We start from the raw sequence: 288,358 nt of genomic DNA, 5'->3' as shown, positions 1-288,358 counted from the left end.
CTCACGTGAATCAAGCACCCCAATGGGATGAAATTCTCGTCATGTCCACGTTGTTCATTCTGGATAATGCTAAGCACGGGAAAATGCATACAGTCAATCTGGACATGATTGATCATCAAACATAATCAATCCAGTTAATAAACAAAAGCAGAGTACATAAAACTTTGACTCCCCTTTTCTTCCCCCATACACATACGCATGCACGTATGCACACACCCACACACAAGATTAAATCCGACTAAGTAACCACCACATGGTACATCTTGAGTAATGCTGATGCTGGCGGTAGTGTAACTTTCAAGCCGCACAACTCGGAAAGTAGTCAAAGAAAATAAACATTCTTATAGTGTTTTGGAAAGGTCTTGACACCAGCTATTAGATTCTGGAATCAAAAATAGGGTGTTCCATTTAAAAAACTTAATGTGATTTCGATCTGACCTTGGCGACGCCATCCAAGATCAAACTGATAAGATCATTGAATAGATCTTTTGAAACCCTACAACTTTCGTCTGAACATATTTTTGATTGTTCCTAATCCTGCGAAGAGAAAAGGGGTGTACGGGTGGTCTGAAACACCCTGTATATATATATATATATATATATATATATAAAGCTAAAGATTACACTGAAATAATCATTTTTTACCTCCATGGAGAATGTAATATTTTCAATGCTGTCGCACAAGCAATGGGTGCAAACATAATTGGAATAAATAAATCACTTGTCATAAGTTCGGTGGTGCAACGAATATTGTATCTTCTATGTGACAGGATATGGCTTCCCTTTTTCCAAAGACATTTTCGTGAGTAAGGTAGCTTTCCCTTCTTCTGATAAACCAGTCTTTATATCTTTTTAAGAAATAATGCAATAGATAAATATTATAATAAAATATAAAGAGCCGCATACTTTAAAATAATATTACCTTCAATAATCCCAGCTTTTCTCAACTGGTGGTCTGTCTGGCCAAGAACTCGCCAATAAATCAAGAATTTGAATATCAAATTCATTCTTCATCACTTTACCATCCATCTGTTTCAAAATGTTACGTGCTTGTTGCATCAATGGACCAGAATTAAAGTGATACCTATGCAAATAATAAATTGTATATTTATTACAAAATTTTTCTTACGTCTTACGTAATTAAACAAAAATCTTATTTACCTTTCTTTCAGTATCATCTTTGTGTCTTCTACTCCTTCTAAAAATAAGAAAAAGTTAGCTTTAATTAATAAATAACACATTTTCCGTATCGACTTTGGTCTGATTGAGCTTTATAAATTCGTTGTTACAACAACGATGATCTGAGATGCTTAGATGTAGTTAAATAAATTATAATTATAACTGTAACAAATATTTAAAATTTTCATTTTTTATATTTGTTGTAGTTATAATTTATTTAACTACATCTAAGCATCTCAGCTCATCGTTGCTGTAATGACGAATATATAAAGCTCAATTAGACCAAAACCGATCAAATACGGAAAATGTGCGAACATTTTTTTAAAAAATCTATTTGAAAAATATTTGCGAGTATACTTATCTTATATTTCCTCCAAGGTACCCAAATTTTATTTGCGACACCTTGTATACCAACGTTTGACATTTCGCGCTAACCTCCGCAACTACAGTCGTTCTCATCTCTTGTTAGAGTTGCGCGTTTAGAAATGCATCCAAAAAAAAGTGTCGCAACTATAATGAAAACGACTGTGGCTGTATTCCGATATTAACTGCCAGTACTGAAAATGTATAGTATATGTGACGTGAACTATAAATTTTCAGTACTGCCAGTAAAAACGGAACACAGCCTGTATGTACACCCAAGGACTTTGATTCTGTCCATGGGGAAATTTTCCAAACTAAGAAGTCACTACTTTCTTCATACTTGCAGTTCATGATTAATGAAACGACTAAAGCTTATTGGTCTTTACGTTAATCATGAAATGTAAGTATGTAGAAAGATAGCGACTTCTTAGTTTGGAAAATTTCCCCATGGACAGAATCAAAGTCCTTGGGTGTACACTCAAGGACTTTGATTCTGTCCATGGGGAAATTTTCCAAACTGAGAAGTCACCACTTTCTACATACTCGCAGTTCATGATTAATGAAACGACTAATATTGCATTTTGATTGCGAAATATAGTTGCAACATTGCTGGAAGATTGCAGCAACATTAAGATGTCCGCTTTTTGAAATATTGCATTGAAACATCCCATTTTTCCAAAATATTCACATAAATATTATTACATCACATAATTCCAATAAACAAAACAATATTTGTGTAATATTTTAAAAAAAATTTTTCGCAAAAAAAATCTCGGAAATATTTTTTCGGAAATTTCCAAGCGGTCACCCATCCAAGTCGCGACTCCGGTGAACGTTGCTTGACCTCCGTGATCGCTGCGAACTGATTCTTCATGATGACCTGTGAACATCTTTATGCTGATATGTGTATATAACTGGTAGATCAGGTCAATATATGTTATCTAAAAAATGAAATGTGTATAATTAAAGCACAAAATTTATATAAACAGATATAAAATTATAGTTTTTTTTACTAATTTTGCAAATGCAGAATAGCATCTGGAATAACTTTTCTGTTATTTGTGTAAATAAGATGCAATTAGAAAATATATATCAATATAATACAATAATTAAATTAAGAATAAAAAAATTTTTATTAAAAAACAATTAAAAAATATTGTTTGTTCATTGGGATGTAAATCGAGGTTTTTTCATTTATGGACCTACTTCCGGCGGCTCCCGATAGCGCACATCCCGATAGCACACAAACCACTCACAATGGCAGATGCCTAGAGATTTTCCGTAGGTTGGGTTAGATAAATCAAGATGATTGGTTGGTGGGCTATCGGGATGTGCGTTATCGGAACCCTCCCACCTATTTCATCTATTGATATAAATATTTATGTTTCTTAACAATACTATGATGCACACAGCACCACGGGACCGCAGGCCTTTTTCTAGACGTCTTATGGCTCTGGCAGACCAGCGCGATTTGCGACACGCGACGCGCGATTATCCAATAGGCGTTTACAATTTTTTGAAAAGACGTACGCCTATTGGATAATCGCGCGTCGCGTGTCGCAAATCGCGCTGGTCTGCCAGAGCCATTAGAGTTAACATTTGAAGGATGTCTGCAGACGTCTATGCAAAATCAATTTGCAGTCAACTTTGAAAGCCTGACTTAGATGAATCGACTTACAGTCTATAGGCTTGTTTTCTATTCCTGCACTAGACTGCACTGAAACGTTCCTTCTTGTTTTTACTAACTTTCAAATATATATCTATTTCACTTTAAATGCACACTAATTCAGGGAGTTCAGGAACAGAAAACAAACAGTATATATGGACGGTTGTACTGTTAGGGAATGTAAAGATTCAGCGGAAAATTTAGTAACGTCGCCCGACCTTAGTTTGCTAAATGCGGATGAATAATTATGGATGAGTTAAATTAATATATTATTATACGCGAATATTCTGCTTCGGCTCTTTATTGCCACTACTTTATTAAAAAATTATGATATTGCAATGTTTCCGGAATATTACTGGCATATGCCATGCGATGTTGCAGGCATATTGTTTATTTATGTTTCTGCAATGTCTTCGTAATATTGCATTGCTATCTGCAACATTGCAACGTTGCTGCAATGTTGCTGGAATTTTCTGTGCTGTATGGGTGTATAAATTTTTAGCAATAAAAGTAAATAGATAAAAAATAAATAAGTAAATAAATAAATAAATAAAAAATAAAAAGACAAGAAAATTAAGCCTAAAAGACATATAAAAATATAATAATACGAAAAGTTTTGTAATCATTAAAAAAATATATATTGTTGTGCCCGTTCGGCCGAGCTTGAGAAGCTGGCCGAAGGAAGATCTATCGATCGGACAAAAAGGAAGCGCGGCCGGCTTTTGTTCTGTGGTTTTTCGGGACGCGGAGCTGTCAAGCGACATTTAAAAATAATTCCGCTATCAATTAATTGTATATAGCCAATTAATTAAAGTCAGTGTTTTTTTATAAAAGAGAGTGTTCAATTATTTCGTGCTGTGTGTTCGTGTGAGTAAAGCAGATATGGTTGGGACACGTGTATAGCGATATAGATATTTTTAGTTTATTTCTGAAAAATGTGTCTTCGAACTATAACTTTACCATACGACTTGTGATCAAAAAGTAAGGTGACTTTTCATTTTTATAAAAAAATATTTATTTATTCATCCAAAATTATGTTATTCCTTTCAAAATAATCCCCCTCTGATACAATGCACTTGTGCCAGCGCTTTTTCCAGTCGTCAAAACATTTCTGAAATGCACTTTTGGGTATTGCCTCGAGCTCCTCCAACGATGCAGCCTTCTCCTCAATCGTCGCAAATCTTCGTCTTTTCATAGGCCTTTTTAATTTTGGGAAGAGGAAAAAGTCGCAGGGGGCCAAGTCTGGTAAATACGGTGGCTGAGGCATGATGATAGTATTGTTTTTGGCCAAAAAAGTACTCACTAGTAACGACGTGTGCGCAGGTGCATTATCATGGTGCAGAATCCATAAATTTTCTTTCCACACTTCCGGACGTTTTTTTCTTATTGATTCATGCAAACACCGCATAACTTCAAGGTAATACTCCTTGTTTACCGTACGACCTTGTGGTAGGAATTCTCGATGCACAACGCCATGGTAATCAAAGAAAACTGTGAGCAAAACCTTCACATTCGAACGAACTTGGCGTGCTTTTTTCGGTCTTGGCTCTCCTGGGCTCTTCCACTGGGATGATTGGGCTTTGGTTTCGACGTCATAACCATATACCCATGTTTCGTCACCAGTTATAACCCTTGTGAGCAGATCAGGATCATCATTGACGTCGTTCAACATGTCTTGGGCGACGTTCCTGCGACGCTGCTTTTGATCAAAATTAAGCAGTTTTGGAACGAATTTCGCTGACACACGTGTCATACCCAAAACATCCGTTAAAATTGATTGGCATGAGCCAAACGATATGTTAAGATCATCAGCTATTTCTCTAATCGTGATTCGACGATTTTTCAACACAATTTCTTTCACTTCCTGAACATTTTCGTCGGTTTCTAACGTGCTGGGGCGTCCAAAGCGAGGTTCATCGTTAACATTTTCTCGGCCCTCTTGGAATAACTTATACCATTTATAAACATTTTTTTGCTCAAAGTTGACTCACCGTACGCCACTGTCAACATTTCAAGAGTTTTTGAACACTTAATACCATTTTTTACACAAAAATTAATACAAACTCTCTGCTCCATTATTTTCAACAGCAAAAAATCGCCGAGCACGCAAACACGAGTCTAACCTCTCACATAAAAACAACACATGCTATATAGTTAAAACTGTGAACATATGATCGTGACGAGTGTACCAACACAAAAAAAAAAAATTTTGAAATTAGAGTGTACAGAGCGCGCGAAATTCAAAAAGTCACCTTACTTTTTGATCACACCTCGTATATCTTTGTACTTATCGAGAAAAACATTTCGTAACATGTATTTTGAATTACATATTTATCTAGACAGAAATAAACGGCAATAAAAAGAAACATGTATAAGACGGAAAAAATAAACAGGTTATTTAATAAAATTATAAACAAAATATGTTTTGAGTAATCTTATGCCTAAGTTTGTCTGCTTTAGTTACCGACACGTATATTATAAGAGATGAAAAACAAAATACAATCGGCGAGTCTTTTGTTTTTATCTCTGTCGTCTCGTGCAACTATAGCAGGCAAAGAGGATATTGTTCATGGAGGCCGCATTATTGGAATGTGGGAACTTAGTGCAAGTCAAGGTCCGTGGATTGGCGTTGGAGGGGAAGGAAGGTCGTTGCATCCACTTCAACGATGTGGAACAAAAATGGCGGCGGCCATACTTTTACTGCACACTCGCTCACTCACACAACTAATAGCTGTAGTACCTACGTACACTAACACTGACTCGCTGTCTCGAAAATGGCGGCTATGCAACGACCTTCCTTCCCCTCCAACGCCAATCCATGGACCTTGGTGCAAGTGTGCGGGATATTGCACGTCGTGCCATGAAAGCAACGTGCGTAAGTGTGTTACGACCCAAATGCTACTAGATGGCGGGATGTGCGCAATGGGACGATACTCAATCGTAGTAAGTGGGATTAATCCTGAGTGGTTGTTAGAGGGAAAAGAGAAGGCGGAAAACCCAACATTAGAGGTGGCGGGACGGTGACCGAGAGAGAATGAAAGTGAGGGAATGGAATTTTTACCTGAGGTTGGAAATCCACCCCTTTTTTAGACAGACTCCTCGGATATCGCGAGGATTGTCGGCTCGGGATCCTCGTATAAAGCGGAGTTTTCACTCTCGAGAAACTCTAGAAAATACGTTAAATCCTCGGGGCACGTTGCGCATTCACGAATTACCCGGACAGTAGTAACGGAAACCTGGCAGAGTATGCACCGTTCCGGATTATGATTCGTGCCGATATTTATGTAATGATGATTCCTCTTATTGTAATCCTCGGTAATATTCAAGGGAAAATTTTGATAACAGATCTCGCAAATGATATTATGACGGTCCAATCTATGGTGGAAAAATACGGCGTGCACACAACGAGCAGTTGCTACCCAATCATAGTAAGCGGCCGGCAAATTCCTAGCAATTACCTGACGTGATTGGGAAGCTGGGATATGCGGGCACATTATTTAAAACTCCTCGATAAGGAAATTGACGCGTCGCAATACAAATAATCAAATCCCGACATTGATCTTATTTATTGAAAGAATAGGTAAACCTCCCCGTAGTAATGCTCGATCTCACGTCGTGGTTCCCCTGGTAGAGTAGATGTTGGGACACTGGATTTCTTCTTCTCGGCAAGGACTCGTGGTGGTCGTGTGGCACACACGCGGGCGAAACACGTATCGTCGTGCAATGTCGCGCAATATTGTTCAGGACCGATTGGATTGAATTAGATTGAACGACACTGGGTATTTGAAATTAACATAGGCTCTATTGTTACACACTATGTAATATTTAATACAAAAGAAATAGCTTGACTTTACACAAATCTAAGATTACAACTTACGGCTATTATATTCAACTTAAATTGTTTAGGACCGACTGGATTGAATTAGATTGAACGACACTGGGTATTTGAAATTAACACAGGCTCTATTGTTACACACTATGTAATATTTAATACAAAAGAAATAGCTTGACTTTACACAAATCTAAGATTACAACTTACGGCTATTATATTCAACTTAAATTAGGTGCGGAATTATTATATTGGAGTGAACAGATTTAGGATTAATATTAAATTCAGAGTTAGGAGAGCGACAAACATTAACTTAAATTTAGGATTATTATCATAAAATAACTAATGTATAATCAATGTGGAATTTAGAGTTAGGACTAATTGGAATTAGAATTAAATTTAGAATTAGAATTGATTTGGATTAGGATTAGTTTAAAATTAGAATTGGAATTGAATTTAAAATTTGATTTAGTAGGACTTGGAAATAGGCTTAACCGTACAGCACGCCACGTGGTTCGCTACGGAGAGCGCGGCGCGACGCGTGTTCACGTGTTCGAGTCGGATGACGAAGTCCCTGGCGTCGGCGTCCGGAGGCGTAGTGTCGCCCACGCGGCTCTATGTGGCCTATGCTACCGGGCGCGGCGCTGGTATCGAGGAGGGAGACGCTTCTTAAGGTGCAATTTCACGCAGCGAGTAAAAGCTGGCGTTTTACCCCCACTCAATCGCAACGGTAAGCACCATTAAAAAGCTAAACGCTATCGCCTCTATCCTTTTCATGTAGCGAATAAAAGCTGGCGTTTTACCCTTACTCCACCCAACTCCATCGCAACGCAAAGCAGCGTTAAAAGCGGCAATTGCTAAGTACATAATCTGACATAACCGCAAAAATGGAGTTGGAATATTATAATCAATATATCGAATATGTAAAATATTATAAACGCACAGTGGCGGTTATTGTTGAAATTAGAAGACGACGTATAACTGCTGCAATTGCTGCAATGTATTTGTTAAAAAAAGAAAAAGAAATAGATATAAAAAAAAAAAGTTTTGAGTAACTCCGATTTTTGTAAATCGTAATGAGCACAGTTTCTTTTTTGCATCGGGCCGAAATTGTTACTAATGTATTTACCGCTTTTAGAATAAAAATAATATGAAATTTTATCTATGTAGCATTCATCCCTCCATACAAGAGTGCCGATATATTTCTTCACTTTTTTGTATGGTACAAACAATTGTTTTGCACACACCACAAGTATATGAGGGTATAACAGAAGTATAACAGAATTTCCTACAATATAAAAAACACAGTTATTAACACAATATAACAAATAAAGCTATCTAACATAAATAAAAAACAAAAAGCAACCTAGCGTAAAAGTATGCTTACTATATGTATATAATATATATTAACTTCGTTTGTATTTTCAGATGATGTCGATTGATTTAACCCCAAATAGCACAAAATATTTATACAACATTTACTAAATATTTATAATATTTATTTTAATATTTTATAAACATTTATCATTAACATTTAATAAATGTTTTTGTGGCCGTAGATTGGACTGATTATAAATATTTATCATAAACGTTTCAAAAATATTTATGATAAATATTATGGTAAATGTTTTGAACACGTTTATTAATTATTATGATAAATATTATGTTAAATATTTTGAAAATGTTTATTAATTATTATGATAAAGATTTGTAAAATTTTGCTTTTTTTATTAAATTTATATAAAATTTTTTAGTATTAAAAATTGCATCAGCAAACAATATTTTTTAAATATTTATTGTTGTGTATTTTAAATATTTAAAAAAACATTGTCTGCTGATTGGGAATAGTAGAATCCAACTAAAAATTATAAATTAATTTTAATTTTATTTATTATTTTATAATTACAATATTAATATACATAGACAATTCTTATTATACTCGGTTAGGCTGAATGCACACAGGACGCGTCACGCGTTACGCGTGTCAAAATGCAATGAATAAATTTTTCTAGGGTTCACATTGGACGCGTTAAGATACAATAAACGCATGCGCAAACGTGTGCAGATAACCCAAATTAACTTACAACCTAATCTGCAAAATTAATATACATACAGAAATTGAATTGTGTCAAATTTTTAATATCTCATTTCGTGAAGCAGAGAAACGCTTTTTTCAAATTGGTAATTTTTAAGAATAGGCTTACTACCTCCAATTTTATTACAATTGTTTTGCATTATAATTACAATATAATAATTTTCTATTTAATTTTGTAGCTAAAATGAATGAAATGAGGCGTCAAAAGAAAATATTATTGCTTCTTTTATTATATATAAGAAAAAGAAGAGAGAAAAGAAATTTAAGTGTATTATCTAAAAGAAGGTTTTGGGTACATCCTATTCTTAAATTAAAACAGCAACAAGGAGATTGGCATAATTTAATAAATGAAATGAGATTACAAGGAGACAAAACATTTTTTAATTATATGAGAATGACATGGAACACATTTGACACGTTATTAGTAAAAGTAGGACCAAGCATAATGAAAATGGAAACAGGTTGGAGAATTTCTATTCCAGCAGCAGCTAGATTAGCAATGACAATACGGTATGAATACATATACAATTTATAAAATTTTTTAATTTGACAATGATAAACTTACAAACATTTGTAAACATTAAATTAACAATATTATATATTTTTTAGTTACTTAGCAAGTGGAGATGGGCTTAACTCGATTGCATTAAACTATCGAATTGGTAGAAGTACAATAACACTAATAATAAGAGAGACTTGTGAGGCCACTCAACAAACACAAACTTCGTTTTGTTTGTACTTGCTGAGCGATTTTTATTTTTTTTCTTATATATGTATTATTATTAGAGGTACCAGCGAGACTAGATTCATCTGAAAGTGATAACTGTGTATCACTTTCAGACTGAAAATCTGGATTTATGTTTTCCAGATTACTTATAGTTCTGAAATAAATTTTTAAATAAGTCAAAATTGGAAAAGAGAAAGAGAAGTTTATTTCACTATATAAATTGTATGAAAAGAAATCATCAATTTATATGTATATCAATTATATAAAAGATAACATAATGAAAATGTTTTAATCAAACATTCAGCAAGATAAACGTAATTATGTTGTCCTTTGTATTGTATACATAATATATAATACAAAAAATTAACATAATACTATATCTGTTATGTCTACCTAGCTGAAAATGTCCGATTAAAACATTTTTGATAGAGAGAAAGAGAAAGAGAGAGAGAATATATGTGTGTGTAACAAGTTCAATAAAATATTTTTTTATGTCACACACACACACACGCGCGCGTGCACACGCACACACACACCAACTTACTTATTAATTGTACATACTTTCTATAATTCACTGTTGGAATTAGAAAACGTAAAGTGTTATATAATGGCCAATTGCTCTTTTTTTTCATAGCTCCACTGCCACTTGGTATATAAGTTGTTACGGAAGAATGTTCCCTGACAAAGCGATCCCTTAAACTTTTCCATTTTATTTGGTTACTTCCAGCAGGTGTTCCTAATATACAGAATTTGTTATAAAACATGATTAATTAAAAAAATATATTTTAATAGGTACACATATTAATTACAAATAATAAATTTACCTAAGCAAGTATCAACTTCACACCATAATGTTTTCAAATGTGCTGGACCTCTAAAGTTGTAAGGCAATTTGGAATTCCATAAGCCTTCCCTTACAAAGACTTCTGCAATTAACCTTTCGTTATAATCATCGTAAACATTGTTATCTTCTATGTTACATTCGTGTTCTTCTCCAATGTTTACTATAGTATTACAATCATTGCACATCTACAAACAAAAATTAAATAATAGAATTAAAAACTTATAATGAAAAAGAATGTTATTAAATTATTTTTATAATTACGTAACCCAAAGTAGCATAACCTAAAAATAGTAATAATTTATTTTATTTACTATTTCAGTATTAGCCATTTTACACGAGATAACATTCGACACTCTCGTCGCAAAAGGATTACAAATAACAAATAACAAAACGATAACAATGATTCCAATAATTTTTTGACGTCTATTGCAGTAAATAATTCAAATACAGACTATACAGAGCATGAAGGATACCGTGATACCGATTTCTCGAAATTACCGATTGCAACACGATTGCAATTTGTAATCTAAATGAATTCACTGTGATCGGTGTGATCCGTGATCCTTCGTACAATTTTCTGTCTTTTACATCTATTTTCAAAAATTACTAGAAATCGCTACTTCCGTTTTTATATCGCGTGACAAAAGTTGGATTGATTTCAACTTTTGACGTGCGACAGAAGTTATGTATCTATTATTTCCGGAAAAATTAAACGCTGATTGATCAACGCGTGGCTCACGCGTTATTCCCTAGCATTGACGCGTCCTGTGTGCATTCAGCCTTAGACGTTAGCGGGGAAAGGTATTCAAAGGTTCCTTCCACATGTTCTGAGACTTAATTCGTGCGTAGATATCAATAAAAACGCCGCCGGCAGACAAAGTTCAGGCGCCACAACTGTCTTAAATTTAATTTTTTGAGGAATATATATACCCGGCATATACCGCCTATTTAATGTACTAAACCTCCTCAAGGTTTACTAATGGATTATACTCAATTTACTTAAGGGTCTCAAGGGCTTTCAGATCTATTCTATAGATAATAGACACACCTCGGCATGGCTCGCTCAACGTGGCTCAACAGGAACAGGAAGTAGCTGCTCAGTCGCCGGTCGCCGGTCGGCCACAGATCGTTCACGTGACGCTGTTGGTATGTTCTTTTCACTTCAAATGCAGTTGAAAAGAACAGACCTGGAACTTACGATAGTGACCTAGTTTACACCGAACACTTAACACGCATACTAACAAGTAACTTTCTATTAAATTGTCTTAATTTCGACAATACGTGTAAATGTATACGTGATATCTATATTTAATTAATTATCTTGATTCATATTGTACCAGCTTAATATACTATTCATTAAATTTATTACTAAAATTAAGATAATTGAATAGAAAGTTACTAAATATTACGCGTATCAAGTATTCGGTGTAAACAAAGCCAGTGGCCTAGCTTACATCGAGCACTTGATACGCGTACTATAACTCGTAACTTTCTATTAAATTCTTTCTATTAATTCTTACTTTCGACGATGCGTGTATACATGATAAATATATTTAATAACCTTGATTCATATTGTACTAGTTTAGTATACTAATTTTTAAATTCATTGCCGAAATTAAGATAATTTAATAGAAAATTATTATAATAGTACGCGTGTATCAAGTGTTTGGTGTAAACTAGGACAGTAAAGAGGAACCGATAGTACATATTATGTATACATCAAAACAGTATAAAAAAGAATAAGAAAAGCTACGCAACGATACCACTAATTATTTTATTTGTATTTATCATAAATATTTACATAAATATTTTTGTAAATATTTATTCTTCATTTATCATAAATATTTTGGAAAATATTTAATAAATATTTTAACAATATTTTAGATAAAGATTTTTATAATCTTTTCCGTCATATATATAAAATATTTATAAAATATTTTTATAATATTTATAAAAAATATTTATGATAAACGTTTATTACTATTTATCATATATATTGTGTGCTATCTGGGACCTTCCAGTCATAATTTTTTTCTTATATATTCACTTTTGGAAGGTAATTAATTTGGAATGTAATATTTAAATTTCAGCGTCGTTTTGCTAAAAGTTGGACTGTGTTGAACTTTGAGCGTTTATCCTCTGAATTTGCCAAATTGATGAAAATTGGTGGAGAAGGGGTAAACGCCAGCGTTTAGTCGCTAAAAGTTGAACTGTGTCGAACTTTGAGCGTTTATTCGCTGGATTCGCCAAATTGATGGAGAGGGGGTAAAACACCAGCTTTTATTCGCTGCGTGAACTTGCGCCTTTATCCTATTTCCATGGATACAGTCTTGGTCAAAAGTTTTATGTTTCAAGCCTCATTCGGTAACTAATCTTGCGAAAATTTATGTCGGGAAACGGCGGATGTAACAAGCGATGGCAAGAGGAGGGAGCGAAAGGTTTGAGCGATAAGCGGCAACACAATCATAGGCAGCGATTTACGACCGCCGAAGAAAATAGACTTCTCGTTAGTGAGGTAGATTCGAATCCTTATCTCCCGGTCGCATGCTGTAAATCAATTAGATTTACAGATATCTGATAGGACAGCGCAAAGATGTTTACACGAAGCAAACGTGCACTGTTATCGTGTTGCACATAAAATTGCTCTAACAAGCAAATATCGTGATAATCGCGTCACTTTTGCGCTGCATCAGTTAAATACAGCTTCACCGGAAGATTGGGATCAAACTATTTGGACGAACGAGAAGGTATTTTGTTTGGCGCATGATCGACGCCTACATGTGTGGAGGCCTGAAAACCATCGTCTTGATTCAAAATACGTAGTTCCTCACGAGCGGAGTGGGCGCATCACTTGTGCTATATGGGGCTGGATAAGTGCATATTGTCCTGGAGAATTAATTGAAGTGGCGCCGCCAATTGATATGGACGCCTTCGAATATGTGAATATTTTGAAGACCCTGTTGCTTCGCAGCGTTCGACAAATATACACCGAAGACGTTATATCGACATTTCGATTAATTCAGGATAATAGTGCTGTCCATACTGCTCGCATAGTAAAAGAATGGTTCGCTCAACATCCAGAGATTAAAGTTCTTGATTGGCCACCTAAATCCCCGGATCTCAATTTAATTGAAAATGTTTGGGGAGCAATTGCGAATTCGTGGGATTGTGGACATGAGAAAACTAAAGCAAATCTGGTTGCGCACGCGAGAAACATATGGGAGGGCTTAAGAAATAAGCCTGAATATTTTGAATCGTTAAGTGGTTCAATAGAAAAACGTTTGCACCAAGTAATTGCACGAGAAGGCTACTGGACTGACTACTTAGTTGGTCTCAGTAGTTTTAAACGGTTCTTTTCAGAACCACCAAATTTTTAGACAAAGGAACACTTATATTTGCATAATTTTTCAATAAAAAACATATTTTTTTATTTATAATTTTATTAAATGACCTGCTTATTTTTTCTTGTCTTATACATGTTTCTTTTCATTGCCGTTTATTTCTATCTAAATAAATATATAATTCAAAATACATACGAAATGTTTTTCTCGATAAGTACAAAGATACCCAGTGAGAAATGACAGGTTGAAAAAACGTCAAATCAACGTCTAAAAAACCAGTTGATATAGACGTCTAAAATTTGGTCTATTAGACGTTTTTGTGTCTTCTAAATTAGATCACTATTAGACGTCTTAAAGACGTTCAATAAACGTTTATTAAACAACTATTTGACATTTATGTAGACGTCTTAAAGACGTTCAATAAACGTTTATTAAACGACTATTAGACATTTATGTAGACGCCTTAGAAACGTCTTATAAGCGTATTTAAACGTCTACTACGTTTACACGTCATCATTAATTGGGTTTAGCAACACTCGTAGTTATGAAACTGACCAATTACAGTCATTCCATTCTTCAGATGAATACTTGTAATTAACCAGTTTTATAACTACCGATGTTATTAAACTCGATTAATGGTGACGTATAAACGTAGTTTTAATAACGTTTATTTACATTCGTTTCTATTAATATACAGCTTTAAAAAACTTGTAAAAATGAATCTTGACTAATCTTTTTCCGCCCAATAGTCAGTAAATAGTCGTAAAAAGCACATAAAATGAAACCATTCAGACAAGAAAACACACAGTTGAACTAAAATTTCCGACGTGGCATTTATAAATAGAATTTGAATAAAATAGAATAACAAAATCGCTTTAAAACACTTGTAAAAATGGGTCTTGACTATCCTTTTTCCGCCTGTCAGTAAATAGTCGTTAAAAGTACGTAAAGTGATGCCTATTCAAAATTCAGGAAAACACATGGATCTTGAAAGGAGTGAAATATGCTTTTATGTATTACTTCAAAGAAACTTTACTTGCGGTCCATTCTTACAAATTTGGTAAATATGAGATAAGTCAAATTTTCACAATGGAATATATAATAATGGAATGACATACACAACATTTCGTCGTCAATCTGTCACGTTTCTACTATAGCTCTAATTTTGTCCGCGACGGAACGTTACTACCGTCAATACGGAGTTCTCGGTGAGGCGTCAGGAGTCTTAACAGGAATATATGCAATTTCTTGCTTCCGATGTGGAGCTTGCTTCAACCAATTTTGACATGCTCTCTTCAGTTTATTAATGTAACAATTTTCTTTTTTATTACACATCACAGCACCTGAAATGAAAATTTATATTATCGTGGAATTATTTCTAAAAATATCTGTAATCAACGTGCAGAAGAATATAAAAATTTACCTTGAATTAGATCCCACATATGACATTGTTCAAGAGGAATTTTTGATGAATTGGGATCAAGACCTTTAAAATTTATGTTTTTTGCCAAACAGTTGTACATTAATTTTTTCATCACATTCATCGTTGCTTTTGTTTCATCTGGATCACTTCCATAAAAACTAATATATTTAATCTATAAAAATATAAGAATAAAGGTCTAAGGATATAATTTAGAAAAAAACAGAATACAGAAAGAGCTACGATCATAATCATAAATAGAATAAATAATACAAAAAAGGTACACCCACGGTCATCGATTCTGTCGCTCGGGAAGTTTTCCAAACTGAGAAGTCACCATCTTTCTACATACTCGCAGTTCATGATTAATGTAACGACTATAGCTTATTGGTCGTTATGTTAATCATAAACTGTATGTAGAAATTTAAGATAGTGACTTCTCAGTTTGGAAAATTTTCTGAGGGACAGAATCGATGACGCTGGATATACTGTGAAATTAAAAGTATTTTAAAACGTATAATAAGAAAAGAGAACACAATTTTTTTAAATACTGAGTGTATATATAATCATTATGTATATGTCAATATAATTTACCGTAGCTGACATATTTTCTGTCTCTCTCAAGTATTTCTCAAATTTTCGAAGATCATTTATAGATTGTAGAGGTAAGGCAGGTAAATTATTGGGTCTATTTATTTTTTTCTCATGAGGCAAAAGGAAAGTCATTAATTTTGTTTGATTTATTATTGATACATCAAGCTTGCTGCTGATTTCGTCCATTCTAAGATATATATTGTTTAGAATTGTTTTTATATCTTGGTCAAAATCTGTAAATATAATGTACTTTTAGAGAAAGGAAGACTAATTATAGATCGAATATTTATGATATAAAAGTTAATCAAGATTATTTTTTTGTTAATAATACCTAAATTCACAGAATGTCTTTCTAAAGATGGAAGTGAAGTTTTTTTGTACTCTTTTCTTTTTCTTACAACTTCTGTAGTACAATCTGAGTTTAATTCTGTGTTAGATGACTCCGTAGACATTAAGTTTTTGGGAGAATCAGTCAGAAGTTCCTTCTGAATCAAATCTTTGCTGGAATTTCTTCGTTTGTATTGAATCTGCATCAAACTCTTCTGCCAATTCAGATGAGTTACTAGAATAAGATTGTTGTATGATTGAAACATTATTTTGCCTCTTTCTTGTATCTTGCATTTCCTTTTCTACTGATATTTTAAAAGGAGAAGTCTCTGCTATAATAGATTTCTCAGAAGAGCAAACTTGTTTCGGAATATTTGTAGAAGAAAAATGCCTCACGTTGGTCTCTTCAAAATAATTTGAAACCTCTTGAAAATTACTATAAGACGAAGACTTTTTTTGTTTGTTATCACTTCTTTCTTTTCTTGTATCAAGTTTAGATTTAACTTTTTCAAATACAGCTAAATTCTTAACTTTAGCATTATCAGTTGATATTACGTTCTTTGAAGAAAAGTCTTGTTGAGTAGATATCTTATCCACATCAATGAAATTAGTAGAAGACGTCAGATTCTTTTTATTAATTAAAGGTTGGTCCCTTAGATTTTTTTGTACATTATCAGAATCGGGAACAGGCTTCCGATTGCAATCTAAAATACAACTATCTCATAGAACTTTTGTTTTCCGTTTCAGAATATAAAAATAAAAGTTAATATCTAACAGCGTTTTTGATTGCAATGGATTGAATCAATTTTTAATCGATATTGTATAATATCACATACTATACTTTGCTCTCTTCATTCGATTACATTCATGTCGGCTTTAAATCGATATCATCACAATTTTGTTAATATTTTCGTTATTATTTGATCTCAGATCGATTGAATTTATTGCAGTCAAAAATGTAATAAATAAACAAGAATTTCTGATAAATTGAATTCTCATGCGTAAGTTTAACAAGTAGCAATAAGCATTACGAATAAAATGTTCGGCAACAGGTAGAAGAAAATTTAAAGAATAATTCTAAATGATAAAGAAAAAATTAAGAATAACAAAAATGCGATATCAAGGTTTCAATTTTTAAATATAAATATTTAAATATTTACATAAAAATATTTAAAGCACGTGAATATTTAAACATTTGTAACTATAATAGAAGCGAATTATTAACTGCAATTTTATTTTTTATATTTTATTATTTAGAATTACTTTTTAAATTTTGTCTAGAATGTTACTGAACATTCTGTATATTGAACATTTCATTAAAATATCATATATTTATATTATACATACAAAAATTATTGCAATAGAAGAAAAAGCATAAAATTTCATTGAATTAAATCTTACCAAAAACAAAATCTTTTACACTGGCTTTTGTGATCTGAGATGTAAACGGAACTTTCGGAGGTGCAGGAAATTTGCTCTTCTTTCGAGTTTCAGGATCTGAATCACTATCACTTTGTATGACTTTAGAAAATCGCTTTCTTTTCCCTTTCCCAAGTTCTTGTTCCGTTTCATAAGCTGAATTTTCTTCGAAACCTTTTGCACCTCTTCTAGCGTCGAGATAAAGATCTAAAAATATACAGTTGTATGTAATAATCAAGTTTAAGAGACAAAATAAAATTTTGAATATCTCAAAACAGGAAAGATTTGAAGGAACTCTTATTAATAATTTCCTTTTACATTAATTGTTTTAATATAAAACTTTTAACAAGTTATTGATTATGTGTTTACTAATATGTGAATAATTATATTTAATAAACAGTTGTTATAAGAAAATAAGATGTTCCATTATATAATCAATAACTTTTATGTCATATGATGATTATAATGCAAAGTAAATTAGTAAATATATGTGTATACGGTTATACATAAAATGACGACATTTATATGAAGTAATTTTTAATTGAAAAATGTATATTATCAGAAAATAAATGACAAGCGCGCATCTGTATTGTTTATTTTTGCAACAATTTTATGTAATACAAATATATTTAAAAATATTGACAATAATTCGCAATAATTTAAGATTTTTTGCAAAATTTAATTTATAAATGTAAGCCTTTTTTCGCATGTATTGTACACGCACGCATGCATGCTTGATAAAGTGATAAAGAACAAGCGCGATCTAAATTCAACGTTTTAAGGATATCACCGAAAGTCTAACTTTTTAAAAAAAAGGTTATAAAAACTGTTGTATATCACGATGTTCATAGTATTTCAAAGGAAAAAATATACTGGGCATTTTTGTCGTGTTTACAGAGTGTTAATATAAAAAACTTCTTTATTGTATATACATATAGATAAAGCCAAAAATATAATATTTACATGACTGTCCAACTTTATCTTCGCAACAACCGTTCTTGCTAAATGGGAACAATGGGAAGCAACACAACACACGCAACACCAACAACACCTTTACGTATCGTAAAACAATCTGCACTAAAATTCCGCTAACATCGGAAAACAAATGATAGGGAGATAGCGCGCGTGTAGGCCGGCTCAGCGCGCTTGCTCAACGGTCTCGAAGTCCGTTCTTTTAGCTTTGCACATGTAAAAGGTTCAATTGAAAAGAACAGACCTCGAGATGTTGTGTAACGCGCTCACAATTTAAAAAATATATTTGATGGAATAGCTGCACCAATTTAATAATTGTAAACTACAAAATTGAAAACTGATCATCGATCCCTTATTTAATTTCTTAATATAATTATAATTAAATGTATAACTTCATTATTAAATAAAAATATTATATGTATTTACATAAATAATTTATAATGTATCGAAAGTGAACAAGAAAAATAAAATATAATAGTTAATGAGTTTTATGTTTTACAGTTGACAATTCTTGAATTTAATAGATCGACTAATTAAGTTAACCAGAAATAGTAAGATCAATAATGGAATTTCTATAAGAATGCTTTTACAGAAATTTAATTTTGGCAGTATTAAATTAGTCAGTAATTAATTTTACTTATTTTGAGTATTATGTACAAAAATACAAATAACATTGCTTTCAAGCATTATCGAGAAAATCGCAATTAAAAAGTTTTGGGCATTTTATGAATAAGTCTTGCAAGAAATATGATTTGGACGACAATAGAGATGATAAGTTGAAAAGACGTCTATTCGACGCCAATGTCATTGATGGTTGATATTAAGGCGATGCTAAACGTCTAGCATCGCCTTAATATCAACCATCAACGGCATTGACGTCGAATAAACGTCTTTTCAACCTGTCATTTCTCACTGGGTATAGACCTATAATATAACGAATCTTTACATTTCTAAATTAAAGAGAGAAGAAAGAAGGGTGAACAAATAAAGAATTGATTATTTATTATTTTTCTTAATAGTCTGTATTACTTCTGTGTCTCGAGGAGCGTCTCTTCGAAATGCGCGCGTGTTCAGCATTGCCAAGTCTGCCTGCATAAATCATGTCGATAAATTAGACTCCTACACTGACCCGTCGAATCAATGACGGGCAGTGTATATAATATTAATATTTAAAAAATTTAGCTTTAACTGTAATAATTTAGAGCTTTCTGATTTTAAGTGAGTTCGGAAATTTCGAACATACCTTCAGTTCGAAAAGGTCGAACTATTTGACGTTCGATCTTGAAGTTCCAACTGTCCGAACTAGTCGATCACCTAATGTTTCCGAGCACTAGTTCGAACCAGGGGGTAACAAAAATTTTAAATCTCTTTTGATTAATATGATTGATCAATTTTTTTGGTCAACTAGAATTTAACCGGCACGGCAGCAAAATTTTGTTGGGGTCTGTGGGACTACTATTGTAAGTAAAATTTTGTTGTAACCTTCCCAGCAAACACAGTTACATAACGGCAATGTTAATAAAATAAAATCGAAAGTAACACGCAATATAACATGCGCGTTACATGTAATGTCCATGTTAGTTGTAATTTCTCACTCATAAGAAAAATAACAGTTACATAACAGTTGTATCATATTTGTAATACAACCCTGCCGAAAATGTACGATTAAAACCGATAAAAAAAAAGTAATCCAAATCGATCGGGATTTCTGCACCGAAAATATAGTATTAAAACCGATTGAAAATAAAAACTCAATCGAAATCCAGATAGATTTATTAAAACAGAATACATTAATGTAAATGTAATTAATGTTTAATTTACAAAAAATATTAGGAGTACAAATTGAAAACCGCCGTTTTTTGTCAAAATTTGAGGATTGATTGTTGAAAAATGGTTACATACTTATTCTTGAAAGTATTGTCCATCGCTGGTCACTACTTTCTCCCACCTTTCGGGCAGCATACGAATCCCGCGTCGAAAAAACTGCTCGTCTTTTGCGGCGATCCACGAATCGACCCAGTTTTTGGCCTCTTCGTAATAATGGAAGTGCTGCTCAGCCAGGCCATGCGCCATTGATCGGAACAAGTGGTAATCTGAAGGGGCGATGTCAGGAGAATACGGCGGATGAGGTAAGACGTCCCATTTCAATGTTTCCAGATAGGTTTTAACGACCTGAGCAACATGTGGCCGAGCGTTGTCGTGCAGCAACATCACTTTTTCGCGTCTTTGCTCGTATTGCGGCCGTTTTTCCTGCAATACTCGGCTCAAACGCATTAGTTGTGTTCGGTAGAGAGCTCCTGTGATGGTTTCACCCGGTTGCAACAGCTCATAATAAATCACGCCGAGCTGGTCCCACCAAATACACAGCATGAGCTTCGAGCCATGGATATTTGGCTTGGCCGTCGATGTTGATGCATGGCCGCGGTAGCCCCACGATTTTTTTCGCTTTGGATTATCATAATGGATCCACTTTTCATCGCCGGTTACAATATGATGCAGAAAACCCTTCCGTTTTTGCCGTTGGAGCAGCTGTTCGCACGCGAAAAAACGCCGTTCGACGTCTCTCGGCTTTAATTCGTATGGCACCCAGTGTCCATGCTTTTGGATCATTCCCATGGTTTTCAAACGATGTGAAATAGCTTGTTGAGTCACGCCCAATGAATCTGCAAGCTCCTGTTGCGTTTGAGATGAATCTTCATTCAGTAATGTTTCCAATTGTGCGTCTTCAAACTTTTTCACCTGTCCGGGACGCTCCTTGTCTTCTACGCCGAAATCACCACTTTTGAAGCGTTGGAACCATTCTCGACACGTTCTTTCACTAATGGAAGCCTCACCATAAGTTTTTACAATCATTCGACGCGCCTCAGCCGCAGATTTTTTCGGATTGAAGGTAAAAAGCAAAACTTCCCGCAAATGACGCTTATTGGGCACAAATTTCGACATTTTCGATCACAAAAAAATATATAACGCCGATAAAAATTCACAACTGCAATGATAAGGAATTGTTGCCAGATGCCCAACCTTACATTTAAAATTTTTGATCTAACGTTTGGCGCCAGCATTTACCGCTGGCGCCATCTACTGGAAAACGGCGGTTTTCAATTTGTTCTCCTAATATTTGTTGTATCCTTTTCGTTAACAAGGATTAAAAAAAGATTAAATTTGAATTAAACATTTCATTTAAGTACAAAATTAAATGACAATACAAATTATTTACACATAAAAATATAAAATTTTATATGGAACAGCGTTCCACACATACACATCATGTTTGAAAAAAGTGAGAGCAAGTATTCGTCTCGAGGTTACAATAAGCAGCTCCTAAAAGTCTCACTGAAGTATGAGCTGGGGAGTCGGCCGCCGTGACGCCTAAATATAACGCATGTGGCCGCACTCGACTCACGAGAAAATCTCCCACGGCGTGGCCACCTAGTAGTGGCGCCAGAACTCACTTGTTAAATCCATTTTAATTCAAAACTACAGAATTTCATAAATTATAATTAAATCAAATTTTAATGCGATGTGACACGTTGAGACGCTAACAATTCTTATGTACCATTTTTAAATAGATATTTTGATGACAATACTATAAATCACGTTAACAAATTTGTAAAATTGTCCAAAAGCTATGTTTTTTTTTGGCAATTAATAATTCTTGACAACCGTCAAGAAAAAAATAGTTTCCAAACAATTTTACAAATTAGTAGAAATGATGTACAATGTTATTTTATCAAAATAGCTTTTTATTTAAAAAATAGCACGCAAGAATTTTCAGCGTTTCAGCATATCATTTCTCGCTACTAATGTCAGAATTTTGAAACGTGATTGCTGAGAGTATTTAGGAGTCTTAATGCAAATGAATTAAAATTTTAAAAAATTTTTATATTACGGATTACACTTAAATAATTCACGAAAGCGATATTAAAATCAATTACGATTCGTATATAATTAAAACCGATTACTTTTTAATCCGCTCGTGGATTGAATCGATTAAAACAGATTAAAATCAATTAAAAAGGATTCTGTTTTAATCGGTTTTAATCGCACATTTTCGGCAGGGAGGAGTCGTATTAATAATTCAGTTTTATAACAGTTATATTATTAAAATAAAAGTTTGTTATATAAACCTGATAAACGGCAGTTATATGACTGTTATAAGTTATTGTGTTGTAATATCAACAATTCAATTTTACATAACTACAATATTGCTAAAATATAAAAATTCGTTATATAACGTGACACACACAAGTTATATAACTATTATTTTCTGTGGTTGCTGGGTTATATAAAAAAGAAAAACCCGACAAAACACGTTCAAACGTGTTACTCACTTTACAAGGTCCATTCGCGTATGTTATTCGCATATATTCTGTCTAAAGTTAAAATACTATATAGTGCTATAGAAAAGAGGGCTTCCGCGCGGGGTCCGAAATAGTCTTTCAAGTTACCTCGTATCCAACAATTATTTTAAAAAAAGGATATTTCCAATTGTTTTACATAAATCACAAGATTTTGATACATATTTTGATACTTCTACTTCAATAGCTCGTGAAATCCCTTCGAGCATCGATTATTGCCTGCCACCTCCGAGGTATACTTTGGGCAAGATTTTCGGCGTACTTCTTTGACAGAGACCTCCAGATTGCACAAATTTGTCGCAAAAGTTGCTTCAAATTACGAATCTTTTTCCTACAAAGCTTCATCTTGATAAACGCCCACACATTTTTAATAGGATTAGCATCAAGAGATTGTGCTGGCCAATACAAGGTGACGATGCCATTTTCTTTTTTTCACATGCTACACGTTCTACTACGATGCTTAAGACGTTATCCTCTTGAAGGATCCAATCTTCGTTTTTTTTTCGATGAAATGACGTCTGGCAGTCGGTAAAAGAGCTTTTTTGTAAATGTCCATTTTTTGAGAGTTTAAATTGGATGTAAGTAGGTATAAGTTCCCAAACCCCTTCTTTGAGAAACACCCCCAATGAGGCATAGATCTTGGCAAAGTGTTTTATGGTTTTGAATTGAAGCAACCACCTGCTGGTGGATGTTATCCAGGAATTTGTCATGATAGTGAATGCCCAAAAAGATGATTCATCAGAAAAGATTTAAGGTGTGTGCATAGGGACACAGCTTCAAAACGGGACGCGTAAACAGCACTCATTGCGTTATACGTGCCAAAATTTCATAAATTTTGAGAAACAGCAGAGTATTATGATGAAGTATTAACGACTATAGTGCTATTTAGAATTGTGGAAAAAAGTAAGAAGCAATTCTTTCCTAATCAATAAATATTGCAGACACAAGATAATATGAAAAACTGTATATTATTGTTGAGTAAGAGCTTTGAACGAGCGATACGCTCCCACCCCTAGAGATGGCAGCTGCGGTGGCTCGTGTGAGTCGAGCGCCTCTCACGTCTGTGCACAAGCTACGTGTATGTGTGCGATCGGCATTCGGACGAACGTCTTGAGCGAGTCAAGAGCTTTTATATTAAAACCACGAATAAAGAGTTATATCTGTACAGAACATTTGTGTCTTTAGTGTCTCTGCGTACCAAACAGTGTCCCCGGCATCCCCAATATTCCATCAGGTTATGGGCCCAGTGCACGTGGTCACTGCGCGAGAAGCGAGACACACAAAAACCCGAACGGAAGGTTCGTGAGACGCTGGCGAAGAGATAGAGTAGAGATAAGAGAAACTTTGAAGACTAGAGGGTGAGTAAATATCTCTCGATGCTGACGAGCGAAATGACAGAAATCTCAGCTAATAAGAACGTTCGATATATATTGCTAGATGAGGATAGAAGAAGGTTTTACCTGTAAGAGATAGAGATAGAGTACAGTATAGAAGTAGAAATTCCCAGCTAATAAGAACGTTCGAGAAATGCTGTTAGAAGTTAGAAGGAGACAATTTTTTTTGTCTTTTTGATAGAAGTAGAGAAAGATGAAATTGAAAGAGAATATGTACAATAAAAAGAAGCCACTTGGAAACGAGTCGGCGACGTGCGCGTGCAAGTCCGAGCGTGTATGGCGAGAGCCTTTTGTTTACGCGCGAATCTTGTTGCTGGGTGCGCACTAAAACATAACCGAGTTCGATCAACAATATGACACCGGTGTTAGATGGTTAGAAAACGATATATGTGTAAACATGATATGCGTATGTATAAAACTCGGTATGTGTAAATCGGGTCAGTGATCGAGCAGGACTTGCTGTGCGGTGTAGCTTGATTATTGTTCAGGGAGGCCGCGTAAATTCGTATAGGCCCCGTGCGCGTGCGTGATCAACCCGAGCTCCCATAGATTTTTTTTTCAGCAGTGCTGGGAATCGCAACGGACAGTGGTGTGCGTGTGCGGATAGCCCTGCGGAAGCGCACGGTTTTCCCGCTTTGAGATTGTTGTGAATTGCAGTGCGTTCTATATGACCTCACAAGCACAATTTTTTTTGTAACATTAGAGAGTTGATGATAATACTGAAAATCAATATCTAACTGTAAATTGGCTTGTCTTACTAAAAGAAAAATGCTAATGTTTTAATTGACAGTTAAATCCCGATTAGAGAAAGAGGATGGACAAAGAGCAAGAGAACATTCTTTTAGAGGAGGAAGAGAATCTAAATGCGCTGGTGGACTACGGCAGCGACAGCAGCGTGGTCGCAGTCATAGAGAAAGAGAGTGACAACGCAGATAGAGAAGAGAAAGAGACAAAGAAGAAGACGGAGGGAAAAGGAGCAATCCCGAAGAAGAAGTTGCCCGTAGTCACAGAAAACATCGAAGTGACCAAAGCGTGGATAGAGAATCGTCCGATGCTACCAATCGGAAGCAGAATCATCTACGAGAAGTAAGAGAAATTGGTCGCAAAAATGGAGAGTTCAATGCAGATGTTGGACAAAATTATGTTAAAGGCCACCGAGATGATGGAGAATATGGTAGAAGTCTCCCGAATAAATTTAGAGAAAGAGAGAGTCAAACTTAGATGCTTAGAGGTAAATAATAAGAGTATACAAAGTTCAGTAAAGAATGACAAAACAACGGGTAAAGAATTAGAAGTAGAATCCGAAAGGAGAAAATTAGATGAAATAAAAGTCTGTTCCGCCGGTAAAGATAGAAGTTTAGAGAAAATTAAAAATACAATAGAGATAGAGTTAAACAATCAAAGATTGCATATTAAAAGAGAATACAAGCTGACGCAAAAATACAACTTTGATCTTTGGATGGATTATTTAAAATCTGAGTTAACAAATAATGACTTATTAGATGTGATAGATTCGAGTATTAAAAGTCCTGAAAATCTTTCCGAGTCAAAAATTGCTAAAAGAAAAAGTTTAGTTAGAGACATCATAATTAATCACTTAGATGAAAGCTATCATAAGAGAATTTTGCATGAAAAAGAGCCGATAGAAATTCTAAAGAAATTAAGAGGATATAAAAAGAGCGAAATAAACGTTACTCATACATCAGTTAGAGCTAAACTTTATCAAATTAAAATGAGAAGAGATGAAAAAGTAAGTGATTTTTGCGAACGCTTTGACTCAATAATTAGAGAATATGAGTCGTGTGAGGATGCGGTGCCCCTCACAGAACAAGAGATTAGATCCGCATTTTATCAGGCCGTGTCAATTAATGTACCGGAGCTGAGAAATGTAGATCTAATTAGAAGACAATCAAATCTTAAAGAGATGAACGTAGATGAAATAAAATCTTTTATGATGCAGTTGGAGGCAGAAAAGAAGAGTGAAAAGCTAGAGAAAATAGAGAAACCCGAAATTAGAGTACAGAGGGCTACCGCAAAGGAGACAAAATGTTTTAGATGCAACCGGATGGGCCACATGGCAAAAGACTGCTCGTTAGCGGAACTAGGAGCCTGGTTCTGTTATTATTGCCAGGAGATACGAGGTCACAAAGGAGATAGCTGCCCCAATGCCGGAAATCAGGCGAACAGACTTAGAGGAAAGACGTATTTAGATAAAACTGTTGATAAAAAATATAAAGAAAAAGGGTAAATTTGAACATAGAGGTACTAAAAGAGTTAACGAAAAGGGGAAGATAACAAAGATACAAAATGCCAAGAAAACTACAACGGAGACAGCAAAAGAAGAAAAATCAAAAGAAGGTAAAATGTGTATGGTTAGACTAGAGAAAGATAGAAATAGAGCGAAAGAGTTGATTAACTTTGTTGCAGACTCAGGTGCAACAGATCATATTGTGAATAAAAGTATAATTCTGTCAAATTTTGAAAGATGTAAAGATAGAGTCATTAAATGTGCAAATAAAAATGAGTTTGCAGATATTTCAATAGATGGTAAAGGAGATCTTCTATTAATAACAAATGCCAAAGAGAATAGAGTCATTAAATTAACAAACGTTATAGCAACGAAAGAAATATCTGAAAACTTACTATCTTTAAGAAAATTGGCTGATGCGGGATTCAGTATTTATTTAGATGATAAATTGCTTAGAGTTTATAATAAATTAACAAATAAAACAGTTTTTGAAGGAAAATATGAGAAGCCAAATTGGATCATACAATTTGAAGTCAAAAATAAAAATATAGAAGATAAAGATAATGTAGAGTGTGCTGTATATAAATGTAGAGCAAAAATTGTTCCACATGGTGAGCTTCCTGAACAATCGCGAGCAAGCATTCAAAATTATGAGTTATCAATTTCGGAGGGAGAATTAGGCGAGAGAAATAATGCTGACTCTGTGATTGGGAGGAAGAATGAAGGAGAGCTCACAAATGTGAACAACAACAATACTGAATCTGAACAAGTCATTAAGCTAGAGGATATACAAACAATAGAGAATATAGAAGAAATGTTTGAAAGCCCGGTAATTGAAGAAGTAAAGGTATTAGAGAAAATAAATGAGGCAATGTTATGGCATGTTAGATTAGGTCATGCATCGCTAAATTATTTAAAACAATTACAAAAGATAGAAAAGAGATTAGAGAATGTCAAGTTTGATAATTCCATATTAGAGTGTGAAGTCTGTATAATGGCAAAGATGACAAAACTGCCATTCAAAGAGAATAGAAATAGAGCTCAGAGACCACTACAGGTAATACATATGGATATAAATGGGACCAATCAAACCTACATCATATCCAGGACAAAAGAGATTTATAATAGCATTTATAGATGATTATTCCAGACTGGCGAAAGCTTACTCTTTGAAGACGAAAGATGAATCGGGAGAGGCTCTAGAGAAATATCTGGTATCCGCCAGAAATCTACTTGGAAAAGATGAAAAGCTGTGTTATGTGAAGTCAGACCAAGGCAAGGAATTCACGGGAGGTACATTTAGAGAAGTGCTGAAAAGAGAAAAGATAGAAGCCATATTTGCACCACCGTACACTCCGGAACATAATGGAGTTGCAGAAAGATTTAATAGAACACTACAAGAGAAAGTGAGAACATATATGTTTGATTCGGGATTACCAAAGAGTATGTGGGAGTTGGCGGTTGACGCTGCTGTGCATGCGTATAACAGAACTCCACACAAAACTATAGAGTATGAGATCCCATTGAAGAAGTTTTCACCAAAAACAAGTTGTCATTTTAAGCAAATAAAGAGATTCGGATGTATTGGATATGCAAGAGTACCAAAGTCCACATCGAAATTCGATAAGAGAGCTATTAGAGGCGTGCTGGTGGGATACACCGAAACTGGATATATACTTTGGCATCCAAGCACGAGAAAATTCATAGAGTCCCGACATATTCGGTTCAATGAAAAGGTAACATATAAAAATATATACCGAAATAGTCAAATAGAAAAAGAGAAAGACTCAGATTGGATGAAAGAATTTGTAGAAGATGATAAAGAGAAAAAACAAAAATTAGAGATTCCAGAGAAAAAGAAAAGAGGAAGACCGAGAAAACAAACAACTCGACTAGAAGAACAGAAACAGAAGATCGAACAAAGAAAGAGCGAAACTCCGATGACTAGAAGTAAAACCAAAAGAAAACTAGAAGATAAAGGAGACATTAATGTGCAGAGGCTAATAGAGGATATCAGTTTCATTAATCATATTACTGTCAAAAATATTGGACAGAATATAGAGATTGAGGATGAACTGAGTCGATGTCTTTTGGCATCATTACATAGAGAACCATCGACATATGAAGAAGCAATGATGAGCAGCGAAAGAGAGAATTGGAAAAATGCTGTAATAGAAGAACTTGAATCTATGCAAATCAATCAAGTATGGAGGCTTGTTGATAGACCAAGAGAGACGATGGACGGTAAACGAGCTAATGTTATAGATTCAAGATGGGTATTTAAGAGAAAATTAGAAGCAGATAGATCGACCAGATATAAAGCGAGACTGGTGATAAGAGGATGTAAAGACAAGAATGTGTACGATCTAAAAGAGACATATGCACCGGTTTCAAGATTGTCTTTGGTCAGATCTATATTGGCAATAATAAACAAATATAATTTGTACACCTATCAACTGGATGTGAAAACTGCGTTCCTGAATGGAACAATAGAAGAAGATATATATATGGAAATTCCAGACGGAATAGAAGTAGATAAAAACACTAAAAAGACAAAGGTGTGTAAATTAAATAGAGCTTTGTATGGATTGAAAATAAGTCCGAAAAGATGGAATAAGAGATTTTCAGAAGAAGCCAAGAAACTTGGATTAGAGAATGATCTACATGAACCATGCTTGTTCACATGGAGGAAAGAAGGCAAAATGGTGATTATATTACTTTATGTAGATGACATGCTAGTTGCAAGTAACGATCAGAAGAAATTAGAGGAAATCACAGAGAAGTTGAGTGAAATCTTCGAGACGAAGAATCTTGGAGAACCCAAGAACTTTCTGGGAATAACAATAGAACGAAACAAAGAAGAAAGGTACATGAGTATTCACCAAATGCAATATACGGAGAGAGTACTTGAAAAATTCCATATGAGCGAATGCAAGCCCCAAAGTACTCCTATGGTCACTAGAAGATTGAGTAACAGAAACAAAAGAAATAAATTAGAAGAAAAGAATATTGGAAAAGAAGTCACTAGAGTACCCTATAGAGAAGCAATAGGAAGCCTAATGTACCTGGCTAATGCTACACGACCTGATATAGTGTTTGCGGTGAACTACTTAGCAAGAAAACAGTTAGAGCCTACGGAAGAAGACTGGCAAGATGTAAAAAGAGTCTTTAGATATCTTAGAGGAACCGCAAATAGAGGATTAACATTTAGAGGTAAAACAGACGAGTTAGAGTCATTGACAGATGCTAGTTTTAGAGATTGCATTGATTCTACATCCACTGGAGGATATATAATCAAACTGTATGGAGATGTGATAGCATGGAGAAGCTATAAGCAGACTTATGTTACACTCTCTACTTGTCAAGCAGAATATCTAGCGATGAGCGAGGCCTGTCAAGAAGTAATCTCGTTGGACAAATCACTCAGATATGTTGTTGGAAGAACATTCTTGCCTGTAACAATCTGGTGTGACAATAGAGCAGCAGGAAACTGCACTAAGAAGGATGGAAGTCACAAACTTAAAACGTTTGATGACGACTTAGATGAAATACATAGAGATTTGAAAGAAAGAGAAGAGACTGGAAACAGAAAACACATGGCCGATACTCATGGAGATTTTGTCAAACAATGTGTTGACCAAGGGAAGGTGAAAGTTGAATGGATAGAAACCAAAGAGAATTTAGCAGATATCATGACAAAACCGTTGCCTTTAGAAGCATTTACATATCTAAAAGATAAAATAATGAATGTATAGTGTAAACAAATTTAGAGATCAATCTTACTGGATGACTAATCCTTATTGTATTTCAGATAGAGACTAGAGCTGGATGTCCAGGATCGCCCGTACAAAGGGAGGGAGTGTTGAGTAAGAGCTTTGAACGAGCGATACGCTCCCACCCCTAGAGATGGCAGCTGCGGTGGCTCGTGTGAGTCGAGCGCCTCTCACGTCTGTGCACAAGCTACGTGTATGTGTGCGATCGGCATTCGGACGAACGTCTTGAGCGAGTCAAGAGCTTTTATATTAAAACCACGAATAAAGAGTTATAACTGTACAGAACATTTGTGTCTTTAGTGTCTCTGCGTACCAAACAGTGTCCCCGGCATCCCCAATATTCCATCAATTATGAAACACATCAATTTTAAATTTTAGACATTTTAAATTAATTAAAAATGCCTCAATTTGTCTTGTTACGTAAATATATTTTTTAATACAAATGATAATAACACAATATTTTTTAAGTGACTAGTTTTAAAACGACATGTTGTCCTTAAAAGTTTTATGTTGCAAAGATATGATTTTTTTTTAAAGTGGATTTTTAGACATCCAAAAATATCTCATATTCTCCTTGTTACTGCAACCGCACTCACGAGCGTGATGCAACTACGTGATTGCCCATGATGATAAATCGACATAAAAATTAGGTCGCAGACATTATTCGACTCTGAAGCGCAATAATTAAACAGTAGATTGGGCGCCAGGCAGGAGCGAGCTCTTATACGACAAAATTACCGGTCGCTGAAATTCCTCGTTATCAAACGCGGAATTATTTATTGCGTTACGGGCATTGACGGGCTCTCTTAACCGGTAGCTCAGCCACGGAATTGGCAGATGGGGTGGTTTGTTGCGGGCAGGGGAATGGAAGAGAGCAATGGAGCTTAGAGAAAACACCTCACTTTAATGGCAACATTAATAATATATTTCGGCCAATACTTAACATCACTCATAAAGATCTACAACGATATCTCGCGACCCGGGCGCGGTCGGAAAATACCACGCGGTCGTCGGTACGAGCTCCCAGAGCGGAAAAGTCAGGATTTGAGCCTAATTAACAGCGGACAATATACGCCGTGCGCTCTCAAAATTTTACACGCGCACTCTCGTTCCGCCCGAGGTTACAATCGGCTCGAAATACGCGATCGTCAAACAGAGAAACATCTAAACGCTACTCCGAACAACACACAAAACAATTATAACAATTAACGCGACTTGGCTGTGGCGCCGGAGACGCTCTCAATAAACGGAATCAAAGAAAATTACGGCGCGACTGGATCGGATAAAGCGCGCGACGGCAGAGCACGCGGACAGCACGCGATCACTTGCGTGCTCCGATTTTAGCGGACGATCTTACAACGAACTTGGGCTCTGATTACGGCTACCGCGCTCGCAACCCATCCGATCGGCGAAATCGGTGGCTTTACAAAAGCCCCGTTCGTCTCACCACGACGCTGAGTCGTCTCCTGCTCGCAATTCGGCTCCTCTAGCTTCGTTGAAGCGGCTCTTGTCCTCGAGACTCGTCCAGCACTCGATCCACAGCGAAGTGATCGATAGTGCAAGGAAATTCGGCAGGCGGCACGCAGGATCTCTCGCCCCACGCACGGGGTTCGTCGCGCCCCGCTATTGGTTCATTACGCGGTCCTCGCGACCCTCTAATCAGGCTGTCGCGCTGCGGCGCGCAATTCGAGGTAGGTCGGTGTCTTCGGGCAGCTCACGATTCTTTCCGTGGTTTTCCCGAGGCCGGACGGCCATCCCTACGGACTCTTCGGTGTCCGGTGCCTCGGGACTAAGTCAGGAACATTCTCTCGCAGCTCCTCGTTCGGGGTCTCCTACGCTATGATCCGCATGGAGTATCGACATCCCCTGCGTCTGACCTTCCCTCTTTGCGCCCTGCAATTTCAGCGGCCTTACTGTTGCGTACAGGCGCGACGGTAAGAGATAACATAATTAAATGAAGAGAGATCACCTGTCGTGCGCGCTCCTGCAATCTTGCGCACGATCCGTAAAATTCAAAGTGGCGGTAGATCCTCCTTCTTGTAATCTTCTTGCCGGGTGAGACTTCGTCGATACAAAATTATTGGCCTTTAGCCGCCAATCCGCCAAACGTCGCTAAAATTGACGGACAAACACAAGCACACAAAACAGAGTCGTGGAATTATTAGCACACGCGCCGACACGTCCGTCTCCGAGCCGAGAGGACGTAGAGCCGCAGCGTGCGTTCTCCGGCCGGATCTTACGATCCCTGTAACGGACAGCCGAACAGGATGTCACGTCACATTACATATTTATGCTTTTTAAAAAGAATGACAATAGCATAATTTTTTTGAAAGTATGACTCTTTAGTTTTAAAATGACGTATTTTAAAGTTCTTAAAAGTTTTTGGATACAAAGATATGATTTTTAAAGGAAAAGTCGAGGGAAAAGTGGATTTTTGAACAATATTTTATTTTTGCCTGATGAATTTTCCTGTATAACTTCATAATAAATCATTTTTCGTCAATGTCGTTTATACAGTCACATTTCTGAGATTATAAACTTTTATGAAAAAAAAATATTGTTGAAAAATATTGTTTGGAACCAAAGTTATAGCTTCTCAAAGTTAAAAAAATTTCCCAGATCCGAAAATGTGTTTACGTATATTACGGGATCGGTGTGTTTAAGAGTTAAAGCACCTAAATCTAATATAATTATTTTAAAAAATGTATTATAATTAATTGTTTCAATAAAAGGATCTTTAAAAGGTTAGGTTAGGTCCCTGAGTTCAAATTTTAAAGTTACGTCACTGAACTACAAAGAAAGTTCGACAAGTGAAAAATTCAAAAAATCTAAAACTTTGTATAAGTTTAGAACAGATAAACCTAAACACAAAACAATTTTTTTTTAAGTAGTAGAGAGAGATATTTTGACCGTTGCTGTATCAATACAAATTGAACAAGAATGCCTTCTACGGTCGCAGTTAGGTCTTCGTGCTTGTATTGTTTGTGTGATTTTATATACTTTCCTCAAGTTCAATGAACTGCGAGCCAAATTAATTTTCAGTCATAACACAATTCTAAATTGAACAAGATTAAGTAATATCACGTATTATTAAATATTAACTCTTTTCTCCCCTGAAAAAACTGTAAAGAAGTTATTGCAAAAAATATTACCTCAACCGGAGATTCGGGAAGTCCCAGGTTCAAACTCTAGCTGAGATGATATTTTTCGCAATAATTTCTTTACAGTTTTTTCAGAGGAAAAAAGGGTTAATATTTAATAACGTGATATTACTTGATCTTGTTCAATTTAGAATTGTGTTATGACTGAAAATTAATTTGGCTCGCTGTTCATTGAACTTGAGAAAAGTATATAAAATCACACAAACAATACAAGCACAAAGACCTAGCTGCAACCGTAGAAAGCATTCTTGTTCAATTTCAATTTTTTTTAGCTGGACGGGATCCGATAGCGCACCATCATCTTGACTTATCTAACCCAACCAGCGGAAAAACTCTAGGCATCGACCGCTATGGATGGTGGTGTGCTATCGGTCCCGTGTGCTATCGGAATCCAGCCATTGCCAAAACAATGAAAAATATAAAAAAATGTTTCCAGCAAAAATTTTATAGTTTTGAAAGCTCTTTATAATGGCATGATCAGATTTTTCAAAAATGTTAAATTTTTCAAGATATCCCCATTTATCTCTTTTTTAATATTTAAATTGTTCTTGCAACTAAATTAAAGTTTATTTCACGCCAAATTCAAACATATACAGAGTGTTTCTTAAAAAGCGCCCACTAATTACAAAATGTTATTCCTTGCTAAAAATTGAGTCGAAAAGTCCTGAACCGTTTTTTTATATGATGATTAATAAAGCAGTAATTATTGAGTAAAGCTAATTCAATCAGCGCCGTCTTTTAAATAGACATATGTCGGTAAACCGTGCGCCTGATAGTGTACACCCATGGAATTTGATTCTGTCTATGGGGAAATTTTCTAAACTGAGAAGTCACCACTTTCTACATACTTGCAGTTTATAATTAATGTAACAACTAGAGCTTATTGGTCGTTACATTAATCATGAACTGTAAGTATGTAGAAAAATAGCGATTTCTTAGTTTGGAAAATTTCTCCATGAACAAAATCAAATTCCATGAGTGTACGTGAGCGCTCGCAGCTATGTTGTTAGTTGCCTCTACAACTTCACTCTATGTCTATTTAAAGGACGACGCTGATTGGATTAGCTTTACTTAATAATTACTGCTTTATTAAACATGAAAAACAAATGGTTTAAAACTTTTGGACTCAGTTTTTAGCAAGGAATAATAGTATATAATTAGTGGGCGCTTTTAAACCCTTAAACACGTAAGTGGGTCTGAGAGACCCCATATGAAGTTTTGAACGCTTGCTATGTGAAGACGTAATGAGATAAGAGGTTCGGACCAAGACGTAAAAAAAGTTTGAATCTCCTTTCAATTGATATGGTTGATCAACTTTTTTGGTCGACTAGAATTCCAACGGCACGGCAACAAAGTTTTGTTAGGGTCAATGCGACCTATATAGTGTGTAAGTAAAACTTTTTTTGTGAGTATTTGACATAAAAAAGCTAAACAAAGTACGTTCGAACAGGTCGGTTCGCGGATGTTACTCACATATACTCTGTCTAAAGTTGGAATACTATAAAATGCTGTAGAAAAGGGAGTTTTTCCGAAATATATCATAAAACACATCAATTTTCAATTTTAGACACGATTTAATCAAAAATACCTCATAGTCGCCTTTTAATAAAAACGACAACGATATAATTTTCATTTTTTAAGTATGAATCTTTAGCTTTAAAACGCCGTATTGTAAAGTTCTTCAAAGTTTTTGTTGCAAAGATATGATTTTTTTTTTTAATGAATTTTTAGATGCTCAAAAATACCTCATATTCTCTATGTTACACAATTATACTTTTTAAAAGGAATGACTTTGTCAAATTTTATTTTGAAAGTGTAACTCTTTAGCTTTAAAACGCCGTATTTGAAAGTCCTTAAACGTGTTTTGTTGCGAAGATATGATTTTTTGAAGGAAAAGTGGATTTTTGATTATTTCTCATTTTTGCTTAATGGTTTTTCTTTTATAACTACACAATAAATTATTTTTCGGCAATGCCAATTGTGCAGTCACACTCCTGAGATTTTGAACTTTCGTTTTAAAAAAAATTGTTGAAAAATATTGATTGTAATCAAAGTTATAGCTTCTCAAAGTTGAAAAAGTCTCCCAGACCCAAAAATGTGTTTTCGTATTTTACAGGATTGGTGTGTTTGAGGTTTTAAGAAACACCCTGTATAATAAAGTTGCAATCCGTAAACGTGTCTTTTTTTTTTTTTTTTTTTTTGTTAACGGAGAGGAAATGCGTTACCGCATACCCCAGGCCCCGGGGGAGGCCTGGCGGTTATGTGGGGCTCTTCCCCGCCGACAACCTGTCGGCGAGGACATACCCACTAAAACCTCTCCGGGTGTCCAGCTCAGGTCCTTGACTGGTGGGGACTCCGGGAACGCGTACAGCATGCTTCCGGAGCCCCCCGGACCAGGTCGGCCGAGGCCGACTCAGCACGCCAGGGGGCACCCTGGTGCGGGTCCCCCGGCAGGGCCGTGAGGCCAAGCCGGCCTAAGGTCGGGGGAGAAGGACACCAGCCCTCCCCCGCCTCTTCCCCTTGTGATGTTTACGGGGGTAAAGCCCGGGAGTCCGGCCCCCCGGCCGGATGTCCCGGGCCCCTACGCGCCGGACTAGCCCGGCGCGGCGGCATACTCTTCTCCGCGTTGGGGGGGGAGGAGGTAGGAAGGAGTTCCTTCCCCTCCCCCCACCAGCACCCCGGCGAGGCGCTAGAGGGGGAGCGATGGCGCATTGTGATGCGCGATCGCTCCCCCGGACCGTTAAGTCAGGTTTGCCTCGCCGGGCTCACTTACATGGGGAGCTGCCCTCCTCCCACGGCTGCGCGTCCCGAAAGCTGGGCCGGCAGCCGCAGGGGAGGAGGGTCGCTCCATTTCATCATTCCTGTGGCGGTCGCCGTCGTCCCTCTCCTCCGCAATAGTGGTGAGCGAGGGGGCGACCGCCACGGCTCTTCTGCCCCGCCGCCGCCCGGTGGAACTCCGGGGGCGGGGGCCGCTTCTTCTCGGTCGGGGCGGACGGGGCGGGGGCCGAGACGAAGCGTGACCCCCGTCTCCGCCGCCCCTTCTGTTCCTCGCGTCGCCTGGGGGCATACGACCCCCAGGCTGACGCTCCCGCACCTTTTCGGCCTCCTCCTTCTGCAGCATGACTCGCTCGCAGAAGGAGGAGACCGCCTTCCAGGCGCTCTCCCTGCCGACCATCTGACTGATGATGGCCGGCAGGGAGAGGTCATCTCCCACTTCGGCCCTCAAGACTCCGCGCAGCTCTTCCCACGCTGGACACTCTTCCAGCGTGTGCCGCGCGGAGTCCCGGGCGGCGCCACAGTGGTGGCACTGTGTCGTCGGCTCCCTCCTTATCCTGCACAGGTACTCACCGAAACAACCATGCCCGGTGAGCACCTGTGTCATCCTGTAGGACAAGCCGCCAAACGGGCGGCCCACCCACTCGTCCAGGTGTGGTAGGACGGCCTCCAAGATCCGAGATCCGGCCGCCGGCGGGTTGTCGATGAGGTTCCTCTTCCATGACCTCATCACCCGCCGACGGGCCCTCTCCCGTAGCAACGCGGCGGCCCTGGGGGTGACTACCCCCCCTCAAGGCGGATGGCTTTTGTCCTGGCGTAGGTCCACGCCAGGGCATCGGCCGTGTACTCCGCCGGGGGGAGCCCCGCCAGGGCCATGATTGCCGCGTTGGGAGCGGTGCGAAACGCGCGCGTTATCCTTCGCGCCAGCCGCCGCTGCACATCGTGCAACACCTTCTTGATGCGGCGGCTGGCCAGCGCCTCGCGGATCCACACCGGGGCTCCGTACAGGGCGCGTCTAGCACCCACCCTCGGACCCCGGAGGTTGGGCATCAACCCATTGAGGGCGTTCAATCTCCTGCCCAACCGCTGGGCCAGCTGGTCAAAGTGATCAGCGAAGGCCCAGCGACCGTCCGGGTGCAACCCAAGGTACTTCAGGATTGCACCCACCTGAACACGGGTGTTGTCCACCAGGACGAAGGCTTGGGGCGGTACCCCGGAGGAGCCATCGTGAAAGAATATGGCTTCTGTCTTCTCCGGGGCCACCCTCAGGCCCAGGCCTTTTATGGCACCGACGACACAGGCCACTGCCCAGTCGCCGTTGGCGACTGCTCCTCCCCAGGAGGTCCCCCCGCCACTATGAACGTGTCGTCAGCGTAGCCGACGACGTAGCAGCGGGGAGGGCCGTGCGGAGCACTTTGTCGTATGCGGCGTTCCATAGCAGGGGGCCCAACACGGACCCCTGTGGAACGCCACATGACACGTCCCTCCGCTGCTGGAGTCCGTCTTTGTCGCGGAACTCCAGCTCCCTATCCCGGAAATAGTCCTGAACGATGGCGACGAGGTAGGGCGGCAGGCGAAAGTACTCGCTCAGCGCCGCCACCACCTCGCCCCAGGGGAGACTATTAAAGGCGTTGGCGATATCCAGGGATATCGCCAACGCCACCATCCCGTCCCCCGTTAGGGATTCCGAGAGGGACCGAACCTGACGTATCGCGTCAATTGTCGATCGCGCCTCTCGGAACCCGTATTGTTTGGGGGACAGTTCAGGACCATTCCGGGCCATATGCCGGATGATGCGGTTAGCGATTATTCGCTCGAAGATCTTACCCGCATCATCCAGCATACAGAGGGGCCTGTACGCGGAGGGACTCTCCGCGGGCTTGCCCTCCTTTTTAAGGAGGACAAGCCGGGCCCTCTTCCACCTCCTGGGGAAGGTACCTTCCCGGAGGTACTTCGTGTACGTGGCACGAAGTGCCTCCCCTACGATAGGCGATGCCCGGGCCCAGATTTTAGCATAGATGCCATCCGGCCCGGGCGCCTTCGCTTTTTTGCCAGTTATTCGGGCGAAGGCCGCGACCATTTCGTGCCTGGACACCTCCAGTTCCTCCGACCATCCTGGGGGAGGGCCGGACTTTTCCGGGATATCCCTCCCCCGGGTGGGGAACAGTGTGTTCACCACCCTTTGGAGGAACTGGGGGTCCAGCGTCTCCGAGACTGGAGGCGCCCATGGGCGAAGCCTTTTCATCACTATACAGTATGGCCTGCCCCATGGGTCGCGATCCAGCTCGGAGATCATATCCTCCCAGGCCGCGGCCTTCGCCCGAGCTATGGCGATCCTCAGGGCCTTTCTGGCATCCCTGAGGACCGCCGTGGCGTTTGTCAACGCTTCCTCCATGCCCCGTCGCTTGGCGCGCGTGTGCGCCCGCCTGGCGGCCACGGTAGCTCGCCTTAGTTCGGCGAGCTCCGCGGACCACCAGTAGGCGGCGCGGCGCGCCATAGGTCTGCTGCGGGGCATGGAGGCGTCGCAGGCACGCGACATAATCTCACAGAGGCGCTCCGCCTCCTCCTCGGCTCCGAGGTCAGCTCCTCCCTCCGGCCAGGTGGAGGCGAGGAGGCTGACCTCGAGGGCTTCCAGGTCGAGTTTCCTCAGAACCCATCGATTCCTATCCCGGGTGCGGCGGCGTTGCTCTCGCACCTCCGTGGGGGGGGAGACCAGCTCCATGGAGATAAGTCTATGATCAGACGTCTCTCCGAGGGAGCCGGTCTCCACCGTCCATCCCTGGACCCTGTTTAGGGCCTCGGGGGAGGCCCATGTCACGTCGACAATGGACTCTCCCCCGGTCCCCACGTAGGTGCTGACCCGGCCCCGGTTCAAAAGGACCAGGTCGAGCCCCGCCGCAAACTCTAAAGCGAGGCGGCCCCTCGCGTCAGTGCGGGGAGAGCCCCAGGCCACAGCGTGGGCATTGAGGTCTCCCCCCACGATGACAGGCCTTGGAGAGCGACTGAGTATGTCGCTCTCCATGCCGTCTAAGGCCGCCTCGTACTCCCCCCTGGTTAGGCTAGGGGGGAGGTAGCATCCCAGGACATCGATGGGTCCGTACTCGACCATGACGAAGCCCTCGCCAGCCGATAGAGGAATCATCGGCGGAGCGCCCGGCACATGATGGCTGACCATCGCCACCTTCCCCGAGGGATCTCCAACCCAGTTGGGGTTGCCCTCGGGGATCCTATAAGGATCGGCGACGATGGCCAGCCCGCCACCCCCCTCCGCCAGGCACTGCGCAAGCATGTCTTGCGCAGCCCTGGCGTGCCGTAAACGTGTCTTTGAGAAATAAACTGATTTGTGTGAACGTGTAATACTTGTAAGCTTAAGCGTAAGCTTGATTAATGCAACAGTAAAAAATTTAATTTAATTTTTTTAAATTTTATTCGAAGCTTCTCTGATAATATTATTGTAAATAATTACGATATAAATTTACATTTACGCAATAACATTATAAAATTAGTCTTTGGCACACAATCAACTTTCTTCTCCAAGTTTCAAAATTTATGTGTGTGTGCGTCTGCGCGCGCGCGCGCACGTGTGTGTGTGTGTGTGTGTGTGTGTGCGCGTGATATGAAAGTGGCTATTTATCAACACGATATTGATAAATAGCCACTTTCATATCACGCACACACAACACACACACACACACGCGCGCGCGCGCGCGCGCACACGCACGCACGCACACACACGCGCGCGCGCGCGCTCTGAAAAGTTTGAAAATCCAATTAATTACTGTTATTTTAAGGAAGAAAACATATACCAAAATGCAGCATTTGTGATAAAATGGCTTTAATACGTTGTGCATGGTGCCAACATTACTTCAGTTGTAAATACTTTTTTTGAACAATACTATTATTGTAACAATTATATAGAATAAATAATATCTTATTTTTGTTAAAATAAAATATTAAAGCAAAAAAAATTTTAATAATATAAAAAATATAAATTGTGGGGGTATTTTGAAAAATTTAACATTTTTGAAAAATCTGATGTCATTATAAAGAGCTTTTGGAACCATACAATTTTTGCTGGAAACATTTTTTTTTTCTCACTGTTTCGGCGATATTCGCTTGAAAACGTAAACACCGTTTTTATTCAAGGTGATGCTACATCCTTAAAACCAAAAAACAGTAGCTAAAAAAAGTTGTTTCGTAATTAAGGTCATTTACTCTAAACTTATACTAAGTGTTAGATTTTTTTGAATTTTACTGTTGCCGAACTTCCATTGTTAGTATCTTACAAATTGGAATAAAAAGGTAATTTAAAGAAGTAATTCAATAGTCCAAACATTGACGAGGACTAGCAAAACCATGAATAAAAAGAACTCGACACACTTAATCCACATAAAATCAAAATGTAACGATACACCTCCGCATCGTTCCCCCTGGGGTTGCAAACCGTCTGTCCGGTTGAACGCCCGCCGGACAGTCAAACAGGCGCTACGCGCCAATAAACACACATACGCGCGTTCGAGCGGCCTAGCGAACGCGTCGTTACCGTACAAACTCCACGGGCACACGCTCTAGGCCGCACACTCCTGGTGTTGGAACAATGAAAAGGCATACGTGCACGAAAACGCAACACCAAACCGATCTCAAAGCAGCTGTATTCCAAGGAGTGCCAAACTCCACCCGAGCATCTCCGACTCTCCGAGATCAGGGTATATAAGGGAGACGATCTCGCAGAGAGAACGACTCTTTCCTGATCCAGCTTTCGAGCCAGAACAGGAAAATCCGTGCAGTAGAGCGAGCTCTGCCACCGCCAAGAGATCTCGGCAATTTCCAATCTCGCTTCCTTCCCAAGCATCCAGGGAATCCGCATGGTAGAGTGAGCTCTGCAAGGGATCTTGACGATTCCGCCGCTTTCCGTCCAGTATAACAGAGAGCCCAGTTACCGCGGAGGAGCGAGCTCCGTCACGGCCGAGCGATCTTGGCGTTGGCTATCTCCACACCGGAGTCCGCGACGATGACTGTCACCCAGGGGATAGAGATCTCTGCCTCCATCAAGAGATCTCAAGACAGCCGTCGTCATCGTATCAGCAAGCCCCTACTAAAGGAATTCCGTGTGACACCTGTTGCGAGTCGCGAGATGAAATTCTGGGAAGCGCACCGGCATGCCGTCTACGCGACGCCTCGACCCGCACGCACCGCGATCCATGTCTCGTAAACTCCGGCCGGCATAAACAGACCGATAGAGTACGCGCCAAAAACACGTACGAGCGACCGGGATAATGTTACATTTCGTAAATAGTAACATCGCCGCGTTGTATATACCGTCAGTTTATTCTTCCTTTCATTTTATTATAAGATTGTGTTATCTTGCGCCTGTAGCGCCTACTCATTTATAATCAAAGCTCTTTATATATGCAATTCCGATCTCAGGATTAATTCATCCGGCAACCTTCCTTCGAGCCCTAGTTTCCCTGAGCTCATCCGTGCTCGAACAAACACAGGTTGTTACAAATATTAAGATTCAATTGATATTATTACATGTTCAACTAATTCCGTTTTTAATCTTCTGCTTATGTGGCTTACATAGAAAGCGTCACAATCTTTACATATAATTTTATATACATTTTTCTTTAAATTTGCTGGGAGAACATCCTTCTGTACTATCTTGCCTAATTTATTGAGATCAAAAAGAGTCAGTCTTGCAATTAAATTCTTAGTAATAAATGCGAATTTATTCGAAATGTTTAGAAGCTTTTAAAACAAATCACAAAGTTTTTCGTTGACAGTGACGTTATTCGTCTCAGTATCAGTTTATTTAAGCGTCTGTTTGTAAATTAACAATTTCAATTGTAACAACACAGCTCACTCAGTAATCACAGAACACAGAATAAAATTTAATCACGAGTTCGATTGGGAGAGTATCCAAATTCTGAATTCTGAACAATTCTTAGGTAGGCGTTTAGTGCCCGAAATGCTTCATATCCAGATGCAAAAGAATAGTTTGAATCTACAATCGAATACTGACTGCTTGCATCATGCGTATCTTTAATTGCTAAAAAAATTGTAAATTGAGATTACGAATACATGTACTGTTTTTACTTAGTGTTTTACTCATGTAATTTACTTTTAAGATACATTAATAAGGAAAAAGGACAAATCCGTTCCACAGTTATTCCGCTGTTACAAAATTTTCTACACAACAATTCAAGTTTAAATTTAGTCAAGACAGAATTATTATGCATGAAGAGAGCCGCCTCTGACTTTTGTAAATTGAATCCTGATATTATATTTACACGCGCAGATAAAAGTAACATCACAATAGCAATGGATAAAATAGGCTATATAAATAATATGAAACAACTTCAAGACAAAGAAACATACACCATAGTCTAAGAATCCCATAGCAAACGTGGAAAAAGAACTAAATATTTTTTTTAAAAAGATGGCAAAGAAATGATTTCATATCTAAACAATCTTATTCTGCTCTTCATTCAAATGATTTTACAATCCCAAAGGAATTGTACGGCATTCTTAAGATTGATAAGAAGAATTTTCCTCTTAGAATCATTCTCTCCTCTATAAACACCGCCCTTTACCCGTTAGCAAAATTTCTATATAAGATTATCAACGAAGGTTTAGCTTTTGATACAAGACAAGTTTACAGTAATTTCGATATTGTGAAGTCTCCTCTCGGGAAAGATCATCGACGAGAAGAGTCTTACTTTCTTTAGATGCGACATCTTTATTTACAAACATTCCTTTAGATCTTGCAATAGACAGTATTTGCGCGAGATGGACATTAATTGAAAATAATACTAGCATTCCACTTAAGAAATCTATTTTAGCTAAAATTTATTTTATCATCCACTTCACTTTTAATCACATTACTTACAAACAGATCTTTGGTACACCAATGGGATCACTCTTGTCACCCATAATAGCAAACATTAGTTGGCAAGATCTAGAAGAAAAGGCTCTCAAATCCATAAATTTAGAATTACCATTTTATTATTGCTATGTTGACATTATTATGGCAGCACCTCTGAACTCAATAGATTTTATTCTTAAAACATTTAATAGCTCCCATAATAGATTATAATTCACTATAGAATTAGAATATGAGCATTGCTTGAATTTTCTGCACATCTCATTAAAGATAATTAACAACACAATCATCATCAATTGGCATCACAAAAAACTTTTTCAAGTCGTTACTTATCATTTTTTTCTCAACACCCTTTATGCCATAAAATCGGAACAATCTATAGTATGGTAGATAGAGCGTGTTATTATCCTACCCCATTTTTCAACAAAGTAATTTAGAATTAATAGTTGAATTGCTCTTAAAAAAAAATGGATATCCATTGGAATTCATCTTCAAATATATCAGGATAAGAATTAAAAAATTACTATATACAAAACTCACGCCTACTTCTATCAGAGATGCGAACACTCAGAATCAGCAAGAAAATGAAATAACAAAAAAATTTGTTGTGATTCCTTACATCCGCAATATTTGAGAAAATAGCATTTTTATTTGAAAAAATAAAATCACAATTGGCTATAAATGTGTAAACAAGATTGACAATTTTATAAAAATGCATAAAGATAAAAAAGAAGTTAACTGTAGCAACAATGTCGTTTACAAGATCCTGTGTAACGAGTGCGATGTCACATATGTAGGACAGACAAAGAGACAGTTAAAAACAAGAGCAAAAGAATACATTAATAATATTAAACTTGATCCATCAAACATTCCGTAGTCACTAACCACAGAATAAGTGCTAATCACTCTTTTAATTAGGAGAAAATTAAAATCCTCGACACCAAACCGAATTTCCATAAAAGATTAATTTCGGAAATGATATACATTAAACAAGTAAATGGATTGAATTCACATAATGATACAACTTTTGATTCTTATTTTTTTATTTGACTCGTTCTAATATAGTTAAAGATACTCTAATACAGTAACCATACTCGCTTAAACGCTCTACCTCAGTCGTGCTTTGTTTGCCCTAACAGTAAAACCATTAACCGATGGTGGACGCTCACATATTTTTCATTTCATCATTATTGACATATTTGCCAAGTAAATTAATTTATCTATCGAAAAATTAGCTGATTATTTAATAGATCCATCATTTATGTACAAATAACAAACGTAACAATAACTGTGCTCGTCGAATTATATGTGAAGTCATAAAAACTTGTTGGTTTATTATGTAATTTTAGAAAAATTTGTAATTACGCAAAAAAAAGAAATAGATCACCAACAAATTCATAGTCAGGAGCGTTTGTTTGCCAGGAAAAAATATATCCGTAATGTTCAATATGCGACCAAATTATTGTAACAAATAATGTTCGATTTTTTAAATATTGTTAAAATGTCTCGCTTAATTTTATGAATAGTTTGGCTGAAGAAGGCTTAGTAGAGCCAAAACATTCCAATTAAAAATTTTCTTATTGTAATTAATGGAAATTATTTTTAATCATATTATTTCCTTATTTGTTTTTGCTCGTTAATCTTGAAACAAAACTACCATCAACTTCTTTTAATACAATAAATAAAGGTGACAGTAATTTGTCATTACACAATGTTATTGGTTGTATTGTGTAAGAATGAGTTGTCGATGGTATAGATTGCACAACACGCTCTACTTATTTTACTTCTTGATAAGATAATGTCAAATCAATCTTCCAGAATAAATTTCTAATTGGAAACCACTTTGATCTAAATTATAAATATTTTCAGATCCAAACTGTCCAATAAGTGGTTATACTGTTTTCACAAAATTATCAGCTGTTTCTTGTAAATTAACGGAATCTTATATTGTTCTTATAGTGACAAATTTCGTAACTTTTCTTAAAACAATTCGGCGAGATTGCTTGAATCTTGCTACCTAACTGAGAGATGCTTTAAATATAGGATTTAAATTTCCTATTTCTTCTTGAGCTTTTAAAGCCCAGCTTTATAAATCGATATCATGAATCATGAATCCTGATTCAACAGCTGCAGTAAATTTATCATGTGTAAATTTGGAAATGTAAAACAATTTTTCTCTACGATTTCGACCTAATTGTAATTGTTCATCCCACCGTCTTAAGGGGAAAACCTCAAATTTGAAAAAAAAATATGACAAAATATATGAAAAAATAACAAAGTATACGATAATATTTAATATTTAAACTAATTAAAAATATTTTTTTGTTGTTGAAAAACTTCAGCATGACAGCACAGCAGTTGTCTGAAGTTTGCTCCTCGAATTTGCCCCGGGAAACGGCAAGGTCGCAAAATTAATCTAAAGCAAAAATTTCAATAAAATTTCGTTAGTTTATGTAAAAACGCATAGCATATACCTAAATAATTCAAAAAATTCATAAAATTGTAAAAACACCGACATAAACAAGAAAAAGCACTTTAAACAATTGTTAATAATTATTGTCTAAAGCAAAATATTAATGAACGGATAGATGTATGCTGGGGCTAGATAGTTGGAAAATAAGCATGTAAAATTTGAAGATGATCGGTCAAATAGTTTTTGAGTTAATTTCCCGGCGCGCATAATTTAACGTTTTGAGAAAAACGCGTTTAAAGTTTTTGTAAAGAAAAAATCGTAAAAAATTGTAATTTATTTAAACTTACCTCAATTTTTACTTAATCAGCAATTCCAGGGCCATACAGCAAGTCTTCCTCTTTCTTAAAGGCCTGGAATTCAGCTATTTTTTTCTGTTTTACGAGCAGTACGGACTTCTTTTGTTGAACTGAGGCTGCGGCGTTCTATTCTGTGTTTGTCATAAGCATTCGCAAATAACTTTGCTTGCTGACCAATTTAGATATTCATATCTTGCATTATTTGCAGTAAAAATGAAAACCCATCATTAAAAATGCCAGCAGCTAAGTAAGCAGCTATTTAAATTATTTTTGTGCCATAATTTAAATGCTTCGGCGCTAAACGCCGAACGATCGCATTGAAGCTCTCATTGGCATTCTGAGTATAACTATAATAATGTTCCTTTCCCCACTCCTTGCCAAACTCGTTTTAAAGATATACAATAGAAAAGGACTGAAAAACCGAGCGCCCGATGCTTATATATCTACGCGCTCCGGCCGACTCAGCTTTCTTTGAATTAACACAAAAGGAAATCTCTTATAACTTTCTAATGTTTTTTTTTTTCATATTTTTGAGATAATTTCGTAACAATTTCAGCAAAAAAAAAACGTAAAAAAAGTCGATTTTACACAAGGTTCCCGCTTTAACTGACGTTCAGATAAAACTCTTCTAAATTTACTTTGCACTAATTGTAGAGAAAGTTACTTTTTTTTGTTGTCACTTTTTTCATTAGTCCCAATTCCGCCAATACTCAACAGCTCGTCTTCTATAAGAATTGTCAAAATCTGCATTATCGAACATTGTACATGAGAATTAAATAGTCTCTTCACTCCATGCTTCTTCATCTTCAATTATTTCATAACTGTAATTTATAAGGTTCTTCATAATCGAGATAGTTTTCTTCCGTTACTTCCAACCCATTATAATGAAAAATGCTATCCAGCAATAATTTTTGTATATTTTCTTTTAATTCTATTTCTGCTACAATTACTGGTGTTTCAATAACTCTGTTAGATATATTGAACTTATAAACACCAATAAAAGTCTAACAACATTAAACAGATTAATAATCATTTCAAAAAATGTTAAACTTCTCTTTGTAATATAAAAACAATTTAACAAATTGCACAGACGTGATTATAACAAAACTCTGCACTGACTGAACATAAGGTATCCACATGAATATATTTATACTATTTACTTATATTGACTGTTCATTTATCTTAAATGTACATGTAAATTAATTTAATCACGTCATTGTATGTTATATCTTACATTATCATTTATGTTAAAAATATTGTACTTCTCTAAAGTATAATGTATTGTTGAAAATGCCAAGTCTGTTCACTTATCTTGAATGTACACGTAAATTAATTTAATCATGTCATTGTACGTTATATCTTACATTATCATTTATTTAAAAAATATTGTACTTTTCTAAAGTATAATGTATTGTGGAAAATGTCACGTCTGTTCACTTATCTTGAATGTATACGTAAATTAATTTAAAATGTTAAAAATATTATACTTTTCTAAAGTATAATGGATTGTTGAAAATGTCAAAAATTTATATATTAATAAAAAAAATAATCTTCTAAAAGTCACGTATGTTATATCAGAATCGTGTCATATTTTTTAAACATATTATTGTTGAGCAACACAATTAACTCTTAAGATATAATATTTTTCTATGCGACACAGAGTGTTTTATTGTTTATTTTTCAAATATTCAATTCAAATTATTCAAATACAATAATTATAAAAAAATAGATGTCTTTAATTTATATTTAAGAAAAATTAAATGTAAAAGAAATAACAGAACTGATGTATATTTTAAAAATTATTACAATTTTATAAAATTTGAATTAAGTGTATATAGTACACGCACGCACGCACGCACGCGCGCGCGCATATATACGTATGTATATAGATTTATACATATACTCTAACCCTATTATTTCTTTCAAATTTAATTTCTTCCATGAATAAAAATTAAAGACGATTTTATTACAAATCCATCTTTTATAATATAATTATTGCATAAAATTAAATTCAAAGTAACTACTTACGCATATGACTACAGATAGCGTATAAAGAGGCGTTTATAATTAATTCTCAAAATAATGGAAAATAGGTTAATGAGAGTCAGCGCGGGTCAAAGAGCGCAATCACAAGTATAGATTTTGAATCATTTATTCAATTCAAAATTATAAAACAAACGTTTCGACTCGCTTTGGAGTCATCTTCAACGTAACAAAAAATAGTACAGGCAATAAAAATAGAAGCCGTCATCAATCATCGAAAACAGGAAGCATCCCAGTTACCAACGGTTTGAGAGTCCGGAACTAATCAATTGTTTAATTTTCAAAAATGGGATTTCGTAAGACACTTTTATTATATATGGTTGAATTTAGAAAAAAATAACCTTTAATTTGGCTTTAAAAAATTTTTTTTTAATATAAAAAGAACTTTGGTGGAGGTATTTTGTTAAACAAAATAACAAAAATTTTTTTTTACAACTTTAAAGTACTCTTTAAACCGTATAATTTTTGTTAAAATTTTTTTCTCTCTCTTATACATTCGATGATATTCACCCCAAAAGAGAAATTCCGTTTTTCTTCAAAGGAGTGTTTCACCCCCTAAATTTGAGGTTCCAAACATATAAAAAAATACGAGTCTCTTAAATTTTCGTGTTTAACAACATATTTCAAGGAGAATCAAATCGGCGCCGGACACTATGACATATCTCTTGCAAGTAGAATATCGCATACATTTAGCGAGATCAAGCCATTTCCTCTATCTACATACACGGTGGTAAAAGTTGCACTTCGGATTCGACAAACCGTCAGTGACTCAGTCGCATATCAAATCAACGATGGCCAGATAATTAATTGTTATTATTACTAAAAATATTATTATTTGAAATTTGTTCCAGGCTGATGATGTCTCCAAAGAGAGTCAAAATGTTTAAGGGGTTTAACACCACCTTTGAGGCCCTAAAATGATATCTAAGTTTGGGAATTTATTGTCGGCAAATTAATAACTTTATATAAAAAATGTTTAAAGGGCTTTATTGTACATATATTGACGAGTAAAAAAATATTTTTTAATTTTCTTTTATGCACAAAATGGTGTACTAGCCCATTTACGAAATTATCTTTTCTTAAAGATAAATTTTTGCGTGCAAATTTTCTGCGACATGGTTTATGTTGAAACTAAACAAAAAAAAAATCTTCATTATCTACATACTCAAAAGTATAACTAAGGAAGTACGTAGGGATTTTTTAAAATATTAATTTTTATCAAAATGGCAGCTATTTATAGAAAAAAGTGGATTTTTCACCCAAAAATTTGTTTAAAAAATGCTGATTACAAAAAAAGTTTTCAACATTTCGCAAAAAACCTAGGTACTTCCTTGTAGAATAGTTACAAGAAAATTGTGTTAAAATTTCAAGTCAATCGAATAAAAATTGTAAGAGTAACCTTGCACGCAAATTTGAAAAACTGTGTTTTGAGAAAAACGCGTTTAAAGTTTTGGTAACTGATTTTTTGTGTATAAAGTTAAAAATTTTAAATTTATCTCTAATCTGCGATGCCTGCCCCATAAAGCTGTTCTTCCACAAGTTCAGCAGCCTCATTATATTCCTTTCTTGTTGCTAATAATGATATTCTGGTCTCTTTTGCTTCTTGGGTGAAACTGCGCTCGGCAAGTACGACGAACCGCGCATCCAATTTTTGGCAATAATAATGACAAATAGTGCCTATCATGAGGTTTTAGACTTGCAAAATTTTCATTAGACTGTTATAGCTATCATTATAATAACAACAGCAAAAGTTTGTTGCATAAACACAGAAAAACTAATGGCATCGCATAAACACAGAAACCGACGCTTTCAAAACTATTTACTGATATAGTACAAGTAATAACATCTATATTGTGTTAGTCAAAGGTCTATCTTCGGTACATAAATAAGGTCCAAATAACTACGAAGCATAGAGAAGACGGGGCCGCTCCAAATCGCTTGCAGCTGCTTGGTAGGCGCATAGAGACGATTCATTTAATCAGCTCAAACACTATAATACAGTTTGAATTTTGTTCTAAAACTACTTACAGCATATTTTTATAAATATAAACTAATGATTTAAGCAAAAAAAATCGATTTTCTCAAATCTCAAAGGTGATGTTACCCCTTAAACATTATCGAAATAAATAAAACAATTTTTTCTCTATGACTGACTAATTCGCACAAAAATAGCCGCACGGTACTCTTATTAGTCTTTTACTTATTCTTATTGTGTTAAATTTCGAGTCTTTTATTAAATAGAGTCAAAGAAAGGTCAAAAAAACAATTTTGTCAGAAAGAGAATTTAAATTTAATTATTGTTAAATCTAAAAATTAAATTCCAAAAAAATTCCCAAAATAGCAATAAAATTCTTTAAAAATTTAAGACTTTCAAAAATAAAAAATAAATATTCCTGAATTTTCTAGGATTTCCCTGTTTTTCTTGGTCCTAAAGTAAAACCTTACAGTATTATGACTAAAATGGACCTTACAATATTACGATTTACTACATTTTCATATTTACTATATGTAATGTTTTTAATTTTCCAAAAAATTAAAAGTACAAGTTCTGTTTCAAGAAATAGCAAAAAACCAACTCTGATAATAGTATTAGTGCTCTTAATTTTTCTAAAAAATAAAATTGAAGAAAAACCTAATCTGCATTTTTTTCGAAAAATATAGAAACAATACCACTAATAATAACAGTAGATTTTACTGATAAATTATTTATTAGAGCTCTTACAAAAACTTCAAAACCAGTAATGCAAGCGTGGATAAAGGACAATAAAAATGACACTATCGTAAAAAACAATTCAGAAAAATATTTACAGCAAAGAAAAAACAAAAAAATCAATAAAATTATTAAAATCATAGGTCAAATCTCGATCTAATAAAGATATCGTTGTTAAAAACAAAAAAAATTAATCTAATTATAAACATAGATTTGAAAACATTTGATACGTTTCAAATGTACTGATCCTTCTTCAGCCGTAAAATAAACATATAATCAAGATAAACGCTAAGGACACGTATTGTAACAGTTATAAGTTAAACAGATAACGTAAAAATCGAATTAAATATATAGAAAAATGCAATTAACAGTTCAACTAGATCACAAAGTAAATACAGTCATGTCTACCAATAATTAAGATAGAAAAAACTTGTTCGTTTTGTATTTTTGCTTGTATAATTAGTCCTCCACGACATTTTCTATCGAAGGCTAACAACAGACGTTGATCTTACGCAATTCGTAATCGTTGAAATTCGGGTACATAATGTAATGTAATGAATAGATTTCTAAACGTGAGGTCCAAGCTATTAAATAATGTCAGCTGATAAAAAGAGTACAAGATACATTAGCATAGTATAAAGTCAATTACAATTTACAAATATGAATTTTTTCAACATTCAAATCTAAATAGAATGCAAACAAAAAAAACACAATAAAGAAGTTATTTTTAAAGTTATTAATGGTACAATTGTTAATCAGCATCGTTAAATAAAATTACGTTGAGTCTTCAGAAGTTTCTTGATAATAAAATCAACAGGAAAATCCAACCGTTAGCACATTGATCTCGACGTTAACACAGACAAAAAAGCAAACAAAGCACAAGATGTCAAATTGACATGTTATGTGTCATTTATTATTAATATTTTGTAATCAAGTCAAATAAATAGAAGTGTGAGCTATCTAAAAATTTCGTGCCTTTACGTGTAAATTTATTCCATTCGTTTGTCGCTTTATGTGTACCATTTCTGAAATTAATCTTTTATGATATTTAAAGTTAAGAATTTTTATACTGTCCCAATCAAATAAATAATAATGTACTGTCCCAATATACTATCCAAATCAAATAAAAATAAATCATTTTTGTTTATAATTAAAAACAATTTTTTGTTTTTAACGATTTTTATTAACTCAAAATTTGATCTATGATTTCAATTATTTTATGTTCTAGAAACAATTCGAATGTATGTTTTTCTTACTTTTAAAAAAAAATTCATCTTCCCAAAATTTCTAAGAATTTTTTTCCGATTAAAAACATTAATTACACTTACTTTAAACTTTTTATTTAACAATACATAAGAAAAATGTAAGAACTAGTTAAATCAAAATTGATCAGACATCCATCAAACATTTACCAAGTAACATAATCTTATTAAAATGGAGCCTTAAATTTCTAATTTTGTATTTATGATAATCCATAGAGCTTCAACGTCCTGTCCATGCTGGTAGACGCGATGTACTGAGCATGCTTTCCAAAACGAACGCCAGTGGCTGCCGCTGTGTGATCGTTCAGTACCTTTAATTCCTGCCATTGCTTACAAAGATATACTCTGAAAACAGTATACAATATATAATACAATATCTTAAATTAGCTTATTAATATATCTAATGCCAAATTTAATCTAATAAAATATAATACATCCGCTGCATAAAATATACATGATGAGTTTTTTTTAAATCTTGATTATTAGAGAATTCTGGGAGATTATTTTGTATTTCTTAATCAATATATAATTAATTCACAGAGATGGCTAATTTATTCAACGCCCCCTTCCAAGATGTGCGTGCGTGTGTGTGTGTGTGTGTGTGTGTGTGTGTGTGGTTGCGTATAGATATAATATATATATATACATAAGATGTAAATTATTAGAATTACCAGAAAATTATCAAGACTTTTCATAAGACAAAATTTGACTCAAAATTGGACTTTTTTTGAGCGGATTCGTTGGAATATTTTAAGACAAAAATCCTAATACTCAAATTGTTAAATAAAGTATAAAAAAAGTCATTTGCTTATACAGGACATACTTCAGTTTTGACAGATTATGTAGGATTCAATATTTTGTAATATTAGACTGACATTATGTATAATTTTAATTAAATAATCACAGATAAGCAAGACAAAGTTTAAAAATAATTTCCTTATCATTATGTACAAAATCAAGTTAACATTTAAAAAATAAATCAAGAGCATCTTCATTAATTAGAGTCTAGAATTCGTGCACTTAGGCATTATATAGTAAACTGTAGAATTCTAGATTCTACAATTGATCAAAATTGTTTATAATTTGAAAAGTATTATAGCCTCGACATTTTTGTATTAAGGTCGTCTTTGTATTAAGATTGTCGACAAGGGAATGATGCCAACTGTAAATCTCCAAATAATATCAAATCTACATACATCTGTTACTTGGGTGATCAAAAAGAAAAATTCATCATTCATAAACCCAACCTTTGCGATATAAGTAAGAACAAATATCAAATACGTCGCAATAGTCTTTTTTACTTACCTTAGGTTAATATTTCAAAAAATACTTAAGATATAAAAAAATGTTTTAAACAAAAGTTGTAGGGTAACAAAATGTTTATTTATTAATTTTATCAATTTGACCTTAAATGATATTATCGAGATCAGAGCAAGATCACTTTCAAATTCTTAACAAAAATCCCCATTTTTTATTACATATTCTTGTAGCTAAAATCAAAACGTTTTCAAAACACTATAATAAAAATAAAAATTTTCGTTAAAAATTTCAAAGTGACCTTGCCTCGGTAATACCATCTGAGGTCAAACTAATAAAATTAGTAAATAGACTCTACAACTTTTGTCTGAAACATTTTTTCGTATCTTGGGTATTTCACTGACCTAAGACAATTAAAATGCCACCATATATTTGACAGTTATTCTTACTCATATCGCAAAAGTTCAGCTTATGAATAATGAATTTCTTTTTTTGGTTACTCAAATAACAGATTTATACAAATTCAGCATTATTTTAAGATTTACTTGATATTCCTTGGTTAAAATATTCCAAAGAATTTGCTCACTGACATTAGTTAAACAATCGTGTGCGTAATGTTAGTGTAATACCGCGTGTTGTATATAATACTTGTTCCAAATTAATTTATGCTATAAACAAATGTAACAAAATAAATTTATAATTCATCGTGTAAAAACTTATTTTTACAAAAATTTTTAATTTCAAAATTAAAGAGTTTATAAAAACAGAAAAAAGAGAAAACATATTTGTTTTAATGTTCTAGATTCACTTAAATAGTTTCAAAGTTTTTCATAACTTTTTTTCATTCAATTTTTTAAGAAATGTGAGAAAAAATTGGAAATGTTTCCAAACTTATAAAAAGTAATAAATCAGGAATGTGCTAAAAAAAGTTATGTCTTCAATCAAATAATATACAACGCACGCGGCAATATGGGCTCATAAAAAATCGCGCTTTTATGCCGTGCTTAATTCGCTTAGTAGTAGTTGAAGTAATTCTTAAGAAGGTTCTTCAACTTTAAAAAAATGAAAAAAAGTTACGTGTGATTTTTCACTCACATATATCTTTTAAGGGGACACTAAAGTCATAAGTTTTACCGACTGAACAATGACTTACGCACATATAATTTACAATTCATATATACGATTAAAGAAATAGCAGTACGTTACTACACACTACGAAACACATGTAGATACATAAAGTTTCAAGCACATTAATCTTTCATATTAACAAAGAAAACCCGGCAGTCTCTGGTCATCGATTTTAATAAAATATTATAAATGTATAATATTCGCTCATACATTTACCACAGTAAGGCCACAAGACTACTATTCTCGAAAAAATTATGATAAAATATTTCTAGCATAATAGTACGGTTACGAAAAAACGATTGTCAAGTTAGCGGCGTAGCATCCGTGGTAAGACGTCACTACAACACTCAAGGTTCCAAATTCAATCCATAAGAAAAAGAATTTTTTTTTTCATTTAAATTTTATTTTTTTTAATTGTTATATACAATTTTTAAATCGTTTTAATTATTTAATATAAATTATGTTATTTTTTTTCCTGGGGGTCAAGCTACCTACCGGGCGCGTCTCCAGGTGGCGAATAGAATATTCGGGAGGGTCCAGGATCCCTTGAGAGTAAAATCCCGTGTGGAATCAGGGCCCCTCTGGATAGCGATGGCTATAACTGGCCCCATAGGTATAAAATCTGGTGAAGGGCTGAAAAAGCCGACCAGCTCCTTAAGCCGAACTAGAAGCTATCGTAGTGACGGCTGCATGGCACTGAGGGGGCAATGTCTCAAAAGATGCTTCTGGGGAACCGGGCAAAACCCCAGAGTAATTAGCCTTACCCACGCATGCAGACCTCTGCGTGGGCAGACCTTTATTTTCCTAACTTGCCGTGGGACCAATATGGAACTAGATAATTTTAAAAAAGTAGCGGAAGAGATAGAGGACTAGCATTGCGGGATTTTCAGCGCAGAGGTAGTGGCGGAAGTTGCAGACAGGGCTCATCCCAGTTCTGGAAGCGCTATCGCTACTGCTTCAGCGGAAAGCTCTGCGGCAATAGCGGGCCCTCCTGTTAGAAAAAACCGCTCTGTTACGAAAAAGAGGAAAGCTAAGCGGAAACGGGAGAAAGCTCAAAGTGGGACCTCTTCTGGTACCGCGGCATCCCAGGCAATAACACCGAGGGAGAGGGCGGGCCACACCGATAATACGTGTCGGAAAGGCTCAGTGGACACCCCTCCCTCAGCAGGAAAACCTACTAAAAAGCGTAGAGGCTAGCAGAACCTATGCGGATGCAGTAAACCTCTTAACAAAGATCATTATCTTTGGGTTATCCCAGGAAAAATTACTGGTGAGAGATTGGCTCTTCCAAAGCTGGCCATCAACAGGGCGATCAGAAGAATCCGGGAGGGTCCCATTTCTTGTTTCCAACACACCTTCCAGAGGAGAGGCAGCAGTAATAGTAGACAAAGATAAAGCGTCTCTAATCTGGCTCTATGAGCAGATAGGGAACATCTCTCCCTGTGAAAATGCCAAACTCAAGGTGATGGATCCAGAAGTGCTTCAAAAGCAACACAGGGTCGTGGAATAAGTCCCAGAAACTCCCAATAACTCAACTGCGGTTTTGGAGCGGCCGGAAACGGAACCCTGGGCTCAGCACCGCAAGCTGGAAGGTTCTCGCTGAGAACGTAGGGGCTACAATAAATGGTAAGAACCTAGTTCTTAGGATACCAGAGTCCAGCGTTCTAAAGTTAAGAGCGCTAAACTTTAAACCTTACCTCGAACTCGATCAGGTCACTTTTAAAGAGCCCATGGCAAAAGATAAAAGGGTAGGGACGGGACCACTACTTAAGATCGAGCCGTAAAAATGGTTCGCACCGAGGTAGTCTTCATCCAAATCAACCACAGCAAAAGAGTCTCGGCGGTTCGAGGAAACAAGTTAACACACAACCATTTCACTGATCCAAGAACCTTGGCTCGTCCGTATCAATGGCATGGCAGCATACAAGAGAATGTTTAAATCTTCGACAATCGGAAAGCCAGAGCCTGCGTGGCAGTGAAGGACATAACCACCCGACTAATACCTTATTTATGTTCCACAGACGTAGCGGTTATCAAGCTTGATATCACCGATGTTTCGGGAAGTAAAAGGAGAGTGGTGATGTGCTCCGCGTATTTTTTTCACGATGAGGAGGGTCCGCCACCGCCGGAATCGGTGATCAAACTGGCGGAGTTCTGTCAAAAAAAGCGGCTTCCTTTAATAGTAGGATACGATGCTAACTCGTACCGCATAGTCTGGGGAAGCACGAATATCAATAGAGATAGGAAGCTGCTGCAATTTCTAGCGTCAACAGACCTGGAGATTCTCAACAGACGTAATGAGCCCACCTTCTGCACGGCGGTGAGGAAAGAAGTTCTCGATCTTACTATCTGTTTTAGATAAATATCAAAGGATGTGGTCAGGTGAAAGATCTCGAATAAGCCCTCCTTATCTGACCACAGGCAGATCATCTTTGAGCTAGCACGAACCAAAAGAAAAGTGGTAAAATTCAAGGACCCCAAGAAAGCCGATTGGGATTCATATCAGAATGACCTGGATAGCAGTCTCAAGGGCTTCTTCTCTGAGAAGACACGGGACCAAAGATAAACTGGAGCTCTGTGTAGATCTCTGCAGAAGATTTTGGTTGGAAGTTACAAAAAAAACTGTCCGGAAAGGGCAGTTAAGAACTCCAGAAGTAACTCTTGGTGAAGCCTCAAACTACAAGAGCTCAGAAGTGTAGCTTAAAGAGCCTAAAATAGAACCAAAAACAAGGGCCACCAGTCGGACTAGAAACTTCATAGAAAGCTTCAAAATGATTACAAGGATTCTGTAGTAAGAGCAAAGACAAGAAGCTGGAGAGAATTCTGCGAGTCGGTGGTGAGCATACCAGAAACAGCAAGACTATGCAAAGTTTTATCCAGAAACCCGGACGCCGTCCTGGACACCATTAGTCTCCCAAACGGAACAATGTTGACTGGGGAGCGATGTCTGGTATATCTATTAGAAACCAGCTTTCCGGGCTTCCGTAGGGAGCACAGAGAGCTGTTTGCCTATAAGCAGCCATCGGGCTCGCGCAGGATTCGAAAAGCTGATTAAGGACTAGCAGCCGATGTCATCAAACCTGAAAAGATAAGATGGGCAATAAACACCTTCAAACCCTTCAAGTCGGCGGAGCCAAATCAGATTTTTTCGGCTCTCTTTCAAGAGAAGTTGGAGCTAGTTATGAAGCCGCTGACAAGGACTTTGAAGGTTTGTTTGGCATTAGGCTATACGTGCATAAAAACTAGCAAAAGTAGTATTCATCTCAAAAGCAAAATGAACAAGCTACTCGTCAGAAGTAAGGATTTCAGACCGATTAATCCGACTTTGTTTTTCCTAAAGATTTTGGAAAAACAGGTTGACGCGTATGTGAGGAATGTTGTTTTTCAACGGCATCCCTTGGACTACGCACAGCATGCATACCGCATGGCTACTCCACGGAGACTGCCCTTCATTCAGTGACAGCCCTTCGTTTATTGAGGGAAGTTGGAGGAGGCGGCTATATGATAGGTACCTTCTTGGATATAAAAGGTGTGTTTAACAACACCCCACATAAGGTGATATGTGAGGAAACGTTGGCGAAGGAGTATACTGGAGAAACCATTTAAATAGATCCTGGGCATGCTTGGACAATGGGTCGTAACTTCCCTGAAAACAGCAAAAGCTAGTGGATGGGTGGAGAAGGGTTGCCTTCAAGAGAGGTGCTCTGTCCACTCTTACAATGTCTAATAGTAGATGAGCTGCTAGGAAAGCTGAGTAAGAGAAGCTTCGTCGTGCAGAGCTACGCCGATAACGTGGCTCTGCTGGTGCAAGAACTCTTTCTTGAGCAAAATGCACTGGGAATAGTAAAGCGATGGTGCAGAGGGACCGGTTTGTTAATAAATCCGCTGAAAACAGGGCTCGTCGCCTTCACACGCAAATACAAGGTAGGCACTATAGAAGAGTCCATTTTTGAGAAGATCAGACTAATTACGTTTGAGTCAGTAAAATATTCTGGTGCGGACATCGTTTGCCGTCAGGAGAAAGTAGCAAAAAATCTGCCTCTTGATGGGTATGCCACGGTATTTCAAACAGAGATCTTAGCGATTTTAAGATGTGCCCAACTGGCTCTAGAGAGAAGAGAGGCAGGAAGATGTATCAGAATATGCTCGGATAACCAAGCTACTATTAGGGCGCTTAATGCTCCGATATGTACCCCGCGGTTGGTCTGGGACTACAGAGTTGGAGAAACTAGCAAGAGACAAAGAAATTATTCTGATTTGAGTTCCCGGTCACTCGGGAATCGAGGGTAATGAGGATGCTGATTGGCTCGTCAGGACTGCATCAAAGATACAGGTGTTAGAGCCTGAACCGGTTGTTCGGTATTTATAAGTTTCGAAGTTACTCATAAGTTGTGATTACTATAAATAGAATTTTTATTTTTCTTTGTGTTCATTGCCAAGCGTGCTATGCTTAAGCTTCCCGCGCCCTCTAGTCTTTGCTCGCACAGGCTCGTTATCTTCGCGGCTTTCCGGTAGCCTTCGTTCGCGTTCGGCTCTAGAGACGCTCTCTGCAAGAAGCCGTCCGACAGATCAGATCGTTTTACGCCGGCTGTGAGTAATCTCTCGATTGAGATGTAAGTGCTCGTTTTAGTGTACTCAATTAATAAAGAAAAACTAAGAGAACATCAGTCTCTCGGCCACGTTTATTGTGACGGCCTATTTATCCCGTAAGCCAACGTGGAGCGCATCTACGGCGCAACCTACACCGGTGCTGGGGGTCCCTTTTTGCCTAGGCAGAAAGATGATCCGGACCTGGCTGCAGGGCAAGCATCTCGACTTTTTGAGAAATAAAATAAGGACAAAATGTCGATAGGCTGGGGCTTTGTTGGGGAAAGCGCCCAGCAAAGACCTGGCCAAAGACATTAGGTCTATAAATAGGAGGAATGCCAGGCTAGTAGTGCAAATACTGACTAGACATGGAGCCCTTAACAATCACATCAACAAGCTGGTTCAATTTGACACAACTGAGTCAAGACATGTGAAGAGAAAGAGATGAGTCTCCATATACTCTGCGACTGCCTGGCTTATGCTAGGCTGAGGCTAAAACTGCTGGGTTCAACTTTTACCGAGCCAGGACAGATAAACAAGCTACTGGTGAGAGACCTGAGTTGCGTCTGAACAGAAACATAACTCCCATAGGTGGTGAACGCCTAAAGAGAAGCACAGTGGACTGCAGTCTGCGTGCCACAGGCGGATCTTCGGTAATAAAGACCGCCCACTCAGTTTATTATTTTTTTTTGAAATCAAAGAATTAAAAAATACTCTTCTATTATTAAGTTAAAATTTCATAAACACAACAAATATATTTGCAATAAAAATTTATAATAATTATTTTAAGAATGTCAAAATAAGCGTTTAAGTTTTTGTTGCAAATACATGTTAGTGATCAGGAAAAATTTTAATTTAATTAATAATAAAACGTTTTTAACTCATAAACATATTTCTGTGTTTGGGAGACCCCCTATAAAATTTCGAACGCTTGCTGTGTGAAGGCAGAATGAAATAGTTCAAATCAGAGAAGAAAAAAAATTTGAAATCCCCCTTTCGATCCATATGGTTAATCAAGTTTATTGAAGAGTTCAAACAGCACAGCAGCAAAGTTTTGTTGAGATCTGTAGGACACACATGTCATTGTGTGTGATTGTAACTTTATGAATAATCTTATACAGGGTGATTCAGAACAATCTCGTTGTAAAGACGTGTTCTTGCGTAAATTCTGAGACGATTTTTCCTAACCAAAAATTTTCCGTTGCTAACTTTTTGGATTATAACAGGATAAAGTTAGCAAATTACGGCCCATGTAGACATGGTAAACAGAAGCAGCGCAACTCATCGTCCGATGCGGGCGCTTACGAGGAGAACCCTTGCGATCAACTGTCTGACAATGAGAATTATTTTATCGCATAAAAGCATAAAACACACACGCATACGCGCGCGCACACACACGCACGCATGCACGCACCCCCCCCTCCCTCTCTCTTTCTCTGTCTGTCACTTACCTTGTACAGATTCAATGTTTTTATTGTTGCAACTTGGATGAATTTCATGAGCGTGAAAAAGTAGCATAAAAACGTCTTACGTTTCTATGTGATAAATTAACCTCAAGAAATATATCAAGTTTGTTTCTCCCTTAAAAATTGTATTACAAAACTTGTAACATTTTCATGGATTTACTCACACACTTAATGGAAAGCACAAAAATGATTTACAAACAATTCTATTACTTCATTATTGTTAATTAGTACTGGCTAATTACTCGACTTAAAATCACATGGAATAAAAACGCGTAACATACACAACCCAACGCGAAGACTATTGACTCTAGCACACTAAACGCGGGAAAACTTGCCGCGTTGCATTTTGTCGCGTGGCCGGCATTTCCGCGTCGCGCTTTACCGTTCTTATTCCAATAATTTCGAGTCGAATAATTAACCAATACTAATTAATAATAATGAAGTAATAGAATCGTTCGTAAATCATTTTTGTGCTACCTATCAAGTATGGGAGTAAATCCATGAAAGTGTTACAAGTTTTGTGATAAAATTTTTAAGGGAAAAACAAACTTGGTGTACTTTTGACTTTTTAATTCGTCACATAGGAACGTGAGGCGTCTTTGTGCTACTTTTTCACGATCGTGAAATTCATCCAAGTTGCAACAGTAAAAACGTCGAATCTGTACAAGGTAAGTGACAAACAGACAAAGACAGAGAGAAAAGTGGGTAGGTGTGCGTGCGTGCGTGTATATGTGCGTGCGTGCGGCGTGTGTGTGCGCGCGCATGCGTATGCGTGGGTATTTTATGCTTTTATGCGATAGAATAATTCTCATTATCAAATAGTTGATCGCAAAGATGTCCTGCGTAAGCGCCCACGTTGGACGGTGAGTTGCGCAACCTCTGTTTACCATGTCTACATGGCTCGTAATTCGCTAAATTTATCATGTAATTATCTAAATTTATAATTTAAAAAGTAAGCACGTCGGACAAAATTTTCGTATAGAAAAAATCGTCTCAGAATTTACCCAAAAACACGTCTTTCTAAGGACACCGAGGTTTCAATCAGCCTGTATTAAAAGAGTTAAATAAAAGCCATTTTTGGTCCCAAACCGACACCTAAATTGTTTATTAGAAACTATTTATGGGACTCTCTAATAACAGAAAAAAAAAAATTATTATCGCCCAATCTCAGGTAAGGTTACAAAAAAATTAGAATTCATGATTGATATTAAAATAGTCATGTGAGTGTTTTTAAAGCATTATGCTATTAAAATAAAAGTAATTGCAAATTTATGTGCTCAAAAAGATTAGTAGTAAATATAGAGAGCATGAGATTTTGTTTTGCATAATATACAGTCTAAAAATTCTGGGATCCCTTAAATAATACTAGCCTGCAAAAATAAACAATTTTATTACGGATGTGATAAAATAATGTGATTTTTATAGATTTTTGCGAACACAAATCTGTTGTCGCAACTTGGCTATCACATTACGATTTTGAAACAAATGATAAATATCAAAAAGATAAAAAAACGACGATTTTGAAGGCTTTTATGGTATTGTAGCATAGCAGCAAAATGTTTTTCTAAATTCCGTTTACGCCATGTAAAAGTATGAACTTCTAGCTTTAACATCCATTTTGTTTCATTTCGCTGAGATCTTTGGTTTACTAAATATAGTTGGAAGAGGAAATGTTACTTGTGCGCGCATATCACCAATATAATTGCTCGGTACGATGTCTCACCAAAGAGTACGAATAATTATTTCAGACGTATTTTTGAATACTAAATATGAAAACATTAATAGAATTTGGCTATCACATTACAAAAACAACGGAACATTATAATTGTTCATATTCTTCCTAATATCATTGTTTTTGTAATGTGATAGCCAGATTCTCTTAATGTTTTCATATTTAGTATTCAAAAACATGTTTGAAATATTAGGAGTATAAATAAGTTTCCGCCGTTTGACAAAAGATGGCACTAACAGTAATCTAGTATGAATAACATTGTATCCTATGTGAGTACAGGATTTATACTTTGTATTTTTTCATTTTTAGTGCATACTGTAAATATGTGCCTCAGTATTAATGGTACTACTCATGTTTCGTGCTTTAATTTGGTATACATATGTAGTCCGGTTTACTATTATATTAAGGTGATTATAATATAATATAATTTAATCTTTAATTTTAACGGTATAAGGTGCGCAAGTATTTTATTTTATACGATAGATTATCTACTTTTATTGTGAATACTATCGTATACGCAAGGCTTTATTTACTGTTTTTGTCACGTCCGCGACGTTGCGAGTATAAATTTTTTCGACACCGGTATAAAACAGACGAGCAAGCCGGCATTCGCTAACAAATCTAACTGTCAGGTCGCATCCTGTTCTTAACATTTTCCAGCGCCGGATAGTCGCAGCAGAATGATCTGCACGCACGGCCAGTAAGTCATAAAAATCATAGACTAATATCTATTTAACATTTCCCAGCGCCGGATAGTCGCGGCAGAGCGATCTGCACGCACGGCCAGTGAGTCGTAAAATCATATTTAACATTTTCCAGTGACGGAAGGTTGCTAGAGGAAAACTGCGCCTACGACACTCGAAAAGCAATAAAATCTCAATCCAACATTTTCCAGCGCCGGATGGTCGCGGCGGAGAAGTCCGCTCGCACGGCACTTGAATTTGAGTTTCCTCATTTAAGAAATCTGAGTGGTGGTTGCATCAGCAGCAACCCCCACTAAGGGTACCGACTTGCCGCGCTTTTTTCAGAGCTTTGTCTCAAAAATCGTATAAATAGAGATGCAGCCCGCGACTCCGGGCAGTGCAGTTCGAACTCGACAGTAGAGATCAGGGCCTAGTGTAGCCAGAACGGTTCCGTGTCGCAATTGTAGCGACCGAGTTCCCCTGAGCTACTAGTTCGCGCTAATCCAAGCGAGTCACTCTAATTCCAATTTTTAACTCTAATTCGAAAATCCATTCTAATTCAAACTCTAACTCAAATCCTAAATCGAGACACATTCTAATTCCAATTCTAATTCTAATTCTAAGCCTAACCCTAAATCCACCGTTATTTTAAATTTTTACTGTAAGCTTAATTTTAATGTAATTGTAGTTTAAATTGCGCTTTTGTAACTCACTTCTTTTACCCTTTATATCCTAGTAATAAAAGGGTAATTTATACACAAATGCTTTTCGCTTAATTTCCACGCTTAACCTAACTCCCCCGCTTCCATGCATCCCCGCTTCCATACATGCAACACCGCGACGTGAGTGTAGTGCATAAACAGAAGTATCATGGTCGAGGCCCGAGGACAACCGGACAGCCGGGAAGGACGAGGACGATTATCACCTGACCAGAGCGGCTACCAAGGCATAGGCAACAGTTTCAACAGCAACCGCCATTCTAAAGCTAAGTCGCAACGTCCAATAAGGCATGTCACATAACGCGTATTTTTCAATCCAAGCCCCTGGAACGATTCCGACGCCACCATACTCGCGCTCTCGCGGCACCCCCTCTAAAGTTACAAAACTCCCCTCACTAGGCCATCGGTCGCGGAAAATCAGGCCCGTCCGCCGGTAAATCCGGCCACGCGATCCGTTCCTGGGCTGTGGAGCCCCCGAAGCTTAGGCTTCGAAACAGCCAGTTTCGCCGAAACGCGCGTATTCTGCTCAACGGCGACCGCGCTCGGTCGGGACGTAACATTTTGAACAGTTGCAGCTATATTTCAATTTGTTATTTTTGATAAGAGATTATCTTAATTTTAGTTTAGGTCATTATATAATAGACCTTCGTATCGTATTGAGTTAAGCGCCGCTAGGCCTAATACGTAAGTCTTAGGGCCGTTTTCGTCGGCGCCGGTTGGCTTGGTCGCTGATTGGTCTGTCGGGGTTGACCGGTCGTGTTTGTCGTTAAGTAAAAACGACGGATGCGGTTAGTTGGTTCCGGTGGGCTGGTCGGTGGTTGGATTGATCGGCGTTGGTGAGAGTGGCCCTTATAGTTCTTGCACTTCGTTCTGTTTACTCTACATGATACTGTTTAGTCTAGGTTATTTTATTTTAGTTTACTGCGTTGTTCGCACTGCGTTGATACATTAGGATCCACTGACGTTATACCGTTCATGTGCGTAAGGTAGAATTTCTCTAGATTGAGTTTAGAATGTCCGATATTAAGTTGGCCTTATGAAGAGGGAACCCTCTACATGCCTCTCCGGAGTTATGTATGTATGTACATACCTGTTACGAGTCCGATCTATGTAAGTTTTCTGTAATGTTTAGCCAAATAGGCACGTTCCTAGTGGCTGTTTCTTTTATATAAATTAAAAAAAAAAAAAAAAAAATATCTACTGTAAAACGTCAAATCGTAAAGTTGGACATCTAGCAACAATATAACGTTGAAATATTAGCGATTTTGTATCAGCATCATATCTTTTTTCGTGCAAAAATGTCGAGTTTTGAGCCAAATAAGCGTCATTTGCAAAAGCTTTTGATTTACTTCTTTAATATAATTTAAAGAAATCTGCAGCTGAGGCGCATCAAGTACTTATAAAAGCATATGGTGAGGCTGCCTTAAGTGAAAGAAGTTGCCGTGAGTGGTTTCAAAAGTTTAAAAACGCTGAATTTGAGGTCAAAAACAAAGAACGTAGCGGAAGGCCAAAAGTGTACAAAGACGCAGAATTGGAAGCATTATTGAATAAAGATTCGTGCCAAACGCAAAAATCTTGCACTTACATTAGGAATGATTCAACCAGCAATTTCACATTGCTTAAAATCATTGGGAATGATTCAAAAGCAAGGAAATTGGGTTCCATATAAACTAAAGCAGAGAAATGTTGAACGCCGATTTTTCACATGTGAAATGGTGCTTGCCAGGCATAAACAAAAAAGTTTTTTGCATCGTACAGTCACTGGTGATGAAAAATGGATCCACTACAATAACCCAAAGAAAAAGAAATCATGGGGACTACCTGGGAATGCGTCAACATCAACAGTCAAGTCAAACATTCATGGAAAAAAATTCATGTTGTGTATTTGGTGAGATCAGCTTGGTGTGCATTATGAGTTACTCAAACCAAACAAAACCATTACTGGAGCTCTCTACCAAACACAATTGATGAGATTGAGCCAAGTACTCAAGGAAAAACGCGCCTACTACTATTCCAGACACGACAAAGTTATTCTTCTGCACGATAATGCTTACCCACATGTTGCAGCGCCGGTCAAAACCTACTTGGAAACACTCAATTGAGAAGTTTTACCCTACCCGCCGTATTCACCAAACATTGCTCCTTCTGATTACTACTTGTTTCGACCGATGGCGCATGGCCTGTTTGAGCAACACTTCACATCATTATAAAGATATCAAAAATTGGGTCGATTCGTGGATAGCTTCAAAAGATGAAGCATTCTTCTGACGTGGTATCCATATGCTGCCAGAAAGATGAGAAAAAATAATGGCTAGCAATAGATAATATTTCGAATAAAATATCAGGTACCGTTCTTTCACAATAAATTTTTGATAAAAAACGGCAAAAACTTATTTATACTCCTAATAACTTTTGTACTCATTGGAGAGACGTACTGAGCAATCATATTAATGATACGCACGTACAGCTAATATTTCTTCTTCCAACTATATATTTAGAAAACCAAAAATTTTAGTAAAATAAAACAAAATAATTTTTAAACTACAAACTACATTCATACTTTCAGGAAGCGTAAACATTAGAAAAACATTTTGCTGCAAATGCTACAATATAATAAAAATCTTCAAAATCGTCATTTTTTACCTCTTTGATGTGTTTCAAAATCGTAACATGATAGCCGAATTCCGACAACAAATTCGTGTTCAGCACGCAAAAATCTATAAAAATTATGTCGTCTTATTATTATACATTCGTAATAAAATAATCTATTTTCGCAGACTAGTACTATTTAAGAGATCCGGGAAATTTCGAACACCCTGTATATTATGCAAACCAAAATCTCATGCTCTCCACATTTACTACTAATTTTTTTTAGTACAAATGCGCAATTAATTTTATTTTAATAATATAATGCTTAAAAAACACGCATATAACTACTTCAGCATCAATCAAATACTGATTTCTTGTAACTTTCCCCAAATTTGAGCGACAAATAATTATTTTTTCGGTCATTAAAAGGTTCCGTAAACAGTATCTAATAAATAACTGGGTATTGGTTCGGAGCCAAAAACGGCTTTCACGTAACATCTTCTTTTCTCGGATACGTTCGAACAGGTCCGTTCACATATAATATTCGCACATACTCTGTCTAAAGTTAGAATACTATTGTATATAATGCTGTGTAGAAAAGGGCTTCTGAACGGGGCCCAAAGAAAAGTTTTCGTCCGATAGGAAAACGTGCATCAGTTTCTCGTTGAAGTTCAGTCTCGCAGAGTTGCGTTGTATTGTCGAGATTCTTGAGTGAAATTATTACAGTATGTAGGGGAGTAGGAAGGGTTAAGTTGGTCGTGGGTAAGTTCGGACAAATTATTTAATCAATTATTTTAATCGATTATAATCAAAATAACATTATAGCTGTAAAACAACACAGTAAATACACTTTCGCACGTAATTACAAAAAGTTTGATAAAAAGGTAAGTAAGATACAAAACAAAGTCATTTTTATAGCATAAAAAGAATCATTAAAACAATCCAATTCTTAAATCTTAATCTCACAATAAGAGTTAAAATGGAATCAAAAGACATTCAAATGTAAATGTTAATTATACAACTTTAATTATAATATTATATTGCTTGTTGAATTTTGTGAATAAGCCAATGACGTCATTACAAAAAAATAACACAAATGCCGGTTATTTCGTGTGGAGTTAATTCAAACAATGTCTAATTTAAAATGTGAAGTAATCTCCCTACGTCTTCTATCAGAAAAAAATAAAATAATGATTTTCGTCAGGTTAACCCTCTCCCCCTTCCCTTATACATCATTGTGTGCGTACGTACATGCGCGCATGTGCCTGTATGTCAAGACCACACAAAAATGTCAAATATGCACCTTTATTAGAGATTAATAAAATATATTAATAAAATGTAATATGAAACACATCGATTTTCAATTTTCAACACATTCTTCTCGCTATTCATTGAGTTAATCATAAAAATATCTCATATTCTCCATGTTACATAATCAGATTTAAAAAAAAAAATGACAATGCCATAAATTTTTTAAAAGTACGACTATTTAGCTTTAAAACGACATATTGTAAAGACCTTAAAAATTTTTTTGTTACAAAAATGTAATTTGTTTTTTTAATGGATTTTAGAAAAATTTTTCACTTTTGCTTAAATAATGTTTACTTTATAACTTCACAGTAAATCATTTTTCAGCAATGCCAATTATGCACATTTCTGGGATTTTAAAGATTTATTAAAAAAAAAAGGTTTGAAAATATTGATTAAAACCAAAGTTATAGCTTCTCAAAATTGAGTGGAATCTCCCAGACCAAAAAAATGTGTTAACGTAATTTTTCGAATTAAATGTGTTTAAGGCTCCTGAGTAATTGCCACAGCCATATTGAAATCATGATGTCACATGCAAAAAATTATCAAAATACTTGTAAAATAGACTTCAATTATTCTTTTCCCTCTTAACAATCAGTAAATAGTCGTAAAAAGCACATAAAGTAAACCTATTCAGGCAAGAAAACACACGAAAAGCTATTAAAAGAAATAAAAAATATGCTTCCATAAAATTTAAAGATAATTATAATTGTGTTCCAAAGATAATTTTACTTTTAAGAATTTGATAAACACAAAATAACTTATTTTCACATTCTCACAATGAAATACATAACAAAATGACATAAAAGACCAAATTTCATCGTCAACTTGTCACGTTTTGTGCTTATTAGTTCTAATTTTTTCTGTGATACTATGTCGCCACCGACCACGCAAAGTTCTCAGCTGAGAAATCAGGAGCCTTAAGTTCCTCAATTTTTTCAAAAATAAAATGTTATATTAAATATTTTAAACAGCTTAAAAATTGTATATAGCAATTTAAAAATATAAGATTTAAAAATATTCTCGTCCTCAGGAATCAAACTTGGAACTTCGAACATAGTAATCAACGTTTTACATGAAATGACTGAGAAGTACCCTTCTCCTCTATTCGCACAAGCCCATAAAGGCTCGGAGAGCATTCTTTCCACTATGCTGTCCATGTGTCGGTTTGGTTTCTCTTAATGAATAAAGTGTAGTAGTTTGTAGTGGCATACTAACGCTCTGTAAATCGTATGCGTGTATTGTAAATCGTATATAAGTCGTTGTTCAAACGAAAAACTTGACTTCAGCATCTCTTTAAATAAGTAGTGTTAATATTGAAGTATTATTGATGTAAAAATTTCTAAAGAAATGAATTGTTTAAAAAATACTTTTATAATAAACAGCTCATTTTTTTGTGCTTATCCATCTCCATATAATAATGAGAAAATTTATCTTGTTTTCTGTTTTATTAAATACTTTCCTATAATTTCTGTAAAAATTATTTAAAAAATAAATAAAGTAATAAAGTCATCTGTAAAAATAGTTATACAAAACAATTTTTATGGAAAAACTGCAGAAAAAATAACTTAAAGGAATGTTAACCCTTTGTGTCACGGTATATGTAGCTCTACAAGCTACACTTACCATTGCAGCTTAATTTATCAATGAATCAATTGTTTCACGTATTATTTTAGCACGTTTGGTATTGCTGGATTGCTAAAGATTTTCTCTAACTAATACTTTGAGTTTTATTAGGTGTTAAACTTAATTCCTGCCGCTCGCTACTAGAGGGTACTGGCTCAAACGCTGACAAGTTTCGACGATAAAGTCATATGTTTTTTGTAGTTTAGACATCGCTGAAAGTGATTCAATCCTTATAGATTAGATTTCTCAACGCCAAAAACATTTTCCAATCAACTGAAAATGAATTGCGATAAGCTGTTTTTCCGATGTGCTTCTTCACTACTTCGATCTCAAGAAAACCGCAGCTGAAGTGCATCGCTTATTATCCAAAGTGTATGGTAATGAAACTCCATCAGAAAAAACATGTAAAGTTTGGTTTGGACGCTTCCAAAACAGTGATTTTGATGTGAGAGACAAAGAACGTCCAGGACAGCCAAAAAAATTTGAAAATGTCGAGCTGCAAAAATTGCTCGATAGAATCCAGCCCAAATGCTTTTAGAGTTGTCGAAACAGTTAAGTGTTACTCTAATGGCCGTCTCAAAATGCTTGCATGCCATGGGAAAGATTCATAAAGAAAGGAAATGGCTACCACATGAGTTGTCAGAAAATGCCATTTTGAATCGTTTGACTATTGCGACTTCTTTGCTTGCCAGGCAAAGAAAAGAATTTTTTGTGGCGCATCGTGACTGGCAATAAAAAATGGATTTATTTTGATAATCCCAAGCAGAAAAAATCATGGGTGGACCCCGGCCAACCATCCGCTTCAACGCCAAAGAGGAATATTCTCGGACATAAGACCTTGCTGTGCGTTTGATGGGACCAGAAAGGTATGCTGTATTACAAACTCTTCGGTCCAACTGAAACCGTTACAGCTGATCGCTACCAACAGCAATTATACCGATTGAGTGACGTATTGATGCAAAAAAAATCATCCGTAGTCAACAATCGATGCAAAGTCATTTTGTTGCATGATAACGCTCGACCGCATGTCGCAAAAAGCATGAAGCAGATACTTCGCGAACTTGAATGGGAAGTTCTGCCGCACCCAGCGTACTCTCCAGACTTGACACTGTCGGATTACCAACTCTTCCGATCAATGCCACACGCACTTACGGACATTACACTTCTCCAGTTATAACAAAGACTAAAAATAGGTGGATAAATGGTTCGCCTCGAAAGACACCGCATTCTACCGTGGGATTGCCGGAGAGATGGGAAAAAATAGTAAAAAATAAAGGAAATTACTTTGATTAAGATATTCACTCATCTTCCCTTCAAAACAAATCGATTTTATAGATAAAAAAAACGGCAGGAATTAAGTTTAACACTTAATAGAATCACATTTTAAATAAATAATTTCTTATTAATAAATATATACTAAAAAAATTGACATTTTTAGAGATTAAATTTGTTTGCATGTTTTGCATAATAACCTATACTTCTAAATTATTATCTGGGGGGTTTTGAGGTCGTTGATTACGACTCCAATGTTCAAAAATTCAAAATTTTTAATGACGGATATAATATGGCGGACAAAATTGTCAAAATTAACTGGATTTGCTTAAAACTTGCTATAGAGATTTTCGAGATCTCTGATTAGGAATCCAATGTCAAAAATTAAAAATAGTGACTCTAATATAGCAAAGTTATCAAAATCAACCGGATTCGTTTGAAACTTGTTATTCAGGTTTTCGAGATCTTTGATTAAGAATCCGATGTCAAAAATATAAAATTCAAAATGCCAGATATAATATGGCGGACTAATATGGCAAACGTAATTTTCAAAGTTTCAAGCAAATTCGATTGATTTTAAAAATTTCGTCCACCATAATGGATCCACCATTTTTAATTTTGTATTTTTAATATTAGATTTCTAATCAACAACCTCCAAAACTTTCGAGTAACATGTTTCAAGCAATTTTAGTTAATTTTGACTTGTAACAAAGAGCCTTTTGCCACTCCCTCGTACTGATCATCCACTACCGTCCGGCCGATCCTCCGCCGGGCGAGGACCAGGCACACCGCGCCGATAAACTTCTCGAAAGCGCGCAAACGCGAATATAGAAAACGCATTCATGCGTTGACTCGCCACACACGCGCTTTGAGACGAACCAGCTAGCGTGCTCCACGTGGAGTGACTGATCTCGAGTGATAGAGATGTTGGCTCCAAGATGCTACGAAAAGTCTACGAACATCCTCGACATCTCGAGATCCGGATATAAAAGTCGCAGAAGAGAGAAGCTGCGCTCTTCTTCTGCTAACTACTCGGAAAAGCACTCCGCTGAATAGTCAATCCGAAGAAGCCTCCGAAGGTAACTCGGAGATGAAGCGTGCCTCTGACAAGCATTCTCGATAACTACCGCCTGACACCCATTTTTCCTACCGATGGTAGGTTCAAGTGTGCTTGGGCCCTGTCAAGTGTTCTTGACTGCCGGTTTACCAAACACCCGAACCAATCTTATTGCACTGACAAACGGGGTGAAGTGTCTTCGTCTCCATCAAGAGTACTTGGCACAGTGGCTGTATCCCTGGTTATAAATATCGCGTACAATTGGAACATTGCGTCGGGAATTAAAGCCCGCACACGCTTATGTCGCTTCGTATTCCTCTGCTGTGCGCCCGCCGCCCACAAAACGCGCCCAACTCGACGTGCCGTGCCCAGAATAGCGAGAAAACAGCTGATCGCCGTAACAATAGACCGCGCCATGTATTCTCATTTCAGGCGCTGGAAAGCAAACGCAATTATCTTGCAGATCGAGACACCGCCCTTCTGGCATGATTACATGCCTCTAGACGCCGCAACCATCATCAGTAAATTATACCGCTAGCCACCCGTAAATTTACCGCTGCCGCTCTAACAAGTCTAAACGACGAATTAATCCTATATATCAATTATATTGTTGCGTTCACGATCAGATATAATTTTGTACCGTTACTTCAAAATTGTAATCACGTCCGCATTTATTTACCTGTATTAAATTCATTGTCAACCCTATTCTTCAGTATATTAATTTGTACTCGGAACTAAGTGTATATTAAATAAACATACTTATTTTGTTCTCGCAACAACTTGCGTCTAATTCTCTCGAACTCAGAATTGTGCCCTGGACATCCCGACAAGCTATGTCCAAATGCGATTAAAACAAGGGTCGTTACAAACTTTGATCGCCATATTAGATCCCCATTTTGAATTATATATTTTTCACACCAGATTTATATTCAGTAACCCCAAAAATCCCCGGATAACAAGTTTCACAAAATTATAATCATTAGAAAAAAGTCCACAAAGTCCGGACTTTGTAAGTCATCAATTGATAAAGTCATCAATTTTACCGACTGAACAGTGACTTATACACAAACAATTTGCAATACAACGCATAATTTGTGAAACATGTGTCATTACACATTACTGTAATAATATCGCATGCGGATAAATTTTGTAATTTCATATAAACTTTTTGTATCAAATTAGGTGTGTAAGTCTAATTCTAACATCTCGATGTTGTTTCTTTGTATAATCTACACATTTGAAAACTCCAATTTCTTAAATACAGATTACAAAGTTTTTATATTTAAGAAATATTGTCACGACAGTTGTAGATACCACATTTGTCTAACAAGGGGAGGATCAGGTGAGTCACCATGGGATTTTGATCCCAATTTTTTTAGTTACTCTAGAGACGAAAAAAAAGTTTACGTCTCCCGGCGTTTGACCGAATAGGCCTTTCAAAATAATAAATTTATGAAAATTGGCCATACCGCGGCGAGCCATATGAGCTTTTCCGATAACTGTTTTCCCAACCAGTGCAGTCGGCTCCGTGCGTTAGGTGCTTGCTCCACAATCGTAAGATCCGGGTTCGCTCCCGAATGTGTGCAATATATTTTTTAAAATTTTTAATAAGTGTATTTATTTATCTTGATGATAATGATATAGTATGCAAATTTCTAAAATAGAAAATTTAATTTAAACTTTTTAAACATTAATTTAAATTTAATTTGAATTCAAGTAATAATATTTGAAATAGTAAATAGGTAGTAATAATAATAATATATAAGTTATTTGAAATGAATAACATATAAAGGCAACGTATCTAAATTTTTAAACTGTTTAAATTTAACACTGGTATTCTTTTTCTACGATTAATTATTTTAAAAATTAGAATTTTAAAATACTGTTAATATTATTTCCAATTAAATTTTAAATTAAACAATTTGAAAATTTAGATACGTTGCCTTTATATGTTATCCATTTCAAATAACTTATATATTATTATTATTATTACTTATTATTTCAAATATTATTACTTGAATTCAAATTAAATTTAAATTAATGTTTAGAAAATGATATTAAATTAAATTTTCTATTTTAGAAATTTGCATACTATATCAATATCATCAAGATAAATAAATACATTTATTAAAAAAAAAAAAAAAAAATTGCACACATCCGGGAGCGAACCCGGATCTTACGATTGTGAAGCAAGCACCTAACGCACGGAGCCGACTGCACTGGTTGGAAAAACAGTTACCGGAAAGGCTCATACGCCGTACCGCGGTATGGCCAATTTTCATAAATTTATTATTTCAAAACTAAAGCCTATTCGATGAAACGCCCGGAGACGTAAACTTTTTTTTCGTCTCCAGAATAACTAAAAAAATTGAGATCAAAATCCCAGGGTGACTCACTTGATTCTCCCCTTGTAAGAAATATAAAAAAAATGTAAGTTAAAAAATATTTTTGTTCTTGGCACAAAATTCATTCTGTAGACATGTATTAATCCTTATACTTCAATTTTTGAAAAAAATTCCAAATCTGTAGTAATAGTAATACATACAAAAAATTATCACAAAATTATTGCGTTTAATCAGTAAAACAGGACGACTTTAAGATTCTCTTAAAATATAATTCAGATTAAGAAATGTAAAAAATACCTGTATTGACCAAAAACTTGTTCTTAAAATTTGATTAGATTCTTTTATCAAAGATGTGAAAAGATTAAAAAACCTTTTTAATTACATATTATTATAATATATTAAGGCTTTTGAGTATTCGCCGCGGCCATATTGAAGTCGCGACATCAGAAGCAAGAAATTGCGTGAAATAACACGTAATTTTGTTCAACGTGCCATTTGTAAATAAAGACAATTTGGATAGATTAATCAGATAACTTTAAAACACTTCTAAATATCGGTCACGACTATCCTTTTTCCGCCTAATAGTCAGTAAATAGTTGTAAAAAGGACGTAAAGTAAAACTATTCAAACAGGAAAACACATGGTTAAGCTAAAGTTTCCGTCGTGCCATTCGTAAATAAAAACAATTTGGATAAAACAGACAAATCAAATGGCTTGTAAAAATAGGTCAAGACTATCTTTTTTTCACCCAACAGTCAGTAAATAGTCGTAAAAAGCACGTAAAGTGACGCCTATTCAGACAGGAAAACACACGGATAGCTATTGAAAGAAGTGAAAAATGTGCTTTTATGTATAAAATTCAAAGAAATTTTACTTCGGTCTATTTTTACAAATTTGGTAAATACGAAAAGTCATATTTTCACAATGAAACACATAATAACAAAATGACATACAAGACAACATCTCACTGTCAATTTGTCACGTTTCACGTCTATTAGTTCTAATTTTGTCCGCGACAAAATGTCGCTACCGTCAACGCGGAGTTCTCGGCTGAAGAGTCAGGAGCCTTAACATTTTAGAAAAATTAATAATTATAAAAAATTAATAAAGTCAGTATTTTACCTGACATCCGTTCCAGCCACAGCCAAATAAGTTCCACTTTGATCAAAGCAAATATCTTTCACTTCATAAGACTCCTCCAATTGTAACGTCTTAAAGTTTTTCAATTTGCGCAAATCCCAAAGTTTAACGCAAGAATCTTCCGCAGCTGTCGCCAAATAATATCCATTCTCGGAGAAACTAATCGCTGTGATCGGGCCAGAGTGTCCTGGGAAATTTGCAACATTAGACTGTTCTTTTAAATCCCAGATTTTCACCTGAGAGTCTGCTGTGCCAGTGCCAAAAATTAATCCGTCAGGATGAAATTGGGCTGTTGTCAATGGTTGTCCTACTTGTCCTGCAACCTTTAAACAATTTAAGTGTAGACGTATGAAAAAAAATGGAAAAGTTAGAAGAGAAAGAGAGTAAAAAAGAAGAAGGTTAAAGTTACAGATACTCAATCTAAATCAAATAATTGCAGAGATTAAAGTTGCTTATCAACTACTATTACGTTGCCTTTAATTTAATACGACAAAATTATTTTTTCAATTCAATATCAATACGCTGAGTTTTATTCTTGAGCAACCGTGGAACAATTGTGGCCAGCAATGTTTATGGCAATCTAACAGCAATATAAGCAACAATTTTCATTCACAAGTATATTGCCAATAAGTTGTTGAGAACTTGTCGTTTTATATTTTGAAACTCTTATTGTTAATTTATTATTTTATTAATTTACTGTTAATTTATTCAAGTTTTAACTTTTCCATTTTTGTGATGTTTTGATGACACGTATCACATCTTTCTTGCGCCAGAATTTTTTGTAAACAACTGACAAAACGTAACTAAGTTACAGACTAGAAAGATGTAACGACCTAACTTTTCGCGCACGGGGCAGCAGGACTTCGGCGGACGAGAACGCGGATAGGTCGCCAAGAGAACTAGACGTGCGTTTGGTGGTAAACAAAAAGCGTGATTTATTAATAGTTCGGCGAAGTACAATAGCGTTCTTGAATGCGACGCGCGGACGGACGAATGGCGGTGACGCTCGGACGGACGTAACGAGAACTTAATTCTACGCGCGGACGGACTAACGGAAATATAACGCGCGGATGGACTAACAGAAATATAACGCGCGGACGGACTAACGGAAATATAACGCGCGGACGGAAGGACAGAAAATCGGACGCGCGGACGGACAAAGACAAAAATTATCGCGCTCGGACGGACGGTATTTACAAGTCGCGGACTATGTACACGCAAAGGATTCCGAGCAGAGTTTCTCGGAATTCGGAATCCCTGTTTACGCGTCGGTGCCGTAGCCTTGCTGAAGGCCGCGGTCACGGCCACAGGCACACGGGCCTGGTGACAAAAACGTCGCGCGCGGTACAGCTGTACTGTGAATTCGAACGGTCGCGGCGCGCTGCGGTTAATACCGCGATGTTGTGCAGCGGTGGCAACGACTCACGCCAAAATCACTTGGTGGAGGCGCGGAACTTCACACCCCACATCGTGAGTTGATGCCAAGAAGGAAGAGCGGATCGAGAATACTCCGACTACCGAGATCTCCCGATGGAGCACAAGATTCACTTAAGCCCGTAAGTCTAGGCGGTCTAGAAGGCGGATGGCTAGTCGCCAAGATCGCTTGGCAGAAGCTAAGATTTCTTAACTTCGAGCTAGCTTAGGAGGCACTTCTTTGACGGACGGAAATTCAGACGGAAAGAAGCCTCGACTGTAAATAAAAGCGGCGGTACTCATAAAACCGAATCTCGAGAGGAAGGACGGTGCGGTCACGGAGGGGAAATTCCCGCCGCTCGAGATCGGCAGCGACCGCCACTTCGATCGCTACTCGGGCGCGTGCGCGCGGAGATCTCCTCGACTCGCGGATGCGTGTTCGCGCGCTACGCCGGTTTGAAAAGTATCATGGGCGCCGTGCGCCGGTTTTTTGCTGTCCGGCGGTTGTTCGGCCAGACAGCCTGGAACGGTGGACAGTCCAAAGGGGGAGCGGAAAAGCGGTTTGTTACAAAGAAATGAAGTTAATTATTAGAAAAAAGTAATTCTAACTGTAACTTTGTTACAATTGCTTCCTAATTCCGTAATAACTTTAATTTAAAACATACTTTCGTCAGTAATCTGCCAGTACGTATATCCGAAAAGGCCCAATGCTGATCCAGAGAAGAACTTAACAGATAATCGCCGGTTGGATGCAGAGATAATCCGGTTACAGGTGCGTCATGAGCTTTCAATAACAACGTTGTTTGACTGGTACCAACATTCCATACACGAATTGTAGTATCAGGTGACGCAGTCATTACTACATCCTCCTCTGGGTGATAAATAACTCGTGTAACCTAGAATAATTAAGAGAAATTAATGTTTCAGAAAATAAAAAAAAATTAGTAAATTATTTAAATTGTAATTGCACTTACTTTTTTCGTGTGACCTTTGAGAATTGCAACTACTTGCTCGGTATCCTTGTTAAAGACGGTGGCATTCTTATCAGCACCACCCGTTAAAATTTTACTGGTATCAGCATTGTGAATATCAAGCGCCAAAATTCCAGGCACACTAGCAGAATGAAGACCCTAAATTTACAGAATTAATTACTTTAATAACAACAATAACAACTCATGACTTTGTTTTTGTGTTATTAAAAACTTTGGCAATTTTACTTCACTAACTTTAAAAACTTTGAAATTATCGTACAATTATTATTATGAATTAGGTGTACAACTTAATTCTCGGCCCCTACATTTAATCAACTACAGCACATATTCAAATCAAGAAACACGGTAGTGTCTCGTGCGAAGTAAACGCGTAGCGCGAAGAACGAGAGCAATATCACACCGTGTCTCTTAACACGAACTGGCGACTTATGAGTACCCAAGATTATTAGATCCCAGTAACGACCAAACCGATCAAGTTTTGAGTAGTCTCAATCAATAACTTGAGTATGAATTATATAATAAGTAATGTGACATTCGTACGTGTATCGTCTAAGATATAGTTTTCGGAACTCATAGATGCATATTCCGAAAACAATGTCTCTTTGCGGTCTTCGAGATTATCAATTAGACTAAGACGTTTCCGACGTATCTAGTAAACTTTATTCAATCTGGCATGTTTTTGTAAGCGGATGTCACAGTTTCATATTTGATTCTAAGATATGTACTGAAGAAGACCGTTGATTAAATGTCAAAACAATTACTTCTTTAATTTTGATGATTATTTTTGTTTTTGCGCACAACACCCAGCACGGCTCTCAAACTCGTTTTGTCTATTTTGAATTGTCATTCAGAGAAACCTTAACTTCCTTATTTATTTATAAATTTTTTTTATATAATAAGTGTTTTTATTTTTTTTTTTCCTGTGCCTACGAACAAAGATATTATAATGCGTTAAGGCGATGCTGGAGTCATCTGTAGATGCCAATTGATAAATCTTTTTATTAAAGATACGGATTTAAAAATTCTCTTATAAAATGAAAGTACAGAAAATAGCAAAACGTGGTAGATACAATTTAATATAAAAAACAAAGAAAAATTTAATATAAAAATATGTAACAATGCATCATCCTCAAATGCAATGCATCATTCCCGGATAATAGGCAGCCAAAGGCCACTGTCGGTTTCAAACAGAAGGCGCTTTGCGCCTACCTAATTGTTTCCATCGAGTCAACACAATTAACGGCCAAAGACGGTCGTTGAAACACGACGGATCCGTGCGCAACACGAGTACGCGTGCACGCGCAACGCAAGTTAGTCATCAAGGGAATTCCCCGCTCCAGCCTGCCTATACCAGCGGCCCACCAAAACAATAAGCAAAGCACAAGATAAAATCTCAAGAGAAACCAAAAGAAGCCAAATGGGCAAGCCGGCGGGTATATAGCAAGCTAAACTTGCACATTCAAAATCCATCATGATCCAGAACTTGCTCCGACATACATCTCCAATCCTTCTAAAGGCTGGCCAGGTGGTAAAGATTCTTTGTCGCAGCAGAGGTACTCGGCAAGCTTAAATTCCTTGTACAAACTAAAAACCATTATTTCTGACTCTCGACCAGAGACGCTGGCTTTGTCGCCACCAAGGTACTCGGTCTGGTTTCCCTTGCGGAAATAATCTCCAAATTATCTTCATGTCAGAAAAAGCTGACATTCCTTCTAAACGGAAAAGCCGTCGCACCGGGGCACATAAGCACCGCATGCCCACGCAGAGCTCGCTCAAGCAGATTACCGGAGCCGCACCACTCCGCCGAAGTAGACACGCGTGTCATAAAACCTAGACAGCAGACACAATAATTTCGCGAATTCGCTCGTCGCAAATTCTCGGAATCATAAGTACACCGCAAATCTATTGTAAGCAGAAATCCCACTCATTGAAATATGTGCTCGTTTTATATCACTATTCGCGTCAATGTAATCGTCGTTTCTTATTGTGCGCATCCAGAGAATAAATGTACAATTGTAGTAATCAAAACCTCTAACTCTACGTGTCTGCGTTATAAAATAAATGTAAAATTGTAGCTGTCGACAACCTCTATAATTCTACGCGTCCGCATTATAAAATAAATGTATCAATTAATTATCCTGTCACGTCATAAAAATACTTTAAATATTTCTCTCTAAAAATTCACACGTCAAATTATTATTTCTGTCCCACCTCAAACCAATTTCATTAATCCTCGATCGAGCTAATCCACGCATCAAGAAATAACGGTTGTTTTAAATATATATATATTTGTTTAATCAATTGCTATGCATAGAAACTTGAGAGTTTGTATAAAATAAGCATGTGGCACTTTGAAAATTACAACAAAAAACAATACTGTGTTTTTAGAATGAGCCTATAATGTAAAAGAATTTTCACTTCGGAAATTTCATGTGTTAATTGGCATGCGGAAACAATTTGAATAGTAACAAAGCAATAATTGTGTTACATGGTAGTTGAGAGATCTTGCATTAGATGGCGCTAAAGTCGAAGAACAAGAACAGATGAATGAGTTTGATAAAGAGCACTAGCCTATTCTCCCTTACTCTTCGCCTCGCGCGCAACACCGAATCATTCGACTTTCCGTTGAAGAAAAATCTGCAGTATCGACATCGAATGAGTTTCACTATCACTCCAGCATTGCCTTAAGAGCAGCCCGCTAACCCTCCTCTAGATCCAATATCCATGTAATGTCACCTTGGCTCTGGTAACTTGTAGCCTACTAATACCTACATGGCATTGCACATGTATTCACAATACTGTTTCATATTCTTTAATCATGTATTTTACATAACTAAAGTTTAAGAATATGTAGAAAACTATGTTGCCAACATCAATTGGACATGCCATTAATAACAGAAATATCAGGGGACTGGTTGAAAGTGACAAAAGTGAAAAGCAAGCGAGATATGCGATTTCAAGAGACTGATATTGTTTTACGTGTAAAAAACAAGTACAAAACTGTTATTCAATGCAAGCGCTATAAACAATGTTCTGTCAAAAAATATCCCTCCTGGATGCTAACACCATAACCACAATATTAGCTTATGTTTATATGGATCATAATTTAAAAAATAATAGTAAACGTGTAATATGCCAAACCGATCCATATTCTATAATAAAGAAAATGTACGGAATTACATCACTGACCCAAATAATACAATCGTGATGTTTTGTGCCTGTAATAAAACATAACTGATTAAAGTGGCTAAACATTTATCAAAAAAAAGTCGTTAAAGTTTATTAAATAGCTTCGTCAAGGTACGCAAAAAATATAATTTGCCGTGAAAAGTGATTTCTAAAAACCCGTATCAAAAATCTGTCACTTTTAACTGTTCACGACTAACAAGGATTACTAGGCAACCCAAAAATTCAAAAAAATCTGAAACTTTGTGTAAAAATAGAGGAGTTCATCCATAACATAAAAATATTTTTTGTTCGTACCCAATTTCAGTTTTAAGGAGTAAAACACCCCTTTGCAGAAAATCGAATTTCTTCTTTTGAAGCGTATATCGTCAAAACAATAAAAGGTCGAGAAAAATGTTCTAATTGAAAGTTCAAGAGTACTTTATAACAGCAAAAGAAAATTTTTTTTTATTTTTGTAATACTTCATAAAAAAAATTAAAAAAAAATTTATTACTGTCATAAAGTACTCTTCAAGCCATTTAACTTTCAATTAGAACATTTTTCTCTATCTCTCACGCTTAAAAAAAAAAAAAATTTTTCTTCAAAGAGGTGTTTTACCTCCTAAAATTGGGAATAAACAAAAAATATTTTTAATTAATTAATAAAACTTGTAAATCTTTTTAAATAATTACTTTTTACAATATTAGAAAATACTTTTAATTCAATTAATTTATATGTTAACATTATCTGGCAAGCCAGTTTACTTTGTAATTGAGGTAAAACAATATTCTAAGAAGTGACAGACTTCTTCATATTTTGATGTTACAAATCACTGTACAAAATTTAAGAAAAATCAGAATCAAACGTTCATTCGGGTCCTTTCTCAGAGTATTGTTTTACGCCAATTACAAAGTAAACTGGCTTGCTAGATAATGTTAACATATTTATAAATTTATCAAATTAAAATTATTTTCTAATACAAGTTATTTTAAAAAGTAATTGGTTAAAGAGATTTACAAGTTTCATTAATTAATTAAAATTATGTCTCGACATAAAGTAACAATCCCACGAATTGAAGCTGTATTGCCGTGATGACATAATTTTAATTTATTATTAAACATCGTAATTCTATTTACATTATTTTTCAAACAAATTTTCGTATCTGAGTAATTTCTTTATGCAATTAAAAATTAAAATAACGCGCGATCAACCGTGGTATCCCGTATACCCGTATAGGCGCATAGCAGGGAACACCGTGTTTCTCCATAGTAGCAAGTCGATTAGTGTCTTCTCTCTCGACCCAGCGTTGAGCGAGGTTTGCATTATCGTAACGCCTCCCACTACTTTTTGCCTGCAACCCAACCTCCGCCGCGCTGCCAGGAAACACGTACGTGCGCGACTTCGCGTGTGTGTGGCAGCCGAGCGTCAGCGTGGAGGGACACCATTTCTACCGGTGCGTGTACACATAAATGGTGTTTCATGGCGCGCGGCGCTTCATTGTCGCATACATGCAAAGCCACGTACATGTAATAGCGCAGAAAAAAAATACCAACAAGGCTAAAGAAATAATTTGCTCGGCCTTAAAAAAATGCTGCATTTTATAGCACATGTAAAAAATAGTTTCAAAAGTTTCGAGATGGCAATTTCAATCTCCAAAATGAAGGATGCCCTGAACAATGGAAGAAAGTTAAAGACAAATAATTAGAACAATTTTTGAAAAAAAATTCAAAACTTGTCTAACTCAATCAAAGCTTATAAATATACTTGTGAGCCACAACAAGCGATTTCAAAACGTACATAACATCTTAGTAGGGTTCAAATAGGAGAATCAAACTTTGCGAATTGTATGGCGACCGAGCTTTAATTGTTAAGTAAATGTCCTAGGCGGCAGCACAATCTGCTCTATCCTTACTTCTCTTCCCGTTTTACCTACAAACTAAAATCATAAATTGTCGTAAACCGCCAAATCGCGCAAAACAGCCACCACGGCCATAAAACGGTTATTTATTTGTTTCTATAATTGTGTGTAAAATTTGTGTGTATTTATTGGTGTTAATGTGTGCTGTGTGACGAATTGCGAGATTCTTAATAAAGACTATTACAGGACACAATTATTTTCTACTTATATTGCCTTATACAAAGAGTACTTTTCTTTGATCTTTATTTTATTATCAAATACTTTTCAAATCATCATGGTTTATAAATGTTGTCTGCCCAAGTGCACATCAAATAAACAAATTCCATTGCACATATTTCTGAAAAATGTGCGAAGAAAAGAAAGTTGATTAAGCGCAATCCAAAAAATTTATTTAATCGGTAAGTTTATACAGAACAGAATTAACAGGGAAAACATAGAATCCAAGTCCTTCCATAACCGATTTCTGTGACAAGTGACTAAGAACATACGTTGTAGTATGTACATGAATTAATAGATATAACCTTTATTTCTGTTACAGATGCATCAAAAGAGATTAGATAAATTAAAAATTTGCACTCTACATTTTTCTGATGGTTTAATTTGTGATTACACAAAACGGTAAATTTTAAAAAAATTCGCAAATTCCAATACAAATTTATCAACAGAAATAAATAAAGAACTTTGTCATAATAATAGTAATCCAGAAAAATTTGCAATTTCTAATACTAATGCAATACTAATAAAAATAGATGAGCCATGCAATAGTAATTACAATTGTAATGTGCAGATCACAAAAAATGTTAGATGTGAATCAAGCGATGCAATAGCGTCGCAACGCCAAGTATAAAAAAATTAAAAAAAAAGTTTGTCAAAAAGTTTGAGTCAATATTTTGTGACTACAGCACTGACATTGTCGAAGCGCTACCGCAGTAACTTTATCTCGAGTTTTCGCCTTGCCCATTTTCTGATTTAATTAACTCGGAATTTACTCAGAAACGGTGGTTATAATAAAAAAAATTCTAATGATACTTTTATAATAACTTTTTACGAGCTTTCAATTACAACCGGTCCGAATAAAATCGGTTCAGTCAATCCCGAGATTTCGACGAGCAAGTTCATAAAAAGTGTCACTTCGACGATTTCAGTTTTCAATGTTGTTCGTCTTGTTCAGTCTTGCGCTTTGTTCAGTTTACATACTCGCATATGTATGTACTTGACCAAAGATAAACACCGGTTGAAGAAACCATCAATTTAAATCGTTTGTATTTCATTTGTAGAGTTTTGAAGTGCAATTAAAAAAGTTTGAAAGTCGCTCTATTAATTGTAATTATTTTTTGACCGTATATTTAGCTGAAATATTTACCCAAAAAAGCTATACAAGGAGCTTGTATGGATACGTTTGTATTTCGTTTGTAAAGTTTTAAAGTGCAATTGAAAAGATTTGTAGGTTCTCTAGAGAATTTTAATAAAATATTTTAAAGTTATGTAATTGACCGAAATATAAATTCCAGGCGCTACTGGCCCTGAAATATCAGAAAGCGCGTTCAGTAGTCTCTCTAGTATTCCCATACTCTTGATTCTTTTTCGATAATAAACAATAGTAAAAGAGGTTTATTACGGTTCCTGAAACAAGGTAAAAATTACAAAAGTGAGCAAATTCATTAGTTGTTGACCAATGAAGTTGTAAATATTTTAGTAAATTTGCTCACTTTGGTAATTTTCACCTCGTTTTAAAAACCGTAACAGCCCCCCTGAGTAAGTGCAACTGGTGTTGCAAAAGCGATTTAGTATTTAACCAACAAGATTCAGAGGTGGAAGCATAAGCCCAGGACATTCTTTGCCGTAAAAGCAATCTCCGTACTTTGTCTAGAACCAAGATTCATAGCTCCAACGATTAGAACCATCTGTCATTCAGATCCACTCAAATGCAAAGTACAATAGAATTATTTTTTAGAAAAAGCTGAAAATGTATTTAATATTTACATATAAAATAATATTGAATCCAAGATCCTTGACGATAGTTGATGCTTCTTCATTTATTTCGGCAAGTAATTTTTTGGATGCTTAATTGATTTCATGTATAACACATTATCTTTTATTGCAGGTTTGTCGTGCCATGAGATATTTTTCTCCTAAACAATGAATGTATATATTTGTATGAAACACAGTGATACAGCCGAATAATAAAAAGTACAATTGTAATAATGTATCAATGGTTCTATCTGCGTGATAAAAGTGCTTTGATTAATAACATTAAATACATATTTTAATAAATGTGTAATAATTTGCATAGTAACAAGGCTTTAATCCGTTATCTTTTCTCCTTGTTTGAAATGGCAAATACTTAATGTATTTCAACATGAATTAACTAATCGTTTATTATGTAATGCCATTAACTTTGTAAGATATCCAACGTCGAATAACATAGCAATAGATTGACTTCGACCCCTGATGTTAAATAATTGACGTTAAAATTCTTGGGATAAATCTACGAAGCGGTCAGCTAATATTAATTGAAAATCAATATTTTTTGCATACAAATAGTAAAATTCTTAATTTATAACTCTAGGGCTGCAATAATATCGTGTGTGTGTGTGTGTGTGTGTGTGTGTGGGGGGGGGGCGTGTGCGTGCGTACCCGGATCTTACGATTGTGAAGCAAGCACCTAACGCATGAAGCCGACTACACTGGTTGGGAAAACAGTTACCGGGAAGACACATATGGTGCGCCGCGGTATGGCCAATTTTCACAAATTTATTATTTCGAAACTAAGGCCTATTCGATCAAATGCCGAGAGACGTAAACTTTTTTTTCGTCTCCAGGATAACTAAAAAAATTGGAATCGAAATCCCAGGGTGATTCACCTGATTCTCCCCTTGTAAATACATATTTTAGGTAATAAATGTGTAATAATTTGGATAGTAACGAGGTTTTAATCCATTGTCTTTTCTCCTTGTCTAAAATGGCAAATGCTTAATGTATTTCAACATAAATTAATTAATCGTTTACTATGTAATGCCACTAACTTTGTAAGACGTCTAACGTCGAACGATCAGCTCGCATTTTTCTATACGTGATTGCCATATATTTTGACAATACGTCTTTGACAACATATCAATTACTAACAAAATCACAAGAAACTGAGATAACTAAACACTGGTTAAAATTATGGCTACAAGCAAATTTCGTAAGCCACTCCAAATAGTCGTTGATTATTCTAGAACAATGTTATTGGCTTGTTCAGAAGCTTTCAATGATATTACTATAAAAAAATATGTTGAAATTTGTTTCAACGCTGTTTCTGCGGGAGAGTATGTTTCACGGAAATGGTGATCAACTTATATAAGAATAGACGTTGCACATCTAATCCCAATAGTTTGTCGATGACCTATTTTAAAGTTATCCTTTACGTCCTGTATGCGATTTTTATATTCAATGTATCGGATTAATGATAGACTACCAAAGTTTTCAAGATTTTATCAAAATATTTTCACTAATATGTATTGTCATTATTTTATTTTCAATATGTTACAGCTCCAGTCATGGCAAAAACAAGTCCAATTAAACTTTACAATAATACACAGAAATTAAAAATAGAACATTGTTATTTTAATTCAATTGATAATTCAGATTTATTGTCAAGAGAAAATTAGCGTAAAAAGGCCAAATCTATAATTTTCATTCAATGAAAATAATAATAGAATGAAAGTATTTAGAATGTAGAATTAAATAGTAAAAACATTAAAAAATTAATAAAAATATTTGTACAAGCTATAAAACAAAAGATTTGGTAATTTCAACGTTATTAAATTCTGAAATATATATATTTAAAAACCAAACATCACGTAAAACAACTATTGAGAGTCCAAAATCTCTCAATTATGAATCAACGCCACTTATCAGCAGCAAAATTAAAAATAAATCGATCAAAGTAGAACAGAATGCTACTAATTTAGAAACAAAAGAATATTTCGAACATAAACCATCTCAATCAAAGTTCTTTACTGCTTATCCTGAAGTGACATTAAACAATAAGTTAGTCACTAAAAACATAAAACATTATTTATTAACCCTTAAACGCGTAAGTGGGTCTAAGAGACCCCATATAAAGTTTTAAACGCTTGTGATGTGAAGACAAAATAAGATAGGAGATTTGGACCAAGACGTAAAAAAAGTTTGAAATCTCTTTCGATTGATATGGTTGATCAACTTTTTTGGTCAACTAGAATTCAAACGGCACTGCAGCAAAGTTTTGTTAGGGTCAACCCATATAGTAAGTGAAACTTTTTTAGCGAGTATTTTACATAAAAAAAGCTAGACAAAATACGTTCGAACAAGTCGGTTTGTGGATGTTACTCGCATATACTCTGTCTAAAGTTGGAATACTATAAAATGCTGTAGAAAAGTTTTTTCGAAATATATTATGAAACACATCAATTTTCAATTTTAGACACAATTTAATTAAAAATACCTCATATTCACCTTGTTATATAAGTACATTTTCTAATAGAAATAACAATGATAATTTTTTTTTTTTTTTTTTGAAAATATGAATCTTTAGCTTTAAAACGCCATATTGTAAAGTTCTTCAAAGTTTTTTGTTGCGAAGATAAGTTTTTTTTTTAAGTGGATTTTTAGATGCCCAAAAATCCCTCATATTCCCCATGTTACATAATTATAGTTTTTAAAAAAAATGACTTAGCCAAATTTTATTTTGAAAGTGTGACTCTTTAGCTTTAAAACGCCTTATTTGAAAGTCCTTAAACGTTTTTTTGTTGCAAAGATATGATTTTTTGAAGGAAAAGTGAATTTTTGACTAATTTCTCATTTTTGCTTAATGGTTTTTCTTTTATAACTTCACAATTATTTTTCGGCAATGCCGATTATGCAGTCACACTCCTGAGATTTTGAACTTTCGTTTAAAAAAAAAATCGTAGAAAAATATTGATTGTAATCAAAGTTATAGCTTCTCAAGGTTGAAAAAGTCTCCCAGACCTAAAAATGTGTTTCCGTATTTTACAGAATCGGTGTGTTTAAGCGTTAAAAAATCCTTTTGAGAAACTTATATAATTGACGGTAAAGTGTATTTTTTAAGAAACAGTTGTACTTTTAACTCTCTCGTACAAATTATTTTCACTAGTATCTTGGATGATCCTATACATTTTTCCTTCGCTGAAACTTGTAATAACTCATTTTGCAAGTTGATCATTTTAACATTGACTATTGTATTGTTCAGGAGAAAAATATCTCATGGCACGACAAACCTGCAATAAAAGATAGTGGTACATAAAATAATTAAGCATCCAAAAAAATTATTTGTAGAAATAAATAAAGAAACATCAACTATTATCAAAGATCTTGGATCCAATATTATTTTATATATAAATATTAAATACATTTTCAAAAATTAAATACTTTTTAAAAAAATTAATTCTATTGTACTTTGCATTTGGATCCGAATGAGATAGTTCTAATCGCTGGAGCTATGAATCTTGGTTCTAGATAAAGTACGGAGATTGCTTTCTCGGCAAGAAACATCCTGGACTTATGCTTCCGCCGCTGAATCTCGTTGGTTAAATATCAAATCGTTTTTGCAACACTAGTTGCACCTACTCAGGGGAGCTGTTACGGTTTTTAAAACAAGGTGAAAATTACCAAAGTGAGCAAATTTACTAGAATATTTATAACTTCATTGGTGAATAGCTAATGAATTTACTCACTTACGTAATTATCATCTCGTTTCAGAAACCGTAATAGCCTTCCCTTTGTTTATTATAAAAAAAATCAAGAGTATCGGAATACTGAAAAACTACTAAAGCGCCTTCTGGTATTTCACGGCCGTCCGTTCTAATTGTACAATTCCGGCAAATGGCGACAAACCTGGGTTAAAACCAAAGAAGTAAGAAAATCAAGAAGGAAGTTGTCTAGTAATCCGAAAAACGGAAGTAGCCTCCTAAGACTCCTAAGATGGCTGCCAAATCGTTAAGCGCCATGATTTAAACGACGTGACTCACCCTGGGATTTCGACTCCAATTTTTTTAATTATTCTAGAGATAAAAAAAAGTTTACGTCTCCCCTTTGATCGAATAGGTCTTAGTTTCGGAGTAATAAATTTTTGAAAAATGGCCATACCGCGGCGCACCGTATGAGCCTTCCCGATAACTCTCCTTCTAATCAGTGTAGTTGGCTCCGTGAATTAGATGCTTGCTTCACAATCATAAGATCCGGGTTCGCTTTCCGGAGGTAGGCAATAATTTTTTTTTAATGAATGTTTTTATTTATGTTTATTTATTTTGATAATATTGATATAATATGAAAATTTTTGAAATAAAAAATATAATTTAATATCATTCTAAACATTAATTTAAATTTAATTTTAAGAGAATTTTAATTCAAGTAATATTTGAAATAATAAATAAGTAATAATAATAATAATAAGTTATTTATAATGACTAATATAAAGGCAACGTATCTATATTATTATTGCTTATTTATTATTTCAAATATTACTTAAATTAAAATTCTCTTAAAATTAAATTTTAATTAATGTTTAAAATATAATATTAAATTAAATTTTCTATTTCAAAAATTTACATACTATATCAATATCATCAAAATAAATAAACATAAACATTCATAAAAAAAAATTATTGCCCACCTCCGGGAGCAAACTTGAATCTTATGATTGTGAAGCAAGCACCTAACTCACGGAGCCAACTGCATTGGTTGGAAGGAAAGTTACCGGGAAGGCTCATACAACGCGCCGCGGTATGAGCAATTTTCACTTCAAATTTATTACTCCGAAACTAACAAGTAAGGCCTATTCAAACACCGGAAAACGTAAACTCTTTTTTCATCTCTAAAATCATTTAAAAAATTAGGATCAAAATCCCAGGCTGAGTCACCGCGTCCTCCCCTTGTAAATAGCAATTATTCCATATTGTAAAATAAAAAACCAAAAAATATACAACTTTTGTAAAATATATTAAAATACGTTTCAATAAAACAATACTAACAGTTGATTTATTGTTAATCGATTTCATAATATAAGTATAGGCTATAGAAATGAGGTTATAAATGCAAAGGCAATCGGCAATCTAAAAACAAAAAATCCCCATATTTACTGAAGTTACTAGAAGGCTTTTTCCGTTTGAAAACCATGGGATTCTTGTCAAATGCTCCTTCCTGATTTTCTTACTTCTTTGGTTAAAACTCACTGTAGTCGAAAACGCTATCAGTTTCGCGAGTGTCCGTCAAGGCGCATTTACAATGCTCAAGACGGGCAACTGTCCGTCAAGATGAGTTCTTATGTGAGGTTATGCACTATGCAGCTACCTAATCAAAAGAGCACTCGAGAGAAAGAGAGATAGAGTCCCTAGAAGTAAGAGTCTGACCAATCTTCTAGTTCAATTAAAAATGGCGTGTTAGTTACTATAAGTTACTATATAAAACAATAACTCAATTTATCAAAATTTAACCAAGAAAAAGCCAGGACGCTTAAATAAATCCGCTTTCAACAGCAAAACTATAGCTATGCACTCATTGATTCAATAGACATTTCATTATCATTTTATTTTATTAAAAGATATATCACATTATATTACCTTTCATAAAGTAAATATATTTATGTTTATTATTTATCAATATATTGAATGTTTATGTTAAATGTTTATTTATATGAGTCTATTAAATATTCATAAATAGTTTAATGATTAATGTAATATAGTTCAATAAATCATACTGTGTATTTTATTCATATTTAATTCTTTGTTTTATCAATGAATATTATATTCTTATTATGTATTTTGCATAGTGATTAATTCTTCCTATAATTCTTTTATTCTTCTTCAATAATCTTTTTTTTCTATTTCAATTATCGGCTCATGATATTGTTTCCGATTCATTTTCCTAATCAAAAATGCAAACCACTCGTTATATGTAAGTAAATTAAATTAATTCTTCCGGTTATTGACATGCTCAATACTTATGTACAATTAATTTTCGCTTCTGTGCGCAAATAACTTGCCTATCTTCGCTAGGTTGTAACAAAATATATTCTTATGTTTATTTTTCACACTTCTGCTTTTAAATTGTTCCGCGTGCTAAGTTATCATTCATTGATTCCGCCATTTTTCATCGAACCAATTCAAAATAGGACAAGATTGACCAGACTCTTACTTCTAAAGACTCTAGCCTAACCGAGAGGCAGACAAGACAGACAAAGCATTTATTATCGTTCTAGGGCAAGCTTTCTAAGAACACTAAGATTATAAATACATATAAATAGTACAAAAGATATTGACAAAATAAAAAAAGATAGGAAGATAACTGGCGCTGAGTAAGAATTAGACAAAATAAAATAAAAATAAAAATAAAATAATATAAAAATAAAGTAATTCTACACAATAACAAAAATTAATGCAGAAAATTGAGTTAAATAATATTAGCGCAAAACAGAATAAAAAAAGCAGGATTAAATTCTACGAAATAAAATAAAATAAAATAACGTAACATAACAAATCTATATAAAATAAAATAAAGATTACAAATAAGCGTAGAGCAAAGATGACATAGATAAAGATAAAGAAGGCGACTGAAACATTACAGAAGGTTCGCGTACCCATCCCCAGAATCTACGGCGGCGCGTCACCTCTCAAGTGACCGAAGAGCTCTCGTTTAAATAAAGCTCTCGTTTAAAAATAGCTCTCGTTTAAATATTTAAACGGTTTTGGATTGCCTGATGTTGATCGGGAAGGAGTTCCAGAAGGATGTGGCTGTGTAGAGAAACAAGCGTTGAAAAGTTGAGGTGCGACAAAAGGGTAGGACGAGGTCAAAAGAAGAGGCGCGAGAGGCACTGTTAACAAAGCCTGTTAACAAAGCGGAAGTCGGAAGCAAGGTAGGGAGGGAAACCAGAAGTAAGGATACTGAAAAGCAAAGTGCAGGAGAGATAGGTCATCCAAGGAAAGCCAGTCCAGCGTGCGATAAAGATGTAAGACATGTTCGTCCCTCCGCAGATTATATATAAAGCGCACGCAAAAATTCATAAGACGCCTGAGCCTTAACCTCATCTCCCCGTTAAGATCAGTATAAGCTGCGACACAGTAATCGAAGTGCGGGAAGATGAGAGAGATCACCAGGTGAATACGTAGAGTGCGGGACGGACTGTTTCAAAATAGTTTAAGCCTCCAGAGGATACTGCTGATCTTTCTGGAGGTTTGACACACGTTCTCCGTCCAACTGAGAGTGGGAGTCAAGAAAACCCCGAAATTAGTCGCACCTTCTGCGAACTCAACGGGACAGCCGTTTAGATGGAAGATTATGTCTTGGCTAGAGCAAACGTTGTTGACAGAACAAGAACTGCCCATCAGCATTGGTCTTATTAGCATTGAGACTCAGTCGGTTTAAGCCAGACCATCTCTTTATGGCAGTGATGTCATCCTGCAACCTCCCCTATAGCGTCCTCAAGATCACACGGGGCAAAATGTAAGTATGTTTGAAAATCGTCCGCATAGAGTATGTGCCTGCAGTGACGCAAGTAAAGCTTTAGATAGTCGATGAAGATGACGAACAGTAGTGAACCGAGGACTGAGCCCTAAAGAACACCGCAGGGAGTCGGCCGCCAATCCAAAAAGGACCCGTCTGGTCCGCGCACCCGCTGACGACGAGAAGAGAGATAGGATTAAAACCAGTCCAGGGTAGGCTAAGATATAGAATAGCGCAAGAGTTTGTCTAAAAAGAGATCGTAACGTACAAAATCAAAAACCTTCGAGAAATCAAAAAGAATAAGTGGAGTGACTTGCCGCGCGTCCACGGCTCTCCGGATGTTATCAATTAAACAGACCATCGCCGTCTGCGTGCCGTTACCCGCCCTGAAGCCAATTTGCATAGAATCGAAGAAAAGTTGAAGATGAGAGTTGATCGTTGACGATCTGCTCAAGGACATTAGATAAAAAGGGTAATAGGACGGAAGTCAGCAAAAAAAGAGGGGGATTTGGGCGGATCCCGATAGCACACGGGACCAATAGCACACCACCACTCACAGCAACCGATACCCAGAGTTTTTCCGTTGGTTGGGTTAGATAAGTCAAGATGATTGATTAGTGGGCTATCGCACAGTGCGCTATCGGATCCCATCCGGGGGATTTAGATTTGGGGAAAGAGATGATGTGAGATAGTTTCCACCCGGAAGGAAAGATGGAGGAGGTAAGAAAATGATTAAAGAGTTCAAAGAAAAAAGGGAAGGTAACAGGAAAACTGGCCAGCAAAGTACGACAGCTGAGACCATCTGGCCCCACGGAATCAGAAGAGCTGCGAGCTAAGACTCTCCTCAGGTCAAGAGAGGTGATGCTAAGTGAATGAAAAGTCAGGGAATTCAGCGCAGGCGAAAAGTTGGGAAAATACGCCAGAGAAAAAGACAGAGGAGGAGAAAAAGAGATCGAGGAAAAGAGAAGATGAGATGTTGTGAAAAAATAGTTTAAGTCGTTGAGAGTGAGGTCGGATGAAAGCAAGGAAAGCTTGGATTTGGATTTCGCAAGACCGAGTGTGCGGAGCTGTGTCCAGAGGCGCAAAATTAGAAAAGCTGCTAAGTCTGTGATAAAGGTAGTTATGCTTAGCCGTATCCATAAGTTTGACTTCGTTGCAAAGATGACAAAAATTGAGGAGTCTCGCGGGGAAAGGAGAGTGTTAGAAAGCTCTTCTCGCCGCGTCGCGCTGTCGCATCGTGGCCCTGATCATTTGATCAAGCCAGGAAGCAGACGGCCTCTTTGCGCTGAAGGAGCAGAGTGGATCCGTGGAACGTGAAGATCCAACGTAAAGAGTAGACTTTTATTAAGAAAGTCGAGCTTTGCGTCAACAGTCAAGCGAGCGAAGTCCGACCAGTCAAGAGCGGACAATAATCGCTGGAAAGATTGAAGATCGAAGTGCGAGAAGTTACGAGTAATACAACATCGAGGTGGCCGGCGATAAACGTTGAAATCCAGCGTAACTTCAATTAGATCGTGCATTGAGAAAGAGAGTGGGCACTGGTAGTAGGAAGCCAAAAGAGCCCGCTTGCGGATAAGGCAGTGATCAATGCGAGTGTGAAAGTAAAAAGTATAATAGGTATCTTTAAAAAGAACAAGATAGAGACAATTTGAGGTACAGAGGTCGAAGAGCGATTTGCTGTCGTGAGTCAAACAATTCAAGTCAATGTTGAAATCTCCGATCAAAACAGTAACAAAAAAAGTAGCGAGAAGTCTCTCGAAATCGGCCCGGAAACTCATCAGATATCCAACCTTAGAAAGACGATATACCCCAAGTGAATGGCAACCGGGGGCAAATATCCGAAGTAAAAGATACTCCGGCTGAGTTTCATAATGACAGGGAGACGAGGCGAGGACAGTCGCGCCCAAGCCGGCACCCACGTAGAGGCCAATCTCCGCTCCCCACGAGATCAAGTCATAATAAGTAATACCTTCGAAGATCGACTAAAGCATCGGGAATATGTGACTTAAGCCACGTTTCTAACAACGCGATGATATAGGACTCTGTAAAAATGATAAGAAAATTCGCTGAAGTAGGGGAGGAGGGACTGACAGTTAACGTGGCACACTTACAGATCCGCGAGTCCGACAAACGCTCAAACGGAGCGTCACTTATTACGCAACAAGATCACCCTCGGATTTTTAAGAATGGCGCCAAGGTCACTTCGTGACGCGCACCGCGGAGAAGCACGATCCCTCCAGGCATACTCGCCGCAGCTTCTGAGTCTCAAAAGAGGGAGACCGGTGCGACAACCGCTCCGGAGGACTGAGAATCGACTAGCCATCCCCGGGAAAGCCGACAGAACCGGAGCTAAGGGCGGGGGGTCGGAGACAAGCGCAGGTAATCGCACTCGTGAAAGCGAACGGGCAAGGCACTCGGCATGCGCTTGATTAAGACAGACCCGTAGCGCACCCAAGCGTGCTGCAATTGCGTTTCCCACCGCTCTCCTGGCCTCGACAAGCATCGCGCGCACCGCCGTTGTCAGCCTCTTGTTTACCTCGACTGTGCCAGAAGAAAAGTCCGGAATTTCCAAACCGTCCAGCACGCCCCTAAACCGCTTTCCAGCCAGCCATCTGTTCTGAGCCCCACTGGAAGAAAGCTTGACTACAATAGGGCGGGGCCGATCGCCGTTGGCACGAATGCGGAAACACCCCTCGATGTCGTCCGAAGCGGTTGCAACGCCAATAGTAAAGTCAATGTTGGTCACTACTTCCCTTAGTTTTTCGGAGGGAGATTCCCTCGTGCCAAAGATTATAAGCTCAGAGCCGAGCCTCGCCCGCTCGAAGACCTCAAGTCGCTCCTCCAGTCGACTGAAGCCTCTCGGCTCAGTTTGGAAGCCACCGACCATCGAGAGCGCTCACCTGCTCGTCCAGTATAGCGCCTCTAAATTCGCCTATAGAATTCGCAAGTGACGTGGTGGTAGTGGCAAATTTCTGCTCGAGCGTGGCAAGCTGTGACTTAATCGATAAGAGGTCCCGCAGCTGCACCTTAATGTCGGATTGTGAGTGGTCCTGGAGCTGCGTTTCTATGGCAGATAGCTTAACAAGGAAGGTTGCACCAATGTCGCTAGATCCAACAAAATCTGAACAAGAAGTACCAGCCCGAGGGGCAGCGCCGTCGGTAGCCGCTGCAGAAGAGGTGACAGGGGCAGGAAGTGCCCGCTTAGTGTTGCCCTGTGTCTTGAACGGCGGCATGCAATCAAGCCTAAACCAACCAGTGAGCTCGTTGGCCCCAACCAGGGCCGCAGAGCCAGCTAGAGCGGCATAGCATTCTTCATGATAAAGATGCTTGGCGGAATAATCGCATTAAAGCAAGTGCCAAAATAAATTTTTTGCAACCACAGGCAAGCGTCGGCATCGTGGATAGATTCAAGAAAGCAGCCAATCAGCGCTCGCCAAGCGTACTCTAGAACGCAATCTCTGATTGTGAGTTTAAGGAGGTTGTGGGACGATTTTCTCTCAACGGTCGCTTGTGTGCATGCGTTGAAAACATCCACAACCTACAATTAGCTTATATGTGATTGACGCATGCGCACGGAAGACTGGTAAAACAGATCGTTCCATAACCTTCTCACACTGTTTCAGTCATTGACATAGCCACGTTGACATAGCTATTAACATAAGCCTTCTAGTCTCGTGTTTTAAAACATATTGATCTGATTATATTTGTAATTTAGTTCGAATAATTGATATATAATTAAAAATATGTACAACAATAGAAAATAAAAATATGTACAATAATAAGAAATATAATTTCTTTATTGTATTTAGTATTTTAGTTATAATTAACAAATTTTCGTAATTGCCAAGTTAGTTCAAAGATAATTAAAAAAAATATTATATTAACTGTGTTTAGCAGAAAAAGTAGATTCTTTAAAATGATTAATTTGTACATTTTGTTGAAAAAATAATTATAAATTTTGTTATCTATGTTTTTTAAAATCTTAAAAGTAAAAACATTTTTCAATTAAAAGAGTACCAAAAAGTAGTAGAAATCAATACAAAAATTAAAAAAAAAAATGTACGCCAGGTATATAAAAAAGTGTCGTATAGTTTTCCAAACTCTTAACAAAAACCATTTTTTAAAAAAGTATCGTATATTAGTCTATCTTATATTAAAAACATGTTTTTAAATTAAAAGAAGGGGGCACCCCGTGTAAACAACCGTCTTTTCTCGATTTTTTTTTTAAATGGCAAAATTTATTGAATGTAAACAAAGTATACGATAATATTCACTATTTAAACTAATTTACAAAAATTTTTTGGTGTTAAAAAATTTCAAAATGGCAACAGCTGCTTGAAGTTGGCTCCTTAAATTTGCGCCGGAAAACGCCAAGATTACAAAATTAATGTAAAACAAAAATTTCAAAAAAATTTTGTTAGTTTATGTAAAAACGCACAACATATACCTACATAATTAATAAAATTCATAAAATTGCAAAAACGGCGACATAAACAAAAAAACCACTTTAAAAAATTGTTAATAATTATTGTTTAAAGCAAAATATTAATAAACGGATAGGTATATGTTGGGACCAAAATAAACATTGTTGAAAAATAAAATTTAAAGATAATCAGTCAAGTAGTTTACGAGTTACATTTCCCGGCGCGCAAAATTTAGCGTTTTGAGAAAAAAACGTTTAAAGTTGTATACCCACGCGCTCCGGCCACTAAAACAAAACAAAACAAAACAAAAAATACTTGACGTGCCCGAGTCTCTTTATATTACATCTTATATATTTAAACAATACGACTCGGAGACGCCAAGTATTTTTTTCACTATGATCCCGTTTGTCGTTTAATCACTTAAAGTCTGTTTTATGAAACTTAAAATTATTTGGAAAAATAATAGATTGAACTTTTACTGCATATACTTTTTACTAATCAAACATTTTGCTAATTATTCTAATGAATAGTCTTAATATACATGTTTTAAAAAAGTTTAAAGTTTACGTGGGTTTAGAGAAAAATACTGTTGTGTTTTTTTATGTCTAATAAATACCTAGCTAATTGTACATAATCTAATCTTTTTTTAAAATAATTTAATTTAAAAACATGTTTTTAATATAAGATATACTAATATACGATACTTTTTTAAAAAGGGTTTTTGTTCAGAATTTCAAAAGACTATACAATAGTTTTTATATACCTGACGTACATTTTTTCTTTCTTTTTTAAAAAATTTTTGTAGTAATTTAATGCCAATTGATGAAGTAGCAGTAGAAGAAGAAACTCAAAGAAAAGAATTTACCACATAATGCCCTAAACAAGTAATAAAGAAAAATATTAAAAATATGCAGAAATTATTACACACAAAAAAAAATATATATCCACCTACAGTGTAAAAAAATAAAAGAATTGCGTCACAAAAATAAATGGGAAGGTTAAACAGATAATCTATCAAATACGCAAAGAATTTTCATGGAAATAATAATAAAAAAATTTACATTGTGCACCAGAGGTTTGTAGTTCATATATTATTATAAAATTTTTATTTTTTGTTATATAAATCTATGGTTGAGCAAGTTAATATATTTTTTAAACTAAGTTAAGTTAAAGTTCATGGTTTGCAAAATTTAGTTACATTAAAAGTTACACAAACAAAAACTAAATAATTAAAATTAAATTAACTTCAGTTAATTTTGAAAAGTATTATTTATATTACATTAGAAATTCATAAATTTTTAAAGTTGAATTACTCAAAACATTTCTATAATATGGATTATCAAACAAATTTAATACACAATTTTATATTAAACAAATTTTATTTGTACCTTGAGTTTATATAAAATAACAAAAAAATATTGTTTTTATGTGAGAATGTAGTTTTCCTTTTTTAATTTCTTTTTTTATATAAATTTTTAATATAGGAAAAATGGTAATAAATTAAAGTAAATTATATTGCAAAAGTAATCAATTTATTAAAAATTAATTAATTAAAATTAGCCAAGTTAAAAATTATTAAACTTGTAAAAATTATTTTTAACTTTATTATTTAACTTTTTAATTAGTAACTACTCAATTCTGCATAAATTTAATTAAATATAAAAATTATTTAAAAAAAATTTTTTTTTTAATTTAAACATTTTTACTCCAAAATTGCTAAAAAGACCAATTTTGGATTTCAAGAGGATTGAGCTATAGAAAAAGATATCACAACGTCAATATGACAACGTCAAATTTACATTTTTATTACATTTTTCTGTTCTCCTAAGTATATATATATATATATATATATAGCATGAACCCGCACACTACACCTCATCCAAGACATGTATGGGTATCACGATACAACGTACAATAGATATCCATAGAACAATCCTTACAGAGTGTGTTGTGTGTGTATGGGTTTTCCATTGTTGTATAAGAAAAATTGCATGGTAGATATAACAATGTGTTGTTATAATAATAAAACTACAACTATGTTTATTATTTTCTCAAACATAATGTAAAAAAATTTATACATAAATATATATGCCTATATACATATGTTGCAGTAACTGTATCTGTAGATATTAAAGAAATCAACATCAATGAAAAAGAAAGATTAGTAACGTTGAAAGTTGTCGATTTTTTCAATAATTTGTTTGATTCTGTGAATGGAGATGACAAGAATGATAACAGCAATGAACTGCAATGCCTAGTAACCAAAAATAGTAAACATCATGCATTCCTGGTGAGTGCGAAGAATAAAATGTCATACGTAGAAAAAGGATCGCACGTAATTACACAGGTCTACAAAAAAATTTTTTCAAGAGCTGTTTTAGTTATTCCACGTAATCTTTATGTTTTAGGGTGTGCTAAATTCGAAAATGACCTCCGTTTTGTTATAGGACAACACGTTTTCCGATAATGTAGGTAACTGTGTTAAATAAGACAATACCTCAAAACAAATAAAAATAGATTTACAAAATTAAATTCAGTTATATCATTATGAAATTAAGTTCAAAAATCCAAACATGAACAGGCGAGAACCAAGAAAGAAGTTGAATCAGAGCTCGCGCGTCCAGTTTGTAACATGTTGATGCTAATTTTATTAGCTGACTATAAAAGTTCTTTTCTTTGAAAGTTTTTTTGACATTGTATATTGTGAATGCACTGATGTAAATTAATTAATAGTAATTTTCATTTTTAATTTGATTAAAAATTCTAAGATCAAAAAAATATCAAAAATTGAGAAAAATTTACTAAAAAGAGAATTTTGCATTTTGTGGCAAATCCTGACGTCCAGGATTTTTTTCAATATTTTTTTCGTTTTTAACACCAAAATACATGGAAATTAGATAAAAATAATCAAACAGCTTTTTAGTCGCAGACCTGTGTTAAATCAGTAACGTCTTTAACAAACTGGTTATTTACGGTTAACGGTTTTGAAAAACTTTGGAAAGTACTTCATGATCAACATAATTTTCATAAATTTAACAAGCGTTATTACAATCAAAATCCTCTAGAAAATTTTTTTAAACAGATTAAAAGTCATGCTATACGTAATATTAATCCGACACCTAAGCAATTTAAAGAATCTTTATTATTTAATAACATAAAATCAGTTTCCTTAACACATGGTAATTGTAAAGTTTCTGATAGTGACATATTATCTACATTTAAAAAATATTTAGAAAATAAATACGATATTGGTAATGTATTTAATGATAAAAAATCAGAATTAATTGCAGATATCAATGTAGCTGATGATTTTATTATTGCATCATCATTAACCCTTAAACACACCGATCCTGTAAAATACGGAAACACATTTTTGGGTCTGGGAGACTTTTTCAACTTTGAGAAGCTATATCTTTGATTACAGTCAATATTTTTCTACGATTTTTTTTTTTTTTTTTTTTAATAAAAGTTCGAAATCTCAGAAGTGTGACTGCACAATTGGCATTGGCGAAAAATAATTCATTGTGAAGTTATAAAAGAAAAATCATTAAGCAAAAATGAAAAATTGGTCAAAAATCTTCAAAACTTTTCCTTCAAAAAATCATATCTTCGCAACAAGAAACATTTAAGGACTTTCAAATACGGCGTTTTAAAGTTAAAGAGTCACACTTTCAAAATAAAATTTGGCAAAGTCATTCTTTTTAAAAAGTATAATTATGTAACATGGAGAATATGAGGTATTTTTGGGCATCTAAAAATCTACTTTTTTAAAAAAAAATTATCTTTGCAACAAAAAACTTTGAAGAACTTTACAATACGGCGTTTTAAAGCTAAAGAATCATACTTTAAAAAAAAATTATATCATTGTCATTTCTATTAAAAAATGTACTTATATAACAAAGCAAATATGAGGTATTTTTGATTAAATCGTGTCTAAAATTGAAAATTGATGTGTTTCATTATATTTTTCTGAAAAACTCCCTTTTCTACAGCATTTTATAGTATTTCAACTTTAAACAAAGTATATGCGAGTAACATTCGCAAACCGACCTGTTCGAACGTATTTTGTCCAGCTTTTTTTATGTAAAATACTCACAAAAAAGTCACACCACTATATGGGTCGCATTGACCCTAACTTCCTATCTCATTCTGTCTTCACATAGTAAGCGTTCAAAACTTCATATGGGGTCTCTCAGACCCACTTACGTGTTTAAGGGTTAAATATTCAAAAAAAATTATACAATTAATTTTGAAAGAAGATAACCTTTATACTAAATGTGAAAATTGCTTAAAAACTAGTAAATTTCCACTTTGTATGAGACAATTAATATGAAATAAAGAAGAACTCGATCGGTACTGTATAATACAATGGAATAAACAAAGCCTTAAGCCCAAATCACACTAGCGATTGACAATTGCGATTGACGATTGGCGATTACTTTTTAAACCAATCAGAGCAAAATAGTCAGTGGCTGCTTTGCTCTAATTGGTTGAAAAGTAATCGCTAATCGTCAATCGCAATCGTCAATCGCTAGGTGTGATTTGGACTTTACACGATTGTAGCTGAATCTTCGTGCTATTTTTTTATTTTATCATTATACCACCTCAAAAAGTTCCCAAAATTCATTCAAAAAGATTCAAAATACAAGTTTATTCATCAAAAGTAATTGTTCTCTTCAAAGTACTCCCCATAGACTGCAACGCACTTATGCCAGCGCTTGATCCAGCTCTCGAAACATTTCTAGAACTCCATTGTCGGTATAGCCATCAAAACCGCCTTTGATTTTTCCATAACCTCCTTTCGGCTGTTAGAACGCGTTCCCCGTAGTGGTTTTTTGACTCAATCAAACAAAAAACAAAAAAAAAAAAATCGCAGCAAGCCATATTAAACTCGATGGCTATTGGATGGTATTCGTTTCGTTCTTGGTCAAAAATTCACTGATAATGATAGCACTGTGCGATGGTTCGTTATCATGGTGCAAAATCCACGAGTTGTTTGCCCACAAATCCTTTCTTTTTTGACAAATTGCTTCATAACGCAAATTTATTTTTATATGTATAAATGTATCTATATAATTTTGTATTTTATTGTACACGTATGGGTTATATATATACATATATATATATATATATATATATAATTCATAGCTTTAGTTTAATTTAGAATTTTGGTTTTTATTTTTTTTTGTATTTTAATTATAATGTACAAATGTAAGTGTGCGTGTGCGCACGCGCGCGCGCGCGCGCGCGCGCGCGTGTGTGTGTGTGTGTGTGTGTGTGTGTGTGTGTGTGTGTAAGTGTAAGTGATGTGTAGAGCACATATGTGCATTACATCACTTAACTACACTGGATACTTTATATTTCTTAATATCTTGATATCCGACAGTCCACAGTCTGTTTAAAGTGGGACGGAAAAATGCATTGCATTTATGAAAAAGATAATGTTAAAAAATTTGATTTATTTTATATAAAGGCTGAGTTCTGTAAAACGCATGATATATTAGGTGTATACCTATAAAATGCGGATTTTCCTAAAGGTGGTGCCACACATACGTTCTTACATGTAGTGATTTAACATATATAGTATTTTGTTTGGCTATTCCTAATCTACAAAACCATACATGTGGAAAATTGTGAAAGTATAAATATCATAATCTTTTTCTGCTTTGAAAATGTCGAATTTCATACCAAAAAAGACCATTTGCGGGAAGTTTTAATTCATTACATCATTTTAAAGAAAACTGCTGCTCAAACTTATCGAATTCTTGTAGAAGCTTATAGCAAACATACACCATCTCAAGACACTTGTAAATGTTGGTTCAATCGATTCAAAACTGGTGATTTTGATGTAAAAGACAAGACTAAGAGAAAACTACTAAAAAAGGGTGTTCTTTATTATGAACTTCTCAAATCTGGTAAAATGGTTAATAGACCTCGCTACCAACAACAAATGATCAATTTAAACCATGCATTAATCACAAAACGTCCGAAATGGGCCCAATGCATGGAAAAGTGATTTTGTTACATGACAATGCGCTAGTCCACACTACAAAAGTTGTCAAGAAAACTTTAAAAGAATTGAATTGGGATGTAATACTTCATCCGCCGTATTCGTCAGACATTGCTCCTTCGGACTATCACTTTGTCCGGTCGATGACGTACGGATTGTACGATTGGCTAAACAGCACTTCGATAATTTCAAAGAAGTGAAAAAATAGGTCAATTCATAATTTGCTTCGAAAGATGAAAGTTTCTATCGTCGCAAAATCCATTTTTTGCCAAAAAGATAGAAAAAAGTTGTAGCATTGAATGGCGCATACTTCAAATAAATTTAACCATTCACTTCAAATTAACATGTGTTTTTTCCTGCAAAAATCCGCATTTCATAAGTATACACTTAATATTATTTTATCCTTGTTTAATATTCAGTGACCAACAAGGATAAAATAATACATCATGCGCATCATGCGGAATTCGATCAAAGTATACGTACACGCGCGCGCATGCTACAGTTTAAAGTACCGCCAATTCCCCGACCCTTTATATTAATTCATATTTCTGGGTTCATGTCACAGGCGGCGCTGAAAGTGTCCCCCTTTTTTCCAAGAGGGAGTTTAGACCCCTTAGATTCAAAAGGGTGTTAAATTCCGCTTATATAACAATGAGCAATTGCATATTGCATGCATGAGCATGAGCATGGCAAAAATAACCTTGTAAGTCATCTCCGACTTGAGCTGTAAAGTTCTCCCTTACGCGGTGTATTCTCCACATTTCGTCCCTTCAGATTACTATCTTTGCCGATCCCTGCAACATCACTTGGTTGATTTTGAAATCTCTTGAGGAAGCTGATAAAATCATCAACGAGTTTATCAACACAAAACCACCATCCTTCTACGGAAGCAGATTTCGCCAATTATCCCAAAAATAGCAGAAATAACGCAGATTATTTCGAAGAATGAAAGATTCGTTTCATTGTAAATAATACACTTTCTTTATAAATACCAAGAATTAAATTGTATGTACATCCAACATTAATATTAAAGAAATTGAAGTTTTCTACAAAAACCAAACAAGTCCATTTTTTTCCATAAATCTGAGTTACGGCAATAAATAATGTTTATAAGTAGCATCATATTGTGATAATTTTATTCCAGAAAAAAATCAAATAAAAAAAACGTATAAATATAAATAGACAGTAAATATAAAATTTCTACAACAAACAAATTCAGAAGTTTCTCTTTTTTAAATGACTCCTCAAAATATTAATCAAAACCTTGTTCTTGTACCCATTACACATCGAAAAAAAAGTACATATTTATACAAAGCGAAATATAAAACCATGTTATATTTTAAAAAATAATTCTAGTATAACAAACTAAAAAAACTGCCAAATTTTTTTTTGCATTCTCTACAAGTATACGTTATAAAAAACATATATCCAAAGAGATTTACTCCAATTCGTAAAACTTAAAGTGTTATAACAGTTGGAAGGAATAGGTTTACGGCGCGCTTATGCAAGCGTCTCAAAAAGTATTATGTGTATACATATTATGTATACACATATACACTTACTATTAACAATAAGTCCCAAAAACCCTTTGATTATTTTAAAAACTACTGTTTTTAAAAAATGTTTTAGATAAAAGTTGTAGGGCATAAAATGATCTATTTATTGATGATACTAGTTCAATCTTGGGAGATGTCGCCATCGGATCAAAATCAAATAAATTTTTTTTTAATGGAAACCTTATTTTTTTATTCCAGAATCTAATAGCTAATGTAAAGAGCATTTCAAAACACTACAACAAAGTTTATTTTCCTTAAATACTTTCCAAGTTATGAGACTTGAATGTTACCGCCATTATTAGCATGAGTACCGTCATTAGCATTATCCATAGTGTATCGCGTAAACTTCTTGTGCGTGAATGCATGCGAGCACGTGTCTGTGCATTTCTTCTTCCCTCCTTCCCCCTTTACCACCAGCCTGGAGGCTACAAAAGCTAAAGATTTCTCCTATTAAGCTCATTCGATTACTACACGTCTTCTTAACATCTGCGAGTGAAGTTTAAAGTAGTAACGCTCACTGGCAAGATGCCGCAAACTACAAAACACGAAATCAGATGAGCCATAGTTTTTTCGAAAGAAGAGTCAAGGGCACAAAAAATGTCGGAGCGTTTAAGTGCATGGGCCTTCGTTTCAGAGAAATTTGAATGTAAAGTTTGGTATTCGACGCGCAATATGTTAAGTACTATAAATATTTTTAAGAAGATTATAAAATATACGGTTCGAGAATAAAATATTTTAATGTAAAACATTTAATTAAACACAAACATAGGAGAATTAACTAATTTTTTTTTTAATTAATTTGATCTTCTAAGTCGTTTCTAGGACATACATCATCTTTAACGCGGGGAAAAAGTATAATACTAATAAAGATTTTAATTTTTTTTCTAAAGAAAAAGTTCTCATCAATTCTTAATTTTACAATTTTGTCACTTAATAAAATGTTACTTACTTCTTCAAGAGTTAAAAAATTTCCAAATAACTGTATTGCTGCGATGAGGCATTTCTTTACAAAATTTCCTTTAAAAATTTTTTACGACAAATTTCTCGAATGGTACGCTACCCGTACCATTGTATTTTTCACTCAGGGACGCTCCTGATGCAGAGCGCCTACCGCGTGATCGCCGGCTCGATCGTCAAGCGGCAAGCGGTAGTGAAGGGACAGTGGACGCTTCGAGAATCGACTCAAAATGAGCAATTAACTCCGTTATTGCTCGGAGTTAATACATTATCTGATAATCTATACAGCAATGTCAGAATTGTATAATGAATAAAAATAAGTAAATAAACTTGAATAAATATACCAACTTTATTATATTTTATTTATATTATTATATTTTATGTAACAAATAATATATAACAATTAATATCTGGCTAAAAATAATAAAAATTAATTACAATTAATAAACGTAGCTATTATTAAAAAAAAAATTGGCACTGCGAAGTTTCGAACACCTCTTTACGCAACCGCCGAGGACAAAAGAAAAAAGGCGCGTGCCTTGTCTCCTCAGCCACACGCTTCAACCTACCGCACAATAGTACTTAACATACCGCGCGGCAAATGCCAATCTTTATATGCAAATTTCTCTGAAACGAAGGCCCATGCACTCAAACACTCTGACACTTTTTATACCCTCGACTCCCCTTTTCGAAAAAACTGATTTCGTGTTTCGCAATTTGCGGCATTTCCTTGTGAGATAGTGAGTATATCTCTTTTGATGATGCAAAGATGGGGTGATCGTAAAAGTCTTACGTACAAGTTACAAAACTTTTCAACCAAACTTTTAGAAATAAAAACAATGTATATGTAAATCAACTGTCATTCATATTGTATAACGTATTGAAAAAGCAGATTCTGTTAAAGATCAAGTTAGACAAGATAGATCAGACAAATCCTAATAAAGCATTAAATGTTATGCTGTCTTTTGTAGAAAATTCGTGCAATTTTTTTTAAAAGTACAATATATCAATCCTATGTCAATTCGTAAAATTTTAACAAAAAAAATTTCATCCATATAAAATCCATTTAGTACAAGAATTATGTGAAGACAATTTTGAATGTCGCATAGAATTTTGCAAAAACATGATATTAAATATTGATAGAATTTTTCTATTTGTAGGTAATCGGGACTGTAAATCGACATAATTGTAGATTTTAGAGCGATAAAAATTCTTACTGAATGCACGAGGCACATATTCAGAATCCATAAAAAGTTAATGTATAAGCTGGAATTTTAAATGATCAAATTGTTAAACCGTTCTTTATTAAAAAAAACCTGATAGCGAATAATTGCTTAGCCATGCTTCAAAATGAAATACTACCATTGCTGGTCTATCTTGTCTAACTTAATCTTTAACAAAACCTGCTTTTTCAAAACGTTGTACAATATGAATAACAGTTGATTCACATATACATTGTTCTTATTTCTAAAAGTTTGGTTGAAAAGTTTTGTAACTTGTACGTAAAATCTTTTACAATCATCTCATCTTTGCATCATCAATACAGAACATCGCTCGTCAAAATTTCAATGATGTTTGGTAACAGCATGATGGGAAACCAGCTCACGGTTTACCAGTACGCCAATATTTAAATGAAGCTTCCCCAAATAAATGGCTAAGAAGAGGTTACATTGAATGGCCAGCACGATCATCCAATCTAAATCCACTCAACTATTTCTTGTGGGGATATTTAATAGATAGAATTTATAATATAAAACCTCAAAATCTTAATAATTTGCGTCCATAAATAATAGAAGAAATTAGAACAATACCTAAATTTGTAGGAATGAAGTCTCAAGTTTCCCTGATCGTCTAATATACTGCTAGACTATACGTGGACAATTTAAGCATTTGCTATAATCATTCCTTTAAAGCAAAAATTGTAATGTTTGCAGGACACGCAGGAATTTCGCGCATGCAGTAAAATCAGATGGAGACGAGCGCCGGCAGTACTAACTTTCAAGCCCCATAATTTGGAAAGCATTTAAGAAAAATAAACTTTGTTATAATGTTTTGCAAAGCTCTTGACATCAGCTATTAGATTCTGGAATAAAAAATAAGGTATTCCATTTAAAAAAATCCACTTGATCTTAACCTGACCTTGGCGGCAACCACCAAGATCAAACGGGTATCATCAATAGACCATTTTATGCCCTACAACTTTCATCCAAAATATTTTTTTCAAAAATGCTTAGTTTTCAGAATAATCAAGGGGTTCGAGACTTTTTATACACCTTGTATGTATTTATAACATATATTTTAGTAATAATTTGCACAGCAAATTTTGAAAGTTAAAATGTAAAAAAAACTTACGGGATGTGATGCAAGAGTCTGGAATGATCGAATACTGTCTTGAGGCATGAGATCTTCCGGCACTGAACGTCCACGCCGTTTTCGTTCTTGAGTAAGAACAGTCGCGCGCTCTTGAAGTTTTTGTATCACATCTTCGGTGATGCCAGCCTGTTCCATAGGTTGGGCTGCTGTGCCACCAGCTTCTACTGCCACAGCCTAAAAAAAGGAAACGTAAATTATTAAGAATTTATAAACACATTTAAGTTTTAATATAATATATAAAATCCAAAAGAATGCAATTTCCAACATTTTTTTAAATGCGACCATTTATTTTTTTTTATATCACTTAATTTATCATGGCTTAAACTAAACTTTATTGTGAGCACAGTAATTACTTAAAGAAATTACCTATGTTAAAGAACGGAGAGACATGCATAATTTTGCATAGTAAAGTAAATATTTCTATATGATAAAAGTTATAGCGTTTTTTCTAACAAGTATGTACAATGATGTATAATGTATCAAAATTATTTTACAAATTATACAAGTTATGTCAGTTTAAAGTTTCGCGGGCAAATAGTACCATTTCAGTTTCGCCCTTGCCGTGTGGCTAACTTCTGACTCCCGCTTTGGCGATTGATACATAACATATTGACATCTGATTGTAATATTTGGTGTACGTAAAATATAAGTAATAAAAATACGAAAATCTACAGATTTGTAAAATTATTAAAATATTTAACAAAATTATGAAGTATTTAGCATTTTGCATAATAAAAATAATAATTCATATCAATAATACATTCTTGAAAAAAATTATGTTTAAATGATAAAATCATTTCTTTAACTTGATATTTTTAAGTTGAAGTAAAAATACCTCTGTGGAAAATAAAATTTAATTTTAAAAAAATAATATGAGCTTTTTTAAAAATAATTTGTTTAAATTATTTATTTTTAAAAAAGCTAATAATATCATTTGCTTAATTTAAACAACAAATTATTTAATTCAGGAAAAGTATTGACAAAAATGTAAGAATTCAGTCGTTTTAAGAATATATTTCTTTTATTTAAAAAGATTTGCGTTGCAGAACACACCCATTTCTTTAATTATAAAAAGAACAATCAAAAAATTTCTTCAAATTAAAAAAAACTTTTCTTTAACCGTATAGCAATGAATACATTCCTTTGAGTCAAATAAATATTTTTTGACTGAAAAAAACCTTTCTCTGGATATGCATATCAATATGTAAAAAGGCTAATAATTCGACTAATAACGTCATTTTTTTAAATAAAATAAATTTTTATTTTCCATAAAGAGATTTTTACTTCAACTTAAAAATACCAAGTTAAAGAAACGATTTCATCAATGTAAACATAATTTTTCTCTGAGTGTATTATTGATATAAATTACTATTTTTATTATATAAAATGCTAAATACCTCATAATTTTGTTGAATATTTCAATAATTTTGTAAATCTGTAAATTTTCGTATTTTTATTACTTATATTTTACATTAAATTATATTTTACAGTAAATATTACAATATCAGATGTCAACATGTTACGTGTCAATCGCCAAAGCGGAAGTCGGAAGTTAGCCACACCGCAGGTACAAAATTGAAATAGTACTATTCGCTCGCGACACTTAAAACCGACATAACTTGTATAATTTATAAAATAATTTTGATATATTATACATCATTGTACTCGTTAGAAAGAACGCTACACCTTTTATTATATAGTAATATTTACTTTACCATGCAAAAGTTATATGCATGTCTCTGCGTTCTTTAACATAGATAGTTTCTTTAAGTAACTACTGTGCTCACAATAAAGTTCAGTTCAAGCCATTTAATTTGATATTCATTTATTGGGTCTATCGCTGTTATCAATTCTCAAACGTGCCAATAAGAGCCAACAGCAGATGTTCGTGTGCAGATTCCAATTTATTAATTCATAAAATTAACAAACGTTTCGACCATGATTTGGGTCATCTTCAGTGTCCGCAAATTAACTGTGAGTATAATCGTGAACAGCAAAATTAGAAAAAAAAGTTAAAAATAAAAAAAGATAACATTGGCAGAGTAAAAATTCCAAACATCCCGGAATTTAGAAATAAGACTTTGCTTCGGGGGATTAACAGGATCCAAGACAATAGAAACGTTATGGATAAAAAAATTGTGTCCTTGATACTACTACTAGTCGTTTTTCCCCCATTATTGGGGGTCGTGACGTGCTGTGACACGGACAACCAGTTCCATCCATCGATCACAATCTTCCGCTTTTCTGATGATCCCGCAAAATAATGTTCTGGTGGCCTCCCGTATCTGGTCAGCCCACCACGTGGGCGACCGTCCACGAGACCCACGTCCCTCTACGTTTCTCGTCACAATCAGCCTCTCTAGGCTGTTTCCATCTCAACGAGCAATATGACCAAAGAATTAAAGCGCGCGTTGCAGGCAGATGAAATAGAGCCTCGTCTGGACTCCCAGCTTTCGGAGAATCGATACGTTCGTTCTGCGTGCCGTCCACGGAATTCGGAGCATCCATCTCCAGCACCATATTTCAAAAGCATCTATCTTTCTGCGCTCCGTCGCTCTCAACGTCCACATTTCCGTCCCGTACAAGATAAAAAAGACCAAGGCATGCATGAGCTCCATCTTCACTCTCTTAGATATTGAGCGGTCCCTCCATATTTTCGTCAGTTTACTCACTGTGCTCTTTGCCATTCCCATACGCCTCCTGATCTCTTCTGAACAGTTACCTTGGTTGTTAATGTGCGATCCCACATACCCGTCCACCAGTTTAATGCCATCCGAAAGCGTCACCGTATAAAGCTATTTCGATAGATCACCATTAATTTCGTTTCTTGCCTGTTTATTTTCAAATCTAGTTTCAGGCTTTCCATCTCTACTCTACGTAGAAGGGCTGTCATTTCCTCCTCATTTGCAGCAATCAGGATGGTTTCATCAACATAGTTCGTGTTGGAGATCCTTTTCCCGGCTATCACAATTCTTCCATTCCAATCCTCTAGCGCTTTCCTCATAATATATTCGCCGTAGATGTTAAATAAAACCAGTGATAGAATGCATCCTTGACGTTCTCCTCTTTCTACCTTAAAAGGTGTCGAGTAAAAGTTGTCCAGTCTTATCCTTGCACTATTCGATTCATATAAGTTTTTGATTAGTATAACGAGATGTTCAGGCGTTTCCATTTCTATCAGAATGTTCCACAAGTGCCGCCAGTCAAATTGATACAGTCAAAAGCCTTATGATAATCTAGAAAGCATACTACCATTGTGATCTGGAATTCGCGACTCTTCTCAATCCTTGATACCAGCCACTAATTTGTTCATCACTAATAATCCACACATTATTTTTACGAAAGCGGACAAAGATAATGTGGTTATGGCTCTCAACAACGCAGAGTATATACAAAAAATGAAAACTACTAGACGATCGAGACACGTACACAATTATTAATCGTAATCCTGTGAACAAAATGATAAGTTGAAAACAATGTTAAAGAGGTAGAAGTAGAAAGAGTTCATATCCGGTCCTAAGCACAATTATCTTAACCCTTAAACACGTAAGTGGGTCTGAGAGACCCCATATAAAGTTTTGAACGCTTGCTATGTGAAGACGGAATGAAATAGGAGGTTCGGACCAAGACGTAAAAAAAGTTTGAAATCTCCTCTTTCAATTGATATAGTTGATCAACTTTTTTGGTCAACTAGAATTTGAACGGCACGGCAGCAAAGTTTTGTTAGGGTCAATGCAACCCATATAGTGTGTAAGTGAAACTTTTTTTGTGAGTATTTTACATAAAAAAACTGGACAAAATACGTTCGAACAGGTCGATTTACAGATGTCACTCGCATATACTCTGTCTAAAGTTGGAATACTATAAAATGTTGTAGAAAAAAGAGTTTCCGAAATATATCATGAAACACATCAATTTTCAATTTTAGACACGATTTAATCAAAAATTCCTCATATTCGCCTTGTTACATAAGTACATTTTTTAATAAAAATGACAATATAATTTTTTTTTGAAAGTATAAATCTTTAACTTTAAAACGCCGTACTGTAAAGTTCTTTAAAGTTTTTTGTTGCAAAGATATGATTTTTTTTTTTTTTAAGTAGATTTTTAGATGCCCAAAAATACCTCATATTCTCCATGTTACATAATTATACTTTTTAAAAGAAATGACTTTGCCAAATTTTATTTTGAAAGTGTGACTCTTTAGCTTTAAAACGCCGTATTTGAAAGTCCTTAAACGTTTGTTGTTGCGAAGATATGATTTTTTTGAAGAAAAAGTGAATTTTTGACCAATTTCTCATTTTTGCTTAATGGTTTTGCTTTTATAACTTCACAATAAATTATTTATCGGCAATGCCGATTATGCAGTCACACTCCTGAGATTTTGAACTTTTGTTTAAAAAAAAAATCGTAGAAAAATATTGATTGTAATCAAAATTATAGCTTTTCAAAGTTGAAAAAGTCTCCCAGACCAAAAATGTGTTTCAGGGTATTTTACAGAAACGGTGTGTTTAAGGGTTAATACATCGAATCAACCACGGGCGTATGGTTTACCTAAAGTTCACAAACCAAATAACCCACTGCGTATCATAGTGTCATCCATAAGAAGCCCACTGCATAATTTAGCGTCCTTTTTACACTCAATCTTACATAACAGCCTACCACCTCCGAGTAGCCACATTAATAATAGCTTTCGATTCGTTGACAACATCTCTAATTTGAAAATTTCTGATGATTCTGTACTTATATCTCTTGATGTTGTTGCATTATTTACTAATGTTCCCGTTGATTTGGTAATTGTGAGCATCACTAATAGATGGCATCTGATTGAAAAAAACACAAGCCTTCCTATGGATGAGTTTATTAATTCTCTCAAGTTCGTGTTAAATTCAACCTGTTTTACTTTTAACAACAGGTTTTATAAACAAACATTCGGTGTTCCGATGAAATGTCCTTTGTCTCCGGTTGTTGCCGATCTTGTTTTGCAGGATTTAAAGCAATGTCTTTGGAAGGCTCATGCATGTTCTATATTAGGTACGTGGATGACATCGTAATGTCTGTTCACAAAACTCAAAACTTGTTTAGAAATTTTTAATTCATACCATCCAAGACTGAAGTTTACATTCATGGTGGGAGGTGCTCCTTGAACTTTTTAGTAATACTAATTTAAAAAAACAGGCATCTTATTAGCAACTAGTACCAGAAACTCACATACTCAAGACGCTATCTCAATTATTTTTCCTGCCATCCTTTCTGTCAAAAGACCAATATCATAGTGAGTCTGACGGACAGAGTTCTTCGATTATCACATCCGATTTTTTATCAACAGAATTTTGATAAAGTGGTTCGCATTCTCTTGGACAATAGTTATTTTTTAGATCTCATTTTTCACACTATCAAAAAAAGAATGCACTCAAAAATTGATCTTGTGAATGAGATGCTCACTAGTAATAATTTGAATAATACATCCAACATAGATGAAAAGAAAGTCTTTTTTACCATCTCCTTTGTACTTGTCTGAGAAATTTAGATACCTTGTCAGGAGTGAACCTCCGACTCATATAGCATATTCTGGATTAAACAAATTACGGAAATATATTAAGGTACACAAAGACAACCCCCCCTCCCCCCTCTCATTCCAACGTTGTTTATCAAATTAACTACAATGATTGCGATGCTTCATACGTGGGGCAAACTAAATGATTATTAAAAACAAGAATTCCGGAACACAGAAACCACATATAAAGAAATATTAAACAACACTCGATAATTACTAAGCACAGCGTGGTATCTCTGTATGAGTTTGATTGGGAGAATATAAAAATATTGGACAAGGAAAGATCCTTAAACAAAAAACTGATATCTGAGATAATACATATTCGAAAACAAAAACGAAGTTTGAATTTACAGCAAAACACGGAACGGTTAGACAAGGTATATTCCGAGCTGCTGGTGGGCTCTTGACGCTTCTCCCTCTCTCTGCTACTAACTCGCGCTTCTTTCACAAGATTGTCGCTTCTCGGTGCGGATACACGGTTAATAGAGTGATACTAAACTTTTATCAGACATATATTTACCGATACTAAAAATGTTATCTCCCTCCTGAGCCTCATTATCCCCATTACTTTTCTTCCTCCTTTCTTTCCTACTTTCCTATTTTTTTTCCTTATCCTGTCATAAGATTTCATATGCCTCACTGTATTGTCAATGTTCGGGAAATAAATAATTCAACAATAAAGATCGGAGAAACTTCTCCATGTGTCCAATGAACATTCTACTTCCAATTATTTTTCACCGCAAATTAATTTTTATAATTGATTACAATAGATACTTTAGAAATAAAACCAACTTCATTTATACATTTATTTCTATTTTCATAATTTACTTCAGTTATTTATCAGTTTTAATTTTTAATTACTAGGTGCGCAACTAAGTTTCCGAGTTTTTTTGATCAATGAAAAATGGAAAATTTCAAAAAGAATACAAAAAATAGTTTATTCAAAGTATCGTCCCTCGCTAGCTACACATTTTTGCCATCTCTCTGACAATACATGAATACCGCGATGATAAAACAACGCGTCTTTGGACCGAAAGCATTCATCCAATCAATTTTGCACTTCTTCGAAATTGGCCAAGTGTAGCCCAGCCAAGGCCATGCACCATCGACCGAAACAAGTAAAAATCGGAAGGGGGCATATCTGGTGAATATGGCGGGTGCGGTAGTAGATCCCACTTCAGCGTTTTGATGGTGTCCTGGACGATAGAAGTGCGATGGCACGGAGCGTTGTCGTGCTGCAATATCACTCGTTCGTGTCTCGTGTCCCATTCTGGCCGTTTTTCGAGCAATGCATGGCATAAATTGATTAGTTGTTGTCAGTAGCAATGCCCATTGATAGTTTCGCCCGGTTTCAGCAACTCATAGTACACAATTCCTTTCTGGTCCCACCAAACGCAGAGCATTGTTTTCTTTCCAAAGTGATTTGGCCGTGTCGTCGATGTTGATGCTTCGCCAGGTGAAAGCCACGATTTTTTACGTTTGGGAGTCTCAAAGTATATCCACTTTTCATCCCCAGTAATAATTCGATGAAAGAAACTCTTTCATGCCGCAAAAGCAAAATTTCGAAAGTAGCTCTTCGATTTTCCATCTGTCTCTCAGTCAACTCATGCGGCACCCACTTTCCTTCCTTTTGAATTTTTCCCATGGCATGTAAACGTTTGGAAATACCTTGGCAAGTCATATTTAATGCTTCCGCAAGTTGATCTTGTATTTGCGTATCATCTTCATCATCCAACGCTTGCAAATCGGCGTCCTCAATTGTTTTTGGTCTTCCGGAGCGCTCCTTATCCTTAGTGTCAAAATCACCACTTCTGAAGCGTTTAAACCAATCTTCACAGGTAGTTTTCAATGGTGCATGTTCGCCGTAGACCTCAAGCAAATGACGTGCTTCAGCTGCATTTTTTTTTTTTTAGGTTAAAGCAGAAAAGCAAAACTTCCCACAAATGCTGTTTATTTAGCACAAAACTTGACCTCATCAGTGTTAGAAAAAAATATTTTTGCGTTGCGATATGTGTTGGTATTATGACTAGTTATTGTTGATAGATGTCCAAGCTATAGCAAAACACAACTTTAGACATGTATGTCGACTACGTGTGTCGCTAGCGCCATCCATGTGTGAAACCCGGAAACTTAGTTGCGCACCTAGTATATTACATTTTACATATTTATTGATTTATTTTATCTTTATCATATATTAATCATTACCTTGTAACTTTTTCAAACAATAATCATGTTATAATTATTTAAATAATATACATTTTTTAAACATTTGATATTCTGACCACTATAGATCCATGCTTGACAGAGCTTCGTGCGAATGGTTCGTTGTTTCACTTGCCGTAAGATTCTACAGTCCTCATAAAAAGATGAGAATCCAGTCCAAATCAGAACAATAAATATATCAGAATACCTCCGTAAAACTTACGAGCGCATAAAAAAAACCTCCCATGTTTTATTTGGATAACTAGCCAAAAAACTTATTAATTTTCTATTATAATTATTTGTATCATTTCATTACCAAGGTTGTTTGTAAATCAAAAGAAAAATTCCAAGATTTTCCATAAGTTTTTTCAGTCGTTTTTGAAAAAATTCCAGAATTAAAGTTAAAAAGAGAGCATTTAACAAAAATAAGAATAAGAAAAAATATTCAATTTTTTTATTAATTAAAAACAAAACTTTATAAAAAATATCGGAAATAATAAAAATAATAATAAAATAAAACTTTTTATATTTCTAACGCATTTTTTAAACATGTATAAGACAAAAACTTCATTGTACTTTTGAGAGAAACATTATCTTTTCACCTATTTCTAAAATATTTGAAGTCTGTCAATAATAATTTACAATTTCTTTACTTTTAATTCTTTTATTTCATTTAACACTCTGTTTTTCTTTAAATTCTCTTTTCCATTATTCCTATCAAGCTTCTTTTGATTCTTGGTGCTTCAAAATATTCTTGATAAAAATTCCACATCATAGTTATCATTTTTCTATTAATTTCAACTCTATCTAAACCATTTGCAGCTTTTGGACTGCATTTACACTTGTCTTTGTGCAACAATTAATCGGTTACTTTGGTTCAATTTTTTCTATTTCAATCTCCTTATTTATTGAAAACCCTCTCTCAACAAATGCATTTTCGTGATTAAGAATCAATACTTTCTTCATAAATATCTAAAGCTCATTAAAAGCAAAGTTAACATTAAGAACAGTTCTCCAAAAATGATCGATTCTCTCTTGTACTCCTTTAACAGTTCATTAAAACCTTTCGTAATAAAAAGCCTAAACTGTTTTTCAATCATATCACATTCTTTATCAAATAATCCGTTATTTTCAAGAACTAACTTTAGATCTAAATCTAATTGCTTTAAATAAGAACTAGAAGACTTGGCTAAAAAAGTAGAATCATTATATTTTTCCTTATAACATGTATTACAAGAAAATTAATTATCTTATGACATAAAAACTTGAAACTATGATTAAAAATCAATTATTGCTTTCCAATTAATTCTCTTTACAATTATTTTATATTTCCAGATTCCATTTAACCCTTAAACACATATCAAAAATTTCCCTACATTTTCGATCGCTTACTGTGTGAAGACAAAATAAGAAAAAAGATTCGGGCTAGGTAGAAAAAAAGTTTGAAGTCTCCTCTATCAACTGCTATAATTGACCAATTTCATTGCTTAACTAAAATAAAATAGCACAAAAGTAAAGTTTTTTCGGGAAGGTCTCCTAGACCATAGACATATAAGATAGACCCAGCATTCACCCATTTCTAAAGATCCTATAGGGTCTCTACCCATTTCGATACGTCTAAAGACATACTATTGACAAAACAAATAAGAGGCAAAATGCTGCAAGAAATGCTGTTCTTTTCTGTCACGCATCATTGGCTGGTATTCATAGTCCGTTCTTATATTTAAGATCATCTTAAGTATTATCTTAAGTATATCTTAAGACACTATCAACCAATCAGAAAATCGTATCAGCATCTTAAGACATTACTTAAGATAATCTTGAAATAAGAATCAACTATGAATACCGGCCATGACAGAAATTCTTAGAAATAAAAGACAACTAACTAAAGAATCAGACAAAGAAAGATTTCCCTGCATTTTGCCTCTCGCTCCGTTCTGTCAATTTATATGTATATAGCTAATGCTGGGTCTATCTTATATGTCTATGTCCCAGACCCACTTATGTTTTAAGGGTTAACATAATATTTGATTATGAGCAAACTTGCTATAATCAAATATTATATTAAATCATATTTGAAAATATAAAATAATTCGTAAACAGAATTAATTGAAAAGCAATAATTGATTTTTAATCATAGTTTCAAATTTTTATGTTGTACGGTTATTAGCTTTCTTGTAACAAATGTTATAAAAAATATAATTCAATTAATGTTTTGCAATGTAATATTACTTTTTGATTCTACTTTGAATTAAATTATTAATTTATTTCTAAATTAATAAAGCATAATTTCATGCAAATAAAGATTTATTTACTTCATTTCAATATAACAATTTTTCTTTAAGTGTGGCGCTATTCTAGTGATAATTTTCGGTTTCTACGAAGAAAAATACATAAGAAAATGTAAAAATAAAACAATGGTAAATATTCACAAAAGGAAAGCAGTCTCTGATGATCTTTATCTTTACGTTATCAAAGAGATAGTCCTGAGTGACTTACAAAAGGTTTTATGTAATGCTCATTCCTTATTAAAAAAATATTTACAAATAAAGTTTTATGACTGCTTTAATATTTTTTTATATTACAGAATACATTTAATTAATATGTACATTATTTACTAGTTATATACAACTCATAATTTAAAAGAAAGTATCTATCCGTTTGTTATAATGGTACATTCTTTTGAATAAAAATTCTGCAATATGCTGTGTGAAATGAATTCTTGCATGCCGTCGTGTGAAATATTTGCTCTTATTTCTTTCCATAAGCGTTCGATATTTTGCGTGTAAACGCCAGTTTCGGGATCTACAAAATTATGTTTGACTGAGAAATGTGTATAATTTCTATTACACAAAATATCGTAGGCACGCCATTTATCGGTGTAGATGATAGATCCAGATGCGACAACTTCTGAATGATTGGCAAAAGTTTCTGCGCTTCAGTTCAAAATGAGCAAAATAAAAACATTCTTTGTATTGCATTCAATAGCAATCAAACCAAATCAAAACAACGCATATCTTTCAATTTACAGACTTTCCATGCTTGTAGTAAAAGCTTGGAATTCTTTTGTACATATTTACCCACAAATTCTCTACTTCAAAGACGCAAAATGTTTTAAAAACACAAAAATTATATACAAAAATAATTTGTCTTTAAAGCAAACATTTTGTGTCATATCTCCTATAGTGCATAATTATCTCATTTTTTATTAATAAACATTTGTTGTTAATAATTTTTTATGAAAAGTGAGCATTACTTAAAACCTTTTTGCAAGTCACTCAGAACCATTTCCTTGATAACAATATTAAGATTAAAGTTATCAGAAGCTGCTCCCCTTTGGAAATATTTATCAAAACAATCTCCAAATGGTGGCAAAACCCTTGAAAATTTATATACTTCTCACGATATGCGGCAAATTTAAATTTTATTATTGGGCAAGTTCAAATCGGCAAAATGACTAAATTAATAAATTTTTTTTCTATAACTTTTCAGTTTACAAGAATTTCCTACCTTACTTTTAAGTTCCATGAGTTTTCTCGGTTTTCCTAGCGTTCCAAGTCGTTAACAACCCTGATTACGAATCTTAGAATGTAAAATTAACATTTTAAAAATAATAAAAATGACCTGATAGAAGTTGAAACGTTTGTCATTGTACTTGAAAATTAATAGTATTAAAACCCAGCTCTAAGTCGTAATTCATATTTATTATTACTTAATTCAATATTTTGAACCTAGATACTTAGTATCGTTTATTATTAAATTAAAATTTAAAAAAATTAATAATATTTCATCAGATATTTTAATTTTTCATCACAATATAAAATAAAAAATAAATATTTCAACACTATTTAAATAGAGAAAGAGTCAATGTATGGTCATAACAAGATCTTAGAACTGAAAATAATGTTTCTTGTATAATTTTAAATTTTCTAATTCTTTCAAATTATGCTCTGCACAATGGGATAAAATAAAGTATTCGCGGATATAACTTCTGAAATATTATAGATACTACAATTATTATTTTGTAACAAAAGCTTGATAATTAAGCTTAATAATAAAAATTAAAGATTAATTAGTAAAAAATTACGTTATATTAAAAAATTATTAGAGTAAGCCAAGAAACAAGGCAAACAAATTAATAGAACGTGTTGCTATATGTATATATATATATATATATATATATATATATATATATATATGTACATATATGTTGTATATGTTGTGTTAATAGAACGTGTTAAGTGAACAAATACAATACAGTAGGACCTCCTTAACTTTGACCCTCTATAATCTTTGCATTCTTTCACACGTACTTTCATAAACACTAATATAATACCCCTTTTATAAAATACCCTCACCACAGCACGAATCTACCAATCACTGTGTGCTTTGCTCGCGCACAGTGATTGGTAGATTCGTGCTGTGGTGAGAATATTCTAACTTTGGCATTCCACTCTTATTACCCCATAGGGTCAAAGTTAAGGAGACTCTACTGTATTAGGAATGCAACAAAATTACATTACAAATATATATATATATATATATATTTGTAATGTAATTTTATATATATATATATATATATACGAGGTGTGTTCAAAAAGTATCGCGAATTTTGTGTTTTTTCAAAAATTATTTATTTATTCATGAATATCTATTTTGTCCCCTTCAAAGTAATCCCCATGAGATATTATACACTTGTACCAACGGTTTTTCCAATCTTCGAAGCACTTCAAAAAATCATTTTTTTTTTATCTTGTTCAGCTCCTCCTTCGATGCCGTCTTTATCTCGTCAAGCGTAGCGTAACGTCGTCCTTTCATGGGCCTCTTCAGTTTAGGGAACAAGAAAAAGTCACAGGGGGCCAGATCTGGGGAATACGGTGGCTGCGGCATCATTAGTGTGTTGTTTTTGGCCAAAAAGTCGCGCACAAGCAACGATGTGTGAGCAGGGGCGTTATCGTGGTGCAAAAGCCAATTTTTGTTCTTCCACAAATCCGGGCGTTTCTGGCGGATTGCTTCGCGCAAATTGCGCATAACTTGCAGGTAATATTCCTTATTGACCGTTCTACCCTGTGGCAAGAACTCATGATGCACCACGCCCCTGCAATCGAAGAAAACTGTCAGCAAAACTTTCACATTCGACCGAACTTGGCGCGCTTTTTTCGGTCTTGGTTCGTGCGGCAGCTTCCATTGAGATGATTGAGCTTTGGTTTCCACGTCATAACCATAAACCCACGATTCGTCACCAGTTATGACCCTCTGGAGCAAATTTGGGTCGTCGCGGACAGAGTCCAACATCTCATTAGCAATGTTCATGCGATGCTGTTTTTGGTCGCAATTGAGCAATTTTGGTACGAATTTCGCGGCGACCCGTCTCATGCCCAAATCATTGATAAAAATCGAATGGCACGAGCCAATCGATATGTTTAGGTCCTCAGCAACTTCTCTAACGGTGATTCGACGATTGGCCAATACCATTTTCTCCACTTCATTAATTTTTTTGTCTGTTGTTGAAGTGCTCGGGCGTCCGGCACGCTCTTCGTCGTTCGCATCTTCTCGGCCTTCTGAGAACATTTTGTACCACCGATAAACGTTGCTTCGGTCCAAGGTAGCTTCTCCGTATGCCACAGTCAACATTCGGAATGCATCCGCGCACTTAATTTCGTTTTTCACACAAAATTTGATACAGGTTCTTTGATCCATTTTTTTGAATAGGTAAAAATCGAAGACGATCCAAAACACGTGCAAGCAAAGCAGCTGTCAACAATTAAGTGAACATTCAAAATGGCCGAGCTTGTCGGCATAAGTGAGAGACATGAGTACCAACATAACACCACAAAAAGATCGAAATTCGAATATACGTAACCCGCGAAAATTCAAAATTCGCGATACTTTTTGAACACACCTCGTATATATATATATATATATATATATATTATATATTTGTATTGTAATTCTGTTCCATTCCTAATACAAGGACGATACATTCGTACTTGAGACGGCGAGCACGCTTTGTTTTTGATCACTTGAGTGTATACTGTGACATGTGAAATTTATTTTTCACAATTGAAATTTATTCAAAGCTTCAATAGTCTTCATCAATCCTAATGGTTACATAGACAAGTGTCAATGCCTGCGACACGACGACGGGTTAAGATGCCACGACGGATCAAACCGTTGGTGACTTGACTGCTTCCCGGTCACGGTGACTGATGATGGCTAGTTTTTTCGACTTTTTCGAGTTTTATTATTTTTGATACGCTTTGGATGACTCCAAAGTGAGTCGAAACGTTCGTTTGTAAGAGATATAAATAAATAATTATATATCAATACATGTGTTCGCACATATCCGCGCTGACTCTCAGTAGCCTATTGTTCAATTTTTATTAATTTAGACATTTGCACCAAAAAATCTACATTACGGAAAAAAAACGGCGGAAATTGCAATTCTTTGAAAAACAGAACGATGTGCGGAAACGCGCTTCTTTTATCCGAAAAATCGATTTTTCCGTTGCTAACTGTTTTCAAACCCGGCCGACATCGCCAAAAACGTATACAATATACAGGGTGTCCCAGACCAATATATAAAGATTATCACGATGAGGTAGAAGGGATCGAAATAAATGAAAAAGTCTAATACCATTTTACGATATTTGCAATAATTTTTGAGTGATAAAATATTAAGATCAGCCGAATAAGAGCGCGCGGAGAGACAAGCGGTCGCTCGTCTGAGCCGTAGGACCGCCCACTGCAGCCCGATTGTAAGCGACGGTAAGTGGCGCGCGGCGAGGGAAAGGATAGCTTGGCACCGCACCGTGTCGAGCCGGCTCAGGCGACCAACTGTTTGCCTCTCCGCGCGCTCTTATTCGGCTTACTTTAATATTTTATTACACGAAAATTATTGCAAATATCGCAAACTGTTATTAGACTTTTTGATTTATCTTAATCCCTTTTGATTTATCTTGAGCGCGCCACTTACCGTCGCTTACAATCGGGCCGCAGTGGGCGGTCCTACGGCTCAGACGAGCGACCGCTTATATATATATATATATAAAATTTTTAAGTGCCTTATTTTTATGGTCCTTAATCAACAAATTAGGAAACTATAGACCAAGCATAAACTGCTATCTTAGATAAGGGAGGGTATGATAATTAACGTAAGGGGGAAAATGGACCCATAAACCAAATTCGATAAATATCGGTTAAACTCGGAAATATTTGGCTCTTTTACGCATACGTGAAGCGTTGTGTTAGTAACATAATGTCTCACTTGTGTACGTAGCTAGAAAGCATCCATCCTTGTGGGTAACAAACACATCCGAACCATATCGAAAATAGCCGAGTTCGTACGTTATTTCCCCTTATCGCGTTTATCACCACTCCCGCAGGCTTACGCTCAATCTATAGTTTCCTAAGTCTATGGTCGTTACTTTCTCCGCGTCATTCTTTCTCTTTCTACGTCTGTCAAGATGATATTTAGATCTTATAGTCCGTCCTCTATGTCAATGAATCAAATATATAATTTAGAATAATGTATTACTTTCTTTTGTTGCTAATTCTTTAAATAAAAATTTGAGTAAATTATACAAAAATGTACATAAACATATATAAACATACATAGATACTTACGTTTATTGTTAATCAATTGCTGATATTTTGCATTATTAAAAAAAAAAATAATCAAAAAAATCATTTTCTCAGAAAAACAATTTAATCTTTAATTTCAAAAATTTTCTTAAATATCTTAAAATTTCCCCCAAAAATTCATGAATTTCAAAAGTAAAAAAAAATTCCCTAAAAATTACAGATTTTCCAAGTTTTTCTTAGGTAAGTATCGTATATTTACATCTCAAATTTATATCTCATATTTCATTTATATCCATTATACATTATGTTATCTTCTAAGCCTTTTGTAATTTCAAATACTTAATATTTATTTTTATTCTTAATATTTCCTTCATTATACGCAAAATCTAATAAAAAAAATAAATAGATAACATACAGGCTGTGGAATTGTAGTGGCCTGAACAATTCCAGCTTGCGGCTTCAGAGTAGCCAGAGCTTCTCTGGCGGCAGTAACTTCTTTAGTCAATCTAGCAATCACACGGCAAGCTGCATCATGTTGATATAAAGCATGAGACAGCTCTTGTCTTGCAGTCTGAAGTTGTTGTCGCAACGTAAATGAATGTAGCATAACAGCGTCCCATTCATCTTGCATTATTTTTAATATAGCTGGGATGGAAGTTGCACTCGGTGGTTTGGGTTTGACAATTGGAGTCGCTGTAACAGAAGAGATAGAGATTTTGATAATTATTAAAACAAAATATTAAATAAAAAAACATGTTATACAAAATAAATAAAGTTTAAAAGTATACCTTTAATATCAATGAGCTGCTCAATAGATAGTTCTTTGCCATTAATAGGATCTACTCCATTTTCAGTCACATATTTTTCTATGAGACGTCTCTCAAATATCGATCCCGAGACAGGAGATATTACTGGATGTTCTGGTACTTCATTAGAAACTGAAAATTATAGAAATAATTTGTAACAATCTTTACAAAATCTCGAGATAAATTTTAATGTATTAAAATTTAAATACATTAAATTTAAATATATTAACTATAAACCTTTCTTCTATATAATACTGTAAGTATTAATTAAATTGATTATAATCACAAGAAAACCAACATATAAAAACATAACTAATTAAAGAGCCTTAACGATCATAACAAGATCTTAGTGCCGATATTTTTGTGATTTTTTACATGTCTTATTGTTAGACAAAGTTATTTTAGAAAAATAGCTTGTGACTGAATAAATGCTATCTATCTATGATCAAATCTCTTTCATCCATTTAATTTTGTGTTTAAATGCTATTTAACCAAATTGCTTTTTTTTTACTTTCACCTGTATAATTATCTTCACAATTTCTTTTTTTACCTTTTACCTTGCTTCGTGTTACAAAGTACATGCAAATGATGTCTTTCTTTGGGTAGAGTCCAAAAGATATAACCAAATAAACCCAAATTTTTGTTGTAATTGACCATTTTGTTGATATTGATTACATTTCTATACAAAATGGCAATGTATTTAATCAATGTTATCAATTTATTTTATAAAACAGAAATGCAATATAATAGGAAAATTTCAGTACAGGCTAGAGGCTAGAAACTCTTCATTATCAATGTGTGCTTTGCAACACAAAGTGAAATTCCATATAAGTTTATAATTTTCTTACAGCAAAACATGTTCATTATTTTCATTTTTGTTGAGAAAATTATAAACCATGTGGAATCTCACTTTGTATTGAAAAATACATGCAGACAATAAAGGAATTTCTGCTCTCTCGTACTTGATCTTTCTAATTATATCATATTTCTGCTTTATAAAATAATATTGATAATATCATTGTTATCATTATATCTTTATGTATTATTGATTTATGATATTGATAATGTTAATATTAATGCGTTGCAATTGACGTTGCAATTTCATACCAAAAATGTAATCAATATTAACATCAATCACAATACAAATTTGTGTCTAAATATATCTAGTTTAATTAGATCTTTTAGGTTTCACCTAAACGGACCATAGGGAGGAATTCTCCATTCACGGAACATGTGCTTTGCAACACAAAGCAAGATCAAAGGTAAAACAAAAATTGTGAAGGTAATTGTAAAGGAAAAAAAAAACATAAAAAGATAATTATAAAAAGCATTATTCAATGCATGCTGAACTGCCAAAAAAAAAAAAGAAAATAATATCATTTGTCTAGCAGTGATTTAGTTAAATAGCATTTACTTAGAAAAAATACTTGATTAGAAAAATAGTATTTTCCATTATATCATATTTCTGATTTCTGATGTATAAAATAAAATTGTTTTCCATTTTCCTAAAAAGCATTCAGGCAAATATTTAATTAAGAAAATAACATTTAAATACAAATAAACGAGTAAAAACTGTGACAAATCTGCCAAATGCATTTAACCAGACAGATGACATTTGCCTAATTAAAAACTATTTTTTTTAAAATAACTATTTGCTTATTAACATATACATTTTCACTAAATTGTGCACTAATAAATTTTTCCATTTTGAAATCCAATTCTAAGTTGAATAGTAGTATCACATAATATTAAATCAAGAATCAATTTAGTAATAATAATGCTAACAAGCATTCAATGTATGACAATGATAACAATAAGAATTTAATACATGCTTCTCTGAATCATTTTTCCCTTAAAAAACTATAAAAAATTTGTAAAAAAATAATGCTTCAATTAAGGATCAAAACTGGGATCTCCTGATTAACAAGGGCAGATCGCTATTTCAACAACTGAGACATGTTATGATATTATAACTGGTGTGTTTGTAAAAATGTTTATAAAAAATATGTTGAAAAGTATAATCAGAAGAAAAATACAATAATAAAAAAATAGGACATATAAAAACACAACTAATTAAGGTCTTAACAATCATAGCTAAATTTTAATACTATTTTCTATGATTTTATATACATTTTCAAGTAAAATGTATTGTTATAAATAATGCATATACTTATATATAACAAAACATATACAAGTGAGTATATTAACTTAATAAAAAGAATGTGTTCCATTTTACACACAATATATCACTTATCTTTATTATTCATTAAATAATAAATATAAATAAATAAATAATAAATTAAATATGCATCATACAATCATTGAATATTAAATTAAATATACATCATAAACATCATGTATAAAATGAGAGGTGTTCTAAGTATATATATATTAAGTAACAAAACAATATACTGTTTGCATTATTAATAAAAGTTATTTATAAAAAACATTACTTTCTAGTCCTTCTAATATAACTGTTAACTATAATTTACAACAAAGTTGTATTCATAAAATATATTTCTTACAACTGTTTATTTCATAATTATATATTATTACTGTTACAACATAATTATGTTTATTATCAGTAAAGCGGTTTTTTGTTCGTTTGATTATCTAAGCTAGTGTCAAGAACCTCTTTGTCAAGTTCCCGACACTAGCTTAGGTTATATCATGCAAACAGTAAGCGGTAAAATATACGTAGGTTACGTTCGCCGACTTTGCCGATGTAAAATTTCTAAAATTTTTAACGATGAAATTTTGTTGTACATTATCATGAAAATTTGCATGGAAACTTAAACATCACACAAGAAGAATAAAAAAAAGCTAGCTTGATTATAAATAAAGTTTAATTTACGTTCTCAAGAATACTTACTCGCACAAGATAGCGCCATTTTCCTTCCTTTTCACTGCTTTTCACTTTCAAAGTTCAAAGCGTGGTGGGAGGTAGGAGGTAGGAGTAGACGGTGTCCTCAGGCTGCGTTCCGAAATTCACTGCCAGTACTGAAAATCTATAGTATACGTGACGTGAACTATAGATTTTCAGTACTTGCAGTGTATATCGGAACGCAGCCTCAAGCCTGCCGCAGACGATACGTTTTTTCTTACTGGATTTCTAACTGGATTTTCTTACTTGCTACCGTACGGGCAATGGTACTGGCAGTGCTACTGGCCGTGGCTTCACATGGTGTGAGTTTTCGTACGGGCTAAGCAACTGAAATTTGTTTCATAGAAGCGGCACGCTTAAATATGGATGAGATAGATGAGATGGATGAAATTATTGCAACAGTTGTACATTGTCGTAAAATTGCATTATTTTTAATTATTGAAAAATTGCGACAACGAAATAAATATCGCCGACGTTTATGGAGTCGACAGTCAATACATTCTTTAATGCCTCACTTTTACTGTGTTTATTATGGTAATTTGGTGTGTTTATCGCATATAAACATGGTGCTTGTTAGTAGGCCTCTATTAAACATAAAATACTTTCTTTGGATTATTTTGAAGTCTTTTCATTTCTGCACGATGTTATGTTTGCGAAGTGAATTCACGTTTGAACTTTGACAACACTTCGACAGTATAACCTGGTATAACCCAGTATAATCTATGGGTGTTTACGATAACTAATCGGATCTCGGATTGGATTGAATAATGGTACTCAACGTAGGTATAGAAAATTTCCCTAGGCTAATCGGATTGACGATTGCTGTCTCAAATGTAATCCGATTGATGACGAAAGCGTGAAGACCGAGAAGCATGCTTGAAAAGTCTCTTTATTTTTTTAAATAATAACACAAAAAATCAAAGATAAAGTTAAAAAGAATGATTTGAATTTAGATTTATTGTAATTTTTTTGTCTAAACATTGGATTTCGTTTAAATTTCTGTTTGTAAAAATTAATTAATCTATTCTAAAGTTTGTGGTTATATCGGAAACAAATCAAAGTTAATAAAACAATTATTAATTATTAGGTACATATTAAAGCATATAATATTTCAAGCATATCATATAGAATTCCTGTTTATTATAAACTCAGTAAAAATAACTTTGAAATTATTCAACTACATTATACATTAATCAATATTAATTTATATGTTAAAAATCAATAATGTCGCTGAAAATGTTTTTTTTATTCTTTTCCAGATCGTAAATAAACTTCAACTCCAAGAATAAATAAAAATTACTGGAAAATGGATTGACATGAAAAGGGCATTATTGAACATTATCAATTTGTGCTAACTTAAAATTTGTAAAATCTGCTATTCTTTGTTAGTTGTTCATTAGAGAGTAATAATATAAGAACGGAATATACATAAATAAAATTAAAATAATTGTATGCATATATGATGCGTGTATTACATTTTTATATTATTACTCTCTAATAAACAACTAATAAAGAAAAGTAGATTTTACAAATTTTAAGTTAGCACAAATTGATATTGTTCAATAATGCCCTCTTCATATAAATCCATTTTCCAGTAATTTTTATTTATTCATGGAATTGAAGTTTATTTACGATCTGGAAAAGAATAAAAAGAACATTTTTAGAAACATTATTGATTTTTAACATATAAATTAATATTGATTAATGTATAATATAGTTGAATAATTTCAAAGTTATGTTTACTAAGTTTATAATAAACAGGAATTCTATATGATATGCTTGAAATATTATATGCTTTAATATGTACCTAATAATTAATAATTGTTTTATTAATTTTGATTTGTTTATAACCACAAACTTTAGAATAGATTAATTAATTTTTACAAACAGAAATTTAAACGAAATCCAGTGTTTAGACAAAACAAATTACAATAAATCTAAATTCAAATCATTCTTTTTAACTTTATCTTTGATTTTTTGTGTTATTATTTAAAAAAATAAAGAGACTTACTTTTCAAGCATGCTTCTCGGTCTCCACGCTTTCGTCATCAATCGGATTACATTTGAGACAGCAATCGTCAATTCGATTAGCCTAGGGAAATTTTCTATACTTACGTTGAGTACCATTGTTCAATCCAATCCGAGATCCGATTAGTTATCGTAAACACCCTATAAGACTGCGTCCTGATTGGCTTTCACAATAAACCAGTACAGAATCACGTAAGAAAAATAGGACATGATCTATTACGAAAATCCAGTACGCGAGCCAGTAGCGTAGCCCGTAAGCTACCCATTTCCAGTACGGGAGCACGTAAAGCCCGTATCAGACTACGCATTGAAAATTGAAGATTGAAGATTAAAGATTGAGCTTTGGCCAATCAAAATAAAAGAAGTTAAAATTTCCTTGTTTTGATTGGTCAAATTTCAATCTTTAATCTTCAATCTCAATCTTTAATACGTAGTCTGATACGGGCTTAAGACTGCCAGTATAGGAGCACGTAAGCAATCCCGTAAGAAAAAACGTATCGTCTGCGGCAGGCTTCAGTTTGCAAGCATCTCTTTTTCATTAAAACTAGAGTCCCTAGAAGTAGAGAGTCTGGGGGTTAATCATGAAACTTTTTCCCTAGGGCGGAAACGTGAAAAGTGAAAATTTTTACCATTGAAGTTAATGGAGAAATTTTTCACTTTTCACGTTTCCGCCTTAGGGAAAAAGTTTCATGATCGACCCCCTGGACTAGAGTCCTATATAAAGAGAGAAGCGACATTGATGTCCGAAGCTCTGATTGGTAATCTGATTGATACTTGATTGGCTAAGCGAGCTGCCATATTGTGACCACAGCTGTTTGCAGAATGATACGAATGGTGTTTGAGGGTGCAGTCCCATGGAGCGTATCAGGCGTATCGCGGATTGCGCGTATCGAAAATCTGACCAATCGCGAACGTTCCGCTGCTTCCGCTGTTCTTGGTTCGCTGCCGTTCCGCCGAAGTTATTCTTTAGCGTATTCAATCGAGCGGATCAGAGCGGATTGAGGTTAACATAAAGAAAAATAGCAGTTTCTTGTAATTGATACAATTAAAACAATTATGAACAAAGGAAATATAAGTCCTGTGAGTAGCATATAGCATTTTAAAATATTATTTTTGTAATACTTATTAATTATAATATTTTAAGGTTAGTTTAGAATTTGACGAAGCATATTTTTGATTAGTCTACACTGATTATTTCAGTTTAATATAAATACGGATATAAATATTGTATTATGAATTGCAAATTACAAATTGCAAATTACAAATATTGGTCTGACCCAATATTTCCGTTTTCCTTTATTCGCAATTTTTCTCTCGTTTTTTAATGCTAAATAATAAAGCGCATAAAGATTAATAATTTTACGATGTATTTCATGCCTGGTAAAAACATCGTAATTTATTCGTTTTAAACGTTTTATTAATAAAGCAATTGAAAACAATATTGTTTTCGATTTCATTTTGCACCTGTTAAAAGTCAAATGTTTTATTTACTTATACTAAATAAATTAATAAATTAAATAAAATTCACTTTATATATACTGTGAATATTCTACTATTCTTCCGTCTGCTTTTGTTCCTACGGTCCCATGAAGCGGAATTCGCGTAAGCGGATCAGCGGTTCACCAATCACAAGACTGTTTGGATGAGAGAAATAACAAAATTCATTTCGTGATTGAGCATCCGCTTAATACGCTTACGCAAATTCCGCTTCATGGGACCGTAGGAACAAAACGTTCACGTACCGAAAGCAGCGGAACGTTCGCGATTGGTCAGATTTTCGATACGCGCAATCCGCGATACGCCTGGGCACGTATTATGCATTTGTTCGGAATCAATTCCGATCGGAATTATTCCGTTTTCCCTAGAAAACACAATAGAAATTTAGTGAGAAACGGAATAATTCCGATCGGAATCAATTCCGAACAAATGCGTAATACGTGCCCTGATACGCTCCATGGGACTGCACCCTGATGACGTTAAAGCCCGTATCAGACTACGTATTAAAGATTGAGATTGAAGATTAAAGATTGAAATTTGACCAATCAAAACAAGGAAATTTTAACTTCTTTTATTTTGATTGGCCAAAGCTCAATCTTTAATCTTCAATCTTCAATTTTCAATGCGTAGTCTGATACGGGCTTAAAGCGGTCCCAAAATGGCGGTGGAGGACTCAATTGGATACTGAAGGTTGTGATGGGGGTTCGATGTCGCTTCTCTCTTTATATAGGACTCTAGTCTGGACATCTCAGGGTTCCACGTGATTGGATGCACGTGATTGTGCACCTAAAATGGCAGCACCAATACGAATCCCTGTTTAATCTTCTTTAGCCAATGCGATAACAGCATACACACGTTCAAGTGCACACGATGATAAACATACACACACATAAAGCTGACGTTATTAGATGCGTCTTTGAACACGGAACTATAACAAGAGCTGAGAACATGATTGGTTCTTACTTGTGGATCCAACCAATTACGTTTGCCGCTCGATGAGCAAGGCTACATTCCAAAAACCATCAAAGAAAAAGTGTCGCAACTATGGCTGTGTTCCGTTTTTACTGGCAGTACTGAAAATTTATAGTTCACGTCACATATACTATACATTTTCAGTACTGGCAGTTAATATCGGAACACAACCTATAATGAACATGACTGTACAGTCGTGTTCATTATAGTTGCGACACTTTTTCTTAGATGCGTTTCTGAACGCGCAACTATAACAAGAGCTGAGAACATGATTGGTTCTTACTTGTGGATCCAGCCAATTACGTTCACCGCTCGATGAGCAAAACAACATTCCAAAAACCATCGAAGAAAAAGTGTCGCAACTATAATGAACACGACTGTACACCCAAGGACTTTGATTCTGTCCATGGGGAAATTTTCCAAACTGAGAAGTCGCTATCTTTCTACATACTTACAGTTCATGATTAACGCAACGACCAATAAGCTCTAGTCATTTTATTAATCATGAACTGCGAGTATGTAGAAAGTGGTGACTTCTCAGTTTGGAAAATTTCCCCATGGACAGAATCAAAGTCCTTGGGTGTACACCCAATATACAATATATATTTATATATTTATATATTATATTTACATATTTATATTTTAATATTTACAATTACTTTTAATATATAAAAATTCATAATTTGTATTTCCAAATATAACAATATAATAAACAATATTTAATTAAAAATTATATGCTATAAAATTATATAAATATATTATAAAAATATATAACTTATCTAACCCTGTTTGTTACGATATTTATAAATATTATTACAATATTTTTGTTCGCTTTTTGTTTGTTAATTATAAAATATAATCCACGTTTTACATATTGAGAGTTTATGTTTATTTTATCATATATAGAAAAAAACTGCAAATGAAAATTATGAAAATGAAGGAAGCATTTAGAAAATTCAAAAAGGAAACGAAGAGAAGAGAAAAATACAAGATGGAGCAGCATACACGAAAGGTTCATAGTAAAGTTTTTACACCGGGCCAGATCCAAATCTTATTGAATCCTACTCAAAAACGTGTGGTTTGGTCATCAGAAGGTATTGCAAATGCAATATCGTTACGATGTGTAAGCCCAAAAACGTACCGATACTTGCTTAATGTGCAGAAATTTCCACTCCCTGGTCTGTCGACACTTCGCAAGTGGGCAAACAACGTCTATATAAAACAAGGTGTATTAACTCCAATCTTGCATTGTATGAACATTGTAACAAACCGCCTTTCCGCCCCCCCCCCCTCGGACCGTCCACCGTCCAGGCTGTCCGGCCGAACAACCGCCGGACAGCAAAAACGCGGCGCATAGCGCCAATAAGACACGCAAACACCGGCGTAGCGCGCGTTGACGCATCCGCACGTGAGATCTACGTAGCAGATCTCCGCGCGCACGCGCTCGACCGGAGTGGCGACCGCCGGACCGATCTCGAGCGGCGGGGAGACCCCCCACCGATTCCGTACCGTTCCGTACCCCCGCACCGTCCCTGCCCACGAGATTCGGGTATATAAGCGCCGCCGCTCCGAGAGTCGAGCGCATGGTGGAAGTAACATGGTGTGTGCAGTTTGCAAGCATCTCTCTCTAATTCTTTGCCCTCTCGCTTGTTTTCTGACCGTTCAGACCCCAGGTGTACCAATCTTATTTAACTCCACAAAGTTGTTACAACTGAATGTAGTTGTCTTCGTTGCACGCATATCATGTTGTATTCTCTCGGTCTTTTTTTTATCGCATACGTGAATATCGTATGAGAGCCTCGAACAGGAGGAAGAGTGTGATTTGCATGTAAGTAATATTTTTTAATATTTTACAATAATTGAAGAAGTTTGTTCATATATTAACATAAATTAAACTGGAAAGGCTTCAAATAAAATTACATAAAATTCAATGACATGACTCTTTAAAGGTCTCTTTCAATATATAAAAAAAAACAAATACAAAAATTTAATTTTAAAGAATTCTCAGTTAATTATCTCCCAAATTAGTTCGATCCGCCATAAGGCCGCGAACTGCACTATATATAGTGCTTTTCCTAGATTTCCTTCAGCTCCGCTTGAAAAGTCGCGATTTTTTTACTCAATCCGCATAAAATGCCGCGAGTAATGTATAAAATTCTTAAAATCGTTCCGCTTGAAAAGCCGCGATCGTTTTACTAGATCCGCACAAAATGCCGCGAGTAAATGTAAAATTGATATTTTACAAACTTTGATTAATTTTTGTGGAAGTTTGACTAGTATAAGTTGCTTATCTATCACGAAAGTCGATGCAGTCTTGTTGAGATAATAACACTCTAAAGGAAGCAGGATCAATTTTTCTTTAAAAATTTTCGCAAATCGTTGACTAAGTCACCAAAAGTTGGTCTATGTTTATTTTTTTTGCAAAAATTATGTTTTTGTTGCGGAAATAATTTTTTCATTTTTTTATTTTTTCTCCTTTCATCATTTTTTAAGTATTGCTTCTTATTTATTTTACGATGCACCGACGCACCATCTTCACTAAATTTCACATAAAATCTCTCAAATTACGTACTTCTCTCGAAATCACGCGTACTACAAACGATACAAACTGCAATTCTTTCAGAGAAAAGGACACAACGAACATATAGCAGAGTGCGACAAAGATGCAATCATAACAGTTGTAGTAACCTGATATTATCAAACATTTAATTTTTCGAAGTTGGTACACCTGGGGTCTGAGCGGTATCCGAAGCGAAAAAGGGGCGTGGTTTGCGGATTTTGCACACACCATGTAATACTTCCACCCAGAGTTGCCGCTGATGCGCCGATTTGCAGCACACCGCTGCCAGAAAGAACAGCACTCGCTAGCACCCGTTAGCACTTTCTCCCCACTTATCGGCCTGCGTCGAGCAGCCGAGGCACCGAGTGGGGACTCCTTCTGTCTCTTTCTCTCTCTCGAGCGGTCTCTCTCCTTCTCGACCTAGCATGAGCCAAAAGCTGTGCCTGTAATACGAGAGAAAGAGAACGTTCGAGTCAGAAGAGGATAGGTCGAGAAGAAGAGAGACCGCTCGAGAGAGAAAAAGACAGAAGAAGTTCCCACTCGGCGCCTCGGCTGCTCGACGCAGGCCGATAAGTGGGGAGAAAGTGCCAACGGGTGCTAGCGAGTGCTGTTCTTTCTGGCAGCGGTGTGCTGCAAATCGGCGCATCAGCGGCAACTCTGCTTCCACCATGGTCGAGCGGTCTTCTTCTCCGTCCGCTCTCCTGTCCGTAGAAGAAGCCCTCCTAGTGCTCACAGGGAGTTAAGCGCCTTAGCTTCCGCCAAGAAGTCTTGGCAAGAGCCGTCCGCCTTCCTGAAACCGCCGATTAACGGGCTCAAGTCCACCTTGGGCTCCACCAGAGGATCCTGGTAGTCGGCAATTCCCGATCCGCCGTCCCCGCTTGGGTATCGACTCACGACCTGGGGTGTAAAGTTCCACGCCTCTACCAAGAGTTCTTGGCGTGAGTCGATCACCACCGCCGAACATCGCGGTATTAATCGCTTCGCGTCGGGAATCGCGATCCGCGTACAGCCGCACCGCACGCGCGTCATCTACGGCCGTGGCCGCGGCCTTCGGCAAGGCCACGGTCTGCGCGCGTCAACAAACGATTCCGAGTTCCCGGAAACCTCGGCGCAGGAATTCTGCGAACCGAGCCGTGTACAGTCGTTTTCATTATAGTTGCGACACTTTTTTTTGGATGCATTTCTGAACGCGCAACTATAACGAGAGATGAGAACGACTGCAGTTGTGGAGGTTAGCGCGAAATGTCAAACATTGATATACAAGGTGTCACAAAGAAAATTTGGGCACCTTGGAGGAAATATAAGATAAGTATACTCGCAAATATTTTTCAAATAGAGTTTATAAAAAAATATTCGCACATTTTTCGTATAGGATCGGCTTTGGTCTAATTGAGCTTTATATATTCGTCATTACAGCAACGATGAGCTGAGATGCTTAGATGTAGTTAGATAAATTATAACTACAATAAATATAAAAAATTAAAATTTTAAATATTTGTTACAGTTATAATTATAATTTATTTAACTACATCTAAGCATCTCAGATCATCGTTGTTGTAACAACGAATTTATAAAGCTCAATTAGACCAAAGTCGATACGGAAAATGTGTTATTTATTAATTAAAGCTAACTTTTTCTTATTTTTAGAAGAAGTAGAAGATACAAGGATGATATTGAAAGAAAGGTAAATAAGATTTTAGTTCAATTACGTAAGACGTAAGAAAAATTTTGTAATAAATATACAATTTATTATTTGCATAGGTATCACTTTCTGGTCCATTGATGCAACAAGCACGCAACATTTTGAAACAGATGGATGGTAAAGTGATGAAGAATGAATTTGATATTCAAATTCTTGATTTATTGGCGAGTTCTTGGCCAGACAGACCACCAGTTGAGAAAAGCTGGAACTATTGAAGGTAATATTATTTTAAAGTATGCGGCTCTTTATATTTTATTATAATATTTATCTATTGCATTATTTCTTAAAAGGATATGAAGACTGGTTTATTAGAAGAAGGGAAAGCTATCTTACTCACGAAAATGTCTTTGGAAGAAGGGAAGCCAGATCCTGTCACATAGAGGATAAAATATTCGTTGCACCACCGAACTTATGACAAGTGATTTATTTATTCCAATTATGTTTGTACCCATTGCTTGTGCGACAGCATTGAAAATATTACATTCTCCATGGAGGTAAAAAATGATTATTTCAGTGTAATTTTTAGCTTTATATATGTATACATAAATCTTTTCCATAACAATAACTGTATTACGTCCATTTGGTATTAAATCTCGCACATTGTTGAAGCCAAATTAATTCACCTAGAAACAACGCATGTATTAAGTTAGAAAAAAAAAAATATATATATATATATATTTATATATTTATATATATTTATATATATATTTATATATATATAATTTATATTTTTTTATTATATATATTATATATATATATATATATATATATATATATATATATATATATATATTTTTTTTTTTCTAACTTAATACATGCGTTGTTTCTAGGTGAATTAATTTGGCTTCAACAATGTGCGAGATTTAATACCAAATGGACGTAATACAGTTATTGTTATGGAAAAGATTTATGTATACATATATAAAGCTAAAAATTACACTGAAATAATCATTTTTTACCTCCATGGAGAATGTAATATTTTCAATGCTGTCGCACAAGCAATGGGTACAAACATAATTGGAATAAATAAATCACTTGTCATAAGTTCGGTGGTGCAACGAATATTTTATCCTCTATGTGACAGGATCTGGCTTCCCTTCTTCCAAAGACATTTTCGTGAGTAAGATAGCTTTCCCTTCTTCTAATAAACCAGTCTTCATATCCTTTTAAGAAATAATGCAATAGATAAATATTATAATAAAATATAAAGAGCCGCATACTTTAAAATAATATTACCTTCAATAGTTCCAGCTTTTCTCAACTGGTGGTCTGTCTGGCCAAGAACTCGCCAATAAATCAAGAATTTGAATATCAAATTCATTCTTCATCACTTTACCATCCATCTGTTTCAAAATGTTGCGTGCTTGTTGCATCAATGGACCAGAAAGTGATACCTATGCAAATAATAAATTGTATATTTATTACAAAATTTTTCTTACGTCTTACGTAATTGAACTAAAATCTTATTTACCTTTCTTTCAATATCATCCTTGTATCTTCTACTTCTTCTAAAAATAAGAAAAAGTTAGCTTTAATTAATAAATAACACATTTTCCGTATCGACTTTGGTCTAATTGAGCTTTATAAATTCGTTGTTACAACAACGATGATCTAAGATGCTTAGATGTAGTTAAATAAATTATAATTATACCTGTAACAAATATTTAAAATTTTAATTTTTTATATTTATTGTAGTTATAATTTATTTAACTACATCTAAGCATCTCAGCTCATCGTTGCTGTAATGACGAATATATAAAGCTCAATTAGACCAAAGCCGATCCTATACGAAAAATGTGCGAATATTTTTTTATAAACTCTATTTGAAAAATATTTGCGAGTATACTTATCTTATATTTCCTCCAAGGTGCCCAAATTTTCTTTGTGACACCTTGTATATCAACGTTTGACATTTCGCGCTAACCTCCGCAATTACAGTCGTTCTCATCTCTCGTTATAGTTGCGCGTTCAGAAATGCATCTAAAAAAAAGTGTCGCAACTATAATGGCTGTGTTCCGTTTTTACTGGCAGTACTGAAAATTTATAGTTCACGTCACATATACTATACATTTTCAGTACTGGCAGTTAATATCGGAACACAGCCAATGAAAGCGACTAGTACACCCAAGGACTTTGATTCTGTCCATAGGGAAATTTTCCAAACTGAGAAGTCACCACTTTCTATATACTCGCAGTTTATGATTAATGAAACTACTAGAGCTTATTGGTCGTTACGTTAATCATGAACTGTAAGTATGTAGAAAAATAGCGACTTTTTAGTTTAGAAAATTTCCCCATGGACAGAATCAAAGTCCTTGGGTGTACATACATATTGTACAATCGGCTGAGCACAAGGTCTAACTTAACTCAGGCAATACGATACAGCGTTGAGTTGTCATAAATCATAAAGGTACTAGAGAGAGTTACGCCCAACATTTTTCGGCCCTAGTGGAACCCAACTCAACTTGCTGTTTGTTTTCTGTTTCTGAACTCCCTGAATTAGTGTGCACTTAAAATAAAATAGATATATATTTGAAAGTTAGTAAAAGCAAGAAGGAACGTTCCAGTGCAGTCTAGTGCAGGAATAGAAAACAAGCCTTTGGATTATCGTAAACACCCAATGAGTGCGGAACATTTCTCCGTTTAGTTACATGGTCGCCAACTTTAAAAAAAAAATAAGCCAAACCGTTCGGAATATACCGTTTGTTTTCTGTTTCTGAACTCCCTGAATTAGTGTGCACGTAAAATGAAATAGATATATATTTGAAAGTTAGTGAAAGCAAGAAGGAATGTTTCAGTGCAGTCTAGTGCGGGAATAGAAAACAAGCCTATACCCCTTTTAATTCATTGTTGATGATTGGTCAATGCTTTGAATGTGACGCGACACGAGTAGTCTGGCCCGAACTTGATTATTCTCCGAGATTCTTTCATGCTTGGTTGTCACAGTAAGTAGTAACGTCAGTGTAGTCATCTCCATTTTCACCCCTTCCTTGCGAGTAGTTTCATATTTCATGCGTATTCTGTCGTCACAGACCAAAAAGTATTATCGTCTCTTCCAAAAAAGAAAAAAGAAAGTGACGGACACATTTGTAAAGAAAAAAGTGAAGGAAGAATCGTCGCTTATGCGGTGGCGTCGACACAAACATCGAAACGGGGCGAGTGTAGATTCTCACTTGCAATAGTTCAGCGTATATGTAAGCGAGCGTGCGCTCGTTGACGAGTATACAAGAATGGATGTTGAAGAGGGGGAGGCGAAAATGTGCAGGCTCTGCGGTCAGTACGAAAGAATCTACATTGATGTTTTTGGTGAAGAAGGCATCAAGCGCTACCTTGGTATCAAGATTCACCGGAAAATCAACATCCTGGTGAGTTAGATTTGCATTTTTGCTCTCGATGCTTTGTCCCCACGCTTCCTTTCTTTCTCGGATATGAGGTTAGAAAAGAGATGACTGAGTGAAAGAAAAGTAAACGCTCTTTTGACGCTTTTTTTTTCGACTACTTTTCCTTTTTTGAAACAGCATGAAAATATGTATCAAATAAGCTTCTTGCTTATTTGTAGTTTTTGTATTGTGTTTCATGTTAATGCGTACACAAAACTCTTTCAAAATCAAGAATAGATACTTTTGGTTTAGATAAAAAACACGATACCTAACCTAACCCTAACCATAATATTGGTTAACAATGAAAATCTTACATTAAAACAGTTCTTATTAATTTTATCTTAAAACTGAAATTTTGTAGTAGAACAAATATGTTAAAATTGAATTTTAGCTCTAATTTTTATGGTACATTAGTCATAAGTGTCGATACAGTGGTCAACCATTGAGATGTAAAAATTTACAGAGAAAGTTGTGCTATATATTTCAAGATTACATATATGTGGATTTCAGTATTTATATTACATCTACAAATCATTTTTATCAGAATTAGACATTTAACCATAAAATATAAATCTACATTACGTGTATACACAATTATATTTTACTCGTCATCCATATAAACAATAATGAATTATAGACAGGATTGGCAAAGTCCAGTAAGTGAAAAAAACTATGATAAATTCTAGATTTTACTGTTCCAGATTTTATTTCATAAACTGGCAAATTAGAATAAACTGACAAATACTATAGAAATGACTATTGAATACTAAAATTATATTTATATGCTTTATATGAAATAAATTTTGCTATAATTAATAAATTACTAATTATTTGTCACGAATAATATGAACAAAATTTGTTAGAAGACACACACAAAGATACTGCATTGGTTTGTTTTTAATCCTATTGTTCTGATAATAACAATAAGCAATAATATATTGTGAAATATTAGTCTCGTGACTGCAACAACAGGTTTTTTTACATTGCATGCTCCAAGAGCACTTGGATCACTTATTATCAATCACAACATTAGTTTGAATGTATTGGAGCGCTTTTGAGTGAGTAGGAGTATGTTGGAGCATGCAATGCGAACAAATCTAAAATTTTAAAAAATGTTAAAAGGTTATAAGACAAAGGCGTAATAACAAATAAATTAATAGATTAAGGTAATCAGAAGATCAAGAATCAAGTGGAAGTGTCACAAAAATCTAAACAAAGATGTTCAAGGATAAAGTTTTTCATTTATTTTATTGTTCTTAGAAAAGTCCAGGTTTTTTGCTAATTTTTTTTCAGAATACTAGTTTTTTTTACTACTGTCATGAACTTTATGTTGAGATTTGCCAACTTTGATTATAGAAGATTCAGATTTTATCAGAAATAGTGAAAATTTTATTTTTTATTAAAAAAATATATATATTTTTATTTTAAATATTACATTTTATACAACAAATTAAATAGAGATAAGCTATGGCGTTTATAGCAAGATCTTCGAGATGAAATAATATTTCATGTGTGCACAGATTGATATAAATTGAAACATTTCAATTCATATCAATTTGCACACCATTACTTTCGGTTTTAAACACAGTTCTTGAAAATGAAGCTATAATTAAATTGAAAATTAATTTAATAATACAGATGCTAACTTACATTTCTAAAATTTTCCTATCCAGAAGAAAGTGAAAAATTTGTTGCAAAAAATATTATCTCAACCAAGGTTTAAACCTGGATCCCCTAACTATCTGGGATGGGGTGTGTTTTCAGTTTGATCACTGAGGCACTAATTATAGTTATATTTTATTTTCAAGAAATGGGTTTGAAATTGAATGTAACGCGCGCAATTTGAGAACTGAATTGAAATATATTAAATATTATTTTAGCACTAAGATCTTGCTATGACCATCATGACCTATCTATTTAATTTGTTGTATACAAGTCACGGTCTTGAATCTATATGATTATATATTTTAATTTTATCAATACACTAAAGTCAGATTAACTTTTGTTACTTAATGTTTTTTATATTGTGCTATTCAATTTAGAATTACATTGCTTGTATTATCTACATGAAAAAATTTGTGTAAGTAAACATAAATGTAAACAATGTAAATAATCTATAACTATATGTAATCTTGAAATTTACAGCATAACTTTGATTTTTATACAGACAATGTAAGCAATATAATTATAAATTGAATAACACAATATAGAAAAAATTAATTAAGATTGTTAATATATTTGATTTCAGTGGATTGACAATAAAAATATATTACATACAAAAGGTACCTGAGCTGAGTAAGGCCTAGCATTACCTCTATTAAGTTATACCTCTCATCAAAAGTCGAGTTTTTACCCAGTTAAAAATTTAGTGCTATTTAGGTACTAATTTATTACCGCAGTCTGAATTTTGATGCTTAAACCGTTTAGCAGGAAATTTGGTAAAAATTTGGGGGTGTGCTCTATTAAGTTGGACCTCTTCCATATTAGAAAATATTATACAGTGGTTATAAACAAAAAACAATTTGTACACTAGAATTTAGTGCTAATTTAGTGCTTTAAGGAATCACTAAAATAAATTAAAAATGTATACTTGTTTAAAAAATAGCACTATGTATGTTGCTTAACGCTGCACCACCACCAGACAACTACACTTACAGAACTTCCAACTTCATACTTTTGCGGCACTAAAATAACATAGAAAACACAAGTAATCGAAATATAACAAGATTCAAATTTGTTGCTAACGTAATAACAATTTTTTATTTCGACCGCTAACGCATAAGGTACTTGAGCTGAATAAGGCCCAGTACTAAATAAGGCCCACTTTTCAATTTACCATTTAAAAACCCGTTTTATGTTTAAAACGAGTTAAAATATATGCTTAAAAGATGTCATAGGAAATAGATAAAGACTAAATAGGAAATTAATACCGGAGGCAACACGTTTATTCAGTGCAACAAAAGCTTGTAGCAAAGTGGGTAAATCAGTCGTTTTTATAAAAATGTGTTGTAAATTTAATAAATATACATTATTTTATGGTTTATTACAACATATTACAATATTATTCAATTTTCTAACTATAGAAAAAAACAAATATGTACATTAATTTTTTGGAATAAATATACTTTTTTATAAATAATGTATTAATAAATAAGGCCCACTTGTACATTTATTGTTATAGCTATTGTCATTTGTTTATTATATGTGTGGCTTGCAACAGAGAATAACAATTTTCAATGATACTATCTTTCCATAAGCTAAAATTGCACTAAAATAGCCAGAATTTCTTATAGTTAAAATATTAATTATAGACAAAATTAAAAATAATTGTGATGTTTTACTAGTAAAATAGATTTTAAAGGATTTCGTATTTGTGATTAATAATCATTTTAACAGTGAGTTGGAAAATAATACTTAATTTATTTGTTATTTTCAATTTATTTTTAATTTGGGCCTTATTAAAAGCACAAGAATTTAATAAGGCCCAATGTCAGAGTTTAAAAACATTTCTTTTCTGTCTATTGAAAAATGTTTTTTATAGAAGATAATTTTATTTTGGCGAGTGATTGAAATAAACATTTTATTCTCATTTAGTTTATTTTAATATCTTTGTAAATAGAATTTATAAAAAATAAAATAAGTTAGGTGGGCCTTATTCGGCTCGAGTACCTTACAATCTGTTATTAGATCGTCAAAGAATTTGGTGCTTGCACAATTTTTATACTATAATAATTCTTAGATTGTAACTTTTTGAAAATATGTGTAATTAGTTTATGTGCGGAGTGCGTGTGCTGCGCTCTAACATTATTTGTCGAATTATTTTCAACAAGTTGCAATTAGCACTAAATTCGAAGTTTCTATATTTCAATAGTAGAATGTCTAGGCGTATTTTAATATAAGTATTTTGCGAGCATAAAATTCTTTGATCTGATAACGGATTTTAGAGTACTGCGCTCTTCGTGCATAAATTAGTTGTTTACACCAAGTTAAAGTTAGCATTAAAGGAAGCCTTTATGTTTCGATAGTATAATGTCTAAGAATTACTTTAGTATAAAAATTTTGCGAGTATCAAATGTTTGACGATCTAATAACGGATCTTATGCGCCAGCTATTGAGATGAATTGATAATTATTATTGTGTTAGCAACAGATTTAAATCCTGTTATATTTCGATTATTTGTATTTTCTAAACGTACAAATATGAAATTTTTTAAGTTGTGAGTGTCCGTGGCAGTGATGCAGCACTGACAAAGGGAGGCAGCGACCAATGCATCATTGATTTTAATAAAAGTTTGGGTGTGTAGTATTCACTCACATATTTACTGTAGTAAATGCGTGAATGAATACTACACACCCGTAAAATTTTATTAAAATCGGTGATGTACTGGTCGCGGCCTCTTCTTGTGAGTACATAGTGCTATTTGTTTAAACAAGCACATATATTTAATTTATTTTAGCGGATCCTTAGAGCACTAAATTAGCATTAAATTCTATTTTACTTGTTTTTTGTAACCACTACATATATTTTTTTTTTGGTAGAGGGGTCCGGCTTTGTGAACTTGACACCCGACTTGCAGCAATAATTTTTTTTTTTTTTTTTTTTAAAGATTTTTGTATGTAGTTGAATGTAGTAAAACTGATTTTGTTTGTAGTAATAAAAAAATATGGCGAATTAAAAAAATGTCATCCCTCGACTTTGAAATAAATCAATTTTAACGTTTGTTTTTTTTATACAGAATTGTTTGTAGTGGATTGTAGTAAAATTATTTCTGTTTGTAGTTGAACCGTTTGCGAGATATTATTTAAACAATTTTATAAAAAATGAATTTTTAAATCTTAAAGATATCTTAAATCCGCTTGCGGGAATTGATTCAGAATTGTTTGCAGTTATTTGTAATGATTTTCCCGTCGTTTTTAGTGATATGCTTGTTTTAGAATCGTTTATAGTTGTTTGTAATGATTTTCCCGTCGTTTGTAGTTGAACCGTTTAAAAGTCACAACAATTTGACGATAAATAAATACTGCAACTTTGCCAATGTTTAAGATATCTCAAATCCGCTTGATATGCTTGTTTTAAAATCGTAGTTATTTGTAGCAATTTTGCTTTTATTTGTATTTGAATCGTTTACAAGATGTAATTATTTAAAGAAGTGCGCTACATATAAACTTTGTCAATTTTAAACACTATTATAATTGATGAAGTAATAAAAAAAAAACATGAAATTTTGTTCTTAGCGTTATCCACCGACGACGAGAACGTAACGGAAAATCGGTTTTGTTTAGTTTTTTTTATTTTTTAAATTTTAATTTTTTAAAATTATTTTTAACATTTTAATAATTTTTTTATTTTTTTATTTTTATTTTATACTATTTTAGTTTTTAATTTAATTTTTTTTATGATACAGAAATCTTCCAATCGCAACTTTTACATAAAAAAAGTAGTAAATCTGAAAAATGTTTTAACTAAAAAGAAATTATAGAAAAGAAAATAATTGTTATATAATTAACAGTATATATTTTCTATGTTGTCCCACACTGAGGCAAGAGCTGTTTTACTTTTAAATAATTATAATTCTTTGTCTTTAAATTCTTGTTTTGCTTTACTTGCGACGTCTTCTGAAGGTAGGCTAGCTGACCGATGTGAAGTTAGCGCCCAACTTTATTAAAAACAAAAATAATTAATACAGATTGATTGTACTTCGTTTGTACCCGTTTGTACCACTTTTCTTTTCGTTTGTACCTCAAGGGGTAAAGAGATATTAAGGGATGAAAAATGGCCAGCGCCCAACTATAAGATTTTTAAATTTTGTTTACGCCATTCGAAAGAGAATCGTTTGTACCCGTTTGTACCACTTTTATTTTCGTTTGTACCTCAAGGGGTAATAAAATATAAGGGGATAAAAAAATAAAAAATGCTCAACTAACAGATTTTTAAATTTTGTTTACGCTATTCGAAAGAGCATCGTTTGTACTCGTTTGTACCACTTTTGTTTTCGTTTGTACCTCAAGGGGTGCGAAGATACAGCGTTTTTCAGTTTTTACATACACCCTTCCACCAAGAAATTAGCCATTTTATAAGATATAGAAAAGCAGCCAACGGCGTTCGAAAGAGCATCGTTTGTACCCGTTTGTACCACTTTTGTTTTCGTTTGTACTTCAAAGGATTCGGAGATACATTAGGCATTAAATGATTGAGTGAATCGGGGTAGTGTACTGCGAATAGGTTGTACGATGGGACTTACATTTCATACTTGTGTGTGTGTGTTTGCATGCGCACATGCGCACGTGTGTGCGTGTGTGTGGATCCTGCTCTCGGCGTTATCCAGGATCAACGGCGTGGACGTGGCAGGAATCTGATCCCGTGTGTGCGCGTGTACATGTGTGTGTGTGTGTGTGTGTGTGTGCGTGTGCGTGTGCGTGTGCGTGTGCGTGTGCGTGTGCGTGTGCGTGTGCGTGTGCGTGTGCGTGTGCGTGTGCGTGTGCGTGTGCGTGTGCGTGTGCGTGTGCGTGTGCGTGTGCGTGTGCGTGTGCGTGTGCTGTGTGCGTGCGCGCGTGCGTGCGTGCGCGCGCTGCGTGCGTGCGTGCGTGCGTGCGTGCGTGCGTGCGTGCGTGTGTGTGTGTGTGTGCAACGGAGATCAGGACCCTGGGGTTCGTCACTCCCCCAGTATTTTCTGACTCCAAACCCTCTCAGTTACACGTGATAGAATGTGTGCGTGTGTGTGTGCGTGTGTGCGCGCGGGCGCGGGCGCAACGGAGATTACATTTTATTGTTTTATAAAAATTAAGAGGGATATTTTCTTTTTCTGTAACAGCATTCTGGATGATGCTGTCAATGAAGTTTTATTTTTATTTAGATCATCATATACCTCCCAATTTCCCGTTACTCGACGACAGTGAGCGATGTAGTGCCCAATGTCATTTTTATTAGTGCCACCAATGTACTCTATTGCTGCCACTAGTTTGTATGTGGAATTGCAAGACTGTATGTCTAACGGTATCTCAGATAGGGTAAGCGTACCTGACCAATCGCTATATCCGAGCTTGCTAGCAAGATCACTCCACTGAAGACATTCAAGGTCTATAAAGAGATGAGGCCCTGTAACAAAATTTGTAATTAAATTTTCATTGGCACATCTCTTACATTTTTTGTTTGTTTCTTCGATCCGTTGATTAACAGATATTTGCAAACCGCGTATACTGTTTTCATATATTGGTTTAGGATTTATTTCTAATACCTTTATGTTTTTATTATCCGTCCATTTACACGTTGAGTATTCTTGAGACACGTTATATGAGAACGAATTTTCTATTAAATACTTGTCTATTAATTGACTGACGTAACATATTGCCCCGAAATATTTTGTGGGCGTAAGACATTGCCATTCTGCAGTAACGGGATTTTTGATGTTAAACGAGGTTTTTTATGAATACTTTCTATATCGGGGCATACTCTTAAATATTTACCTCGTTTTAGAGCTTTGTCTTTTTGGCCTTTCCAGGTTTCAACTTCATTGAGAAAAGCTGTCTGTGAAAGAGTGGGATGTGTCAAATATTCTTTATTGGATGAATTGTGTGCAATGGATGTAACTGTATTGTCTTCAGTGTAACATTCATGAATCTCAACTTCACTGTTATTCAGAAATTCGTTGCTTTCATCAGACGTTGTCGTATCGGCGTTTAAAATTTTCATTGTACCCGCGAGTGATCTTATGTGCGATATTATAAATTTGTCCGCGCGTATGTTCTTCATAAGCATAGATGCAACAGGATCTGTAGTAAAAAAAATAAAGAAACCTGATGGATCTACAAATTTCTTGTTCCTATACCAAGCCGTTGTTCCATTTAAATCAAAAATTTTGCCTGTTGTGCAAATGATATCCGAAAAACACGATACGAATATCTTAACATATTGGTTAGGTTAGGGAAGGAAAGTCTGAATATTCATATCTTCAATATCATGCTCTTTCGAATGACGTAAACAAAATTTAAAAATCTGTTAGTTGAGCATTTTTTTTTTCACCCCCTTATATTTCATTTCCCCTTGAGGTACAAACGAAAACAAAAGTGGTACAAACGGGTACAAACGATGCTCTTTCGAACGCCGTTGGCTGCTTTTCTATGTCTTATAAAATGGCTAATTTCTTGGTGGAAGGGTGTATGTAAAAACTGAAAAACGCTGTATCTTCGCACCCCTTGAGGTACAAACGAAAACAAAAGTGGTACAAACAAGTACAAACGATGCTCTTTCGAATAGCGTAAACAAAATTTAAAAATCTGTTAGTTGAGCATTTTTTATTTTTTTACCCCCTTATATTTTATTACCCCTTGAGGTACAAACGAAAATAAAAGTGGTACAAACGGGTACAAACGACGCTCTTTCGAATGCCGTTGGTCGTTTTTCGATATCTTATACAATGGCTAACTTCTCGATGGAAGAGGTGTAAAACTGAAAAGCGCTGTATCTCCGAACCCTTTGAGGTACAAACGAAAACAAAAGTGGTACAAACTGGTACAAACGATGCTCTTTCGAATGCCGTTGGCCGCTTTTCTATATCTTATAAAATGGCTAATTTCTTGGTGGAAGGGTGTATGTAGAAACTGAAAAACGCTGTATCTTCGCACCCCTTGAGGTACAAACGAAAACAAAAGTGGTACAAACGAGTACAAACGATGCTCTTTCGAATAGCGTAAACAAAATTTAAAAATCTGTTGAGCATTTTTTATTTTTTTACCCCCTTATATTTTATTACCCCTTGAGGTACAAACGAAAATAAAAGTGGTACAAACGGGTACGAACGACGCTCTTTCGAATGCCGTTGGTCGTTTTTCGATATCTTATACAATGGCTAACTTCTCGATGGAAGGGGTGTAAAACTGAAAAGCGCTGTATCTCCGAACCCTTTGAGGTACAAACGAGAACAAAAGTGGTACAAACGGGTACAAACGATTCTCTTTCGAAGGCGTAAACAAAATTTCAAAATCTTATAGTTGGGCGCTGGCCATTTTTTATCCCTTAATATCACTTTACCCCTTGAGGTACAAACGAAAAGAAAAGTGGTACAAACGGGTACAAACGAAGTACAATCGATCTGTATTAATTATTTTTGTTTTTAATAAAGTTGGGCGCTAACTTCACATCGGTGGCTAGCTGGTACAACATCTCTAAAGTCCATTAATCTGTTCGCTTCATTTCGTCGCCAATCGTAAGTAGTTGTACCCTACAATTCTTTTCCGGTACGCATGCGTCTATCACTATATATTTGGCGTTTTTTTATCATGCGCTATTCCCCGAGAATTAAAAGTGGAAATATATAAGGTCGGGCCATCCTCAATTGGTTTGCTTTGACAATAAATATGAATACGCGATTTACATTCCGAACAACTTTTTTTAATAGACAAAAATATCTCACCAGGATTTCGATTAATTTGCGCATTTTTAAAGGAGTAGGGACAAGATAATTTTAAGTGACTCCACAAAATATCGTAGAGTGCGTCAGTCCAACCAATAACAAGTATCTCGTATTTACGTTGTTTATAATTCACAACATGCGATTTCTGAGTGTACCATTCATTTTTTGAAATTGAAATTGTTTTGCGCAAAGGTGGTAATACGCAATCAATTTCACCCATCGACCAATTCATTGAATCATCTCGCGAGTCTTAATGTTGTTTTGATATACTTTCATTTTTGGAAGAGTCGCACATTTTGACTCCGTGTATTTGGTTAAAAACGTCATTTCTATTTTTTGATAAATAAAGGTAAATATAATCTTTTGACATTTTGCGTTAACCGCTTTTTGCCAAATATCATTTGTCCATGGCAAAAGTTTACGTATTATCAAAAAATCATAAGTTTTTGAGAGTTTCGTAAATTTTGTTAGGCGAATTTACTGGTTTTTGGAGCATTTTTATATTTTTCCCAAAGCTCTAACTCAGTGTAAGTTACTTAAAGATGCTCGGAGAATAGTAAAGCGCAATGCAAAAGTTATCTTTTTTATATAGCCGTTGGCTCCTTTTTTTCCCCCACTCTCTGCCCCACACCGCTACTGCTGCGAACGAATGCCAGTGATTGGTGCGTTACTCTCTCCACGTACTGCTGCAGTGACACTTGAAGCGCCAGTAGTGTTTTGTTTGTGGAGGCGCAATCTCCAAGTTAGGACAGTTGACATTATACAAGGTGGTCCACTTAAATCAATCATTTTAAATATCTCGCTTTTTTTAGATGATAGGAAGAAATGTTTTAGATAAAAATTGTTTGACTTAACCCTTAAACACACCGATCCTGTAAAATACAGAAACACATTTTTGGGTCTGGGAGACTTTTTCAACTTTGAGAAGCTATAACTTTGATTACAATCAATATTTTTCTACGATTTTTCTTTTAAAACGAAAGTTCAAAATCTCAGGAGTGTGATTGCACAATCGGCATTGCCGAAAAATAATTTATTGTGAAGTTATAAAAGAAAAACCATTAAGCAAAAATGAAAAATTGGTCAAAAATCCACTTTTCCTTCAAAAAATCATATCTTTGCAACAAAAAACGTTTAACTTTCGAATACGGCGTTTTAAAGTTAAAAATCACATTTTCAAAATAAAATTTGGCAAAGTTATTCCTTTTAAAAAGTATAATGTATTATGTAACATGGAGAATATGAGGTATTTTTGGGCATCTAAAAATCCACTTAAAAAAAAAATTATATCTTCAAAAAACTTTGATCAAAGAACTTTACAATACAATTTTAAAGCTAAAGATTCATACTTTCAAAAAAAAATTTATATTGTCATTTTTATTAAAAAATGTAATTTATGTAACAAGGGAAATATGAGGTATTTTTGATTAAATTGTGTCTAAAATTGAAAATTGATGTGTTTTATGATATATTTTGAAAAAACTCTTTTGTACAGCATTTTATAGTATTCCAACTTTAGACAGCATTTTATAATATTCCAACTTTAGACAGAGTATATGCGAGTAACATCCGCAAACCGACCTGTTCAAATGTATTTTGTCCAGCTTTTTTTATGTAAAATACTCACAAAAAAAGTTTTGCTTACACTATATGGGTCGCATTAACCCTAACAAAACTTTACTGCCGTGCCGTTCGAATTCTAGTTGACCAAAAAAGTTGATCAATCATATCAATCGAAAAAGGAGATTTCAAACTTTTTTCGTCTTGGTCCGAACCTCCTATCTCATTCCGTCTTCATATAGCAAGCTCAAAACTTTATATGGGGTCTCTCAGACCCACTTACGTGTTTAAGGGTTAAAGAAGGATGAAATGTAATACTTGATTTAATTTTAAATATATAATTGACTTTTATATACCAAGGTTATATAAAGGTCAATTTTATTTGTCTAAATGGAATCACCTTAATTTTTTTATATAAATCGATTTTTTGTGATATTTTGCATAAAAAATTATAGACATATAATGGTCAAAAATTCAATAGTTTACGAGATATTTTATTTGACATAATTTGACATAATTTTGCCTAAATTGTTAAATATCTTATAAAAATATTTATTTTTAGATTATTTTACCGTAGTAATTTTATGCATAGAATAATAAAAGAAACCAATAAGTGTAAAAAATACGTAATTATCTTTAAGAAAAAAATATGAATTTGCTGCAATAGTTACATATTTTTTCTTAAAGACAACTATATATTTTCTTTACACTAATAGTTTGTTTTAAATATTCTGTAAAATTATGAAGGTTAGATAATCGAAAAATGAATATTTTATAAGATATTTAATAGTTTAAGCAAAAATATATCAAATTAAAGTATAAAATGTTTTATAAATTATTGAATTTTTGGCCATTCTACAAACGACGGAAAAATCACTACAAAACAACTACAAATGATTCTGAATCGATTCCCGCAAGCGGATTTATGATATCTTTAAGATTTAAAAATTCACTTTTTATAAAATTGTTTAAATAATTATATCTTGCGAACGGTTTAACTACAAACGAAAATAATTTTACTACAATTTACTACAAATGATTCGGTATAAGAAACAACCGTTAAAATTGATTTATTTTAAAGTCGGTGGATGACATTTTTTTAATTTGCCATATATTTTTTTATTATTATTACAAACAAAATCAGTTTTACTACATTTAACTACATACGAAAATCTTTTGAAAAAATAAAAAAAAAAGAAAATTATTGCTACAAGTCGGGTGCGTAGTTCACAAAACCGAGGGGTCCAGATTGTTAACGAGATGGAAGAATCAGAGCTACATCACATCGGCGACGTACAAAAAGATCTACTGTAATGATGGCAATCTCGCGTATGGCCTTCCTAAAATTCACAAGCCGGAATGTCTCTTGAGAATAATAATATTATCTATTGACAGTCCCCTATACGCTCAACATTTTAACATAAGATTATATTTGATAACATTACAAAGTCTTTTAGTAACGTTGAGAATAGTTTCCAATTGATTAAAAAACTAAAAGGAAAACGGTTGGAAATGGACTATGTTAGTCTTTCTGGATGTTGTGTCACTATTTACAAATATTCTAGTGGACTTTTCGGCACTAAAAAGTATCTCCAATAAGTGGGAACATCTTGGAGAAAGGGTGCAACATTCTCAAGCAGGAATTCTTACAAGCAGTAGAATTGTTGAACTCGACGTTTTTTAGCTTTGATAATAATTTTTATAAACAAAAATTTGGTATTTTGATGGGATTCCCTTTCTCTCCTATAATCGTGGATTTAGTGATGCAAGATTTAGAGACCAGAGCCTTGAAAAAAATGCCTTTACGATTTTATTTTAGATACGTTGACGATATTGTGATGGCTGTTCCGAAGAATTTAATTAATGTTACTTTATTGACGTTTAATTCATTCCACTCAATTTACAATTTACAATAAACATAGGGGGTGACAGTATCATTTTTTTAAATATTACCATTATTAAGGGAGACATCGTTATAGAATTTGATTTGTACCACAAGCCTACCTTTTTAGGCAGATACCTTATCTGCACACCTACTGTTACAAAAAGAAGAACAATTATGAGAATGATTGAGAGAGCATTTTTATTATTATATTTGATCCTAAATTTCATAAAAAGAACATTGAACTTATCATTAATATTTTGTTACATTATGACTATCCTGTGAGATTTATTTTTGAAACTATTAATAGCCGCTTGAAATTGCTAACTTATAAACATATATAATACTTAAACAGACATCAACATGAATAATTTCACTACTGATGACACTGCTAAAGAAAAAACTCCTTGGCTTATATTACCGTACATTCCCAACATCTTTGAGAAATTCTTATCCATCACTAAGAATTTTAATGTAAAATCGGTTTTTTTTAGTTTCAATAAATTGAACAGGATGGAAGGACGCTCTCCCAATAAACTTCAAGAAAAACGTGGTATACAAAATTGCACGCAAAAAATAACACTTTTTACGTAGACCAGACAGGCAAAAAACTAAAAACAAGGATAACCGAACATTGTAACAATATCAACTAAAACAACAAGAATTACTCAGTAATTACTGAGCACCGAGCAAAATTTAATCATGTGTTTGATTGGGAGAATATCCAAATTTTTCACTCAGAACGATTCTTAAATAGGCGGTTAGTATCCAAAATGATGCACATCCAGAAGAATGGCCTGAATTCTCAATCGGACATGGAATGTCTGTCCTGTTTTTTTTTTTTTTTTATATAGGAAAATTGTGAACTTAGAGTAAGAACAACAGTATAATTCTAGCTCTAAATATGCATACGCAGTGTCAATTTGTTAAAAGGTCAAGAAAGAGCGCTAGTGTAGGGGTTGATATATGGTTATAATTATGACAAAAAGGTTTACACGTTTCAGGCTTACTTGCCTTTTATCAATATGTGGTAGTAAAAATGTAGAAATTTGATAATGTATACATGTTAATGTATTATCAGGCTGAACATATAAATAATAAGTATAATATCATAATTATAATCATAATTTATAACCATATATCAACACCTATACTAGCGCTCTTTCTTGACCTTTTAACAAACTGACATTAAAGTAAGAATTTGTAATGCTTTCGTAAATTGCGTATTTTATGTATGACTCATTTCATTTTTTTACTTTGTATGTTATTTACTTAATTATTTAATTAATTATTTGTTTATGCATTTAATTTTTATTGACTGACTCAACTTATGTAATTTATCTTTATTTTAATTTATTTATATTTATAACTTGTTTAATCGATTGTCTCTAGTTTCTTGACTTCATATATGTAATTATTTATAACACTTTACGTGGAGTTAGTTGTGTTCATTTCTCTTTTCATGATTTAAATTTATCATTATGATTTGCTTGTTTGCATATTTGTAATAATATAACCGGACGGATCTGATGCTTAACGCTCAGTTACTTAAATATCGACGCAAAACATTTGGAAACATTACATTACCGCGAAGCGGATTATTAATTTATCTGTATACAATAAATAAAAGTATGCCAAAGACTGATGTTATCCATTGCATTACTGGTCCTTGTCGACTACTTGGGGTGAGATTACTACTGGATAATTGTTTAACATATTAGTTTATTTTATATAGAACATCGCATTATAGGGAGATCAAACCATCTCTTTCGATGGTACACGCGGTGGAGAAAATTTTACTTTAGAACTGTAAACCGTTAGTGACTCATTTGCACATTGGAGCGACGATGACCAAATAATTAATTATTTGATTTTGTTATGTCAAGAATTTTGTGAATAGATATATTTGTTTTTACGCAACATTAACCGCGCTGGACTCTGGAATGAGAGTTTGCCTTGTATTTACTGTTTGTTAAATATTAGGTGTTGGAATTAATTCGTAGCGTTTTACGAGAGATGGCGGGGATACTACAGTTTTCTGTTTTTACCGTCAGAAGCAAATTTATCTTAAATCAGTTGTTAGGTTAGGTGTTATTTTTACGACATCTTACTTTCACTTGTTAATAACATCAAGTTATAATTATTTAAATATGTCTAAATTTATACCAAATAAAGTGTTTTTGCGGGGAGTTTTATTACATTACTTTCATATGAATAAAACTGCTGCGGAAAGCCATAGGATTTTAGAAGAAGTTTACGGTGAGCAAGCTTTAGCTGAACAAACGTGTCGCAAGTGGTTTGCGCGATTCAAGAGCGGTGATTTCGACTTAGAAGACAAGGAACTACCTGGACAGCCAAAAAAGTTTGAAGACAAAGAATTGGAGACATTACTTGAGGAGAACTCAACTCAAACGCTCGAAGAGTTGTCCACATCGTTGGGGGTTGACTTTTCAACAGTGGGAAAACGACTTAAAGCGTTAAGGATGATCCAAAAGGAAGGACATTGGATTCCATACGAATTAAAGCCGAGGGACGTTGAAAGGCGTTTTTTGACTTGCGAGTTACTGCTTCAACGGTACAAAAGAAAAAGTTTTTTACATCGGATTGTTACGGGTGATGAAAAGTGGATACGAGGTGTGTTCAAAAAGTATCGCGAATTTTGAATTTTCGCGGGTTACGTATATTCGAATTTCGATCTTTTTGTGGTGTTATGTTGGTACTCATGTCTCTCACTTATGCCGACAAGCTCGGCCATTTTGAATGTTCACTTAATTGTTGACAGCTGCTTTGCTTGCACGTGTTTTGGATCGTCTTCGATTTTTACCTATTCAAAAAAATGGATCAAAGAACCTGTATCAAATTTTGTGTGAAAAACGAAATTAAGTGCGCGGATGCATTCCGAATGTTGACTGTGGCATACGGAGAAGCTACCTTGGACCGAAGCAACGTTTATCGGTGGTACAAAATGTTCTCAGAAGGCCGAGAAGATGTGAACGACGAAGAGCGTGCCGGACGCCCGAGCACTTCAACAACAGACGAAAAAATTAATGAAGTGGAGAAAATGGTATTGGCCAATCGTCGAATCACCGTTAGAGAAGTTGCTGAGGACCTAAACATATCGATTGGCTCGTGCCATTCGATTTTTATCAATGATTTGGGCATGAGACGGGTCGCCGCGAAATTCGTACCAAAATTGCTCAATTGCGACCAAAAACAGCATCGCATGAACATTGCTAATGAGATGTTGGACTCTGTCCGCGACGACCCAAATTTGCTCCAGAGGGTCATAACTGGTGACGAATCGTGGGTTTATGGTTATGACGTGGAAACCAAAGCTCAATCATCTCAATGGAAGCTGCCACACGAACCAAGACCGAAAAAAGCGCGCCAAGTTCGGTCGAATGTGAAAGTTTTGCTGACAGTTTTCTTCGATTGCAGGGGCGTGGTGCATCATGAGTTCTTGCCACAGGGTAGAACGGTCAATAAGGAATATTACCTGCAAGTTATGCGCAATTTGCGCGAAGCAATCCGCCAGAAACGCCCGGATTTGTGGAAGAACAAAAATTGGCTTTTGCACCACGATAACGCCCCTGCTCACACATCGTTGCTTGTGCGCGACTTTTTGGCCAAAAACAACACACTAATGATGCCGCAGCCACCGTATTCCCCAGATCTGGCCCCCTGTGACTTTTTCTTGTTCCCTAAACTGAAGAGGCCCATGAAAGGACGACGTTACGCTACGCTTGACGAGATAAAGACGGCATCGAAGGAGGAGCTGAACAAGATAAAAAAAAATGATTTTTTGAAGTGCTTCGAAGATTGGAAAAACCGTTGGCACAAGTGTATAATATCTCATGGGGATTACTTTGAAGGGGACAAAATAGATATTCATGAATAAATAAATAATTTTTGAAAAAACACAAAATTCGCGATACTTTTTGAACACACCTCGTATATTACGATAACCCCAAGCGCAAAAAATCATGGGTTAAGCCTGGACAACCATCATCATCAGTACCAAAACGTAATATTCATGGATCTAAGCTTCTTCTTTGCATTTGGTGGGATCAACGGGGTGTGGTTTACTACGAACTGCTGAATCCGAATGAAACCATCACTGGGGATCGTTACCGACTGCAATTGATGCGCTTGAGTCGGGCATTGAAGGAGAAACGGCCGGAATGGAGCGAAAGGCACGACAAAATTATTTTGCTGCACGACAATGTTAGACCGCACGTCGCAAAGCCAGTGCAAACGTACTTGCAAACACTGAAATGGGAAGTCCTAACCCACCCGCCGTATTCTCCAGATGCTCCTTCGGATTATCACTTGTTCCGGTCGATGGCCCATGGTTTGTCCGCGGAGAAATTTACTTCTTATGAAGAATGCAAAACTTGGATTGATTCATGGATCGCCTCTAAGGACGAAGCGTTTTTTCGACGGGGTATCCGTCTCTTACCCGAAAGATGGGAAAAAGTTGTGGCAAGCGATGGAAAATATTTTTAGTAATGTATTTTTATATTTAAACTTTGAATAAATCGTTGTTTCTCTCTAAAAAAACGCTACGAATTAATTCCAACACCTAATATAATTTTATTATTATTTCTCCTTTAGATCATATGGGAGAGTGGACTAAATCGGACCGTGTTCCAAATAGAACCTTTTTAATTTAAATGAATTTAGTTAAGTAGATTTTTATGCCATAATGTAAAGTCCTTATAAGACACGGAACATGTGACACTAGTTTGATAGTTCTTTGTCCTAACATTCATAGATAGATGCGAATATGTATTTTTAGTCATCATGCGAAAATTTTTTGGAAAAAGAAAATTTTTGTAAATTATTTAAAAGGTGTTGAGATTTTAAAATGTAATTGACTTAAAACAATTAAAGAATGTAGAGTTTAATATTAAGCGTTTTGTGATCATTTCTGCAGTTTATTGTAAAATTTGTTCCAAAGTTTGAAGGGACTTGTGTTCAAATTGGACTTTTACATTGGAACTGCAACCTGATTGTAACACAGCCAACTAAATCTGATTCTAGAAATGTTAAATTAATATAATACTATGAGTCATCAAACTTGGAATAATTGAATTGTATTGATTTGAACTCTAATTATATAATAACGATATCATAACATGATTGGGAAACGTCTAATTATATTGGGTGTACAACTTGGTTCGATCCGTTTTCAAAAAATGGCTCTAGGTGCTATATATATATATGGTTGACGGCGATTTTTGCTGTATCGTGAAGTGTCAACATCTGTCAACCAAATATTGTTTACAAGCCTTTGAGTTTTGCACAAGTTTAATTTTTATTGCATTGAAAATGTCGAGTTTTGTTCCAAATAAGCGCCATTTGCGGGAAGTTTTGATTTTTTGTTTTATTTGGAAGAAAAGTGCAGCTGAAGCGCATCGAATGCTTGTGGAAGTGTATGATGAATCTGCACCATCGGATAAATCTTGCAGAGAATGGTTTCGACGATTTAAAAGTGGTGATTTTAGTGTTGAAGACAAAGAGCGTTTGGGTCAACCGAAAAAATTTGAAGATGAATTAGAAACATTATTTCAAGATTTATGTCAAACGCAAGAAGAGCTTGCAAAAACATTGAAAGTTACTCAACAAACTATTTTGAAACGACTCAAAGCCGCGGGATACATCCAAAAGCAAGGAAATTAAGTCCCATACGAATTGAAACCGAGAGATATTGGACGACGATTTTGCATGTCCGAAATGTTGCTTGAACGGTACAAAAAGAAGTCTTTTTTGCACCGAATTATTACCGGGGACGAAAAATGGATTCAATCACTACGACAACCCAAAATCCAAAAAATCGTATTTAAAGCCTGGCTAACCGGGAACATCAACGCCGAAGCCGAATATCTATGGTGCCAAGGTAATGCTCTGTATTTGGTGTGATCAGAAGGGTGTGATCCACTATGAGCTGCTAAAACCTGGTCAAACCGTCACGGAAGATTTCTACAGGCAACAATTGATCCGTTTAAAACGAGCTATAGCCAAAAAATGTCCGGAATATGCGACCAGACACGAGTCCATAATCTTTCACCATGATAACGTTCGGTCTCATGTTGCTGTTTTGGTTAAAAACTATTTGGAAAATAGCAGATGGGAAGTTTTGGCTCACTCGCCTTATAGCCCAGACCTTGCCCTTTCCGACATTTGTTTTGATTGATGCAGAACGCTTTGACTGGAATACGCTTCACTTCAGAACAGGGTATCAAAAATTCATTCTTGGCTTGATTTATTCTTGGCTTTAAAGGATGAATGCTTCTTCCGCAATGGAATCCATAAATTGCCAGAAAGATGGAAAAAAGTAGTGACTAGCAATGAATAATATTTTGAATAAGGTATTAATTTATTTTATCATTCAAATGCGTTTTTTAAGCAAAAAAAATGGACCGAATTAAGTTGTACACCCAATATAAATGGTCACTAATTTTTTTCTTTTTTAAAAAAAAATTTTTTTTTTTTTGAATATCAAATTGCTTATTTTTATTTAATACTAAAAGAAACACATTAAAATCTTTTAAAATTTTGTCTAGAATTTGGTAAAAATAGAAGCGTTCGATTTGGACCAGGAGATGGTCCGATTTAGAACAACTGAATCAACTTTAAGTAAAAAAGTGATGCTGACTTCTATACTATTATAATTAATTTGTTGTATACAATTCGGGGTTTTAAATTTATGATTTAATTATTATTTTTCGTTTTCAAGTATATTTTTTTGAAAAAAGTTTATGTCCTAAAAAAGTAAAATTTTATAATTTTATTAAGTATAATAAGATTTTAACAATAAAAATTTAAATTTTTTAAGAAATGTATACAACTTAATCTTTTTTTTTTATTTATTGTAATTACTTAATTTTACTCTTTATAACACGTGAAAAATACAAAATTAACTGTTAGAGCTAAGGATAATTCCCACTCGGGGAGTCAGTTAAACAAGGCGTGATCTTTAGCTAGGCGTGTATTGCACATAAAAATACAGGAGGGGAAAATCTCCGTGACAATCGTGTCGGCCGCGAGAGCCGACGAACTGAACATAGAGAGGAAAAAGATACCGCAGATGGCGGTGCTATGCAATCGTGGCGAGCCACCTATACCTAACACTTCCCCTCGAGCCGATTGCTACTAAAAAAAACGTACATTTTTGCTACTTCAGTGCTCGAAATAGGAAGACCACTGCTTAAAACGATACTGTGCTTGATCTTAATCTGAACAGTCAATTCAAGCCACTAAGTCCGGCCAACTTTGCACACTTGACGTGCTTGGCTTTCACTAGTCCCTTAGTCAGGAAGTCAGCGGCCTGGTCCTCGGTGGATATGTGTTTCAGACGTAGCTCCTTCCGCTCAGTAGCTCCTCGAACGAAGTGGTGGCGTATATCGATATGTTTGCTCCTCGCATGATATACAGGGTTTTCCGCCAGCTTCAGTGCGCTTTGGTTATCGCAGTAGATCATCACGTTGCTCAGATCGTTGAATCCGAGTTCGTTTAGGAAACGTCGTAGGAAGATGGCTTCCTTGGCACCCTCCGACAGAGCCATATACTCCGCTTCCGTCGTCGACAAGGCCACCGTCCGCTGTTTCCTGGACTCCCAGGATACCGGTCCTCCGTTGAGCATGAAAATGTACCCGGAGAAGGATCTCCTGTCTTCAGCGTTGCTCCAATCTGCGTCAGCAAAACCGACGATCGGCCCAGAGTTGGAGCCATAGGTCAATCCCACATCGATGGTCCCTTTTAGGTACCGTAATACCCGCTTCGCTGCCTTCCAGTGGTCCAAGCTGAAACAGTTATTGTACTGTCCGAGGTAACTCACCGCGAACGAGATATCAGGTCGAGTGGTCGAGGCCAGGTAAGTTAGCGCCCCGACTAATTCGCGATACGGCAACTTCAGGTCATCGTCAGATTGATTTTCGTTCTTCTCCAGCTTCAACCCGGAGGTCACCGGAGTAGCTACTGTGCTGCAATCCGTCATCCCAAATCGCTCCAGTACGCTGCGGATGTACCCAGGTTGGCACATCGTTAATCTTCCATCTGATTGATTGAATTCTATGCCGAGGCATTGTTTCGCAGGACCGAGTTTCTTGATCTTGAAGTGTTTTCCCAATCCTCGTCTCAGTTCAGCTATCTTCTCGCGATTCCGGGAAGCAATCAGTATGTCATCGACATACGTAGCGATCAGTGTGATGTCTTCTCCGGAGCCCACGTAGAACAGACAAGGATCACCCTTTGATGATGTAGCGCCCAACTTCTTTAGGGTACTGCTAAGTTCCTCGTACCAATCTCTACCGGCCTGAGGTAGTCCGTAGAGAGATTTCTTTAGCAAACAGAATCGCCTTCCTTTATGCAAGTCCGAAAGCATCTTCTTCGCCTTCGTTCCGACGTCGGTCTGATCTTTAGAATCAATGATATCTTGCAGAATTCTTTCCAGCTCTCGTGGCGGATGCATGTAAACGTCTCTCTTCAGACGTCCATTTAGATATGCGGTCTCGACATCGAGTTGTTCGATTGTCATCCCGTATCTAGCGGCCAGGGATGCCATAAGACATATGCTGCCCGTTCGAGCTACTGGTGCGAATGTCTCCGCGAATTGGATGCCGAGTCGTCGCTTGAAGCCTTGAGCGACTAAGCGCGCCTTGCGCTTCTCAAGTTTACCATCCGGACTGAACTTGTTCCTCAGAATAATTCGGCTTCCCACGACGTCCTCTTCACCGGGTCGCTCCACCAATGTCCACGTCTCATTCATCAAGATGCTCTTCATCTCGGTTGCGATCGCTTGACGCCATTCATCAGCATCCTCACCGTTCATGGCTTCCTTCATAGGAACCTCCGACAAAAACGCTTGATGCGTTTCCTCGACGTTCGCGGCAGAGTCCTTTGCAGCGTGATACTGCTTCGTCGGTCTTCCCCTCGAACCAGATCGGATGATCCTGGATCGACCAGGGCCTCTCCGCGCGGTCGCCTCGATGACGCCTTGTTCGGGAGCATCTTCGTTGGCACTCTGAAAAGTATCTTCGTTTGGATCGTCGTCATCCTCGTCAGAAGACTCGTCGTTCTCGAGAAGTTCTTCTCCTCCTTCGTCGACGTTTTCCTCGACTGGCTTCGGCAGGGACTCAAATTCCACGAACTCTTGTGATTTCGTCGCGTTTTCTTCGGGCTTGTTTCCATCGCTTACGATCGAGTACGGCGGTACGTCCTCCATGAACCGTACATCACGGGTGATTAGCACTTGTTGCTTCACCGACGACCAGACGCGGTACGCCTTCGATTCGCCCGCATAGCCCAGGAAGATTCCCTCTTGTCCTCGCGAATCAAACTTCCCCTTCCCTGGATCTCTGTCAAGGTAAAACACCTTGCACCCAAACACCCTGAAGCATGAGACGTCTGGCACCTTTCCCGTCCAGACCTCGTAGGGCGTTCGACCATTCAGGCTCTTGGTGAGTAATCGGTTCCTGGTATAGTTAGCAGTGTTCACCGCTTCGGCCCAAAACGAATTGGGTAGCTTTGATTCCTTTAGGAGACATCTAGCCATCTCGTTGAGTGTGCGAATTCTCCTTTCCGCTGTACCGTTTTGTTCGGGATTGTGTGGTACTGTCAGTCTCCTGGAAATTCCCTTTTTCTTTAGAAAATCGTTGAATTCGTTGCTAGTATACTCACGCCCATTATCGGATTGCAGGCACTTCAGCTTGACGCCCTTCTGGTTCTCGACGAGAGACACGTACTCAGTCGTTGCTCTGTACACTTCAGCCTTCGATTTCAGGAGTCGGACTTCGCACCAACCGGAGCAATCGTCGATAAATTCGACGAAGTACCTCGCTCCGCCGAGAGACGTCTCCCTCATTGGACCGCAAACGTCGGTGTGTACTAGATCCAGGATTTGCGTTTCACGCTCCGACTTCCTGGGGAATGGGGTCCTCGTCATTTTTCCTTGCAGGCAGACGTCGCAATCTAGCTTCTCGTCGAGGCTGTGGAGCCGGATGCCTTTCACAAGTCCACTCCGAACGGCGTTCGAGATGTCGCGCACATTCGCGTGACCCAACCGTCTATGTAACAACCCGAGCGGCACCTCCTCACTCGAATCCGAGGAGATCGTACGCGCGTCTTGTCCGAATTCGCGCACGTAATATAGCTCATCGATCCTGGGAGCGTCCAACACCGCGTTTCCCTCTCGATCGATTACGGTGGCGCCGTTTCCGCAAAATCTAACCTCGAAACCGAGATCCGTAATTTTTCCGACCGATAACAAGTTCGTTCGCAAGCTCGGGACCAATGACGCGTTGTCCAAGGTTACGTTCTTTCTTTGCCCCCGCACGTTAGCAGAAAAATGAGCCTTGCCTGTTCCGGCCGTGTCGGTGGTTTCACTGTTCGCGAGGTTCAGCGTGCCGCACTTCGTGTCGTACATTTCCCGGAAATGTGTCGCCGCGTTGCAGAAGTGAGAGGTCGCGCCGCTGTCCAGGCACCACTTCAAACTCGGACCGTTCACACAGTTTGCCGAAACGTTAAGACACACGTCGTCCGCGCATTTTGCGTCCTCCGCGCTCTGACTCTTATTTGGACAATTTTTCGCGCGGTGCCCCGTTTTCTTACACTTGAAGCAACGAATCGAGTCGTCAGGCTTGCCACTCTTTTTACCGTCACCTCTGTTCGGGTTCGATCTATTTTGTTTCTGTCCGCCGCTGTTTCTTCTCGCGAACATGGCGCCCGACGACACATCGCGCACATCACTCTTTCGAGCGTCGTTCTCCTCGACGATTTTTATGCGTAACGCTTCCGGCTTGGGTAGATCGTCGCGCGACTCGATCGCGCACCGGAAGTTTTCGTAAGATGCCGGTAGGCTGTACAGCAATAGGATGGTCAGCAGATCCTCGTTGACGTCGACGCCCATATCGCTCAGCTTGTCCACGGAGTCGAAGAAATCGTTAAGGTGCACACGTACGTCGCCATTGTCCGCCATTTTCTGGAGGGTCAGCCTTTTCAACAAGGTTGCCTTCCTCGCGGGACCCTTGGACTGATAGATCTCTTCCAATCGCATCCACATGTCGTGCGATGTGACGCAGTTCTTTACTTGCTTGAGTTCGCTCGGGCTGATGCTCAGGACAATGTCCGACCGCGCTTTCTGGTCGTTGCGTTCCCACGCCGCCACGTCAGCCGCATTGGTTGTACTCGGCATGGGCTTCGGTATCGCCCCGCTGGCGTATTCCCACAGGTCAGCCTTCGTGAGGATCGCCTGCACTTGTAGCTTCCACGTGTCGAAGTTGTCTTTTCCGAGAGGCTCGATTCTAGACACACTCGCGGCAGCCATAATGGCGTTTTTCGGAACGCTTTTCTACGTGTGCTCACGACCGACGAGAAAAATGAGTCACTTTTCGTCACTTTCGCGGGTCTGGGCCCATAACCTGTTAGAGCTAAGGATAATTCCCACTCGGGGAATCAGTTAAACAAGGCGTGATCTTTAGCTAGGCGTGTATTGCACATAAAAATACAGGAGGGGAAAATCTCCGTGACAATCGTGTCGGCCGTGAGAGACGAACTGAACATAGAGAGGAAAAAGATACCGCAGATGGCGGTGCTATGCAATCGTGGCGAGCCACCTATACCTAACATTAACAATAAATTATTTTTTTATATTTTTATGTCAAACATGCAGAAATCATTGTTCCTCATTATTGTGAAACTATTAAAACTAATAACAATATTATAATAACAGTATTATTAATGTTCTCAGGAATTAGTTATGTAATAAAAATTAACCCTTAAACACACCGATCCTGTAAAATACGGAAACACGTTTTTGGGTCTGGGAGACTTTTTTAACTTTGAGAAGCTATAATTTTGATTGCAATCAATATTTTTCTACAGTTTTTTTTTTTTTAATGAAAGTTCAGAATCTCAGGAGTGTGACTGCACAATCGGCATTGCCGAAAAAATGATTTATTGTGAAGTTATAAAGGCAAAACCATTAAACAAAAATGAGAAATTGGTCAAAAATCCACTTTCCCTTCAAAAAATCATATCTTTGCAACAAAAAACTTGTAAGGACTTTCAAATACGGCGTTTTAAAGCTAAAGAGTCACATTGTCAAAATAAAATTTGGCAAAGTCATTTTTTTTTTAAAGTATAATTATGTAACATGGAAAATATGAGGTATTTTTGGGCATCTAAAAATCCACTTAAAAAAAAAAAATTATATCTGCAACAAAAAAACTTTTAAAGACTTTACAATACAGCGTTTTAAAGCTAAAGATTCATACTTAAAAAAAAAATTATATTGTTATTTCTATTAAAAAATTTATTTATGTAACGAGGCAAATATGAGGAATTTTGATTAAATCGTGTCTAAAATTGAAAATTGATGTGTTTTATGATATATTTTGAAAAAACTCCCCTTTCTATAGCATTTTATAGTATTCCAACTTTAGACAGAGTATATGCGAGTAACATTCGCGAACCGAACTATTCGACCATATTTTGTCCAGCTTTTTTAAATAAAATACAAAAAATGTTTTACTTACACATTATATGTGTCGCATTGACTCTAACAAAACTTTGCTGCTGTGTTGTTTGAATTCTAGTTGATCAAAAAAGTTGATCAACTATATCAATCGAAAGAGGAGATTTTAAACTTTTTTTACGTTTTGGTCCGAACCTCCTGTCTCATTCCGTCTTCACACAGGAAGCATTCGAAATTTCATATGGGGTCTCTTAGACCCACTTACGTGTTTAAGGGTTAATATTCACTATGAAATTAATAACAAACTGATGCCTGTGCTGTATAATTAGGCGCTTAAATACGCGAATTTTACGCAACATTACTGGCTATTTTGGATGAATCTTATTATTTTAAAAATTATTGTTTGACATTTTTGTATTAGCATTTTTTATTTTTGGCTCCAGAATACGCTATGTTGTTCGGTGATTGTAAGATACTGTATATAGTATCATATACGTGATGAGTTTTAATTTTTGTGTCAATTTTTTACCACAAGAGGACTTAACAGCTACAACTGTAAGATTCATCTTGTATGTATGCATACTCGTACACACATATAGAGTGAATCTTACAGTTGCAGTCGGTAAGTCATCTCTTATGGTAAAACATTGATATAGAAATTAAAACTCACCTTGTATATTATCACATATTTTATAAGTTGCCTGAGAGCTGCGGCGAAATACGCGGTTAAACAAGGACGAAAATTACACGCGAGGCGCGCGCGAGAGTGACGATCAATGCCGGCACGAAAAACTGACCGAAATCTTCTAAGTTGGACTCAGACTCGATTACCGGTCGCGTCGCCGGATCCGATATTTGCAGACACCAATTAAGTAACGCTAATACGCAATAAGCCAATTGAAATCTTTACTTGTAATTACGAAATCGTCGCTCGCACGTGGCCAGCCAGCTTCTCTAACCGGTAGAAGGACGGGGAAGCGGAGACAGGGGCGAAGCGGCTCTCGCGGGGGAGGATACGGGTAGGCGAGACGTCACACAAAGTAAATGAAAAGCAAGGCCGATGTAACAAGCGTAAATAATAAAGACAATATATTTGAAAAGAAAAAAACAGGAGACAAAGTAGAAGGCCATATATCAAAGTTACAAAAAGAAATAGTTAAGAAAAAGAATGGAATTAAGTTACGGAAAGCGAAACAAAAATAATTACCGCAGATCAACTAAGTGATTAATACGCGTGGAATTAAACCGAATCACGGCGGTCCGCTACTTAAATCTACTATCTACAGTTGTTTGCTTCAGGCAACGAGAAAGTAACGCGACAATGTATCTCTCGTGTTAGAATTATCTGACATCACACTACTAACCGCGAGGAGATTTTCTCTACAACGACAACGTATCAGTGGAGTCAGCCGCATATTTCCAATCCTCTGCTGCTATCCTTCCGGATGGCCAGCTGACATCTGACGGACTTTGTCTTGGCCGTTTGTCCGCTCCAGCCTGACTATCCTTTTTGCGCTATGCGAATCTCCCTCGCGCAGCGCCTATCTTCCGCCACGCACCGTCTTCATTCAGTCTGCGTTGGCGGTCCTAAACGTACCGGCCCTAGACGATTACTCCCTTTGCTGTTGTTGGTTTCCTTCGACAATTCGGCTCTTCCGTGGTGCTTGTCGCAAAGTGCCCGGTTAAATGAAAATAAGCCGCGAATGAGTAAAAGTAAGTAACGCGACGACAGTCCCGCCAGAAATTTCCGCTCTCGGAGAATTCCTGGCCCAGTCTTAGGTGTGTACCAACGCTCAGCATAGGCGGAGGGATGGAGTGGCGAGGCAGAAAATCTGCCACGTCACAATATATACAAGATGAATTTTAATTTCTGTGTCAACGTTTTATCATAACAGATGACTAACTGCATCTGTAATCAATTAAACATTAAACGTTTCTAAATCATCCCATGGTAAAACATGGCCATAAAAAGAGTTAAGATTCACTTTGTATACTATATGTATACAATAATTTTACGGTTTATTATAACATATAATATATCATTTAACTTCTTATTTATAGAAAATAAATTTATGTATCAATTTTTAGGAATAAGTATTTTTTGAAAATGATGTATATTTCCGTTTATTAATTTGCATGACTCTGCTATTCTAACGTAGTCCTAATTTATCGGCTTAGAGCTATTGTTAGAACTATTGCTAAGGCTATTGCAGGGGTACGCAATTAATGAACGGCAGTACATTTGTACTCGTCAAATAGACCCCACTTATGTGCTTATTATTGTGTCTTATATACAGGGTGATTTAAAATAACATCGGTCCTGAAGCTGGCATATTCGTAATCGAATTCTAAGACAATTTTTTCTTTTGCAAAAATTTGTCCGGAGCTTAGTTTTCAAGTTACAAGAAGAATTAGCGTATGACGGGTCGGATACAAGTGGTAGACAGGGGCGGCGCGATTCACTGTTATACGTGGGTGAGGCGCCTCCTGCGCTTACACGACTGACACAGTACACGGACAGCACATTCCTATTTAAACTTTCTCTTTCTCTCTCTGTCTCTGTCACTTTAATTATGCTACATTTAACTTGTCAAATTTTTATCTCTGTCATCCAGCCGTCAAATATCGGGATAACCGTGAAATCTTCAAGTAAGTTTACATTATTATAATGAATGTATGCCCGCGAATAAAATTTAATGCAAATGAGATTACTTCAATATTATTTGCAAATTAAAAGTAGCACTTTTATATATTTATTGTATCATTCAGCTTTCGCCAAGAAGCGGGACTTGGTTTACATAAAATCCTTAAATCCATTCAACCTTCCACACTTTCCCTACTCTCTCTCTACCCTTCATACATTTCTTCCGCCATGTTTTTGTCTCTTTATGCGCATGTGTCTACTTTATATAAATTCTCTTATATATATACGCGCCTCTCTATTCGAATACTGTACACAAAAAAAAAAAAAATAACAGGTAGCATAGAATACATATTGAACTAACAAATAGATAACAAATACATAACATAACAATTACATAAATACATAGAACATGTCACAAACATAACACCCATCCAATATACCTATCGACACCCCTCCCCTTACTTCTCCTTTTCCTCTTCTGCCTTTCTACTTTTATACTTTTCCTTTTCCCTCCAAAATTTAACTAACACTTTCTCTTTTCTTTCATCTAAACTATCGCTTTCTAACTTACTTATCCTTTCCTCTACACTTTCTCCTAACTCCTTAAACCAGTTTTTTGTTATTTCGCATTCTCCCGTAAAATGCGCTAAACTATCTTTCCCTATCTTGCAGAATACGCAATTTCTTTCTTCCTCTTTTAACCAATATTTATTCTCTACCTCCATATTCCCACATCTCAATCTCATCAACGCTCTTATTCCTTCCCCATTTTTCCTTTTTCTCACTTCGCTTTCCTCCAAGTAACAAGGTATCCTGCTCCTATCCATGAATATTTTATATCTCTTATTATATTTAGCCTCTCTAATTCTACGCTCCTCCTCCTGTCGTTGTACATTCCTCTCTCTTTCCCTTAGTTCCTTAATTAAATCCCTCTCTATCCCTGGCATACCATTTATCGCTACAATCCCCCAGCCATTTCTATTATAATATTTTTCCCTCTCTCTTCCATATAAATCTTTCCATCCATCCTTCTTTTTTTCCAACCAGCACACTTTTACCCATCTCTCCTCTCCCATCTCTTCAATCTTTTCTTCATATCTTCTCGCTCTAATACCCCATTCTACTTTTCGCTTGTCCAACCCTAATTCTCGCGTAATCAAATATCTTGGTGTACAGAAATCTATTTTGAACATCCATCTTATATAATCTAGTGAAATCTTCTCTAGTTCCTTTCTTTCCTCCCACCCCCATAATTCTACCCCATAGGACATTACACTCTCTACCAAATACTTAAACAACATCCATCTCCTTATGAAATCCTCCCTACAGATCCTTTCTCCTAATCCCCATATTAGCTGCCAATCTTCCTTTTCTCCTTAATTCCTTTATATGATAATCATAATCTCCTCTCCTATTAAAATTGAAACCAAGATATTTGAATGTTTGCACCTCCTCGATTTCTTTCTTTCCCCATTCCCATTTCCTTTTCTTTTCCCTTCCATTTTTATTGAACACCATCATTTTCGATTTATTTGTATTCAGCTTTAAATTCCTCTCTTTTAAAAACCCTCCTAAAGTTCCCATCATGTCACCCATAGCCTCCCTATTTTTCGCTAATACTAAATCGTCCGCATACGCCAACATCCATACTCTATCTTTCCCTAGCTTCAGTCCCCCTATTCCTCTTTTCTCGAACCATTCATCCAAATCCGCAATATACAAATTAAAAAGCGTCGGACTCAGAACACACCTCTGCCTTACACCTTTCTTTGTCTTGAACTCCTCCGATAATCCTTCCTTCGTCCTAATTGCTGCTCTTGTGTCTCTATTGTGTCTTTATGTCTAAATTTCCTTCAACCTCTCTATTAGCCCTCCATTGATGTTTTTCTTCTCCAAAGTTTCCCATAGTTTCTTTCTGTTCACATTATCAAAAACCGAGCTCAGATCGGCGAAAAAGGCATACACCTTTTTCCCTTTTTCCCCTGCTTTTCTCTCTCTCTGGATCAGGTGACTGAGAACAAAAATATTGTCCGTGGTCCTTCTACCCTTCCTAAAGCCACCTTGGCTCTCAGGCACTAAGGTCCCACGCTCAATCTCCTCCTCCAGTCTTTTCCTCAGAACTTCCGCGTAAATCTTATACGCCGTACATAGCAACGATATCCCTCTATAATTCTCCATTTTCTCAGTGTCTCCTTTCTTATATATCGTTGCTATGACACTTTTCTTCCAGTCCTCCGGAATTTCGCTGCCTTTCCATATACACGTCAGCAAATCCGCTAACCTTCTCTTCACTTTTCCTCCATATTTCCACGCCTCCATTGGAATTCCGTCGAACCCTGCTGCCTTTCCTTTCTTCAAACTCTTTACTGCTCTCTCTATCTCCTCTATCTTCAGTCCCTGTTCTGCTTGTTCCATCTCCTCAAACTTCCTCACCTCGCTTTCCCTCTCCTCTTCTACTTCTCCTCCAAGCAGTTCTTTGAAATGCTTCTTCCAACTGTCCTTACTTATCGTGTTTTCCATCCAGTTGCTCTTCCCTCTCTTCTTATTGATCACCTTCCACACTTCAGCCTCATTTTTCAATTTCTTGAGCTCCTTTTCTTCTCTCTCCTTCCATTTCTTCTTCCTCTCCTCCATATGCTCCTTAAATCTCCTTCTCTCTTCCAAGAATCTTTCTCTACTCGACTTCCCTAATCCAGCCTTTGTATAGTCTGTGTACTGTCCTTTTCTTCCTCGTGCAGTTCCTATCCCACCATTCCTTGTATCCTAGTTTCCTCTTTCTTCTTCTTCTTACTCTTATCATTGCATTTTTTACCAAATCTTTTAACGCCTTCCATTTTTCTTCTATTGTGTTTTCATTTATCTCCTCTGCGTCTTCTCCTTCTGTCCTTTCCTTATATAAAACTATGTCCTTCCATCTGTAGCTCCATTCCTCTTCTTCTCTCCTCTCTTCTCCTCCTTCATACATCTCTTTTCCTCTGTCTTCCAGTATTTCCAACACCAGAGGCATGTGATCCGAGTCCGGCCGCCCTACAACCTTAAAACTATTTACAATTTCCATACAATAATCGTTCGCAATTACATAATCAATCGTAGAGCTGCCCTTTTCTCCTATATAAGTGTATTCGCCTTCCCTATCTCCTATCATTGTCCCATTCATAATATGCCCACCTATTTCCCCCACTAAATCTACTAGTTTTCTGCCCCTGCTGTTAATTACCTTATCTTTACTTTTCCTTACGACATTCCATCCTTCTTCGTCATTACCTCCTTCTAAACCAATCCTTGCGTTAAAATCCCCTCCTACCACTTTATACTCCTCTTTATTCTCTTCTACCACTTTTTCTATTATCCTTCTTATTGTTTCCCAATTTCTTGTGACATAAACTGCTACTATTATATAATCTTTCTCACCTTCCTCCCTCTTGATTTTTATTACAATTACCCCATCCTCCTCCTCCCATTCTAAATTTAAATTATCTTTTTTCCAGTCTTTCCTTATCCCTACAATAAATCCCCCCATTGCTCTACCTTTCTTTTTTACCCTTTTTGCGTAACTACACATCCACCTGTGCGTCGTCGGTAACTTTCCCTTAATTTTCTCCCACCCCTTTTCTTCTACCCAAGTTTCAATTAAACAGACATACTCCATGTCCCCTACAAATTTCCAAAATTCCATATCTTGCCTCCATATTCCTGCTATGTTCCAAAACATAAAACTTTTGATATCCCTTTTATTCCTCTCTGCTTTCCCCCCTTCCCCTTCTTGGCTTACTCGAAATTTGTACTATTTTCCCTCTCCCATTCCCTCCCCTCTTCCTCTCTCGCTACCCTATCTTTATCTATCTCTTCCTCTATCTCACCCCAGCTTCTCCAAGTATTTCCTATTTTGACTCTCCCCGTTCCTACCTTCACCTCCACCCCTTTCCCTCTTTGCTCCCTTTTCCATTTATGTATTTTCTCCTGTATCTTTCTCTCTTCCCACGATAAATCATTTTCTATATATATCTTTCCTCCTCTTAGCTTACTCTTATTTGCCATAATTTCCCACTTTTTATCCTCCCCCTCTACCTTTGCTATTACTACTGCCTTGTTAATTCTACACATCTTTATCTTACACTCTATTCCTAGTTCTTTCTCTATAAACTTTTCCACCCATGTTACCTTGTTCCCCTCCACCTCTTTTATCTTATCTCCTAAACCTTTAATTACGAAGTTATTCCGCCTTTCCTCTCTCTCCTTCTCAGTCACCCATTTCCTTACTTTACTAACCTCTCTTTCGCTTAGCCTACTACATTCGCTTCCCCGCGTCCTCCAGCTTCTTCCGCTCCTAGAACTTCTCTCCTCCCCTTCCCCGCTCCTCGAACCGTTCAACTTCCCCTCATTCATCGACTCCTTTATATTTGCCGTCTGTCTCTCTACGCTATCTAATCTTTCCTTCATATTCTTAAACCTTTCTTCCCATTCCCTTTCTCTAACTCTAGCTCTTTCCACCGACTCACGTAATTTCTTCACCTCTTCCTTTAATTCTTTAACCTCTCTTAGCCATACTCCTTTAAATTCTTTCCAATCGCTCTTTGCCTCCTCTGCCCCCGTCATCTTAAAAGTAACCTTACCGCTCGCGTTATCCTCCGTCACTAACTTTCTTTGTCTTAAGTCCTTACTTCCTACCTTACCGGCCTCATTTCCAGCTCCCGCCTTTCCCGGTGCCATAACCTCAACTCTGAGCCTTCCTACAATTCGCTGTATCTCCTCTAAACTATACTTCTCCACTCTCCCTCCAATTTCCCTTCCTCCTTCTATTCACCTCTCCACGTACTCACTTCCCTACCTTTCCCCTCACGCTTATTCTACTAATTGCTCTATGCTAAATCACACGCTCACGCTTCTCCGTCCATTCACTCATGCGCCCTCTAACCAAGTCCCCAAAAGTAGCACTTTTAAAACGCATAAAAAGGGAAGGAAGGAGAGAGTGAGTGAGTGAGTGAGCGAGTGAGCGAGCGAGCGAGCGAGAGAGAGAGAGACTGACTGACTGACTGATTGACTGATTGACTGACTGACTGACTGACTGACTGACTGACTGACTGAGCGTTTATTAATATTCTAGGGCATAGCCCTTTAAGAATAAAATACAGGAAATAGTATCGAGATTGAGTACAATGTAGATAACAAAAATAAATAAAATGAAAAGAAAAAACAATTGAAGTAAAGATACGGATAAACTTAAGATAAACAAGACTTAAAGTAAAGAAATAAAGTAAGAATATAATATAAAATATAAAATATAATAATAAATTTAAAGAAATTACACTTATGTAAGAAAAGGTAGCATCTGTGCGCAGGGACAGAGGAGAAACGCAATAGGAATGAGAGCGTAAGTAGAGAACTGAAAATAGAATGGAAATAGTAGAAATGAACGCCAAGAAAGAGGAAGTCGGATGAGGTGTGCTTGAGGAGGAGTGCGAAAGGTTGCAGTCTGAGCGAAGCAAGGAGTGACGATGATAGGGAGGACATCAGAGTACGATGTCGCTCCGGGTTAGATAGAATGAAATGAAGAGAAAAGAGTTAAGAGTGAAGAACGTTGGGTCGGACCCCGCTCCTCCGCCTCAGATGACCGAAGAGAAGGTTCTTAAACGATGCTAAGAAGTTCGCTTCTTTAAAGTATGGGAGAGCATTTCACATAGTGCAGCCGGAGAGGAGAAATGAATGCTGATATGTGGAGGTACGACAGGAAGAAACTGCTAAGTCCCAGGGAGAAGGGGGGGGGAGCGGAGATGGGAGAGGGACCTAGGAGCAGGCTTGAGGTTTTGAGCCAGGAAGGGAGGAGAGCCAGAATGGATAATGGAGAAGATCAGGCAGCAAGTCAAGTATTCTCTTTGGTCATCGGCGGACAACCAGCCCAAGCGCTTGTACCAGGGGGACACATGATCGTCCCGACGGAGATCAAAGATGTAACGCACGCAGGCGTTCATTAAACGCTTAAGCTTGAGCCTCTGTTGTCTCGTCAAGTCAGTGAGAACCGCGGCGCAGTAGTCGAAGACCGGAAAGGCAAGTGACCTGATGAGCTGCACTCTCAGAGTCAGCGCGAGGCCGCTGTTAAAATGGTTCAAACGCCAGAGAATCCTGCTGATCTGACTCGAAGTGGAACGGATTTGATGAGCCCAGCTTAGATTGTTAGTTATGAGCAACCCCCACGGACATTGTCAGTAAACTGGATACGTGTATGATTTACGAACAGGTCGATGCTAGACGTAGGAATCGAATTGACAAACCTAGCGCTGCCCATGAGAAGTGCCTTGGTCTTACCGGGATTAAGTTTAAGCTGATTGCTTGCCGCCCATCACTCCACCGCCGCGATGTCCTCGTTGACAAGTGCAACTGCATTAGGAAGGTCATGAGGGGGAAAGTGGAGATAGATTTGGAGGTCGTCGGCATGGAGCAGGTGGAGACAGTGCCTGAGCGAGTGCCTGAGGTCGTTGACGAAGATAGAGAAGAGAAGAGGTCCCAGGACAGAGCTCTGAGGAACTCCGGCCAGGACAGGCAGCGCAGATGAAAGAGTGCCGTCAGGCTCTTTAACGCATTGGAGTCTGTCAGAGAGGTAAGATCGAAACTAGGACAGAGCAGACGACGAGATCTTGAAGCTGCTAAGCTTCTCGAGGAGAAGCGCGTGGGAGACGGAGTCGAAGGTTTTGGTAAAGTCGAACATAACTAAAAGAATGATCTTACGTCTGTCTATGGCCAATCTCACATCGTCAACCAGCTTGATAAGGGCGGTTTGCGTACTGTGGCCCTTCCGGAAGCTGGTCTGGAAAGGATCGAGGAGGTTGTGGTGAGATATGTGAACGACCAGGCTGTCGTAGGCTCGAGCACTTTGGAAAGGAAGGCGAGGAGAGAGATGGGACGAAAGTCAGACAGGGCGGCGGGATTACCGGTTTTGGGGAGAGGGATGACATGCGAGGTTTTCCAAAAAGAGGGAAAGGTGGAGGAGTTGAAGGAGAAGTTGAAGAGATCGAGGATGACGGGAAAGATGACAGGAAGACAAAGGAGAATAATATAGCGGTTTAAGCCATCGGGACTCGTGCGAGTCGGAGGAGCTTGCTTTGAAGGCCTTGAGTAGGGTTTCAGGAAAGACGTGAGAAAAGTAGAAGGTAGTAGGATCAGAGACAGAAGAGGCTTGATAAAAGAGGGAAGTGGGTGGAGGAGCAGATGAAGGAGAGAGGGGTGAGTGAAGGAGATGAGCCGTGGTAAAGAAAGAGTTGAGGTTTCCCAGAGAGAGATTGAGGTGAAGGTTGGAAGAGCGATTTTTGGCGAGGCCAAGCGAGCGCAGCTCTGACCAAAGTCTTGTTGGGCACAATTTAGGATCAAGTCTTTTACGCAGATAGTTATTTTTGGCCTCGACCAGGCGCGATTTCGCCAAGTTTCTGAGAGACCGGAACCTTTCCCACCGACCGGGGGAGGGGTGTAGGAGGAAGGATTTTCTGGCAGCGTCTCTTTGCCGGAGAAGAGACTTGATTTGGTGGTTTAGCCAAGGAGCAGGGGGCTTATTTGCTACGAATGTTTTGTAAGGCAGGTAGGTGGTCAATGAGTCATTGATGAAAGAGTAGATAAGATCGACCTTACGATCCAGGCAGCTAGCAGAATTAACAGCAGGCCAATCTTGAGAGAGAAGAGAGGAAAAAAAGTCGTCTGAATTGAATAGAGAATAATCTCTAATTCGGATCACGCGAGGTGGAACCCTATAGATAGAGAAGTCCAGAGTGACTTTGATGAGATCGTGGTTTGATAGAAAAGAGATTGGAAACTGCTGAAAACTCTCAACTAGATTTTTATCATTAACTAGACAGTGGTCGATTCTAGAATATGACGAGGAAGTGTGGCGGGTGTCAGAAAAAGGAACTATATGAAGGTTGTGAAATGAGCTAAAGTCGAGAAAGAAATCGGAATCATGAGAAGGACGATTGAGGTCGATATTAAAATCCCCAATGATAATAGCCGTTGTGAAAGAGAGATAGAGTCTTTCGAAATCGGACAGGAAGATTGATAGATGTCCGAGCTTTGGAGGTCGATAGACTATGACGAGCAGGAAAGGGCGGCAGCAAAGAGGAGAGATACGGAGGATTATGTATTCCGGCAGAGCGCTATAGAGCGCCGGCGATGAAGCGAGAATCTCGGCACTGATGCCGCGACTTACGTACACCCCAACGCTTCCTCCCCCCTTGCCCTCCTTGTCTCTGCGAATTATGTAATATCCTGGGAGCTGGACAAAACTGGCAGGCGCGTGCGGCTTCAACCAAGTTTCAGAGAGAGCAATGAGGTCGTAATCACTTTGACCGAAAAAACCGGCGAATTCAGAGAAGTGGGGGAGGAGGGATTGGCAATTAACATGGTATACGCGCAGGGGCCCCGAACGTCCGGAGAGAGGAGGGGCCGAGCCTCATTTAGTGCGTTTTGAAGGAGCCTTGGGAATAGCCCCACGACTCATGTCACGGCACACCGTCGCACGATTCGCGGGAGCGACATCGGTAGCGTCAGCCGTCCCCGTCCGGGGAGGAGCGAGAGAAAGAGAGAGAGAGAGAGAGAGAGAGAGAGAGAGAGACGGGGGACCTTCAAACAAGTTTAAGCATTTACTCACGCACATGGCAATTAGCTTATTGTTTCCATAATGCATCAGTTCAATTTAAATTTATCCTTTATCCAGATCTATCCTTCAAAGTTGTTTCACATTTCACTACATTTACACTATTTACTCTGCACTTGATCGATAAACGCGGAACTACGCAACGAACCGATCGATCGACTTTATTAATTAATTATACTATTAATCACTTCTCTGATCAGTACAATCATTCGATGCGTGTGTCACACACATACACACGCACGACGTACGCACGCAAGCACACCCCCCTCTCCTTTCCTCTCTCTCTCTCTCCCCCCTCTCTCTCCTTCCCTTCTTGTGCGTTTTAAAAGTGCTATTTTTAACTTGCAAATGATATTGAAGTAATCTCATTAAATTTTATTATTTGCGGGCGTACATTTATTATAATAATGTAAACTTTCTTGAAGATTTCACGGTCATCCCGATATTTGACGGCCGGATTACAGAGATCTAAATTTGACAAGTTAAATTAGCATAATTAAAGTGACAGAGAGGGGCGGGAGGGATGGAGAGAGATAGATGGATATTTATTAGCTGCAGTAGCTACATATACATATCACATTAATTTTTTTACATTGTAACTCATTACACAATACCATTATTTTAATCTTAATAAGACTAAAACTAAAACTAGAAAATGCCCTCTATACTTCTCGCTCTCTCCCCGTAATATGTTTCACCAATGCTCTTTTATATCCCTTTAAGGTTTGCTCATCTTTTATCTTGTTCGGCAAATTATTGTACATTTTGAATGCGTCGTGCAACAACATTTTTTGTTCCTTTCTAGTCCTACATCTGGCAATACATCGATTTTTTCCTTTCTCGTGTCTCTGTTACTTCTTGCTTGCACCATTTCTAAATTCCTACTTAAATATTTTGGACACATTTTATTTACTATCTTATATACTAATAGATACACATTGTACTCAATTCGTTCTTTAACGGACATAAACTTTAACGCTTTTAACATGTTCATAATTCTCTCCTTCCTATCCCCCCTCAGAATAATTCTCATCCCCTGATTTTGCAGTTTTTGTGAACGCTGTACATTAGTTTCACTTAAACCTACAACGATCGACGCACAATACTCAAACAATGGCGCTACAATAGTTTTGTATATTTTACATTGCATGTCACGCGACATATCCTCACTAACTCTTCGCAAAACTCCCAATTTTGCCCCTGCTTTTCTACTAATATAATCCGCATGAGCCGAGAGATTTAAATTCTTATCTATTATAATTCCTAAATATTTTATTACACTTAATATTTTTAACACTTTACCCTTTAATTTAATTACTACATTACTTTCAACTACTTTTTTCTTAATACCTCTAACTAACATAACTTTCGTTTTATTTACATTTACAGTTAATCTATTTATATTTAATCATTTCTCTACTTTTAACATTTGCTCATTTAAATTTTCACTAATTTCTTGACTCGAGAATCCCTCGGTATATATCAGGGCATCATCAGCAAACAGTCTTACAGCATAGTTATCATTAATAATTTCAGTCATATCATTAATGTCAACAAAAATAACAATGGTCCTAAGACAGATCCTTGCGATACTCTCAAATCAACATTAACCCTTATACACGTAAGTGGGTCTGAAAGACCCTATATGAAGTTTTGAACGCTTGCTATGTGAAGACGGAATGAGATAGGAGGTTCGAACCAAGACGTAAAAAAAGTTTGAAATCTCTTTCGATTGATATGGTTGATTAACTTTTTTGGTCAACTAGAATTTGAACGGCACGGCAGCAAAATTTTGTTAGGGTCAATTCGACCCATATAGTGTGTAAGTAAAATTTTTTTTGTATTTTACATAAAAGAGCTGGACAAAATACGTTCGAACAGGTCGGTTTGCGGATGTTACTCGCATATACTCTGTCTAAAGTTGGAAAACTATAAAATACAGTAGAAAAGGGCATTTTTCCGAAATATATCATGAAACACATCAATTTTCAATTTTAGACACAATTTAATCAAAAATACCTCATATTCGCCTTGTTACATAAGTACTTTTTTTAATAGAAATGACAATGATACAATTTTTCTTTGAAAGTATGAATTTTTAGCTTTAAAACGCCGTATTGTAAAGTTCAAAGTTTTTGTTGCAAAGATATGATTTTTTTTTTTTTAAGTGGATTTTTAGATGCCCAAAAATACCTCATATTCTCCATGTTACATAATTATACTTTTTAAAAGGAATGACTTTGCCAAATTTTATTTTGAAAGTGTGACTCTTTAGCTTTAAAACACCGTATTTGAAAGTCCTTAAAAGTTTTTTGTTGCGAAGATATGATTTTTTGAAGGAAAAGTGGATTTTTGACTAATTTTTTATTTTTTAATTGTTATGTTTTTAATACTTAATTGTTTTTCTTTTATAACTTTACAATAAATTATTTTTCGCCAATGCCGATTATGCAGTCACACTCCTGAGATTTTGAACTTTTGTTAAAAAAAAAAAAAATTGTAGAAAAATATTAATTGTAATCAAAGTTATAGCTTCTCAAAGTTGAAAAAGTTTCCCAGATCCAAAAATGTGTTTCCGTATTTTACAGGATCGGTGTTTAAGGGTTAATGGGACTTGATAATAATCCATTAAATTTAACTCTGCGTTCGATTTATTAGATAGCTCTTGAACCAATTTAATACTGTTCCTTCAATTTCAAATCCTTCCAGTTTTTTTAACAAAATTTTTCTATTCACAACCTCGAACGCTCTTTTCAAATCCAAGAAGATTACTTCTATCATTTTTTTTTCTTTAATTGTTTTTTTTCCAGTTAGATATCACCCATTGCAATGCTATTTTGCACGAATGCTTAGCTCTAAATCCCGATTGACTTTCATTAATTAATTCATTCTTATCTAAATATTCCACTAACTGTTTATGAGCTAATATCTCCAGTAGTTTTTTATACACGGGTAATTTGTTTATTGGCTTGAATTCCTCAATCTTTATCGTTCCTCCAATTTTTGGTATAGGAACAAAACCGACTCTCTCTATTCGTCCGGAAATATTCCCTGTTAAAGTGACTTATTAAATATATGTGCTATTTTGCGGCTGGCTACTTCTACTACAAATTTCATTACTTCTAATGTGATTCCTTCTTCCGTGCCTGACTTATTAGGTAACTTTCTAACAATACTTTTTAGACTTTTATCATCTATTTTTTGAAATACCTCCATAGTACTATCTGTATATTGCATATGATGTAATTTATCCTAAATCCATTCATCTTTTTTTAATTGTGTAACACTATTCACAAAATACTTATTAAATATATTAGCCATCTTTTTTCTACTACTTATCGTTACATTATTATACCTTAATTCCCTGTACTCTTTACCACTATCATTTTCTTTCAATATTTCTTTCAAAACCTTTCACATTTGTTTAGGATCTTTCTTACTGTTATCTAATTTCTCTTTTAAATATTTTCTCTTTGTTTTTCTACACATATCTACAGTTTTATTCCTATTTGTCGAAACGTTTCCCAATTCTCACGACATTTATTTATACGAGCCATTTTATACGCCATATCTCTCTGTTGCATTTGTTTATAAATTATATCACTAAACCATGATTTTTCCTGCCATTTCTTTCTTATTACTATCTCTTTCTTTGGCGCGACAATATCTAAGCATTTTACAATCACATTTATCGCATTATTCGCCATTTCATTAATACCGTTCTCCACTACCTCACCAAGTTCGCTTTCTACTAATTTCATAAATTTCAATATATCCATTCTTTTATAGTCTCTACAAACAATTTTTCTATCCGTTTTCCTATCAATTTTTCCTTTCCGATTTACTATTATCATAGAGTGGTCCGTTATTTTAGGTTCATGTCGCACTTCTACCTTGATATCATCATTAGAAAAGACTAGATCTATTATTGTCTCCGACGTTTTTATAATTCTAGTGAAATCATTGACTAGTTGTTTTTATCCTACCGAATACATATTATTGATTAATCTTCTTTCTATATAATTATTTATCTTTAAATCAATATTAAAATCGCCCATAATAATTACATTCAGTCTCAATATCTTATCATTACACATTATTCTCTAAGTAATCTAAAAAATACGAGTCGTTACTATTAGGTGAATGATACCTTTACCATTACAATACCTTTACAATTTTCGTCTCGAATATTTATTATTATCGACCACCAGTTACCCTCACATTTATCTATCGCTTTAATTTCAAATCTGATCTTCTTGTCTGTATATACTAATACCCCTCCGGTTCTAGTAGATTCCGAATCTCCTCGCACACACACATTTCCGTTAATTTGTAATTCGTGATCTTGAATTTGATTTGTTACATGCGTCTCTGTTAACCCTACTAAACAAGGTTTAAATTCTTTAAATACAAGATTTTTTATTTCATCTTTATGTTTCAAGAAACCTTGCGCAGGTTAAGTAAATAATACGATTTTTAGCGCTTCTTAAATCTCCTCGTTGCTATAAACTACTCTGCATTTTACTTTTATACATTTTTATTTCTCTTTTTAAACAAGAATAGTTATTGTCAAACGCCGAATGGTCCGACTTCAAATTTTTTATCTTTATTTTCTTGATTTTGTCCTCACAGTTTACGCATTTTCTTGTATTATTACAATTCTTTGTCATATGCTGTCCCGCACTCAAGCCACATGTTTTTTTTTTACACAATCTGTTGCAAAATGGAAATAACCGCAACATTTAAAGTACCTTAGAATCCCTACATAATCTTGTACCCTACACATTTTCCATCCGATCTTCACTCTTCCTATATCTAGCAGCTTCTTTCTTGCATCGGTGTTTACTTTAACTATCAATGTGACTCCTCTAGATTTCAAATTTGCCGCTTTATGTAGTATCTTCCCTCGGACACCGTCCCGCCCACATTCATTCTGCGCTTTAACTTTTTTTTAAAAGTCCTCGTTTTCACAATCTTCCCTATTGACATCGAATATTTTTAACTTCAATTTCCTTTTCTTCGGTTTCTTTACTATATATTTCTCCCCAAGATCTTCCGCTACCTTCTTTTTCAGCTTTTTTGCTTGCAACTTGCTTTTGCATTTCACTACTACTGCATCTCTTGCCACTTTCCTTAACTTTGTTATTCTTACTCCCAGTTTAGAGATATCTATTTTACTTTTGATATCCTTCTTCGTGGTCTTACTCGAATTTTCTCCTTCAGTCTCTTTCGGCTTTATTATTATAACCGCCTCGGACTTGCCTTTAACTGCTCCACTGTATGTATTCCTCGAACTTCTATCAGTTTTATTTGATAGATTTGCTACTTCACCATTTAACTTTTTCCTTACCATTTCACTCACTAACGCTTGCAGCTCATGTGTCTTCCACTGCTGCAGCTGCACTCTTATTTTATTCATTTCTTCCTCTAAAGTTTCTCTTATAATAGTTTTAATCATATCTTTTCCTATCATTTCATCTTTGGTTACCTTAATTAATTTATAAATGTTCTTAATTTTGCCATCCATACTATCACGTGTTTGCTTCGTCAATTTCGCTCGCTCCGCACCAACAGCGCGCGATGTAGCGAGACTTCTTGCTACAGAAAGAGAGTCGACACTTCCTCTTCTCTTATCTTCCTCGTCGCTGCCTCCTCCCACGGATTCACCTTTTTACATATATACTTCAATTTTTCCTTTACACGGAACCAATTTGTTAGCAGAATTATAAATTTTCTGCTGTTTATGGCAACCAGGATGAAAGCTTTTATCACATGGTACACATATAATAACTTCAGTTTTAATGTCTTTTTTACATTGCCGACATACGGTAGCCACTCCTTTCTTCTCCTCCATTACTTTCCCTGTTTTATCCGCACAGCTATAGTCTCTAATTACGATTTCCTGGAATCAGACTTTTCACCTGCTGTCTCTCACATCGCTCTAGTTTTGCAGAATTACCATTATGGCGAATTCTGCGAATCACCAGAAAAACTTTTACTGGCGAAATTGAGCCAATAATTCTTGATGCTTTATCAAGATAATAGCTTTTTATTATGCACCAACCTCCACACTCAAATCTACTTCCTTCCAACTGTCTACAACTCATTTCTCAGACAATCAATTACTCACTTTTATCAGAGCTCCCACATAACGCGCGCTTACTCTGAGAGAGGGGAGGGGGGAGAGAAAGAGAGGAAGAGAGAGAGGGTGTGTTTAAATAGGAATATGCCGTCCGAGTACTTTTGTCAGTCATTTGAGCGCAGGTATACTTATAAGTATAGAGTTCCCACAATTTGAGACCAAAATTTTAATAGCGTATTTGTTACTTAAAAATAAAACAAAAATCTTAAATGAAATCTTAACTCTTAAACACGTAAGTGGGTCTGAGAGACCCCATATGGAGTTTTGAACGCTTGCTATGTGAAGACGAAATGAGATAGGAGGTTTGGACCAAGACGTAAAAAAAGTTTGAAATCTCCTCTTTCAATTGATATAGTTGATCAACTTTTTTGGTTAACTAGAATTCGAACGGCACGGCAGCAAAGTTTTGTTAGAGTCAATGCGACCCATATAGTGTGTAAGTGAAACTTTTTTTGTGAGTATTTTACATAAAAAACTGGACAAAATACGTTCGAACAGGTCGATTTGCAAATGTTACTCGCATATACTCTGTCTAAAGTTGGAATACTATAAAATGTTGTGGAAAAAAGAGTTTTTCCGAAATATATCATGAAACACATCAATTTTCAATTTTAGACACGATTTAATCAAAAATTCCTCATTCGCCTTGTTACATAAGTACATTTTTTAGTAGAAATGACAATAATATAATTTTTTTTGAAAGTATGAATCTTTAGCTTTAAAACGCCGTACTGTAAAGTTCTTTAAAGTTTTTGGTTACAAAAATATGATTTTTTTTTTTTAAGTAGATTTTTAGATGCGCAAAAATACCTCATATTCTCTATGTTACATAATTATACTTTTTAAAAGACATGACTTTGCCAAATTTTATTTTGAAAGTGTGACTCTTTAGCTTTAAAACGCCGTATTTGAAAGTCCTTAAACCTTTCTTGGTGCGAAGATATGATTTTTTAAAGGAAAAGTGGATTTTTGACCAATTTCTCATTTTTGCTTAATGGTTTTGCTTTTATAATTTCACAATAAATTATTTGTCGGCAATGCCGATTATGCAGTCACACTCCTGAGATTTTGAACTTTTGTTTAAAAAAAAAATCGTAGAAAAATATTGTTTGTAATGAAAATTATAGCTTCTCAAAGTTGAAAAAGTCTCCCAGTCCCAAAAATGTGTTTCCGTATTTTATAGGATCGGTCTGTTTAAGAGTTAATGTAAAACTGTCGAGGCTATAATACTTTTCAAATGAGAATTATTTACACTTGGTTTACTGCAAGAACATACCCAGTGCGAACGAAAATTTGTCCGTTTTGCGCACGTTCTTTTATAGAAGGAGAATGCCTCCCGCTTAGACCTGTATACTCGATTCTTTACGGATAGCATAAGAGCATTGACTTGGTGGGATTTTGATAATTTCTAAGATGCTACATATTAAAGAACAACGTTATAGATTAAATTAACTAAAAAATAGGCTGAGATGATCATAACAAGATCTTTGTACTGAAATAATATTTTATATATTTTTATCTGAATTGTGCGTCATTACTTTCGATTTCAAACACAGCTCTTTAAATTGAAACATAATTAAACTGAAAATTAATTTAATTATATTTCAATTTAAAGAGCTGTGTTTGAAACCGAAAAAAATGGCGCACAGTTTAAATGAATTGAAACATATAAAATATTATTTCAGCACGAAGATTTTACTATGACCGTCCTGGTCTATTTTTAGTTAATTTGTTGTATACAATATACAGTCGAATTAATCATGTAACACGTTTCTTAGATTACATATTTTATATGCTTATTATATACATTAGAAGTATTTTATATATTGTATTGTATACATTAGAAGTATTTTATATATTTTATATATTAATAAAAATTTTATATTTTATTAGAAATTTTTACAGACTAAAGAAAATATCCTTTTGTATTTGAGTAAACTTAAAATTGGTGACAAACATCAAATCTTTTAGAACCATTAAAAATGTTTTTAGATTACAAATAGAATGGAACAAGAAACATTTCATAATTTAAGGATTCAAAGTTATTTTTTAGATTCTGGACATACGTGCTATTTGAATCTCTTTATATTACCTTTAATTTATAAATTTAATCATTTAATAATTATAAGAAGCACTTTTTTTAGTTGAAGTCGATTTTGATGTTTAATAATATTTTTTGTACTAATTAAATACAATTTTTTAGTTTTATAGTTTACACGTCGATATTTTATGGTCATCGAATTTAAATCTGACGAATTACCAAATTTGAGATATTTTTAATTTGCGTTTTGACAATCAAATTATAAAACTGAAAAATTGTAATAAGTAAAAAAATACAAAATTGTCAAGTTTAGAGTTTCACGTTGAATACTCTGGTTGCCGTGTCGGGTTTCCGTCTAAAAATCGGCGCGTCATTCCTTGTTAGTATTATATGCTCGTCTGCCTGACATCTGAGTTAGTTTGCTAGCAGGTTACTAGTTTCGTTCATTACGTTTTCTCGCAACTTGCGAAGCGACTACGCTGCGCCTGAAATCGTAAAATTTGTATTTTGTAAATATTTCTACTTCGTCTATGTAAATTACATTTTTCTCATTGCTGTAAAATTTAAATAAACGTTTGTTTGTAAAGGAATTTTGCGTTTGTATTTAATTAATTTCTTCTTTCTTGCTTGAATCATTCTTGAAACTTTTTGTGGGACAAGCTGATTTGCGACAATCAATGGGAAATCAGTTGTTTTAATACAGTAAAGTTAATATGAATAAACTTTAAAGTTAAAATATAAATAAACTCAAGATCAAAACTTGAACAATGCATAAGCAAATAAATGAATAAGTAAAGGTTAATAAAGCTACGAGCTAGTTACAAGTTAGAAAAATATAAACAACCATGTATATTGAAACTCAACATTTAACATTGCAATATTTTAAACATGTACGTTTCAAACTCACTTGTCTTTCTTTAGTATGTTATTAATATTAATAGAAAAATTGGAACTAAATCATAATTACAGAATATAATAAAGAAAGAGAGAATTATATAATTATAGGCATTTGTGCATGGTCTGAAAACATCAAAATTAGTGTGTCAAATTAGCTTTGGGTCATCTAGACCCAGTGTAACCACAACGGGTTAATTAAATGATTAGATCCATCAATAAATATATATATATATATATATATATATATATATATATATATGGGGCATTCTCCGTCAAAAAGGCCACCCCTGCTGCCCATTTCAATTTTTGAGATAAAATGTTCGAAAAGGGCTTAAAATTTTCGTTGAAATGTCTATTTTTCGATGGCCTTTTGGAAAATTCAAAATGGCGGACCTAATATCACGGCTAGAATGAAAAAAGCCTTTGAAAAAATACATAATAACGTGAATAAATGTGCAAGATATGACGTAGCAGAGGTCTAATCCTTATGTGTAAGTGTGAGTGAGTGTGTGGTGGGGAGGTGGGGGAGGGGGGATACGCGCGCTCATACGCGTGCGTGTATAAATGAATCACGTAAAAATCCTTGCTCAACATGGTCTGGCTACCAAGACATTTGCATACAAAATTTCGAATCATTTCATTATCCTTGTCCTGAAAAAGTACGTCACAAAAAACCTACGGTACAGAAAATATTGTTCTTTAAAAAACATTTTCTCCACAGAATAATAGTAAGATTACTTAAAATTACTTTGAAATTTTATACTATACTTATATTCCTCTTTTTGAGATAGTTGATCTATATTAGTCACTTTAACTCTTATGTTTGAAATGCTTGATTTACGCGAATCCCTTAGCCTCTCACATTCGGGATGCTTGATTTACGTGAGTCCCCTTGCCTCTCACATTCGAGGTGCTTGATTTAAGTGAGTCCCCTTGCCTCTCACATTTGGGGTGCTTGATTTAAGTGAGTCCCCTTGCCTCTCACATTTGGGGTGCTTGATTTACGTGAGTCCCCTTGCCTCTCACATTTGAGGTGCTTGATTTACGTGAGTCCCCTTGCCTCTCACATTTGGGGTGCTTGATTTACGTGAGTTCCCTTGCCTCTCACGTGTGTACGTGTGTGCGTGTATGTGTATGTGTGTCTGTATATGTAGATAGATGTTTCATGAAATATTTTTTTATTTTTATCCTATATTTCTTACTTTTGTTCTCATAACTGCCATAGTATTCCATTTGTATCATTGGAATACCTTTTGATTAGTACTTTATTCTCGTCCACAACTATAAACCCATGATTTTTAAGAATTTGCGGTACAGGCGGTGCAGTTTCAAATCTCTTCTTAAGTTTTATTTTTACCTTCTCATGGTCAGTTTTTTTTTAATAAAAAATCTTTATGTTCTTGAAATGTTTTTTAGCCCAATTAAAAAGAACTTGAGATGTTAGTATTGCATCCTGTGGTTTAGCAACAAGACTTGCTTTATATGCCTCCTTAGCCACATGGTTGATTTTCCCGCAGATGAAGCATTTTTTCTGGAACTTCTTGTGAAAGTTTTTGACTGCGTACGCAGTGTCGTGTCCTTCGTTGCTGCTTCTTTTCTGCAGTTCCTTTTCCTTTTCCTTCAGTATTTCTAAAATGTTTTTTAGCTTCTCTCGCTGGGTTTTCAGGATCTCTCGGATATGACTGAATTTGTTGTGCAGTCCCCTGACTGTGTTATAGGCGATTTGGCGCTCGGTTATAATCAAGCCCGCCGATGCACATTTTATTGCGAGACCACGTGCTCGGCTTATGTACTCGTTTGCAGTTTCGCTGTCTAGCATTTTGATATTTTTCAATTCCTCACCAGCGTCGATAGCTCTGTCTTCGGCCGGTCCAGCGTACCTGTCATGGATTGCCTTCCACAACTGTTTTGCGTTTGTCTCACTAGCAAACTGTAGTATTTGACTATCGCTCAGGGACAAGCGAATACACGCCACGGCGTCGGCGTTCTTTTTGTCCCACTCGTCTTTTTCTTTTCGTTTATCATCTCCAGTCGGGCGATCAGCCGTAAGTACTCTTATCAGTCTTTTCAGCTGCAGGACTGATTCCATTTTCACTCGCCAGTTGAAGTAGTTTTCACCCGTTAGTAACGGCACGGTGGGTAGAGCCGGTTTATCCGCCATTTTTTCTTGTAGCGTTCTTTTCTCGTGTCAATCTCTCGATTTTGATGTATCTACTTTTCGTTCTCGGGAAAACCACGCTCTGCTACCAATTGTAGTGGTTTGGTATAAACCGATAGATCGACTCTTCTGAATATAAGATGCTTTATTATAAAGTAACTGAGAGTATTTGCTTGAATCTGGTACAATCGTTAGGCACGCACGTGAATGTGTGTAAGATCATGGACCGTCTAACACTCTTAGATGGCAAATCGCACGCGTTCACAAAATCATGCTCTTGCACCACGTTGCCTTTTGGACCATAGATTACACTGCCGGACATAAGATCGGTTCGTCCACCAATTACGGAGCAATCATACTAACATGTTATGATATCGTTATTATATAATTACAGTTGATTTATTATATTATATTAATTTAACATTTTTACGACCAAATTTTATCAACCGATTATTAGTGCTATAATCAGGCGATTCCGATGTAAAGATTTGATTTGAACACGAGTCCTTTTAAACATTAGAACAAATTTTACAATAAATTGCGAAAGTGATCACAAAATTCTTGATATTTTTGAATTTTACACACTTTAGTTATCTTAAATCAATTACTTTTTAAAATTTTAACATTTTTTAAATAATGTTACGTCCGGCGTTTTAAATTTTTTCTTTTTGTGCTTACCGTTTTATTAGTAAAAGCCGCATTAAATTCTAGTGAATTTTGCAAAGAAAAAACAGTAAAAAATAAGTATAAATTTATATGAAAATTAAATGATCAAATTAAGTAATAGAAGCAACATAAATAGTATATATAGATAATTAAAAACAAAGTTTGACTTATGAGAATCGGCACGAGGTGTTTTTGTGCATATAAAGATTTATTAACAATAAGAAATGCTGTGTAAAAAGCGTGCTTTAGACGCTGGTTAACAAAGTAGTTTTTACAAAAAAAAAAAAAAAAAAAAAAAAAACCGCAGACGTTTCAAATTACAATTCGAGTCCTTTTCAGTGCGATTCTATCCGCTGTGGATTTACTTGGTGTGAGATCATTGTTGTGGCAGTCATTTAATAAAAAATAGCGAAACAGTTCCGATAAGTTGCGTTGAAATTCATGATTTAATAGTTTTGAGTAGTGTCACAGTTATATGGACACAAAGACGAGTTCAGCAGATCTTTAGTCCGCACGTTATAAATGTAACAGATCTTGTGAATAAATAATATAACTGGAAATAGAATCAACCGAATAATTAAAGTAGGAAAATCATACGTTTATAAATCTTGAGCCTATAACTCTTGTGCTTTTTGTTTCACTATTTTATAAACGTAGATTGCATGATGATAGCGTGTATTAGACTGTTAACACGCCGTATACTTAAATTTGAGATCTTTTTTGAATAAAATATAAAATTTAAAGGCGAGTGAAGATTGGAATAAAGGAACTCACGTCGCGGCTAGTGCGACTCGCACTACCCCGCAGCGCACGCCCCGCGTGAGTTGCCTACGACCGCGAGGCGAGGCGATTCACGCAGTGCGCGGTGCGGTGAGAAATTCTATGGGTAGAGAATGCGACAAAAATCATAGCTTCGAATTTTCGCGAACAGGGAAAATTCGTCTCACATTTCGTGGCCATAAGCTGGGCCTATATAAGGAGCGAGTTCGGAGCGTCTCGCGGCATTATCCCCTTAGACCGCGCCCATGAGCGACCTCAGGAGGCAACCTAACAGAGCATCCTCGTGGGCAATCTCTGGTGTCTAATCTTTGCAATACACGTGGGTAGATGAGTACTTAATTTTCTCTTTTTTGCGAGAACCCAGTAGTACCGTGACCATCTTATCTCATCTTTTTTTCCCGTCCCTGGAAGTTGCTCGCCTTAGGCGACTCCAGTTCTGCTCTCGCTAACAACGCGTTAACGCTGGTCTGATGCATGACTTTAGGAGAATTAAATTAATATGAGCTATCAAAATTAACTGGATTTGCTTGAAATTTACTATGTACTAGGGGTTTTCGAGGTCGCTGATTACAAATTCGATGTCAAAAATTCAACATAGCTGATACAATATACTCAATTTTTTATAATATTACGCAGATTGATTTTTATTTGACCACGAGATTTTTGTATCTAATTCCGAAGGTCATCACTGCACTCAACTAAATCCAGAGTCACGAATTGAGGATATTGTCACTTCATTAAAAAAATAATTTTTTTATTATATATATTTTTTATTAGTTTTTATTTTTATTTTTTATTGGTTTTTGTATTTTATATATTTTTTAATATTTTTTTATTGGTTTAATTTTTTCAACAATGTGATTATTTTTGATCAGTATCGGTATAACTCAGTTTTTTGGGAAGATACCTCAATTTTTTGTCGCATCATCCGTTGTGTCATAAAAAGAGTATTGTTTTTGGTATGGTGGACAGAATAATTTTATTATCACATCCGCAGTTTCATCAAAATAATTTTACTCTTATGATTAACATTTTACTTGACAATAATTATTCTTTAAATTTTATTTTTACCATGATTCATTTTAGATTAAAATATCTTTTTTATAAATATGACACCGATTGGGCGGACGGGGGTATGACGAGGTATTTCACGATTCCTCCTATTAAGTCGGTATCTGAGAAATTTTTGTCTTTCCCCAATCAGTACTGCAACGTAACTTTTACAATTCCTTTTAAACTTAACAAATTTATAATTACGGGTAAAGATCAGATTGACCGACTATCGTGCAATGATGTAGTCTACAAAATTAATTGTAGAGATTGCGAGTCTTATGTGGGACAGACAAAACGTCAGTTAAAAACATGAGTTACGGAGTATAAATCAAATATCAAAAAATCGAGTTCTCCCTCTGTTATCACAAAACATTGTATCGAGAATAATCATGATTTTGATTGGAACAACGTAGAAATTTTAGATAAAGAAACATCTTTTTAAAAAAGATTGATATTTGTTACACATAAAGAGACAACCGAAAGGACTCAACAAACAAAGTGATACCGAACTTCTTCCTGACGCGTATCTTACTATTCTCGATCGTATTTCCCCTCCTTAACATCTTACCCCTTCCCCCTTTTCTCTATTCACATTGTTCTGCTCTGGCAATTCTCTTTCCTTATTATTCGTTTTACAACACTCTGTGATGTACATTCGTGCCAGCATCATTTATGATATAGTTTTTTGAACTCAGAGGTATGATTTATATTAATCTTTTTATTAGCTATTCTCTTTTACAATTTTATTATTGGATATGTACAGCTTTTAATTTATTATGGTTATTACTTCTTGTTTTTATATTTTTGGTTTGTATGTTATTTATCTTCTTCATACAATTTTATTATTTTGATTTGTACAGTTCTCAATTTATAATATTTATTATCTTTACCTTATTATTTTTTACATCTTGACGATATTATTTTTTTTTTTTGTACTTTATTTGTTTTTTTACTAGACTCATGTTCCGAAAACGATGTCTTTTTGCTCGTTTCTCGTGAATACCTTTCGGACTAAGGCGTTTTTTGACACATTTTGTAAGCTCGATTTAATTTGGTACGTTTTTGTAAGCGCATATCACAGATAAATTTTGGTAAGATATTAATTTATTGATTAACGATGCGTTAAGTTTGTGATACGACTCGCTATCTAATTTGTTGTTATAGATTCTAAGTTTGTACTGAAGATGACTATTGATTAAAAGTTGAAACGTTTACTTTATTTACTTTTGTACTTGTTTTGTATTTGGCGCACAATACCCTGTACGGCTCTCAAGCTTTTCTTGTCTTATTTGAATTATTATTCTATATATCTCCAATTTTTTATTTATTTTTCTAATTTTTTTAAATTTTTTAATTATTTTTAATGTTTAATGTATAAACAAAATAGATTAAACATTAAAACCAAAGACAATACCAAACATGCTAAAGGAATATGTAAAACAATTCATTGATAAAATAAGCTTGGACGTTATAGAAATTGTTTAGGCAAATATATGCAAACGAAATCAATTGGATATTAAAGTTCAAAGTGTATACAATGTCTGACATTTTGAGTTTTGTGGTAACTTTAGGGGTTAGTTACATCCCTTGAATTAAAATTGACTCTGAATCTTAATTATTTAAGATTTAAATATTATTAAAAGAATGTTGAAATGTATAAATACATATTTATATGCAAGTAAAGTAATCTTGACATAAAATATGATATTAACAAAAATCTATCTGTTTTACAACTATAAATGGATTAAAAAATACTATTTTAAAACCATAATGTCTGTCATAAATTTTAGTCTGATTTTATTCTTAATTGGAGTATTTGATAAGAAATTAAATTAAATTTTAGTTGGCATAAAAAAGTTGAATTTAGTTTCCCTAAAATCATGCGCCAGACCACTGTCGCCGCGACGGCGACGACTTCGGGGGATCCGGAGTCGCGCCTCTGGCGACTTTTCCAATCCTCCAGGTGGATACGCACCAACGGCAACGACTTCGAGACTCGAAACCGCGCACCTGGTGACTTCTCCAGGGCTCCTTAACATTCATGTTTCTATCCTCCTATTCCGCATGGCACGATACTGGCGTCAATAATACAGTCAATTTTTCTCACTTTCAAAATTAATTTTTCACTCTTCTTTAATACTCAATCTCTCTGCTTAACCGTATTTATTTAAATTAAAAAGGTCTTATTTGAAACACGGTTTGATTTAGTACACTCTTCTCTATCAATTTCTTTAATGAAACGTCCTATTTTGGACTCCAGAATCTAACAGCTGATATCAAAAGCTTTTCAAAACACTATAATAAAGTTATTTTTTATTAAATATTTTCTGAATTATGAGGGTTGAAAGTTATAAGACCGCAGCATTATCCAAGGTGTATCACATGAAGGTTGCCTGATCGGATTTCCTCTTGTGCATGCGTATGTGTGTTACACGCGTGTGCGTGATGCACTTCAGCAAAGCATCTTTTTTTTTATGTGCATGTGTATGGGTTTCCATCTATTCTTTTTCCAACTCTTAGCGATTTCCATCTGAATCTGTTGCATGGAACCCCTCCGCGCGTGGAAACATTACAATTTCTGCTTTGAAAAAATAGCATTTAGAAGAATTTATTTACCAGCATACAGAGCTAAGAAGGGGACTTAGTTTACAATTGACACTTATACATTCATACTATTACATACCGGTGCTAACTATACCTTTCTATACTTATTCTTTTACTTATTCCTAGTACGGTGCGGCGCAACAATCCGCTCAGGCAAACACCGTAGCATATACAGCAAATTTGCCCATCCGAACGAACCACCGCATCGCCCCGCACCTATGCTTATATCTATGCGTAATTTTCTTTCTAGCTTACATCTTAATTTACATTCTTTTTTTGCGTATCCTCACATTCTTTCTTTGTACTTTTATTCCTTGGTTCCTTTTTTTGTTCGGTTCTTTTTTTACATCCCTTTTCTTTTCTCTCTTTTCTTTTTACTTCTTTTCTAAATATCTTTAATATTTTTATCAGCCTCTTTTTCTTCCAGTTTTTCAGAGATTACTCGGTTTCTCTGTTTGCATTCACCTCTGCTGTCTTGTTCCATACAAATTATTTATTTTTTTTTTTTTTTTTAAATCTTATTCCACTTCTCCAACTTCTGTAAGCACAGTCTCCAAAGACAAAAAATTTGGTTCCGTTTCTTTTTTAACATTTTAACAGCCTCCTTTTCTTTCAATTCTTACAAATATTCCGATTCTTCTTTTCTTTCTGCCTACACCTCTGTCAGCTCCTTGTCCTACATATTTATTCTATTTCCCTTTTCTCCTTTTTCTTTTTGTTTGTCTTCTATACTTCTTCCTTCATCCTTTATGCTTTATAACCTCAATTTTCAGCGGCCGACGATCAGAGTTCCTTCTGTTTCTTTCTTCATATATCAAGCCGCCCAGGATCCTTGATTAACAATTACTTATACATTTGTCCATACCTTTACATTTTTCATTTTCTTTACGTGTACTTTCAAAATATCTATATTTATACTTATATCTATACCTGATTGTCTTTCAATCTTATATCTTAATTTACGTTTTTCTTTGCTACTTCTTTCCTATACTATCTCTTTTCTCACTGTCTCCGTACTTTTGTACATTCTTTTCCATCTCTTTCCATTTATTCATTCTCTTATATGCCATCTTTTTTCCATAAATTATTCTGCCAGATTTCTTGCATTACCTGTCATATCCTTCCTGTTTCTGCCTATATTTTACTATTTTATTCCTTTAATCTTTCTCCTAACACTTTTTTTTGCACATTGTTTTTGTTTTATTTATCTTGTTTAATTCTGTTATCTGTCTACCTTACCTGCTCTCCCGGATTTTCCCGCCTCATTGTCCGCCTTAACCTATTCTTGTTTCTTCTTCCTATATCTTTCAATATCACCACAAATTCTTTTTCCTTATTTCTGCCTCTCATTACCCGTAATACTTCTTTATTGTCTTTATTCTTTTTAATATACAACAACATTTATACTTACAAGGAAACCTCTCGAAGTGTCACACCCCGATTTTAATCAAATTTTACGCTCATTTAGGTAACATAATTAGATGATTTTAGAAACTATCAGTTGCGGCTCTTTTGGTTTCAAGGGGTGAAATTTTCCCTTATGTGTTGTTGTACAACTACGTTAATAACGCGCATAACAACAGGAAATTAAGATTCCTATTGCTATGCAACGGATTCGAATTTCACATACGCGAAAGAATCGAAAGACGCTGATGGTTTATCGGGCTTTCGGCCCGAAATACCATCGCGCTGCACCAGCTACTGCTGAGTCGCTTTTCGATATTTGGATTTTGGCTAAACGTGGGATGCTGCAGGAACATGAATTGGCTGAACCAAACAATAGATTTCTGTATAAATATTGCGACAGAATCGGAAAGCGACGGAAGAGTCTGACGAACAGTTGTCTGGTGTGTTACTTGCCGTGCGTGACTTACACGTCGAGTTTGTAACACAATCCGGAGATAATAGCTGATTTATATTTACCGGGCCGTCCGGGAAGAAAGAGTACGAGTAATAAGCCTCAACACTGAGCAAGTGTAACCGAACATTAGACGAAAATATACATTATAATAACGTTGGAACAGCAAGTGTTTTACCTTCGATCGCCAAGCGGCCTTTCTTAAGGGTCCTAACTCTTAAGGCGCCGTAACGATCCCAATATACGTACGAACGTGCCTGAAGGAGCACAACATTACTTTGGCGGCAGTGGTGGGATTTTGCTCAAGAAGACAGTACATCCGCAAGTTGTGACGACGACAACTGAGCTGAAGCGCCAAGAAGCAGCATGCCTGACAACGACGACAACACCTGCGAGACCACAACAAGCAGCTGAGGACCTAGGACCACAGAAAATGTAAACGAGAACGAGACATCAGGATTGCCGACCTACCTCAACAACCAGCGCGCCGTAAGTCGAGCCAGCCGAGGAAAAGCAGATAAGCAGCGCAACTTGACAACGTGCGAGCTACCACGGTGATTCTTTTGTAAGTTAGAAAATTTTTTTGTAAATGCCCAGAAGGAGATGCACTCCTGAAGGGGCACTTAGCGACAGACATACAAATGACGTTAGGTCAGACTCCTCATCGTCCTTGATAGAAATTGCGGCAACCGCGTTAGAAGACATTCGCGACGCAGTAAATAGAGTTTTAAACGAAACGGCGAGCGAGACGAACGACGCAGACTTTGTCATAACAAATAGAAAATTTCCGATAGATTTGAACGATTTTAGTCTATTAAATATAGACGGACAAGCTGGTACCTCGACGCAACAGACCAACGCCACCACGGCACGCTCTCCCGCCGGAACGTCGAGAAATCTAACTACCGATGTAGCAGCAAGTGGAACGCAAAATCTACAAAATACAACTCAACAATACATTGAGCCCGAAGTAACTCAAAGAACGAATTACAATTTGCCCATAACGGAAAATTACTTAATGCATAAATTATTGCGCGAGATACGAAAATTGCGGGTATCACTTGCAGGGAATGCGCCAGAATTAGAAGTTCCGCTTTTAACCGACACGAGAATCGGTAAGCTTTTACAATCATGCACTCGATTTTTTGTACGGACGATTGATCCATGATATCAGAAATCAAAGAGGATCAACTGTCAGCTATCTCACATTAAAGGTTGCTCGTAATATGATCCTTGATATAAGTGGGACATCTCGGGATCGCGTGAAAGAATTTTTAAACTAAAGTTCTTTTGCGATGAAAAACGTACATCCTGCGGAAGAACACGCACTACTCGAGGCAGTGTTTTGCACAAAATTTAAAGGAAAGGCTATGACGGACTTCTAAACACGAGACATCTAGAATTACGAGCAATTAAAAAAAGAACTAGAAAGAGAATACCTAGGAAAGCGGAGTACTGGACACTTGCAATTAGAGTTTAACTCTTTAAAACAAAAATATAATGAAAGCGCGCAAGATTTTGGTTGAAAATCTTGGCAAATGATTTGTACGGATTGATAGAAGAGGGCAAAGAGCATTCTCAAGCTCAACATCAAGCCATCCTAGAAAGCATAAAGGAACAGACTCTGCATAATTACCAAACGGTGTTGCGCGAGGATATTAAACTTCTCGTACGCGCTCAGCGTTACTCAACGCTAGCAGCGGCGATAACAGGTGTCACTGCGGAAGAGAAAATAAAAGGGGCAAATTATCGAAGTCTGACATACCAAAAATGGAACAGGACAGAGCCTCCAAAACGGTTCCCTTCCTATGGGGTACCGCATTGTAAAAATGTGGAAAAACGGGACACTACGAGCAAGATTGCCGTAATAGTTGTTACGCAAACCGTTTTACATTACCAAAACCTAAGGGTCGTGCCCACATAAACACGTATGAAAAATTCTGCAATAATTGTAAGAAAAAGTGCCATATTCGCCAAGAGTGTTGGTGGCTAAATAAAGAGGCGAAAAATTATTGAAGAGATAAATACGCCAAGGCCGAAAGAAGGCCGGAGAAAAAACGAGCGATAAAAAGTTTGGACGCGCGGAATAGCGAAGACGAAGAAAAGAGAGAGAAGGGAAATAAGAGGGCAACGCGCTCCGTCGCATCGTATCGGATGTCGCACGTGTGGCACGCGCCGAGATAAGATACCGGGCTAGACATGATAACTCTGCTAAAAGAGGCACAGAAAAATCGAATCACATTTCTGTTTTGCACAAGAGCAACCATCTCTATTGTAAAACTTAAAACACTGAGAAATGAAGTAAGAATGGAAGAACAAAAAATTAAATTAACATGCATAACAGGCCACTCAATTACAACACTGGGAAAGACGTATATCTATGTGTACTTACAAGATGAAAAAATAAGTCACCCAGTATATGTGACGAAAGATGACGAACCTCTAGAGTACGATGGGATACTCGAAGCCGACTTAGTCAGAAAAAATATTGTAATGTGTAGTTACAGATCAAGAAAGGTAACCATAGGTAAGGCAAGCTTCAAATTATTTTTCTATTGAAAAATATTATTAAAACCTTGCAGCGAAATCATTGTTTAAGTAGCAACAAATAAAAATGAAACCGGAATAGTTAAACCGGAAGAATTGAGATCAAAAGTTCTTATGTTGCCTTGTGGAACCTAACGAGTTTACATGCCCCGGGTATAATCAATACCACAGAGGAAGAAATTGAGATACAAACATTGCAAGTAACTATAGAAGAATTGACGAGTGAAAACGAAATGGAACTAACAATAAATAATGTTGCAGAAAATGATAAAAATACATTAAAAACTCCACAAGAGGAACAAATACGAAACCTACTCCGAATGAGCCATTTAAACAAGAAAGAAAAGACGACTTTGATTTGCATATGTGAAAATTTCAGCGATATATTCCATTTAAAAGAAGAACGATTGACATGCATCCAAAAAATATTGCATGAAATCACTATTCGCTCAGATGCAGCGAGCGTAAACGTGAGACTATACCGTCTCTCCAAAAAACATAAACTAGAAGTAAACAAGCAAATAAGGGAAATGCTGGGTCAAGGGATTATCCAGCATAGCGTGAGAACGCTTTGCCACTTGTTGTCTCAAAGAAAGCAGACGCATCAGGCAAGCCGAAACTACGCGTTGTCGTAGACTTTCGCAAAAATTAACAATTGGAGATTTATTTCCCATACTCAATATTAAGGACATTTTGGACCAGGTAACGCGAAACATTTCTGAACATTAGATCTTGCATCAAGATATCATCAAATCTCGATGGTAGAAAACGATAAGCAAAAAACGGGTGCGGGTTCTTAACCGCACATGGACATTACGAGTTCAATCGAATGCCATTTGGTTTAGAAAATACACCGGCAACTTTTTAACGCTTGATGAACAGCGTTTTGATCGGACTGCAAGGGCTTAAATGCTTTGTATATCTAGATGACATAGTAATATACGGGCCAAGCCTAGAAGACGGTTAGTAGAAATATTTAAAAGACTACGAAAAAACAATTTAACTACATCCAGATAAATGTGAATTTTTTAGAAAAGATGTGATATACCTAGGAGAGGCAAGATTTCGTTTTCCGTGATTACATACATATAATCACGGAAAACGGAATCTTGCCAGATCCATCTAAATTAGATACATTAAGTAGATTTCTGCCTCTTCGCAGATTGAAAGATATTCAAGTCTTTATAGACCTGGCGGGATATTACAGGAAATTTATTGAGAATTTTTCTAAAATTGCTAAACCACTCACAAAACTAACAAAAAAGACAGAAAAATTTGAGTGGACGACTGAGCAACAAAATGCGTTTGACACGCTAAAAAATAAATTAATAACGGCACCCGTATTAAAATACCCGGACTTCAACGCAGAGTTCATCGTGACGACGGATGCGTCAGACTTTGCAATAGGAGCCGTGTTATCTCAAGGCGCAGTCAGCCGAGATCAACCAATCGCATACGCGAGTCGGATACTAACATAAGCAGAAAGAAATTATAATACAACTAAAAAGGAGTTGTTAGCCGTAGTATGGGCCGTGAAACATTTCAGGCCATACATATACGGCACGAAGTTTAAAATAATCACGGATCATAAATCATTAATTTGGTTATTAAATGTAAATGATCTGGGCTTACGTTTGATTAGATGGCGATTTAAACTTGAAGAATACGATTATGAGTTGATTCATAAGGTCGGTCAAAAATAAATAAGAATGCCGATGCTCTAAGTTGCAATCCGATCTGAACGGACGGACAGATAAATGCGATAGAAGACGAAGAAGAAGAAGAAGAGGAAAACGAAGAACAAGAAAGAGAACTAAAAGATTACACAGAGGAAGAGAAAGAAAAAATATTATATGAGTATCACGATGTTCCCCTCGAAGGACATCAAGGAATTAAAAGAACTCTGAATTGAATAAAATTAAAATATAATTGGCAAGGAATGAAGAAAGATATCGAGACGTACATTGCAAAATGCGAATTTTGCCAGAAAAATAAATTGCAACCAAAAACAAAAATGCTCTTAGTAATTACGGATACGACTAAGAAGCCGTTTGAGAAATGTGCGTTAGATATAGTAGGACTATTGACGGTCACTACATCCGAAAATAAATACGCACTAACGTTCTAGGACAGTTTGAAAAAATTTAGCAAAGCAATTCCATTGGAAAACCAAGAAGCAAATACTATAGCGAAAAAGTTTGTGATAAAGGTCGTACTAAAGCACGGTATACCCGAAAAAATTCTAACGGACCAGGGTACGAATTTTACAAGCGAAATTTTTAAAAACACATGTAAATTATTGAAAATTGAGAAAATACAGACGACCGCTTATCACTTAGAGACAAATGGAGCATTAAAGCGATCGCATAGGACCTTAGCAGAATATCTAAGGCATTATATTGACGAAAACCAAATAGATTGGGATAAGTGGTTACCATGGTTACGCAATGTTTACGTATAATACCACGCTCCACAGCCATAGGCTTTATGCCATTTGAGCTACTGTACGAACATCAAACAACCATACCCACGGCGTTAACAAAACCGTCTAAACAAAAATATACGTACGACGACTATGCGCAAGAAGTGCGAGAGAGAATACGAGCCACAAACCAAGTGGCAAGAGAAAAATTAGAAGAAGAGAAACATAAAGCGAAGATTCACTTTGATAAAAAATCTAACGAAGAACAGTTCCGAGTAGAAGACCAAGTTTTACTATTCCTGATGAAACTACGACGGGAAAGATCGAAGAAACTTGAGTCTCAGTGGACAGGGCCGTACACTGTGATCAAGGAACACAGTGATGTAAACGTCACGATAAAGAAAGGCCGAAAGAAAATACGCGTACACGCGAATAGATTAAAATTATTTATAAATCATTAACGCGACGCGAGCAACGAAAAATAAAATATACGCGGAATAATAACAATGATAGGGGAAAAAGGGAAAAAATAACAATTATATATACAACTATATACATATATATAAATATACACAATTACATAGAATAAAAAAGAATCGAAGAAAAAACAAAGCAAAAGTATTAAAAATAAGAAATGAAAGAGATAAAATATAAGATAAAATAAAAAATTAATAAACTCACCATGAAAAACCGTAATCCGAGCGAGGTAATCTCAGAGAAACATTTAAAACAGTCAAGAAACACTAAACTACACTACAGTTTAAAAAACTAAACTAAAAACTACGACTACACTAACACTACATCTATCAAAATGTCCTAATCGTGGTGTTTTTCCTCCTCTCCCCCCCCTCTCATTATTATATACAAAAAGTGGAGGAAACTGGGTCCATTAACAGATTAACCAAATTGTTTGCCCCTTTGAACTTGTCATCAGAGACCTCCATTTCTTCGAGTACGGCATCAACATTCTCGGACACAACTATCCCGAGCCACGGATTGTCCTCATCTTCGATCTCGTCATCAGAGGGAGGATCAACAAGATCACCATCGACAAGATCAATATCCTCAACATTTGCATCGACAGTAACGAAAGGAACCATTTCGCCAGCCCCGAAATGCATCTCGAGCAACTCTGGGTCAATATCGAAATCATTACCAAAATCTTCTGTTGCCGCCGACTCATTCACCTTCGAGAAATTGGACGCTAAGAATAACATATTTAAAACCGTTACAACGCGACAATAAGTTAAGAAGAGACTGAGAAGAAATAAAGAATAGAAGTCGCAGAGAGAAAAGATAATCAAAAACTGAACTAGCAGAATAAAAAATTATCAGAAGAAAACGACACCAGGTAAAAAGAACCTGATAGTCGGAGGGAGGGAGAGAGAGGAGAGGGGGAGGCAGAGGGAGGAGGAGGAAGAGAGAGAAAGAGAGAGAGGGGGGGAGAGATTGATTGATTGATAGATTGATCGACCTTTATTTAGCTTTCACAGCTATTTCTTGTACACTATTATGTATACATTAACTTTATATTGATATTAACTGATATATATTTTTTTAACAGCCTCTTAAACGTTACTAATTCTCTACATTGCTTAATCACAGTGGGTAACGAATTATACATTTTTATACTTTCATAAAAAAGGCTTTTTTGAGCACTTCTAGTTTTACGGAAAGTTACTGCTAAGTTTTCCGTCTGCTTCGTCTGTCTATCGCATTCTCCTCCCACTATCTTTATTTTCTTGTTTAACGCCTCCGAAGCCATGCCATTTAATATTTTAAAAATAAATACATTAACGTTGTAACATAACCGTTACCTTACAGACATGAACTGTAAGGCGTGTAGCATGTGTTCAATTTTGGTATATTTATTGCACTGTAAAATTACTCTCATGGCACGGTTTTGAGCTATCTGAAGTTTATTCAATTGCGTTTCACTCATCTCAACTAATAGAGTGGCACAGTACTCGAAATGAGGTGCTATGATGGACTTGTACACAATACATCTAGTACGAGTATATGCTGATACAAAGTTACTTATTCTATTTAAAAAGCTAGTTTTTTTCCTTATTTTTTTAAGTATATAATCGAAGTGGTCCTGAAATCTAAGTCTATCGTCTAGCATTATACCTAAATTTCATGGTTAATACCCGTTCTATTTCAATTCCATCTAGACACTTCACGACAGTAATACCTTTTAATTCTTTTCTAATACTTCTAACTATCATATTTTGTTTTATTGCGTTTATTTTTAACTTATTTATATTCATCCAATGTTCGATTATATTAAAAGCCTTATTTATTTTTACCTCTACATCCTCACTACTTTCTCCACTTACATATATAAGCGTGTCATCTGCAAACACTTTTATATTGCACCCTTCTGGACAGACTTTAATTATATCATTTATATATAATATAAATAGCAAAGGTCCTAGTACTGAACTTTGTGGCACTTCATATTTTGTAGGCAATAATTTAGACCATATCTGATTGAATCGTACCTGTTGTTTCCTATTATTTAAGTATGATTTGAACCACTCTAATGTCATTCCTTTAATTCCGTATTGATACATTTTTTCTAACAATCTTTATCTATTGTTTCAAACGCTTTCTTAAGATCCATGAAGATAACTCCTACCATTTTTTCCTCGCTCACTATTAATTTCCATTTGTCTATGACGGATTGAATCGCTGTTTTACACGAATAATATTTTCTAAATCCCGCCTGATGTTCTGTTATAATACCGTTTGTTTCCAAATATGTTTCAAGTTGTTTTTTACTCCTAATTCTAGCATTTTTTCATATATTGGTAACATATTAATAGGCCTATATTTGCTTGCTTTTGTGGCTTTCTCTATCTTTGGGTTTGGTATTATAGTAGAGGTTTTCCAACCTTCCGGACAGTGACCTTCTCTTAAAGAATTATTTGTTAAAATCGCAAATTCTTCTTTTATTGCAGGAAAAGCTACTTTTAATATATCAATAGTTATTCCCTCTTCTGTACCTTTCTTTTTTGGTAATCCCATAACTATTTCTTTTAGTTGTTGCTCTAGTGTAACAACCTCAAAACTTTCCATAATTCCTTTGTTCTTGATAGTATAGTTTTCTTATTTATATTTATCCAAAATTTAATTATATTACTGCCGGATCTTTCTACCTTTATAGAGTTTACTATACTATTGATACTTTGTATATAATATAAATTAAATTTATCGGTTATATTGCATTCTTTGGTATCGCCTAAGATCTCAAAATCTCTATTTCTTATTTCCTTTATACCTACTGGCTTGTCTTTAATTACTTCTTTCAACGTTTTTCACATAGTCGTAGGATTTTCTTTATTAAGATCTATCATACTTTTGTAATATTCTTTCTTTTTTTCCTTGATTAATTTTACTACTCCATTTTTTTCAATTTTATACTGTGACCAATTTTGTTCGGTATTGTCATACAATGCTTTCCTATATGCCTTATTCCTTCTATCCGCAGCCTCTCTTATCTCATCTGAGATCCATTTTTTCCCTTCCCATACTTTTGGAATTCTAAATTTTTTCTTTGGTGTCATTACATCTAACACATCTACTATACTGTCAACAAATTTTTTCGCTCTTTCACTCACATCTACACATTCACATTGCCATCCCTGACTTTCTTGTAATTTGTTTTTTATTAATATAACAAATTTATCTTCATCGAACTCTTTGTAATTTCTAGCGCTAAATTCCCTGTATTTACTTTCATTTTTACTCACACTGAACTCTACCTTCAGCCATGCATGGTCCGTAATCTTAGGTTCATGAATTACTTATGAATGAATTTTATTTCACTTCAGCTACAGCCAGGAAGCGGGACTTGGTTTACATAGACAACTTAACCCACGCATACTTCCACACTCACACGCATACTCTCACCTAAAATTCTCCGCCTTTCCTTATAGCCCTCTGTCCCCTATCTCTCTGACAGCAATCTAATACCCCTCCATTCTCTTTCCTCCTTGACTAAATCTAAATCTAACTCCTAATTACATTTTTACATTTTTACATTTTTACATTTTTACATTGTAGTCCTTATGGTATTTACACATACTATTCGCGTAGAAAAAAGAACATTTTACAAAAGGAAAAGAAAATATATATATACAGCTATAAAACAAAGCCTATACTAATTCCCTATTAATTACTATATATATGACTATCTGCCTACTTTCTGGATAGTTTTCTTTCTTCTTACATTTACTTAGAATATGCACATCCTGTACTATACACTCAGGCCTACCTCACCATCTTCGTTATTCTTTTTATACTTCTCTTTTTCCCTCCAGAACTTAATTAGTATCTTCTCTTTCTTTTCATCTAAATCTTCGCTTTCCATTGCACTTATTGTATCTTTGACACTATCTCCTATTCCTACGAACCAGTCCCTAGCTATCACACACTCACCAATAAAATGCTCCATATTATCTTTCCCTATCTTACAAAAAGTGCATCCTCTTTTTTCTTCATCTAACCAGTATTTATTATCGTTCTCCATATTACCGCATCTTAACCTAGCTAGCGCTCTTATTCCTTCACTATTCTTACCCCCACTTGTGATTCCCTGTTCTATATATTTTGGTGTCCTATCCTCTCCGTTGAACTCTCTATATCTTTTATTATATCTAGCCTCCCTTATTTTGCTATCTTCTAACTGTTTTTGCACATCTCTTTCTTTTTCTCTAATTTCTTCTATTAAATTCCTCTCTTCTCTTGGCATACTATCTATCGCATTTAACCCCCAACCATTCCTATTATAATACCTTTCCCTTTCCCTACCATATACCCCACTCCAACCTTCTCTTCTTTTTTCTTCCCAACATAACTTAACCCATCTTTCCTCTCCCATTTCCTTTATCTTTTCTTCATACTTTCTGGCTCTAATACCCCACTCTACCTTTAGCTTACTTATTCCTAATTCCTTTGTTAACAAATATCTTGGTGTACAAAAATCCAGTTTAAATACCCATCTCATATAATCTAGCCAGATCTTTTCTAATTCTTTCCTTTCTTCCCATCCCCATAGTTCTACCCCATAAACCATAACGCTCTCTACTAAATATTTAAATAATTTCCATCTTCTTACAAAATCATTCTTGCATATTCTTTCTCCTAGTCCCCAGACCAAGTTTGCTGCTATTCTACCTTTCCTTTTTAATTCCTTTATGTGACTACCGTAATCTCCTCTTTTATTAAAAGTGAAACCTAAGTATTTAAAATTTTGTACCTCCTCTATTTCTCTCCTACCCCATTTCCATTTCTTTTTCTTCTCCTTTCCCCCGCTATTGAATATCATAATTTTCGATTTTTCCTCGTTTAACTCTAATTTTCTATCCTTTAAAAATCTCTTCAGAGTGTCCATCATATCTTTCAACGCCTCTTCATTTTTTGCTAATAAGACTACATCATCCGCATATGCTAACGACCATATCCTTTCTTTACCTAACTTTATTCCCCCTATCCCTCTATTTTCTAAATACTTATCTAGTTCCGCCATATACATATTAAATAATATCGGACTCAAAACGCACCCCTGTCTTACTCCTTTCCTTGCCGTGATCTCCTCCGATAGCCCTTCCTTTGTTCTGATTACTGCCTTTGTTTCCTTATAAATTCCTTTTAGTCTGTCAATTAGGTCTCCGTTTATCCTCCAGTTCTCCATCAGGTCCCATAACTTTCCTCTATTAACATTGTCAAACGCTGCCCTTAGATCCATGAAAAAGGCGAAAACCTTCCTTGCTTTACCATCCTTTTCCTTCTCCTTTTCTTTCTCTCTCTCTCTCTGTATAACATGGCTCAATATGAAAATGTTATCCATTGTTCCTCTTCCTTTTCTGAAACCTGCTTGGCTCTCCGGTATTATACATTTCTGATCAAACTCCTTTTCTACTCTTTTCCTTAGAATTTCTGCATAAACCTTATAAGCCGAGCATAACAAAGCTATTCCTCTATAATTATCCACCTTCTCCGTGTCTCCTTTCTTATGCAGCGTGACAATGACACTCATCTTCCAGTCCTCCGGTATTTCCTTCCTCTGCCAAATTTCCTTCAACAGATTTACCAATCTTTTCTTAACTTTAGAACCACCGAATTTCCAGGCTTCCATCGGTATTCTATCAATTCCTGCTGCTTTTCCTTTCTTTAGTCTCTTTATAGCCTCTATTATTTCCGCTTCACTCAGGTCATTCGTATCTCTTGTTTCTTGATCCCTTAGTTGTCTTCTTTCTACACCTCTTCTCTCGTCCTGCTCAATCTTTGATTCTTCGTTCTCACCTCCTATCAGTTTATTAAAATGGTTGGTCCACTCCACCTTACTGATCTCATTTTCTACCCAATTTCCTCTACCTCTTTTCCTATTTATTACTTTCCATACTTGTGCCTCGCTCTTTAGATCACTCAACTCCTCCTCTTCCTTCTCTTTCCATAGTCTCTTCCTTTCTTCTAAATGCTCCCTGTATTTTCTTCTCTCTTCTATATATCTTTCTCTGATTAGTTTTCCTTTCCTCCACTTGTCATAGACTCTATGGACCATCCTCTTTCTTCTTGTGCAGCTCCTGTTCCACCATTCTTTGAAACCTAGTTTCTTTCTCGCTCCTCCTTTTGTTTTTACTTTTACCATTGACTTAAGTACTAGTTCCTTTAAGACCTTCCATTTTTCTTCTATAGATTCCTCTATTATTACCTCCTCTTCCTCCTCTTTTTCCTCTGTTCTTTCTTTATATTCCACTATATCCTCTTCTCTCCATCTATATATCTCTCCTTCCTCTTCTTTCTTCATATCCTTCTTTTTCCTTCTTCCTATTTTGTTCTTCAATTCCAAGACCAGGGGCATGTGATCTGAGTCCGAACGGCCTACGATCACGAGATCGTTTACAATATCTCTACAGTTTTCACTTACTACTACGTAATCTATAACTGAACTTCCCCTTTCCCCTACGTAAGTGTACTCTCCTAATTTATCCCCCTTTGTTGTCCCATTCATGATATTTCCTCCAATTTCGCCTACTAAGTCTAAGAAATCTCTCCCCCTGTTGTTTACTACTTTATCTTTACTCCTACGTGTCACCCCCCATCCTTCTTCATCATTTCCTCCTTCTTCCCCTATTCTAGCGTTAAAATCTCCTCCTATTATTATATACTCATCCTTATATTCCTCTGTTATACTTTCAATCTTATTTCTCAGATCCTCCCAGTTCCTAGTTGCGTAAATTCCCATTATTATAAGTTTTATTTTATCATCCCTATTTCTAACCTTTGTAACTATCAACCCCTCCATCTCTTCACTTTTTATCTTTAACTGTTTCTCACCCCACTCCTTCCTTACACCAATGATAAAACCACCCCTTGCCCTACCTTTCTTCCTTTCCCTGATCGCGAAACTGCAATCCTACTTGTGGGTCCCTGGTAATTTCTTTCTAATTTTTTCCCACCCTTTCTCTTCTACCCATGTCTCTATTAAACATATATAGTCCATCCCACCTATAAATCTCCAAAATTCCACATCTTGTCTCCATATTCCTGCTATATTCCAAAATACCATTTTCCTTTTCCCCTCTCCCTCCTCACCCTCTACTTCCTCCTCTACTCCCTGGCTTAATTGAAATCCTGACTTCTACCCCTCTCGTTATCACTTCTCTTCTCCCTATTCTCCTCGATCATTCCCCTCTTATCTCCCTCTTTCCTCGTATTTTCCTCTATTTCTTCCCAGCTTTTCCATCTATCCCCTATTTTTACTCTTCCTGTTCCTATTTTTATTTCAAGTCCCTTCTCTCTTTGTTCTCTGCACCATTTATGGATCTTTACTTGTACCATCCTTTCCTCCCATGTTAAATCGTTTTCTATGAATATTTTCCCACCCTTTAACTTGCTTTTATTAATCATAATTTCCTTCTTTTTCTCTTCTCCATCTATTTTAGCAATTACTACTGATCCACTTAACCTACACATTATCACTTTACAATTGACATCTAATTTCTTTCCTATAAAATTCTCAATCCATGCTTTCTTATCTTCCACTTTTTCAAATTCCTCTTTTCCTTCCCCTAATCCCCTAATGACTATGTTATTGCTTCTCTCCTCTCTTTCTCTAACAGACATCCATCTCTTTATCTTATACACCTCTCTGTTACTAAAACTCTCGCTTCCACATGATCTGATACTCCTAGCACTACTCCCGAAGCTTCTAACTGATACTCTACTCCCTTCCCCACTATCACTATCTTCCTTATTGTACATCTCCACGTCTCCTGCATTCCTAACCTCCTCTTTCCATTTCTCCATGCTTTCTACACTCTTCGCTACCTGATCCAGTTTGTCATCCCTTTTTTCCTCTCTGCTCCTTACTAATTTTATTTCCTTCTTTAGATCTGTTATCATCTGTTTTAGTTCTTTTACTTCATTTTGCCAATACTTCTTTAACTTCTCTATTTCTTTTTGCCATGCAACCTTACTCACATTTTCCGTCTCCTCTAACCTAAAAGATACTCTCTTACCGTTGGATTTATCCTCAGTCACTAACTTTCTTTGCCTAAGATCTCTGCTTCCTTCCTTACCGACATCTCCCGCCTTACTCGCCATTCTGCCCTAACCTTACTTTTAGACTGCTTCCTTTCCACACTGATTTCTACCAATATCTTGTCTCCCCAGATCTCCCTTCAATCGCCCTAGCTTCTCTCCCTCCCCTTTCCCTCCCGTACCTCTTTCACACCTCTCCGCTAACTTAATTAAATCACACGCTGTGCACTCTCGACCACACACTCCTTACACACAACCGATCGCATGCGCGCCACCTAACCAAGTCCCCTCATGAATTACTTATATTATTTTATTATTATTAGAGAAAATTAAATCTATAATTGTCTGACTGTCTTTTGTAACCCTCTTTGGTTCGTTCACATACTGTTTCATGCCCAAGCTTAACATTGTCTCTTGTAATTTCTTCGTATAAAACGAGTCCGTCATAAGGGCTCTATTATAAGGGCTATATTAAAATCTATTACCATGCATTCTCCCTTTATTAGTAACTCTTCTACTATATCCTCAAAAAATCTTATGAAATCCCTGTGCGATGCGCTTGGTGAGTGATATATTACCATTATCACTCCTTTATAAAGTTTTTCTTTTATTTCTATCGCAGCACACCAGCAATTTGATTCTAACTTTTTTATTAATACTACTTCATATCTAATATCGTCTCTTATATACATAATAACTCCTCCTGTGATCCTATTTTCGGCATCGCATCTAACTACAGTGTAACCAGGCACATTTACTTCACTGTCTTCTATGTCACTAATCAGCCTGATCTCCGACATCGCTACCATTACAGGATTTATCCTCTTCATAACCTGATTCTGCAGTTCATCTATGTGGGCTGGTAAGCTCTGCGCATTTGTATACATAATTATTTCTTCTTTTTTCGGTAGTTGCTATTTTGTATCCTCCCAACATGCTCTCCTTTTCTCTTTCTGTAACGCTCTCTTAAAAGTTGGACATTCTCGACTGATGGCTTTATGTTCATCATTTATTTTTATATTGTATGTTCTATTTTTGAACATACAATTCACACATTTGCTCTCCGTTGCTGTGCAAACACGCGAGCTATGATTCCCTGCGCATTTGCAACATGTTTCTTCTCGTACAATTTTTAGCAATGTGGAAGTACCCCCAGCATTTAAAACATCTTTTGACACTGTTGTGATTAAATACAGGACATTTCTTCCATCCTATATTTAGTTTTGATTTCTTTAATATCAGTTTGTGCGTCTCTTCATCTACTTCCATTATTATTAATCTTTCTTCATTTTCTCTTCTTTGATTGTTACTCTTTTCTTTAACCATTCTCTTCACAATTCGCATATTTACTGTATCTGTTTTATTCTGGTTCTTAATTGTATTTATAAGTTTATTATCATCTAAGTTTGTCTCTTCTAAATTTATGTTAACAATTTTTACTTTTGGTTTCGATTGAGACCACTCAAGCACTTTACAATTTTCTCCCAGCTTAGCTTGTACTGTCTTTTTCAATTTTTCATCTCTTCTTCAGTTTCACAACCTATAATCACTACTACCCATAATCACTACTACTCCTTTGCTTTTTTTCTTTAATTTCGTTACTCCCATTGCCATATTTTTTATATCTACCTTCTCTTTTATTATTTTTTTCGTGTCTTTACTCTCCTGTTACAATTTTGGTTTAACTATTATAACGTTTTCTTTCTTCTTTTCTTTAACCGCTTTACTGTAGCTTCTCTGTGGTCCTTCCTTTGATCCATATGCTGTTCCCTGTATCATTTTCTTCAAGTTTTTTAATTCTTGCTTGACCTTTTCTAATTCTTCTTGAACTACTTCTTTAATCATTATTTTAATTTTATTTTTACGCACCGCCTTTTTTACTTCTTTTACAGCTCTTATAATCCAATCTTTACGGAATTTTTAAATCAATGTCTGACTCTTTACTTCCACTGCTCATTGTTGTGACCGCTCCTGTAGACCCTACAGATCCTGTCAATGATGTCCTATCTCTTCCTGTCGGTGTCGGTACTTTCTCAATATCAATCAAAAATTCTTCAAATGGGTCTTTATACGGCACGTACTCTTGGTTTCTGTCGAGAATTCTATGCTTATTTACATATCCTGGATGTTAAAAAAGCTTTGGGCAAGTTTTACATTTAACAACTTTGCTCTTAATTGCCTTCCTACATGCCCAGCATCGGTATTCTGCATATTCCTTGTCCATGCTGATAATTAGCGGCCGAAACCGTTAATATCATCATAAGCGATCCGTCACCTGTGATCCACTTACACACGTCAGCACTATTGTGTCCACGTATAATGTCTACTGTCTTGTGAGATTTTGATGTCCCGAACAATAAATTCACTGCTCCCATTCATAGATCGCTATATTCTGGCTAGATAACTTTCACAGCTATCCCCGTTCTATGGCGGCGTTAGACAAATAACTTATTTTATGTTTTTTCTCACTTTAAACCACTCAAAAGTTATCACATTTGCGGAGCGACTCTCAACATGTTTTCTCTTCGCGGGAGCGAGAGGGAGGGGGATAGGGAGGGAGAGAGAGAGAAAGAGAGAGAGAATGAATGAATGAATGAATAAGCATTTATTTTGTCTTAGGGCAAGCCCTCTAAGGACTCTCTGAAGTACATACAGTAGAGCGTAAAGAATAACAATATCACTTACAAACTAAGGTCTAACTAAGTTCCAGGAGAGTAGTAAGCAACAATAGAGGAAGAAAGAAGAAGAAAATAAACTATAATAAACAAAACCAAAGAAATAAAAATGACATTATAGTACTAAAAGATATTAGCGGTGAGTAACGTTGATGGACGCTATGTGTGAGCCGAGGGGGGAAGCATCGCAGCAGGGCCCCGGCTATTCAGGTAGCCGAAGAGCAAGCGCTTGAAGGCGCTAGTTGAGGCGGCCTCCCTGACGGCAGAAGGGAGATTATTCCATAGGGAGCACGCAGTCGAATGAAAGGAACGTTGGTAGGTGGAGGTGCGGCAGAAAGGGACTGCGAGATCGAGGGAAGAGGAGGCGGAGGAGCACAGGTGGGAGAGAGGACGGTGCTGAGGACGGAAGTTTTTGGAGAGATAGGGAGGAGACGAATTGAGGATGATAGAAAATAGAAGGCAACATGTGAGGTACTCCCGCCTGTCGTCAGAGCTAAGCCACCCCAACCTCTCGTAAAACCGAAATGTGCTCATCCCTGCGAAGGTTGAAAATAAACCGCACGCATGAGTTCATTAGGCGTCTTAGCTTTAATTTTTGTTGCCCCGTCAGGTCAGTGAAGAGGGCCGCACAGTAGTCAAAGACGGGGAAGATGAGAGCCGTGACGAGCTGAGTACGAAGGCGCAAGGAGAGGCAGTTGGAGAAGGCCTTTAGCCGCCAAAGGATTCCGTTGACGCGGCTCGAAGTGCCACGTACATGCTCCGACCAACTGAGAGAGCTGAATAGGCAGATGCCAAGGTTTGTGACCTTGTCGGTTAATTCTATTAATGTACCGTTGAGGTGTAGTTGGATACTAGAGGAGGGAATGCTGTTGATGAATTTAGAGGACCCAGGAGCATGGATTTAATTTTGCGAGCGTTAAGGATGAGGGAGTTGTTCTGAGCCCAGGACTCGATTGCGGCAATGTCCGCTCTGACCTTGGCAAGAGCGGCGTCTATGTCAGCAGATGGAAAGTGAATATAGATTTGCAAGTCATCTGCGTACAGGATGTGGCTGCAATGCCTTAGGACGGGGCTGAGGTCGTTGATGAAAAGTGAAAAAAGCAGGGGCCCGAGAACCGAGCCCTGGGGGACCCCAGCAACAACAGGCATCCAAGACGAGAAGGAGCCGTCCGGGCCACGCACGCGCTGGTGACGCCCCGTGAGGTAGGACCGCCCATTGGCAGGCGGAGGGAGACAAGCGGAAAGAATGCAGCTTACGAAGAAGAAGATCGTGGGAGACCGTATCAAAGGCCTTGGTAAAGTCAAACAGGACGAGCAAGGTGACCATCCTTTTATCGATGGCCAGTCTCACATCGTCTAGCAGCTTCAGGAGAGCCGTCTGTGTGCTGTGCCCCCTTCGGAAGCCAGTTTGGAGAGGATCGAGGAGGTTGTAGGTCAGTAGGTGAGAGGAGAGTTGCTCGAAGGCAACACGCTCGAGGATTTTAGACAGAAAGCAAAGCAAGGATATAGGGCGGAAGTGGGAAGGTTCGGTGGGATCCTTGGATTTAGGAAGTGGGATAACATGAGAGAGTTTCCAGGAGGAGGGAAAGGATGAAGTGGTGAAAGACCGGTTAAGAATATCGAGGATGAGAGGAAAAATAAACGGAAGACACATTAAGATGAAGCGACGTTTGATGTCGTCGGGTCCAGGGGAGTTGGAGGTGCTGCGGCGTAGAGCACGCAGCAAAGCATCGGGTGTAATGTGAAGGAAATAAAAAGTGGAAGGATCGGCTAGGAGCGAGGAGGAGACAGAAGGGCAAGGGAGAGGAGAGAGAGAGTGGAGTGGATCAGGAGGAGAGATATGAAGAGAGCCGGGCGGAAGGATAGGAGGATCGGACAAGGCGAGGCTAGCTGAGAAGAAGGTGTTCAGGATTTCTGGGGAGAAATTTAGATGTGGACACGGGGTTCCAGCGTTAGCGAGGCCCAGAGAGCGCAGGTCAGATCACAGTCGAGTGGCGCTAGAGGTCGAGCCTTTTGGTAAGATAGGTGTTTTTGGCAGATTTTATAGCGGACTTGGCTTGGTTGCGCAGCATGCGGAAAGTCCCCCCCCTCGGGGGAGAGGGGGGCAGAGGAAAGCTCTCCTGGCTACATCCTGCCTGCGCAAGAGATCTCGGATGCTGTCGTTTATCCAAGGAGCGGGGGGTCTCCTCGCTATGAATGATTTTAACGGAAAGAGTTCATCGCGAGCGAAGGTCAGAAGTTGACTGAAAGCGAGGACCATGTCATCGACATGGGAGAAATTACGAATGCGTAGCTAGTCGAGAGATGACAGGAGACTGTGGAGAGTCTGTGAGTCGGTCCTGGAATAATCGCGGATAATAACAAGGCGGGGAGGAAGGCGATGGATGAGAAGGTTGAGTGAAACCTCGATGAGGTCGTGGTTGGACAGGAAGGGAACAGGAAGCTGATGATGAGACGTTACGAGGGAGAGACTACTAACAAAGCAATGGTCGATTCTAGTATGTGATGTAGTGGTATGGTGAGTGTTGCCGAAGGGAACGAAGAAAAGATGATTGGTGTTGCAAAAATCCGAGAGAGACTCAGTGTCGTGAGTGGGACGGTTGATGTTAAAGTCTCCAATGACGATAGCATTGCGGAAAGAGGGAAGGAATTTTTCAAAGTCGGCTTGAAAGACAGAGAGATGACCGATTTTGGGAGGTTGATAGACGACGGCAAGAAGAAAAGGACGGGAAGCCCTTGAGGAAATGCGAAGCAGCATGTATTCGGGCTGGCTGTTGTAGAGACCTGGGGACCAGGGGACGCTGCAAGGACAGAAGCGCCGATGTAGTTGCGCACATAAACAATCCCCCCTCCCCCCTCCCCTCGCGATCGCGTCGAATGACGCGATAGCCGGGAAGGAAGGCGAAGTTGTCGGGAACGTGAGGCTTAAGCCAAGTTTCCGACATAGCGACAATCTCCGACAAGTCGAAAGTCTCGCGGTGGAAAAAGTCCGCGAATTCAGAGAAATGAGGGAGGAGCGACTGGCAGTTCACGTGGCAGAGGCGCAGGCACGTCGAAGGCAGGGGGGCGACCCGGTCAGTCCTTTCTGGACCGCAGGACCCCAGCCGAGGGAGCCGCGCCCCCGGGAGTTGATGTTGGGAGGGGCACCTCGTGAGAGGGGACCGAGTGGAGCCGGCGGCGCAGGGGCAGATCGCGGAGCCAAGGGAGGCCGCGAAGAACCAGAAACGCTCGCAGGCGCAGAGGAGAAACGCGCACAGCCCGAAGACGGTCCAACATCATCCCTGCCTGAGGAGGGCACCGGCGCCCCCGAGACCAGCGACCGCAAGTGCGCACGGTCGCGAATGCGGATAGGGGGGGGGGTGTTAGAGTGACGCCGAACATGGATGAGCCCATTTCTTACCCACGAGCTATGCAGACGTCCCTCCCCGACAGTGCGCCGCGCCTCGCCAAGGACTTCACGGGCGCGAAGAGAAAGCCGCTCGTTGATGTCAATGACTCCGGGCAAAAGACCCGGAACGTCGGATCCATCCAGCATCCCCCTAGCCCTCTTTCCGGCGATCCATTGGTTCCGAGCGTCGCAGGTGGTCAGCTTTACAATGATGGGGGCGAGGTCGCCCATTTTTGGCAGGGATGCGAAAGCAAGAAGTTACATCGCCTGGGGCGACCCCCACACCAAGGGCGGCAGCAATGCCCGAAACGGTCTCACGCAAGACCTCGGAGGGTGGCTCCCTGACACCGAAGATGATGAGCTCCGAGCTCAGCTTAACCCGCTCGAGAGTCTCCAGCCTAGCCCCAATCCTCTCGAGCTCCCGTCGGTCGCTGGGCGGACCGTGCGTCTCGAGGGTATCCATGCGCCTTCCGAGAGCATCCTGCTGCGCCCTGAGATCGAGGATGGACGCAGTGAGAGTGTCCGACGTAGCAGAGAGTCGCGCATCGAGGGCAGCGAGTTGAGGCTTAATGGTGGAAAGGTCTAGCAGTTGCGTCTTTATCGTGGAGAGATCCCGCAGCTGTGTCTCGATGCGCGACATTTTGGAGAGCAGGGCGGAGAGAATGGAGTCAGAGTCAGACTCCGATGGAGCAGAACAGACGACGGCTGAGTCGCTTGGCGTGAGAGCGGAAAGCCGAGAATGGCAGGGTTCCTGACAGACAGGACAGAAGATGCCATTCGGAAAGGTGGCTGAGTCGTTGGGGAGCTCCATGCACTTCTCGTGGAAAGTGTGTTTTACATCGCGCTCGCATTGGATAGCTGTTGTCGCCGATAGAAACTTCTTGCACATTCGGCAGGTGAGAGGCATCCTGATTGGCTGAAGATTGCTGGGCCGGCCAGTGATGTGTTGCGGGACGCACTTGCGATTGTAGAGCTGATGCGTTTGAGAACGCGCTCAGGCGCGCGCTCGCCGGCGATGGGTAGCGGAACGCCGGAGTAATTCAGGCCAAAGGCGCAGGAGCAGAATGCCGCACAGAGAAGTCCATAACCTCCGAAAGCGGAAAGAGCCAGGAAAACAGCGAGAGAACGCCGAAAGGCGAGGCAGATACTCACCGCGAAGTGTGGTGTCAAGTGAAGAGAGCCCTTGACAGAAAGGAGCTGAAAGAAGTGCCCCGGAGGGCAGAAAGCAGCAGAAAACAGCTCAAGAAAGCGGAGCAAGCAAGCAAGAGACGGTACTCACGTGATCAGGGAGAGAGAGAGAGAGCGAGCAGAGAAACTCACCAGAATCTCTAGGATCTGCTAGGAGGAGCACCTCCAAAATTGAAGTTATCTAATAATATTGTCTGTGTAGAATGCAGAGAACAATTATCATCGGATGACCAATTGTCGTCCGAAAGAACTTCCGGTTCTGACTCCGGAAGCACGCCAGGCATCTCGCCGAATAAAATACGATAGTGTGTAACCGGATTATTACTGGTTATATACCATATGGATCAGCATGCAAGGAGCGAGACTAAATCCTATATTATCAGAAGAAGCAAAAGAATCAGCAAGTGAAGAGCCGTACGAAGTAGAAGAATTTACCCATCATCCATGAATATATTATGAAAAATTAGTAGAATTACATGCATTAAAATCGACATGGAAAATAGTTATAGAAATAGATTTTTTTACGATAGTAAAACGACAGGAGCAATTACAAGATTACATGCAAAAAACTAAAAACATGTGCCAACTACTGGTATTTGCGCATAAAGAAACATGCGATAACTTCTATGAAATAGCAAAAAGAAATTACGAAGAAGTAAATAAAAATATGGAAAAATTAAAAATGATGTATCAACTATCACGAATAAAAAAAAGAGGCATTATTGACGGAATAGGAACCATCGCAAAATCTCTATTCGGTACGATGGACGCGAATGATGAAAAACTAAATGAACAATTAATTTTACTACAGAACAAACAACAGACAATACAACACGTAATGAAAAACCCAATTAAGATACTGCAAGAAACAATAGCTCACATAGATAAAACAATAGAGGAAAACATAGAGAAAACAATACAAAAAAATGAAGACATTGGAAATGTAACAAAAAACTTAAGACAATTAAAATTCAATGACAAACAAAACAACATACACGAACACTTTTTAGTAATTAATACAATATTAGGCGATTTACAGCGTGACACAAAGGATATAGCAGATTATTTAGTATTATAAAATAAAACAAGGGATACTACACCCACGATTAACGCCGGTAACAAGTATAATAGATAGTTTAAAAGAAGCGAACTTGCAATTACCAGAAGGGTTTTATTTCCTACTTTAAATTAATATAAATAAATGGTTTGAAATCGAAAAAATAACCACAACCAAACGCATATTATAATAACGGTAAAATATTTACGATATTAAAATTTCCGTTAATTTCACACACGGAATGTAGCATAGTAAACGTAATCGCGTTACCTATACCAAGAAACAAAAACCAATTTGGTATTATTAAAATAAGAAATCCGGTAATAGCAATTAGCACAGAAAAGCGCTCGTATATCACACTCTCGCGAGACAACCTAAATACATGTAAAAATATAAATAGAAAATACTTATGCGAAGAAAATTTCTTAATACAACGCATAAATGCCAATCCAACATGCGAGATAGAGATATACGTGGAAAATAAAATACAAAGCGATAAGTGCGAAATAAAATACGTAACTTCTAATAATACGATGTGGATACCATTAGGTAATTTGCATTCATATATTCAACATTAAGAAAACAATCAATAGTCACTCAATGTAAAGATCACGGGAAAATAAAGAAAACTATTGACATACAGGCAAAGTTACATTAAAAAATAATTGCAAATTAATAACACACGAAGTAACACTATAATCACCTAAAATATTAAACGAGATATAAATTGAGCCATACATGCCAGATTATAATACTTTACTACAGAACAAACAACTTTATTACCAAAAGAGACAATATATGAACAAATGAACATGTCTTAGATAAAAATAGAAAGCATAGTGCAAGACTATCCAAAAATTAAAAAATTAGAAACAAAATTAGAAAAACTGACGGTCTTGACATTCCGTATTTTTAATCAAAAACTTTTATTTATCCTATGGCAACAAGCGGTGTTACTATGTTAATAATCGTAGTAGTTGCAATAGGGGTAATACTATACACTGTAAAAAAGAAACGGAGCAAAAAGAAGGAAACATTAGAATACGAAAACAAGCATTATAATACATTACCAAGATCAATTCTAAAACTCACACAAAGTACGCGTTTCTAGCATTCCTATACATACTTAGCAATTTAAAATATTAAACTAATCTAATATATTTTACATATTATAAAAAACAAATAGTTATAGAAAACTGCGTGCCTCCGTTTTCTTTCCCAGCGAGGGAGGGGTGGTTACATACGAAAAACTTCTTTCCTTCGTTTTTCTTTCTCAGCGGGGGAAGAGTGTTGTACTCAGTACAACTATGTTAATAACGCGCATAACAACAGGAAATTGAGATTTCTATTGCTATGCAGCAGATTCGAATTCTGCATACGCGAAAGAATCGAAAAACGCTGATGGTCTGTCGGGCTTCCGGCCCGAAATACCATCGCGTTGCGCCAGCTACTGCTGAGTTGCTCTCTGGTATTCGGATTTCGGCTAAGCGTGGGAGCTGCATGCTGCAGGAACACAGTTGGCCGAACCAAACAACAGATTTCTGTATACCAGATGTATGCATAAGTTTTTTCCGGTTTTACTAAGAGATGGCGCCAGCGAAAAGTACGCAGCGTATTAATTTGATACATACGTTATTTTGTTCGTCTGACAGAACTACAAACACACACAAGTTGAGTCCGCCAAAAACTAGCGTCTTTGTTTTATTGTTCAGTAATCATGTCTAGTTTTGTGCCTGACAAAACAACATTTGCGGCACGCATTGCTTTTTTTATTTAATCAAAAGAAAAAGGCTGTTGAAAGTTATCGTTTGCTGGTAGAAACATATGGTGAACACGCTCCATCGATTAGAACATGTGAGACATGGTTTTGACAATTAAAAAGTGGTGATTTCAATGTGAAAGACAGTGAGCGCTCTGGTAGACTACAAAAATGCGAAGACGAGCAATTGCAGGAATTATTGGATGATAACCCAACTCAACGGCAATTAGCAGAAGCATTACATGTATCACAAGAAACAATTAGCAGACGTTTACGAGCAATGGGAAAGGTCAATAAACTCGGTAAATGAGTCCCACACAATTTGAATGAACATCAAATGGAAAATCGCAAAGTCACTTGTGAAATGCTGCTTCAACGCCACGAAAGGAAATCATTTTTGTATCGAATTGTGACGGGTGACGAAAAATGGATTTATTTTGAAAACCCGAAGCGGAAAAAATTGTGGCTTTCATCTGGCGAAGCCGGTCCATCAACACCAAGGCCAAATCGCTTCGGCAAGAAGACCATGCTCTGTGTCTGGTGGGACCAGAGCGGTATTGTGTATTATGAACTCTTGAAGCCCGGCGAAACCGTTAATACACAACGCTATCGCCAACAAATGATTAATTTAAACCACGCATTAATCGAAAGACGACCTGAATGGTCCAGAAGACATGGCAAAGTGATTTTATTACGCGACAATGCGCCGTCTTACACAGCAAAACCAGTGAAAGAGACCTTAAAACACAGCAAAACCAGTGAAAGACACCATCTCTTGGATGGGATATTCTTCCGCACCCGCCGTACTCCCCAGACCTGGCGCCATTTGACTATCACTTTTTCGCATCAATGGGGCATGCGCTCGCAGAGCAGCACTTCAGCAATTTCGAGGAAGTTGGAAAATGGCTCGACAAATGGTTTGCCGCAAAAGACAAGCAGTTTTTCTGGCATGGTATTCATAAATTACCTGAAAGATGGGCGAAATGTGTAGAAGCCAATGGCCAATATTTTGAATAAAAAAAAATTAATTTCCCTTGAAAATTACGTGTTTTTTGTTACCAAAAAACCGGAAAAAACTTATGCATATACCTGGTAGATATCGCGACAAAATCGGAAAGCGACGGAAGAGTCTAACGAGCAGCTGTCCGGTGTGTTATTCGCCGTGTGTGACTTACACGTCGAGTTTGTAACACAATCCGAAGATAAGAGCCGACCTATATATACCGAGCCGTCCGGGAAGAAAGAGTACGAGTAATAAACCTCAACACTGAGCAAGTGTAACCGGGAACATTAGACGAAAATATACATTATAATAACGTTGGAACAGCAAGTGTTTTACCTTCGACCGCCAAGCGTCTTTCTTAAGGGTCCTAACTCCTAAGGCGTCGTAACGATCCCAATATACGTACGGACGTGGCTGAAGGGGCACAACAGTGTATAGCGGTTTTTAGCTTTTTTTTGTTATATCTCGGAAACTATTTGAGATATAAAAAAATTGTTTCAAATGAGAAGGCCTATTCGGTCATAGCTAGATCTTAGTGCTTTATACATACGTGTGATTTTATATATTTTTTTAGACTCAACCAAACTGCGCGCCGTTACTTTCGGTCATATAACACAGTTATGATCGAATAAGAGTTAGTAATATCACTTTTATTAAATTAAAATTAATTTAATAATACTTGATGCTTACTAGCATCTATATTAATCCTTTCCCCTCTGAAAAAACTGTAAAGAATTTATATTGCGAAAAATATCACCTCAGCCAGGGTTCGAACCTGGGACTTCCCGAATCTCCGGTACGGGTGTCTTAGCCAACTCGAGCACTGAGGCTGTGATGATATTTCTCGCAATAACTGACTGTGAGTTAGAACGCGTGTGAAGGCAGCGTGATTTCAAACTAGAGAGATATTCGATTAATACATGTAACATACAGTTTCAAATGAGAAGGCCTATTCGGTCATAGCTAGATCTTAGTGCTTTATATATATGTGTGTGATTTTATATTTTTTCAGGGGGGAAAGGGTTAACATAGATGCTAGTAAGCATCAAGTATTATTAAATTAATTTTAATTTAATAAAAGTGATATTACTAACTTTTATTCGATCATAACTGTGTTATATGACCGAAAGTAACGGCGCGCAGTTTGGTTGAGTCTGAGAAAGTATATAAAATTACACGTATATATAAAGCACTAAGATCTAGCTATGACCAAATAGGCCTTCTCATTTGAAATTGTATGTTACATGTATTGGTCGAATATTTCTCTAGTATACAAAAATTGTTTTATATAAAAGATTTACAATAAAATTACTATTATTCATTTACGTTAATAACATTTTTAAAAAATAATTATTAAAAAAATTATTTTTAAGTAATTATTTAAAGAATTATTCTAAACAAATATTGACGTGAATAGAGATAATTTTATTATGAAACTTTTGTATAAAATATTATTTTATATTTTGAATGGTTTTTGAGATATAGAGGGAAAAGCTGAAAACTGCTTTACACATAAGGATTGATTTTATCCTTTAAAACCGTATATTGGCAGCAACTGATATTTTCTAAAATTATTTAATTATGTTACCTAAATGTATGTAAAGTCGGGTGGTGATACTTTATTTTTTGGCAATAAAAACTTTTAGAACTTCTTAAAAAAATATTAATTATTAACAAAATAATAAACTGCTGATGTTTTTACACTACCTTTTATGAGGTACATTAGCATAACGCGTTTTTGATGTAGTGGTTTCCTCGTAAGCTTAATCCATTTTTTATTCCATTCTCTCATTTTTAATGCACGAATTTTAAATGCTGTCCTCACTTTCTTGAAGGATATATTATTATTACATACAAATTTACCCAATTTTTATATGACTATATTCTGTATGTTATAACGCTACAAAATAATAAAATGTTTTTATTTTAAATTTACATGATTTTTGGTATTTTTATGATATCAAAATGAATTACTGTACCATATATTTCCTGTAATGTATAAGCACATTTTTTTATTGTAAACAACAATGAATGTATTTATAATATTGATTATTTGATAACTAATTGTAAATCTTGTTATTAATATTAACGTAATAATTATATGACAAAAAGTTCGCATTTATGATATTCTTAAAAAAATGCTGCATACAAGAATATTTTTTGCACCAGAAACATCGTATTATAGCAGTTGCACTACATATGGAGCAGAGTGGTATTTCTTGAATATTCTTTCCAAAGAAACAAAAATCTACTGGATTTTTGAAATGTGGCGCCCGTTTCTCGATGTATCCACTTTTAAACTAGGCATATTTAAATAGATTACGAGGGTGGTTCGATAAGTACTTAGCCTCACCGCCCGACGGTGCCAGTATCGCAAGAGAGATTTACTATCGTGTAGTACATTCTCGTAGACGGCTACTGTCAAAATTTCAGCCGAATCGGACTCGTAGTTTTGTTTTGACCGCGTGTGGAAGCGGGCGTGTCTGCGGATTTTAGAAAAATGGAAAAAGAGCAATATCGGGCGGTGATTTGATTCTTGTTTTTGGAAGGGAAATCGCGCAGCGAAATCAAAAAGCGCTTGGATGCTGTGTACGATGACTTTTCTCCTTTGATAGCGACCGTCAAAAATTGGTTTAACGAGTTTCAACGTGGTCGCACGTCGGTTTTTGATGAGCCACGCCCAGGTGCCCCGAAAATGGCTACCACGGAGGATAACGTGAGAAAAATCTACGATCTTGTATTGGCAGACCGCAGATTGAAAGTGCGCAAGATAGCTGAAACAGTAGGCATCTCAAAAGACCGCGTGGGTCATATCTTGCATGAAATTTTGGGCATGAAAAAGCTGTCGGCGCGATGGGTGTCGCATTTGCTCACTCCGGACAACAAGTGCAACCGTGAGACCACTTCAGAGCAGTGTTTGACGCTGTTTAAGCGCAATCCGAAGGAGTTTCTGCGTCGTTTCGTGACCATTGACGAAACATGGATCCACTGGTACACACCAGAGACCAAGGAACAGTCGAAACAGTGGACTTCACCCGGCGAACGTGCTCCGAAGAAGGCGAAGACTGTCCTATCGGCCGGAAAGGTGATGGCCACCGTTTTCTGGGATTCACAAGGTGTGATCTACATCGACTACCTGGAGAAGGGCAAAACGGTCACAGGGCTCTACTATGCCGAATTATTAGGCCGATTCGACGCCGAATTGCAGAAAAAACGGCCCCATTTGGCGAAGAAAAAAGTGCTCTTCCACCATGACAACGCACCGGCTCACACCTCCGCCGTCGCCACGGCCAAATTGATCGAATTGCACTACGAACTGCTGCCCCATCCACCGTATTCTCCAGATTTGCCCCGTGCGACTTTTTTTGTTTCCAAACTTGAAAAAGTCACTCGCCGGGCAGAAATTTGAGTCGAATGAGGAGGTCATCGCCGCCACGGAGGCCTACTTCGCAGACCTCGAGAAAACATATTTTTCAGATGGGTTAAAGAAATTGGAGCATCGCTGGGTCAAATGCATCGAGCTAAAAGGAGACTATGTTGAGAAATAAATCGCCACTTTTCCAAAATTTTTGTTTTTCTTTTGTAGGCTAAGTACTTATCGGACTGCCCTCGTATGAAATTGCTCTAAAAAGGATATTCAAGAAATACCACTCTGTTCCATATGTGATGCACCCCGATAATACGATGTTTCTGGTGTAAGAAATATTCTTGTATGCAGCATTTTTTTTAAAAATATCATAATTGCGAACATTTTGTCATATAATCATAACGTTTGTATTAATAGCAAAATATACAATTAATTATAAAATAGTCAATATAATAAGTTCATTCATTGCTGTTTATAATAAAAAAATGTGCTTATACATTATAGGAAATATATAGTACGGTAATTTATCTTGATATTATGGAAATATCAAAATCTGTGCAGATTTAAATAAAAACATTTAAATATTTTGTAGCATTATAACATAAAAAATATTAGTAGTAATAGTAGTAGTAGTAACTTTCTTATTTGATTCCCACAGGGTTACAAATTTTTCTTTATCTGTATAAAAAGTTTTACTCTACCGTACACACTAAACTGCCTAATTGTGCGCTCTTTTGGCTTCCCTTTACTTTTCTCCTTTCTCCCCTTTTTTTTTCTCCATTTTCTCAGCGCCCTTCTCACCCCTCTTTTGCTTTCTCTGCATTTCAAGTCCCACCATCCTCTTTTCCCACCCTCCTCACCCTCTTTCAATATCCCTTGCACCTTCTTTAATTCCACCCAGCCTAAACTAACTCTGTCCCTCTTATCCGTCCAAACTCTTATTTTCTCCCCAAACTTTTTTTTTCTTTCTTCCGTCTATCTTTATTTTCTCACTCCACTTCCTTCTTTTCTGCACCTCCCCTCTTCCCCTTCTTTAATTTTAACCACTACCGGGAAGTGGTCTGAATACACTCTGTCTTCTACTTTTACTCTTATCACTCTTTCCCACACCTTTTTCTCCCCCATCACATAACCCAGCACCGAGTCTCCCCTTCCCCTGAATAAGTCTATTCTTCTTTTTCATCATCCTTCCCACACTCATTAAAAATAGACCAATTTTTTTTAATCTCTTCACCAAGAACTTTCTCTCCGCGTTTATCTTCTTATTCTTCGATCTCCTCTTCTTTTCCACCTCTTTCTCATTTCTCCCTTTTCACCGGCTTCCCAATTCCCCCGTTCTTGCGTTAAAATCGCCCCCCTCCCCACCAGCGTCCGTAAACTCTTCTTCTCTTCCGCCCCATTTCTTTTCATTTTTCCTTTAGATCTCTGTTACTATAAACCTCTACTATTTTCCAAATTTCCCTCTCTATTCTTATCCTACCCCCAATCAGACCTTCCATTGTTTCTCTGCTTCCCAATTCTATTACTTCTAGCTCCTTTCTCACCCCCATTAGCATCCTTTCTATTGCTTTTCTCTTCTTGTTTTTTCTTCTCGCCAATTGCACTGACCACCTGTAATCCCTTGGTAACCTATCTTTTGAACGTTCCCAGCCTCTCCTCTCCAACCACGTCTCTAGCAAAACCACTTTATTCCATCTCGCAATTTTTTTCCAAAAATCCACATTCTTGTTTCCCAACTCCACCACATTCTAAAAAGCCATCCGAACTACTTTTTTTCCTTTTTTACCCACAGCCTTTTTCCCTCCCTCCCTCGGCTTTCTTGCTTTCCTGCACCACTCTATTCCCTCTACACTCTCTTTTTTCTCTTTCCCCTACACTTTTCTCACCTTATTTTGTCCCTTTCCTTCCACTCCTCTTTTTTCCTTCTCACCTCTACATCCCCTCTTACGCCGTCTCTTGCCCTTCCTCCAAGTATTCTTTCACCCTTTTTCCTTCTTTCTCCACCCTTTTCTTATCACCTTCTTTTCATCATCCCAGAACCACCATATTCTATTTTTCAATGCATTGTTCTTATCCATACCTTCGCTTCTTTTTTATCCTCAGCTTTTACTATTTCTCTAAATCTCCACCTACTTTCCAAGTTAAGTCATTTTCTATTTATATATCCCTTCTTTTTAACCTCTTTTTTTTCTTATAACTTCTTTTTTATTCTCTTCCGAATTCAATTTAACCACTGCAAAACCTTTCCATTTTCTCCTGCCTGCTTTCAATTTTCTCACTTCCTTAATCTTTGTCTCTACCCCTATTTGATCAAATATTTTTCTAATCTTTCCCCCTACATCTTTTTTCTTTCCTTTAAAGCTTTTTACTAATACATTCCTCTTTTTTTCTACTCTTTTTTCTCAAATTTTTTCCAGATTGTTAATCTTCTCTACTACTTTTTCTCCATCTTTCTTCCCTTTTCTCCTCTCTTTTCCTTCCCCATATTCTAACCTTTTTATCCTCCTCTCTAAATCTTCTACCTTTTCCCTGCTCTCCTGACTTTGCCCGTACTCCCTTTTCCTTTATAGTTTGGCTATTCTTTTTTCCAACCTTTTTTCTCCATCTTCTATTCCTCCTTCCTTTTCCTCATATTATCCAATTCCACCATAAAAACCGACATCTTATTCTCCATCCTTTCCTCCATTTTTTCCCACATACCATTTAGCTCCTCCATCCATTTTTTTTATCATCTCCATCATAATTAGATTCTTCCCCCCTTTCTCCGGCGACTTTACCGTTTTTTTATTCCTTTTGAACGCCAACTCCTTCCACTCCGCTTGCCCTACCGTATTGCCTTCCACCTTTCTTTTTCTTTTCCACATCTCCAACACCTCTATACTACCCGTACGCTCCTTTCCTCTCTTTCTTCTCTCCTTACTTTTTTCCATCCCCGATTTCCCCGTCCCCGTCCTTTACGCCTTTCTAATCTAATTCTCCGCCTTATTTCACTTACTCTCTTTCTTACCTCTATTCTCGGTTTCTCTCTTTAGTTTCCATTATATCACCCTTCGTATTCCGCGCTCATGCGTATGCGCCTAAACTTCGTCACCGCGACTTCTTGCGCGCCTTCTACAATCTTACTTTCACCGTGCCCGCACGTTTGCGCTCTTTTCCTTTTGTTTTCCACTCTACTTTGTCGCTCTCACACATTCCGCACTACCTAACCTCTCACACACTCGACACCTTTTTCACTTACTCTCTCTCTTTCACGCTTCCAACTCAATTACTCCCCATATACTCTTCCACCTCCAATCCTTCTCCTCACACACTACTCTCTTCCAACTCACTCTTTCCACCCATTTTCTGCCTTCAAAGACACACTGCCGATCGCACACTACTGTCCTCTCTTGTTCCGAAAACGGAAGTTTCTTATAACATAACATAAAAGATATTTTGTTATATAAAAGTTGGGTGAATTTTTATGTAATAATAATATATTGTTCAAGAGAGTGAGGACGTCATTTGAAATTTGTGTATTAAAAAATAGAGAATGAAATAAAAAATGGATTAAGCTTACGGGGAAAACCACTATAAAAAAGCGTGCCATGTTAATCTACCTCATAAAAGGTGGTGTGGAAATGATGGTTTATTATTTTGTTAATAATTAATACTTTTTTTAAAAAATTTTTAAAAGTTTTTTGTCAAAAAGCAAAGTGTTACAACCCGATTTTAATGAAACTTTATATACATTTAGGTAACATAATTTTAGATTTGTATGACTTATAACATGATTTTAGAAAATATTAATTACTGCCAATATACGGTTTTAAGAGATGAAATTAGTACTCACGTGTAAAGTGATTTTTAGTTTTTTTTCTCTATATCTCGAAAATTATTTAAAATATAAAAGAATGATTTATACAAAAGTTTTACGATAAAATTATCTTCATTTACGTCAATATTTTTTTAGAATAATTCTTTAAACAATTATTTAAAAAATTTTTTTAAATAATTATTTTTTAAAAAAGTTATTAACGTGAATGAATAGAGGCAATTTTATTGTAAATCTTTTGTATAAAATATTTTTTGATATCTCGAATAGTTTTCGAGATTTAACGAAAAAAACTGAAAACCGCTATACACATAAGGGATGATTTCACCCTTTGAAACTGAAGACAGGCTGCAATTAATAGTTTCTAAAATCATCTAATTATGTTACTTAAAAGTGTGTAAAATTTTATTAAAATTGCGGTGTGACGCTTTGAGAGTTTTCCTTGTTAGCGTTGCTCTATCCACATCTGCTTACAATATGCTATTATACACAATAATGGAAACTTAAAATTCTATTTGTGCAAAATTTATTAAGTATTATTCTAATTTTATCTGTTATTTGTTAACGCAAATCAAGATTTTGAAGTTTGGTAAATTTTATTCTTTAAATATCCCCATAAAAATAGTCGAGTGAATTTAAAACGGCTAATTATGCTGACCACTTAATGTAACTTTTTCTTTCTGCCTATCTATTCGAGTAAACTTTACTCAAATATTAGTGTACTTGTAAACCGTAGTGAGATGGCTTTATTGTAGTATATTGAAAAGTTCTTGGCATCTTTTGTTAGATTCTAGAATTAGAAATAGTGTTTTATTAAAAATTGATGTGACCTTGGTGACATTCAAGGTCAAACTGTTATGATTAGTAATTAATTTAACTTTTCCAAACAATTTTTTTAGAAATGCTTAGTTTTCAAGGTAGTTAACGTATCCGGGACTTTTAGTACATCTTGTATATTTATACAAGTAAATGTAAAGATTTGTATGACTTATAACAACAGAGATATAATTCATGCATTTCTAAATTAAAGAAGAAAGATGACACAAAGAATAAAAATTATTTATTATTTTTTTTTTATTATTGTGTATTATTGCCAATATATCCTTTCTGATGTGCACCTTTTCAAAGTACGCGCGCATTTAATAATATTCACTTTATTGACTTTGCCTGAGTTAAGTTGTGACGATGCACCCCGTATAAAAGAACATCGCCACAGCAAACATCAGCCGAAAAGGCCGCCGGGCCATAACCGGGGGTGCCGTGGGCACCCACTTTTAAGAATTCAAGACCGCGATACCGCCTGGTAACAAACATCGCCAGAAGAAACGCGCCGAGCCATCGCACGCGCTGAGTCGGCGCGCATGCGCTCTCGGAGGACACGCGGTCCTCCCTACCCCGACGACTCCGCCGTCAAGCGCCGAGAAAGATAACGGAGGCGAGCGGAGTCGCTCGGTATAAATAGGGCCACCGCGACCAGAAACGACACTCTGCCACCGACCAGCTTCCCGATCATGGTCTGCTGCGTCGGCAATATCCTGCTCCCGAAGTCGGAAACCCGGTCGAAGAGTGCTTGGCCGCGGCGAGAGGGTACTCCGCCTTCGACGCAAATCCATTCCACGTACACCAGCCTCCGCGAACCGAGAACCACGGGTCTCGGTCCACGAGCCGGTTCCCGGCGACCCAGAGGCTGCCCTCCTCTCCTCGCGACACCCACCAAAACCGCGACCGCCGTGTTCGGGGTCTCGGGTCAAGGTACTTGACAGGGTGTCGCGCGTCCGACCTACCTGCGACGATCCCGTCGCGGAACCGCCATACCGCGCGGGAATCCGATCCGCCCAAAATAATCGCGTCACAGCTAGCCCGCGAACCGTACCGTAGGCCACGCCTACCGCGTCGCCGAAACACGACACACAGGCCGCGGGGCCGCACCCCCACGGAATCGCGCCGATACGCTCCCGTGTAGTCTAGCGCCGGGACGCACCTATACATAAGCACCTGTATATATGTAAATAACTCAAACGTGTACATATCATTTAGGAAATATATCTGTGTAACTGCATTCGAACTCATATCTCGCGTCGAGTAATTCAAACCGCCCCGACGACCTTCCTTTCTCCCGCGTCGAACCATTTTCGCGGTCTCGCACCGGGAGTCCGACGAGCTGATCCGCGCACGGAAAGTCGGTAAATTACAAAGTCTTATCAGACTGATAAATAAGGCTCTAGGGTTACGCAAATGATTGACAGGCAGTGAAATGAAGAATCGAAGAAAAACTATTACTTTGTATTTAAAAGAAACTTGTCGTTTATGCTTTAATTACTCTATGAGTAATATTTTAAATTCTTAATTCTTTTATTCCAAATATAGTATGCGTTTGTGCTTTTAGAAATTTAAACTATTTTTTAACTCTTAAACACACTGATTTGGTAAAATACGTAAACACATTTTCGGGTCTGGGAGACTTTTTTAACTTTAAGAAGTTATAACTTTTATTTCAAACATTTTTTAACAATTTTTTTTCACATGAAAGTTTAGAATCTCAGAAATGTGACTACGTAATCGGCATTATTGAAAAATGATTTACTGTTAAGTTATAAAAAAAAACCATTAGGCAAAAATTAGAAATTGTTAAAAAATCCACTTTTCTTTTAAAAAATCATATCTCCGTAACAAAACACTTTTAAGGACTTTTAAATACGGCGTTTTAAACCTAAAGAGTCATACTTTAAAAAAAATTATGTCATTGTTATTTCATTAGAAAATATACTTACGTAACAAAGCGAATATGAGATATTTTTGATTAACTTAAGGTGTCTAAAATTGAAAATTGATGTGTTTTATAATAGATTTGGACCCTACGCAAAAATCTCTTTTACGGCATTATAGTATTTTAACTTTAGACAGAGTAACATACGCGAACGGTCTTGTTTGAACGTATTTTGTCCAGTTTTTTTTACATAAAATTACAAAATATTTTGTTCACACTATATGTGTCTCCTTCATATATCAAGCCACCCAGGATCCTTAATTAACCAATTACTTATACAATTCAACTATACTTTTACATTTCTATTTCCTTTACTTTTACAATATCTATATTTATACTTATGTCTACCTAGTCTTATTTCCTACCTTATGTTCTAATTTTTTTTCGCTATTTCTTTCCTATAATATCACTCTTTTTACCGTCTCTGTACTTCTGTACATTCCTTCCAGTCTCCTTTCTTTTTATTTATTCTTTCTCTTATTTACAATATGTCACTCATTCTCCATAAACAATTCTGTCTGATTTCTTCATTACTTATCGCTTTTTCTTTCCTATAGCTGTTTCTGCCTTTATTTTTAATTTTTTATTTCTTTAACCTGTTCTTCTAACACTCTTTCTCTTTGCTCTTTTTGTGTTCTTTACGTTCCATGTTTAATTCTTACCTTACCGGCCCTCCCGGATTCTCCCACTTCATTGTCCACCCTAACTTATTCCTATTCCTTCTACTTATGTTTTACAATATCTCCTCAATTCTTTTTTCTCTACATCCGCCTCCAATTACCCGTTTTCTCTACCTTCTTACCTCTCTAGTTCGTACCTCTTTACTTTTTAATACATCATAATATACTACAAACACTCATACTCAGCCTCACTCTATCTCCATCCACATCCATACACCATCATGCCACCTAACTAAGTCCATTATTAATGTTAGTAATATTTATATATTTTAGGACTTCCGTTTTTGGTAGCGAGAGTGACTGTTGTGTATGTGGAAGATGTGTATGGTGAGATGATAATTTAAGGATAAGGAGGACAGTATTGGAATGCGAGGTAGTAAGGGGTTAGGGAAGTGGCAGGTGGAGTTGGGAGAATAAGGGATAAAGCAGGAGTAAGAGAATAGAGAGGATAGGAGGGAAAGTAGGGTTTGGGACGGGATTTGGAGGTTAAGCGAGTAGGAGGAAAAGGGATACAGAGAGTAGAGAGGAAGCAGGAAAAGAGACGGAGGCAACGACGCCGGGTGGTAGAAGTTACAAACATAGAAGGAGAGAGTAAGCGCGAGCGCGGGAAATTTTGGTAGGTTAGAAGAAAGACGGGACGAAGGAAGGAAGAGAGAGTGGAAGGGAGAAGGGAAAGGAAGAAGGGAATGGGAAGGATAAGAGAAGGATGGGAAGGCTGAGCAAGGCAGAAAATATATGATGGATAGAGTAAGCAGTATGCCTTTGCTAAAATTATTTAAGAGAGGAGGTAAAAGGAGGGCGGCAGGGGGAGGAGATAGGAGCAGAGGAGAAAGAAATTTTTAAGAGGAGTTTTAAGTTAAAGAGATTGCCGGAAAGATAAGGAGGGGCCGAGGGAAATATTGAGGGAGGTGAGGGAAGGTTTTAGGGAAATGAAAAGTGAAATGAGAGAATTGAGGGAGGGTAGAGAAGAGATGAGAGAATGGATGGAGGAAATGAGGAAAAAAGCAGACAATTTGGAGAGAAGAGTGGAGGAAAGGTAGGGGACGAGTGGAAAAGGAAGGAGGATGGGAGAAGTGTAAAGGGGAGGGGAGAGAGCAGGTACAGATAAGGGAAAAGGAAAAGATGAAGGAATTAGAAGAAAGGATGAGGAGGTTAGATTTAGAAGGGGAAAACAGGAAAAGGGAGGAGAGAAAGAGGAATATAATTATAAAGGGGTTGAGAGTAAAGGAAGAGGTAAAGGAGGTGTTAAAAAGAGAGAAGAGATAGTGGAAGCTACGGGGGCGAGAGTAAAAGTAGAAGGGATGAGGAGGAATGGTATGAGTAAGTTTTGCGAGTGTGGGGAAGAAAATAAATATGATAAAGGGAAAGGCGAAGCTGAGGGTTAGGAGGGAGTGGATCGTGGACGATTGGACGGTAAAAGAGAGAAGGATAGAGTAATGGATAAAGAGGGAAGCAGAAAGGAATAGGATGGAAGATAAAAGTAAGATATGTGAATATGGATTAAGAAGTTGTGGGTATGGGATGAGATTAAAGATGAGTTAAGGGAATGGCGAGGAAGAAAAGTAAGAGAGGAAGAGAGGGGGGAAAAGGGATGAAGGAAGGAAAAGGGATTTTTTAGAAAAGGGTTGGGGAGATAAGGGGAGAAAAGAGGGATTAAAGGAAATGAAAAATATGGTAGAAAAAAGGAGGAATAGGAAAAAAGGGGTTGATAAAGAATACAAAGTAGGTTTTTGGAACGTGATAGGCATGAAAACAAAAAGGAGGATTTGGAGAAATTGGGGGAATGGGATGTAATGTTCTTGAGTGAGACATGGTTACAGAAGAAAGAATGGAAAAGCTAAAATGGTTATCGAAGGGATACATATGGGAAGTGCAAGAAGCGAGAAGGAAAATTAAAAAAGGGAGGGCAATGGGAAGAATGATTGTGGGGATAAGGGACGGAATAGAAAGAGAAAAGGAGAATAAGGAAAGGAGAGAGATGGAATTGCAGGTAGTTAAAGTTAACTTAGGGGCAGAATGGTGGAAGCTAGTGGAAGTACTAGATATACAAGTATGAAATGCGGATTTGAGACAACAAATGGTGCATCAATGCAGTGTGTATAAAGATATGCCATTTTATTGTGTCATCAACACGAGTCAATGCGCACAAGTGATAAATTGAAAAAGTGTTTGCATAGTATTGTTTTGCTGCGTTCAATATGTCGAAATTTGTGCCAAATAACGAGCATTTGCGGACAATGTTAATATTTTGTTTCCATTTAAAGAAAACTGCTGCTGAATTATTCTAATTACTTCGAGAAGCTTATGGTTAACATGCTCTATTGCAAGATACGTTTGAACGATGGTTTCGGCGTTTCAAAAGTGGTGATTTTGATGTTGCAAACAAGGAACACGGAAAACCACCAAAAAGATACGAAGGTGTAGAATTGCAAGCATTATTAGACGAAGACGACTCACAAAACACAAAAACAATTTGCAGAGCAATTGAGCGTTAGTCAACAAGCTGTTTCCAATCTACGAGAGATTCGGAAGGTCGGCAGATGGATACCACACGAGTTGAACGAGAGGCACATGGAGAGGCGCAAAAACATATATGAAATTTTGCTTGAACGATACAAAAAAAAGTTGTTTTTGCATTGTATCATTACTGGGGATAAAAATGGGTATATTTTAAAAATTCCAAGCGCAAAAAGTCATAAGTAGAGGGCGCACTATCCACATCAACCGCAAGACTGAATTGTTTTCGCAGGAAGACGATGCTCTGTGTTTGGTGGGACCAGAATGATGTGGTCTATTATGAGCTATTAAAGCTTGGTGAAATCAAACGCTATCAATAACAATTGATCGATTTGAACCGTTCGTTTTTCGAAAAACGACCAGAATATCGAAAAAGGCAACACAAGATTATTTTTCTCCATGACAATAGTCTATTACATACGGCAAAATCAGTTTGCGACACGTTGGAAGCACTCAGCTGGGAAGTGCTAACCCATGCGGCTTACTCACCAGACTTGGCTCTTCTTGATTATCTCTTGTTTACATTGATGGGGCACGCACTTGCTGAGCAGCGCTTTGGTTCGTACGAAGATGTGAAAAAATGGCTCGATGAATGGTTCTCGACAAAAGGGGAAGATTTTTACTGTCGTGGTATCCACAAATTATCCGAAAGATGGAAAAAATGTATAACTAGCAATGGAGCATACTTTAAATAAATTACTTTTTATCGTTCTTCCGAATTTAACGTGTTTTTTTTTTTTTAAAGAATCTGCATTTCATATTTCTACACCCGGTATATATCAATGGGGATTTAAAGAAAAAAAAATGAGGCAATTAGAGTGGATAGAAAAAAGAGAGGAGAGGATAAGAGTATTAATAGGGAGGATTTTTATGCAATTACGGTGTGGGAGAGGGAAATATATGAGAAGGGGAAGAGGAAGGAGTAGGGAAGAGAGAGAGGCATTTTTACAATTTGTTGATCAAAATGAAAACTTAAACTAATAGTGTTAATGATGACAATATTGATCGCGGATCTAGTTGTAATTATAATTTCAATGATTACAATATAAATACAAAAATCAGTGAAGTTTAATTTAACAATCTAATGAAAGATTTGTACTTACTTTGATTTACTTATAAAATAAAATTTCTAACATTAAAATTACAAAAGTGGAATGTAAAACATACATTAAAATTATTTCTTTTTGCAAGTACAGTAACCATATTTCTAAATTCTTTGAAGAAATAGAAGATTTATATTTTATAATATTAACGGATTGATAGAAAGATTTTTAGATTATTAACATTTATTACATTTTTCAATACTTAAGCTGTTTCTGTTTATGTGTCACAGATAGATAAAAAGGATCCTCTACCCAAAGCGATCTGTGTTCAGTGTCTAGGCAAGCTCGAATTTGTTTGCGATTTTCAAGAGGAATGTCTGCGTACGCAACAGGTTTTACGCAATCAGTACAATCTACCACCGTTAACAGAATCTGTAAGTTGTCTTGTTTATATTTATCTTATTTATATCTATCGTTTTCACTTTTATCTCATATTGTTTTATTGTAATTAATTCTTGTATTTTACGTCAACTTTATATTATTATAAGTATAATTCAAGTGTTGATAAAAAAAAATACTAAAATGCGATATATATATAATGTGTCTAAAAAGTTTGTTTTTTTCTTTCTCCCATTCCGACATCTGTCCTCCTCTTCACGCTCTCTCCCTCGTTTCCTCCCAACATCTTCTTGCCAGCTCACTTCCTCTCCATTCCGTTAATCTTTCCTCAAATCCCCAAGCCCTCCTTTCTGTTCTTGTTCTTAATTTATTCCGTGATAATTTTTCCCTTAATAAATACCCCGACACCCTCCAGCTTACCCCCAATACCCACTTCAAATATTTCTCCTGCATCCTCTCCACCATTTTCCTCTCCTTCCATCCCCAAATTTCCACACCGTACGCCATCACCGTCCAAACTAATGCATTGAAGAGTCATACCCTTTTCCCCCAATCCCCTCCAAACTTTCTCTTTCCTATCCCCCAAACTTGTCTCATAATTGTCATCCCCCTTCTTACCCTATCCCTTACCTGCTCATCCTGCTTAGCATTTCTCTGGAACACGTATCCTAGGTAATTAAATTTTCTCACTTTTATTACCTTTCTCTCCCATCTCCAATTTTCCTTCTTTGTCCCTCCCCCCCCTCTTCCTAAACCTCATCATCTTTGATTTTCCAGCGTTTACTATTAATCCCTTCTTTTTTATATATTTTTCAAATCTTGCTATCATTGCCCTCATCTCGTCTTTCTCCTCCGCTATCAGAACCATATCGTCCGCGTATGCTAACGTGTATATTTTTTCCCCCTTCAACCTCACGCCTCCCCAGCAACCTTTCCCTATGTATCCTTCTACGTCCGCGGTTAGGATGTTAAATTAAAGGGCTCAGAGGACATTCCTGCCTTACACCTTTACTAGTCCAAAATGCTTCACTTTATTCCTCACCGATTCTCACTCTTTTTGTCTCCCTCAACAAGTCCATACATCTTACTACCAAACCCTCCCTTATTCCCCTTTCCCTTAATGCTCTTTCTAATATTTCCCTGTCTACTGAATCGAAGGCTGCCTTTAAGTCCACGAAGAAGGCAATCAGTTTTCCCTTATCCTTATTCAGTTGCTTGTTTACTAAATAGCTTAGTACGTAGATGTTATCCATCATTCCCACCCCCCTCCTAAATCCCGTCTGATTTTGCGGTATTATTCTCTCCTCCTCCAACTCTTTCTCCAGCCTCTCTCCTAGCACCATGGCATAAATTTTATACGATGGCGTTAACGTCACCCTCCTATAATCCCCCACCTTGTCCCCCTCCCCTTTTTTCCTTATTGGACAATTATTCCCTCGGTCCATTCCTCTATCCATTTTTCTCCAAATCTTATTACACAACTCCCATATGTATTCCTCTATTCTCTCTCCTCTATACTTCCATGCCTCTCCTGGTATCCTACCCCCCCCTCCCCGTCGCTTTGCCATCCTTTAACCTTCCTAACGCCTTTTTAACTTCTCCCCGTGTGATTTCTGGCTCTATATCTTCCCTTCTTTCCTCCTTAATACCTCTCACTACTTTCCCCTCTACCCCTCCTAATAACTCCTTAAAATACTCCACCCATTCCTTTCCTTTGATCTTTCCGTCTATTCCTCTTCTTCCTTCCCTTTTTTTATTCACCATTTCCCATACCTGTCCCTACCGTCTTCGCCTTTTTTGCTAGTTCTGTCCATTTCTCACTTTCCTCCTTTTTCCTTTCACATAATTTATTATATTCTCTTTTATCTTCTTTATATTTATCTCCCTCTCCCCCTTCTTTCTTCCATTTCTTCAGTTCCTTTCTTACTCTCCTCTTCCCCATTCTGCATTCCACCATTCTTTTACTCTTTCCCTTCCCTCATCTTCTTACTCCTCCTGTAGTACCCTTTGTACTTCCCCCCTCATCACCTCTCACCCTACCCTCTCTCCTTCTTTTTTTTCCTTCAGAGCTCACTCCATCTTTTCCCTAAATAACTCCTTTCCTGCCTTTGTCTAATCCCATCTCTTTACTTTTCGAATCCCCCTTTTCATCCCTTTACCCTCCCCATCAACTGAAATCACCACTGGAAAATGGTCTGTGTCCACATTTTTTGCTACCTCCACCCTTAACACTCTATCCCATACTTTCCCATCTTTTATCACGTAGTCTAGTACCGATTCCCCTCTTGCCCCTGTATACGTCCACATCCCCTCCCTAACTCTTTTACTGCATTATATAAACCATCCTATCTTCTCCAATTTCTCAACCAACACTCTTCCTTCATTGTTTATCTTTTTTATCCCTCGACTTTCTCCTTTCCTCTTTCCCTCTTTCATCTTTCTCCTCCCACCACCCGCCCATCTTCCTCGTCTTTGCATTAAAGTCCCCACCCATTATCGTTCTCATTTCATCCCCCTTCTCCTTCACCCAATCTCTAATCCTAGCTTACTTCTCCTCTAAGTCTCCATTTATAGTATACAAACCCCAATAATCCTACATCTCTCCCTTTATTCTTATCCTCGTTGTTATTATGCCCTCTATTTTTTCCTGCTATTTCTCTTCTATTTCTTTCCTTACTCCCATCAACATTCTCCCCATTGCCCTACCTTTCCTATTTTTCCTTTTAGCTAGTTGCATTTTCCATTTAAATTTCCTTAGTAATCTTTCTTTTACTTTGTCCCAGCCTTTTCTCTCTATCCACGTTTCTGCTAACACTACCACATCCCATTCCGCAATCCTCCTCCAGAAATTTCCATCCTTGTTTCATACTCTTGCCACGTTCCAAAAAGCTATTTTTCTTACTCTTATCTCATTATCTCGTTCCTTATCTTGCCTTCCTTTTTTCCTAGCATTCCTTTTCCCCTCTACTCTCCTCTCCGCAATATTCTCCTCATTCTTCCTCAACCTGCCTACCTTTCCCGTTATCCTTTTTTTCCTTGCTCTTTTCCATTTACCCACTCTTTTCCTCTTCCCCTGAGTTTCTCATCACTCCGCTTTCTCTTTTCTTTCTCAATCTATTCCTCAAAGTTTCTCTCTCTTTATCCCAAATCCACCATTCACTTTCTATTCTTACCTTATTATTTCCTATGAACATCCTTGCCACCCTTACCTCCTCCGCTCTAGCCACCTCCTTCATTTTCCATCTGCTTTGCCTTTCTTTCTATGTTAAATCATCTTCTATCCATATTTTTTCCCCTTTTAACACCTTTTTTTTCATAACCTCCTTTTCTACCTCCGATTTCAATCTCACTACTGCCATTCCCCTCCATTCCTCTCTGCCTGCCTTAATCCTTTTCACCTCCTCTATCTTTACCTCCGCCCCAATTTTTTTAAATATTTTTCTCACTTTATTCTCCACTTTTCCTCCATTCTCCTTGTATCCCTTTAACATTACATTCTTTTTTTCTCTTATCTCTCTCTCCTCCCAAATCATTTCAATTTTCTTAAATTCTCTCCTTTATCCACAGCTCTCTTTCCCTTCTCTTTTTTCTCTTTCCCTACTCTCTAGTTTGTTGACTCTTTTTTCTAACCTCTTTATCCTTCTCCCCTCTTCATTTATTTTCAGCTCTTTCTCCTATTTTTTTTTCAGCTCTTCTATTCTTTTTTTCCATCTTACTCCTTTCTACCCTCCAATCCTCTTTCCTTTTTCTCATCCCTTTTAACTCTTTCACAATACCTCTCAAACTCTCCTCCATCTTCTCCCATTTCCTACTACACTCCTCCATCCACCCTCTTACCTCTCCCATCATCAACATCACTTCCCCATCCCTCTCCCTTCCTCCCCCTCTTGGCGGCGTTCTCGGTGTTTTTTTACTTCTCTTAAACTCATCCCTTGTATTTTTTTCTCAATTTCCTCTATTCTCTCCGTCATATCCGTTTTCCTTTTCCATAATTCCAGTATTCCCAAACTTCCACTGCGTTCTCTTCCCCCACCTCTCAATTCTTTTAATTCCCCCCTTTTCAATCCCTCCCTTACCTCTTTTTTCGCCTCTTCTATCAACACGGCTTCTATCAACATCTTGTCTTCATTCATCCTTCCTCCTACTTCTGCTCAGTTTCCACTTTATTTCCTTATAGCGTCTGCCAATTGGACAAACCGGCCGGAATACGTTTACGAACGCACTACCGTGCGTACTCGCCTTTACTCGCGCGCGCTTTGCCTCTCTTCTTTCCTCCCTACCTTACTCGCAGCTCTTTCACACTTCCTAACCTCTCAACCTCACGCACACTTTCACTCACTCTATCTCTTTCCACCCTTTACCACTCTCTCTCCGCACGCACTCCACCTCTCAGCTTTGACTACTCCGTCTTCTCACACACTCCACTCTCTCTCTCTCTCCGTCTTCCACTCTCTGCCTCTATCCAAATGTCACTAATACTGCTCACTTCTTTGCTTAATTGCTCCGGAAACGGAAGTCCATGACAGGATTATGAGTAGAATAAGTTTTGTTTCTTGATTTACAATTGGTTGCACTAATTTATTTATCATAGAGTTTACAATAAACATTAACAGGCTTTTATAAGCTGATATAGAAAACAGATAGAGCGCTTGTACGCCGTATGCATTATGCAACGCGACGGTAGTTGCGTCAGAATGAGAATGATGGAATACACACACGCTTCACGACAATGGGTGCGTACGAGCGCGAACGAGAGAGTCCTGCACGTTCCGCGACGTTGGTTGCGGGCGAGCACTAGTACTTGGACTTGCACTTCTTCGGGAGTGTGATCCCACAAACGAATGCTCCGATTTGATTCGGAAATTATTTTTTCTAATGCGAGGCTGATTATGCTTTTGCACCGGAGCATTTCTTACGACCAACTGTGTGATTTCGGAGCTCTGAGCACGCGTAGGAATTCGAGAAAATCGGGGGGGGGCCTAATCAGAGCAAATTACTCTGAACTGGCGATTTATGGTTCCTCGTGTTTACGCATTCCTGCCTGCCTAGAATTTGATTTGAAACCCGAAAACTGCTATGCTGTACAGCTCTAAATGAGCTTTTGAAATATTATTTGCGAAATTTCTCCGTGGAAGTTTCTTTCTGTTTTCAGCGTTGCAATTTAAATAACAGATTTCAGTCTTTGCGATTTGCTTTAACGTTCAATCTTCAACACTATGCTATTTATTTTCTGAAAAAATTTACCCTTTATACCGCTTCTACATTTATACCAAATTTCATTAAAATTGGAATTTTAATGCAATAAATAATCTGTAAATAAGAAGTGAATTTTTGAAAAACATTTTTTTTAGTAAATGAATAAAGTAGTTAAATAAATATCTGTACTGTAAAACTTTGGTATAAAACATTTTTTAATATTTGACTTACGAGATATACATTGAAAAAATAGTAAACGTCTCTTTATTTTTGAAGGATGGTTTACTCCTTCAAATTGTTTTTAGTCACAATTAAAAATTTCTAAATTCATGTATTTATTCCCTTTACATTTATGCTAAGTTTAATTAAAATCTGAATTTCTCATTTTGCGAAGTTCCTTTGTGAGTTTACATAATTTTATTATAGACGTATTCTGGTACCCTCACTATTCTATGTTTCTAATTAAATTTTTTTTTTTTAGACCGAGATAAAGAACGAAGAATCAGCAGCATCATTAGTAAATACATCATCATCAGATAATAACAACAGTATTGAGAAAAATCTTAATTCTATTAGCGGCAGTCGAAACGAGGAAAACCAAGTTGACACAGTCAAGGATCCAGTGGAACAGCAGAAAAAGAGAAATACCTCAAAAATTTCAAGAAACCTTCGTAGTCAGCAACAGCAACAACAAGCTTCCAAGTATAATGACGAAAGTGTGGAAAGAAATGTACAAGATATTCAAGGTACAGAATTATTACCGACAAACCGTTGGCTTAGAAGCAGGCAAAGCGCAGATTCGTCTGCGATAGATGACGAAGAGATTCCGATTGCAAATAGATTAAGGAGTCACGATAATGTAGAAAATAACATCAATATGCGCTCTGTGAATAATATCAGTAATAATAGCAACGAGAACTCGGACAAGCAGAGCAGTACAAAGCAGCAGCAACAACAGGATTTGTCGACAATTCAATTACCGACTTCAGCCTTGAATAAATTATTGACAATTGTTTCTAGTTCTCCCGATATCGATGTTTCTGTAAAGGAGACAAGAAATCGAAATAACGATGCAGAGGATATTAGCTTTACTGTAGAATTGTGTAAGAAACAAAATGATGAGGTGTCGACGGCGCGAGCGCGAGTCTTTCCTGATCAAGGTTACTGTTTAGTCGATACGGCGATCATAAGTCTGCTGCAAAGCGAAAATAGCGCGGAAGTGAACGGCATTGTCAATAGCATTCTTAACAGCACATCAGCGAAGAGCAATAGTGCGGTGGTGAAGTTAAAAGACTTAGCGGAGTTAGAGCAGCGATTAGAAGCCGCGCAGAATCCGGAGGAGCTTTTCAAGATCGATGGCGAGGAAATTAAGGTGGACGATAATGTGGAACACATCGTAAATGGAGCGCAGAACGGTTACGCGTGTAAGCTCTGTCGAAAATTCTACGAGCGCCGCGACAAATGTACAGTCCACGTGAAAACACACCTTGGTATTAAGCAATACACGTGCGTTGTCTGTAATGCTAAGTTTGTTTGCAAATCTGATGTAATGAAACACATTCGATGTTCTCACACTAATCCCAGGCCCATACAATGTCCTAAATGTCCTAAGCGATTTAAATCTAAATTTTATCTGGCTGAACATGACAATGTTCATAAAGGTGTGCGGCCGTACAGTTGTACGAACTGCGGACAAAGTTATCATCACAAGGTCTCGTTGCAGATTCACATGAAGTCACATCTGCCGCCGCAGAATCTAGCTTGCGAATATTGCGGCAAAGTTTTTCCGTTTCGCACACGATTGCTCGGTCACATTGCGAGCGTTCATATGAAGAAACGACGCAATTTTCGTTGTCGCTTTTGTTACAATCTGTATTCAAGTCTAGCGGTGCTGAACGAGCATATCAAAACTCGTCACGCGACCACGTACACATGTGACACGTGTGGCAAGACCTTCAAAGTCGCTTCTAAGTACAAGGCGCATGTGCTACAGCATTCCAATCCCAAACCATTTGTGTGCAATGTTTGCAACAATCGTTACGCGTCTAAAGCATTTCTCAATGAACATCTGTTGAAGCATGAAGGTTTACGCAAACACGTATGTCAAGAATGCGGTGCGAGTTTTGCGCAAGCGAGTCATCTAGCTGCTCATCGCCACGTACACGGAGAGAAAACGCACGTGTGCCCAGAATGTGGTAAAAAGTTCAATCGTCGCGACAACATGAAGGTGCATCGGAAACGACATTTCGATGAGAAAAAGACTGGACCGGCTAACAAGCAAAAAGTCACTTCCAACAATAACAACCTAATCGCTACATCCGCTAACGAGAAATAACAATGAAACTCACAATCACAATAGATAATCACCAGAGAACAGAAAAGACTATAGAGATCTGTACAGATCTCTTAATAGATTGGACCAGAATTTGCGAAGAAGATTCGAGGAAAGAAGATTCCGAGATTGAATACTTAACAAAAGTATTTCGGTAGAAGATTGCTCAAAGACGACAGCTTTTTTGCATATATAATTGGTGCTTCGAAGAATTCCAAATGTCATTCCTAATGTTCCTTAGCAAAGTACAGCCGAACTTTCTCTTCCTCGTTCTTAACACGTCGGGACCAATCATTCTATAAACTTTTCCTTTGATCTTATTCTTATTTTAATACTACATTATATAGAATGAAAATATTGACTACGTTTACGTACAGCAACATTAATCTGGATTGGTAACAACAGTAGTTATAACTGTTAACTTTTATAACTCCTTAATTACTCTTTCTATATTGTGTTATCCAATTAATAATTGACATTGCTTGTATTGGCTACATGAAAAAAAAAATCGTGTTAACGAAACGTGAATAATACATAAATAATTCAAATAAATATAATCTTGAAATTTATGGCATAACCTTGCATAGATTTAGATCTTATCATAAAATGTAATCTAAAATGTGTAAACGAGAGTTTATATTAGTACTAATAACATCAGTATAGACGTGGACTGTGTTACACATTGTTAATTGAGTTTAATAATATCCGCATTTATAACATATTTACGCGTAAAATATAATTTACATTACGTGTAAACTATGTTTCACGTCATTTATGTAAACAATAATTAATGGATCATAGAAGATTTATATTCTATTCATTGAGAGGACTACTCGGATGAAAACTCCATTTTGCGCAGACTCTACTTAACAAGACTGTTGAGAAGCTCCTTCTCCCTCTGTTCGCACAGACCTATATAGTCTCGTAATGTCAACGAGTTCAAGTGCATGGCATTAAAAGAAATTATAATTATTATATTAAATGTTATAATGGAAGGAGAATTAAATTTAATTCTTGAGCTCTATTTTTGAGAGAAGTGTTATGATGGAAGGAAAATTAAATGTCGAAGTGCCTTTAACCTCATCTCCTACGAAGAAAAACAAGAAAGGTCTGAAGAACGTACGTTCTCAATCAAATCAAGTTAACTTCACGGAGTTGTGTGTTCGTCTGACATCACTATGGAGGCCGGGAAAGAAGAACAGCGAGGTGTAGTGCGGTGTTTAACTGCGGATGAGCTGTTAAGAAGTGCAATTCAAGCCCAAATGTCTGCTGAGTATAGCGAACACAATATCACGTGCGCGTGTGTTTGCGTGAAACGAATTCGAGAAAATCGGCCTCCATAGTGATGTGGGTCGAACACACGACGCGCTGACCTCACTTCAACCACGTCTAACAAACAAATGACAGCGGTGAATATTTGCGCCGTTCTCCCCTAAATTCCCAATACAGGTCACGTCCATGAACACAGAAAAGGTTACCAACGTCCGTACCATATTTGTTATACAGTCTGTTTTGTTTTCATTTGACTGACCCTAATAATTGCTTTGTCTACATGAAAAAGATTTGTGCAAACATAACGTAAATAATTCACAAATAATTCATGTAAATGTTTGAAGTTTACGGCACATTGATGACAGCACATGACAAATATATTACATATTTCATTTCGGTTACCATTTATCATTAATACAGATTTTATCTTTGGAAATAAAGTCATGGAATGTTCAGGTAGTCATCAATATAATGTGGTATGATTGTGAACAGTTTTGAAGAGTCAAAGATTTCAAATAGATTTTCTCCTCCAATATCTCAAGCAATTAAAAAATATTCTGTTAAACCTTGTGTCCACGAATGCGATCAAGTTGACGATACAAATGCTTCGAAGCATTTGTAGCATCATATTGACCGCATTCTACATGTGCAAGAATTTAGTTTGAAATCTCAGACAGAATTGACCAATCGCATTTGAATAAATGGTCAACTGGCTAATGCAATTGATTAATTCTTCTTCTATTTGAAATCTCAACTTTAACACTCTCGGACCATTTTTAATACTCTTGATACAAAGCTTTAGAAGAAATGTACAACATGGGTGATTAGCTGGCGTTTATATTTTACATTATAATTGCGGATATTGTCGAACTCGATTAAAAATGACATGTAAACATAGTTATAGATTTATAAATTTTGTTATAAAGGAACGTATAAACGCTAAATAATTTGTTATACTTGTATTACGCAACTTAAAATTATGAAAAATATTTAACATCACATATTTAAGAGGGTATTCCAATGTGAAGGACCATTTTCAAAAGTTATTTACGAATTTTTGTTTTGAAAACATTTAAGATATTGGCATTATAGATACGTGTTTATTACGTCTTTAAAAAAATAAAAATTTAATTTTTAGTTATTAACATATAAAATGGTTATTTATGAATACAGCGTGATTAAAAAATCTTGTTTATTGTCTAGAGATTACGTTTTTCATGTTTTGAAATCCCAGATTTATTTTAATCTACACAAATGTGGTTACCGTGGAACTAAAATAAATAATTTATTGCAATGTGGAGCAAAATGACAATTGATTAAAAAAATAAAGCAAAATTTTGCAATTTTTTAAACTTGTGCAAACTGTAAAAGAAACTTTTTAAGATATTAAAAAAGAATCCTAATTTTAACCATAACAATAAATACTACGAAAATTTAGTTTTAAGACAGAATTTAATCGATTCAATAATTTGAGAAAAGTCTAACAAAGTTATAAAATATGGATTTGAGAAAAAGTTTTACAAAGGTATATAAAAAGAATTATCTTATTTTGCTATACCAGGCTCGTAAAATACATGTTCCTCTTTCTTTTTCGGTTTATTGTTTTGGGGATGAAGAAAAAGATTGATTTTAATTATTGTACTAACAAATTAATAAAGATCTTGTGCGTTATACACGCATTGTTTAGCTCATATACTACTTGTTTCAAAACATGAAAACAACGACAAACTTTCAATTTACAGGCTTATTCTTAATTTTACAGGCTTATTCTTAAATTTTACAGGCTTATTCTATAATAATATAAAGATTGAAAAACTAATTAAATAATTTTTTGATCCATCAAATTAAAATATCCCTTAATTTCACTGAAAACACAGGAATAACTATAATAAAATAACACCTTTTCCTGTGTAGACGAGCATGCGTTTTAAAAAGTTATAACTATAAATGTTACTAATCTTTTATATACGAGCGACTCTTCTTAAGATCATCCCTTTTAATTTTGTAAATTGTTCAATTTTTATAAAATTTTTATAAATAAATAATTTTATATTTTACTTTAATTTGAGGTTAAAAGTAAATTTAAAATGTGAAATCTAATATGGCAGGCAAACTTAAAAAAAAAAATATTGTAAAACTTGATTTCAGGGAATCTTTTTAATGTTGCTAACAGCGTTTTTTGTAATTTTCAAAAAATGCGCTACTTTAAAGTGCTGTGCTTAGATAACTTTAAATCATTTAAATAATGATACAATATAAATGTAAACGTGTCTTACATAAGATAAAGGTGATTTAATTTTAAATTTAGCTAGATATAAAATAAAATTATATATCATTTTATTTAGAGGATTAAAATAATAACTATTAGGCAAAATTTAGGATATAAGAATTTGTTAATCTTTATTTTTCCTGACTAGTCGGTCAAGAATTCTGCGTTGACAATGGTGATGTATTGCAATAAAAATTAGAACTAATAGATGTGAAACGTATTGATGATGAAATTTTGTCATGCATGTCATTTCGTTATTATTGTGTTTTATTGTGAAAATATGATTTGTCTTGTTTTTACCAAATTCGTAAAAATAGGCTGCAAGTAAAGTTACTTTTGAATATTTTGTACATAAAAACGCATTTTTTATCCCTTTCAGTAGTTGCTCGTTTATGCACGCATAGTAAGGTCTTGAATAGAACTTTACGTGCTTTTTACGACTATTTATTGATTGTCAAGAGAGAAAAGAAATAGTTAAGGCCCATTTTTATAAGTGTTTTAAAGCAATGTTATTATTTTGTTTTATCCAAATTTTCTTTATTTTTCAAATAGCATGCAAGAAACTTTTATCTGATTTCTTGCTTATGACGTCACGATTTCAATGTGGCCACAGCGACTAGGCAGGAACCTTAAAGAAGGAGAGTTTTTCAAATAATTTAATCTGACAAAAATATTCCTTTTTTGAATCAATATGCAAATAAAAATTAAGTGGAAAAATATAAAGAGAATATATGACCCAATATAATGACTGACAAAGTGTCTTATAAAAGTTTTCAAACCACTTGTAGTTTTGGGGTATTTTTTATATTGTTCTGTTTTTTATTTATGAAATTTGTTGTTATTATTTAGATAAATTAGAATCTGTTAGGATAAATAGTAATCTAAGGTTTTGAGGACAATATTTTATTCTGGTTATTGTTCACATTAACTTAGACAATTTAAAAAGGAACACTTCTTTTATTTAAGATAAAGATGAAACTAATACATTCTAATATAATCTAGATAAAGATAAGATAAAACCATTCCTTCATCTAGATAATTTTATAATGGCAAATATTGTTTGAAACTTATTCTAAGTAAGTTTATAAACGTATAAACTTTCAAACTGATTATGAGTTTTATGACACAAATTTCTTCTTTATTGAAGAATTCTATCGTTTTATATCTTCCAATTATATTTAAATTCAGCGAGCCCAAAATTTCCTTAAAATCGAGTTTTATGATAGATTTTTTTTTTAAATTTTGTCTGCCATATCAAATTTTTAATCTAAAAACTTGAAGCCAATATTGAATTCAGCAATTTCAGAAACCATCAGAAAAGGTCTTCCATAAGTGACTTTGTTAGAAAAGTCTCATCCTCAAAGGGTTAATGGTGATGTGTAAACATAGTTATTGACAAGTAATGATATATACATGATTTTTGTTATTACATTTATTTTTTTATTTTATGTATAATCACTTAATTACGTATTTATACAGCAAGTGTAAAATAATGAAGGAATAGTGTAAGAAAATTTGTTAAAAATACAAACGACTTCAACAGATTTTTCAAGTTAAAAAGTAATTATTATTTTATTAAAAAGTATTTTAGTATTAGGTTAGCAAATAAAAAAAAATTGTTCGACTTAAAAAAAAAACAATTTCAATATTTTAAACAAAGAGTTAATTAGTATGAATCTGCGCCGAAGCAAAAATTGAACAAACTTATTTGCCAACCTAATACCACAAGACTTCAAATGATATTAATTTTATAGTCTCCCATGACAGGATTTTTTTTGGAGAATTTTTTTGGAGATTAGTTGATATATATTTGCCATGATTTAAAATTAAAAAATTAATTGAAAACTAAACGTACATATATGTGTTCCTCAAGAAGTCAAGAATACGAAGATTAAGAATAGAGTGATTATAATAACAGTGAAACATTTTTTCTATAAGCATTAAATTTTAGTATTATTTTTTACAAAGGTTACACTAATTTTCTTTTGTTCATAAATAATTGTAATTTTGCGATATTTTTTTTCTTAATAATTGAGATTACCAAGTTTGGAATCATTAGACTACTATAATCTTCTCATTCAAGCGTTTATGTAGTAAAGATCGAGTATGTATACTGAAACATAATTTAGTTTAGTTTGTAATAATGTACGTCTGTTTTATAATACTTCTTTTTTGAATACCGCAATACTTCACGAAATGTTTACCATATTCTGTAATATAGACAGTGCATTCATCGAAGTACGGCCAAAAGTATGATTATTTGAGTAATGCATAGGTATGTGTGCATGTATACATTTGTGCGTATGTGAGGAATAGGGCTTCCAAAATTACTAATTTTGTAACAAGGGTGATGAATATTTTCTATATGCCTTTACAAATATCCTTATACAGCTTAGAAAGGTTGCAGAAACATTGCACAAATATTTCATTGCAACATTGTAAACATGTTGTAAGATGTTGCTATGACATTGTAACAACGATCCATTTTTACAAATATTTCAATACAATATTGCAGCAATATCACAAAATAATGTTAATAATGTATTTTTAACATTTTGTAATGTCATGATAATTAAAGAATTTTTAATTTGGTTTTTTTTTAATTTTGGCATTTATGTATATTTTGAGATTGTTCGTGATTTGAATACTGTAATTTTTAGTGCATTAGAATGACATTAAATGAACAAGGGTTTATAAGATTGACTTTTAACCCCACATCGACTCAATTTTCATTAGAATATTAGATGAAGTGAGTAAGGCAAGAAGAAACATGATTTCTAAACGAAAAAATAAGATCATGTGGAAGGGGGAGTACATAATATACAAAAATGTTAATGTTGATTGTTTATAGGAAATCGCGTTTACTATTACGAGTAAAATGTGAAGTATCGAAACCAAATTATACTTCTATGAGTCTTATGACAATTTTAGACGCACAAATTATGCTGTATTGATTAACAGTAGATTAATTTTGCAACATCAACTTAAACGACAAAATTCCTCCAGTTTTGTACGATTTAATGAGATTCAAACGCATATTGAGGCAAATGCAGGAAATATAACTTAGCACTTATATATTTGTGTCACTATTTCAGAAGAATGTTTGGTTAATACGAAGTTGATTAAACTATGGGCTGGTACAGTAACATGAGCTTTAATCCCTCAGGTACGGATTTACAGAAACAAGTGCAAGACGAGTCTCGGTTGTCAAATGTATCCAGGGGGTTAATGATAAACACATTTTTTAAACGATTTAACGGAATTTAAATGTACATAATATATTGAGACAAATGCAAGAAAAATAACAACTTGGCATTTGTACGTCATTCATTCGTGTCATTATGTCAGAACTGTCAGAATGCTTGGTTAATATGGCATGATTAAACTATGGGCCAGTTAAGCAACAAGAATTTACATTCGAAGTAAAGTCAAATTCGAAGCGACTCGTGAATAGTATTGTCAATACGCGCCAGAATAATTATCGAATGGATGTCGTGCTCACGTTGCTTCAGTATTATGATATTTGACTTCTACAGATATTTAAATCAAAGACATTGAAGTTGCAGTGCGTTTCAAGATTATGTTGTAGAGACTGTATTTTAGTCTGATGATGATTCTGCATCAGATGTCGAACAAAATAATTTGCACAATTTTCACACGATTTAATGGTATTCAAATGCATATTGAGGTAAATGATATCTCGAATGCTAAGATACGAGTGCTAAGTTGTTATTTTTCCTGCATTTGTCTTAATAAGCGTATGAATTCTATTTATTATAATGAAAATCATAAAATTTTAAAATCATGTTCTATCGGCCCATAGTTTAATCAACGCCATATTAATCTCTATAAGCGCTTCAATATTTCTAAAATATACGAATGTTATTAAAAATTAATATTATAGAAATGTTGCATTAACGTTATGTATATGTCCGTTTTATATAATTCGTGGTATACTTCTCATGTCTTATTCACTTTATATAATATTCCAATGAAAATTAATTGAGTCACTGTAGGACTGAAAATCGCCTTTATGAATCCTGGTCCTTTAATATTAAAACTTTAGAAATACAGAATTAGTAATTAAGTTGTACTTTGGTTCGAAAAATTTCTTTAATTGCATAATTATCAAATATTTTCAAAAATAACTGCACATACCAAAATTGTAAGTTTAATGAATCAGAAAATGCTTACACAATTATACATAAAATCGTAAAGCTTTATTTTTACAATATGTTTAAGATTTTGCTGCAACATCATTAAAATTACATTGCATATCCATATTTTAACGTTTCTGAAATAATGCAATATGCAAGATTGCATTGTAGGTGCAAAGTTCTGTGCTGTATGAGTTTTGTTCATGAAAAAATTGCAACGACAATTTCAATATCTTTTGGAGTACATTTTACACGATAATTGTTATATTACAACTAAAAAAAGAGTGTTAAACATTTAAAGTATTATGTATTTTATAAAAAGTATTTTACTTACATACATATTATTTAGAGACCTATGAAAGAAAGTATAGCATTCAAGTGCCTTCATTCAGGTTTTTGATGTTGTAAAGTGATATACAAAGGTGAACTGTTTGCGATTAATAGAAGATGTATTATGATGGTTTAGAAGAATAAATGGCGGCAGCAAGAACAGATGTTTTAAGTTACGAGTTAAGAGATATACACTTTCTAGCGTGCGATTATGAACTATTGTATAATTAGAGCGCTCATAATTATTATAAGTAGGTATTTATATATGATTAACTATATATTAAAAGATTTTTCCTATAGTTTTGCGAAGTGATCAGTAATATGAACTATTTTATATGTATATGCGTAAAGTAGGAGCTAATGTATATGTATAATTAGAAGACAATACTCCTTTCCTTGGTTATTGAAGATGTCTATGTGTTAATTACAAGATGCAAATATGTAATTTTAAACACATTCACGCGCACCATAATTGTTTTTTTGTAAATTCTATGTAGTTTTCTATTTGATGGAATAATTTACATAGAAATTCACCAATTAAAAAAAAACAAATTACAAAAATTTTTTTTGGACATAAATATAAAAGTAATAAAGGAAAGAAGTAAAGTACAAAAATAATACATTATTTAAAGATATATAAAACTATATTAAAATATCAGTTTAGCATTAGATTAGGCACGTAATTTATCCTTAAAAAAAATTTATCCGTTATTAAGCAATTCATTTTGCAACCTTCCAATAAAAGCTTTTTAAGAGTATGCAGAAAATCTTTTATACGAATCTGTAAAAATTGTATTGTAGCAGATTGAATATATATTCTTGTATGATGAGAGAGAAAGTAGAAAAGAGGATCAAATTGAATACATTTTGATATAATTATTTTAAAAACAAGTATATTTAATTTTTTAAATATTTTAGTTATAAAATGTGTCCTTTTCTACGTGAAGTTTCCCACTTTTCAAATAACCCGAGATTGTGCAGTCTAAAGGTTGATTTATGCCGGAACCGATAATTAATTAGCCAATCATAATCGATTTATAGAAGAATAATCGACTATAATTGGTTAATTTCTTGCCGGTTCCGGCATAAGTTAGCGATTATTGCCTGCATAAACCAACCTTCAGGGACCGTATTCTTGAAAAATAACGTATACGAAACTATACGAAAATACTATAATATACGTTACATATATTATAGAGTTTCTTAGTATTTTGTGATATTTTTCAATAGGCCCCCTAAACTGTTGACAGTTTCGAAACTTTTGACCTATCACGGAATTAGCATCTTAACGTAGTCACGTGACTGCTCGTGACTCCTTTTACGTTACTACCACGGAGTGAGAAGGGAGCAGTTTAAACTTAAAACGGAAAATAGTAGAAAATTTGATCCCGATTTCGGATTCGTCTAAATCATTGTAAGAAGTTTTGATGGGGTCAATCATGTAATTTCATATGAAACTTCCCAGATAACAAAATGCGCACATAGTGAGTTCACGGAGCGCGCATGCTGTGCGGATTATCCGCACGGTGTAAGCTCACGGTATCCGACAGATGCGTCATCATATGAGAATCATATCGGTTCAAAGAGATTATATCGGTCGCATGCGTGCGAGCGATATGAACCTCAAATGTATTTTCCAAATGAGACTCATATTGCTCGCATGCATGAATACGATACACAAAAATTCTAATTATTGCCCATTTTTTTGTCTCAATTAGCACACAATATTTAAAAAATGTTTTTAAAAACATTTTGAAAACTTTTGCAATAAAAAAATTTTTCAAAAACGTTAAAATTAATGGATCCATGCCCCTTTTTACATTAAACAAATTTTTTTTTTAATATTGAGGTTTTTTTTTAAGATTTTTTTCCGAAATTTCCACGCGGTCACCCATCTTAGTTGCGACCCCGGTGAACGTTGCTTGATCTCTATGATCATTGCAAACTCATCCCTCGTGATAATTTGTAAACACCTTGTGCTAATACATGTACATCACTGATAGATCAGATCAATATATATATGTATACATGTGTGTGTGCGTGCGTGCGTGCGTGCGTGCGTGCGTGCGTGCGTGCGTGCGTGCGTGCGTGCGTGCGTGCGTGCGTGCGTGCGTGCGTGCGTGCGTGCGTGCGTGCGTGCGTGCGTGCGTGCGTGCGTGCGTGCGTGCGTGCGTGCGTGCGTGCGTGCGTGCGTGCGTGCGTGCGTGCGTGCGTGCGTGCGTGCGTGCGTGCGTGCGTGCGTGCGTGCGTGCGTGCGTGCGTGCGTGCGTGCGTGCGTGCGTGCGTGCGTGCGTGCGTGCGTGCGTGCGTGCGTGCGTGCGTGCGTGCGTGCGTGCGTGCGTGCGTGCGTGCGTGCGTGCGTGCGTGCGTGCGTGCGTGCGTGCGTGCGTGCGTGCGTGCGTGCGTGCGTGCGTGCGTGCGTGCGTGCGTGCGTGCGTGCGTGCGTGCGTGCGTGCGTGCGTGCGTGCGTGCGTGCGTGCGTGCGTGCGTGCGTGCGTGCGTGCGTGCGTGCGTGCGTGCGTGCGTGCGTGCGTGCGTGCGTGCGTGCGTGCGTGCGTGCGTGCGTGCGTGCGTGCGTGCGTGCGTGCGTATAGCGGAAAGGCAGGGTCGGCGCATCTCATTGTTCGATACGGGCCATTACGTGAGACGATCGCAGTGATCAGCTGACAGATCGAACACTGGTTCCTCTCTCCCCCCCTCTCTCTCCCGCTCTCTCAATACCACTATCTCATTCTTATCCTTTTCTTGTTTATTTATCAACTCATGCATTAACACTGAAATAATGCTAGATTTAAAAATGTTATTTAACTATTTGACGTCTTGTCTTTACTTGTAAAAAAATATCCCTTTTAAGCCAAAACTAGCATATTTCAAATGCGTGATTAAAAAATAAGAGAGAGAGAGAGAAAGAGAGAGAGAGAGAGACGTCTCCGATCAAGTTTGAACGTATACTCACTTATCATCTTGCACAGCGATCAGCCTTTATCTTCACGAAGATAAAATATCCTTATAAAATTTGCGATTTTCCTCTTTTCTTTTTAAATCACATCACTTGTCACATTCACTACAATCATTCTTTTGTTTGAAAAATACTAACGCATACAAATCACTATCGTCACTTTATACAAAGCACTATCGTCAATTACTATTAGTCACTACTAACTAATCACGCGTGAGAATTACTCAAAAAAAGAACTACGTGTTTACGCGACGACACAAAACACGTGTTTACAACAAAGAGGTTAGGTTGTATCCTCTTTGCTTTACGAGCGAGCAGTCGACTAGTTTTATTATTCGCGTAACTGCATGATTGACGTTTTAAAAATGAGAACGCGGTAATTAAAAATTACAAATATTGTTGCGCCCGTGTGTCGCGCCTCGAAGATTTCACGGTCATTCCGGACGTCACCCCAAACGTTGCACTTGCGGCGCGTTCACGGCTCACATTTCTCGAGCGAACTGTCTCTTGTCTCATACCAAACTCAGGGTGCTTTCCAGCTACGACACAAGTCTACACTGTAACACAGTGTCCATTAGTGTGAGTAAGACAACTAAAATTTTCTCTCTTACATTAATGGACACTGTATTACATAGTGTCGACTTGTGTCGTAGCTGGAAAGCACTATCAGTCTTTCGGCCATTAAAAATCGGGATGACCTTAAAATTTTTGATTTTACGGTCACATGCGCGACACGCATTTTATTTAATTTTTTATCAATACATGTAATCTATTAAAAAATATTGCAAATGCAACATTTAAAAAAAAATTATGTGTATTAAGGGGTAATAAAGAATTAACATAATTTATTTAAAAATATTGCAAATGTAATATTTTTAAATAAATTATGTTGATTTTTCATTACTCATTTCTCATTAATTTTCGTTGAAACTTGTATGATACATATCATATAATTTTCTTGAGTATTTTATTTATTTTTTATAATACTTTGTGAATTGTGTGTAAGAAAATGTTCCACGTATGAAATATTTGATTGCCCTGAAAAGGGCAGATTAATTGCTTATTTCATTCTTTTTTTCTCACAATAGATGTTCAAAGTGGCCACCGTTCATTGCAACACAAGCTCTCATGGGTCTCAATAAATTTTTTTGAGTTTTCTGTAGAATATCGTTGTCGATGTCCTAAATAGTATAATGGAGCTTGTCATTTAAATCTTCTAAATCTTCAAGAAGCTTCTTATAAATAACTTTTTCGCAGTATCCCCATAGGAAAAAGTCCAATGGATTCAGATCCGGCGATCTTGCAGGCCAAGGTATTGGGCCATACCGGCCTATCCAACGGCCAGAAAATTGTTCGTTTAAATAGTCCGTAACAACTGTGGCATTGTAAGATCCAGCACCGTCTTGTTGAAATATAATTCTATTTCTTTCAACAAATGGTATTTCTTATAGAAAATCTGGAATATTTTCTGTCAAGATGTTCTTATACAATGCTCCATTCAAGATCTCTGGCAGAATAAGTGGGCCCAGTATATTTGTAGCCATAATTCCTGCCTAGACGTTAATTTTCCATCGGACCTGAAAACTAAGTCGAGTAACTCGAGGATTTTTATCGCTCCACATATGCATGTTGTGTGAATTAACAATTCCTTCTCGTGTGAACAACGATTCATCGCTAAATATCACACGAGAAGAAAATTGCGGATTCTCGTTTACTCTTCTTAAAAAATTTTCACAGAATCTTCTTTGTTGATAATCTTTCTCTCGTAAATCTTGCACGCGAGTGTAATGGTAAATGTGCATTTTTTTTCTTTTAAAATTCTTTGTACTGTGGAGTAAAACAAATTATGCTCTTGAGCAATAACCCCAATACTAGTTTCGGGCTCTTGTTCAACAGCACGAAGAACTGTTTCCACACTACGAACGTTTCTATAATTGCGTTGTCTACCACAATCAATTCTTTTTTTTTTGACAGAATGCTTTCGGTATCGTACAATCGTTGTGCTGCCGCAAGTATAACGTTTGCTGACGGATGTCTTGCTCGATGCGAATATAATTCCGCGTATCTTCTTGCAGCAACGTGAGGTTGTCCCTTACACTATCCATGTGCCATTATCATGTCGTAATATTTTTCGTTTGTGTATCTGGCCATTTTTTCCTGATAATTCTTCTACTGATATCATCTTGATTCGCTTCTAATAATTGAGCGACTATTGATTCACGCATTGATTGCGCACCGTATTTATACGATTTTTGCGGGGGGTCGATACCCCTCCACGTCCCTCTCCGCGAATCAAGATGACCAATACATGACACATGCATCGATTCGCCCCGCGCGGGGAGAGGGAGGGGATGTGGTGGGTAGGGGTGGGAATGGGGTGGACCTCCCTTAGCGTGGAAAGTCGCGAACTCATGTGGAGGGAGCAGTACATCTGTAGACTTTGTTTCAAGATTTCTATTTGTAAGTGGGATCTGTCTATTAATTAAATTAATTAATTTTATAAAATAAATTATTTTAATGTTTTAATTAAAAAATCTACATTGCACCAAAATTAATAAATTCTTTAATCCAACACAGTGTTCTGGAAAATACATTTAAGTGTAGTAAATGTGGCAGTGATTAAACATTTCAAATTTCGTTAACATTTCTATCACAGCACATGCTCAGTTACAATACGCCGATATGACATGGATCCTAACTTGCACAATCGCCAACTTTAATGCTTGATATCTCGGTTCACTTTTTTTGCGACACTTTTTTGTCAGATTCGTTCGTTTCGAGTGAAAACGCGTCGAATGAGACTAATTTCATAATAATCGGACGTGAAGTACCTAAACTGAACTAATTACCATTTTAGTTGTCTTACTCACACTAATGGACACTGTGTTACACAATATCGACTTGTGTTGTAGCTGGAAAGCTACTGAGTTTGGTATGAGACAAGAGACAGTCGCTCGAGAAACGTGAGCCGTGAACGCGCCGCGAGTGCAACGTTTGGGGGCTCGTCCGGGATGACCGTGAAATCTTTGAGGCGCGACACACGGGCGCAACAATATTTGTAATTTTTAATTATTGCGTTCTGATTTTTAAAACGTCAATCACGCAGTGTTACGCAAACAATAAAACTAGTCGATTGCTCGCTTGTAAAGCAAAGAGGATACAACCTAACCTAACCTCTTTGTTGTAAACACGTGTTTTATGTCGTCATGTAAACACGTGGTTCTTTTTTTGAGTAATTCTCACGCGTGATTAGTAGTGACTAATAGTAATTGACGATAGTGCTTTGTATAAAGTGACGATAGTGATTTGTATGCGTTAGGACCCACATAGCAATGAATCTTCTTAGAATATCCTATTTTGATCGGATTGATCCTATTCTGATCCAAAATGTAAAATCATCTATAGGATGTTTTTAGGGCATTTGTAATTGCCATTAAAGTTCTTAGTATATCTTATTTTGATTGGAGAAAAAAATTTTTTATATTACTAACAATATACAAACCTTAACAGCACAAAACGTCCTCAGGACGATCTTGAATCCGTTCTGAATGTCCAGGGACATGAATGGGATGGGTTTAGAGCGTCAACAACATCTCAAAGACGTCCTTAGGACGTTCCTAGGAGAACTAACTATTTAAAACTTGTGTTTTGCTCTTTTGATTTTAAAGTTCTATCTTAAACACAGTACTATTGAGAAACGTAAATATTCTCGATCGACAAGAAAAGTCCATGGATGAAAAAAATCTCGATTTACGTCTCAATGAGCAAGCAATATTTCTAAATGCTTTTTAAATGTTTTTTTGACAGAGTATGCAGGAGGTGGACAACAGTAAAAGGGCGAGACTCTTTAGCTAAACTCGATTTATTCGGGGATCTCTTTACACACGTCTCGTCTCTAACTGACCGCGTCTACACAAGATGGCGAGGGGAGAAGAACCGAGACAATATAGAGCATAGATATTGCGCTGAAGGCGCGTAAGCGCCACCTTTACATGTGGGTCGAACAAACGAGATGTATGTGTCGCCAACACTTCCCCTCGAACCGCAGTAGTTACGGTGTGTTAATTGAATCTTCTCTACTGAATGGGTTTCAGTCCGAGAAGATTACTGCAATTCTCGTGCTTTGCCCTGGGCAGTCCCTTGGTAAGAACGTCAGCTGGCATCCTGTCAGTCGGGGTGTATTCAATGGAAATTGTTTTCTCCTTGACAGCCTGGCGCACGAAGTGGTGCCTGATGTCGATGTGTTTGGATCGAGCGCGGTACACAGGATTTGCAGCTAGCTTCTGTGCACCCAAGTTGTCGTTCCTTATGACGATGCTTTGTAAGACGACTCCAAGATCTTTTAGTAGCTTCCTCATGTACAAAGCCTCCTTGGTTGCTTCGGATAGGGCCATGTATTCGGCCTAGGTGGATGACAGAGCCACGATCTGTTGTTTCCTTGAGTTGCAACTAACGGCTCCGCCACCTATAATAAAAACGTAACCGGTGTAGGACCTACGGTCCACGCTACAGCCGCTCCAGTCAGCGTCTGTGTACATCGTCGGGGGTTCATCGCTGCGTTGAAAAACAAGCCCAGTGTTTATCGTTCCCTTTAGGTAACGTAGAACTCTCTTTGCAGCCCTCCAGTGGACCTCTCCGTGACAATCGCTGAACTGACTCAGGTAGCTTACTGCGTGAGTGATGTCGGGCCTCGTCGCCACAGATAAGTACATTAAGGCCCCGATCAACTCTCTGTAGGGAACCTTGGTGTCCTCACCCTTCTCATCCTCTTCGTCTTCCTCCACGATGAGTTTCAGACCTGGCTCCAACGGTGTTGTCACCGGCCTGCACTCCGACATGCCAAACCTGTTGAGAACGTCGAGTATGTAACTCTTTTGGTTTATGGTTACACAGCTTTCGTTCCTCGCGAACTCCAATCCCAGACAGCGGTTAACGGTGCCTAGATCTTTGACATCGAATCTCGTGCTAAGATGACTCTTGAGTTTTTGGATCATCTTGTCGTCACGAGACATAAGCAAAATATCGTCGACGTAGACGATTATGAAACATTTATTTTCAGCCTTCCCGATGCGATAGACGCATGGGTCAGCTTCCGATGGGACAGCTCCGACACTTCGTAGTACAGTGTCTAGACACGTGTGCCAGCTGCGTCCTGCCTGACGTAGGCCGTACAGTGCTTTCTTCAACAGATAGACCATATCCTCTTCTTTCAGCTTCTTCAACATGTTCTTCGCCGCGTCTCGGATGTTTTTGTCCTCTTGTTTCGCTTGGACGATGAGTTCCAAAATATCTTCGAGATGTTCCGGAGGTTTCATGAAAATCTCCTCCTCGACGTAGCTATTCAGGTATGCTGTGGTGACGTCGAGTTGCTCGATCTTCATACCCTCCTGGACTGCTATTGCGACTGCTGTGCGTATAGAACTTAGTCCCGCCACAGGTGCGAAAGTATCGCGAAAATCCACGCCGGATCTTTGGGAAAATCCGCGTGCTACCACTCTAGCCTTTCTTTTCTCAATGGTCCCGTTAGGATTATACTTGTTTCGTAGAACAAATCTACTTCCAATCACCTTTTGATCTTTTGGATGTTTGACTAAACTCCATGCATCGTTTTTAATCAGGGACCTTACCTCCGATGCCATGGCTTTCTTCCATTCCGATGAATTTGTTCCTGAGATCGCCTCCGTCATCGGAACTTCGGTAAGATAAGCGACTTCAGCCTCCTCCGTGCTCCCGCCGTAATCTTTTCGAGGTCGTCCGGGCCGTCCGGTTCTGATTATACGAGGACGGTTCTGCGAGCCGGTGGTGCAGCCTCGTTTTCCGTCGCTTCTAGTTCCTCGACAGTCTCCTCGAAATCCTCCGCCTCATCGGACCGTTCTGGTGATAGTTCAATGTCGATATCTGATGTCTTCAGATCTTTCTCGACGTGATCATGAATGTTTGGTTCCGGATAGAAATCTTCAAGCGACGCTGTCGACTTCTCAGCGCACTTTTCAGAAATCGTATGTCCCTTGTGATCTCGACTTTTTGGGAGTCGGATAGCCAGACTCGGAAATCTTTCGATTCTTCTGAGTATCCAATGAATGTTCCCTCTCTCGATCGGGCCTCAAATTTTCTCTTCGTCGGCGTCTTGTCCAAGCAGAATGCTTTACATCCGAATTCCTTAAAATGTTCCACCGATGGTACGTCTCCGTGCCACTCTTCATAGGGAGTCCGTCCATTTAGTCTTTTCGTCGGGCAGCGATTCCTTATGTAATTGGCTGTAGAAACGGCCTCAGCCCAAAATGATGGGGGTAGGCCTGACTGAATCAGCAAGCACCGTGCCGATTCCACTAGCGTCCGATTCTTTCTTTCGGCCACGCCGTTTTGCTCCGGCGTGTAGGCTGTCGTGAGCCGACGTGTGATGCCTTGCGACTTTAAGTATTCCTCGAACTCTTTATTCACATATTCTCGTCCGTTATCGGACTGTATGATCTTAACCTTCATATCTTGTTGTTTCTCGACGAGAGTTTTAAATGCCTTGAATTCTTCGAGTGCTTGACTCTTGTTCTTGATGAACCTGACCTCCGTCCATCCGATATGATCGTCGATGAAGGTAATGAAGTAGGTTGAACCGCCGTTCGATCGTGTGCGCATCGGACCGCAGATGTCGGTGTGAATGAGGGCCAACTTTGCTGTTTCCCGATTCGACGTTTCCCGATTCTTCGGAAATGGTAGTCGAGACATCTTCCCCTGAAGGCAGATTTCGCAGTCTAAGTCCTCGTTTCCTCCTTTAATTCTGATCCCACGAACGGCTCCGTTCCTCGATGCACTTTGCAGATCACGAACATTCAAGTGGCCCATTCGTCGGTGCCACGCTAACAATGAATCAACTGAGCTTCTTGATTCATCGTCCCTTTTGTTATCGCGCTCTGCGTTTTGACAACTATCGGGCATCGCTCCTTCTACGTAATAAAGATTATTAACGCGTTTCGCGACCAGCTTTTCGGATCCCTGCTTGTCGAAAATCGTGGCCTTCTCTTTACTGAAGACTACTTTGAAACCTTTATCTGTGATCTTTGAGACCGAGAGCAAATTCGTACGAAGTTCAAGAACGTGCAACGTGTCCCTTAAAGTCACGTCGCTTCGTTTGCCATTTATAGTTGCTACGACCTCGGCGGTGCCTCTTGCTTTTATTTCAGCATACGCGTCGCTCGCCAACTTTAATCTGCCAGATTTTTTTCCGTCGATTCCTGTAAATGTGTTGATGTCGTTACATAGATGTGACGTACACCCACTGTCCAGACACCATATGCTCTGGTTATTGCTGGTCGTCAGCTGACATATATCGCCTCCGTCAACAGTGGATAATAAAGATACGCTTTCGGACTGTTTGTCTTTTGCTTTCTTCGTCGGGCACTCAGAGGATTTGTGCCCTTCCTTGTGACATTTGTAACACTTATATTCGAACTACTTGGTTTTGCTATGGTCACCCCTTTTGGGATGGTGCTTCGGCTTCGTTTTCTTATTATCTGCAAACATGGCTCCTTGTACCGAGTTCGACGTTGCCGCCTTCCTTGCTTCATGCTCTTCGGTGATTTTGATGCGTAAATTTTCGGGTGTCGGCAATTGGTCCCGACTCTCAATGGCGCATCGGAAATTTTCGAAGCTGGACGGCAAACTGTAGAGCATCATTATCGCTAGTTGATCTGGATTGATATTGATGTCCATCTCAGATACCTTGTCCTCGATGTCGAAGAATTCGTGCAAGTGTTCACGAACATCGCCTCCTTCGTCCATTTTCTTCAATGTAAGGCCCTTTAACAGGGTGGCTTTACGCGCCGGTCCCCTCGAGTCGAATGTACTCTCTAGCTTGAGCCACAGTTCGCGGGATGTTGCGCAGCTTTTGATCTGCTTCAATTGACTGGCGCCTGTGGACAGAATCAGATCGGACTTTGCCTTTTCGTCTTTGATCTTCCATTCTCTAATTGCCGCGACCGATGCCACGTCATTCTCCACGAGTTCGGACTTCACGATCTCTCCGCTGACGTAGCCCCATGGTTCGTTTTTGACCAATAATGCGCGCATTTGCAGCTTCCAGGTATCATAATTTTCACGCCCGAGCGCCTCGATGCGTACGACGCCGTTTGCATTCATTGTGTGAACGGATAACTGTCTTAGTGTCTCTCGTGTGTGTTAGCGTCCGGTCACGCGCACCCGACAGAGCAGATTCGACCGCCCGCGACTGAACAAACCGACCGATCACAACGACTGAACAGACTCGATCGATTACGCGATGGAACGAACTCGACCGATCACAACGACTGAACAGACTCGATCGATTACAACAACTGAACAGACTCGATCGATTACAACAACTGAACAGACTCGATCGATTACAATAACTGAACAGATTCGATCGATTACGCGATTGAGCAAACTCGACCGATCACGGCGGCTGAACAGACTCGACCGATTGCGCGATTGAACGAACCTGACCGTTCACCCGACTGAATGAATTCGACCGACTTCCTGCACGTATGCCCGATCGAGATCCTGGGAGTGCGTGTCTTCACGTGTCCGATCGATCCCCGGTACGTCCGGCCTTAGGATACTGATGAGCCGTGCCGCCTTCTCTTGCTCGCACCTCGTGGATCCTCTCGTGCGCATTGAAGTTCTAGAGCCGAGGTTTCGCGTATTTGCGATCAAATGTTGTCCACGCAGCTTTTAGGCACTCTGGGCCCATATCCTGACAGAGTATGCAGGAGGTGGACAACAGTAAAAGGGCGAGACTCTTTAGCTAAACTCAATTTATTCGGGGATCTCTTTACACACGTCTCGTCTCTAACTGACCGCGTCTACACAAGATGGCGAGGGGGGAAGAACCGAGACAATATAGAGCATAGATATTGCGCTGAAAGCGCGTAAGCGCCACCTTTACATGCGGGTCGAACAAACGAGATGTATGTGTCGCCAACATTTTTTAACAACAATTTTTTTATATTTAATTTAATTATTGTATTATATTGGCATATATTTCTAGTTACATTCTTATTTAAACATATAACAAAAGTTATTTCAGATGCTGTTTCGCATTTGTAAAAATCACTAAAAAACTATAATTTTATATATATTTATACAAATAATGCTTTAATTATACGGTTCATCTTTTTAATAATATATGATCACCTAATCTATCAGTTATATAAACGTATTAACATAAACCCAATAAACAAAAGTGTTCACAGATCATCAGGGGGGATCCAGTTTGCAGCAGTCGTAAAAGTCAAGCATCGTCCACCGCGGTCACAACTTGGATGGGTGACCGCTTGAAAATTCCAAAAAAAATTTCCAAAATTTTTTTTGCGAAAAATGTTTTTTAAAATGTTACAAAAAATATTGTTTTGTTTATTGGAATTATGTGGTGTAATAATATTAATGTGAATATTTTGGAAAAATTCATAAAATTAGAAAGTTTTAAAAGTTATTTTAAGACATCCATTGGACATCTTCAAGATCAAATTTGATTATCCAAAGACATCCTGAGGACATATGAATTACGATATCCTAGGGCTATACATAACAGACATTCAGACATCCACATGATATCCTTAGGACCTCTTAAGTTTATCTAAGCACATCCTTAGGATATTAGAAATCCCTTGACATACATCCGCAGGATATTCCTGGGATCAATTTTTGTTATGTGGGTATTTTTCGAACAAAAGAATGATTGTAGTGAATGTGACAAGTGATGTGATTTAAGAAAAAAAGAGAAAAATTGCGAATTTTATAAGAATATTTTATCTTTGTGAAGATAAAGGCTGATCGCTGTGCAGGATGATAAGTGAGTGTACACGTTCAAACTTGATCGGACACGTGTCTCTCTCTCTCTCTCTCTATCTCGTTCTCTCTCTCTCTCTCTCTTTCTTTGCACGTTTATTTTTCAATCACGCATTTTAAATATGCTAGTTTTGGCTTAAAAGGGATATTTTTTTACACGTAAAGAATTATTAAAGACAAGACCTCAAATAATTATTAAAGACAAGACCTCAAATAATTAAATAACGTTTTAACCCTTAAACACACCGATCCCGTAAAATACATAAACACATCTTTGGGTCTGAAAGACTTTTTCAACTTTGAGAAGTTATAACTTTGGTTCTAATCAACATTTTTCAACAATCTTTTTTTTCATATAAAAGTTTAGAATCTTAGAAATGTGATTGCGTAATTAATATAGCCGAAAAATGACTTATTGTTAAGTTATAAAAGAAAAACCATTAAGCAAAAATTAGAAACAGTTTAAAAATCCACTTTTCCTTTAAAAAATCATATCTCCGCAATAAAAAACTTTTAAGGACTTTCAAATACGGCATTTTAAAGCTAAAGAGTCATACTTTCAAAAAAAAAAATTATGGTATTGTCATTCCTTTTAAAAAGTAGAATATGTGTAACAAGAAAAATATGAGGTATTTTTGGGTGTCTAAAATTTCATTTAAAAAAAAAAATCATATCTTTGCATACAAAATCTTTTAGATTTTACAATACTCTGTTTTAAAGCTAAAGAGTCATACTTGCAAAAAATAAATATGTCACTGCCATTTCTACTAAAAAATATACTTACGTAACAAGGCAAATATGATATGGTATTTTTCTCAAGGTGTCTAAAATTGAAAATTGGTGTGTTTCATAATATATTTCGGACCTTACGCAAAAATCTTTTTTCACGGCACTATAGTATTTTAACTTTAGACAGAGTAACATACGCGAATGGACCTGTTTGAACGTGTTTTGTCTAGTTTTTTTACATAAGATTACTCACAAAAAAATTTCATTTACACCCTATATGGGTCGCATTGACTGTAACAAAACTTTGCTACCGTGCCGTCCAAATTCTAGTTGACCAAAAAAGTTGATCAACCATATCACTCGAAAGAGAAGATTTCAAACTTTTTTTACGTCCTGGTCCGAACTTCCTATCTCATTCTGTCTTTACACAGCAAGAGTTCGAATCTTCATATGGGGTCTCTTAGACCCATTTATGTATTTAAGGGTTAAATCTAGCATTATTTCAGTGCCAATGCACGAGTTGATAAATAAATAAGAAAAAAATGAGAATGAGAATGGGATAGTGGTTTTGAGAAGGCGGAAAAGAGAGAGGGGGGAGAGAGAGGAAAGCAGTGTTTGATCTGTCAGCTGATCACTGCGATCGCCTCACCTAATCGCTCATATCGAATGGTGAGATGAGCCGGCCCTGCCTTTTCACTATACGCACCCGGTTATTGAATAACTATTTCTTCTTAAAATTCAAAAATTAAGTTCTGGACAAGTTTTTGCTAAAGGAAACGTTGTTTTAGAATAACCTCAGGAATATGTCTTTTCAAGGACATAAGGTTATTCTGAATTACCTTGTGTATATATATATATATATATATATATATATATATATATATATATATATTGTGACGTGGCAGTTTTAGCTGCCTCGCCACTCCGTCTCCCGCCTAAGCGTCGCGCAAGGAGGCGCGTATGGCCGGGTCGGGCACTCAGCGAGAGAACGAAATCTCTGGCGGGACTGCGGAGCGTATTATTTTATTTACTCATTCGCGGCTTATTTCATGTAACCGCGGGCACCTCGACAAACGTCGCCTAAGGACTAGCAGCGGCGAGGGAGAGATGGACCGCGACAGGAAAAAAAGGAGAGGGCGATCGTCCAGGGCCGGCGCACAGGATAACGCCGACGGAGAGGAGGAGACAAGACGTGGCGACAGATAAGCGCCACGCAAAAGAGGTTCGCCAGTGGCATGGCTGATGGGCAGGCTGGGGCGGACGAACGGCCAGGACAAGGGTCGAATGCCGGCTGTCCATCGAGGAGGGTAGCGGCAAGGAATCATCGCAGGAAAATTCTGCGGCTGTCGGCCGCGAGGACGACGAGAGCGACGAGGATGTCGGATGCCGACGGGGACCGCACGACACCTGCGGAGACCCGACACTGCGCTGCCGTGACGTCACGGTTAGATAAGGGCGGCCGCTGATAGGCCGCGCCGCTAGGCGCAAGGATATCGCGCACCCTGTGGGAGGGGTAGCGCTCATCGATCGCGCATTCGGCGTAGACGGTGCTATCGGAGGCGAGAGCGTGGGATATCGTCCTGAGTTACCGGGAGGCGGCTATCGGGTGTCCGGCCTGGCGATCTCTGCCCGGGATCCTGCAGACGAGGAAGAGGATCGTGCCGAGAGTCGAGGTGACCCGTCTGATCGCTGTGTGAGGCCACGAGCTGTCGGTGTTGACCGGCTCGCGTTCTGAGGTGGAGCCATTAGATTAGTGTGCGAGTGCGTCCGCCGCGTGGCGATTGAACGCACCTTGCTTCTTGGTGTTTGGCGGGATCTCCACCTCAAGCACGAGACCTCGTCGAGGCACCCAGCTGTCAGCTGCCGCGTGTGTTTTGGCGGTCCCGCCGTAGAAGTTCGCGGACGACCGGTTTCCCGGGAAGCCGCAAAGCCCTCGCGCACGTGCGCGAGTCGTGTTACGGCAGTGATCGCACGGCCGCCCGGGCTATCGGTGCGTTGTCGCAGCGTGCGTGTTATATTAATTTTGCAGTGCAGTTCCGGCGACTGCGTTGTCGCCGGCGCGAATCCTTTACTATACGCACTTTTGTTTCAGAATTACGTGGCTCGCCTTAGCGGAGGCTCTGCGTTCGCATTCTTGCCGCGCCGGTCAGAGCGCGCGTGATTGGTTGCCGCGCTTTGCGCAGGACCAGTCGTCGTGATCGGCGCGTGTAGCGTAATTATGGTCTGAGTTGAAATAATTCCCGCGTCCGGCTTATTAATTTCTTTTTGTCAACTCCTTATCTCTTTGTTTTTCTTTCTTACGTTAACGTCTTACGTTCTTTTTTTTTCTTATTTTATTGTATGCCGTCTCCATTATGCACTGCAATACATGTGATCTCTATCTGTTATATCGGCCTGATTTTACTTAATTCCTCGCCTACCCGTCTCCTCCCGTAAGAGAGCTGCTCCGTCCCTGTCTCCACTACCCCGCCCCTCCACCGGGTAGAGGAGCTAGCTGGCCGCATGCAAGTTCTTTTACTTATTCCTCTACACAAGAACTGGCTTTGTTAAATCAAATTGAAAGAAATGTTATTGACATAATTCAAGAAGTAGGCCTTAAATATATTGCCGGTGACGCAATGTTCAGATTATGTACAAATACATTCATTTAGGCACTTTGACTAAAATGATAGTTAACCCACAAGACGACTGGATTAATTTTATTTCAAAAATTAATTAATCCTTTTTCTGAATTACTGAATTACTTGCAAAAATAATGAATGAAGAATTCCAAAATTATTATGGAAACTTCATTCAGAAAGATCCATGAATTTTTAAAACATTAGCAGATATTATAGAAAAAAAAACATATTAAAATACCTCGGGAGGTATTATTATGTTTAATTCGTACGCGCACTTATATTAGAGTGCAAATTATTAATAAACAAATTTCGGCCGAAAACCATGTAACGATGCATCTCCGCATTGTTTTCCCTGGGGTCATGAACCGCCTCCCTGTCCGGCCAAACACCCGCCGGACAGGCAAACAGGCGCTATGCGCCGATAAACGCCTTGTATACGCGCGCGCGAACGGCCCAGCAAACGCGCCGTTAATCGTGGAAACTTCGTGCGCACGCGCATTAAGCCGCTCTTGGCGTTGGAGCAACAAAGAGACGTACGCGCAAGCGGGAGCGCAATAGTGGACCGATCTCGGAGCAGCGGGGATGTTGTATTCCGAGAAGAACCGAACTCCATCCGAGCATCCCCAACTCTCCGAGATCAGGGTATAAAAGGTGGGCGATTTCGTGAAGAGACCGACTCTTTCCCGGTCCAGCTTCCAAGCCAGACCAAGGAAATCCATGTGGTAGAGCGAGCTATGTCACCGCTGAGAGATCTCAGTGATTTCCGATCCCGCTTTTTCGATATCCAAGGAATCCGAGCGGTAGAGCGAGCTCTGTCACCGTCAAATGATCTCGACGATTCCGCCGAAATCCGTCTCCACCTCAGAGTCCGCGGTGACGACTATCACCCAGGAGATAAAGTGATTTTTGGTTCCATCGAGAGATCTCGAGGCAGCAGGTACCAACGCGCAAACAAAGGAACCCCGTAGAACTCCTGTCGTGAGACCGAATTCCAAGAACACCGGCGCGCCGTCTGAATAGCATCCCAGCCCGCGCGCGTTGCGGGCCATGAAACCGCGAAAAGGTAAACACCACGAAGAATACGCGTTGTAACCGAACAGGCGCGACGAAAACAACGCTGCTGCGCCGTTCTTTTGCACCGGCCGCGAACCGAAAGGAAAAGACAGAGCATTGTAAATAACCGTCGTCGTTCTTGTACATACCGCGTTTCTCTATTTCTAGACCACACCGCCGTTCTTGTACATACCGCGTTTCTCTATTTTTAGAGCATACACTTGCATATATTATTTTCATTTCTGCTATAATAAATTTGTATTTTTTTTACGCACTCCCGATCTCAAATTTAATTAACCTGGCAACCTACTTTCACGAAAGCCCTGGCTTTCCTGAGCTCGTCCGTGCTCGGACAAACACAGGTTGTTACAACCATAAAAGAAAGCATAAAAAATATATCAAAATTTACAAATTGTAAAGTTATTAAGTAATCTAAATCATATTAATATTAGGAGTACAAATTGAAAACCGCCGTTTTCCAGTAGATGGCGCCAGCGGTAAATGCTGGCGCCAAACATTAGATCAAAAATTTTAAATGTAAGGTTGGGCATCTGGCAACAATTTCTTATCATTGCAGTTGTGAATTTTTATCGGCGTTACATATTTTTTGTGATCGAAAATGTCGAAATTTGTGCCCAATAAGCGTCATTTGCGGGAAGTTTTGCTTTTTGCCTTCAATTCGAAAAAATCTGCGGCTGAGGCGCGTCGAATGATTGTAAAAACTTATGGTGAGGCTTCCATTAGTGAAAGAACGTGTCAAGAATGGTTCCAACGCTTCAAAAGTGGTGATTTCGGCGTAGAAGACAAGGAGCGCCCGGACAGTTGAAAAAGTTTGAAGACGCACAATTGGAAACATTACTGAATGAAGATTCATCTCAAACGCAACAGGAGCTTGCAGATTCATTGGGCGTGACTCAACAAGCTATTTCACATCGTTTGAAAAACCATGGAAATGATCCAAAAGCATGGACACTGTGTGCCATACGAATTAAAGCCGAGAGACGTCGAACGGCGTTTTTTCGCGTGCGAACAGCTGCTCCAACAGCAAAAACGAAAGGGTTTTCTGCATCGTATTGTAACCGGCGATGAAAAGTGGATCCATTATGATAATCCAAAGCGAAAAAAATCGTGGGGCTACCGCGGCCATGCATCAACATTGACGGCCAAGCCAAACATCCATGGCTCGAAGCTCATGCTGTGTATTTGGTGGGACCAGCTCTGCGTGATTTATTATGAGCTGTTGCAACCGGGTGAAACCATCACAGGAGCTCGCTACCGAACACAACTAATGCGTTTGAGCCGAGCATTGCAGGAAAAACGGCCACAATACGAGCAAAGACACGAAAAAGTGATGTTGCTGCACGACAACGCTCGGCTCATGTTGCTCAGGTCGTTAAAACCTATCTGGAAACATTGAAATGGGACGTCTTATCTCATCCGCCGTATTCTCCTGACATCGCCCCTTCAGATTACCACTTGTTCCGATCAATGGCGCATGGCCTGGCTGAGCAGCACTTCCATTATTACGAAGAGGCCAAAAACTGGGTCGATTCGTGGATCGCCGCAAAAAACGAGCAGTTTTTTCGACGCGGGATTCGTATGCTGCCCGAAAGGTGGGAGAAAGTAGTGGCCAGCGATGGACAATACTTACAAGAATAAGTATGTAACCATTTTTCAACAATCAATCCTCAAATTTTGACAAAAAACGGCGGTTTTCAATTTGTACTCCTAATATTTTATTGTAATATGTATTAATATTTTATTGCCTCTTACATTTGTTTGGTATTTAATTGATGTTAAAATATATTTACATTTGTAACGCTGGTACTTTTTGGTGCGGCAGATGTCAAGATACTTTTCGTAGCAGCGTGATATCGTAATCGGTTGCTTGGATGTGCTCGCCGGATGCCAGGGTTTTTGATAGTAATAAGAACTCCGTGTTGGGTACAATGAGACAAACGTAAAAAAATATATGTATCAAAAGGTCGTCTAAATACATAAATATTAACAATCCACCGGAGTGCTCGATTAAACAACGATCGAACCCGTGCAAAGTAAATGAACGATCGGACCCGCGCAAAGTAAATGAACGACGATTGGTCGGGCCGGATAAAATATAATTCACTACGCAAATTAATATCTCAGCAAAAGAACGGATTCGGATAATTCATAATCGGAGTGCCGTGAAACGGTGAACTTCAAGTGCGGTTAAACGGGCCGTGATTGGCCAGCGCGACGGCCGGTCGCGATCATGGAGTCGATGGTGCGCGGTGCAGCGGACAGTTCCGCGATACGCAAGGGTGATCAACGTTCAGAGACCTAAGTGGTCTCTCCTTGCGGGACGTTGTCACCCCGTGGGGATAGGTTTATGAATTGAGTCGGGGAGCGGCGTCGAGTATTCCCGACAACGGGGATGTTCTCGAGAATCCCCAAGAACGGACGTGCGGAACGGACGGTTTCTATTGGCTGAGAATACCCAGCCGCGGGAACAACGAGTATTTCCGTCGCGAGCGGAGGATGGAATTGGCCGAGTATTTCCATCCGTTAGGAACGACGATATGCCCGTCGTAAGATAGTTGGAACGAGAATGCCCGTTTCCGAGGAGGTGCTCGAGAATATCGAAGCTAGGGAGCGCTAAAGATACCCGGCGCAGGAGAGGAGTAGGTGCAAGATTGGTGGCTCGGAGCAATCTGACTTCGGCTGCTCGCTGCCGGCTTATATAGCGGTCTGTGCGGTTGGACGTACCAATCAGCGCGCGCGGTTGGGCCGGCCGGAGTGGGAACGCTTGCCGAACGCGGCCCGCGGCACGCATGGTAGCGCGTGATCGCGGCAAACTTAGCCGAGCGCATGCACGTGCTCGGTCTCACACGTTGTGTTCGGCGTTTGGACCGGAGTGGCGGTGCGATGGAGGGGCGTAACGTTACACATTTTTCAAAAACTTGTTCAACTTGCTTAAAATTTCCCACTTAATTCTACAAGATGGCAGAAACTTGTCACGCTCTCTTATTGGCTAGTAAAAATACTTGCGCACGAGCACACCTTGTTTCTTACATCATGGTCGCAGCTACCGGCGTAAAAACAGAATCGGGCAAAGTACGAAATTGCATACGGTTTAGATTCATTGATTCATATAAATTTTTGAGTTCAAGTTTTGAATAATTAGCAGCATTTCTAAATATTGATCAATTAAAAATTACTCGTTCTGAATTTTCCTCGTTGTCTCACGAGAATTTTGAATTGCTTACGCGCAAAGGCGTCTTTCCGTACAAATACGTGGATCACAAGGATAAGTTCAATGATACGCGTTTACCTCTGCGCAAATCTTTCCATAGTTCGCTTACCAGGCAGACGGTATCAAAGAATGATTACACTCACGCAAAGAACGTGTGGCAGCGGTTCTCAATTGAAATCCTGGTCGAATACAGCGATTTATACTTGAAAACCGATGTCTTATTGCTATCTGACGTATTTGAAAGCTTTTGTAATAAAAGCATGCAGAGTTACGGTTTGGATCCTGCGCATTATTACACATTGCCCGGCTATGCTTGGGATGCAATGTCGAAGAAAACAGGTATAAGATTCGAGTTGTTCAGAGACATTGATGATGTTATGTTTATTGAAAAAGGTATTCGTGGCAGTTTATATCAATGTTCTGGCAGATATGCAAAAGCCAATAATAAATACATGCAGTCTTATGATCCGTCAAAACCATTGTCTTATTTAATGTATTTTGACATAAACAATTTGTATGGCCACGGAATATGTCAACTATTGCCATATGGCAAATTCAAATGGGTCGAAGACGTTGAAAATTTTGAGGTAAACGCGATCGATTCGGATTCGAACATTGGATATATTCTTAAAGTCGACTTTTATTATCCAAAACATTTACACGATCGACACACAGACCTTCCGTTCTGTTCTTCACGCGATAAGCCGCCAGGGTCAAGGCACAATAATAGTATTTGCGACAGTATATGACAAAAAGCGTTACGTCATCCATTATCGAAGTCTTTAACAATGCGTAATGGATTTGAAGTTGTAAAAATACACCGCATACTTCAATTTGATTAATCCACCTGGCTTCGCGATTATATCGAATTAAATACAAAATTAAGAACAAGCGCAAAAAATGATTTCAGGAAAAATTTATATAAATTGATAAACAATGCAGTATTTGGCAAAACAATGAAAATACGTAATCACTCTGACATTAAATTATTAATGCAATGAGAAGGCTGTTATGGCGGAGGCCGTAATATCACGACCCAATTTTCATAGTCTCAGCGTCTTCGCTGAAAAACTTAGTTACCGTCGAATTGCGTAAATTGTCGATGAAATTGAACTAGCCGATTTATGTGGGCATGTGCATACTCGACATTTCAAAAATCTGTCTATACGAATTCTACCACGAGTATATGCTTCCTTTATATCATGATAAATATAGTATATTATATACAGATAGGGGTCGTCCATATATTACGTAAGCATAATTGGGGGAGGGAGGGAGTCAGGTAAATTCTGATAAATGCTGACATGGGGGGAGGGGGGTCATACACATTCTTACGTAAGATTTTTTATGTCTGTCCCCGGCGTGTATCTTCGGATGTTGAAGATGAGAAGGCGTCTCGAGGTGCTTCTTTCTCGCATACTGATTTAACATTTATAAACTATAGCAAAATTTAAAAGTTTAAACGTTAAGTAATGTTTAAAAATTACGTTAAACATATAAAGTCCGTGTTCGCATTCTTATTGCTTACACTGTAAATTTAGACTAGATGGCTGTACCTGCCGGCCGAGTTCCCGTTGCCCGGTGGATCGAGCAGCTGGAGCGGGGATTTGGCCGGCGGGGTAAGGGAGACGCGCGACTTGCCGGCTTGGGGAGCGCGCGCCTACCCGCTTTTGTATTGTCGTTGCGAGAGAACCGAGTGCTCATTAAACGAAACGGTGATTTCCAAAACGAGAGTTTTTCTTTCTTTTCGCCTACTCCGACCGACAGACACCGTGAAAAGGCTCTAAGTTCCTTAAAATTAAGGTAACCGAGCTGAAGAAACGAACATTTGGTCCTTCGAGCCGGATCTTTCCGATCCTTAAAGTTACGGAGCAACGCAAGTTCGCCAGTGATTCGCGATCATAGTACGAACCGCGTGGCCGCCATCGTCGGAGCTGTGGCGATCTTGGTCGCATCGCGCTTCGCGGCGTGACTCTTTTAATACACTGGTGAGTGCAGTGGACAGAGTTTGCCTGCTGGAGGCTTACTGCAGTGGACATTAAATGGTAAGTGCGATCTTGTCGCACCAGTGACCAGTGATTATCACGAGCCTTACTCGCGTTGATCACACGCTCTGTCTATCTCTCTCTCTCTCTCTCTCTCGCGCTCTCGCGCGCGCCGACAATGGCACAATCACGCGTCTTACTCGCGTCAATCATGCGCCTTGCCTATCTCTCTCTTTCTCGCTCTCTCGTGCTCGCCGCTAGTGGCATACTTGCGCGTTTTACTCGCGCTGATCACGCGCTCGCTATACTTTCCTTGCTCGTTGTCTGTGGGATGCTCCCGCGGGTTACACGCATCTGATCACGCGCTCTCTCCCTCGCTCTTGTAGGCTGCCGGGAACGCGTATTCCGGAGTCGCCTTGCACCGCGTGTCTGGCACGCGCGCGTGACACGCGATTCGATTCCCGCGGAAACTATACCGGGCGTCCCAAAAGTGCGCGATACACTGCTCCGTTTCTTTGCATCCTTGCTGCTAAGTGTGACAGCGTATTCAATTGGAGTTTGGCATGGCTACTTTGGAGACATTTGTCAAATAACAAACCACGCAGGCCGGCTATATCTCTCGTATGTGGACGAATATGCAGAAACTTGGCCAGGCAAGGATCGATCAACACGAAATTAAATCGCGCTTGACGCGGCTTGACAATTATTGGGAGCAGTTTTCAATAGCGACACTTTGAGCTGATAGCTCTTGAGGGTTTCGAGGCGAGCGCATATAATAAGAGCGATGTCTTCACCACCACTGAAGAAAGTTATTTCTCCGTGCGAGCTCAGTTTTTGACAGCCTTATCTAAGAAACAACCGCCGGAGCGGAAGACCGATGAATCGGCAGCTGATACACAGCCCCTTCTGAAACAACTGCATTTTCCGAAACTCGATCTTCCCAAGTTCTCGGGCGATCAACTCGCGCGGGAGGATTTCCGCGACCTCTTCAGTTCGCTCGTGCATAATGTGCCGGACATCCTCGCGGTGCAAAAATTGCAACATCTGAGAAGCTGTCTCTCTGGGGAGGCAGTGGCGATGGTGGCGAAGGCTCCAGTAACCGATGCCGCCTATGAGGGAGCGTGGAGCGATTTGGTCGCTCGGTATGATAATCGGCGCATTTTACTTTTCAGTCACATGCGTAACTTGCTGTCTTGCCCGGGTCTGTCTAAGGCGTCGCCGGCAGAGCTTAAACGTTTGCTCGGACGTTTGTAACGCAATCGATTCGAGTTTTTGCGTCGTTAGAGCGACCCGTCGACAAGTGGGATGATTGGTTCGTGCACTTGCTGCAAGATGGACTTCCAGACACGTCTTCGGTGGAAAACCTTGCTGGGAAATTCGCGCAATTTTCCTTCCTTCCAGCATTTAAGAGACTAGATGGAAAATCGCATCCGAGCTCTGGAGGTGGCAAACCCGGATGTCTCCCCTACCCAGGCCGCGCTCGCGTCGAGATCCAGGGCTATCAAACCTGCGCGTGTCTCTGCGAATGCGGCTTCCACTTTCAAGCCACAGCCGAACGGAAAGTGTCCACTCTGCAAAGAGAATCATCTTCTCTCATATTGCGCCAAATACAAGGGCATGACCGTGGCTAACCGGGGCGAGTTGGCCAAGAAATTTAACTTGTGCCTCAGCTGCCTACGCACGGGGCATCGAGTAGACGCGTGTGCGGCAACAGGTCAATGCCTGGTCTGTTCCGGTAAGCATCACACATCGCTACATGGCTTTACCTTTCAGCACGTTGCAAACCTCGAGTCGTCGGAGGGAGGTGAAATTGGCACGTTGACGAGTAGTAGCACTGCGACTACGAGCGTCGCTGCTCTGGCGGCGCCGACTGCGTCCACGGTTCTCCTGAAGACAGCTATGGTCACCTTGTTCAGTGACTCGAGACACGCGATCAAGGTCCGAGCACTCCTGGACTCGGGTGCACAGTCAACCTTCGTGACGGAGTGGGTTACGCAGCAGTTGCACGCTAGGCGACGGCGAGTGAACGTGACGGTTCTGGGTCTCCAGGAGGCTCGAATGGGCGTGGTTTCTTCTTCCTGCAGGCTCACTGTGAGCTCTCCTAATAAGCCGAGCTTGCGTCTTCCAACCAAAGCTCTGGTGCTTCGAAGCTTGACAAGCTTATTGCCGCCGGAGCGCGTGAGGACGATGTCTTGGCCGCGGGCTGGAGCTAGCGGATCCAGCCTACGACGTCCCGACCCCGGTCGATGCCGTGCTCGGCTCGGATATCTATGATCTGGTGATGGAACCTGCGTCACGGTCCATCTGGCTTTCCCTCTGCGCAGCTCACTGCGTTTGATTGGGTACTGTCCGGGCTGGCTCCGGTGGACCGTGGGACGACGGTCTCACTTCGTATCTCGGTTAACTGTGCGCAAACCAACAAGGATCTGTCTCGCGCGGTTCAGCGTCTCTGGGAGTTAGAGGAGGTCAGCTCTCAGACGCCTCCGACTCCTGATCAGATTTGGGCGGAGCAGCAATTTTGCGAGACGCACTCTAGGGATCCAGACGGACGCTACATCGTCCGCCTACCAAGGAGAAGAGAAGGAGAAGTCAAGTTCGGCGATTCACGTCGAGCCGTGATGACCATACTCTTGAATTCCGAGCGCAGACTAGGCACGAAAACGGAGCTCCGTAAACGCTACGCCGACTTTATGGTCGAGTACCTAGCGCTTGGTCACATGGACTTGATAAGGCGGAGAGCCGCAATGACATGGACTTGGTAAGTCCTGAAGCTTTCACCGCACAGGAGTTGTATTATCTGCCGCACCACGCGGTATTTAAGGCGGGAGATTCTTCAAATAAGATTCGAGTCGTTTTTAACGGGTCGTTTCGCACTACGTCGGGCTATTCGTTAAACGACGAACTCCTGCCAGGGCTACGTCTTCAGTCGGATCGTCTTGACGAGATGGCGACTTTTCCGAGTCGGATTCATGGCCGACATCGTTTCAATGTTTCGGGAGATCCGAATCCACCCAGATGACGCTGACCTCCAGCGTATCTTATGGCGGGCGGACCCGTCTGAGGAAGTCCGCGATTACCGTCTTACCACCGTCACCTATGGGACGGCTTCAGCGTTCTTGGCCTTGCGGACACTAAGGCAGCTGGTTCAGGACGAATCATCCCGGTTTCTGAGGGGATCGGAAGTTCTCGGTCGCCACTCCTATGTGGATGACATTCTTGCAGGTGGTGACTCTCTCGATGAGGTCAGGGACGTCCAGGAGCAACTGGCTGCGCTCTTGCGCGTAGGGGGGTTCGCCTTGAGCAAGTGGGCCTCCAATTGGAGAGATCTGTGCCCTCGCTCGGATCAAGAGGAGAGATTGTTTTCTACTGAGGAGGCGGTGGGCGCCCTGGGAGTCATCTGGAACCCTCAGAGTGACACTCTCGCCTTGAGAGTGTTCCCGTTTGGGGACTCACGCTCTGAGGTACCATTGGCCATGACCAAGCGAGGAGCACTTTTGGTAATAGCCAAACTCTTTGACCCTTTTGAATGGGCGGCACCGGTCCTCGTATTTGCCAAGATTTTTCTTCAGGATTTATGCCTGACCGGATGTGGCTGGGATGATCCACTGCCCACGGAGCTGACACAGTCGTGGCAGACCTTCCAAGCGTCTCTGCAACAATTGGAGGACGTCCGCTTGCTTCGTTGAGTCAAGCGCGGCTCAGACACGGTCACCCTCGAGCTTCATGGTTTTTCCGATGCTTCGGAGCGAGCCTATGCCGCTGCCGTCTATTTGCGAGCAGTACAGAAGTCGGGCGAAGTTGCGACACACCTTTTTTTTTTTTTTTTGATAACGGAGAGGAAATGCCGCATACTCCAGGCCCCGGGGGAGGCTTGGTGGTTATATGGGGCTCTTCCCCGCCGACGCAACGTGTCGGCGGGGACATACCCACTAAAACCTCTCCGGGTGTCCTGCCCTGGTCCATGACTGGGGTGCTCCGGGAACGCGTGCAGCATACTTCCGGAGCCCCCCGGACCCGGTAGTTGCGACACACCTATTGGTGGCGCAAACTAAGGTCGCCTCGATAAGAACTCAGAGCATCCCACGCCTTGAGTTGTGCGGGGCTCTAGTGCTGGCGAGAATACTCGCTCGTACCGCCGGGAATCTCAGTCTCCCGGTAACGTCGATCTATGCCTGGACAGACGCGCAGGTAGTCCTCAGCTGGCTGAAATCCCACGCTTCAAGGTGGAAGCCATTTGTAGCCAACCGAGTAGCTGACTTCTGCCGATTGACCAATGGAACTACATCCCAACGTCGCTCAATCCAACGGATGCCGCGACGAGAGGCGTCTGCCCAGTGGAATTGCTAACTATGAACTTGTGGTGGCACGAGCCGCTCTGGCTCAGCCAGCCCCGTAACAGTTGGCCCGTCCAAGGCGAGCCCGTCGGCGCGGCCTTCCGTGACGAAGAACGGCGGGTAGCTGTACACGAGGCTCACACTCTCCCGGAGGAGACCTTTGTGGAGAGATTTTCATCTCTAACTAAGCTTCTTCGAGTAATTGCTTATTGTTTTAGATTCTATCACCATGCGTCAGGACGAGAACCTTCCCAAAATGGTTATCTCACTGCTGACGAGCTGCACTTAAGCCGCTGTGCATTGGTGAGAATGGTCCAGGAACGGGCGTTCGAGAGTGAGCTTACTGCGCTGAGAGGCGGCCACCCTGTAGCGCGTCGCTCTCCATTGCGCGGTCTTCACCCTCTCCTTGATGAGACGGGGCTGCTGCGCGTGGGAGGCAGGCTTCAAGCAGCTTTAATACCGCAGACGGAGCGGCATCCGTTGCTTCTCCCAAGGTCCGGACATTTCACGATGCTGGTGATTAGTCACGTGCATTTGGCTACCCTTCATGGAGGCCCTTAGCTGATGAGAGGCTACTTGATGCGCCACTTCTGGATCTTGGGCGGCGCCTCGCGAATCCGGATGATCGCGCGGCAGTGCGTACGCTGTGCGCGCTATAGAGCCGCAACAGGTCAACAGCGCATGGGCCAGTTACCGATGGAGAGGGTGCGTCCGTCGCGTCCTTTCCTCTCGTCTGGCGTGGATTACGCTGGACCGATTGGTATACGAACCTCCAAGGGGCGAGGTCACAAGGCAACAAAGGGCTACATATGCCTTTTTATTTGCCTTGTCACGAAGGCTATCCACTTGGAGGCGGTAACGGATCGTACGACCCATGCATTCCTTGCGGCTTTCCGCCGCTTTATCTGTCGACTAGGTCGATGTACCTCGTTTCTCAGCGACAACGGCACCAACTTCCATGGTGCGGATGCAGAACTGAGAGGGATGTTCCACATGGCCTCCAAATTTTATCGCGAGGTTGGTGCCTGTCTCGCAAATGACGGGACGAACTGGACATTTATTCCTCCTCGCGCCCCCCACTTTGGCGGTCTGTGGGAGGCTGGCGTGCGATCCACCAAGTACCATCTGCGTCGCCTCATAGGGGATCACACCCTTACTTTCGAGGAGCTGGTCACTTTGCTGTGCCGAATTGAGGCTTGCCTCAATTCGAGGCCACTAAGCCCATTGAGTTCCGATCCACAGGATCTCGCGGCCCCCCTTTTTTTTTGTTCACGGAGAGGAAATGCGTTACCGCATACCCCAGACCTCGAGGAAGGCCTGGTGGTTATGTGGGGCTCTCCCCCGCCGGCGACGTGCCGGCGAGGGCCTACCTCTCCGGGTGTCCTGCCCTGGTCCATGACTGGAGGGCTCCGGGAACGTGTGCAGCATACTTCCGGAGCCCCTCGGACCCGATCGGCCTGGGCCTACTCGGCGCGCCAGGTGCGCCTTAACCATAGGCGCACCTGGCAGGGCTTAAGGGCCTAGTCTGCCCTAGGTCGGGGGAGGGGGACACCGTCTGCCCCCCGCCTCTTTCCCTGGTGTTTTGGGGGTAAAGCCCGGGGTATCCGGCCCCCGTCGTAACCCCGGGCTTCTTCGCGCCGCTCTGATGTCGGCGCGGCCCTCCTTTCTACCCTGGGAGGGAGAGAGAAAATCTTTCCCTCTCCCCCCGCCCCGATGAGGCAGTGGGGGGAGTGACTCCGCGTTATGCCGCAGGGTCGCTCCCCTCAAACGGTCAGGTCGGATCTGCCTCGCCAGGCTCGCTAATGTGAGGGGCCCTGCTCCCGCGGCTGCGTGTCCCAAAGACGGGGCCAGCAACCGCAAGGGAGGAGGGACGTCTCCTCTCCCCGTAGGCGCTGTTGCTCCCCTCTTCCTTGATTGTGGGAAGGGATGGTGCAACAGCGGCTGATCTATTGGCCCCCCGCCGCCTTTTGGCAGACGGGTCGCGAAGGCCCAGGGGGCAGGCCTTCTTCTTCTTCGGGGCGGCCGGTGAGGGAGCCAAGGTGGATCATGGCCCCCGTCCTCGCCGCCCCTGTCTTCGTTGTCTTTGCCTGGGGGCATTCGTCCTCCAGTTACGGCCTCCTCCTTCTGCCGCATTACTTACTCGCAGAAGGAGGAGACCGCGACCCATGCTCTCTCCCTGCTGACCATCTGGCTAATGATGGCCCGCAGGGAGAGGTCGTCGCCAATTTCTTTTTTGAGGACTCCGCGCAGCTCATCCCATGCTGGACAATCTTCCTGCGTGTGCTGCGCGGAGTCCCTGTCGGCGTCGCAGTGGTGGCACTGCGTCGTCGGCTCCTTAAATATCCTGCACAGGTACTCACCAAAGCAGCCATGCCCGGTGAGCACCTGTGTCGTCCGGTAGGACAAGCCGCCCCAAGGGTGGCCCACCCATTCGTCCAAGTGGGGTAGGACGGCTTCCAAGATCCGAGAGCCTGCCGCCGGCGGGTCGTTGACGAGGCTCTCTCGCCAAGCTCTCATGGCCCGCCGGCGTGCTCTCTCCCGTAGTAGCGCGGCGACCCTGGGGGTAACCACTCCCCCCCTGCAGGCGGACGGTCTTCGCTCTGGCGTATGACCAAGCCAGAGCGTCGGCCGTGAATTCCGCCGGGGGGAGTCCCGCCAGTATCATGGTCGCCGCGCTAGGGGCGGTGCGGTACGCGTGCACAATTCTTCGCGCCAGCCGCCGCTGCACTGCGTGCAGCACGTCTCGTATGCGGCGGCTGGCTAACGCCTTGCGGAACCAGACTGGGGCTCCATACAAAGCCCCAGCCATGGCCACGTAGGCGTACGCGCGCTTCGCACCGACTCTCGGACCTCGGAGGTTGGGCATCAACCCCCGGAGGGCGTCCGTCCTCCTGCCCAATCGCTGGGCCAATTGGTTGAAATGCTTGACAAAGGCCCAGCGACCGTCCAATAACAACCCCAAATATTTTAGGGTTGCCCCCACTTGGACCTGGGTGTTGTCCACCCGGACGAAAGCCCGGGGCGGTACCCGGGAGGAGCCATCATAGAAGAAGATAGCTTCCGTCTTCTCCGGGGCCGCCCTCAGGCCCAGGCTCTTGATGGAGCCGACGACACAGTTCACCGCCCAATTGTCCATGGCAATTGCCATCACCCAGGAGGCTCCCCCGGCCACCACGAATGTGTCGTTAGCGTATCCGACGACGTGGCAGCCGGGGGGGGAGGGCCCCGCGGAGTGTATGTGGCATTCCATAGCAGTGGCCCGAGCACGGACCCCTGCGGGACGCCACACGACATGTCCCAGCATCTCGCGGCCCTTACGCCGGGGCATTTTTTGATTGGCGAACCGCTTACCAACCTGCCCGAGCCGACTCCACCCGAAGCTCCAGCTTGTTAAATCGTTGGCGGTTGGTTTCAGCTTTACGGACTCATTTTTGGCAGAGATGGGCCAAGGAGTATCTCCATCATCTGCAGCAGGCTACCAGTTGCGTGGCACACTGGCCGACGCAACTTTGCCGTCGGAGACTTTATTCTGATCAAAGACGAATTGTTGCCCCCGGCTAAGTGGTCCCTGGGACGTGTCACAGCGGTGAGCCCGGGACCGAATGGACTCGTACGGGTGGTCACCGTAAGGACGGCCTCCTCCACGCTGACGCGCCCGGTCACCAAACTGTGCCTGTTACGCCCTGAGGCGACGGAGGATCCACGTCCCGCGCAGGACTACGCCGAGGACGTCGCCAAGGCTTCCGCCGACTAATACTTAATCGATAGGCGGGACTACCGCTTCACGGAGTTCCGCCGACAGGGTCCTTCGAGCATTGCGTCCGTTTTGTCAACTTGACGAGGCGGGCGAAATGTTCGCATTCTTATTGCTTACACTGTAAATCTAGACTAGATGGCTGTATCTGCCGGCCGAGTTTCCGTTGCCCGGTGGATCGAGCATCTGGAGCGGGGTTTTGGCCGGTGGGGTAAGGGAGACGCGCGGCTTGCCGGCTTGGGAAGCGCGCGCCTATCCGCTTTTGTATTTTCGTTGCGAGAGAACCGAGTGCTCATTGAACGAAACGGTGATTTCCAAAACGAAAGTTTTTCTTTATTTTCGCCTACTCCGACCGACAGACACCGTGGAAAGGCTCTAAGTTCCTTAAAATTAAGGCAACCGAGCTGAAGAAACGAACAGACCGCTTAATTAGCAAACTCTAACTTAAATATAACTACTTAATCAAACTATTAACAAATATATTTTTATCTTGCTTTCTTTAATCAGCCTTTTATAATAGCATCACAGTCAATATTGTTCATATTTTTGTTTTCTATGTATAAGAAAGAAAGCGCTAGAGAAAAAAAGAACCAGTCTGGTTTGCCCCACAGTTGATCTTTGTAAGTAATTTTTTATCTGTTTTAATGTGGAAAACGATCTCTCTGCTGGGGCATTGGATAACGGGCTTATTAAATAAATTTCCAGTAAAGTAATGATATTAGAAAATGTTAAATTAACACTTTGCGTTTGCTCTAATTTTTTATAAAAATTTTTCAAGTTTTGTGTCGGGCCCTCACAGTGACCAGGTTTTGAGGCGTGCGCCTCATATGCTTCATGTATAATTCACCACTGGTTTCCATGTTCATTTGTTCAAAAAATACGCAGCTTCATGCGCATTCATGTCCGCAGACTGTGAGCTCTATTTTGTTTCTAAGTGTATTTGTTCATACGCGACAAATACATGGACCCATACGCGGATCGTTCTCTGTCACTGCCGAGTTCTTGCGGAACGTTTGTCTATAACGAGTGTTGATCTACACCAGTCATTCGCGCTACTGTTTAATTATTTTAGAGGTGTATTGAACTTCAAGATTTTTATATTAATTATATTAATATATAAATGCATACTTCTAAGCGGAGTGAACAGTTCGGTATGCTGTTTAAAGCGTATAGAAAAAAAAATATTCTGACCAAACAGGAGACTTTTGTCAAAAAGAAGTGACAAAGATATGGAAGGATGCAAAAAAGTGTGAAACGGAGTTTGATAAGTGTATCTCGGCTTTGATCACAAATTATGAGAAGCATATAACAAAATAAAAAACACGTAATATATTACCGTTTTTTCAAAAGGTAAGTATTGCAGCTCTTTTCCAAAAATAATCTGCAATAGTTACAGTGACATTTTTTCTGTAATTGTAGTAAAAGTTATGAAGCTGAGAAAAATGTGGACTGGAATAAATTACTTTATGTAGGATTTAAGAAGTTTTTATTAGTTAAAAATGTGATGTTTTTTGGTGTTAACACTTTAAAAATTTCTTTAGCCTTCATGATATTAGTTACCTAAATGTATCTATGCCGATTTTATACAAAATAAAAATGGGTTGTCAAGATTTGATCTGATTTCTGATCTCAGATCTATTGAAATTTTAGGGTGATTTAAATTATCTCTTAATCCCAATTAGAACTAGAGTTATGAAAATTCATTTTTTGACGCTAAACCTTTTATTAATTAGATAAAAAAGTTAATGAATAATATAAAAGTACTTTTTAAATTTTCTATATGCTTATTTGAACAATCTAGAGCTCGCAGATTTAAATAAATATTTTAAAACTTTATATAAGTAATTTAAAAACCAATAATTTAAAAAATTATCGAAATTCATTCATTATAAACAGAATTAGTTAATTCTAAAATATTATACAAAATTGTATTTTTTAAATCAAGAGACGCGGTCGCGTGTTGCGCCTATGTCTTTCTCTCTGTCTCTTCTCTGAATGAACGAGCGAGAGCATCAATCGCCGCCTCTTTTACGCGAATCAGCGAGTTCAAGCATACCGAGATTATCAGATCTCCGTAACGGCTAAACCGATCAAGTTCTGAGTAGTTTCGATAGCTTGGGGTCGAATTGTATAATAAAAGTGATTTTATTTTTTCTCTTCATGCCCTACAAGCGGAGATATCGTAATGCAAATTCTAAGTTTTCGATATTTTGATGTAAGAGACAAAATTGTCATTGTCGACCTCAGGAATTCTCCCTTTGACATTTTCAATTATTTTAGACTCCGCCTGCTGCAGTATCTAGTGTAGCTCCTTTGTCTAGCGGTGCATTGCCTGCTTAGACAGCATCCTGTGCTTATCTCGCAGCAAGAAAAACTATAGACAATACAGATAATAAAGACGATGTAGATGACCCTGAAATCGATGCAGCTTCTTCATTAGTATCAAGGAAATATTGTCACCCGGGCAAGAAGCTGCGGCAAAGAATATCATGGTCTTGGAAAAGCGGTTAAATTCTCTGCTTTTAGCTCGCAACTCATTTTACTCTAGCGACATCGAGGATAAAATTAAAAAAATTAAAAAGGCGCTAGAAGAAGCAAGACAAGATTTGAAAAAAAAGAAGAGTAATGCTGCCTATAAAAAGAAACACCGTGATAATAAAAAGGCGAAAATGGGCGAAATATGCACGGAATTTCTTCTGGTGAAAGAGAAATTGCACCAACAAGACAGGGTTGGCAGACCCCGAATAGAAGAGAATCAGCCACTTCTCCTGAAAACTATCATCAACATTGCGATGTTTGGCAGTGCTGTGGATGACCGAAGGCGCTCCAATATAATTTGTAGCATCAAAACTTTTGATGAACTTTATGAGGAGTTGCTTAAACTAGGTTTCTCATTCAGCAGGTATATAATATAAACTCTATTCTTAAATGACTTTCTTGAATTTTATCTAGATTGAAATTAATATTTACAAAAATCTTAATCCTTTTATATTAGATCCTTATCTAATATAGCAGCTTATCTACGACTCTTGCCTAAAAACTCTTGCATTCTAGAGGGACAGCGTCATGTAAAAACGATGCCCGTAAGACTTACTCGCGCACAAACAGACTTGCACCGCAAGCACGTGGATGGCCCTTTTGCCATGGCCTCCATAAGATATCTCGAATGCCTTGCTTCTCTTCTTGGTCCGTCGCAAGTGTGTTTTATTTCACAGGACTATAAGGCCCGAGTGCCGATAGGATTAACAGCAGCAAACAAACAAGCTCCATTATTAATGCATGTTGAGTACCGTGTATCATTACCCGACCATAATTGGGTGGTAGCAGCGAGACACAAACTTATACCTTCTGTTTGCTGGAATATGCATTAGCCCTAAACAAATGGGCTGTCCTAAAGCTGTGGGCTATTCGGGTTCGACTTTTATAGCCAGAAGTGGCAAGCATTTCTCGTTCACAACGCACGGAATGTGCACGCACTTCTAGATCTGGAGGCGTTTCATGCATTAGTAAGAACAAAGGAGAGCAGTGTGAAGCCAGTTTTGATTTTAACTATAGATGGCGGACCGGATGAAAACCCGCGCTACAGCAAGGTGAATGCCCATGCTATCAGCCATTTAAAAAAATATAATTTAGATGCTATATTTGTCGCCACAAACGCACCAGGTAAAATACAATATTTTGTGAATAAAGTTACTCTTAATTTTTATGATATTGTGAGTTTACATATTTTATTACTGGTAAAAAATTTTTATAGGCAGAAGCGCCTTTAACCAAGCAGAACGTCGCATGGCTCCCTTGACCTATGAACTTGCTGGTCTTATTTTGCCTCATGACAAATTTGGGACACATCTCAACGTACAGGGGAAGACTTTCGATAAAGAATTGGAGCGCAAAAGCTTTGAATATGGTCGAGCTCTAGCAGAGGTATGGAGCAACCTAACAATCAATGGACATCCAGTGCACGCACAGTATGTTCCTCCAAGGGAAAAGCTTGATACCCCTGAAGAATGTGATGCTAAATGGTACAGCCGTCATGTCCGAGAAAGCTAGTATTTGCTTTAGATTGTGAAGTGTAACTCGCATGATTGTTGTTCCATTACTCGGAGTGGGTCAAAAAGAGTGCTGTCGGAAGGATTTCTTTCCCCTCCTATTCGAGTGACGCAAACAACGCATGATTTAGTCATCACCAAGAATGAAACAAATGGGAGTTTCATAGATTTGATGACTCATATCTCTCTCAAACTGAATCCCGATTCAAGAGATTTTTTGCAGGTAGAAAATTGATTAAACTGATATACACATATTTCAAAACATAGTACAAATACATACAGTATGTTTGCACTTGTAATATATTTTTGACGGATTATATTACAGGTTTTGTATGATTTTTTTTGCAAATTCGTAAAATTGCAATTGGATGGGCGTATTTGCAAAACGTGTGGCTTATAGCATGCTTCAAAAAAATCTTTATTACGTCATTCAAAGCATGTGCACTCCCAGAAAGAGGATGCACATGCTTCAAATGATGTAATAAAGATTAGAATAGCTGTTCGACGCAGTGGAAAAGTCCTCTGCGTCGTCAAAGATCCTGTATCGAGGTGCGAAGATACAGAGTGGATGGAAGAAACAGAAGTAGAGGCAGATAGTAACAGCGACTCGCACTTCATTGATCAGGAGGATATTTTGATAAACAATATGAGTAATTGGTTGAGAGGATCATTTAAAAATGACGATTGAATGTTGATAATTACAATTAAGTGAAACAAAAGATTTTATTAATTTTGCCGATAACATATTGTATTCTTATTATTCTCACAATATTTTAGGGGTATGTATTTTGCATATTGATACTATATCCTCTCTACTTTCAGTTATTTAAAAAATCATATAGTTCCGTTGAAAACAAAAAAATACGCCAAGACAAATTTTTATTAGTAATATCAGCAAATTAGATATTTTTAGAATTTACATCGAGCATATAGGAAAATCTTACGTAATTTGGGGGGAGGAGAGTCTTAAAAAATTTGACATTTGCTTACATTGGGGAGGGGGGGATTCAAAAAAGGAGGGGTTAAAAATTTGCTTACATAATATATGGACGGCCTCATACCGACAGTTTGTTGTATTACCTCGAGTGCAAAGATGTGTATGAGATGATGAAAAGTGATATAGCGAGATATGATACAAACGATTATCTGGCGGACAACGCATACGGAATACCTCTTGCAAATAAAAAGGTTTCCGGGCTAACAAACAATGAAAATAATGGTTTAATTATGACTGAATTTGTTGGACTTAGGGCGAAGATGTACGCGGTGAGAGTAGAAGGTAAACAAGATACGAAAAAGGCGAAAAGCGTAAAGAATAATGTTGTAGCACGAACTATTACTTTTGAAGATTACATACGTTGTTTGAATGATGCAATAGAATTAACTCGACGTCAAACGTGCATACGCTTGAAGTTACATGAGGTTTATTCTATTAATGAGAAGAAGGTCGCGCTTAGTTCTCTAGACGATAAAAGATATGTATTGCCGCATTCAACAAAAACATTATCCTGGGAACATTAGCGGATACAATTATAATATATTGTATTATATCTCATATATTGTTTCAGATATTTTTTTTTACACGTTTAATATGTATTATGAATTAGATATTTTGTATTTTTTTATTTGTTTAAAAAAATAATTTTATATAAATTTTGTAAAATAAGGACAAAGGGAGAATAAAGGAAAAAAGTGTTTTATAATGATATATATTTATTCATGTATACATTTATATCGTTCACAATATATATGTTTTATACATACCAAAAAATAAATCAAATAACATCATTTTTATTTATCCATGAATTATGCGATTCATCGAATCCCAGCCACTTGATGTAAACCTTGTTTCCTTTCTTTTTTTAAATTTTTTCAACGAGATAGACATTCAGATATCTCGCGCAATTTAACTCATATTCGTAGAAAACACCTGAGATTTGTTTACCGCGATAATCTTTCAGTAAATAAGTAACGGGATTAGTACGTTGCACTTTCACAATCTTAAACACCTCGGCGGTCTAATTGGGGGTGTACCCCTTTTCAAATGCAGCTTTGAACTTGCTCACGCATACCGAATCGTTTACTTTGAATTTTGCCGGCCCTGCAATTTTGGTGCGACTGTACACAATGGATACGAGTTTTTTGGTAATCGTTGGAGTTACATTGACTGGTCGTATGCCTAGTACGATGCCTGCGGTTGTTGTAATCCGATACCAGACGCGGCAGAGCGTTGACTCACTTGTGTGACCCATTAAATGTAAACATACGTCACATATCGTTCTTAAGTGTGCGATTCCATCTCTCTATTATAGATGCTTTTAAAACCGAATATGTAGAATAATCATTAATGTCATGTTTTTTCAAGAGTTTCTGCACATCGGCGTTGTACAACAGCGTTGACAAACTCATGTTTCAGCACGTAAACGAGTTATATTACAACTGACTCGTATTGCGGGCACACAATTTAATTTATATTACTATCGCAAAGTTCCTCTAATTTGTTTTAAAAAAGTTATTTTGTCAAACTTTTTTTTTGTATTTGTTGTCTTTTTGTTACAAATTTCTGTCATGCCTCAATAACTTTTCTTTATCTTCCGGTACTTGGCGATTAGATACTTGGTGGTAACTATTCTTGACTTGATTTACGACCGTTCTATAACGATCCAACACTCGTTCTTGAGTCTTTTTATAGCGATCTTGAGCCGATCGGTAAATAATCTGACAATTCTTGAACCGTTCGATTTTTATTGAAGAACCGTTCAAAATTATTTATTAGACGTTTGTAACCGTTTTTTTTTATGTTCATTGCCACTCATTTTTGTTTTATCTTGGCTTTTTTTAATAATGATACGCTGAAGCTTGTCGTTTCATCGTAATGCTCGCACGTCCTGCTTGAACAAAGTCAGCCTCTCGTCTAACTCGTTTTTGCGAATACGCGATTAATTTATAATAATACCGGCTTCGCGAAGTTTTTCTACGATAGACAGCATCTCGTTGCCATGAGTGTCGTTACCGGCTTTATGCGAAGCTTTAAGCAATCGAAGTCAATCCACCAATTTGTTGGGATCGTCCCAATAAACGTAATCTATCTTATTATTGTTTAGTATTATAGCGCTAGGTAATCCCTTTCCGGATTTATTCTTTTTCTTTAGTATAAATTCAATCGACATCAATAGTGTGATCACGTTTCTGTACTTGTATCCTCTGTTGCCCCATAATCGCTCCTGTGCGGTGTAATTGCGTTTATGTGCGCTTAGTAGTTAACAATATGCTTTTGTACTTTTGCAAATTGTTCTTCGTATAGATTAGATTATCGGGGATTCTCTTAAAAATCAACTTGTAAAGACCGGGTGTGCCAGCATATCGCACACCATCGACAATTATGTTTTCATTGCGGTCCATGTTACATTTTTATTACCAAGCATCATTCTATCCTTGTCGAGAAAAATGCCATATATAGTGTCTATAATTTTCTCTTTTCCGTCACCGCTGAGAAAATCTCCAATGTACTTTTGATCCAACGGATCCAAATGCTGCGACGTTTTTTGACCTTCCAACGTTTGCATCTGATGTTGGACAGATGTTCCGAACGAATCGTTTATGGTTTCGAAAACGTTTTCGAGAGCATCATTTGTTGATTTTACAGTTCCAACCGTTGTACGCGGTGTAGACGTTATCACTGATGAATCCAACGTAACGTTTGATTGTCTCGAACGTTTCTTTTTGCTTGATGTTACTTTCAAAATTTTGCAACATTGTCGTCATCGTCGTCGTCGCTATGTCTTTGTTTTTTCATAAACTTTTTTAACACTTCTGCCTTGATATTTTTAGCTTCTCTCTTAATCGGCTGAGATTCCTCGACGATCTGTTTCAGAAGTTTGACGATGGGCTTGAAACGTCTCTCTATCGCAATATCCTCTTTGATCATACCGGTTTGCGGTCCGGACACTCGGCTGAAGAAACGATTAGCCAGAGACGACAATCCATTGGACACGGCATGTCGCGAACACGATATTGCGTATTCTGAAAGTAACAAACTCTTCAACAGACACACAAGGTGCTCGCCGATAAAGCGCTGGGACGCGTCATCGCAAAAGATTCGACTGTTGGTGAGAGCCGCCGCAGCAGCCGTTTGAGCAGCGATGAAAGCCAAAACCAAAATCGACGTAAGTATGAAAGCAGAGACAAAAAAAAGAAAACGACGAAGAAAAAATGAATACTTTTGTCGGCGAAACGAGGCGGCGTGTTACCGATTCTGCTAATGTTAGGCGTACTCGGATCTTTGATCGGCGGAGCGGCAGGTGTAGCAAAAGCGGTATATCTCGGCAAAACCGCGCGACGTCAGCTCAAAGAGCTGCAACGTCACAATCATGCAATGGAACAAGATCGCGGGCTTTATCTTGCTTCGTATAAAAGCGGACAAGGATTGTATCTTAGACCATATAAATGCGGACAAGGAGTATCAGCAAAGAAAAAAAACGTCGAAAAAACGATAAAAATGCCCGAGGGAGTGATCACCAATGTGCAATTGAACTATCTGGCGAAACGTATGCGCATAACATATTTTAGGGGCGTGTACATGCGTAATGCTTTACCGACCAGTGACGTATAAAGAAACAAAAGCGTTATTGTCAATCTAGACGATACCAAGGGCCCTGGAATGCACTGGGTCGCATACGTAAAGAGGAGCAACCGCGTAATTTATTTCGATAGTTTTGGTAATCTTCGACCGCCTTTAAATCTGGTGCGATATTTTAGAAGCAATGTTACGATCGAGTACAATTGAACGTCCTATCAGACGTACGATTAAAATTTCTGCGGACAAATGTGCTTGCAATTTTTACAAACTGTCGACCTTTAAAAGACCGACGAGGTAACGCAAAGTCTCAGTATTTGTAGAGCGTTTTTTTCCATCATGTCGTTTACGGTAACGTTGAGAAGAAAGAGTAGCGTTTTCGCTTCAAATTACGTTCCGGCAATAGATTTGACCGATGCCAAATACGAACTGGGTGACACTCTTTTGGACACAGCACGATTGGACACCAACCAATCATCTTGACTTATCTAACCAAACCAACGGAAAAACTCTAGGCATCGGCCGCTGTGAGTGGTGGTGTCCAATCGTGCGGTGTCCAATCGTGCGCACCCCATACGAACTCAATCTAATGCTTTTTGAAACTTATAACACGATACCGGACGTAAACGCCTCAAAGAATAAATTCTATTTTGGCAAAGATGATGTGGAGATTACGATACCCAAGACTCGCACAAGCTGCCGGCCATAAACAAATTTTTGAAACGCGCAATTTTGCAGAAACGTCCACGCAACGCACCCGATGCCGGTGACATGCTAGTTGTTCGCGGCAATATCGGCGTGTTCTATGATGACAGCAAGGAAGGAGAGTTCTCGATAATGATTTGCGCAAATTATAACACAAAGAAATGCAAGATTAGATGCGCTTACAAAATAAACTTTAACAAACCAAACAGCATTCGATCGCTGCTGGGATTTTTTAAGCGCAGCCGCGTAGATGGTATGAATCGGACGAGTCGATCAACATAATTAACGTAAATATAGTTTGTATCAAATGCAGTGTAACTACGAATGTACACAACAACAGTGCGCGTGTGCATACAATTCATGAATTTTTGCCGAACGTGCTTTTAGGATATAAGCTCAATAAAAGGCCAAATCAGATCATTTACTTTCCAGTAATCGTACAGAGCGTTACAACTCTCCCCATACAAGTTGTCGATCAAAA

At 37.2% G+C, this 288,358-nt stretch overlaps 6 protein-coding genes and 2 long non-coding RNA genes across 13 annotated transcripts in view; 3 read left to right on the top strand and 5 right to left on the bottom strand.

Annotated features, from left to right (window-relative positions):
- Window positions 1–964, bottom strand: part of LOC105207346 — a 4,379-nt gene extending 3,415 nt beyond the window's left edge. The window contains exons 1-2 of one of the 2 annotated variants that reach the window (XR_005576273.1): window positions 923–964; window positions 646–848 (exon numbers count right to left, since the gene is read on the bottom strand). This is a non-coding gene — a long non-coding RNA (uncharacterized LOC105207346). The other variant, XR_005576272.1, reaches the window with a different exon arrangement.
- Window positions 965–9,655: 8,691 nt separating this feature from the next.
- On the bottom strand, window positions 9,656–11,883 carry LOC120359514. Of its 3 annotated transcripts, none has more exons than XM_039457243.1 (4): window positions 11,752–11,883; window positions 10,684–10,888; window positions 10,421–10,595; window positions 9,656–10,013 (listed from the first exon to the last, which is right to left on the bottom strand). In XM_039457243.1, exons 2-4 carry the CDS (start codon window positions 10,886–10,888, stop codon window positions 9,812–9,814), a joined length of 582 nt encoding a protein of 193 aa, XP_039313177.1. In that variant the 5' UTR covers window positions 11,752–11,883; the 3' UTR covers window positions 9,656–9,811. The 3 variants fall into 3 exon arrangements, with proteins under 3 accessions (XP_039313177.1, XP_039313176.1, XP_039313178.1); XM_039457242.1 differs by lacking the exon at window positions 11,752–11,883 and adding an exon at window positions 11,015–11,714; XM_039457244.1 differs by lacking the exon at window positions 11,752–11,883 and adding an exon at window positions 11,015–11,730 and having other exon boundaries at window positions 9,903–10,013; window positions 10,404–10,595.
- Window positions 11,884–15,056: 3,173 nt separating this feature from the next.
- On the bottom strand, window positions 15,057–19,057 carry LOC120359537. The gene is made up of 6 exons (XM_039457398.1): window positions 18,768–19,057; window positions 17,787–18,011; window positions 16,390–17,089; window positions 16,059–16,291; window positions 15,468–15,639; window positions 15,057–15,387 (listed from the first exon to the last, which is right to left on the bottom strand). Exons 3-6 carry the CDS (start codon window positions 16,649–16,651, stop codon window positions 15,236–15,238), a joined length of 819 nt encoding a protein of 272 aa, XP_039313332.1. The 5' UTR covers window positions 16,652–17,089; window positions 17,787–18,011; window positions 18,768–19,057; the 3' UTR covers window positions 15,057–15,235.
- A 33,151-nt stretch (window positions 19,058–52,208) lies between these two features.
- LOC105200634 (pre-mRNA-processing factor 19) lies at window positions 52,209–126,510 on the bottom strand. The gene is made up of 8 exons (XM_011168273.3): window positions 126,375–126,510; window positions 123,485–123,634; window positions 123,112–123,389; window positions 107,333–107,527; window positions 77,449–77,604; window positions 77,140–77,370; window positions 75,044–75,384; window positions 52,209–52,497 (listed from the first exon to the last, which is right to left on the bottom strand). Exons 1-8 carry the CDS (start codon window positions 126,391–126,393, stop codon window positions 52,353–52,355), a joined length of 1,515 nt encoding a protein of 504 aa, XP_011166575.1. The 5' UTR covers window positions 126,394–126,510; the 3' UTR covers window positions 52,209–52,352.
- Window positions 126,511–131,749: 5,239 nt separating this feature from the next.
- Window positions 131,750–134,655, bottom strand: LOC120359465. Its single transcript, XM_039456981.1, has 2 exons — window positions 134,177–134,655; window positions 131,750–132,095 (listed from the first exon to the last, which is right to left on the bottom strand). The coding sequence occupies exons 1-2, from the start codon at window positions 134,470–134,472 to the stop codon at window positions 132,035–132,037; spliced, it is 357 nt and encodes a 118-aa protein (XP_039312915.1). The 5' UTR covers window positions 134,473–134,655; the 3' UTR covers window positions 131,750–132,034.
- A 3,249-nt stretch (window positions 134,656–137,904) lies between these two features.
- LOC113005188 (zinc finger protein 41) lies at window positions 137,905–248,949 on the top strand. 2 transcript variants are annotated; one of them, XM_039457595.1, is made up of 4 exons: window positions 137,905–138,090; window positions 138,178–138,510; window positions 232,397–232,540; window positions 238,183–248,949. In XM_039457595.1, the coding sequence occupies exons 2-4, from the start codon at window positions 138,376–138,378 to the stop codon at window positions 240,034–240,036; spliced, it is 2,133 nt and encodes a 710-aa protein (XP_039313529.1). In that variant the 5' UTR covers window positions 137,905–138,090; window positions 138,178–138,375; the 3' UTR covers window positions 240,037–248,949. The 2 variants fall into 2 exon arrangements, with proteins under 2 accessions (XP_039313529.1, XP_039313528.1); XM_039457594.1 differs by having other exon boundaries at window positions 137,905–138,510.
- Window positions 248,950–273,428: 24,479 nt separating this feature from the next.
- Window positions 273,429–274,145, top strand: LOC120359476. The gene has a single exon (XM_039457055.1). It carries the CDS (start codon window positions 273,429–273,431, stop codon window positions 274,143–274,145), a length of 717 nt encoding a protein of 238 aa, XP_039312989.1.
- A 3,333-nt stretch (window positions 274,146–277,478) lies between these two features.
- LOC105200636 lies at window positions 277,479–284,229 on the top strand. Of its 2 annotated transcripts, none has more exons than XR_005576282.1 (3): window positions 277,479–281,449; window positions 281,602–282,210; window positions 282,302–284,229. It is a non-coding gene; the product is annotated as an uncharacterized LOC105200636 (long non-coding RNA). The 2 variants fall into 2 exon arrangements; XR_005576281.1 differs by having other exon boundaries at window positions 277,482–282,210; window positions 282,302–282,819; window positions 282,922–284,227.
- Window positions 284,230–288,358: the final 4,129 nt, after the last annotated feature.

The sequence above is a fragment of the Solenopsis invicta genome, chromosome 14 (genome assembly GCF_016802725.1).
Source record: "Solenopsis invicta isolate M01_SB chromosome 14, UNIL_Sinv_3.0, whole genome shotgun sequence".
In the NCBI taxonomy this organism is placed as follows: Eukaryota; Metazoa; Arthropoda; class Insecta; order Hymenoptera; family Formicidae; genus Solenopsis; species Solenopsis invicta.
The sequence above is the reverse complement of the archived record's forward strand: the minus strand, read 5'-3'. Positions and strand labels throughout refer to the sequence as shown.

Coding starts and splice junctions, on each gene's coding strand:
- LOC120359514 (XM_039457242.1), bottom strand. Junction 10,596..10,683: donor TGAAGTTGATACTTGCTTAG/GTAAATTTATTA, acceptor TCTGTATATTAG/GAACACCTGCTGGAAGTAAC. Junction 10,014..10,420: donor CCAACAGTGAATTATAGAAA/GTATGTACAATT, acceptor AATTTATTTCAG/AACTATAAGTAATCTGGAAA.
- LOC120359537 (XM_039457398.1), bottom strand. CDS start 16,651: ATGTTTCAATCATACAACAATCTTATTCTAGTAACTCATCTGAATTGG. Junction 16,292..16,389: donor AAGACATTCTGTGAATTTAG/GTATTATTAACA, acceptor TTATATTTACAG/ATTTTGACCAAGATATAAAA. Junction 15,640..16,058: donor CAGAAAATATGTCAGCTACG/GTAAATTATATT, acceptor ATATTTTTATAG/ATTAAATATATTAGTTTTTA.
- LOC105200634 (XM_011168273.3), bottom strand. Junction 123,390..123,484: donor GCAGCTCATTGATATTAAAG/GTATACTTTTAA, acceptor CTTCTGTTACAG/CGACTCCAATTGTCAAACCC. Junction 75,385..77,139: donor CTGGCAGATTACTGACGAAA/GTATGTTTTAAA, acceptor AATTGTTTAAAG/GTTGCAGGACAAGTAGGACA.
- LOC120359465 (XM_039456981.1), bottom strand. CDS start 134,472: ATGACGCGCGTGCGGTGCGGCTGTACGCGGATCGCGATTCCCGACGCG. Junction 132,096..134,176: donor GCTAAGGCGCTTAACTCCCT/GTGAGCACTAGG, acceptor TGTTTTATATAG/ACGTTGTTTGCCCACTTGCG.
- LOC113005188 (XM_039457595.1), top strand. CDS start 138,376: ATGGATGTTGAAGAGGGGGAGGCGAAAATGTGCAGGCTCTGCGGTCAG. Junction 138,511..232,396: donor ACCGGAAAATCAACATCCTG/GTGAGTTAGATT, acceptor TATGTGTCACAG/ATAGATAAAAAGGATCCTCT. Junction 232,541..238,182: donor TACCACCGTTAACAGAATCT/GTAAGTTGTCTT, acceptor TTTTTTTTTTAG/ACCGAGATAAAGAACGAAGA.
- LOC120359476 (XM_039457055.1), top strand. CDS start 273,429: ATGGCCGACATCGTTTCAATGTTTCGGGAGATCCGAATCCACCCAGAT.